Here is a 270,712-nt window from a genome sequence, read left to right on the forward strand (position 1 = left end):
TCATGAACACATTTTTTTCTTGACTTCATTGTTAGACATTATAGCTTACATTGTAGCTTAAAAAGATATTGTGTTGTGAAATCGTTGGAGAATACATAATTTTAAGAACCAGAGCTATCTTGCCACCATGTATACCTGTCACGTGACTAAATCAACTGTAGGTGGTTAGGACAGGTAGACACTTATAGGTAAGTGGGATCTCAGATGATTGTAACAACTCCTACCTTATCTTTCCCCTGTTGCACCTCTCAATACATCGTCTCCCTCTACTGTCACTTTTTGAGTGAACCAGCAAATAGGGATGGCAAATGGAGCAGATGCAGTCTTAAAAGCTAAATCATGTGATGAGTCTGGGTTGTGGGAAAAGCAGCCACTAGAGGCCACCACAGTCTGAGGCAGCTATGTTTGAATTTGGGTGACTGGTAGCCAGAGTGTTTCCAGAGGCTCATGTTTTTACTGAATTTTCAGCAAAAATTACTTTTTGCCTTTTAAGAAGCATTTGTGCTGTAACTTGGAAAACAGAGCATTGAATTAAATTAGACCCAACTCCTTGTAGTTTTGTCAGAGTAATAAAACCCATGTTATATTCTGCAGGGCTTGGAAGGTATCCTTATTTGGCCAGAAGCTACTTCCTCACTTCTGGTTGAGCAAACAGGATGTAGATATCCAGTATTAAGGCTTTATCTTAACCCAAAAGTGCAATGCCTCAGATTAAAAGCAGCATTGAGAGTGCAAAGTAAGCCTCAGATTTCATCTGCTGTCTGTGATCAGTTCTGTAGGCAAGTTCGCAGTGCTGTGGCAGATGTTGATTTCTTTGCTTAATCCTTGGGGTGGGAGAAAGTACAGAAAACCTGCACTCTCTATTTCCACCAATTTTTAATGTTTTCAAATCAATGTTATTCTTAGAGAAGCTTATTAAATTGTTTTCTGCAATGAAATTTCAGCTTTTATCTGCCAGTAGGAGACCTTTGTTCAGTGAGAGTGTTGCTTTTGGACATCTCCCTTTAGATGCTGCAGGAGCCATATGAAAACTTTGCCTGCAATAGTTAAACCAAGTTGTCAGAAAATAAAAGTTGCAGCTTCCAGATTTTGTTTACAATATTAAGGAAGTGTTTTGTTCTTTTAGCATATGTCCCCTTTTATCTAGAAGAAAGTGTTTTGGTGTGACATTGGAAAATAGCGTAGTCTACTAATTTTTGTGTTTGTCTTTGGGGCAATTTTGCCCTAGTCTGCCCAGAAAAAAAAACCAAAACCTACCCTGGCTCTAGCTGTTCTGGGTCCTGGTAGGATTGCTTTTGCTGCTGGAAAGTAGAGCAGTGCAGGGGAAATCTATCTCTGGAAGAAAAATAAGAAATATGGCTCTCCTTCAGGAATGTCCTGGAACTTTGGTGAAGTCTGGGCAAAACTTTCCTGAACATCTGGATTTGGGTAGTTCTGGTAAGAGATGTCAAAGTATCTGAATTATGTTATGAGCTGTGAATGTGCTTTGATTTATAATTCATTAAATTGATGGCAACAGGTTGAGTTTTTGACTAGCCTAATCACTGGCTTAGTATTGCCATGCTGACCTCTGAGACAGACAATGTGCAAAACATTAATTTGTGTGGTTCCACATCTATGGAGATGGAGTTTAAAATGGGTCTCAAGATTTGCAGTGCTTACATGAAGAAGATACAATGTCAAGCACTTTCCTCTTGCTGTGGCTATGCCTTTGGAGATAAAGGGCTGCCCTGAGACCTGCAGGAATTCAGCAGGAGCCAAGAGCTGTGATTGTGCTGGAAGCAGTTGATTCCCTCAGGACTTGAATACATATCCCCATCTCGCCACCACTAAACCTGCCCTGCTTCAAGAACTTCGGAGATTTGAAACTGAAACTTTTTAATTTATAGCAATAATGCAGCTCTGCAGCATGGGGGACGTTAAAAGCCTCTGTTTAGAGGATAGAGTATGCCCCACCCTGGAGAGAATGATGTAAATCATTCTAATTCTTGGCACTGGTATTTAAATTTTGTTCATAGCATGCCATAAAAAAACCTTTCAGACATTGTAAACTGTTTTATCAAGAAAAGTCTCGGAAGCTTTCTGGAGGAAAATTTTTTAGAAGGTGAAGCAAACAGTTTGTAAAGGCAACATGAATGGTGCTATAGTTCTCTTGACCCTCTTTGCTTCTGCTCTCTCACTCTCCCCTCTTCCCCTTCTCTGCCCCCCAAGTCAGGGAAGTCATGAGAATGAGCTGCAGTGTAGGCCAAGAAAAACTATAGTTAACCCTGGAGGTTCCTCTTATGGGGGACTCCACCAGACTTCTCGTCTCCACAGCTGTAAAGCTCCTTTGCAAAGAGCTGCTATCCTGGACAAACCCAGAGGACCACGTGTTCCAGTGTCTGGCATTTATGACCCTTTATGGGAGGATGCAAAACTTTGAGTACTGTCCTGTTGTTTCATCTCCCCAATTTCTGGCAGTCATCAGTTTATGCACTTCTGAAGCACCCGGTGAATCAAAACTAGTGTTTTTTTATTTTATTTTTAATTTTTTAGAGGCACCAATGGAAGTATTCTACATGCATTTGTATAATCCCCTTTGAACCCATTTAAATACTTGGCATCCACAACACTTAAGTAAGTTACACAATTTAACTATGCCTTGTTTGGAAGAAGTATTTCCTGTGGCTTGTACTTTAAACCTGATGATTTCCTTGTGTGTCTCAAGTAGTGAATAATCATTCCCTCCTCATCTTGCTCATACTATGCTTAATTTTGTAGACCTCTCTGTTTCAAGGCTGAGGGTTCCCTGTCTACTTAGTATTTTCTTGTGCAGAAATGTTTCTGTACATGTGATTATCTGTGCTATCTTTTATGTACCTTTTGCCTAAATGCTTTATTTTTGGACTTAAATGGTTTTTTCTTTATTGGGAAGTAGATCCTAACACTTCATTCACTTCTAGATTGGATTATTTGATTTTTTTAAACTACTTTTTCTGATACATATTCACATCACAGAATCATAGAATGGTTTGGGTTGGAAGTACCTTAAAGGTCATCTAGTTCCAAGCCCATGCCAACCTTTCACTAGACCAGGTTGCTCAAAACTCCTTCCAGCCTGGCCTTGAACACCTCTAGGTATGGGACATCCACAGCTTCTCTGGACAACCTGCTCCAGTGCATTACCACCCTCACAGTAAAGAATTTCTTCCTAATATCTAAACCTACTCTCTTTTAGTTTGAATCTATTCCCCCTTGTCCTGTCACTACATGCTCTTGTAAAAAGTCCTTCTCCCTCTTTCTTGTAGTTTTCCTTCAGATACTGGAAGGCTAAAATTAAATCACCTCGAAGCCTTCTCTTCTCCAGGCTGAACAAACCCAATTCTCTCAGCCTTTCCTTGTAGGAGAGGTGTTCCCCCTCTCTAATCATCTTCATGGCCCCTCTCTGGACTTGTTCCAATAGGTTGATGTCCTTCCTGTGCTGGGGAACTCAGAGCTGGAAGCAGTATTCCAGGTGGGGTCTCACAAGAGCAGAGGGACGGACTCACCTCCCTTGACCTGCTGGCCATGCTGCTTTTCATGCAGCCCAGGACACGGTTGGCTCTCAGGGCTGCAAGTGCACATGGCCAAATCGTATCCAGCCTCTCATCCACAGAATCACATAATATGCTGAGTTGGAAGGGACCCACAAGGATCATTGAGTCCAACTCTTAGCCCTCCACAGGACCATCCCCAAGAGTCACACCATGTGCCTGAGGCTGTCCACCAGCATCCCCAAGTCCCTCTTGGCAGGGCTGCTCTCAATCTCTCCATCCCCCAGCCCATATTGATACCAGGGGTTGCCCCAACCCAGGTGCAGCACCCTGCACTTGGTCTTCTTTTACCTCATGAAATTCCCATGGGCCTGATTCTCAGGTTTGTCCAGATCCCTCTGGTTGGCACCCTGTCTTAGCTAGTTTTGCTACAGGAGTTTACACATCAGTTGAGTTGTGTAACTGTATTCCTAGAATGCTGCAGTATTCATTTTAGGACTTTGATCAGTGATACAATAGTTCTTCACAAGGAAAATAAACAGTAACTTGCCAACATAGAAGTGAAAGACTTTATCTTGAATGTAGCCTGGTCTTCCTTGTCCATGCTCACTCTCTAGCAGCCTCTTGGTTTTGTTTGTAATGCAGTGCCCATGCAGTGGTTGTTCTTGTTGATGCCATCAAAACATTTTTTAAATGATTTATCTAATGCTTTTCAACAGTACCATTTATATATAAGCATATGGCTGAAACTGGCCATAATACTTTAGTTCTTCAATATTTCCACAGCAAGCACAGAATGTTTCAAAGGTCTGGGATCATGAGGTCCTAAAAGAAGACAGTGCAATAAATTAACCCCTTTTGGCAGGTGTGCTGCTGGCTTGCCCTCATTGCTGGGAGTATCTTGGATTTCTTTCACTGGAGAGCAGCTGATTCCTAAAGGGTCATAACTAATTTACAAAATACAATTTTTAGAAACAAAAATCTTCAAGATAGAACTACCTTATTAGTTGTTATGCTGGTTTGTTTTGTCCTTTTCCCATATTACTAGTCCTTTATCTTTGTCCGTGGTAATTTCATAAAATGCAAAGTTGTTTACTTCCAGTGAAGAACTATGTTTCGGAGTTCCAAGCAACATGTTTTGATCACCCCAACAGCAGCTGGCCAATACTTCCAAGGACAGACTTAGATCTAATAGCAAAGATTTCAGTCTTTTTGTGAACCTTGGAATAGTCATTTTAAACTTCCTATGTGCTTCTCTTTAAATAGTAGATCATATTTAGCTCACATAGATACTAGGTCAGTGACTTAAGGATCTGTGACCTACAAATGCATTTTATCTGCTGTGCCTTGCAGTTGCTGCCCTAAAGAAAAACAATACGGCCTTGGGTTCTGCATGGGCAGGTTCGTGGGGAAGGTTGTCAAAAGTCACCAATAGCTTCAAAGGCAATTTTTCTACTCAAGACATACTGTAATGAAAACAAGATGCTGTGCTGTAGTGCTTTGGACTTTCCATACTTGCACCTGGGAATCCTTTGACCCGGATAGCTGAATGACACTGTGAGTTAAAATAGCACGTCTGCTCTAGAATAGCTAGTGGCCCCAGGACTTGCATCTAAATATGATAAAAGATGATCCATGTATCAGACAAGGCAAACTGAAGAAGCAGTACGTTCTCATTTTTCAGCAGGAGAACTGAAGCTGATGATCCAAAGGCTTCTGTGACACCATGGAGAACCAAGCATGAATTATAGTTCAACTTCTGGATGTGTGCACTGGAAATGTTGCCTTAGATGTGTTGTTAAAATTCATCTGAAGCCAGAAGATGTGGGGATTTTTGTTTGGTTTGGGGTTTTTTTTAAGTGGAATTAAAAAGAAGAAATGAAGGAGGTCTGGGGTTTGAGAGGCTTTTTGATAACCAAGGCCTAGAGACTGTGGAGTGTCAATGTTCAGATGAGCTTGCAAGTGCCTACAACAAAAAGAAGAACTTTGTTCTGGAAGTCACATGCCTTCTAGGAAGCTGCTGACTTTAACACTCAGGCTCTGAGGTACAGAATAGCCATTTCTGCTGCTCCAAAATTGTCCCCAGAGGACTAAAAACTGTTTCAGGGTTTTTCCCCCCACTCTGGCACACGGTCCCTTTTCCATGCCTGCAGCTATGAGCAACATTTGTATCTGGGCCTGTAATTTGGTGTGGTTTGGGACTTCCAAATTCTCCAGTGCCCCTACAGTTTTTGGCAGCAGCAGAGTTGCTAAGCAGCTGAACCTTTTGATCTCCTTTCAGCCTGCAAATGAACATTTCATCCAACACCTCCATACCTGTGTTCCACAGAACAATCAGAGCCTTGATTGCCTCCTCCATCCCTCCCTCCCTTCCTCCCTTCCAAACCCAGGCACAGCAGAGTAGCTCCACAATGGATGACTATACTTCCAGCAGTGTCTGGAGGACTATAAATAGCCTTAAATAAATGTGCGTAAGGATCCAGCGTATTGTCTGAATGATCTAAAATTAGATTGCTCTAATGTTTGTGCATCAGTCTTCCTTTGCTGCAGGAAAATGAATTTATTTTCAAAGTATTTAAGCTTGAATTATGGTTCCTTAAGGATGGGGGAGTGTGGGGAGGCTGCTTGAGGGGAAACTCCTGTTGGGATGGGTCTAGTTTTCTTATAAGAACAAGATCAGCTGCAGTCACTACTGAGGGGGAAAAAAGGCAGCTGCAAGTTCCTGGAAAGCATGGACATAAGTAGTTGCAGTTTGTTCCCAAAATATCACCTTTATGCTCTCTTTATTTTCCTCTTTTAAGAGCATTTGCAATTTGAATGCAACAAACATTTTGAAAGAGTTTTACAGAAGGTAGGATGGAAAATACCCACAGAGCATATTTTCCTTTATTTTTGCCTGGGATTAAATGACATTGCATGTCCTATGTTAAAGGTATTTCGGTTCTTGATCTCCAACCATTCTTTGCAACACATAACAGTAACTATGTGTTTTAGATAAATTTGAACATTTCCTGATATGAGCTGGAAATACTTATTAGCTGTTACTCCTGTGAATAAACATATCGCTCATACTATATAATGTAATAGTGCTTTCTTATTCAAATAACCTGCTATTGAGTCAAGAGAACACAAACTTCAATAATTTCAGTTGTCTATTCCTATCTTCACTCTCCAGTGGTTTTGAGGAGGAATTCATTGCACACTGATATTTCATATAAAAATTCTAATACACTTGGCCTTTTAAATAAACTGTGACTTGTTAGCAATGAAAGCATAGAAAATCATTAATTATTTCATTGTTTAAATTGCAGCATGACTGGAAGTAGTACTGACTGTTGATTTTTTTTTTTGTCTGTAGCAATCTGTTTATGCATAAGCTGCATAAAGAAGGATCCACCACATTGAGACAAAATGAGAGGCATCCTCTGTTTTGCTACCAGGTTGGAAACCAGGGCAAGGGAGGGGGTTCTGAGGCATTAGGGTGTATTAGTACAGCTCTGTTAAAGAGCACTAATAACATATCTCATGTATACTTACGTGAGTAAGGGACTTTGTCATGACACTGTATGTCAGATTTATAATGGCCATCATTCAGGTGAATCAACAGATAAATTGATGAAGTCTCCGGGCCCCCCCACAGTCTTGAAATGCTCACAGAAAGTCTTGTATAGGATTCTGCATACCCTGAGAAGAGATTTAAGAATGTGTGTTAATCCTCAAGGGGTTCAGTAGTTTCACATCTGTAATTTCCAAGCTAGTCTGTGAGTTTAACTATTTGTTATCCAGAGGGCCACAGTTCAATCAGTGTTTGCATATGAAAAACTCGATCTCTTACAACCTCTTTTGTATGGAGTTGTATATTTATATAAGGTCCCAGTTTTCTTTTCTGGTTTTGTCAGCCTTGTGAGGGGGATGTTTTTTTTTTTAGCCTTCAACACAGATATGAGGTGAAATTGTCTGTTCAGAGTGAACTCTGTGCCAAGTGTACTATTGTACTCATATTTTTGCATGTGTGAATTCGTATGTAACTGTGCATTGAGATGCAAATCTAGGCGAATAATCCTTTCTTCCCTGAATTTTCATGCAAAGATCTGCAGTACTGCTAAATTAGCAATACTGAGCTTTAACCACACGAGGGAGCGATGTTTAGCTGCCCTGGGAAAGCTGCCGTCACTAGCAAGGCTAAGCACTTATTTACAAGGTTAAAAGTCCTTATTTTCGGTTTTTATCACTGTTCTGTCTTGGCTTTCCTATGTCTTATGGCGACGTGCGTGATAAAAGGAATGTAAGTAAAAAGGATAAAGAGCAACATAGTTGATTATGAGCCTCCAACCACGTCAACTTTCACCTGAAAATGGCAGAGTGGTTTTGAGCAGAGTGAATCCACCAAACCCTGGGTACTTAATGCTGAGCCTACAGCCTAGTGGAGGTAGCGCTTCTGTCAGAGGATATCTCCAGCAGAGTTGAAAGCTGCAGCCACATCTCCTGATTCTCCGGAGCTATGCTTTCCCCTCTTATTCCCTTCTGCTCCTTTGGAGGCAGAAAGTGGAAATATAATTTTATTTTATAATTTACTCAACAGCAAATGAGTTCAGAAAGCAAATTACTGTCTTTTGCTGCTGCAGGCTGTTTGTGCATTTTTTTCCTTAGGGATTTTCATTGGGGTTTTGTTTGTTTGTTTGTTTCCCCCTAAAATATTCCAGTTAATCTATTAAAAAGTTTGTCCTGGACACTGGCCATTTTATTAGGTGATTCCTGAGCTGGGATACAAGTACCTGCAGAGGGGAAGGCAAAAGGGCTAAGAAGGTGGACTGGTTACCTCCACCAGCTACAGGATAATGAGTGTACATCCAGTTGTGCAATAGCAGTCACAAAACAAAGCAACATGGAAGCAGTGGACTGAAGGTGGCTACTTGCTGGGGGGGACTGCTGGAGATAAAGAGCTTGAAAATGCAAAAGTGAGAGCATTGTGGAATGGAGGAGTGAGGAGCAAGGAGGCTTGACAGCTAGTCAGGGAAGTGCTAAGGCAGGAGAGTGTTCTGCTGTTCAGCCTGAGGTCCTGGGATGAGAACCTGGTAGGGAGGGCTGGTGTTCCAGTCTGCTGCAGGGAAGAGACTGGCTCTCTCAGAGAGAAGAGATGTAAGGGCTGGTCAGCCTGAGACTGGAGAGCAGCCTCAAGTCACTCTTAAGAATTCTCATATTTGTAGGCTGCTTTATGTATTCACACTGTGGATACAGGTCTGGCTTAGAAGGCTACCTGCTGCCTCCTTAATAAATAAATCTCAGTGATCTGTCAGTAGATAGCGACATGGCTTACAGAAAATTCTTACGGTCAATATGCACTCATCCCAGCTCCTCCTGGAGTCCATGTGTGCTTCCTTGACTTACCAAATGAATAAGGCTTAAGTAAAGTTTAAAGGTGGTGTTTTAAATGAAAGACATTGCCTCTTTTTTCCTTAATGCCATTTTGCATTTTATTTTCATGAAATGGATATTGCTTGGGCTTCTTTTTTTAATATATCTTGCTTTTCATAGCAGTCTAGAGAGCTGGTCTGTAATACAGACATCACACTCTTAATGGCAGACTTGTCACTGTTCATGGGTTTTCTTCTCTGGCAAAAATGAGAAATGACATATATTTTGCAGCAGCCTAGCTGCAGCAGCCCCTGCTAGCCTGGTAATGCCACTGGAGACACAGCAGTGCCCTCTTCCTCTGGGAGAGTTTGTGCGGGGTTTTTTTGAGGGTACCAAAGGGAAGGGCCACAGGCAGCTGGGTCTGAGAGCAGGGGGTTATTTTCTGTGTTCTTAAAAGTGCACCCAGTAATGCTGCACACTCCTTCCAAGCTTTCACAGCGCTGTCAAACAAAGCTTTGAAGGTCTGTTAGTCCAAAATCCAGTTTTCAGACAGTAACAATATATCGAAATTTGTTTCTTCTGAGCTCATGTTGTTAAGGCAGTTCTTTTCCTGCTGTAAGATGAACACAACAACTGAATTTTACATTGTGTCCATGCCTACAGTATGAAATGATGAGGAACAAATGCACCTCTGGCAATGTTCTCAGGATAAGTAAGGCTGTAGATGGTCGATTAAACTAGGGAATTCAGTAGAACTTTAAGTATTTGCATATGATAGAATTGGCGTCTGTTACAGGGTTTTATTGCAGGGTTTGATCTAAGCTATAATAAGAGTCTGAGCCTGGAAAGAGAAAATGGTCCTTCCCACCAACAAAGCTATATGCATTTTTGACAGCCAGCATGATCAAAAAAGCTGGAACTTCCCAATGGGTGTATCCCAAAGAAGAAATTTTTGTAATACAACCAGAAATATGCTTTAAATCAGAAAGACTGTATAGTTTTGATCTGCTTTTTGTTTTACATAAAGAAACTTGGCCTTAGTCAGAAAAGCCTCTGTACCAAAGCCAGTTTTTTATCTATTTCTAGTTGTTTAAATGATTGATTGTTTTTCTGTCTCATTTCTGTCTCATGGTTGCTTGGTTGCTTAAGAGCTAGGGATTTAATTCAGTAACAGATACATAGAATCATTTAGGTTGAAAAGACCTTTGAGTCCAGCCATTAACAAAACACTGCCAAGCCCACTACTAAACTATGTCTCTAAGTGCTGCACTTATACACCCAGGAATGGTGCCTCAACCACTTACAGTGCTTGACAACCCTTTTGGTGAAGAAATTTTTCCTAATACTGCTCTAAACTTCCCTTGGCACAACTTTGAGACATCCTTAGTTCAGATGCCGTTCTCTCTTTTACAATCAATTTGTAGAAAACTAAGTTATCTTTAGTTTGTGTGCCTTAGAGATCTTTCTGAAAACAGATCTCCTCCAGCACCTCTGGACCACGGGAGCTGTGTCCTCAGTCATTTTGATATTTCTGCAGGTATGATAGTGCGGCTTTTGTTCTTGAAGCAAAGGCAGTGGTGAGGAGGAGAGTAAGATCACATGTCCTAATAATCATCTTTGTTGTACGAAAATCATAGTTTCAAGAAAGATAGAAGCAAGCTAGGTTTTTACTCTTTGTTTTTCTCTATAAAAATACCAGCTTTGATTCACAGACACACTGCTAGAAAGTTCCCAACAGCATCACTTGGAGAACATGGAAAGGAGTAATGGTGATTTAGAAATGTTTTAGCAAATTATCAAATGTGATGGAAAGGAAACACTTTCTAGTGGGGTACTCAAGAAGTCAGCCAGAAGAAATCAGTGCTGAGATACAGGTGCTAGTGATCAGAAGTTGCAATATGGTTTGGAAAACAAAAATTTATAGGTGCAAAATTTTAATCTCCCTGGAATACAAACAAAAACTGACACAAACAAGCAAATAACCAAAAAAAAAATAGGCCAACAAAACCAAACCAAACCAACCAAAATAAAAAGAACACAAAAGCCTTGCCCCAAAACAAAATAAAAGGTGGCTGATAGACAAGAGAGTTATTGTCACTACTCACAGGATATTCTGGTTCACTTTTAGGGATGCTGAAGAAATGTTGACATGATGAGAGCAGCTTCCATGAGGAAAGGAGTAATCTTTCAAGTTCAGCTTTGCCAGTCCCAAGTGCTTCTGTTGTGCTCAGATATCCTCTATTCTCTTGCTTTGTTGAGACTACATGATGAAAGAATAAAACCATTTTTCATAATACTGCTCATGCTACTAAAATGTAGCTGTGAAGTGCACAACCATAGTCCTGTTTGTAGTGAAAGATTTCTAGTATCATGTGGTCAATCATGACTAATGAGACATCACAAATGTAAAGACAGTAACAAACCAATACTCATCAAAAAGCTTAACAAAACAGAATTGTTGTATTTAGAATTGCACTTTTAATTCCAGAGAAACTGGGGAGTTTTAGTTTTAGTTTTAGTTTTAGTGTCAGGAGAGTTATTTCACTGATGACTGAATTGCAGTCACTTCTGCTTCAAAGAGCAGTATCAGTTTGACAACTCAGAGCTTTATTGCTCAACAGCTTGGAGCAGGAAGAGGAGCTGATAGTCATCTCGAGGAGTCTGAAGGTAGCTTCCAAAGCTGGAGTCTGGCCAGGAGCCTGAGCTAGGCTGTCTTGCCGAAAGACCTGTGCCAAAATCTTTCCCTTCACCCACAGTCATCCAGCACTTCACATTTTGATCTAGTTCTGTAAATTCTGACTGTTTTTTACTTCTTGAAAACCTTTTAAAATACCTGTGATCTAAAAATAGGACTTGCAATGCAAAAGCAGGGAATTTTTTTCCTCAGTCACTAGGTGCTTCTGGATATGCTCATTTTAGACATGTTGTTCAAGTGTCAGCTGGATGGTTTAATGCTGTGACTATCCTAGCTCATTTCCAGTTGCTGCTCGAAAGCACATTGAATAGAGCAGCCCTCTGCTATAGTCCTAGATAAGAAAACGCTTATAGCAATTATATGGGTGTTAGACAATTTTGTCTGTTTTCTTCTTGCTCCAATCTTACATGTTCCTGCTTTGTACATTTACACCAATGCAACAAACAGCCAGTGTTAAACTCCATAAGGTCCCCAACTGGCTTGGAGATTACACATCTTCCATACTCAAGGAACCTATGGTACCTCAAAATACAACTTGCCCAAAGGAGTTCTGGAAATTTAGCAAAGTCTTTTGTTTTATGACTACATCAAACTTTCTTCTTCTCCACGTTTTACCTTTTGCCTTTCTTAATTTTCCTATTGGATCCCCATAAAGGATCTTAGATTTGATGAGTTCCAAGTGAATCAATATGGCTATACTGCTTCAGAAGGTTTCAGTTTGGGCTTTTTAGGTTTGTTTTCCAGTTGTCTAGGGTTTCCCAGGTCTTCTAGTGCTCTAAACCCTGAAGAGTTTGTTCTACACAGGGTAGAAAAGCTACAAAAATATAGCAAATATAACAAAAGTCCTTGAATTCCTGTACCTGTTCTTATATTGCTGTATTCTTTCTGCAAATCAGACCTGGCTTTTTAAATCTCCGCCTCTCTGCTGCATCTTCCTCTCTGCAGAGACACCCTACGTGAGTAACTTTCCACTTATAGCAAAACAGCCCAGATTCCTGTGCAGTGCATCAGCCTCACACAGAAGGTGATTTTAATAAAACAGCATTACAATGGTAAAGCATTATTCTCCATCTGTCTCTCATTTCAGAATCCTTTTAATTTGTGTTGATATTGTATTTATATTCCAGATTATGTTAAGAATATTCATAAAAGTAGACTTATATGACCTTTCAAACTCTAGTAAACTGAAAAAAATGAGAACATTCCCTTTTGTTACAGCAAAGTGCTAAGGATTGTTTTAATTTTTGATAAAGACGAGTGCTTTGCATCTGTTGAGCATGTAGCTGTCAGCAAGGTGATGGAAAGGCAACTCTCCTCTGTGATGTAACTGACTCAAAGAATGACCTAGGGACAAAATTGTTTAATTCCAGGTTTATAGACCTGTTAAAGCAGTGGTTGGTATCAGTGATGCTTATTGCTCCCAGCTGCAGTCGGATGCTCTCTGATGTGGAACAATGACATGTTATGTCTTAAAGATGCAGGAAACAGGACTCACAAGCCACAGATTTCTGATACTCACAGAGGACTTTCAAATGCTTTGATTTTTGTCACTCTTCTTGATGCAGCTGCCTTTGAGATGCCTGCCTGTTGCACTGCCAGCCCAACTTCTTAAATGCTCCTTTCAGGATTTCAGCTTGGCTTCACAGAAAAATATACTCAAAAATACTACTGATTTTTTGAAACGTCTGAATCTTTGTGAAACATTTGGAGTTTATTGGCAGAAAAGCATTAGAAGCAACTGTGAAAGTATTAGGAAACAATACTGTGTAATGCACAAAGCATTTGGCTAGGACAGAGGCTCTGGCTGTGCCATTCAGTCAGTATATGCTGTCAAACACTTTTCTTTGTTGCTTACTGTACAAAAGAATTTTTTCCACCTTCAAACTATTTGAATTGTATTTTATTTCATATTTGAAACCAGTAACAGGGTAACCAAAAGGAATTTAGAGATGCTGGAACTGCAAATTCTTGACCACAGTCCGGTGTCTTCTAAGGCCTCAGATGGTTAAATGGCACATGCACCATGAGTGGATCAGGTTGTCTTCATCTTGCTGAAGATGAAGGTTCATCCTGCTCACAGGGAACCTAGCGTCACATTTGTTTCATGTCGATAGATCTGTTTAGTGATGCAACTCTTTTACATGTATGCAGCTCTATCTCCAGAAAAACAATGTGTTCCTAAAGGAAAAGTTCTGTCCCATGTGTTTTTTATGGGCCATTGTGGGGTTTTTTGGTCATATGCTATGAAATCACACAGTATTTGCTATGTCTGGCCGCTCTATCGCAAATAGTGAGGGCTTTCCAAATCAGTGCTCAGGCTCTAGAATTCAAGTCCTTGCCTTAAGATGACACCACTTAGTTAAAGAGCCCCCCATAGCCATGTGAGGACTGATTTTCACAACAGTAGTTCTTCATGGCCCTTAAGTTACTGAGAAGAGCCCCAGTTCTTTTACTGTCTTTTGCCAGGCTCTCTTTGCAAAATTGAAATATTTTTCGTTGTATCTTATAAATATATATACACAATATATTATTTGTAATTATAAATATATAAATGAATGTCAAAACCAGTCACATAGCGAAGGAAAAGCAAAATGAAACATATCAAAATGTAGGAGAAAAGCCTATGAAAAAACTCTGCATGCATATGTATGAGTGTATAGATGTACATATACAGACAAACAACTTTCTGGTCACATCGCAGTCACAGCTTCAATGTATTCAGTGTGTTTAGGTGATTGGTTTCCTTGTGATGCTTTTGCATCATATATAAGTAATACTGTTTGAAATAGATAACTGCTATGGATCAGGAAACAATTTGTTCAAAATGACACAGAGAATTTCTTGGAAACCTGTCTCACGTAATCTTTTGTGAAGCAGTTATTTTTGGTTTCTCTTTGAAAAATACCTGTCAGCATAAAAGCAACATTTTTATGTCAATGATTGTGTCAGAGTTTGTGTACTGTAGATTTACTGTCTTTCTCCTAGTAGAAGTTTTCTCATAAGCAATATATATATATATGTAAAACACCCTTCAATTTTATTTTTCTTTTAACAAAATATTCTGTATTTCATGAGGTTAGGGATTGTTTTTGTCAAGAGACTGGGTTTTGCCACTTGTAAAATTCATTACCCTACTGCCTTCAGTCAAGATGGCCAAGTGCAATATACGGAATTGCTGTTCTGTGGAAATGTGTTTATTTTTCCAAGAGGTGATTGTGGTTCCCAAAATAGCTTCTGTATGACTGTGTAGTAAATTTTAGATTTGCCAGTCTTGGCACTATCCTTTCAAATAATTTATTTTCTCCTCCATATTGCTTCAATGGTATCTTTAATGAGTGTATGTCTCAAGCAGTCACAAGGACAATTTGAATCCATCTCATTTCCTGGTAAACATCCAACCTTCATTGAAATCAGCTTTTCTGCATTTTAAGTTGTGTGCAAACTTTCACTTGCATTTATTAGCACTTCCTCAGATATTATAGCAGCAAGTGAAGAAGACTTTTATTCTATTAATTCTTGGGTGAGAAGGGAAACAGGAAATAAAAGCATAATGTGTATTTTTACTTCTCTTGTAGTATTAATACTGCTAAAACGGGTACTGCAAATCAAGCTTGATTGCTTTTATTCTAATAGGACCATAAAATTTTTGTTGTGGTTTAACCCCAGGCAGTAGCTCAGCCCCACACAGCCATTCCCTCCCTCCCCACAGTGGAATCAGGGAGAGAATCAGAAGGGTAACAGTGTAAAAACTCGTGGGTTGAGATAAAGACAATTTAATGTGTAAAGCAAAATTAATGCTTGTAAGCAAAGCCAAACAAGGAATTAAAACACCACTGCCTGTGGGCAAGCAGGTGTTCAGTCATTCTCAGGAAAGCAGGGCTCCATCACATGTAATAGTGACATGAGAAGACAAATGCCATCACTCTGGACATCCCACATTTACACCTTCCTCCCCCCCCCCACTTTGTATACTGAGCAAGACATGGAGTATCCTTGGGGTCAGCTGTCCCACCTGTGTGCCCTCCCAACTGCTTGTGTACCCCAAGGCTGCTTGCTGATGGAGTGGGGTGAGAAGCAGAAAAGGCCTTGACTCTGTGCAAGCACTGATCAGCAACAGCTAAAACATCTCAGTCTTAAGAGCACTGTTTTCAGCACAAATCAGTCCCATAGCAGCTAATATGAAGAAAATTGATTCTACCACAGCCAAAACCAGCACAATCTTTTCAGCCAAAAAGCCACTGACAGGTATAGAAAGTTGACAGAAGTTTTGTCAGAAAACCTGGCAGTACCTCAAAGCATTCATCAGTGATTGGGAGCAAATACATTACAGGAATGTTGCAACATGAACAAAGTATCAGAAATGCAGAGAAACCACAAGAAAGACAGAAACCACAGGAAGCCCTACCTGAGGCAGACCAGCAGATAGAGGGCTGCTCCTCCTTGCAGCTTGATTAAGGTTGTGAAACCTGACAAAGTCATACTCTGTATTAAAAATGCATTGTATGGTATTTTCCTTTCCTGCAGCAGTCTCATTAAGCATTTCCCTCCATGAGATCCTTGTGTGGACTCTCTTGTTAATGTTTGACAAGTTACAGCATCCTTCTTCCCTCATGGAACAGAAGCCAAGGTGCCTTCTGAAGAGGATATATCCCTTGTCCTGCCAGGGACAGTGAAAAATACATTAAAAGAAGCAGTGACTGTCTTTGGAAAGAGTGGCTGGAGGCCTGGGACCACATTGCTGAGAGCAATGGGAGGTGACTGCAGTTTGGAGAGGGGATATTTCACAATAGGGTCCCATCCAAAGCTCTATTTATCAGGGCTTCACTGAGGACAAATATGTGGGGTTGGAGAGCAAGAGACTGTGGGACAGGAGGAATTTTCTGCTCATGAGCTCTCAGTATTTCTCAGCTCTCTATGGAAGATCTCAACTTCTTGGATATAATCACATGGGATGGGGCAAATGTGATGCTGTTTTCTGCAAGGTCTCATTTTAAAAACAAATTTTATCTCATGATTGTCCTTGTCAGAAATGAAGTAACAGGCCTGTTCTTATTCTCAGAAAATAACTTGTGGTCCCAAATTATTCTTTTCTTCATTTTGAGTAAGAGATTTTTGGTTGAAACACCACAAAAACTGAGTTGCTTCTTTACTGATAAAGTGATGTTTACATTTACTTATGGACTGCCTCTGTAACATCAGCTAAAGACAGATAGCAAATCTTCTAGTCCACATAAACCCAAATACCTTCCACTTTTCTTTTTGGCTTTATAGCCATGTCCTATATACTGAGTTATGATAATTAGTAATAGAAGAATCCTTTAAAAAATACTGAAAGCCTGACTTATTTTTATATTGGTGAAGCTTCTGTAATTTCTCAGATGTCTTGTAACTTCAGAGAAAATTCAGAGTACCAGCAGAGTAAGCATAGTGTGGGAGGGGTTCAGCTGAAGCATAAATTAACTGTATTTCATTTCCCCTTAATAAAGAATTTCAGTTTTTCCACAGCTAACTGTATAATCAATTTGATCCCCTGCTGGCTTGCTAACTCGCTGTTGGCTTTGCTTCAATAATATCAAGCCTGTAATGAGGGAAATGGGAGGCTCTAATCACACAGAGGAGAAATAAGCAGCTGCAATTGAACGTGTAGTTTAGCTGTGCAGAATTCTGCTGCGGCTTTTATCGCTGAAGAACTCAAATATGTTTCCCCCCATGTCCGCCTTGCTTTGGAGACTAAAAAGCAGTGTACTCCTCCAGACTCATTAATCATATTTCACTGATTGGGTGACACTAAATACTTAAATCCTATTCAGTTTTCAGCAGCCTTGAGCTTACTCCTTCATCTCTGTAAAGTTTTAGCTGTACTTGCGCAGCCAGGGTGCATTGCAGGTCTGCTTTGCTGTATTAGTAGTGACATAATTCATCTCATTCTGATGTGAAATTGTTAGTCGAAGTATGCTTTAATTGTACCATTATTGTGCCACAAGTCTGGGAGACATTATAAAGAGGAAAAAAAATGGTATAATAGCTGCTGAGTTTGTTTTTCCTGCCTTCACCATGCCTAGAAATTACACCCTGTGTTATCGGTTTGTTCAGTTCCTCACTTGTAATTCCACATTTTTTCCAACACTTTGGGTATACAAGACGCAAGTTAAACATACAAGATAAACAAAGATTATCTTTAGTTCTAGTATCGCCAGACAAAAGACTCTTCTGAGCTAGCAGTCCCCACCCCTACGTTTCTATTTCTGCTCTTCATTCTAAATGCTGTACTTCTGGTTGCAGATAATCTGACTGGCAGAACTCTGCAAAAAGGAAAATATTTTTGTCAAATTAAATGTACTTTTTTTTTTCATTTTTTGTTCGACTTCAGCATTGGTGGGGGAATGATTTCTGCTTCATATATGATTTTTTTTCTTTTTTTCTTTTTTTCTTTTTTTTTTTCTTCCTGCCAGTGCAGGGGGAATAGCTGGGAAGAAGAGGTGGGGGTTAAAGTTCATTTTTAGTTTTCTGCATCATTTGATCTCATTTTGACTTGTGGTCATGTGATCAGGCAGAAGTCAGTGCAAGGAGAAGCAGCATGGGGGAGGCTGAGTCAATGTCAGAAAAGCCTAGAAGAAAAGTAAAGATCATTAATTAAAAGTGGGGTTTGTCTATTTTTCTGCTTTTTTTCCCCCTTGAGTATGAATATAAAATTATTGTTCATAAACAATTTCTTGTTGCTTCCAGTCTTCTTTTGGAATCCCCTATGTTCAGAGTCCTGATAAATGAAGCTTTTCTTTATTGCACGCAGGCATCACAAATCAATATTGCTGCAAAGGTATCTGCCTATTTTCTATGTCCTTGATGTCATTCCAGAATATGTTGCCTGTTTATGATGGACATTTAAAAAACAAAGTGATGTAAATGTAATTAGGAAAACAATCTTGTTTTGATTTATAAACAGGATGAAGCTTATCATTGATTCTGTCAGTGTATTACATATAACAGTGCATAAAATGGTCCTCGTTTTGAGAGGAAAGGGGTAAGAACTCACCCATCACCTTTTTTTCTGGCTTTGAATGACTGGCACACCGTGTGTGCATGCAGGCAGGTATGTGAACACCTGGGTGCCTGCTCAGGTATTGGGAAGCTGACCAAAGGTTGGATGGCTCGTTGCCTTCACAATCCTTCAGCCTCAGAGGAGCACACTGTTGCCCACAGTGCCGGATCTCTGTTTCTGCTAGTACTGTGTTTGGGCAGAACCCGATAGATACAGTCTAAAAACAGAGCACAGAAGAAATCCTGTGGACTACAGCCTGGCAGGGTGGAGTCCTGAAGATGCTGTTCAGGGCCGAGCAGCAGCTGGAGGTGCCATGCAGGAGGCAGTCTGGTTGCAATACAAGGATGAGCCAAGTACATGTGCTTATTTCAAACATCACAGGTTACTGCCAGAGGAAGAGGCTTTGAGGAGTGAGAGATTGTAGATATGCAATGGTGGACATTCTCTAACATTGTTTTGTGTGCTGGTTGTAGTGACAATGCCCAGTTCCACTCTTATGTTGTTTTATAGTATGATCCGAAGATTTATGCAGCAGATGAGGCTTTTTATCTTGGCTCAAAAGGGAGTTCCACTGCCTTTTGATTCTGCTGAGTCACCACTTTCAAATCTGAATGCATAAAATTAAGGATGAAAACCACGATGTTTTGGTTTTAGCCCTTCAGAAAGAAAAAAAATAGGTTATTAATGAAGTTTTATAGTTATCTTTCTCCATAAAGAAGAGTGGTTCCTATTGCAACATGACTACTACAAAGTTTCAGGGAATAACAGCAGCAGTGAGGAAGTGCACACAGACCCCACTGGGGCTGTAGAAGTTGTTGTTATCTGTACCAGAAATCAGGCCAGAAACTCCTTTATCAAAGCAGTTGTCAGTAGCAGCCATTACCTTAAGTGCTGGTTGAAAGAGATGAGCTGCAAAGCCTCAGGGATAACACAATTTAAAGGAAGCTTTGGTGGGATAAGGAAGTACCAAAGTCTGATGGCCACAGAGATCTGTGATCTGTGAGTCTTCAGTGTTCAGATGATTTAATATGATTTGAGTGTCAGCTTTCAGAATGACACATTATTACAATGTGGGTCAGAATTCTTGTGAAAAACGCAGACAATGAGCCCCTGGTCCTCTTGATGAATACTGTTCATTAAATAATTTAAGAATTATTGAGAGTGTGATCTTCTGAAAGGAAGCTGCCTGTCTTCTCCTTTCAGACCTTGATTCTTTTGTTGTGAATGATAGAGATATCATTTGGCAGAAGGTTTTTACAAAATGAAGCCCTTCTCCATGGGACAAGGAGAGGGAACCACAATCCATTTCTAATTTGCCATCATTCTTCTACAAGAGACTTTGAATGGACTCCGGCTGGAATTAATTGACTCAAACAAAAAACATACCCATTGCCAACCCCCGCCTACATTTTTTTCATCATATTTTATCTAATGTTTCCAAACTTTCCCACTTGTAACATTTGTGAAGGGGAAAATTCATTACCTCTTACCAGATTAATGTTTTCTTTGCAACCTTCAGGACCTTTTCTCTTTTTTTCATTTCAGTTAATTTCAGTCTATGCCAATGTGCTGCATGTCTTCTGGGAACAAAAACTGAGCCAGATTTATCCAGCAAAAGTTGCTTTCTCTGCTCTATTAGAAGAGAAATGCCACATTAGCAGCCTGAATTTTACATCTTTTTGTGCTACTGCATCACGTTGAGAAAACTTCTCCAAGTAACTGTCCAGTGTCACCTGCAGGGCTGTTTGGGCATGCCCACTTCCACCCACTCAGCCTTCCCATCACAGACTTTGCCTGTACTCTCCCTGTATAATTTTCAAAGCTCATTATTGTATTTTCTTACAATGTTTCATTGTCCCTGATTTTGTTTTGTTTTGAGTTTTTTAACATTATCTCCATTCTCTTTAATGCCATCAGACCCTCTTATTTTAGCATTATGTGATGTGATTAGCATGTCGTTTAACAACACACTCTGCCACTGTATTACTGAAGCTGCTAAATGAGATGAAACTAGTTTATAAATCTCCTTAAGCTCATAGAGAGCTAAATAAACTTGAATTCTTACTGCTTACCTTTCTGGTTTTTAAAGATGGATTTAAAAGCTTTCAAGCCATATAAACCAGCTTGAAGTCACTCTTTATGGAAGATTAGCAAGACCCATCACCAACTCTCACACAAACCTACAAAACAGGCCCTGCTATTATTTCATAGGGACAACCAGGTTGGAGACTATGAGTGTTACTTCCATTTTTAAAGCATTTTAAATAAAACTGTGTCATCATTTTTTTTTCTGATGTATTAGGCTCCTTGCTGCACCTATTTGCAACAATGATTTTCTCTTCTGATCTGCTGCCATGCAATGACAATCAAAGCATTTGAGCATTTCCTTTATGACGTTATTCATTACAAGTACGGAAAAGGCGTGTGGAGGAGTAAAGGTCCTCCAGAATACTCTTTAGTTATTTTTGACTTTTAATTTAGAAAATAGGCACCCATGTGGCTACAGGTTCAGACCATGTGCTGTAAAATACACTAGATGTAAGGGTAAGAGAAAAGGAAGATTGTGAGGAGACCCAAATATAGGGTGTTATATCCTTTCTGTCTGCTCTTGACTTTCTTCAGTATGCATTCAAATACCTTTAAACAATTTTATCTTACTTTTACTGAACAACAGTCTTGATTTTTTTGTGTTGTGGCCATCCTATACACTCAAGTACATTAAAAAGACTTACCTGCAGCTTTCTGACTGAAAAATAAAGAGCATTGTAACACTAGTAATAAAAATACAACATGTAGCACTTTAGAGTTTTATAGTGCTCTACAGAAATTGAAATACCATTGCACCCTTTATTAATAGTATTAATTACACTAACTCATTGTGGTAGCATGTTCAGAGAGGAATTTGTCAGCATCATATGGTGCTGTGGTTAGGCTGTCACACTGAGAGATCTTGGGCATTCCTGGCTTTTAGTTTGGTACTTTCCCAAAACATTTAATATGTCTGATATTGGGTTGTTTGTTAGTGATTATTCTGATGTGCTGGCGGGTTGTTTCTTCTTCTCATAAGTAAGTTGGATTTTTTTTTCCTTCATAGCTTTATCAGATAAGATGATGCATTTTAGTTTTCCTTTTGAGGAGATGTGATTTATATGTTAATACTCATTGTTGGTCATTCCAATTTATTCTGTCTCTGACCAAAATGTTCACAGGAGTCAGTCAGAATATTCATCAAACTTTGTGAGGTTATCTATTTCCTGAAAGTATTTTCAGGCCACAGTTTTAACAAATTGCTAGTTATTCTGTGTGTCCCAGTTTTTGTGGAAACATCAGAGGGGACCTGATTTTCAGAAAGCAATGAGGACAAGAAAACAGACCACATTAAAGTTTCAGCTACCCTGAAATTACCAGCTGTTAAATCTTGACCATTACTGCATTAATTTCCCCAGACTGTACACTGTACATTCTACTCTGTACGTTGCATATCATCTAGTATTAAAAGTAACAAATGTTTACTCTTGCTATATATTTGATGTAAAAAGTATCTAATTTAAGGGATTTCAATGGATGTATAATTCCTGTGTTTTGCTGATTTATAATAATCATTTCAACTGTGTTAAAAATACATAAATACCAGTTTTAAATTTCTCTTACAATTGATTTTACCTTGCCTATTTATGATATAATTTTTCACTTTGCTTTTGTAGTTTGCTTGGTATTCCTGTGAAGGAACCGGATTTATGTTTGTACCGCTGTCTTTTCCCTTACTTTCACTTGTTTATATCAATTTTCAGTATTTCTTCTAAGTACATCAAAGTACTTTCACCAGTCTCATAGAGACACCTTGCTCTTCCATATGGTATTCCGCTTTCTGCACAGCGACTGTTTGGTTGTTTTTCATTTTGAAATTTAATGCAGCTATAATTTTTTCTTTGACTTTCATCCTCATCTTCTAATGAAATTAAACATTCATGACACAAAACTTGTGCTCAGTAAAAAAACAAAGATCTGTTTTCTGTCTTGTGTTATATTGTAGTATTTCAGTGAAGGGCTTGGAGAACTGTTCTTCATTTCTTAATGGAACTGTAAGCAAAATCATGTTACATGGTTGGGGTTTTTTACTGTCCATTATTTTATTCATTTTGAAAGATGACATCTCAGTTTTCTATGTGAAGTTTCTAAGTTCATTTTCCAGCTAACCTAAGAAAAATATGTTGTTTATTTTAAAAGATTTCAAAGTCTGGGCAAGCTAAGATAGGGAAACTCAAAACCATTTGCATGACAATATTATACTACAGGCCTGTATATTCTTCTCTTCATCAGAAATGGGATTATGGCACGAGTATACAGGATTTCTTATCCATATAATTTGGTGGCAGGAAATATTAAAATAAACTATAAACTCAATTTGCAGCTTGTCTTAGGGAGGAAATTGGGATATTACTGTGTAAAATACAGATTGCAGACTAGCAACTAAAACATGGATTTGCAGAAATAGAATGATTACATAAGGTTCTCTGTCATTTTCTTTCAGTAACATTGAATATAATTACCTTACCATTTATCTCAGTAAATGTTAGGTTCCCAAATAAAGCTACATAAACAGAAATTTTTGTATCCCTTAAAAGAAAAAAAAACCTGAAGAGGCATCAACTAACTATATTCTTGATGAAACTTCTACATCTTAATCCATACAATCAAATTAACTAAGGAACTAGAGTCCACAAAAAAAGTTACTACTTTGTTGGAAATTCACTTCTATAAACAGAATTAGTACTTTGTTAATTTTTTACAAAGATGAGGGCCTAAGTTTTAAACATGTTGAGCCTCTTCTCATAAGTTTGTGAGTGAATTAATTGCTTACCTATGATATTCTATGGGGACATGAGAAATTACAAAGTGAGCTTTGCTGCTGAAAGCTCCATCTATATGCTTCAGGCTCATCAGCATCAGATATGTTTTCCTTATGCTCGTTTCAGGCCTGCTCTTTATGCATGAAAAGTCAAAGCGGGAGCCTCTTGGTATTGACTGCTGAGGCTGCTCATTTTGGGTGTGCTTCTGGTACCCAAAGCCATGTGGCTTCTGATGGGATGCACTGCCTGTGGGAAACAATGGGGGGTTATCCTTTGTCATCATCGTGTAGAGATTATATTTAATTTCATTTTATTTTATTTTATTTTTATTTTTTTATTTTATTTTAATTTCCCCCATATCTAACTGATGTCCAGCTTTCAAGAAATGAAGTTCCACCAAAAAAAAAAAAAAAGCAGAACTTTGTTTCTTTTTAAAAAGCAAGAAATAAATAAACCTCAGAATTCTTATTATTTTTGCATTGTTTCTTCAAACAACTATTGCTTCAAATTGACAGCAGAGAATTTTTTTTTATGGTGCCTGTGAGGGAGTGCTGAGGTTGGGCATTGGCTTTGAAGAGCTGGGGAACCACATTACATTTGCCAGCACCTAGTGAGGCAGGAGCCCCATGCTCCCATCATCCCTGGAGTCATGTCCTGCCTCCACAATGCCTCCCCTCTGGCCGTATTTGATCAAGATGGGAGAGGAAGTAACTTTTCTGTGGAAAAGGGAGCCTGGGAGTTTTTTAACAGTTTCAGTGAAAGAGGAAGTAAAGACCAAGAGAAGATATGCTGGAGGTAAGGATTAATTTTAGGGATTGTTGCTGGGATAAAAGTACCCCACTACAAACTGCACAGGTGCAAATCCGAGCGGTGTAAATTTGTGCCTTGGTCCTGCCTTGGACTAAAATGGGCCCCCTGTCTCAAGTGGTAAATAATATCTTATTATTTTGATTAAGAAGTCTAAAGTAGATGTTTTATTTTCTGAAAGTCAAATGCTTGTATTGTTTGAGGATTTCCCCCCCCAATTAAAACTATGATGGGATTGCTAGTTTTTGTCACCTTTGAAAGTTTGGCTTCCATGGTTTTGTTCAGAAATTTTGCAAGTGCAAAATTACAAGTACCTTTAGTGTCTAAAGACTTGCTCGACTTACAATGCCCAAGCACCTATTGCATCTGAACCCCCAAACATGCAGGGGTTTGGATGTAGCAGTAGGGTTTAATTCCTCATGTATAAAACACACTATGCAATTGACTGCTAAATAGAACAGATGTACTGTGCTTTTTAATACAGTTGAAAACACATTATGTTTAGAGAATTTTAAGCCTTCATTTTGGAGCTGATACGCTGCAAGCTGTTTGGCTTCCATTGCCTTGTTCATTGCAGAATTTTCTCTGTGGTATTATTTATACTTAAAACAAGCAAGAAGTAGCAGTGTCTATAGGAAGAGCTTGCAATGCATAGACAGGACTGCTGCTGTCTGGAAAAAAAGCATAGGGTATAGCCAAAGAAAGCCTATATGTGATCTACTTTTAATACTGTATGACTTTATGTAAGTGATGTCAGTGCTGCAGTTTTTCATTGGGGCAAGCATTGTATGGGGCAAGGAAAGGGTAACATTCTTACGAAAAAGAGCTGACAAAGGGGTTTGATGCAGATTTCTACCTACTTATGTGTGAACCAGTTACACAAGAACTACAAAGTGTTCTTGTCTTTGTTTTTGTTTTTTTTTTTCTTTTCAGTAAGTGGTAGTTGCAGACACTATGATTTGAGGGAGGGCGAGGTTCATTTCTGCTTGTATTTAGAGTAATATGTGCATTTACTAAACACAGTATAGGACTGAACCTTCACATTGTGTCTTTTGGCAGCTTTTTCAATAAAATCAAGCTATATTTCAGTGTAGATTCTATCCCTATTGGAATCTGTACAGTGTTTTTTTCATGTGTTTTGTTTCCTATCTCGATTATAGGTAGGTAAGTCTTAGAGGAACATATGAAGTTTGAGATTGCTGAAGGTATAAAGAGACATTTCCATACTTTGACTATTCAGGAACCTAATTTTTTTTTCTAATAAACTTTTTCACTTTCTCTGATGTAGCAATTCAGTTATGATTTGGTTATGGATTATGGGATGCCTAATATGTATGCACATTTCCTTGTTTAAGAAATAACTTGATTTTCAGTTCCACCTTAATTTGCATTTAATTTCCAGAATTTCTTACTCCAGTCACCAAACTGGCATGGTGCATGTAAAGTGGAGAAATTATCTCTTGCAAGTAGTCTTGTTTATTAGAATTCTATCTCGTCAGAAATGCACACGGTTTTATCTTCTCCTTTTTCAACTTCTATTACTTTGTCTTTCTGCCTTGACTTCAGTGTGTTTAATAACAATGACTATGAATAACTAGAGCTGGTGATTTTATAGATGGCATTTTATGTCTGTAATTTATATATAGGTACATTTCTAGACATAATGCATTATATTACAAGTGATAAATACACTGAAAAGTGGTGTTCACATGAAATGTCAAATGTTTAAATACACTCTTTCTACAAAATAAACAGCATTAATTAGGAATTACTCTTGCATTACTTCTTCATTCCATTGTTTGGGGTTTGCCAGCTCACTTGATTTTCTTGTTTGAGTCATGTGAATTAGGAAGGCTTATTAGACATAGGCAAGCCTACTACTCCTTGCTCATGTTCTTCCTGGTATCCATGGTTATAATTTACTGTTTCTAGATTTTGACAGAAGAGAGAAAAAGTGTTTGGAAAATAAGCTCACACAATGAGTAAATTTACTACATAGTTGCATAGGCCTTCTTATGGCTAAACAGAAATATAATACCTGACATCTCTAATCAATGTATTTTTTTTCTCCACTAAAATCTACAAGTATTCACAAACAATGTGTCACAGAAGAGGATGCTAAGGAACAGACACTGAGGAACTGAACACACCTTAAAGTAATGAATCAAATAGAATTCTTTAGTAATATCATGAGAATTTTCTCCAGAGAAGGCATATAATCAATTGAATAGAAACGTGTAGTATTTTACTCTGTTCTTATGGACAGATTATAAACTAAAATACATTTTGTCATTAAATTGCATATCAGACAGTCAGTATGGAAAACCTAAACCTTGTGCATGAAAAATTGTTATATTTGTGAATATCAACACACTCAAAATTATACACAGGTTATACACAAGTACATATTGCTTGAATAGTGCTTGTTCTACATGTCACAATCCAAGGTTCTTTTTTTATCGTTGTTATTCAAAGAAAATGAAAGATCTTTATCAAAGCAGCAGGGGATGAGATTTCAGTAATTTCTAAAAAAGATTTTTTTTTGTTTGCAGACATGCTTTGCCTCAAAATTATAAGCATTTCATGAATAGTGAAGTGTTTAACTGATTTTTTTAGATTTATATCATTTTTACAGAAAAAAAGAATACATGGATCTACAATAATGAATGTGGAAAAATCTTTAAAAATCTCCAGGTTACAAATAAACACAACTTCATGCATATTGTATTATGTATGATTTTGTCTTGCAAGAACCAGCTAAAACCAGGCCTACCAGCTTCCCACAAACAAAACCATTTCAATTTCTGACTCCAAATAACTTAAATAGCCTCCTGATTAGCAAGGTGCTTAGGCATGTAAGTAGTCTCAGTGAGTATCCCCAGCAAAGCTAAATATATTTGCCAAATCACTTACCTAGGGTGTCTCCTGAATTTTTTGAATTGTTGCATTGTTTACCCTGCTCTAGTTTCTACCAAGTGACTCAACGGCAGTTAAGCAGCTGCTGGAGCAGGACACCTCTCTATCATACCAAACCCTGTACTTGGCCAGTGCTTCATTGTTCCCTTTAACTCCAGTCTCCAGCTGGAGGGTGGGGATGGAGTTTGTAAATTAGGGGGTTTGGTTCCGGTTTTGGTTTCGTTTTTTGTTTGGTTGAGGTTTTTTGTTAGGATTTTTGTAATTGGTTTTGGGTTTGGTTTTTTTCAGTCCACCCATTCCTTATCTGGTATTTAGCTTGTAATGTTTGGCCAAGAAAATCTTTTTGCAGTAAACTTGTACAGTCCTTAGCAAAATCGGACCCTGTTGAAGACCTAATCGCTGCTACAGAACTGTAGTGCCCGGTTGAAACCTATAGTTATATGACCTGTTTAAAAAATACGTAGCTATGAACAGAATACCTAAGCAAAAATGACCATGTCAGTGTCATAGACATAAATAGTATCTTTCTCTGTCCTTGGAGGCTGCTTTTTTCCTACAAATTAGAATGTTTGGCTTAAGACTATAATGAGAAATTATTGAGCCTTTTCTATAGTTCTCTAATGGTTCTCAGATATTTCTGATCCTGATCTGTAGAAATATGGCCAGTACAGAAAATAATGTGTGTGCCAGTGTCTTTGAAAAATTCAGGCAGATCTACACACAAGCATTAGCAGTATTATATATTGTTTTGATTTAGAATTTTGATTTTGCCAACATTTACAAATATCTGTGCTCTAAATAACTCTGTTAGATTTCTTTAATTTTTGTTTGAGTAATGACTTGTAACAATATGTGTACTCACACACACCTTAACAAATCCAAGGTCTTCAGTTGAAGTAGTGTATGTCTTTACATCAATACAGTGTATAAAATAATATATTAAACTGCATTTTTAAATCTGGGGAATCTTAAAATTAGTATGGCAAATCTGCTCTCTGAACAATAGTGAGAAATACCATATTATTGGAGGGGTGGAGGAGGAATAAAATAATTATTGGGTTGTGGAGAGTGACATACAGCTTGCATGACAAATTATGGCAATGGCAAGTAATGCTTCCAGCATCAGTAAGGCCTCAAACTATGCACTATGCTCAGTACCAAAAATGCATCCCTTTCTCTGCACCAACTGTAGAAAGCCCATAGCGGCTTGGATGACCAGGAACTGGCATATTGTGCCCTAGAAAGAGAGTTGGAAGGAACTGTGATTGCTCAGGATAGCAATGGACTGAAGAGGAACGGTGCAGCAGTTCTGCTTAAGGGTGAAAACTATCAAAAAGACAGGAAAAAAAATCTCCATACCTATGGTAGATTTCAGGAGAAGATAAAGGGCTAAACCACATGTAAACACTAGAAAAACTAATGGCGACAAGACTAGAGCAATGCAGCTGCCTGAGAGGCTGAGATGTGCTCATGACAGGTCATTAAGAACAGGTTAGACCAATGCATTAAGAGTGAGAAAGGTGTTGATCATCCTGCCTTAAAGGAGGGGGGTGGACATCGATGGCCTCCTGACCTCTTTCAGCCTCATGATCTTGTTGATACTTTTTTTTTCTGGGTTCATGGTATATATTTAACCAACCCAGGTGTATGTAATCTAAGAGGGAATGTTATAGTTTTCCTATATGGAAATTAAATTTCTCTTCATACTTTGGCACTCTCTGATGGACACCTTTTTCTCAGCTCAGTCCTAGTTCTTCATGGGACATTTTCATTTCCTTTGATAAGCATATGGCTGAGACTTGACAGAGAAGTACACAAAGAACAATCGGTTTTGGAAGCCTGCATCTCAGCAAGCACACTATCTGTAACCATCTTATCAAATACACTCGAATTGTCTAACGCAGGATCTTTTTGAAGTATAAACGTCAGAACTGGGAGGGGAAAGCTTAGGCTGTCTCGTGCCTTCTGAGAGGGACAGCGTAGAAAGGACTGCAAGGGTGGGGGAGGAGGAGTAGTTTTACATCGCTTCTCTTCCAAACCTTAGGGCTACTGTGGCACTTGCAAAACACTTGTTGATTTAAAGAGTGCAAGCAGAGCTATTGACAGAGCCTATTACCTTCCTTGTCAGGTTAGACTCACCAGACAATGGTAAGGTTGAGTTGGTTAAGTTGTGTGTAAGTACACTCATGGTTACAAGTTGTGTTTTTCCAAACCATTCAGTACATTTGCATCATCTTTCAAGCACCTAATCAAACATGTATTATCTTACTGCAAATACAAGACCGAAGTTAGTTTATCCGTTTCTCTTCCAGTCCCTTTCCTCTTTATTTATTTTTAATGAACAGCTTTGCTGTCTAATATTTTTAAACATTATAATAATTATTAAAAATTAATTTGAGAACTTAAAAGTGGAATGGCTGGAGTGGGATAGCATAAGAAAACTACCAAAATTTAATACAATTGTAGCCTCTTTCTCCTTCAGGATTGCTAACCTTGCTATTTCCAGATAAGCCATATTTAATGGATCTATAACAGCCACATGTATTAAAAGCAAAACCTCTACCTAAAAAAACTCAGAAAAACAGAGTTGTGAGAATGTACTATGGTAGGGTTGCAACTTCAGAAATGTGAACTATCTTCTGCTGATGTTGAGTTGTCTGGAGGGTATGCAAGGAGGATGGAGCAGAGACTCATTTTGGTGAGGTGCTAATTCTGATGCCCAGCACCTTTCTTTCTGATACAAGAAAGGAAAAAGAAACCCACAGAACTTCTTGCTGTGTTGTGAACAATATGTAATCTTGGCCTACATAAGGAGGTTAATGTGGTAATGCTGTCTGCTCTTAATACCTGAAGTGGGGAAGGCAGTTCAGAAGACCCCACCAGGGTCTCCAAATCCAAGGAGCTGCTTGGAGAAGACAGATGGACAGATGTCCCAAACTGCTCAAGGAAATCTTCAACTGTTCTGGTTGTTCTGCACTCTCAGTCTTCCAGAATGACTGTTCCCCATTCCTGATGCCTCTGTCTGGTGATTCAGGTGAAGCTGATGTCAAGGAGCTTTCAGAGGCCATGTCAATAGGGTGTAATGGAGGTGATCTCAGGGAAAGGAAAACTTCTGTCATACTACAGAGTCCTAAAAGCTCAGGGAGAATAATTTTTTCTAATATTTGTTAGATTAAAATAATTCCACACAAAATTTTTGTTATTCTAGGGTTTAGGGTTGGAAGTTAAACCAAAATATGAGCTTAGGAGGCTCTAATGAAAATGTAATTGGTTTAATAATGAAAATTTAAAAAAAAATAATTAGAAAAATAGAGCAAGAAGCTGAATGTCTGGATTTACAGAACTGTAACTTAAAACTCTTAACTCTGTTCTGAAGCGAAGCCAGATTACTTATATTTTCTTCATACTTTCTGGACTGAATTTACCTCAGTTATTGGTTTTTAAGATCAAGCTTCTGTGCTATCTGTAGATCAAAAAGCTATTTGTGGCCTCCAGTTTGGAAAGTCATTTAACTGGTTCTGTGACTAAATCACTGTCATCCTTCCATCTTGATTTCATCTCTTTCATAATGGCATTAAGAACTGCAACGGAGAGAGGCAAATATTAAGTCTGCTGCATGAAATGTGTTTCTTGTACAGACATGCTTAGTTTTTGCCAGTTAAAAACATGCTTCACAACCACTCCATTTTTTTATATATCTTATGCACTCTAATTACATGAGCTAGTAAATTTACATGTGTGCATAACTCTAGATTTACACAGTAAGTAGCCAGTGGTGAGCAGAGGTTGATCATACTGAAGATGTAATCAGCTTAATAGTAAATTTAGAAAGTACCTTCAACACAAAAGATGTAGGATCAGTTAGGCTGAGGACTGCACAATCATGATTTAAGAGGAAAGTTTTCTAACACATTTGGTCAGTGATGAGATGCAATTGTTAAATATCAATTAATAAAGCTGCCTTAGAATCAATTTTTAAAGAACATCTCAAAGAGAGAAGCACACAGAGTGTGTCTAGGGGTTGTGTTAATGTGTACACCTCCACTTGCCAGTGGTGGGATGTCTTTTAATTGTGCCCTTCCTCAGCAATGCTTTTTAATATCAAATTCTTGTGAAGGTACAAAAACTTGTGTATTCAAATGCAGGAAATCAAGGGAAGAAGACAGTGTTGCACAATTCTAAACAAAATGCAAGTTAACATATTCAACAATGTAATTACAAGGGGAAGACAACATTGCTCTTTAAACAGCAAAACCATAACAAACAAACAGGAAAACCATAACAAAACACTTCTAGCTTTATTTCTTATATGTAGCTCACTTATGCCCCTTAATGTGTGTGCTCGAGGGTTGTTTATCTTTTTTGTTAAAGGCAGAGTACAGGGCTAAACTGAGCTTTTTTAATCCTCAGTAGGAGGAATGGCAATGTCTTTTTTAATAGACTGAATGAATACACAGAATATGTCATAGCATAACTATTGTTGAGCACATGCTGCAGGATGAGAATATGGGAGAGACTGAGAATGTAAGACTAGCAAAAACAAAGATAAAAGAGAAAATAAGGACATAAGGGGAAAAAGGTGGTTAAAGAGAACAAATGGAGAAGTTGGGAGAGCAGTGAGAAATAAAGCATAATAACATAAAGAAATTTCTATTTTCCACAAAAATTATCACAGAGACCCAGAATTCCTGATGCTGGAAGGGACCTCTGGAGATCACCTGATTCTCCTCAAGCAGGTTCATTTCTACCAGGCTATTCTGGAGTACTCAGCAGGCACTAACCCTTTCCTCATGGTTGAAATTTAGTGTCATCTGTTCAGCAGTCCCATCACAGTATTCAAGAATTTTAGAGGCAGGTTTTGTTTGTCTGATCCTGCACTTCATGTGGTCACAATTGCTATGCAAAGCTGAAGGAAAGTGGCAGAACCAAGTGAATAAATGGAAGTGCAGGTCCAGCAATGTCAAAATGCAAGGGGTTTGGCATGACATTACATAGCACAGGAAAAATAAATACACTTCCAGGAGCACTATAACACTTATGCTTTAGCTCTACGGGTGTATTTCCCTCAGTTGAATATTATTTTGTCGTAGCATGAACTGCTACCAAAGTTGCATGAGTGAAATGAGGTTTTTGGTCTAGTACAAAAATATTTGCACAATTATTGATTAAAATTTTAATTCTTAGCTTGTATATTTATAACTTATTCAAAACATTTTACATGGAAAAAATTATCTTGATTGATTTCTTCTATTAAAAAAGTATGGAGCTTTTCAAAATTATTTGTTTTTGTTTTTGTTTTTTTTAATTAATGTGATGCAGATTATTGAATTAATAAGACATAAACATATAACAAGGTGTTTGATTAACCACTTTTTTATTTGCAAGCTTGTTATTTGAGGTGCAAAAAAAATACTTATGTCTGAAGAGTTTATAGGAAAAAAAATCTTACTTTTAGCACATAAGCACTATATGCCTGGGATATGCTCTTTACTGTAAGCTTTTAATGAGTTGGTGTATTAGTGTATCAAATGACAATAAAGCCAAAGTGCCACTGAAGAAGCTGAGCCAGATCCTAGGTGCTTTAAAAGAACATAACACCATGTAAGTCAATGTGTTATTCTGAAAGGGCAGATTGTGGTAAAGGGCTAATGGAAGGAGGATAATCAGTGATAGTTTGGAGATGTGAAGGGAGGTCAGAGGGGCACAGTATTTGCAGCAAGGGAAGCGTGTGTGTACCATGTTGAGGGTGTGTGTAGTGAGTAAAGGTGGTGGTGACTGGGGGAAGCTGGAAAAGGATAAATGTCATGTCCTTCTTCAAGGAGGGAGATCCAAGGGACTACAGGCCAGTAAGCCTGACCTCAGCCTGTGGGAGGATTAAATAGTAAATCCTCCTGGTCACCATATCCAGGTGCTTGAGAGACAAGAAGGTGCCTGAGGATAGGTAGTGAGGGTTTACAAAGGGCAAATTCTGCCAGACCAATATGACTATTTTTTTATAATGAGATAACTGAACCTGTGGAGAAGCAGAGAGCAGCTGATGTCGTTTCCTTTGACTTTAGCAAAGCTTTAGACAGAATCACCCACAGACCGCCTTTAACCACACTGGAGAGGTATGAGCTAGGTTAAGTAGAAGATAAGTTAGGCAGAACATTAACTGTACCATTGGGCTCAAGGGCTTTGATCAGCAGTAGCAGGTCCAACTGGCAGCCAGTGTAAGTCAAGGGTGGTTACTGGGACTGTTGATGTGTAACACAGTATGTGACCTCAATGATGAGATGAAGTGCAGATGACAGCAAACTGGTAAATAGTGGTCATTACACTGGAGGGACCTCAGCAGACTGGAGAAACAGGCCAGCAGGAACCTCATGAAGTCCAGTGAACCGTGGTGCAGCATCCTGCATCTGGGACACAATAGCCATTGCTTTATGAGCTAGAGGCCAAGATGATAGTAAAGGATTTTCGAAAAGAAATTTGGGAGTCCTGATGAGCAGTGACCTTGCAACAAAGAAGGTCAACAGCATCCTGGGCCACAACAGCAAAAGAATAGCCAGCAGGTTGAGAAACATGGTTATTCCCATTCATGGGGTATTTGTGAGATTGCAACTGGATTACTGAGTGGAGTTTAGAGCTACTCAGTACATGAAAGACACAGATATGAAAAAGAAAATCCAGAGGAGGGCCTGTGAGGGTACTGAAGCCCATAATGTACAAGAAAAGTCTGAGAAACTCGGGCTGTTAGTCTGAAGAGGAGAAGGCTGGTCTAAATTTTAATGTTCTCTTCAGCTAACTAATGGGTAAATATAGAAAAGATGGAGTCTTTTTTTAAGATTCACATTGACCTTTTCATTGTGAGAGGCAACAGGCACAAGTTGGGACAGACCAATTAGATATCAGGGGAAAAGAAAAATTCACATATTAGTTTAAACAGTAGAGTGGGATGTCCCAAGAGGCTGTGGAGACAGTAAAAACTCGGCTGGATATGACCCTGGAAAACCTCGCATTACTTCAAAATTGGCACTGCTTGACGGTTAAGCTTCAACCAGAAGACCTCAACAGGTCCCAGGAATCCTGAAGAAGGTGAAGATGGTGAAGAAGTTACATAGTTTTAAATTTCGTTTTGTTTTCTTTGTGGGTTTGAGTTAGGTATATACTGTGTCAAACCAAATCTTATTGGTTTCATAAAGAACATATTTAAATCCACTTGGGAAGGTTAATGAGTAAGTGGAGACTCAATTCCCCATAAAGGTGGGCAGAGTGATTCCACAGGGTAAATGCAGCTGCTCATGAAACAGGCTTTGTACACCAACAGCTGTGTTTCATAGAGCCCTGATGTCAGCAGGTGCACTTAAACCATTCTTCCTTATGCATTAAAGCTGCAAATAGAGCTTTATGAGACAGCAGCCATACCTGAATGGCCTACCAAGTTCATAAGCACCCATCAATTTGTTCATAACCTTTCACCTTTGAAAAAATAATTTGACTTATTTGAAAACAAGTTAGAAACACACCTGCAAATGCAGTGAGTAAAACAACTAGTTTTACTTACCTCGTGTATAGATTTTTAAGAAATATGGTGAGTAGAAAGAGTAAATAAAAAAAAGGACATTGGCAATATGGTTATGGATCAGAAAAACATGGCTGCAGTCAGATTCTGATTTTTTTCATGTTAACTTACTGGGGAGAAAGGTTATGAGAGGAAATTTAACCAAACTTCACGGAAAACTAAAATTACTAAAAACTTCCCTTGAAGCTAAATTTCACATCAGGAAAGGTTTGCAGATCACAGTGAATAATCAAGTGGATGCATAAAATGATATTATGAACAAAACAGCCAGCAGAAGAATAAATGGAAGGAAGGTGAATACAAGAGGATGACAGGAAGCTTGTATTACTCTTGTTTAGAATGGACAAAGCTTTTGTTGAAAAACTAAGCCCAGCTCTCGTCAGCACAATGTAGAAATGGTAACATCGGAGGAGAGCTGTAATACTAAATAAAATCTACACTGGAGCTTGTTTATCAAATCTATTTCTCAGCTGAAAGATGGTGCCTTCCCTTTAAAGAATATTACTGGTCTTTGCACATAGTGATACATGTAGCCAGGGTTTGGGTATTTGGCCTTAGATGACAAAATGTATTTGCTTACGAGTTAGAAATTTATAACAAATTTCAGTGGATCTGAGCATGTGTATATAGTCAAATCCCCTCTCTCACCCAGTTTGTCTAGGACACTTAGCTGCATTGGACACAGGGGGTTTTGTCAGTGTTGAGACCATAAACTCTGTGTTATATGGGCTATCTTTTATGTTACTGCAGCAAGTTAAACAGTCTCTCTTGCTTTTCCCAGTGGATTTAGGTACTAGTTTAATGAAGACTTTAGGTTATGTTAAAGGAAGTGTGAAGCTAGAAAAAAATTATCAGGCTTTCATAAGTAAGAAATGCTGGGATGAGAATTACCTGTGCAGTTCTAAATTGGAGTGCTTATGGTCATAAAATTAAAGACACACTTCTGAAATTTTTCCCTCCCCCCAGTGGACCAGTGTTTCACTTAGCACAGGAGAACAAATGAAGACTATGAGGTAAATGAGAATGTTGCCTGTATAACTGTTAGCTTATTTGTTACAGAGATTTGCAGAGATACAAAAATGAGGTCAGAAGAAAAGCCCTGTCTGTCCAGGATTCCTTACTCCAGTTTTGGTTTTCTTTTTTTCACATACAAACTATTATTTGCTATGTTATTTCAAGGTAATATTCTGATTTCTATGCTTTCCAGATGGAATTAACCTGCAATCTCTTTTTTGCCTGCCTGTGTATAGGCAGGGTAGAAAAGCTTCCTGAAGACTAAATAATTTCTCTACCAAACACAACTGATGGAGAGGAACATTCAGAAAAGTTCTGTCCAAGTGCTGCAGCCCAGTGCTGCGGCCTTGTCTTCTGAAATGATGACAGAAGTACTCCCCTTAAAACAGAGGGTTGGATCTCTGGTTACTTTCACATCAGAGCTCTAATTGAGCATATACAAACGACAATCCCTCCATCCCCACCTCTTCATGGGATTAAATTCAATAGATTTCTGATGGCCATCCCTCCCATTCCCGAGTTCTTTCCCAGAAGAGAAAAATATTGCAAGTTTTCAGTTACTGTGTTGCAAAGATTTTTTTTGTTTAACATGGGGGACAAAAGTGGGAAACAGTTTTCCTTTAATTTGTTTGGAGAAACAATGAACTATTTTTGCTCAAGGAAAGAAAAATTTTAAAATAAATTGAGTCAGACACAAGTGTGGGAAATTGTACGCAGCACAGTAACGCAAAATATAATCATTTGAAAAACGAGGGTATTGATCAAAAAAGTATTGGACAAGCCTAATTGCAAGCAGAGTTAGCCATACCACCAGGAACAATGTATTTTCGGGTAGCAACAGAACAACTTCGGGCTGCAAATCCATGGGAGAAAACGTCAAAAATAACGCTTGCAGTCTGTAAAGTATAGCTCGCCATTGCCAACACGTGTGAAAACGTTAAGCTTTTAAGATAGGATTTCTGCATCGCAGATTGCTTCTTGAACTAAAGGGCAATGTTTAACAATCGCCCTCCAGCCCTTAACAATTTTTAACTCGTATTCAGTCCTCCAACCTAGTTTGAAAAGCCTGCATCTCCATCTCCTCGCTCCCGTGAGTGAGATACAGCTGACACGACTTTCAGCCATGTGTCTTTTTTTTTTTCCGGAGGTAAAGAAAGGAAACACGACTGTATCGCCTCGCCTCCCTGTTTTTGTGAATATGGGCCACTAAAAGCCGTAACAGGGCTGGCTTCTCCGGTCCCGCCTGGGAGCGGGCTTCCTTCGAGAGCGAACAGCAAAGGGCCACAGCCAAAGTCTCTCCCTGCGAGGGCGAAGGACTTTGTTTTTCCCTTCCCCTTTCTCCCCGGTTCGGGCGGCGAGGAGGAGGCTCCCGAGAGCGCTGCGCAGCGCTGCGAGCGAGCGGGGCGGCTGCCATTGTCCCCGCGGGCGGGGCGCGGAGCAGCCCCCGCTCCGCCGGGCGGCATCGGCGAAGGGCGGTGGCGGCGTCCCGGACCGAACCGAACCGAACCGGACTGGACGGCGCCGTGGTGCCGCCGGCCCGCCCGGCCTCCCCCTGCCCGCAACTCGGCCGGTACCGCCGTGCCCGGGGGCAGGGGGGAGTGACTTGTGCCTCCCCCCGCCTCCTCCCCGTCCAGCCCTCCTCTGGGTAGAAGGGGAGGAGGAGGAGGAGGAGGGCGAGCGGTGGGAGGGTCTCCATTGAAATAAACAAGCAGGCAGTTATTAAAACGGGAACATGGCGGCCGCAGCCCCAGCTTCAGCTTCATCTTACAAAGCGAAGGTCAGCGCCGGCGGCAGCGGCGGGAGACGGCACTGACCCCGGTAACGGCGCCCGCACGGCCCCGGTGCGGTGGGAGGTGTGCCCGAGCCCCCTGCGCGGCCCCGGCCGCCCCGCGTACCGCCGGGGGGCCGCCCGGGGCCGCGCCGGTGCGCGGAGGGGCGGCGTTGGCGGGCGGCACCGCGGCCGCGGCGAGGCGGCTTCCCCCGCGCCGGCGGCGGGGGGAGCGGGGCGGGGGCTGCGGCCCCTCCGCGGGGAGCCGAGGGACCGCGGGGCCGCCCCTCCCGGGGCATCGTACGCGTAACCCCGCGCCCGGAGGTGGGGGTGGGTGCGCGGGGTTACTTCTCCGGGACGTCCCCCGTTTCGGCGAGGAAGGGAGGGGGGGATAGGGCACCCCACCCTGCCGGGCCGAGGGGACTGGTTTCCTGCTCTCAGGCCAGGCGGAGGTCGCGTGCCACCTCTCCGCGCCCCTGGCTTGGGGGAAAAGTGCGCCTGGATGATCCGGGGGGCAGGGGGGAGGATGGGGCAGCGGGATGCTATTTTCAAGGGATTGACCAGGACGTTCCCCTCCATCCCCAGCACGCAGCGATAGCGAAACTTGAGGGAGGGTCTCTCCTCGATGACAAAAGGGGTGATTTGGGGAGCAGGGCGGTGCACGCCCCCTCCCCTTCTCCGGCTGACAACGACTCTGTGCGCAGCGGCGGGGGCAGCTCCGCGGGGCCGAGCTCGCCGCCTTTCGCGCCCCGGGCAGGCACCGGCGGTGCCCGGCGCCTTCTCCCCTTCCCCCTGCGCGGGCGCCCCGCCGCTGCTCCGCGCCCGCAGGGGACGCGCGGGGAAGGGGGGCGAAGCGGGCAACTTCTGTAACTTTGTGCGCGGGGGCCGTGCCTGCCCGTGTGCGCCGCGCAGCGCCGGGCCGGGCCGCGGGGGCGGCGGCGGGCGCCGCAGCCGCGCAGCTGCGTGCGAGCGCAGCCCGGGGCGCCCGGCCGCCGCCTCCCCGCCGCCCGGGGAGGGGTGGGGGCCCGGCCGCCGCAGTGCCGTGTGTCTGCGTGTGTGCGCGGGGCGGGGAGCGGCGGCAGGAGGAGGGGAGAGCAGCAGAGCGGCCGGCCGGGCGCGGGGCCGGGATCCCTGGGCGGCTGCTGCTCCGCTCGCTCCCGCTTCCCCGCTGCGGGCGGAGAGGGAGCGAGCTCAGCGGCGAGCGGGGCCCCACGCGTGGGACGCGGGGGAGGGGTGCGGAGATGCCCGGCGCCTCCGCGGAGGGCGGGTGTGCGGCCCCTCCCCGCCTCCGCGGGGGGCGGTGTGTGCGCCGCCGGCGCCGTGGGCACCGCGCGGCTCGGAGGCTGCGGGGCGAGGTGTAACCGGAGCCGCGTCCCTCGCCTCCCTCGCTGCCCCTTGCTCCTTTGCCGCTGCTTGGGCCTGAGCTTTCCGCCCAGCCCGGGGACCGCACGCTGCTCTTGCCGGAGAGGGGCATTCAGGCTGTGGAGTTTGTCTGCGGGAAACCTGCCCGAGAGCCTGGCAGAAAAAGGTGTGGGGGAGAGGGAAATAAAAAAAGGCAAGGAGGTTGCTGGTAGTCACTGGGAAATAATGATATCCGGATCTTAGTTAGAGTTAGCCTGTACACTTCTGTCTGAAGTGTGCATATGTGGGAGCCCACTATATAAATATACTTGTAATTTAGCTGGGAAAGAGTCTCCTTGTGAAAGGAGAACAGCCTGCTTATTTAATAGTAATCAACTGGTTTTGTATTCCCCCCTCCCCTCAGAGCACCAGGAAGCAGGTGAATAGGCTTTAGAACTGAACCCATAATGTTTAAGTATAGTTTAGCTAAGCATCTAGTGTCTACCTATGGCAGTTACAGCAGAGCTCTATTGCCACTGTAAATAAGTAAGTATTTAAGACTGCCAGTCTTTTTACTTAAAGCATTTTTGTTGTTGTTGTTCTGCCACTGTGGCTGAAAGCAGTTATTAGATTTTTATCCTTTTGGGTTTTTTATGTACTGAACTATAAAAGCAAAGTTAATATCCTGGCTCCTTGTAACCCAACAGCAGTGTTGGGCCACCTGGTGGGCTCATCTCAAGGGGGAATCCTCTGGCAGTGTCCAAAGACAGGGAGGTTTCTGGTTTGCTGTGTTGGATGTTCTCTCAGAGATGACAGTGTTGTACATTGTTGTTAATGTCATATCGAAAATATTCTCTAAAGCAGGGATCTTCGCTTACACGCAGCTTAGTGTGAATGGAAAGTGGTTGTTTTGTTATCGCAGTTGGTGTAGGTACTGTGCCTCCTACATATTTTTCAGGACATTTGTTTGTTTACATCAGCTGTGATGTCACAGATAGGGTATACCAGGATTGTGCATATTTGGACATGTAGACATGTATTGAAGCATATACAGACACATGCATTTGTGCCCCTTATTTTGGCATTTGTGATACAGCTACTTAGGAACTGGATGTAGAAGTTGGCTCTGCTGTGTCGAGTAAGGTAAAGAAAGATGTAAATTGCCCTCAAACGGTTAATCCCTGAGTTTAACAAGTGCTATGAGAAGCTTAATATTCATAGCCAGACTTGGTCATCTACAGTCTTGAAGAAAATACTTTGTCACGATCAACCGTCAGAAATACTGAGAACAACTTTAAGAAGAAAGGTTGATTTTAACAACATGCAATAATTTGAGAAATCATGTTTTTTTAAAAAATATTTTTGTGTGTCATCTTGGTGAGCATTATGCAATAGATGCATGACAAAGGTGCTGCAATCACCTCATCTTCTCAGCCACTGTACTATTTTATTTCACATAAAACCTGAAGATTTCTCAACTTCGTGTTTTCTCAGACTTGTGCTCTTGACTAGTGGGAGAATCTGTATATGATGTGCTTCATCAGTATCTCAGCAATGTCTGAAGGCACTTTTTTTGGAAGCGTGTAAATTTCTCATTGTGTGTCCTGATGGTGTCAGTGCTAGATTTGGAACTCGAGACCTCATTTTAAGAAGAAATACTTTATTGCAGTCAAGAATTACACTTTTGGAATCAGCTTAAGTTTCTAAGCTGGAATTGTGTTATTTGAGAAAGAAAATAAAAGTTATTTCTGTTGGACAAACTAGAACATACAAGGGATTTATTTGCATGTAGTGTAGTGTATTGCATTAAACTGAAACTAAAATAAAAATAAATTATTTTAAAATAATGTTAATGTGTTTATAATCACTTAAGGTGTAGCTTGCTCATTAGAAGGCTGAAAGGCTCTCTTGAAAGAGGCATGTAAGCCGTCTGTGGTGTGGGCATTCCCAACTTTTCCTTCTGTCCTCGAAAAAAACCAGTAAGAGCTAGCCCATCTGCAGGGAGTCCAGGTTTTGCAGCAGGAAGAACAAAGTCAGTGAGCGAGCCAGCTGCTGCTACAATGCCTACTGTCTTCTGCTCCTTGCCTTTGTTGTTGATATCACTGTCTTACTGGCAAAATGTGGGCTTCTGTGCTCAGCTGGAGTTTCTCTAACACCTGACACCAGAATTACAGAGGCTTATGAGGTCTAAGCCTTGAGGATGCTGTCAGTTCATTTAAAAGAAAAAGACAAACTAAAGACTAGTACCAGATTCAAACACAAATGAAACTCTCTTTGTCTGCTGAGCACTAATAGATTGTGCACTGGAGAGAGGAACACTGAACTAAAACTGTTGTTGGCACATTCGGTTTTTTGTGTTTGCTGTCTATGGCCTCTCTGAACAAAGTAGTTTGCATGCAAGTAGGTGTAAAGTATTTAACAAATTCCACACATTTCCTCAGTATTCTTATAGGCGTTAAAATGCTTAATATTCGTTTATGTCTGTTTGGCTTTAGAGGTCAGAGGTTAAATGTGTTGTTATAGTATATACTCTTCTGTGTGACACAGCATTTTAAACTAAGAACAGAGTAACATTGATAGTTACTTTATAGAAGGCATATATAACAGCATCTATTCATCCACCCATTTACCGCTGTTAGTTAACTTACAGACGGCTGTTCTGGCAAGATCCCTTATTTTTAAATGAGGTGAAGTTCACTGCACTACTTTATTTTTGTTAGTTGTTAAAACATTCTCATACTCCTGGCAGAAGATAATGACAAATTCTTCAATGTAATGCTGGGGGCAGGGGAGGCGGAGAGGGAGGAACGGGAGGGAAGGGGAGGGGGGGGGGAAAAACCCCTCCTGAGCATATGGAGACATCCAGAAAAAGATGTGCATCGTCAGCTGTGATTCCATTGTGTGCTTGCAGACAGGATCTGAGCTCTTCTTCTCTTGGGAATTTAAACCTTACAGAAGTATTCTTTGGCTTTTACCCATCAGGATAATCAAGCTTAGATAACATGTATTTCACATCTTTATTATAGATAATATTTTGATAATATTTTATTATTTCAGAGAATAAACACAGTTGCCAGGACTCCTGCTCTGTATTGAAATAGCATTTTAAACAGTCATATGTATTGGTGAAATGGCAACTTTGATTAGTAAGAATAATTTGCAATATTACATCAGTGATTACATATTACTAAGTCATCTTACCAGTTCTACAGTTAGTAGTTTGTCAACAGTATTTGTATTATGGAAGCATTCCTTGTTTTTAATGATTCTGTAGCTTAGCCTTTTCAAAACATACTAAGTAGAAAGCTGACATGAAAAATGGCGGATTGTACAGTTTAATCAATTTAGGAAACAACATTAGAAAAAAAACCCAACAAACAAACCATGGAATTTTTTAAACAGGGTTTTAAAACAAAGCCATTTTGTCAGTGTTGTATTTGGAAATAGCATTTACATGATGGAAAAATGAGTGAAAGAAATTATTATTTTTTTTCATTCAATCCTGCATTTACCTATTACCTGCAGCATCATTTCCTCTCCTGACACTTGGAATACTTTTGCTGATTTTATGCAATTATTTTGAGTTGATGAATAGTTTGAAAAATAGATCTTGAATGTGGTGGATTTGCTGCAGTGCGTTTTGTAACTGTTTATGATTTTTCAATCTTTTTCTATGGAAATTGCACGTTAAATTAACAACTAATGGAAGTTTTATTTAAGAGTTTAATGGAAATGAGTACTATTCCTATGGAAAATGTATGGTCACTGGGGTGTTTGGCATTTTGAAGTTTGAAATTAGTTCATTAATTTAAATGTCTGAAGCTATACCACGACATATTAACAATGCACACTTTTTTTTTCTGCAGCTGCATCATTATGCTATTCCAAGTCTTGCATTTCCTTAAATGGCTTCCATAACAATCTCCCATTACTACAGTTACTGACAGATATTATTTTTCCTTTGCTCTCATTTTAGCAGTTATAACTGATAGTAAATCTCACTCTTTCTGTGAGTGAGCACCCATTACTTAGCTATTCAGAAGCTTCTTCGTAATGTGCATTTGCATTTTGCAGCTAAGATGCAATGTATTTTACTAAAATAGTCCACAGTACATGGAAACCTTTATGTATTAATGAAAGGGCAGAGAGTATAGGTGATAAATTCATTAAAATATCTACCAAATGTGTTGATTTATCCATAAGTCTTAGGTAGTATGGATCACATGAGCTTCTGTGAAGGGACACAGTGAGAACATGGATATGATGTACTGTTGACTGAGAGTTGATATTTTGATCCTTTTTTTTAGTGGGCTATGTAGGACATTGTTGCTTCTTGGTAGGATTTATAGTGGGCATATCACAATTGGCTGCTTTATTGGCTGCCTCAGTGGAGAAGTCTGGGATTGACGAATGGGCATGGAAAGTGAAATAACGTTTTACTTGTTAGGTCAGAATTATTGTGGAATTTTACTCTGCCCATGCTATAATTCAACTCTGTGTGAATAGGTTTAGTTTTTCATTGCTGTCAGTATTGATCTCTAATGAGCCTTGCCCATGGATTTTGAAGAAAGTCACTGCAATTAAAAACAATGCAGTTTGTCACCTATTTGTACCTCATAGATAATGTAGGAGGTACTAAACTGCATTTGAAAAGAAAACTTTAGGAGGATAGAAGAAAGTCTGCCTATGAATCAGTTTGATAGCATATACTGGCACTTTTATTACAGTTATATTTATGAACTTAAAAACTCATGCCTATGTGATGGAATCAAAAATTAAAAAAAAAAAAACAGAGAAAAACCTGAACTAAACCCCAAGGAAACCCAAGGTCGTAAGTTTTAATACTTGTACAACTGAGAGTTCAGGTATCACTTAGTCTGCAGTGGAGCTTGCTTTTCTTCATTCTGCTTCCACCATGCTTTGAGATCACAAAGTAGCTCTTCAGTCCTTATCGTTAGTTTTTCAAATTTACTGTCAGGACTTGGTGACCAACCGGTTACATATTCCCAGAAATATGTGTAATTATTGTCAACTAATTGCACTTGCTACCCTTACTCTCTGAAAACCAGAGTTTCCAGAGACATGAGCGATGTCCTCATCCTGTTCTATCAATTTTCTAAAGTAGATTCTAAGTGGAGGAAGATTAAATGTATAAAAATAAACACATTATTTATTTTAACAGTTTTCAGTTGTATTCTCAAGGAGAAAAGCTCTTCTTCTGGTCTAAATCTTCATTTTTTTCCCCAAGTGAAAGTTTATGGCTAGAAGTACACTATTTTCCTTAAATATGTTATTGCCATTATCTTGAGGGGGAGAGAAGTCAAATTGTTGATACTTTACTGGCTATAAATGTATCTCTAATAACATAGTTTAAAGGTTTTTTCTTTCTAATTGCTTGCCAAATTTTGCTGGCATTTGCAGCGCAAACATACTTTTGCTTGTTTTGTTGGTTTTTTTTAAGCATTACTTTGAAACAGAGATGCTGAATTTTTAATGAGGCCTCAATCTATTTTCTTGCTACAGTTTTGTGTGAAGGTAGAGTTAAGAGCACAATGGTGAGATCATTTGTGCCTCCATTTCTTCTCAGTATAAGAATGAGGGAACCTGAAGATTGTAGATGAGAAAAGCCTCACTAAGCTCACACTCCTTAAGTTTGCATGCTGTAGATGATCTCTTCTAAAATATGTCTGAAAGTGGCAGTTTTCACACTCTTTTAGCTAATCTGTAGAGTTGGTGTGTGTTTTGTTCACAACTTAAAATTTTTATGGACCAAGGAGGTAACACAGGTGAGGTACCTGGAACAGAGACTGGAAAAGAAAGAAGTGACTGTGCATGAACAGAAAACAAGGATGTAGAGTGCTCTGAAGTAGACAATGGCGTTGTTATTCTGCTCCATATCAGTTGCTTTTAGTTGGGTTGTTTTGACCTTTAAATAGTTTTCTTTTACTCTTTGTAGGATGAAGGATTGAATGGTGGTGTTGAAGAATGATGGCTGTGGTATATTCTTGTTTTTATATCATAGCTAATGTTGATAATTTGTGTACTGTTTGAAGAAGAGACCTGTTTTTCATGTAGACCTTTGTGTGAGACCTACCTACATAGGCCTTTGTGCACCAGTATTAAAAAAGTTATGTCACTGTGAGAGCTGGCTTCATGCAAGAGTGATTTCTCTTGAGTTTTGAGGGGCATCTTAAGAACCTCCTGGGAATAGATGAGAATTTGCATAGGCATGGGTAGTAGCATGCTAGTTGGCTTGCTTTTGTTTCAAGCTCCAGAATGGGCTTGAGAAGAGAAGGCAGTGGACTAACAGATTATTTCATTGTCTATCAGGTCATGTCCATGACTTTTTTTCTTCACTGGCAGTCTAGTTTATTTTAAGATAGTGTATCTGAAATATACTTGATAATACACCTATTCAGGCATGTAAGCTTGATGCCAGTTGCTGTATATTTCAAGAATTTATTTGGGAAGAAAGATCTTACTATTTTGAAGGCAGTGCTTCTACTGTGAAGCTATAATGCATTGTCTTTATTTTCAGACAGTATTACTGTTAAACGTTTTATGAACAGAACAAATGGAGGTTATCAAAAGTTGTCCTTTCCAGTGGTGCCCTGTGGACACCAGTGTAATGCTCAGGAGCCACATTATCTGTGTGCAGTACTGGATGGCATGGAGACCAGGAGGTGGGACCCAAAAATAGGAAGAAAGAATTGGAAAATACAAGTGAGCAGCCACGTTAGTTATCAAGAAACCAAATGATAGCAGAGTACTCTTTCAGTGGTGCACAGCAGGTGAAAGACAGGACATGAATGGGAAATGCTTCTCTCTGCACAGGCAGTGTCATTGCTCCCCTGTGGAAAGGTCTCCCCACTGTGGGCTGGAGCAGCAGCCCCTATCTGCTGGTGAGACAGCAGCTTCTACTTAGTGTGCCTCTGAACCCCAGGTGTCTTAACAGATACTGTAAATCCCACTAAATCACAGAAAGATCTAGTAGTTTTCTTAAAATTTTGTTCTAAGACAAGATGATGTCTTCTGTCAGCGAGGACCCACTTGAAGCCCCATGTTTGTGAACTGTAGAGCTTCTGCACTTTCAGGGCATTCCTGAGGAAATAATATATGTGTCTCTTCTTTGTATATATTTGATATAAGAATACTGCTTTGTTATTAGTGCCCCTGAATTGTCAGTTACTGTAGTGGTGTCTTGTCTATGCCTGAAAGAACTTAAGCAGAGTTTGTTTGAAGAAGGTGGCAGAAATGACAGAAGGAGTTAAGTTGACTCTAAATTCCATTTCTCTTGAAGCATAATTAGTGTGTGCTTTTTTTTTTCTGTTGATAATTCTTGTGGTGTATCTTTCATTTTCCTTGAGTTCTCATTTGCTTTATGTTTTCTTATTTGCTTGTCAATAAGAAAGTAGAAAACTCTTCCTTGGTAGTTTGCTTGGATACATTTGACACAAAGTACTGTTTGACCTACAAACAGAAATGCACGTATAATATTCATGTGGGCAGTGACATGCTCCTCCTCCCTGAAGAAGTGTGTTTTGCTGTGCAATGTATGTCCTCTGCTCCATGGGACTCTTTACTGATTTATGGGACTCCACACTAATGAAAAGCTTTCTGTTCACTGATACTTGTAACTTGGGTCAGGAGTATTGTAAGGGGGGACTGAGAGAAGAAACATGCTCTTGTACATACAGCTCATAATAATGGTTGAAAGACACTTTATAAGAACACCAGTTTCTCCTTTTTAGAGATTTGAAACTAATGTGCTGTAAAGTCAACCAGCCAAGCAGTCAACCAAAAAAGGAACTAACCACTTTCACAGAGAGTTCTCACAGATTCTTTTGTGAAAATAGAGACTGTGTGCTCTGTAAGTTAATGTAAACACTTTAGTTGCTATCACTGTGAATTTGCAGTAGGCAGCAGGTAGAGAGGAAGTTGTGTGCCTGGAGTGATTGTGCAACTGGAAGGGGGTTGTAGTTATGTCTGGAAAAGTAGATAATGCCCTGCAAAGTTTGCGTTTCCCTCTCTGTGTTATGCTTAAAACTGCAATGTGCTAAACATATTTTTTTTCCTATGTCTGTCTCAAAAAAAAAATTCTAATAATTTACTCTCAAATTTATTCCTAGCATGCTTGAAATATATCTGAGTAGTGAGGCCCACTGCACACACAGCCCCTAGAAATCGTTGTCTGCATCGATGAGTCTTGGTGAGTTGTCTATATCCTATTGCATTTAATTGGATTGTGTTGCAGTTCTATCTTTTTCACTGCTGAGTTTGATGTGAGATGTCTTAAATTGATTGTGTAGATACAGCAGAACAAGCCTTGGTTTTAAGTAACGTATGATACTATATACTGAGTTGAAATACTAACATTTTAGACTTCAAAAAATAATGGTCAGACTGATTATGGATGGCAGGTCCTTGCTTTAGTGCCAGGACTAGGAATGGGACTTTCTGCATAGAAAGGCCGAAGGGATCAACATGTGATATTCCTTCTCATGAGGTTTGTTTGATATTTGATGCTGTAACTAAGGAATTGACATTTTTCAAATGTGCTGATTATGGTCTGTCTTATGGCAAAGGTTGAATATGAAATAATACAAGCTTTACCATCCAACTCTGTGCACTAATAAATTACTTAAATTGAGGGTTGAAATTGGTATAATGACACTGATGACTTAAACTGCTTGTTGCTCAAGAATTACTGTCTGATGACTCCATCAGGCAATGCTGTGCCTGTTTAACTCTGCTCTCAAGAAGGGATAATACCACTGAGAATTAGAAAAAGAGACCCCTGCGGATTGTTTAAATGCAGACTAATAATAGTTTGGTAGTGCAGTGAAAGAAAGTAGAATATCAATGCTGTGGTTTTATTTTAGATGTGTTTGATATATCAATATACTTACTTGGTAAAAATCTTTTACAACAAATACGCATTTGAGATTTTATGTGAGAACCTTTTCAGTGTACTCATGAATAAATGTTGTCATTTAACACACAGAGTGACTTATTAAGGTCAGAAATATGTATTTTTGAAGCTTGTACGCTAAATATAGAGGTGGGAAATAAGCCTGCTGAAAAGGTTTTCAGTTGTTTGGGGGATAACTGTTTATAAAATGCTAACCAAATAGGGGTAAAATTATGTATGCCCACATCAAGTATCATTTCCTCTTTTGTTAATTATGTTGGGCAATTTTTGCAAACTAACAAAACTTTTCTTTAAATTTGCTGAATTTTCTAGCATCAGTGAATGAACATAGGTTTGGCAGCTTTCCAATGCTTTTTTCTGCCTTTTCTCTTGTTCTGATAAAACACTTCAGTGCATTGTGTTCAATGAAGTTTATAATACTGGTTAATGGTTTGTTTATGTATTATATTAATTTGTAAATGCTTAGTCACAGAGATGTTATTACTCATTTACACTTATTACTTACACTGTATCACTTATTATTTATTTTCACTACTTATCTGGACTGCATAATGATCGTAATGTGTATGTGCAGGTCTTCTCAGTAATAATCTGCTTTGGCAATCATTTAAGGAAATTGTTTTAAGAAATACAAGGATTCTAAAATATTTTTTTTCTAGTGAATAGGACTCAGAATGAGTTAAGTGTGTGTAATAAGGTGAAAAATGTCACTGCCAAAATTCTCCATAGCGAACATGAAATTCTGCTGTCAGGTTGATAGTATGTTTGTTTCCAGTTGTCTCAGTTGTAATTTTGCATTAAAAACAAATGTATTATGGAAAGGCTGAAAAAGGTAAATACGAAAATAAAAAGCAATTTCCATATAATTATGGGGATTTTTTCCCCCTAATTAATATATGTGGAGAAAAAAACCCAACTCGTCACTTGAGTAGTGTTGCAACATTCTGCACCAAATCCATAGCTTTGATTGTTCCAGTGCTGGAAGGTAACTTTACAGATGCAGACTGAAACACAGTTGCTGTGTTTGGGAAGTTCAAAACCTTTAAAATAAGCGCAAATGGGACATGAATGTTTGCATATGAAGTCTATGGTGATGACAGTGAGGAATAAACCACTGTAAAAATGGGTGTCATGAAAGGATTTAGAGGGCAAGGATGAAGTAGACATGTAGTCTTCCACTCAAAATATCCTTTTGCTCCTAAGTGTGTGGTTATCCACATGTTTCTGTGATAAGACAGTTCAGCAAAAGTAGGTTGCATAGGAATAAAGGATAAGGAGCAGTGTAAAATTTTGGTTCCATTGAATCTTTGGAAATTCTTTCATTGATTTTTTTTTTTTGAATGTCCAAGGTTTCATCCTATTGTTTGACATACTTGGGTGTCCTTCTCCATTGCAAGATCAAAGAGCTGTAGCTGTTTATTTTAACCAGTATACCCATATGAAATTTTACTACTGTAGGAATGACGTATCAGTTGGAGTTTCACTTAAGTCGTCCTGGCCTTGGCTTTTGACTAGTGTTGCTTGTGGAATAATACATATTGGGTTTGATGTATGTTGTGAGACTGTACCACCACTGTGACTGAAATTGTGGACATTCAGCCTGTGTACCACTGTATTAAGGGTTTTTTTTAGAAAAGTGAAACTACTACTTATAACTTACTGGATCTATTTCTTATGTGTTAGTTCAGGTGGTGGGAAGTAGCTACTAACAAAAATGTGATGCAGTTAGAATGGGGAGAAGTTTAGACTTAAAATCCCCATACAAGTAAAAACCCTACTTTATTTCCTAGTATAAAAGTTATCAGTCAGAAAACATTTTTTAATCTCTGTCCTTTATTTTTACATGAAGTGGTTTGCTTTGTAAGGAATATTTCTCAGCAAAAAGAGCACAGATTAGAGAAATCTCAGTTTTCTGTCACTCTCGATGTGGAGAGTCTGTTTCAATCTAACTTTGTAGTGATTTCATTGGCATTTCTGTTGTAGTTAGTGTCAAGTGTGATACAAAATATTTGTGTGTCTGCTCATTCTGAGTTATAGTGCCTGTTGTTTACAGCTATAGTAGATAAAGAAAATTCTGACATGTCTCATTTTTGACCGTGTTCTCCTAATACACGTGAGTGCAAAGGGAGTGCTGTCAGAAAATGAAGTGCAGTACTGGCAATAAAAGTACCTTATATCGAAACAAGTTTTAAGAGCCTTTGGTACTAGTTTAAGGATGAAAGTGAAGAACTTCAAGTAGATTCCAAATATCAAACCTGAATGAAGCTGAGCTCACTTCTATCAGCATACAGGCTGGGATGGTGCTTACCTAGAGCTCTGGAGTCAGTTCAGAGCACCCTAATTCCCAAAGGGTCTGTGTTTCTAAAATAAATACAGGTATGTCTAATCTTTACTGAATCAGATCTTCTCTGTGAGGGATATTTAATCTATGTTGAATGGGTTCGTGATAAATAAAGGGAAAGCATTTCCATTCCTAGACCTCAAAACTGGGGAGTTGTGTTTTGCATGAAATGTGATCAGATTATTCTGGTGTTCAGTCAGTGCCTCTCACTAGTAATGTTAGTTAACATGCATTTTCCTGTAAAGATGCTGTTAAAAGTGGATGCTCGATTATAGTGAATTTATTGTAATCGGTGTTAGAATGATACTCCTAATTTGAGAGTGAAGTTCTGTGTGGGTGGTACAATGAGAACTGTAGTATTAAGAAATGAGCATATATTGAGATTTATACAATTGCCCCCTAAAGATTTTTTCCTCCTAAAATTGGAACTGGGATCTTACGAAAAACATTACTTGGAAAAGCTGAAATATATAAAAATGTAATATACTGCATTTCTTTCCTTTAAGATTTATGAAAATTTAGAGTACTGTAGAGAGAAATCTCATCATGCTTGCAACTGGCAGAACTAGATTTGTTAGTAATAAAAGCACTTTTAAGGTACTTTTATAGTTTTGAGGTCACAATGTTCAAATTCATTGTAAAGCTGGATTAAGCTATTCTTACGTATGTAAAACTCATTAATTACTGTAAATGGATTTAAATGGAGTGCTCAGTCAGTGAACTTTTTAATGAATTGATGGAACAAACTTCATATACACCCAGGACTGTTGAAAACGCTCATTCAATTGATTGAAGCTTGCCTTTTGTATGTAGTTATGTCCTGGAAGATTATTTATAACATTTACGTTTGAGTGAGATAAATAAAAAATATTTAGGAAATGTCATTGCTAACTTGATTTTATTCACTTCTTAAATATTGGGTTTGACTTTGTAATGGACTTGCTAAGATTTTTTCATTTCTTACCTTGATAGGAACCTTTTTATATGGGCAAAGGTATACTATATACACATTAGCAGAAGAAATAGCTGTCATCATCATCTGTGGAAAATCAATGTATATTTTATATATAGATTAATGACATTGTACCACCAGTATTGGAGCCTGGGAATTCTAGAGGGGTCAAGAACAGGACAACTGAGCACTTGGATCATCAAAGAAGATGAGATGCATTTACTTGGGCAAATTTTCCTCTGGGCCTGCCTTTAGTCCCTGAATTGGGAAGAGTGAAATATTTACATGGCTTGACTCTTGACAGTAAATAGTATTAATTAAATACAGGGTTTGAAAATGACACTGGTATTTCAGATGAAGCCAGTAGATTTTGTTCTGGCTTTCTGGAAATTGAATTCCAGTAGTCTGTTTATTTGACAGCATTATAGTACAATATTTTGAGGTTCATGAATATTTCTGTACATAAAAGTGGGTGAATTTTTATAATATCACAATGCTAGGATGTTAGGCTCAGAAGATTTATGTGATTATAATGGTAAGTAAATCTGTATGTGATTACAAAGAGTGCCACAATATGTTTCTGTCTGATTAGTTTACTTTTGTATTAACTGGACTGGAAGGAAATTACAGGTTTTCTTTTTAAAACAAACTTTGGATGTTGAAAGTTCAGATAAGTCACAGACGTTCAGTATTATTAAAATGATTTAAAAGTATTGGTGAGTTTTACAGTATCATTGTGCAGGGCTTAAACTATTCCAGATGTGCTACAGAATCTTCCTCTAGTCATCTCACCACAAGCAAAAAGAGGTACTGACATCCTTATGTATTTATTATGTGTGTGTGTATATATATGTGTGTGTGTATATGTAGTGTGTGTGTGTATATATATGTATATATTATGTATTTGCCAGTGTGTAAATGCATTGCTAAAACTCCACTTGTAACTGTGGCCATGATAAATGAAGAATATGCTCCTGATTCTCCCCTTTTTTTCACTATCGCTACTTTTGTTTCTTTAGTAATCTCCAGTCAATAAACTACAGCATTCTGTGTACACCAAACTCTGTATATTTCAAAATGACAGCAGTAGGCAAACTAGGAATATTTAAAATCAGAAACGACAAAAAAATCAGTTTTATAGTAGGTATTGTAATTTGGTTTTAACTTGAGGTAAGCTGTAATAGTGCCAGAAGAAGTTAAAATGTTTCCATTCACCTTTTTTTCAGCATGTTTTTCTTTTGCTTGTATTTGGATATTCTCACTTAAACTTTGAAACATTATCTTTACAAGTAACACATGGAATTGAAGATCCCTTTTTGCCTTGGATTCCTTAGTCCTTCAATCTCTAGGTACCTGTTTTACTGCTTTAAGAGAGTGAGATGTCCTCTATGTTTCTTTGTTCAAGTTGTGAGCTTGAAACTACTGTGTGGTGCCACAGTTTAACAGTATTTTAAAATCGGATAAGATTATCTACTTTTCTCTAAAAGTAGGTGGCCAACACATAGGAAATTTCACTTGGGTTAATTTTTATGGCCTTTCAGATTTCAGTTGTGGTTTTTTGCTTGGCTTCTCTTCACAGATCCTGGTTAACTGTGCTTTTATTACTTAGTCCTGCTGAACTGACTCATGTAAAACTTTTTCTGTCTGGAGTTACAGTATGCAACTTCCAGAATGTATCCTGTGGTGCAGTAGGGTTTATGTGCAGCTGATGGTATGTGAAGCTTGGTGCATGACTACTAATGTTTAAAATACTCCTTGCTCCTGATTGTGATTTTAGTCTTTCCTTCCTCATGACCTCACTCTTGTCAATATCCAAGTTCTAGGTTCTTGATCAACATCGAAATATGTTGAGGAATATTGACACGTGAGTCAAATTATATAGCACTGTGGTTGCCACACTTAAAACATACTCAATACAAACCTACAGAAGCAAAAAATAAAACCCCAAACCACCTCAAATTAGGCTGTTTTTTTATGAGATCAGTTGCTATTCTACCGTTGTCATACCCCAAACAGACTACCCCATTATTGTACGCCACAGGTTGTCTGCCACAACCTGCAGCAGTACATAGATTTGTTCTATGAATTTTCTTCTTTAGCTGCTTAGTGTCTAATATGCTGCGTAGATACCATATATCCTTCACAATTATATTTATTTAATTTTGAATGCATATCGTCTTGTTTTAGGTACTGTGGGAACTTAAAGAGGGGAAAAAACCCTAACAACCTGCTGCTGCTGAACTTGATTCCAGTAATAGTAGTGATTAAAGTTGCCTCCTACTTACTCTTCCTCTTATTTGCTTCATCACTGGGTTTCTGAGCTATTTCCTTCCGCCCCCAGCTTCCAGGAGAAGTATTTTGTGGTCTTCTGATACAATCTCAGACAGATTTGGGATAGTCCCGTGTTTTGTGTTAGCTTGATCCATGGTTGAGACTCTCTAGTAAGTGTTAGACTCTTTTGTATGTGTGTGTATTCTGGGGGGGAATTGCTTACTGAAAATGTGTTTTTGGCTAGCTTAAAGCTGCTAGTGAGTTGGCATGAATTTCATAAGTAGCTTCGTTGAGGAAGGGGGAAAATTCCCTACTAATCAGAAGTGCTGTAATGGCTCACTTAGGAAATTCTGAAATTAAATGTTTTACATTTCCAGGATAGAGTCACAGCAAGACTTAACAGTCAGTAAGCCTCGGGGAAGTAATCCTGCTGGCTGTGAGTACAGCTGTGAGTGGGGAGCTACTGTGGGTGTGCAAGGTGAGGGTTCTCACAGGCATACCGTTTCAGTGGCACACCCTGTGCCCTGGGTAGAGGGACAACTTGGGACAGGTCAGACAACACCTCTCCCTCCTGCCTTCTGGGCCTGCCCTCCAGGAACTGAGTTCACTCTGCTGTTCCCACATCCAGAGTAGCCCAGACTCTCCCCATTGAGCCAAGCTGGGGATGGGCAGATTGACAGGTTTTTACAGCTGGAGGAGAGGATGTCACTCACTTCACCTGGGATGAGTACAGGAGCCAGGGAGCCCTTTGGTGTACCAGCAAATGCACCAGCATGCATGGAAATTGGGGGTACACCCATCTTTGACAAAGCAGGGAGAGGCGGGAGGGCAGATTGCAGTACGCCTCCTCACGAACACTGGGATCTAAGTGTGTAACAAGGTGGAGGAGGGTATCACGGTGCTTCTGATTCAGAGCAGAGGCTTTGCATTTGGGTCTTCTGCCTCTTAGGAGATTGCTGCCCTCTCTGGGCTGCTCAGTGTTTCTGAACAGAGCTTTACTGCCTCTGAAATAGCTCTACTTTATTATTGGCATGTAAATACTTTGTTGGAGAATAGATTTCCTACATGTGAGGTGAGCATCCTATCTGATTTATGCGTCCTCTACAGTAAAGGACAGTAGTTTCTTTACTTGCCTACTTCTATAGATCTAATTTATTTATCTGCTACCCATAAGGTTGTCTTCTCAGACAAGGTACTGCAAAGGAAGTGAAGGTATACATTCACAGATATATTTAGCAATTAAATCCCCTTGTGGATGTTCTTAATGCTTTGAATAGCTTACCCTACTTTGACATGAAGTAAGCTATCTGAAACAAGGACATTTTTTTCCTGGAGAACTGACTATTTGCACAACTTGAAACAGTTTTAAAATTCGTGTTTTTCCCGTTCAGTGGCTGAAATTAAAAATTCATTATAGGCACAGCTCTGCTCCTTGTATCAGATATGTCATTGTCCATAATGAAACGGATGCATTTGACTTCAAAAATGCAATACAAATTAAAGTTTCACATGATTGCTGCTGTGTATGCCATCTTTTTTTCCAAATCTATTGATAAGGTCAGTGTGAAATACTTTGTCATGTAAAACTGATGAATTTTTGAAAATCCAAAATGATCAAATTGAGACATATTTAGATCTCTTAGAGCAATTGGGAAGTAAGAAAGTGATCTATACATAATGTGGCTGGCAATGGTAGAATTAAACTCTTAAAAATTTAAACCAACTAGAGAGTATTTTGTGTTATGGTGGGAAGGGCCATAAGCTGTAACTATTTTGCTGTTGACGTGATTTGGGGACTGTTCTTAATGTTCTAATTTTGTGGAAATATTGTTGTGTAAGTATAGTGGTAACTTTTTCATGAACAGGTTATATTCTTTTCCGTTACACTTCTGTAAATGATTTATACTCAAGTAGTATTGCAGAAGCTCAGAAAGGAAGAGAGTGAGCCTGCCCTTAGAATTTCCTTGGGGGAGGTGGGACTTTTTTAGAGACAAGATTCTGAGAAGGGAAATAAGATGGTTTCTTGCAGAAAGTTTGAGCTAACTGGCAATACAGGAAAGATGAAAATGTAAGTCCAATATTGGGTCAAACTTACTTCTGCTATTATTTCACTTGCATTAGCTGAAGTAAAGACAATTTTGTGTTTTATTGTTTTTTAACTGATTTTGCTTACCACTGGCAGGAAAGGAAGTCAGTAAAAGGGAACTGGTATTTTCTTACACAGACAATGTCTTGCGGAGCAGAATAAATTAATACAACATGATTTTCTGTGAGGGTGCATATTTGCAACAACAGGAGATTTTATTTAATAATTGAAAATATATGTTCTTTTCTGTGTGTATGTTTTCTGTGTTACAATTTGTACTGATTGTATGGCCAGTTTTTAGTTCTGTCCTGTTGCTTTATTCAGGATTCCTGGTAGTATCTGCTCTTATGCCATGCGAGTGATGGGCTCTGTGACTCTAAACTGTGCCAAGTTTCTGCTGTTCCTGTGTTGAACAGATAGTTAAAATGATTTATGTAGGCTGGCTGACGGTTCACTTCAAAAATTGAATATATTGTTATCTTGGGCAACTTTTTTTGTTTTGTTTTTTAATCAGCAAATAATTTGCATAAGGTGCCAGGAACCACTTGTAGAATTTGGGGACTTGTGATGTTTGCCCCTGCATGTGATGGAAATTTCCCTATAAATATGTTAATGGGGAATGAGCTTACATGGGTGACCACAGGAATGGAGCTAGACTTTGTGCTCAAGAGCCAGAAGCTTGTTCTTCAGTGCCAGATTTGCCAGAGGTGTACTAAACAAGTCACTTGAGCTGCAAGTCCCTCACTTTCTTAGCTGTAAAGTGGGGCCAACCCTCACTATTTTCTTCATCTGCAAAGTTCACATTTACTGGTGTTTGTGGATTGTGTTGAGAAAATAAATAATAAAATATTTATGTATTTAATTTCATCAAATGTAAATAAAATGCCCATTTCTCCTTATTGATGTGAATTAGTACTGAAATAGTAAAAAATGCTAAAGAACTTGCCTATTAAAACATTGAAGCCATGGCCTTTTGCTATTTTATTAAACAAGAATCAACCTAGATTGTTTTGAGTTAGCAGTATTTTTGTCTGCTTTTGTTATGAGATAAAACATCAAGTATTGACTTAACTTCACATTTCACAGGAGAAGAATTAAAAATTATCCCTGTGAAGGGTGGCTATGGAGTTACTCTTTGAAATTCTAATTTAACACTTCAGTAATGGGTCAAGCCTGCTCTGAATCCTCTGTGGGATTATTTGATTTGCTGTCTGGTTAAACTCAAGGAAAATGGGATGTCTATAAATTACTAGAAGTGCTAACTATCACCTTATAATGGAACCAAGTGGTAGAATTTGTTGTTTTAAATTAGGATTGTGACCTGCTGACCATGGGATTGTACGAATGGGGCTTACTTTTAAGACTTAAGGTTGAAAGTTGCAGGGTGAGGGGGATTTTTTTTTGTTTTGTTTTGTTTTTTATGTTCCCCCTGTGCCCTGTTTTAACATCAGCTGTATAATTGGAGATTGATATGGTTGAGGGATAAGGGCAAGTGTCGTCCTTACCTGGGGGGAGATGAGGTTAGACTTTTAGTATGTGTTTTGTCTTCAGTGTTAGTTACACATGGAGAAGTTTTTCTTTTGTGTCTTCTTCTATTTGTGTAAATGTATTTTTTCATTAAAAAATTGATTATTAAATTTATGTCACTGGAACCGAAAGGAGTTCTGCATATTGTAAGGAGATAAAGAAGCAGCTTGCATATTTTTCAAGTTTATGCACGTAATGTTTATCCTGCCAAAACATTTAAAATTCATTTGCGAATTACTGAAATACAAGTACTCAAGTGTTTTATGCTGTGTCATACATGAAGGGAGCATTTGACCTTTATTTAGTAACTTGAACTTGGGGGAGATAAAAGCAGGGAGATTTTAATTAAAAATTAATTTTCTCTAACATTTTACTTTTCACTATTTTATTTTGGAAACTGTGCATGTTGCTGCTACAGTTTTTTCAGCTGCACTTCACCTTCAAAAGTAATGTTTTTCAGATTGCGTATTTCTCTGTCTTAAAAGTTAAATTGAATTTTGGAACATAGTATACAATTTCAATGATGAGGAGTACTGAGTGGAGACACGCTGTGCAGTGTGCTTTGCATATACTGAGAAGTTTCACAAGACTTTTTGACATCAGTTTTGAAATGAGCTGTGGGCTCAGTTCCAGCACTGTTCTGAGTGTAGCCTGTCCTACAAAACTTTCCATTGCCAGTCTGTCGTACACCACGTGCCTGTATTTCACTTAAGATTTCTGATTTGAATAACTGGGTCTATTTGAATTGCGTATGTAACAGAATTTACTTAATCTTGCTTCTGAGAATTTTTGGTTCCTTTTTTTTTTTTAACCAGTGCAGCTATATTTATTATTGTACAGTTTTATATATATCAATTTGAAATGAACTGTAAAGTGTATTTCAACATCTTGTCTCATGTTTCTCGAGTTGGTAATAGATATGGAAATGTAAGTCTTGACCAGGTCTGAGGATTTGCAATTTTGAGAGGAAATACTGGGTAAAACAATGTAGTCATTGGTTTTGTACACATGTAGGGAAGGGAATTTCTTGGGATACAAAAGGTTTTCTGTGCTTTCTGGAAGCTGACAGAAATACATAAGTGACATTGTGCAATAAGGATTATAAAGATAGAAAAGGTGCGTATTTATTTTAGGGTATTTCCATCAAAGGTTTGTTTACAAAAGCAAAGATGACCTGTGTACTGCATTAAAAGTGCATGTAATCAAGTGCTAGTTGCAGCAGAAGCAAGCAGGGCTGGGTTTGCAAGCCTCTATCTGAAGAATTGCTAGCATGCATGAGCTGGGCAGCTTTTCCACTTCAAGCTGGATAGCTTTCTGGTGATATGAGAGGTCCCACAGCCACCCGTTTGCTGGTTACTAAAAATAGTCATGCTGGAATAAGGTGAGTACAGCAGCACAGCACCAAAAAACCTCTCCAACCCTCCAGATACCAAGATTTTAAGGAAATAAATGGTTGAACAAAACACACCTTCTCCCTGTGGTAGACAGAGTTCCAGGCCAGCTCATCCCTTGAGTCTGGCCGACTGGCTGGCTTGGGCAACATTCCCTGAAGGTCATTCATTCAACCCCCATTCTTCAAGGGGGCGGCCTCAAGATGCAGAGGCAAAAACCCGCTTTTGTTAGGGAATGCTTGTTTTGCTTCTCTTCTTTTTTCCAAGGGGGAAAATACTAGCTGAAGTGTCTTAGGGGAGTGAATACAAGAGTCAGTCAACTTCCAGACAGAAACATCAAATACGAAGTATTATTGTGAAATAGAAATCTTCAGATTGGGGCTGCTGTGAAGGGTGAAGAAGAGTGATTTTATTATTGACAGATGAAGCGCATCTTGGTTTGTCTTTCCCTTAATGCTGAAGTAACCCTTCAGAAGGTAAAAGGTGGCTCAAACTCTTATTAGCTGAGATTTGGAGAGCTCCTCAGTATAAACTTATATGATATGGCCCCAAATAATCAGACTTTCTCTAGACTTTCCACTTAGCCCAAATAATTAAAAAAGAATACCATTTAGTAATATAATTTACACAGACTGTTTCATGTGACAGCATTTTGTTTTTACTAGCTTATTGTTCTTTCTCTATTTTTAATAGTAGATCTGTAGTTCAGGCTGTATTTCAGACATGCCTTCTCTTAAGTATCTCTTTAAGTATGTACAAAATACCATCACTAAGAGTAAAGAAAAAAATACAGATTTTTTATTGTGGTTTGTTTTTTTTTTTCCTTCCAAGCTTGCTTATTGCATGCACTGAGAAATTATAGAAGTGTTCAAAACCTAATGGAAAACTTTTTCAGTATTGCAGGGATTTTCTTCTGAGTCACAGTTTTGAGGCATCACTTGTCATGAAAGAGCTAGTCACTCAGCAAATCTTCTGCTAGTAGTTTGGGTTGTATTTTGGTAGATAATTCATAAGACATCCCTTTGTGATCTTATCGTTTGCCCCAACAGTAACAATAACTTCTTTAATGGGAAGTAATCCGTAATCGTGTGAGAAGCCAGGTTTCCACAGAATCTCATAAAGTATTCTTGACTGCTTTTTGAAAATGGCTATTGCAGTTACTTGGTGTCTGTTCTTTGTCCATGATGCTTAATGTTGTGGCCTGCACACATTGTTAGGGTTGATTTGACATAAGGCCAATATTCCTGACTGTTCCTAATAAGTACTTACCATGCTTGTTGCTGTATGTGAAATTAATATATATTAAGCTTCATGATGGTCTTGTGAAGTAGGGGTTATAAAGGAAAGTTGGTGGCAGAAATTAGGGTAAGAATCTAAGCTGTGTGTCTTCTAGATATTAATGAGAAAATCAGTAGGGTGATAGCTGCAAATAAAATAGTTCAATTTGTAAGGATTGATAATAGCTCAGTCAACTGGGTTTCATTTGTAGAAGCACGCTGTGTCACAGAGCAGGAAGTTGGTAACTGAGTAGTATCCATATCCCAGTGAACTTTTTGCTTTCAGACCTGTGCTATGTTTGTATTAGCTGGATCTTTAAATACACAATAAATGAACAAATAAAAATAGCACTCTGGCAAAAACAAAGATGAACACTTAATAAGGTGTTCAAGAAAAACAGTCTTGTTCACCCTCTCTCCCCCATGGCTTCTCTGCCTTCTCAGTCTCTGCTTTCTGCTCATGTCCAGCTAAGATAATATAGTAAATGTCTGAGCTCTCGCAAGTAAGGCTGTCACATTGATATTTAACTGACTTTGAAGCACTGCAGCTGTAAAGGGGAAATGAATTCTGTTCTCTGTCAAACCCTGTAAAAGAGTGTTTGTTTTAGCAGCTACTGAAGATGGAAGTGTTTATTCCATGACTGGGTTGGTTGTCAAAGCTGGACATATTTTCCTGTATTAATAATATTTGGAATTTTTCATTAGTTATCATTTCCTGTTGGTTCTTGAAAGGAATATTGAGATGCTGATCACTATCCCAATCTTTTCAGCTCTTCTTTCTGCATTTGAATTGAAATCTTGGAATTTCTTTGGAGTGTGGATCTATGTATGCTTAGGCATGTGTAATTATGTATTACATAAAACTTCTGATGTATTTGCAAATGTCTGATAATTTTTTGATCCCAAAAGGCAGTAACTTTTCTTAAAAGACAGAGGGGCAGTTCTTCCAGTTTGTCAAGTGATGAAAGACTGTACCTAATATGCACAAAACTGAGCATATTACTCATCTTGTTGTTTTTTCATCTGACTTCTGTCACAGACTTTTGCTCCTGATACATAGAATTCTTTCTTTATATGAAAAGACTGACCAGAGTCTGTTACTCAAACATATGTTGTGCTATGTAATTTATTTCAAAAGTAGTTTATCACATGCACTTACCAAATCCTAGCCATTCTACACAAACAAAATCCTTCTGAAGTGTTTCTGATGCATTGTTGCTATAGTGAGGGGGAGAAAAAAAGTGAGATAATGGAGCTGGAGTATTTTTGGTTTGTTTGGCTGTTTAAGATAGATCATCTAGAGCTGAAACTTAATTAAATATAAGTGTTTGAAATTGGAAACAATAACCATGTAAAGTAAGCCTGTCATGATCTTGGCATCATTAGAAGAAAGAGCAAGCAGTGAGAGAAGCTGGATTTGTGCTGGTGTTGCTTACAATGGTATGTAACTTACTAATTACCTTTGCTGTGAAATGGTTGGTAAAAAGCCAAAATACTGCTTCCCTAGTTCCCTAGGATCCTTGTTTTGAGAGGATTATACTTCCTGATGTTTTTATAAGAATTACGTGGATGCCAGAATGTTTCCCAAGCTTCTCTTTGATGATCAGTACAATGTAAGAGAAGACTGACCAAAAATTACTGAGGAAGTGAGTAGAAGAGAAATAAAAAGGTGTGAGAATAAGTGAATCTGATAGCTGTGTATTTATGCATCTTCCCTACTCTTGTCATTTTTAGTCTGGTTTCTGAGTGAAATGAAACTCATGTGATCGTGAATGAGATAAAACAGGTTTATGTGTGTTTGTGGGATAGTGTGTGTTTGCCCTTTCCTTCTGCTGCCCCAAAGAAACTGTGCTTGTACAGGTTGCAAGAAATTACATCATCAGGTAGATGACTGCCATCCTGTTAGTGAAAGAAGGACCTTACCTGTTGACAGCCCTGATGTGGTGTCAGAAAATCATTATGGGAGAGCAAAATTCTGGATGGCTGAGGACACAAAGTCAGTCAAGTGCACGTTTGTCAAGCTAAATTTCCATGTGCCCTACTCTCTGCTTGTCAGCTGGGGATATGAAGCTTAAGACTTTTTATATTGAAAATCAGAAGATAAGCTTTATTAAGACACTGTCTTACATGCTTCAAAACCTATTGAAAAATACATCTACAATATTAATGTAATCTTCTGAGATGTATATGGGTATTTAAAATTTAGAACTTCCTTTCTTTATAGAAAAGTGTGAAGAACTCCATACACTGAGAAATTCAGGTTGAATATGCAGATTATGGATGCTTTCATTGTACAGAAGTAAAATGATTAGATAGTTGCAATCTTGTTTTTCAAGGCAGAGGCAGGAAGAAAATATAAAGTTCTCTGGCAGTGGTGCAGTACAGGCCTTCATTTGTCCTTCTCTGTGTATAATGTAATGATTTTGACTGTCAGTGCTGCAAGTTGTTTGCTTCAGCCTCAGATAATCAATCTGGTTAAGTATCTTCATAGTATTTGATATTATATGGCAAGCATTTTAAATGGCAGTGATACTTCACTGAGTTACCACTCATGTGGAAAGATGCATTTTAATAGTCTTGGTGATATCATAAGCTTACTGAAAAGAATGAGGTGTGTATATATATATATACACACACACACACACGTGTAAAGTATGTCTATATCTTTTGCGATGAGTGATTGTAGACTTACACCACTATGAGAACTCTTTCTTATGTGCTTAGTTGCTATTTGGATGCGTGAAAGCAGTGAGATTTACGCAGTTAGTCTGTATTTAATGGTACTCAGTAAAAGGTTGAGGGGAAAATTCTTTGAATGGTAGCATGGTATAGGCAAGTATCACAAGCTCAAGCTATTACTGGCCGGTTTTGTATTCATCAGAGATTTCTGTGAGGTAGAAAATGCCCTTGGTGAGGTTTCATACCCCTAGTGAGGCCAGCTGTACTTCAGGAAGATAATGTCATCTTACTTGCCCCAGATAGGTTCTTTGGCATAATTGCAAGCCAGTTCTATCCTAGGCTCTTTATTTCCTAATTTCAGTGGTTGGATATATTTGCTTAGATTTATCTTGTAAAATGACACCTAATAAAATTTTCCTACTGGTGTTTCTTCAGAAAAGCCCATCACTTGGTAGATCCTACTGGGACTCACCAGGTCCAGTGTCTGCTGCAGTATCTTTGATAGCCAGGAGTCTTAGTTTCATCCCTCTCATCTCACCTGTCTTCCCTCGCTTTCTCAATGCAAAGTCAGTGTAAGAAAGACTGAAACTTTTCTACTTCATAACATCAATGTCAAGGCAGAAATTAACTTTGCAAAGAAAGTAAACCCTAACAATCAAACTGTAAATAAACTTAGTTTCTAGTGAAAACTTTCTTCATTCACCTTCCTCAGCATTTAAATAAAATGTCACAGTGTGCCTGGTATGTGAATAAATGCAGACCTGATTTAACATCCTGACTACAGCATAAAAAAAATTATGCATACTTTTTAAGAAATGGTTATTTAAAAGTATTGTTTTGTTGCAGCATGATTATATATTTAACAGGAAACTAGGTTGCCATCTTTATGACTAACTCTTATTACCACTGCTCCCTTGGTTTCCAGGATATGATGACTATAATGCTATTTAAGATCTTCAGGTATTTTTCTTCCCATGGTATCACTGTTCAATCATTATTCTGTAAAATATATTCAATTCAAAAATTGCATCAATATAATGTTTTCATTTTCCTTCTAATTTCTTGTTGTTACTCCTCATGGACCATAGGAGGAAGGTAATGGGACCATATCCTAAGGCCTTTTCAGTTTTTAGTGTTTCGTGGGCACAACTAGAAAGCGTAACAGGAACTCATGTTTGATGTAGAGGAGCTTATGTTTGATGTAGAGGAAAAGCACTGGCTTTTTAAATCAGAAAGGTATACCAAAATAATTAACTCTTTGAGATGAAATCAAGCAGGGAATTATCGGGAAGAATTTTTTCCTCTTATGTGTGTTTTTATAATACTTTTTTATTAACAAAGGTAAGTATATAATGAATACCATTCATTGACCCCATGTCATTTGCTGCTTCGGAATCGTATTTGTGTACAGTAACTGTAAAGGATTGCATGAGTTATTACTCGGAACTCCAGGTAGCTCTTTCAAAAAACCTTGTGTGGAAAAGAACTAAGTTGGGATCTGTCCTGCACAGACTTTCACTGAGAGTCAGAAGCATTAAGCATTAATATTTTTCTGTGGACCACCAGCCCCATTCAATTACTTTGGTAGCAATGCAGATGCACGTATTTTATGATTGCTCTTTAAAATACCAGGAATGTTGGTGTCAATGTGCCTTTTACTGTAGAATATACCATGATTTGACAGCTGACAAAACAAGCATGCGAAGGCTGACATTTGTGCCAGATGTCTTTCATTATATATTTTTATAGGTTTAATTTTTCATGTGTGCACTTTACATTGGCAGCTTTAATATATTTTGCAGATGAAGCTCAACTGTTTTTCTTTTATGCACATTTATATTTTAGAAGATTGAAATTTTACCACAAAATGTACTTGTAATTTAAATTGCTGTGCAGAAAGTAAAAGCTTACCAAAACATGACCTAAAAAGGTCCAGTCATTCTTTAGCTTTAGAAAAAGGAGTGGAAAGTACCTTATTCTGGTAGAGACACTTCTGTTCTCCTGAAGAGCTTAACACTATTTTTCCTTTGATTGTCTTTTGGTGGCCCTTGAGAAACTCATGTGATGCTGCTTTAAGGAGCAGGGTCCTGTTATCCATAATCAAGTGTATAATATAATTTTTTTCACTGACTTATCTAGATTCTGTTTATTTTATGGCAGTTTATGAATCCTTGAAAAACAGCTGAAGTACCTTCTGCCACTTGGTTTCCTAGTACATCTGGGAAGTGCCTCCTAAGAAGGAACTAAATGCAACAGAGTCCTTTGATGGTCCTATAGCTCATGCTATGTTTACACCAGCTGTCAACCTCTTTTCACAAGAATATCTTAGAAAATGGTAGTGAAGAACCATGGTTTAAAGCTTTAACAAGTGTCAGAAGTTAAGCAGGGTAGGGTTAAGTCACATTTTTGTCTTCCTTTTCTCAAAAATAGTGAGATATTTCATATATGCTTGTTATATATGAGGATGAGATTGTGGTTTTGGAATTTTTTTACAGACTGTATTGAAAGGGAGATTCTGAAATAAGGAATAGCCAGTGCTACGACATTTTCTTGTGGTGATCTAGTTGTAAAACTGCCAATTTGCTCCAATCAGTTTAGGGGTTTATACAGCTGTAGTAGGCACCAGGACTGTTCAGTGGGTTGTCTTGGAGTGATACACTCATCCTCACTCCAAGGTTCATCCTAAATCTTATTTTAACGGGACTCTCTTGAGAATTTCCTTTGCAGGAACATGGTTTTGATAAGTTAGTTTTTTTGATGAATGCTGTTAGAAAATGAGTGCTGCTAACTTGAAGTTGAGCAGTGTGCAGTTGCAGCAGTGATCCCTTTTCCTCACTCTGTGGTGGAGAGATAAGTGGAAAGGAACAGAAACTGCATGCTATCTCCCTAATACATTTCTGACCCTCCTCCAAATGAGATTTGATTCTGGAGAAAACAAAATGGTGGGAAAAAGACTTGTGGTTAGAGCAATAAGATGGTGAGGGAATCCACTAATGTCTGCTGAAAATGATAGAAGAAAATTTCATGAGTATTTTTAAAACAGTAAATGTAATTGTTGACTCATTTATGTATTTCCTTTTACATAATGTCCCACCCACATAGACACACTTGTTTTGCTCCGCTGTACTTTACAAGACTCTGTTTGTATCTAATATTGTTGCTAATATTGTAATTCTGTCCTTCCCTCTCTCAACTTCTCCCTTAGGAGCTTTCAGATAATAATTTGAAATGTTAATGCTTCTTTTTTTGAAAAATATTTTTCCTCAGCTTTCCAAATGAGCACCAGTTTGAATTGTACATATGATACTTGTCATTTTTCTGCATTTAAGAAACTAAATGGAGTACTCTCACCCTTTGTTTCCCTTTGGTAACAGAACCCGTAAAAATGAATAGGACCTAATTTGTGCCAGCATTACAAAACTGGGAACATTATCTGCGTACATTTGAATACCATTCAGAATTCTAGTTTTATGAAAAACCTTATCTCCCTTTCTTGAATCCAGAATTTATATAACACAATCATGGGGATAAATTACAAAGGTGTGGAAGGGCATAAAAATGAGAATTTTGAACTTCAGAAGGCTTTGAAAACTTAAGATACTTGCTTATTTTACCCAAGTGACAAATGTTTTTGGCAAAGAAATTGTTATGGCATGTTAGTTTCATTGTAAACATATTAATTTGTATATTTGACTACGCCTACTATGATGGATATTTTTATAACCATACTTTAGGAATATGTTTTATTTTAAGATATTATAATCTCAAAGTACAAATTTCTCTTGCACTGTTTACATCAGTAATAGCCAGGAAATCCTAAATTAAGACACTTACTTTTCATGCACAAGTATATTCTAAGGTTTCTGTTTGCAGATCTCCTAAATTAAGAGCTAAAACAGTGATTTCAATAGTCATGAATTTCTGTGTTTGTTTTAGCATGGAATTGTTTCAACATAATTATGTGAATTAAGTGTTTACTTGCTTTCCATATATCTCAGGATTTGGTCAGTATAAGAAGTTCAAAGTCCAGCCTCTTAATTCAAATAACCAAATAAATAAATAGATTGTCATAGTCGGGCAGAAATGGAAAGATGGGACTATTGCATCTAGTGCTGTTCTACAAATTAAATGAGCGTTTAGCACTCTCCCAAGTGTAATACACAAGTGAATGTTACTGAAATATTACCAGGCACTGTTATTACCAGGCAAAAGATTTAAGAAAAAACCCTTTAGAGTAACAATTCTACTTTTCGCATAAATGCCTTTTATTCCTCTGCATGTTGTTTTCCTGTCTTTTTTTTGTATCTACTGGTGTTACATCACTTGCACACTTGGTTTTTAAGGGCTCTTGTGAAAGTATCACTCTATTACTTCCAGCTGAGTAAGTACACAGTTGCACCTCATAAGGTTTCCAAGTCACGTCTTGCAACAGTGACAACCCTGTTAGAAAACAACTGAGTTTTTAAAGTCCTGTTCTTGTTCTCATGTACTGTGTTAGCGATGCTCAGAGCTGTTTGTGGGCCTATCAATGAATGATGGTGCCATTATTTCAATTATTCTATCCAACGGCAATGTTGATGTTGATTGGTTTTCAGATACTAATTCTGTTCCTTAATATAGCAGTTGGCCACATGTGCTAGCTCATCCTATTAAGGAATGGCCTTTGGAGAAAATAAGTCCTGAAACATTTTGGCCTGGAGTTTATGCATTTCCTAGGAATTGTAATGGTGAAGAAGAACTAGGTGGACAATTTCAAAGGCATTGACAAAGTACCACTGACCTATGTCAATGAAATCAAACAAAACAGCCTTTTGTAAGTCAGAGTATGACTTACTACCTCAATCACATTTGATGAAATCTGTCTTGCACTTTTAAACAAATTTTTTGGGCCATTCAAGGATTGTCAGTAGTGAAAAAATGTTGGAAGGGATATGCGAGATGGTTTTTCTTCTAGTGCCAATTCTACTATTCAATCTTAATGTCAACAACTTTTGTCACTGGGAATGTAATTTAACCAATAGCAGAGTAAAATCGCAGTCCATCTGTCCAGGGAGGATTCGTTTGCTGTTGTAAATTAGTGGGAATTCTTGTGAAAGAAGCTTTCCACATTGGGAGTGCTTTGGAGAGTATCAATGCAGGCTTCAGCTGCCTTTCATTTGCCTGCCTTAACTGTATGTTACGTCTATCTTTGCTCCAAAACGTTGTATGTAAATAATTACCTGTCATCCTACAAATAGTCCAACAGAGCTGTGACTGGAATGCCAGCTTTGAACGGTCTGTACACAAAAGGACAAGCAGTTTTTCTGTGTGCTTGATTGTATTTGAAATTACTTTTTGCTGGAGTTTTTCTTTGTGCTGTTGTTCTGTGGTGCTCTAATTTCAGGAAACTGCCATACATAAAGTTCAAATCCTCGTGGTAAACTACTCGTACTCTTAAGTCTGTTTTTTTAACATTTTAATTTTTTATGCTGAATTATGGATGTTTGGTTTAGTTATCTATCTATAGCCAAATATTTTTTTCTGATAGGACCAATTTCAAGATCTGCAGGGAAAGTTTGTTTAATTTAAGGTCCAAGGACACTTGTGAAGGACATGTATGTGTGTGTATGTTCAAACAGAATTAAGGATAAATTATCTGGGTTTTTTTCTTTATTACCTTTCAAACTACAAAAATGTGTTTTAATGGGTTTCCTCAAAACTGTGATATGTGGAAGCTTTCTACTGTTTTTTTCTACCTTGTTCTTAACCTGCTTTTTCTTGCATCTTGCTTTTACTTTGGCTCTTATGAAATAGGAGAGTCAGATTTCTAATGTACAGCATGTTGAAACAGGTTTTACTGCATTGCCATTCTTTCCATTTGTGTGTTTGGGTCTACACACGTTTGAGAGTTATCTACCTTTGCTGATTAGAATATTTAACTTCTTTTCAGGGTTAAAAAGATTTGCTTCTGTAAATCAATACAAATTTACCTGAGTTTTAACTTGTAGTTGTTGGATGTTTTTGTACTTTTTATGGATACAACCTGCTTATTTTAAATTAACTCTTGGTCAGAAATCAACAATACTGAGAGGGAAAGACCTCAGCCAAACGAGGTACATATTCCAACTGATGAGATGGCTAACATTTTTCTGCTTACTGTCAGAAGTACTTCAGAATTATGACCTTGTTTTCACATTAAAACTGGGTTCATATACTTGCTGGTTTTCTTTCATTTCCTTCCCCTGCCCTCCCCCATTTTTTTAAAGTACTATTATTTTTGTATGTACATGTAGGAAACTGTAATGAGGCTTCTAGAGTTGAGAGGTGAGGGTACTCTTCAACTTGGCAGTAGAACTGTATATTTTATGATATTGAGTTTTCTTCGAGTATAAATTGTGGGTATGGTAGTGTTTTTCTGATGGCATTTTCAACACATCTACTATTGTAAGGATATCCTTGAGCTTTTTTAAAGCGTTAGTTGACAGAGCGAATTCCAATGGCATGTCTAGTATATATGCAAGATCTTTTTAAGCCTGATACAGGAATCTGTGATTTTTGTGTTCTGAGTGACTGCAAGGAAAAATGTTCTTAAAATCTGTACAGCTTTTCTCTCATGATGTTTGTAAATGGTGTCTCCTAAAACCTCTTACTCTTAAGATAAGCCAGAGGAAAAAAAAAGCTAAGTCTGTAACTTAGTTTGCTTTGTGGAGTTAGTTGTTTAGAGGACTCTAGTATATGTTTATATTGTTGTTTCACAAAAGCAAACCAAAATCATGCCATCTTTTTAGTAAGAATCTTAAGTTTGACAGTTGAAGCAGTTGCTCCAGTTGTCAAGGTTTCCAATACCTTTGTTGTGCTCTCTGGCTTTGTGTGAGCATTTTAGTTTTTTTGCCTTAGTCATTTATGCCTTTGTGTGTTTGTTTCTTGGGGGGTTTTTATGAATTTCCCCTTAGATGTATTCTGAACTAATAGAACTAGAAATGCCACTTTTTTTTTTTATTACTGCTAAGGTTCTTAAAAATGGAGGCAGTAATGGTTTATTCTTTAATATGCTTTCATACTTTACTGGGACATATAGAACTCTTTGGAGAATTTTAAAAAACTTCTGTAATGGTAACTGTGTATCAGTTTGTTCATTTAAGAAACCAGGAAGAGACATGTTTGTTGCAGCAGCATTCACCTGAGGAGTTGTTGGCTGCTAGTCTCTTAGTTCCCTAGATTGTTAGTCATGCGTAGTTCTCTAGGTTGTGCGGCTTGTGCAAAGACATTGATCCTTAGGGTGTTGAGCAGTCTTTGCTGGTTGCCCCTTTGTACAAATTGCAGAATTTGTCAGACACAGGATATGTTGCCCTGGAAGAAGACTCATTTGTCAGGAGGCTTCCTGTTCTCCCATTTGGGGCTTTTCCGAATGTTTTGAAGCACAATTTAACTTTTGTAGGAATGTTCAGCCGGTAATCTCAGTCTTAAGTTTTAACATATGTTGTATTAGCTGTAGAACACATAAGACGGACCTGAATGTTTCAAGTTGTAATTTGTAATCCTAGTTCACAAGAACACTTGTTTCAAGAACTGAAATTTACTGCATTTATGTGACAGAGAATAGAAATTAACGTGCTACTGTATATAATTGCTACTAATAGCATAAGTTGATGGAAGCACAGTGTTTATATAGAATAATACTACTTGGAAGAATATTTTGGGGAAGAAATATTTTACTTTTATTTTACAGAAAATTATGAATTCTAAAATTAAGGCAAGTCCTGACATGCCTTTTCACTGTATCACAGAGTAGGGAAACCTTGTTCTGTTTTTTTAGTAAATTATGTACAAATCCTGTGATTACTTGACTTACTGGATTATCTTTAAACCCCTTTTGACTGGCCCAGAAGGGTTGCATTGATGTGGCACTTACTGTGGTCATAGGAAACCCCAGAAAATGATGCTTTGAGTGGTCAAGGGGAACCTGCTATGTGCTCTGTTGGTAACAAAACTTAAACACAAAGACGTTTCACTCCCCAGGTAGAGCTGGTGTTTGTATGGTGCATGTGTTACATAGGGAAGTTGTGCTGGCAGAGGCAGAGTACACAGAACAGCATTCCAGAGAACTTGTGACTTTGTACCCAGAAAGTGTTTAGCAACCTGTAGAGGTTGTAACAGCAAACATTTTAACTGACTTTGAAAAAGTTGCTGTTACAGGAAGAAAATAATAATTTAACCTTAAATAAGTATTTTAAAAAACTTTTTAAGGAAAAGAGAAAGCTTTTATTCTCATTCTGTGGTTTTGTTTATGATTGGACTGTGTATGTGTGCAAATGTTTTGTGTCTCCTTTAGTATCAAAGTTCATCGTGTTGGCCATAATGGATGATTGGTAGCAGTAGTATTTTATGTATTACAAACAGCAAAAAATTAAAGATACAGCTGAGATAGAAAAAAACATCAGATTTTGGCAGTACAATGTACATCTGACTATTTAGTACAAAATACAGTCTGAAACGTACATATGTACTTACTGCCAGTCTTAGGTGTGTGTCTTGGCAAAGTGCATTGGCTTTTATCAGGTGGACAGAGTAAAAGGTAAACTCAGTAGGTACCAGGAAGACTAGAAGCTCAGTTCTGGAGCAATATATTATTACCAGGGTGTAGTCGTTATGAACCATAAGAAGTTTACTAGCAATAATGCTAGTGAAATTGTTAGCAGTTTGAAATCCCTTAAGCCCGTCTGGAGGTGGGTGAGACTATTCGAGCAGCATCCTTTTCTCCCCTTACAGCTCTGCAATCAGGTTGTCTTTAGCCGTTCATAGCTTTTGAATATGAAACACTAGTGGAATTTGTTGTATTTTGGGTATGTTTATTTTACTGTTTCTGAAGATGGACAGAGTGTTTAATATGGGTTCATTTGTCAGCCATGCATGAAGTTAAGGTCTGCTGCGTAGTCTGAAATATATGTATAGGTCCATGCTACATTGAAATGAGCATTGTGTCTACCTGGAAGGTTGGTGTGCGAGCTTCGCACAAAAATACATGTTACAGTACCGATTTTGGTGGACTAAAAGGGAAAACTTCCTGCTTGCTTCCTTTGATTGTGATGTCATGTTTGACCTAAGGTAAATGAAAGAGAGTTCTTCCCTGACAAATCTGTCACTTTACCTTCTCACTTCGGTGTGGATTTTCAGAGCTATTTAAGGAATAAAGTAATGCTTCTGATTTGTTTGGCAAGTATAGTAAATTCTGCTGTAGAATTCCAGTGAGTTGTTTAAACTATGAATTTAAACACTCAATAGAATGGTGTTTCCTAAGCAGTTATTTAAACAAAACTTTGAGTGATGTTCAAAAAACATCTTTTAATTGGTATAGAAATCTAATTAACAAGAGGGCCTTCAGGACTTGAAAAGCTCTGAGAGTTTATATTTGCTTTTCAGATGTAAAAAAGGGTTAAATCATTTATTAGTATGAACAGCCTCTGCCTTTTAGGCTATAAATAGGGAACACAGCTCCAAGGACACCAGTTGGCCAAAATACCTTGAATATATTTGAAAACAATACTAAAAAATTACTAGTTTTTACTTATGTACTGTTTCTATAGAACCTCTAATAGGTATTGAATATTTATGAAAGGAAATGTTAACTAGTTCACTTCTTAAACATAATTTTTTCGTTTTTTAACTCAAACTGAGTCAGGATATTCCAGTATATCCAAGACCACCATGCATTTCTAATGGAGATACACAGCAAAAATACTCTATATAGAACCATGTGCCAACCATGGCCATTTGGACCACTGTTTGGAAACTGCTGCCTTTTAATGTTTATTTCTAAGCCTGTAGTATAACTATTTTGGCCACTCCGTGAACATGTGTTTTAATAGTGTTAGTACTGTAAAAATCATAACATTGACTGTCATGATTTTCTTCGTAGTTAAATCTTCTACTACTACAGCATTTCCCCAACTTTTTAATGTTTAGTCTGCTGTATTGGAAAATGTAAGCTTTATACTTGAGTGACTGTACATGTGGAATCACTTAAAAATGAGAATGAATACATTTCCACATGTGGACTTTTCATGGGCCCTGATATTCAAAGCAGCAATTAAATAATTATTCTTTAAAAAGAAAACATTTGCATAATGTTTAAGAGAGTAACATACACCTTGTTAAATAGGGTTATCTCCTGAGCTGGAAATTAGGCATGCTAATTTTTTTCCCCCTTGATTCAGCATTAATAAAATGTGATCAAGCTCAGCTTCTTTAACTGGTTAATATGAACATACCAGCTTTAGTATTATCGAAGCACAATTGCAGAACCGTAAACAGTAACTTAAAAAGGTTAATATGGTTAATTTTATTTTCATGTTCAGGCTCAAAAGGGATAGAATGACATCTGAGTTCCTTATATACAGAAAGCTTTCAGGTTTTGGTTCATAGTTTCTTACTCATTTCATCAAGAAGACTAGAAATACTTGAAAATAGTGGTATTTTTTCAGTCTAACTGTAGTGCTACTTCTGTGACATTAGAAGACCTCTTGAATGTAGTGGATTTTGGCTTTGATTTTTAAAGGCAATTTCTTGTTACGTAATTATTTCACTGTGTTCATGTTGAGTTGAAACGTGGTATACTGGGTGTGTGCCCAGATTGCCCGTGGTAGCTGTACATACAGGATACCAGATGTGCACAGCTGCCCAGGGCTGGTGCATGTGCTTTGCACTCCAACTAAGATAACAGCAGATAAAGCAGCATCAGCTGTGCCCTTGTCAGAGATGGCTCTGCTCTCCTCTTTATCCGTCACTTTTTCTAGGGAAGTTCTAGTTAAGCTCTTTGTATGCTAGGATATGAGGCATAAATAGTGGGATTTTATTTTTGTTTTGTGGTACCAAAGTGTGCCTTTGATAGCCATCACTAAGTGCTTAACCTGAGAACATCCATATGTAAATTCTGCCCTGTAGACTCTCCTTTTGCAGGCACTCATCTTGTGATCTGCCCAGGCTGTATAGCTTTCCCCGGTACCAAGTGAATGCTAGGCTGCTGAGGTGCTTGAGGTTGTGTGTATGCTGGAGGGTACTGTCTGTGACTGCACCTGATTTTTACATCTCATTATCACCAGAGTGAGCAGGTCCTGACTTGTTGGTGGCCTTGGGGCAGCCCTAAACAAGGAAGGTAGTTAAAGCCAAGGTATTTGGTCTTTGAAATACCTCTTGCTGTATGACAGTTCTTCAGAGGGCCTGTTTTCTAGTATTCCACCCCTCCTCTTTTCTAAACTCTCAATGGAGGTTTTGTGGGGAGTCTGTGAGGCTTTTTGAGAAGTCTGCAATAACTATCTAAAATCATTCTTAGTGGAAAAAGTTCATGAAGAGCTGGTGTGACTGAGATGCCATCTCAGTAACAGTCCTGCTTTGAAGTTGCCTCTGTCACATGTTGTGGCTGCAAGAGCAAGAGATCTGTTGATTGAAAGAAACTTCCTGCCATGAAGAAGTACTCTGACCTACTTCATCCTTCTGTCAGGGCTGGTGGTTTCTCTTTCTCTCTGAAACAGGAAAGATCAAAGATCCCCAGGTGTGACCCTGCATTATTGGCTATCATAGAGCTGGCTAAACAACAGGATTAAGTGAATTCATGAGGGTTTCTCTAAGCAGACACACCTCCTGTGTCAAAATGACATCAGTTCTGTGAAGTTGTTTGTGATTACATACCTGGAAGATTACATACCTTGGAGTCAGTGCTGCATCCTTAATCTTTGACTGAATCAAATTATGACTGTTTCTGCAATATTAATGTCGATATACTGGTACTTCTTGGTAAAGATGTTGCTTTCTTCTTCTAAGACTGCTTGGTGTCTGATGCAGGTCTGAAATGTTCCACCAACATAGTTCGATTCTACATGTCTCTGCAGTAATGGATTTCTTTCTTCACTTCCTTCACATTTCTTGAAGAAATTTCCTTGCTAAAGATTCTTTATTTTGGGAAGTCTTACTGCTTTCCTCTCCTATTGCATAAGGACGTCTGATGGAGCACAGGACTGAAATGGTCTGCCTTGCAAAATTGATAGCCTTTCTCCTTGACTTCTTGGACACCTGAATCAAAATTAGGAAAATTCCAGCATCTTGTTTGCTGAGGTCTCTGATTGCTCTACACAGGACTTCATCAAGCTTTCTGAAAATTCCTGTTGAGGTACCATGGATATCATATGGGAAGATCCCAGTTTTCTTTGATATTCTGTAAGGCGAGCTGCTGAGCTATTCAAGTCTTGTTCAGCTGTTCTCATTAATGTGCATACTATGAACTGAAGCAGGTCTGTCTCCTTTTTAGAATTGCATAGAAGAGCAGATAGCATTTAACAGTTTTTCTTTAAAATAAACACTTCTTTGAACATTTTAATCACAATGTACAGAACCACTAAGCTTTAGCCTGTAGAAAGATCATGTGAATATAGAGTTGGAATGAAGTTTTTCTTGGAGAGTCTGGTGACTGTACTCAGGAAAGCCTTTCTTTCAAGTGGTTTTGAAGCATATATAGTTAGATGAATGTTTCATAGTCCAAACTCTGTAAAAGGGCATGAATGACCAAATAGCATTTGGTGAGCTCATCATAAATGAAAAACCTACTTACTTTGGTTGTTGCATTTAGATGTTGTGGAATGTTCATCCTTTGGGATAATGAAGACCCATTTGGACCTTGTCCTGGGCAGCCTGCTCTGTGCTGACTCTGCTTTGAGCAGCATGTTGGATTAGATGGTCTTCAGGGGTCCCTTCTAACCTCAGCCTTTCTGTGTTTCTAGTGTCACAGTGTTCCCAGTGTAGATTTCCCCAGTTTGGGAGTGAGGGTGGATTGGCAGGGATAGCTCCATGCAAGTTGAAGCAACAAAAAGAAAATTTCAGACCACATTGTCCTCTGTTTCAGACGATTTCTGTGATTGAGTCACACCTGCAGCCTTGAACTTTCTTGAGGTAGGATCAGTTGAAACCTACAGTTGCAGATGAGAGCTGTGGCTGAGTCCCACAGAATATCCTTGCACTTCATTCAGTGTCATCAGCTCTGCTTGGAGTCTAAAGATGGACCTCTTCTGCCTCTTCTGTCTTGTTAAACTAGAGAGAGGTTGATATAACAATGGGAAATGAAAAGCAGAACGATTGTCAATAGATGTTTTTTTATCCCCTAAGTCCAAGAACTAAGGGCACTAAATAAAGTTAGCAATGGTTCTTAAACTGTGGTGAAGCTATGGATATCCTTCCATTTGAGGCAGAGGGATGCAGTTTTTATCCTGCTCTGGTGGTACCATAATTTGTGAACTCTCTTATAGCATAAACCTTTGTTCTGTGCTTCTCTGTTCTGAAAGAGGAGGGGATGAAAAAAAAAAGAAATTTGTAGGTCAAGGTTTCCTAGACCAAAGCTTTAATACTGAAAAAAGTGTCATCTTGAGGAAGAAAACATTTTGCTGGAAGAAATTTCTATGGTAATGAAGTCAGAGTATGTGAGTGAGAGTAATTTCTTCATCTGGAAGTTGCTACAGTGGGAGGATCCTGCTCTACTTGTATTTGGTTGCTATACTCATTTGCCTTTTTCAGATATTTGTATGTTGTTTTTCTTCACAATAAAGAAGATAAAGTTAATGAAGGAATAGTATTACATAAGTAAAAAACCTCAATCATAATGCATTTGCATGACATGGTAGAATATCCAAAGCAAGACTGATGACTGTCAAGCTACCCTTTCTCATGTTCCAAAGTCTTAGTGTGAAATCTAGTTTGCATTCTCTAATAATTTGTGCAGGAACATTCCTGGATTTAATAAGAGGGAAACAATAAGGTATTAATTTTGAACTGTAGCATTGATGTCTTAAGAGTGTTCAACTGCATGACAAAATTGTCTGCCATCAGTTTTTGATAGAATGGGTGGTTTGACTTAGGTTTTAAGTTGCTTGGATGGGCAAGAAAAATCGTAGCCATCATGCAGTCTTTTTGCTTGTCAAGACTCAACAAAATGATTGTCTTTATTCCCAGCTTGTGGAGTGTCTCCTGCTATAGCTGCATGCTGATTCTGTTGTTTTTAGGATCAGTGTGTCATGGTTGGGTGTAAGGGATCTTCTGACCTCCATGGTGACTCTGGGAAGGTAAATTGAGAGGACGCAGGAGGAAAGAGTGTTCTGCTTACCAGTTAAAATAATTCTGGCATTTCCGTCGCTGCTTTGGTGGTGAAATGAGCCCAGCTCTATAACCGCTGTCTCTGACTATGGTTTGCTGCCAAAAATTTTGCAGGAATGCAAGAGAGGAGAAAAATGTTGGACTTGAACAGCATATACATCATCCAAAAGTGAACAGAAATTTCATGGGACAAAATGAAAACAGTTATATAGCCCATGGGGTTTTCCTCTACTGAATATCAAAGCTATACTGTAAACCACTGAGGTGTAGGCACTTCTGCTTGAAAAGCTTTCAAGATCCTTTATGATGAAAGGAGTTAGGCAGTTGAAATATAAGGGTTGCTAACAAGTCTCATTAGAAAGTGCATAGCAGTGTTATTTGAAATGTCCCATTGACCTCAATAGGTCTTTGTTTTATTTCTTTTTTTCATTGTTGCTGTTTGACAGTGAGACTGTCTTGAAAAGATACTGTGATTTGATGTTTTTGGGTATGCCTGGCATTTTCATTTCAGTGGCCTGGTTCACACTGGGCCAAATTCAACTCTGGCAAACCAATGTCCTAAAAATTACTAGAGAATTCATTCTTTTAAAAGCAAATAATGAAATTACAGGGTTTTGCATATCATGGTTTCTGAAATTTTTAGGCCTAATAATTTTTTTGTTAGATGTTTTCGTTCTAGTTGGTGTGTATTATGTACTTAACTGTTGGACAAAGAATTATGATGTGTACTAGAAGACTATAGTGTTTTCCACTATGCTGCAAACTACAGAAATCACTACTCTGCAAACAGCAGTCTTGATAATAATAGGAAACCGCTGCAGAGTGCCATTAACTTTCCTAGTAAACCTTGAAAGACAGAGGCTTTAATTCTGAATGGGGTCTTTGAGAATGACCAAAATAATTGCCAAAAAAAAGCAAAAAGGGGGAGTTAAAGGTTGTCCAAGTTACCTGCTCCTGATTTGCATTAAACTTCTCAGATATCTGAAACGTCTGCCTCCAGGTTTAAACTTTAGTGGACTTTGGCCATTTCATCCAAACCCTTCAGCTAGCGGACATGTTGCAATTTAAAATGTGTTGGTTTCTTAGGTAACCATGCTGAAAACCAACTGTTTTACTCAAATTGTAAAAAGCAAATATATTTAATAACTTTGTAATGGAAGTTTGTTTGGTGTGTGTAGATTTAATCAGTATACAGCTTGAACTCTCTTAATCTCATCTAGCAAGCACCGTCAGTGACTATTTGTAGCTTGACTTCTAGAGTGGCTGTTTAGAGATATGAGTCAAACAGTTAATGAAAACCAAGGTGATGAGAAGAGTGCTGCTGAAGTCAGAGGAGTTTTACAGTTTTCATTTAAAAATATATGAAAAATTTGAAATTATTCAGGATTCCCAAAAATTACACTTTGATTGTCTTTCAGGTAATTTTTTTCCTTTGCATTTCTCTGAAGTTAAATAAGCAGATACATAATGTTTTGTAATTAACCTTAAAGACTTAAAAAAAAGGCTTTTCAGAACATAAAATTCGTGAAGGTTACAGATTTTACTGATGCAGCCATTCATATAATGCAGCTGGTAAACAAAATACAGGAGGAGTTGCAGGTAAAGGAAAATTGAGTTCTTTGTCAGAAATACCACCTTCACTGAGTTTTTTCAGCTGAACTGCACAGAGGGCTCCACAGTTACGCAGTGGAACAGCAAGTGTTTTATTCCACCAGCCTGGCCAATATAATCAACATTTATGTGACCAAATTACAGATAACTGCAACAGGATTATCTCTGCTATTTAACCTGTGATCTTTAGAAGCTCAGTGCACACATGTCGTCAAGAAATCAATGGCAGTACTACAGCCAGCTTGGGTATGTAAGGAGAGGTGTCGGAATGGAGTTGGAATCAGAGGTTTGTTCTGGGCAAGTTGACTACAGGGTTGCTGGAAGACATTTCTTGAATACTCCAGCTTATGTTGCATTGGGTCAGGTGAAGCAGAAAGGATATTCTTAAGCAGGTGCATATTGGTTCTCACCAACACCTCCCTCCCCACCCCATAACTTTAAAAAATATGGTAGTTTTTCTGTGTTTGAGAAGCTTAGGGGACTTCTTTTGGTTGTACTGATTTGTTCCTCATCTGTGCACATTATTATCAATAAGTACCTTATGAAAAGGGCAATTGTAAGTATAAGCTAAAGTAAAAATATATGCGATTAGTATTGTCTTAGTAGAACATACAGAAATGGCAAAGGATGTAACAATAAGAGGCATAGTCAGAGGGTCTGGATACAGAGATCTTGGCTCCCATTGCAGCCAGACTGGCTGTGGCACAGCAAAATTACATACAGGAATGTAAGGAATTAAAAGTCATAAGATTACCAGGAATTGTAAGTCTCAGCTGTGTGTGACTATAGAACAACATTTTAATGCTTTATTAAAATCAACAGTTAGACAACTTGCAGAAAAAGCTAAGATGTAGAAAAATCAGAACCCACACGTTTTTTGAGCATTAGCATATGAGTAAAATAACTCTTGAATCTGTGCTCTTAATAAAAATCCAGTGGTGGAGTTGTGTAGCAAAGAAAACACCCTTTGAGACTTTTATTTAGCAGCTAAATCTTATGAAATTATGCATTACTTGATATATGAAACAAATGCAAACAGGAAGTAGAGAATTAGAATAAGCAGACTAAACTGAAGTCATAAATTGGAATAAGCAGACTAAACCAAATATTTAATACTTGCATTAACTTGAGTTCAGCACAGGTTCTCTACATGTAGGACTGTGAGCTTACTAGTTGAGCTGTCTTGTTTGAAGCTAATGGTTAATAGCTTAAAAGTTGATTAACTTGTCATACCAGTCTCACCATACTTTTGTTTTTCTCAAACTAGATGAAAGGTTTCTTTAAGTATGGCTACTGTACTACTGCATTCCTGATGATGCTGGTAGCTAATGACAGTCTTTGTTGTAGAAATCAGGAAATGTGGGGTGAGTCTCTGGGATCTGTGTAGCTGGAGTATGAAAATATTCTGTTCTTAATGGAAAGGTCTTGCTGGAACAACTTGGTATGTATCATTGCTAATAAAGACTACATGTCTGTAGTTTTTGCTTTTCAGATTAGTTCATTTGCTTGCTGTAATGCTAATTCACTTCCACCCATGCCAAAATACTACTAAAACTAAAGCTGCATTTTTGTAGTGAGACTTCTCCATATTTCTCAGTGTGCTTGGTATGGGCATCTACCTTCTGTCACCAATACTGTCGTATGGCTTTTTAAAATTTCTTTTTTTCAAAAAACAAGCACAAGTTCTGGTTGCTTAAGTGGGCTGATATTTAACATGGATTAATTTCATTGCACCAGTTAAAACAACCCTTGTGATATGCAGACTTGTATTTCCATTTGAATTTTTAATTTAAATACAAAGAAATTATTCACGAATATTTACATAATATAATGTTTGCCATAAAGTGCATTTAATGTATACCAAGCTCAAATGTGTGAGACTTTCTTGCCTGTTTGGCTTGTTTATTATCTAAATTCTTTGTGAAGTGTGGGTGTGGCAGAAATGGCATTGAAGATTAATCACAAATTCATAAATCTTTCTCTAATGTAACTGAAATATTAGGGCCCTTGTGTTTGCTACAAATTTCCTTTAGAGTGTTTATTGAAAAGCAAGGTAACTTTACTGAAGTGATGTTGTTGCAAATTCCTAAATTATATAGCTGTGTAGTATACTGGATTTTAATGTAAGGTACTAAGGTTACTTGTTCCATGCCTGAAAGAAAAGTTTTCTATGGAAATACTGCCCCTAGTATTTCTTGAAAATGCTGCTTGGGTTGAGAGCATCCCTGACTCTCCTTCTTAACCTCTGGTATCTCTACTAAGTGTTACATGCCTTGAAAACTTTGTTACCTATTGACATGTTATATTTAGCTGCATTAAGGACCAGCTCCTCAAATATGATCACAAGGATAATGTGCATAGTTCAGTTCTGCAGAAAAAAGTTTAATCCTATCTAGCAAATGATAGTTGTTTGCATGAGAGAAGTTTGCAGTTTAACTCCCGCCTCTCCAGGTTGATTATTAAGTAGTTATTGTGCACATCCATGTTCTAAGCTGTGTCCTTTGGTGCAAAAAGGTAAACAGAAAGATCAAAACCTACAACATTCCTGAACAGATTGTTGTCATTACAGTATGTGTACAGGCACTTCTGTGGAACGCCTCTTGTTCCTCATTTCTTCCCAAGAAAGTCAACTAGTTTTAGCATGGTGAACTTACTGAGAAAGCCTGGTGATTTTAGTTTCCATGAAGACTGAAATATAAAGAGAATGTACTAAGGAATTAAGCAATGACATTTCCTTTGTGGTGTGCCTATCCTCTCTATCTTTCGTGGACAGAGATAGGGAATCATCCCACAAGAAGTGAAAAGAGGCCAGAAAAACGTATTTGTTGTCTGCTTTTGAGACAGATGGCAAATCTTCATTTTCTGCAAGTTTTCTAGACAACAACAACAGCAAGGTTTGAGGAATTACACAGTGGTTCTAAAATGACCTGTCAAATAAACTTTTAATATGAAAAGGAGCCTGGAATTTCTTTAGTATTGCCCATACACCCCCTACCCACTCCCCACCCAAATCCACAGAATGATGAATAAAACTCTAGGATTTGTAGTTTTTTAAGCTACATTCCCCTTCAGAGGGAATGAAATCCCCAGCATCCTCACTCAAACTTTTTCTTCTGTACAATACAGAACAAAATTTTGCACATGAAACCAGTACAATAAATAGTTAAGTACAGATATTTGGCAAGAAGGCTACAAATGTTGAAACAGCAAATTCATTACAGATAAGAAAAGAGGATGAGTTAGAATATGACAGTTGGATTTTTGGAAGTGAATTGGAAAAATAATATTCCTAATTGTTACACAAAATGGCAAGATGTCTATCCTTCTGGTCTGTATTTGTTTATTCAAATATTAAGTCTTTTACTTATATTTCATAGGATTGTTAGAAAGTGCTCTCTAGTGTGACATTTAGTCTTCATTTCACTGCCTTAAAAACAATTTTTTTTGCCTCTATTTTGAGTACTGTGTTGATTTCCCATCTGCTTGAAGCAGTTGACTTGCAAGCAAAGTTTGGCCATAAAGATACAGCAAAATGAAAAATACAGCAGAATCCTTCTCTTGTTTTCAATTCACTTAAAGCATTTTTTAGCTACAACCACAATTTCTGTATGTTGAGGAGCAAGAGGCTGTGACAGTGAGCTATTTCAGGGATGTAATCAGCGATGAGAAATGCTTACTGTTTTAGGATCTCAAGTTTGGGTTTTGGGTCTGGGCAGGGCTGGTGAATTTGTTTGTTTTTTATTTAGTATACCCAACCCTAAAACTCTGCTAGGCTTCAGATTATAACTTTGTTAGAAATAGGTGCCTCCTGCTCGTTGAATAAGATCTGTATTTCTAGCATCTCTTAAAGTTTTCTAGAATGATATTAAATCTGTGAAGGAATAACAAGATGTTGAATGCAGCACCTTCTAAAGGTTTTGTTTTCTACTTTTTTGCATTACTTTTAAAATTTTTCTTTTGTTTTTTTGCTTCTTGTATAAGAATCATGATGTTGTAGCCAATGTTAGAAAATCTGGCTGTTTTCAAATATGATCAGATCTGGGCATTCGTGAGGTTGGAGCCAAAGCTTCATGACTTGCCAAGGCAAGAAAGATTCAGTAGTAAGAAAAACTGAGTGCATTGTCTGTGGGAAAGCATTCAAGTCTCTGATAATACTGGAATTCTGCTGTTGGTTACAACACTCGTGGGAAGGCACATGCATACAATTGATATCTGGCCTTAACGCACGTAAGAGTGGGCTGGTCTGTAGAAATACTTTGCTTTGGCTAGAGTACTGGTGTGTCACTTCTGTTTAATTTGTGCAATATTCAAGCAAATAATTATGTGTACTGATTTTTCTAAAACGTAGCTTAGAACTATCAGGACATAATTTTCTATAGTCCAGTGAAAATACTCCTTCTAAAAAATCTATAGTCTATTTGGACCACTTATTGGATGAGGGGAAAAAAAGAAAACTATTAAAGTATTCATTTGTTAAACTTTGTGTAGTGTGGTCACTGCGTTTAGTTCTGGGTTCAAACTCTGCAAGGCAGTAGTGCAAGTTGAGGGAGACTGAAATCCACATTGTTTTGCTAAAGTCAAGGGGAAATAATTGAATAATTGTTCAATAATTTAATTAGGATCTTAGCATGACATTTTAAATGTATAATCAGTGCTTTGGATTGATTCACACTTGGAAAACTTTGCCCTTATAAGGGAGATAGATGAATGATGAAACTAAAATAGGAGGCTTGGCAGATGCCTAACATCTTTAGAGAGGTTTGAATGTAAGGGATTGTTTCCAACAAAATAGTTCTAGAAAAATCACAGTATTTTAATGTGCTTGCAGTTGCAGGCAGCAAGATTTCCCAGTTGTGTGATAACCTCAAATAAAACTGCATAACTGCAAAAAGCTGGAGAACTTGTGCAAAAAGTAATGGAATTATTGTATCTAGCTTTTTTAAAAATAGAAATACTAAATTAGTAAATCCTCCTCATAATCATCTTTTCAGTAGTCTGTATACTGTGGATGCTCTTATATCCTGGAGTTCTGGGATTGTTGCATGCACCTGAAGCTACAGTTAGAGGAGAACAGGTTTTTGCCTGCATGGCACCCACTCCTCCCCTCTCCAGAACCACTCACCTGATATTGCCGAAAAGTCCAAGGAATAATGAGCTGCCCTTCTAAGAATTTGTTTTAAAGTCTTACTTAGCCTGGAGAAAGGAAGCTGTTGGTGCAGTGTGAACAAGTTGTTGTTCGTCAGTTAAACCTCACTTGTCTGTGAACCCTGTTACATATTCCCTTTTGGTAACTGCACAGCACAGGTGATGATCCCTGAGTAAAAAGCTAGACCATCTTAAAATGAATCCACAGTGCTGTGGGTGCAACACCATACACCAGGACTGCATTCATGCTGGCTACAGGGACCTCCCCACCACTACAGAATTGTCATCATCAGTTCAGGTAACAGTTACAGATAACTTGCTGAAGGTTTCAGCAGTTACAGATAACAACTTGCTGAAGGTTTCGTCTAGAGATGTTAAATCTAGACCTTTATCATTTAAGTGATGCTGAAAGATGGAAGCCTGTGTCCAATTAAAGGCAGAGTGTATGTTGAGTTTAACTGGCATGTATTCACTTAGCCCAATGTAAGTGTCACTACTATTTTTTGTTACAATAAACATTTAATCTGTTTATATTATGGCCCCTTATAGCCATTGATGCCTGCAAGTGTAGTGAGATACTTACTAGGTAGTAATGCTAATAAACATAGTCATAAATTTATCTACTTAGTTTATGTTAGGGTTGGGTCTTGTCTAGTGCAGGCTTTAAAGGTGTGACCCTAATGGATTTACCCAGCTCAGTCTAATTAACACTGCTCATTAATGGAGTTAAAGTCTAGGGGGAAGCTCAAGCATTAGCTTGTGAGGTTTAGCACTTTTTGAAGAATAATTGCTTTGTTTTAAATTTTAGCAAGGAGTTTAATAGCTATAAGCAGGTAACATATCCAGTACCACTCTTCATTTCCAGAAAAAGCAAGACTTTGGGGCTTTCTGTGATTCAGCGTAGCTTCTGTTCTTATCACCTTGTGAGAGTTGTGGGTAGTACAACAAAAATGGGATAAAAGGTGCTGTGCTGTCCCTATACATCACAGAATTATTTATGTTGTAAAAGGCTTCTGAGAGTCAAACCTTTGACTGATCACCACCTTGTCAAATAGACCATACCACTAAGTGCCACACTCTGTCGTTGTTTGAACACCTCCAGGGGTAGTGACTTCACCACCTCCCTGGGCGGCTCATTCTAATGTTTAACAACCATTTCCATGAAGAAATTCTTCCTGATGTCCAACTTGTCAAGACACCCTTCTCTTAAAAACAATTTAGTGACCACTGAAAAGTTAGAAGTTCAACGTTTAAACTTTGTGTTTGCATTAAAAGCAATTATTATGATTAGGTTGTGTGCCTTTCTCAGAATCACATCACTTGTTAGTTTTGAATTATTAGCTCTTTTCAATAAATACTGGCAAATATCTCAGAGGGAAAAGTAATAAATGTCTCAAAGACATTTTTAACAACAGAAAGTTAAGTAAAGGAGATAGACTTTATTAATACCTGAACTGAGGAAGCTAAGGTTTGCACCCAAAGGATTTGTCATAGATTAGGGTGAGTCTGTCAATATCTAAAGCATGGGAAGAACTTTACAAAGCCAACCAATCACATGGACAAACTTGTAGTAAAGTAAGCTTTGTTACTCACAGTGCGTGTTGAATGACTCTGTTTAGCAAGCATGTATTTTACAAACAGCTTTAGTTTAAGTAATCTGTGTTAAACAAGGTGACTGTGGAAGTCAGCAATTTGTTGTGTGAAGGTTGAATTAACGTGTTTAATTTTACTTTAGATTTCAGAGGTGCATTCAAGATACATTACATTGTCATTAGTAAAGACAAAGCTAAGTCTGAGAGGATGGGCTAGAGCTGATAACAAAAGGGATTGCAAATTCATTTATTTGTTAATGTTGTTTTGTGGACCTCTTGAAAGCCATTCTGTAGGATGATTGAAGCATCTCTTATTTGGGTATAATCCTTCAGGTAAGTGGTTTAATTTTTTTTGCTAATAAAACTTTTCAAGTAACTTGTGTCAAGGTGTCAGATCGGACAGATTTTCTTTCTGCACACAGTAGTGAAAAAATACTTAGATGCAATTGTAGGGAAAAGATGCTTCAGCTTTCTGGAAAGAATGATTCTGGCATCACAATTGCAGATGGTGTATGAAGCTAAATCTCTCATATCTCTGTTGTTTTGCAGAGTGACTTGATGTCTTTATTTTCTCTATTTAGGAACACACAGAAGACTTTTCTTTGAATCTTTATGCCAATTAGATAATTAATAATATCTCGCTTTCTTGTATATGAAAATCAACCTCTATATGTGCGTAAGGGTTGCATAATGGCATCAGTCTTGTCGCTTTTCTAATGCATGTAAAAGTGCTTAGCAAAGGGCATTTTTTAATGAGGAGATTGTTTGCTTTTTCCCATAAGACTGCTGCTTCATATTTGTAATGTTATCTGTTTGTTTAGATAATTGGGGAGAAGTGGAATTTTCTTTGCCTGCAAATGTACTGCTTTTCCTATTAAATCAGAAACTCATTTTATTGTGTAATGGATGAAGCCTTTTTGGCAAATCTCAGAACTGATGCCTGTTTCTGACATTGTCACTACCTTGGAAAGGTTTTAATTTAAAACATTTCTTATTTCAGTCAGAAATGCAAAAGTGATAAACTGATGTTTATTGCATATAGTTGCAAATTTTGTGGGTCACAATAACCCCATGCAATGCTACAGGCGTGGGGCCCAGAGGAAGGGAACCTGGGGGTGCTGGTCAACAGCTGGCTGACTGTGAGCCTGCAGGGTGCCCAGGTGGCCAAGAAGGCCAGTGGCATCCTGGCCTGTATGAGAAACAGTTTGGCCAGCAGAACTAGGCGGTAATTGTCCCTCTGTACTCAGTGCTGGTGACTCTTGCTTCCTGAATTCAGTTCTGGACCCTTCACTACTGGAAAGACACTGAGGTACTGGAGCATGTCCAGAGAATGGCAACAGAGCTGGTGAAGAGTCTGGAGCACAAGTCTTAGGAGGAGTGGCTGAGTGAGCTGGGGTGGTCCAACCCGGAGAAAAGGAGGCTCAGAGGAACCTATCACTCTTAGAACTACCAGAAAGGAAAGTGTAGTGAGGTGGGAATTGGCATTTTCTCCCAGGTAACAAGTGACAGGATGAGGAAATGGCCTCAAGTTGTGCCAGGGGAGGTTTAGATTGGGTATTACAAAAAATTTCTTCACTGAAAGGGTGATCAGGCATTGCAACAGGCTGTCTCGGAAAGCGGTGTAATCACCGTCCCTGCAAATGTTCAAGAAACATATGACTGTGGTTCTCAGGGATATGGTTTATTGGTGAACACAGCAGTGTTAACACTTGGACTGGATGATCTTCAAGGTCTTTTCCAACCATAATGATTCTATGATTATATAATTTTATGATTTTGTTAAAATTTTAATAAAATCTAAAATGTATGAAAAGCCTTAAAACTGCTATAATGAAATGTCTTTTTCCAGTTGGTCTTTTTCTACTTTGAGATCATGCTTCATTTTTCCTTATTTCTCATCTCTGCTTGGCTAATGAAAGGGATCAGTATGGCTCCTGTTGTTTATATCTCTGTGGACTGAGATTGTCATTGTCCTGCTTTGCTGCTTTATTCGCTTTATTAATAAGAAAAATAAAGTTGGTATTTTTAAAGTTATATGGGACAAAGACATATTATGATATTAATTTAATAATGCCCTTTTAATGAATGGCAGATCTTTTTGCACTTGAGAAGTGATGATGGAAAAGACTGGGATGGATAAGATAAACTGGAGTAGAGATACAGAGTGCCAGCCATTCTAATACTAAGTGCCTTGTTTCCTAACTGATGTCATCAGCAAACCAAACCAGCCACTTTTAAATGGAGCTGTGACCATGTTCTGCAATGAATGTAGACATAATTTAGGGATTTGATGCATCTTTGAAAACAAAGTAAAGTAATTTTTTAGGTCTTAAGCAATGTCAGCCTTTAATTTGAGCCAAGTGATGGAGTTCTCGTGTCCTGCGTGCTGGTATGCAGATGGTAGTTCTGTAGCTGTTCTAACTTGAGTACAGCTGTGATTAACTTTTGCTGCAAAACACTGTAGTCCCCAGTTTTGCCACTTTCTGCTTCTCATTTGAAGTAGATTTTTTTTCCTTGTGGTTGGAATCTTCCTGTTTCCATTCAGTTCACTTTCCATTCCGATGAAATGGAGATGGTGGTGAAGGAAGTGAACTTTTACTTCCCCAAAAGGCAGTTAGATGAAAGTGAGCCAAGGATCAAGTTAAGGCATCCCTTGAGAGATCACTGTGGACTTTTTAGAGTGCAGTTGCCAGTATATGGACATCTGATAGCAGAATAAAAAAGGTATGGATACACTGATTAGGTTTTCTCCCCTGTGTAAGAAAAGTGAACAGTATATATAAAAACCCACCTCACATGCAGATTTATGATTAGAAAAAGCTGAAACAACCTAAGTGTATTGAGGACATCTGACTTCGTTAGAAATGGTGTCATTAATTAGCCATGATTTTTCAGGCAGTCCTGTGGGAAATGATTAGAAATGTTTATGACAGAGTGCAAGATGATCTGCTAAAGTCACAGTACAGATGAGAGCGATTAACCCTTCAAGAGATGAGAAAGAGGAGGATATCATGGGAGATTTCAAGCTAAAGAATACATACTAAGTTTCCCTCTGGTAGTACCATTACTTTGGGCATTGTAAGTGTAGATACGGCAAGAGATGGAAAGACATTTTGCACTCTACTCTGAAAGAAAGGCATTGTATCCCATCATTTGAAATAAAAAGAGAAAGGTTGAACATACAAACAGAAAAAGGTGCTGTAAGTTTCCAGGCTTGATCCAGTCTCAGCTAGTTGGGATGAGCATGAAAGTACATCTCGAAAGCTAGTTGTACATAAATTAGTGTATATTTGTGTGGTTTACACTGCAAAAAGTGTGAAATACACAAATGATAAACCACATGATTTGAAAAAGAATTGCTTTAAAAAACTCACAATAAGAAACCAACACTGTAGATTAAAAGTGATGTTTTGAAAACTATGACTATTATGAAGAGACTCAAGGCAGTTTGGGAATGGTGTGAAACAAATCCAAGCAAGGTGGGGGTTGTGGAGAGAAGACAAATCTAAACCAGAAACTTGTGGCGGTAGAAAGTAACAAAAGAAAAAGCAAAGCAGCCCAAGGAGAAAACTGTAGCCTTGCAATTAACAACACAAAAAATTAAAAATTTATTTCTCTTAAAAAAAATTAATACTATGTTTTGAGCTCTTGCGCTGCTGCTGAAACATTTGGCTTTCCTGTACTGGCTCAGTGGGCTAGAAACAGCAGAGTAGTTAAATATACTGGCTTCATTTGTTGACTTCTGTCCATAACTTCATGGTATTATTTGCAGAGTTATAACTCTACTGATAATGTAGATTTTTCTCTTTTATTGAACACACTCACATATAAACATGTCACATAGAAAATATAGATATACTGAGAAGAGGTTTAATACTGTTCCAACCCTAGGTAAAATCTTGAAAAGGCTGACCAAGAACTTGATTAACCTGGAATTAAAACACAGCAATATTATTAATGCTAGCCAATATAGTTTATTTGACAAGATAATATCTGATTTTTTTTCTGGAGGAACAATTAATAGTTTTCTTGTCGTATGCTAAGATACAATATGTTCCAGAAGCAGAGCTCAGATAAACTTTAGGTGATTAAGTGCAGAGGTTGCTGTCCAGCTCCTCCTCCTCCCTCATAGTATCTGTACAAGGACATTACAATGTTCCCTTATGAATTTTTAAAAATATTTTTTGTTTGTTCTTGAATCCAGAGCAATTAGAAAAGAAAAAAAAAGACTTGGGACCAAGGACTAGGAATCAGGACTTTCTTCTCCTGGAAAGAGCTTTCTAGTCTAAAAAAAAAATTGTTTGCTACTGCTCTTTGCCCATGTGTCTTCCAGTTCTTCTACTCAGTGAAATACACAGAGAGAGCGATAGATCACTATAGATCTTGTGGTTTGCTAATCTGTTTTCTATAATGGAATCAGGTATTTGTCCATGACACACATAAATACTTTGAGTGTCTTCCTAAGGGTACCCAAAAGGGAAGGTGAAAAATGTTATCACATGAAATCCTGAGTTCCCCAGCATGATAATCATCTGGCTTTTCATGAAACTTGCATTAATTTATTATTTTTAGCTCAAAGACATCTTGAATTGTGGCTGTATAATTTACACATTACACTTCTCTTCAGATTTGTGCTAGTTCAGAATAAATGTGATGCACAAAATGCACAATTGTGTTAACAGTGTATTTTTAATGTATTTCACATTTACACGAGAAGGTTTTCATCAAAGGACTCTTTTTTCCCAAATGGATGCTTCATTTTTTCATCCTTTATTTGCTTGAATTATAAACTGGCTCCCCTATCCCCCATCCCAAAGTCTGATTGATTAATATTTCTATAAAATTTTGCCTGTAGTCTTTTATATATATAGCTATAAAACATAGAAACTTATTTATATATGATACATAAATGTTGAAATATACACACGCATATATATTAAAATAAAACTTAATGCATAAAAAAATTGTGGCCTGTAAAGCTGACAACCCACATAAAAGGGGCAAAAACTTGGAGAAAGTAATATTTAAAGCCAAACTGTTAGTGTAATGTATGCTAAGCAATCTCAATATAAAAATGCAATCTGATTTTCAGTTGCTTCTGTCTTAACCAAGATTTTGTGATAGGTGTCTATTAAAGCTGAGTTAGACAAGAATTGCAGTCAGAAAACAGTCTCCTGACCAATGCAGCTGTAAAGAAATGAATTCTGTGTTGGGCTCTGCCACCAGCTTCCCATGTGATGCTTGCATGTCAGTTGCTCAGCTTTTTACGAGGTCGAGACCAAGTATGCATCTTGATTGCACATGCTCAGCTTTGGTCTGATTTACAAAAATGCTGAGTGCTCAGTCTTCTCAAGGAGAACCTGTACTTTGAGTAAGGAGATTACGTGGCTTGAATATTTAAATAAATTTATTTCCTAAGTACTGTGGAAAATAAGGGCCTAAGTTTCCATAATAATCACCTACACTTATATCCTGTCTGTTGCTCATGTTGAAAGCATGATGCATAATGCTGATTCTAAACACAAATGATACTGTAAGCAAAGCAGGTCAACTTACTTTTGGACTTCATAGAAGGCTCTGTTACGAAAATACTCAACACTGAATGCTTCTGAATGGTGCATCAAATGGTACATGTAGTCATGCAATGGGCAATGGAAGTAAGACAAAACATTGAATACACTGAATATTGTGGTGAAGGGCAGAGGGCAGCACAGTTGGAATGCATGTGGTTAGATACATCATAACTTATCCATGAGAGGAGACTGATTTGCTCAGGCAAGCACAGTTAGGTCCTAACTCAAGAGCCAGATTTTTCTATTCCTTTGCTGTAGTATTTTGGGATTTTTGGGGCTACACTAACACAGAAGCAAAGTGACTGAGATAATAATCCTTGTTGTCATGTGAAGCCTGGTTTTGATGGTGCAAAGCGATTCTGTGAGTTTTTGTGCTTTTTCAGTTTTATAACTTAACTCTGCTGGACACTGACAAGTCTTATATGGATGGAAAGGCAGCAGCAACTCTTTGAAATACAAAGGTAATAGCAGAAAGAGGTAGCCCAAGGATCACTTACTTTCACTTGCTGTCTGCAAATGATTTTAATGGCTTTAGTCTCCTGCAGACACAGTAGCACTCCTGGCAAATTAACTATTACCTTGTAACTGTTTGTAAATACCAAGGAATAAAACAAATATGAAGAAAGCTAATTCATAGTTGGAATTCCACATTTTCCCCTGTAAATATTAGATGTTTCAATTCATTCGCCTGTCAGTCTCTGTTCATTGCCTTCAGCCTTTCATCAGCTCTCTGAGGTGAGGTAACCCATAATGCATTGCCTGAAATCATAGAGTTATTTAGGTTGGAAAATACCTCAGAGAGCATGGAGTCCAACCATCAGCCACAATGCTGGTTAGAATGAAGGGTTCTGAGGTGTGATTAGGACCTGTAGAAGTATTGCAAAAACAAGTAAGTGCACAATTTGTTGATACTCAAATGCACAGGCACAATAGAGAGGTTTATTTTGTCTCTGGCTGGTTAGTGCACACTATGGTACATGCGGTGTGTGTGCTCATGCTCTTTTGGGGGGGTTGTTTTTCCTTTCTTCCTTTCTTTTTTTTTTTTCCCCTTGAAGTTCTGTACTTTGAGAAAAATCCGTGAATCCTTGAAGCTCATTAAAAAAAAATCGCTGTTTGGAACTGAAACAAACATTGGAAAACATCCACTATAAGAAAGATTCATACAGCATCCCAGAGGTTGGTTAAAAGCTGAAGCTGCTCTTCCTTTCCTCTCTAATAAGCAATCAAAACTTCATTAGCTGCAGTAATTGTGTAAAAGCAGAAGTAGGTTATCAGATCATCTCAAATATGTGGGGTGCATGTAGCAGAAAGGAAACCAGTCTGGAGCAAATAGCACTGAATTTTTTTAGTGCTCTGCCATGTGAAGAGAAGCTTTGTCATTCCAGAAATCCAGATGTACACACAGTAAATTAAAATTGTTGAATATCCAAATATTAGAATGAGTAAACTTGGTAAGTATTAACCAGTATTGCTCAGGGTTGGGTCTTTCTATTTGTTGGTGGCTTTAAGGGAAGAGCAAGTTGGTTTGAGAGTTGTTTTTTGGGGGGTGTATTATTTGCAAAAAGGCTTAGAATCTCTGTTTCCCACTCTGAAATAAGTGGTGAGTGTACTTTCTTTGAAATAAAAAAATCAGTTTCTTCTAATGATATAAAAGTCAAAACTTAGAAAACAAAGGGAAGATGAGGGAGTAAGCAATTAAAGTAACCGTGAAAGTTAAAGTGCACGCTAGGAAGAAGTCTTGTGCTTTCAGTGGCTATTTAGTAGTGTCCTATATTGAGATAAAATAATGTAGTTTTATTATTGAAATTTTGCTGTTCCACTGTTCAATTTTACTGTTTCATTGTCAAAACATTTTGTTCGACAAATAATTTTGCTCAGAAAAACTTAGCAAATGGATAATTAATAAGAACCATGGCAGAGTTATGCAAATTATTGTATACATTATTGATAGTGACAGCCAAAAGAATTTAAAGGAAATAGAAAGGAACAGTTGATTTGAGGTTAACTGATATACTGATATTCCTCTCTTTGTACTGAAAGCATGTTTTCCAGCAGTTGCTTGCTTTGTAATTTTAGCTAGTGTTACAGAATTTGATTCTCAATATATTAACAGGTGCTGCTGGAAAAATACAGTTGTTAATATTTCCAGCAGTCAGACAGTATCAGTATTCCCAGAATATGCCATTAGATGTAATTGTTTTCTTTCTGGGTCTCAGCCTTTTCTCTTGATAATGCTTGATGCTTGTCACCATGTGCTCTCTGAGCACCCCCCTGCATCTTTTGAGATTATTTACATAGACCTAGATGTGTTTATGTCTATATTTCAAAACAGAAGTAGATAAAGACTTATGAGTGCCTTTTTGGCATTAGTGCAGATGCTTCTTGGAGGGAGAGTAATTTTGAGAAAACTCTGAGTCAAATTTCCTGACCTTATTTGTTGATGTTGCTGTTGTTAACTGAACTCTGTACAACCACATACTCCTGTTGTGCACTTACTGCTGTTGCCTTTCCTACTTGAGCTCTTCTAGCTCTGAGTGACTGTAGCACATCTCTGAGCAAAGACTCAGACCCAAATTGCTGCTTTTCTAAATAAGAGATTCTGAACAAGTTTTTTTTCCCCCTCTTATGATATGTTTTAAAGACTGGTTTTAAAAATTCCACACTGCTCCATCTCAGTCAGAATATAAGCTTTTTTTGGTGCAGGTCTGTTGCCAACTTTAAAATGAAAGTGAACATTTTGAATAAGTTTAAGTATTTTGTGAGTTTTTTAATATTATATTTAAACATATATGTAATGACTGTTAGTTTTGCCTCCCCTTTTTTCCTATTCCAAGGAAGCTCATACGTGCAGGTATTTAAAAATAAACCTCTGAAAAAAACCTCCTAGAGTCATGTTTACTCACACAAAGCCCCAGCTGAGATGGGCCTAATGTTAAGCCATGGAAAGTGTTGGGTTGCTGCTTCTGCCTCTCCGGAGCCAGACCTGCAGTGCTATGTTGCTGATGCTCCATGCTCATGCCTATCCATCAGCCAGCCTCTGGCTTATCCCAACAGAGTTTTTCTGTGATAGGCACAATCAGTTGATTTACTTTGCTTGTTTGTGGCACTGCAGCTTTCCAGTACCTTGTCTTCCTAGCTGGTCAATAGCTCTGCAGCAACCTTCCCTATAGCCCAATAGCCTCCCCTATAGCATCCTCTATAGCCTTCCCTGCCAGGTCCCTCTCTGCTCCTTCCCTAAAAAAAGAATCTTGTTAAGATTTGTAACACACATGGGCTGTATGGCTGACACATTTGATACTTAGAGTACTTAAGTCAGTGCTTTAATGATGATTTAGAATCATTTCTCAAGCTCAGGACAGTGGTTACTACTGTTGCTGCTAACTCTGGGGTGAGTGGAAGCCATCGCAGGGAACCTTGTAGGACAGTGCTCAGAGATACTTGAGCAGGATTTGCTCTTTTAGTTATGTGGTAGGCTTCTATTTGCATACAGATTTCCTTTGTTTTTCCATGAATCTGTTCTGACTAATCCTTTGGCCTGTATTTCATTAAAAGTGTTGACTGCAGAATGGTGGTTTTGGTAACAGATGAAACAAAACTTTTCCTTTTTTTCCTTTGCATGTGCATGTACAAAATAAAAAGTACAGGATGACCTTTTTCATTTGATAATTGAGAATGTGCCTGACTTTGTTAGGAAAGCCATAGTTTTAAAAATACCAGTCACTGGTCTTTTTCAAATTACTGCCAGTATGGTGTATCAGTTCTTGCGCCCACTTATCCTCTTATTCTCTCCCCTTCCCATCCCCCACTACTCCCTCCCTATTTTTAGAGGCAACACAAAGCTGTTTTGCTTCAAGCAAGGGCCAAAGATTAGGATAGAGATTTAATGTTTTGCAGCAGATTTCTAAAACCTTAAATGAGCCATATTTGAGCATCATACTCCTAAAACAGTGCTAAATGGTTTCTGTGTTGCATTTATGAATGCTGCATTTGTTTACTTCTAAAATTTTTACTCCTTACCCTCAAACTATCAACAAATTATGGATGAAGTTTGAATTGTAGCAAAGCAGTGTGTGAGGAGCACAGATTCCCTTATTCTCTGTATAAGAAATGGTGCTATGTAACATTCCCTGTGCTCTTGTGAAAATGAAACTAAGTTCAGAATCTCTGTGATCTGCAGACTGCATTGTGAAGAGAGGAGTATTAAAGGAGGCTGTTTATGTGGTGGTGATAAAAATCACACATACTTTCCGGCAACCTAGAGACCCTGCAGATTTTATTTAACTTTGAAGAAAATCACGTACATGTGTGCGTGTTTATCTGTATTGGTAAATACATATAGCTTGTATGGAAAGGTTTTTTAAGACTACTAATGTTTACGTATGTGTCAGACGCAAGATTGCAAATGGAGTAGGGAATGAGGACACTAAAATTCCAACATATGTGAAGCGTACAGAATGTTTTGCGAGCATTCCTTAGTTTAATGGTAAAATGATTATTTACAGTACTTAATGTGGGAAACGTTTGTGAGTTAGTCTGCAGTTCTTTTTACTTTAAAGAATGGAATAGGATGCATTGCTTAAAAAAAAAACCAAAATGATTCAGTCAAATGCTGCCAGTATAGACAGATACAGAGGAATCTTAACATAGCCAAGAATATTTCAGTTGAACTAAATGATTAATTAATAATTTCAAAGCCTGAGATGAAAAAGTGTTGTGAGTGCTGTTACCCATAAACTTATGCTAAAGAAGTGTAAGAATGTGATGTTGGGTGTGTTTAATATTTTTCCCTGGACATAACAGGGTGTGCACTTGATTTGATATGAGAAGTGACTTTTTAACGTATCAGCACAGTCAGTTCATCAAAGCCATCTCGGAATTTATCCTTGTTGTAGTTAAAAGCAAGTCAATCACTCCACCCTGCTGGTTTTCTTTTCTCCTAAAAGCCCTGTCTTTCTGGAAAAAAGTTTGGTTTACTATCTTGGGTTGCCATCAGGCCTTTCAGCTTAAGGCTGACCTTGCCCTGTGTGTCCTCGTGACAAATTCGGGCTACCATGCAATCACAAGTGAGGTGATGAAACTGGCTCTTAGACAAATGCATGCAGTGGGGCATGGAGCAATGAGTTATTAAAATTTACACAATTTTACAGCTTATCCCCCATTGTAGGAGACCTCATTTGATATCTTTATGCAAAGCCTATCTAGAAAAAAAATTAATGATTTCATTTGGCACTCCCATTAGGGTTTTTTCCTTTCTGTGTTGAACTGTCAGTTCAGGTTTTTGCTCCCTTTTATAAAGCGTTGCAATAACACTCGTTGAAGACACCGAAGTTTCATCTTTTGTGAAGTTGATACTGATAACAGGTCATAAAGAATTATGGAATCTACACATGTCTGAATGGATCTCGGATTTTACAAAGCAGGTTTGACACCCAGCCAGTTTTGGTCTCTGCAGACCTAATAAATGAAAGAGATTTTTCCAGTGCCCTGTCACAGAAAACAAAAACGCAGCTTACTGAATTGGCTGTTCACTGCCAGTTTAGGAAAAAATTGTCGTTTCTTTGCCCTGTATAATAAAAGCAGTACTAATTAGTAGAAAGCACTAAACCAATCTTATCTGCTTTTCATCTGGTGTTTGAGGCTTTTAAAAATTCACTTTTTTATATATGATTGTGATAAGAACTTCTGAGAACTTCAAGTGTTTTTAAACTTCAGCACTCAAATTGCTTATTTTTAGCCAGCTCTTAAGTAGATGGGAGTTGTTAGAAGAGTCTCCTTCAGAGTTACACTGTTGGCTTGCAAAATTTCTGACATCCCCTATAAACGCAAAATAGTCCTTTTCTTCTTTTTAAATTCAAAATAAACCTATAATTGGTTTATAGGGCCTTGCACTCCAGTTGATGCCATTTCTGTTCGTCTGGGATGCAGAAGGAAGAAATGGGGGAAAGAGGGAGCCCCTTGCATCTGGTTAGCAGGCCCAACTCTGTAATTCCCTGGAGATCAAAGAACCATTTGATGGTGGCCGTTAACACCTTCCAGCGTAATATCCACAGCTCCCTCTCTCTGCCCGTCCTCCTAATGCAGCTCGGGAAGTTGGCGCTCTGAATGACCTACCCCATGAACAGGAGCAAGATAGATGGGAACGAGGGTTTGGGGTGTATGGGAAGTGGGGTGAAAGAGGGGGTAAAAGAAATATGGGGCAGGAAGCCCTGATGTTACCAAAGGACAGTTTACAAAACCTTTTGCAGGCTATTGATAGAAATAAGAGCCTACCTGTCCTGCTGACAGGCAAGAGGAGAAATACTTAGGCATGCCAGCTGGCCACTTTTTAAAGAAAAAAAATTTGCATCTAAAGATGATTGGTTGGCATGCTCAGATGTCCTGCACATGTGGCGTGGTACCAGCCATGCCAAGGATATGGCGCCAGTGTGGTGCAAGAGCTGTGAGTCTGCAGGGCCATGGACAGGTTTGTGTACCAGTGTTTCCACACAGGTCCTGCTGGAGTGGCTCCTCAGAAAACTGGAAAATTCACTTGTCTCATTTGCAGTCATTAAGACAGCAGTAAAACTGGCCTGCCTGGTTAAAAACCAGTCAGGTAGCAGTCATACTAATGGCCCTTAGCTTTCCAAAAAGGGGCTGAAGGGAGCAGTGCTCATGTGACACAAGGAGTGGATGAGGTGGGTAAATGCTCTGTGAAACAGAGGACAGAAATGTGGCATGAGGTATTCAGGGTGCTCTGAATAGGTGCAGTGAGCGTGACTGATGGTTGTTGCAAAGTGTGAAGCATTCTTTACCTCCTTTAAATTAAATGTAGTCAGAATTTCTTTGCACCCTACCTTGCATGAGAGCATTACTTTAACTTGGTGAAAGCTGCAGACTAAAGTTCCGCTGAGCTGTAGATATGGCAGCTTTTCGATATGATTCCACTTGCACTTAAAGAACACTTGAAATTAAAACAGTGCAACAATTAAAATATTTTCTCTCTTTTGAGAAATGCAACTTACTCCATTTGTATTCAGCAGGAATAACAGCAGTTTCCTCATTTCTTGGGGTGTCTGGAAAAAAATGTTGAACCCAAAGTTAAAAAATGAGTCACCAAATGTAGTCATAAAATTGGAACCAGTTTGATTTTTCAAAGAACTTCGTAGCAGTTTTGGGGAAGTATTTTTAGAAATTAGCAATTATATATACGCTATATGTGTTTTTTATTTTTATGTATAATCTGTGAATATATAAATACATATGCATAGTACTATGCTTAGTAGATTAAATAGAGTTATGTCATTTTAAACCTAGATTTAAATGCTGTATGTTCTTTTTTGACTTAGAAATTAATGAGATACAGTATTGTAGCTATCACTGGAGGTAGGTATTAAAATCATTTCACAGTTGAGGACATTATGGTAGAGAAGCTCTTCCTTCATACGGGTTTCATAGTGAGTTGAAGATGAGTTGGTTTAAAGGGGGAAAAAATATGCTTGGCAAGAAATCAAAAAACATAATAGTAACCAGGCAGCTCAATTTGAACCAAAATACTGAAGTTACTGTTGTTTTTTTTTCTCCTTCTTTGCTGAAAAACTTATAAAAACTTTCATAACTGCTGCACTGTCCAGTTTGAAGTGTATTAAGTGTGTGGTGCCCAGCGTACCCAGCCACACTGGCTGAAGATGAGAGAAGTACCACTGAAACCATAGATTAGGAATAGTCATGCTCTGGCTGTTCCTGTTGTGGGGGCTTTCTTCAGTTCTTGCAAAATGATCCTGAACAGGCAAGCTTGTTTACTAGGTGCTTCCTTAAGTTCTTCAGGATGTTTTTCCATTACTAAATTTTCTCACTGGTTACTGCTATAAATCTGTGAAATACGGGCATTTATAATTCTGGTGTATGATATGGTTTTGCTGGGTTAGCTATAGAGCTCTTACTGTGGCTATCAACCATGCATTACAGCTTGGAAACTGCTGGTTGGGGTATTCAGGGATTCTTTACCCTCATTAGAAAGAGACGGGAGATGGCAATAGTCATCAGGCTGCAGAGGCAGAGTCACGCAGTTCGCAGGGCTTGTCTACCTTAAACAGATGTCCTCTCCTGACAGCAAATATGCCTGCCTCCTAGTCTTGGCCTAGCAAGTGTTAATCTACCTGTGCAAAGGGGAGAAGCATCAACAAGTAAGTGAGAAGGTTTGGCATGGCAGGATAAATTGAGCAGCATAAGATGAGTGCAAGGAAAGGGATAGGAGCACAGGAACTCTTTAATAGGAGTTAGCTGTTAGGTTGGCTCAGTACTCTGGTGTAAGAGTGCACTTTGAGCATTTTTGTCCAGAATAATGTGATGCTGTTTGAGGTATTTACATGAGAGGAAGGAAGAATTTGTGGATTCAAATAAGAGATCTCATAAAGGAGATTATTAAGTTTTACAAATGCAGCCCAGGGAGCAGAGTAGAAATCAGCATATTAAATCAGAGCTGTCAAGCACTGAGACACCAAACTCATGTTTCCACACACAGTATCTGTTAGAAAATATTCTGTGCTCAGTGTGGATTTCAGGCTCAAAATCTACAATTTCTGGAGATAGCAAGATAGTGTGAACAAGGACATTTTATTCAAAGACTCTCACAAATCAGTCACTAAACGTGTAGTAGAGTTAGTCATAATTATTTTTTTAAGGAACGTGTGCATGACATGCATTTTGTTATGTTTAGGAGCAATATTTCTCAGTTCAGTTTCTTATTCCGTACTCTGTGGAGAATTTTCTTGTGTCTTTGGCAAATGTAGTTTTGAATTCCTGAATATTATCTCAGTGAAAACTAAACCATAGTTTTAAAATAGTCATAAAGCCCTGTAGCAAAAAAAGAGGTTTTGCTCACAAAAATAAATGGTCACAGTGTATTTGTTTTCCAAGCCACAGTAATAAAAGTGGGATAACTTTAAAAGGTTTGCTTTGGTAAGTTACCAGAGCCAAATGTGTGCCAGGAGTCATCTTCACCCTGAGACATGTTCTAAGAGCCAGTTCAATGGCCAGAGAATGCTACAGGTAGATTTGCATTCATTCTAAGGCCTTTTTGTTAGCTTTCTGTGCAATTTATCTTTGTATCCATGCAGATACTCAGTTTTGCTTTTGTAATTATCTGTTTTACTTAAAAAAAAAAATCACACATAAGTATATAACTTCCAGTTTTCACAAATCTGAGACACAAGTGTATAGTTTTGACAACATAGCCGTCTGTAAGTAGATTAGTAGATGACGTATGGATTACATACACCTATATACTCTTTACTGTTTGATCTATAGCTATTTTTGGTTTGGCACTGCCGTTCATAGATTAAGGAAAACAAATTCTCATGTAGAGTGCATGAAGTGAGGTAGGCTTAAATACTCGTCTAAGAGAAATGCTTATGAAATGACCAAGCTTTGGTCAATCAGAACAGTGCTTGAGGTACTGGAAATTGCTGTAAATTCTAAGAAAAAGTCAGCGGAGGACATAAGTTGATTTCACAAAGCTGTGATGCTTTGACCCACTTTGCATTTGACAGTTCCCTCAATAACTGGTAAAAAATGGGAAAATCATTTGACATTAAAAATTTTTAACTGATGCTGAATTACCTTTCACTTGGATGGTGTTAGCAGAGGATTGGTGTTGTGGGTGCTTATTGTGCTTGATTTGGTTTCCAAGACAATATAACAATGAGCTGCAAAACTAAGGATGCAGTGCCACAGCAGTCAGAAGCTGTAGGTGCTGTTTTCAGGTTTGTTTGTTTGTTTGTTTTTAAACAATAGACCTAAAGTCAATACAATCAGTGGAATACAGGTGTAAGTTTGCTTTTCCGTTTTATTTTAATTTGCTTTCCCGTGTGAGGGCAAGCTGTGAGCATCCATCTGTGTGCAATGTATTGTGGAGCAGTAACCTTAATGTGGGAATCTGTTTATTTGTGTAAGAACCATAATGTTTTATACTGAACTCATTGTGTCATGTTATTTGAACAGATTGAAATAAAAGAGTAAACTACACTATACATGTTGATCAATGCATAAAGTATTTTTTGTGTTGATGCTAGTATATAGGATTCTATAGTTATATAGGATTATAGAATTCTGAGATATTTCTTTAAATTGGAATGGATAATTTGGGGATTTTTGATAATTGAAAGTTTTAGTATTGTAGCAATTTTTTCATTATAGTGATTTAAAGAACAGCTTCCTTAAACAGTTTTACCGTACAGAGAAGAATCCCTCATCAAATGATGACAGTATTGTTGATCCATAGCAAGTGCTTTATTTGCATTGTAGTGTGGCTTTTTTGATAACTGTATTAGTAATAGAAAGCTGTTGAGGGTTTTCAGGGAAGAATCTCTATTTCAAAAAAGCTGGAAACTACTTAAAAATAAAATAAAATGAGGGGAATCCTACCTTACAATGAATTTATAGTCTTAGATGGGTTTTGCTGTTGGGTAAGGTGTTTGATACACTTCAGCCAGCTGTCTTAGATTCTTGTAGGAATATGCTGTCCTAAGGAAGATTAGTCTTTTTGATGTTTAGTTCACTGCACCAAGACTCACCTTTTTCTTGATGTCTGTGACCAAGTGTTTATATAGTCACAAATCTTACATAAATACTTGCAATCCTAGAGACTTTTCAAGCATTTCCGTTATCAGTATTTTATGATTTGTTTTACATTAAAGCTTTCCTACTTGATGTAGTATTTTAGCTCATAAATACTGGTTTTGATAACAAAATAATTAGGTTAGCTTATGTTAAAAAAGTAGATAGCTTTTTTGGAGGTCTGCTGGACTTCAGATGACTTTTTAGAAACACAATATAGTGGTCTGTAGGGCAAAATCTATTCCAGTTTACAGTTGAGAGACATTTACCAGTGCCTGATACTTCTAATCATTTGGACGACATTGTATGAATGGGAATACTTTCCTTTTTCTTCATTGAAAAAAGTCCTTTGCCAACAGCAAATGTTCTACTGTGCCAAATGAAATAGTGCATGAAATTCTGCTCTCTTTTTTTTTAAGCAAGAAGTTTTGTATAGTTTCCGTGATTGTACATTGAAATACTGAAGTTTCATTCAACCTAATTATATTTTTCATCTTAACTGTAACCTGTGAACAGATAATTATTCTGGCCTAAAAGTACATATAGCTAATATAAATACTTGATAGCCAGTTTCATTACTAAATTGAATTCAAGATATAATAAAATTATTTATTAGTAATTTTGGAAAATGGAAATGAGCTTTTTATGGTCATTTTGTCTTACACAGTAAAGTTGAAGCTTCTCAGTTTATTTTTATAAGATTAACACAAATATTCTAGGAGTGTGCATGTGGGTCCCATACTTTTTTTGCCATAGTCACGAGGAATTAGATGGATCAGATGTTTCTAGATTAAATATAATCTCACATGAATAGTCATTCCTTAGAAATAATTATTTCTTATTAAAAGATAAATGTCATAGTACATTTAATCCATATTATAATTTGCATCTGTCTATGAGCATGTGAGAATGAGTTCCTGGTCCGCTCTTCTGGACCATGTTTGTGCAGAGTGTTTGTTATAGCCATTGGAAAATTGTTGCCCTGTTTGCTAATAAGAGTTCAATATAAAAATCTGTAAATTGAACTTCACTCTAAAATAATGTGTTGTCTTTTTTTGAGAGGTTTCCCTCTTTCTTTATGTTACTCAACAGTGTGCTGCATTTGGTTTTCATGCTGAGATAAAGAATTGCTAAATTAGAGAACAGGAAAGAAAAAGTTTCCCAGAATTTCATACAAGAAGGCTATTTCCCCTCCAGGCAGGGGCAAGTGATCACAGCAATAGGATTGTGTGAAGTTATCCTGCCTCTTTGTAGCTGATACAGGGCTGTTCCTAATTTAGTGCAAATGTGAAGTAAAATGGATTTGCTTAAATTATGTCTTATTAGCTGTGTGTGACCTTCATCAGAAATGAAGCTAACCCATTTTACTTCAGTTCTTCATGGCCTAGAACTATGTTTTGAGCAAGGGAAGCTTTTCAGGCAGTCACTGGTTCCTCTAGGATGAAGACTGTGGTATCTGAAGAAGCGCTAGCTGGACTGTATGCTGTTGTCTGATGATGCTGTTTTGACACTGCTTGTTGGCATGCAACAAAACTGGTGGTGAAGGCAAAGTCAGCTTGTGTGGCATGGGGTTCACTCTGGCAGTCCCTCAGCAGCTGCTCCTCTTCAGTTTGACCACTGGTCTCAGGTGTTAAGGTTTGCACAGATCCCGTTTCAGTGAACTGAATGAGTTAAGCTATTAAGAGGAGAAAGGGGAATGCCAGTAGTTGCAGTAAGGAAGACTGCCTGATGCTTCCCAGTATAGGATGGGATGCTCCTTGGAGTTTTCAATAATTTACAAAACATTAGCCTTTGAGGCTAGGCAGTTGCCTCTAGGTTAAATTGGGGATTTTGGGTTGTTTGGGGGTTTTTTGGTGGTGTTTTGGTTTTGTTTGGGTTTTTTTTCCTGCCAAAACATTTTAGCTATCTGTGAGAATGTGTGGAAAAAGGTATTTCTCATTGTAGATACAAAACCAGCCGACCAACCAAAAAACCCAACCAAACCACCAACAACCTTTTTTTTGGAAATGCTCCATGTCCCTCCCTTTGAAATACAGACTAGGAGTTAGATGGCACTGTGGGAAGCACTAGTGATAGGCACTGGGGAAGAAGAGCAGGTTATGAGTCACAGTTTTGCCTTTGTCAGCACTGCAAAATTCTCAGATTTATCAAACTAACCTTTTTAAAGAAATGATAATTCTTGCATGCTGTTTTGGGCATGTGAGAGCTGTATGGCCTGAAACAGGACGGGGAGACTGGTCTGGTGGACAAAACCAATGCCTTGTACCTCAGTGCCTGAGAGTTAGAAGTGAATCCATTGGGACACTGACATGCATGGGGCCCTGGTGTGGTCATGGCCCCAAAACACCACAGACTGTGAACAGGGGAGACAGTCCTGGGGTGAGAGTGAGAGTTAATATTGGGGAATGAAGGAAGCAGTGGGAGTTAAGCAGAGAGTGTGGCACTGATAGCCAAGCCTAGAAGTGACTGAGCCGGGAGAGATGAAAAGCTTTGGAGAGTGGGGGTAAGGGGAGACTTGGCAAGGGCTCTGAAGGTAGGAATGAAGAAGGACCAGGGCTTGAATCAACATGGGCCAGAGCATATGGCTTGAGGGAAACGCAGAGGAGTTTGTTCTGGAAGATCCAGAGATCTTTGACTATTAAGTAAACACTCTTTGATTTCAGTAGAAGCTTGTTGAGCATGTTTTTAACCATCACCTATGCCTAGTTTTCATGCAGAGAATTGTTTCACATTTGCAACTAGTTTACTACTTTGCCGCAAGAGCTGCATGGTACACCTAAAAATTTCAACCCAACTGCTGGTTTTTGTAGGTGTCAGTGTGACCCGACTGATATCTCAATTTCTTTTTTCTAGAAGTCGTGAATGCAAACATTTTTGCAGTGTGGCAGTGTCCAAGTCAAGGAATGTCAAAACTGAGCTTGTCTTTGGAAATCTCTTTTGTTTGGCCCCTTGTGAGGAAGCCTCTCAATTTAATGGTATTTTCTCGCATGCTGATGTGCTGTATTTTTCCCTGCAGGATCCCTGCTTCATTCCATGCACAGGATGGACTTGTTCTGGGAATGAATCTGGTTGATGCGTTTGAAAAAGCTGTTCTCAGTAGTACCCCTGCCTCACTTCCAGCAGAAGTCAGGAAGTGTGCGTGGAAGAGGCAGGGGATTGCAGGAGGCAGGAGCCATTCTGGTGGTCTGCGCAGCTGCATGCTGCCCTGGCGAGTGACTCTCTCTTCCTGGCTGTGCTGCACACTTCCTAGGTGATGCTAGGTAAGTTGCTCATAAGTAGCTTTCCTCATGTCTTTGCTAATTGTATGTGTTTTGCTTTCTTGCGGATGACTTCAGATCTTTGGATCTTTCTTGGAAGAGTGCTGAGAACTGAACTGGAAGTGAGGCAGTGGGGGCTTTGGTTTTAAAGTGCTATATAAAGCACAATGTAATGCTAAGTGCTGAGAAAAAATTAGGTCTGAGTTATGCCAAACTGGAGACAAAGTTGTCTTCAGAATTGGAGAATCATTTTGACCTTAAAGCTGGTCACAGCTTTAGTTAGGAAGCTAGGAATAGCGGTTATTCTAAGTTAGGAGTAACAGAGTAAGGGTAGGACTAACCATTATGTTGATGAAGCACTCAGCTGCACCACTTAGAGTAGTGTGCAGTAAATAAGGTATAAGACTATATGCCAAGAGATAAACAGATTATTGTTTAAATTAGTTGTTATTTTGTAACTATTTGAATATGGAAGAGGTGCTGTGTAAATGGTATGACGTAACTGCTACAAATACCATGCCACAAAAGCAAACAAAGGCAAAGTTTAGGTTTTCTGAAACTTCTGATATTTCTTTCTGTGAGTTCTTGCCTTAGAAATTAGTGTAGACATTTGTGTCATGTAGGATGATTTGGGGTGCTAGAAGCACAGTATTTTTTTGATGCAGTCAACTCAGATAATATATGTACATAAAACCAAAATGACCTGTAAATTCATCAGTCATTGCAGGCACATGGCTCTTGTGCCTGGTTATTGTATCAGATACTAAGTAGACAATGTTTGTAATGCCCACTATCACAGTGGCTTGGGGTTTAGAATTTCATCTGTGTTTCCTCAGGCTCGGGATTTGTATTTTCCTAGTGTGATGTCCATGGCTAGCTACAATGCTGTTGTAATCAGTTGATAACAGAGAATTTTTTGGCCAAGGAATGGTTAGGCAAAACATTGTTTTAACTTAGCTAAACTGAATGCAAAATATCTAACATTTAGATCAGACTTTATGAATTAACTAAGAGCGTGTCTTTGGTGCCTAGAAACATAGTGATTGTGTTTGCCAGATAAGCTGTTACTCTCTATTACAGGGAAGAAATAGAGAGAATAAAAACCTATGAAGTTTTGATAATGGGTTCATATTATATTAAATACACAGAGTAAGAATGTATGTTCCCTTTCCAGCCTGCTCACAGGGGATCTACTGCCTTATGGCTCTGTGAAAGGCTGCAGCAATGCTTTAGGTGTTGAGCAATATTTTTAAGTGCCGCTTTCGAAGAAAACATAAGGTATTTTTGTTTGACTACTGCTGTGCAGTTTGTGCAAGTCTTTCTCTAAATCTTTAAAAATAAACAAAAAAGGCGGCGGGGAGACAATCTGTGTTTTACGAGCAGAAGTTAAAAATGAAATTATTTGCTTTACCTAGAGCATTGAGAATTATGTTGCAATTAGACTGATGCAATAGCACACATTACGAAAGGATGGCACGATTTGCAGAGCCCGCTGGAGAAAAGCACGGGATGGAACAGCAGGGGTGCTGTGGGCCTGCGGGGCAGCGTGCTGGCACAGCCAGGCGGGGGAGATTATCAGCTAATGTGGGCAGAGGAACGCCAAGAAAAAAAAAAACCTCTGCCATTCCTGCATATCCCATAAAACTGGCGTTGTGAGAGGAGAGGAGGAGGGTGACTTATTTTATCAATGTTCCTACTTTCTTTCAGTGTCACATATGATACAGTATGGAAAATGTTTTCTGTTGTGGGAAAGAAAGAAAGAATGGAAATGGGAGCTAATTATGAGCTAATATATTGTGAATGCTGCTAATAATAGTGGAATTTTATTCAGCACACACTATTTCTACAATAGAAAAGTAAAATTTCTTTGAGTTAGCCTGAAACATCTGTTGAACAAATTGGTTCAGTTTCATGAGTCTGTTACTAATTCTGAGAAGTAGATAGTGTTTTATAAGATCAGTAGAGTTGGGGGTTAGAGCCTATATTCTTTATTTTTTTTTGCTTTTACAAAGTAGGTCACATTAAAGTGTTGTGTTTTCATGAATGTGGTAATACTGTTGTTAGTATTTCTAGTATTTTGAGCTTTCTGTATGCTCTGATGAGTTTTCTTCACTGTTTTTAATCAATATGACTAACAGTTTTTAAAGCTGTGGATTTCCAGCTTTGTATCAAGTTCTTGCTAATGAAGTAATTGAACAATTTTTTAAAAATACTTTTTTGGTGCATTTCTATTTATATTTCTTTCTTTCTGCATTGTTTTCTACTCTGTTTTACTTACAAAGTTTGAACATTAACAGAATTTTAGTTGCTCCTATTGCTCTTTTCTCATTTGGCCCAATCCTTTGTATCTTCAAAGTTGTGGAAAACAATATCGTAGGTGACAAAACAGTTTGTCTTCATGTGGTGGATGCCTAAGGGAGTTACAGAGTCAACAAGCTGATGTCATATGAATTAATAAAAGAAGGAAAAAAAAGGAGAAATTAAAAAACAGTTTCTAGAATTCTGTTCCTATGTGTCAGCAATGCTCCAATTTAATCTCATACACATAACATGCCTCTGAAAACAGTTTAAGTTCTCAAGTACATTTTCTAAGGATGTATCACTGAAAGGAAATCACAAGTGTAATGCCAATCAAGTTAAGTTCTGTGTTCTTTGCTGTTAAAGATATAAAATCAATGCAAATTCTAATGTACTGCATGTAACTGGCTGTGGTACTTTGATGCATTTAAAGGGGAAAGATGAACTTGGAATTTAGTCAGTGAATATATATTTTCTTTGTAGCACATATTTAAATGGAAAATACAAGATGGCATTAAGTATGTGCATTCAGTGTGATTGTAAGCTATGGCATTTTCAGCTTTGTGGTCAGGGTGTCTGTTTAGACTAGATTAGTGTATGAAGGATGTGTATGGAAGTTGATAATACTTTCTAATGTTACTTAAAAAGTAAAGGAAATTATCTGTTAATTACATCTATTTTTAACCTCTAATATAGGTTAATTATGTAGTAATTTGTCTTCTTTAAAACAGAAGAAAATGGAGGTCTAAGTAGGAGGGACAGCAGTGTGGGATATCACTGCTTTTGAGGAATTGCTGAGCTGACAAGGAACGGAGATATGTATTGAGTTTTCTGATGGTGCATGTGAGTATTGGCAGTGCAAGAAGCTGTCCCACTGCTGCTAAGATATTCCAAACTCCCTGTGTGTTGATTTTGTCATTGGTGCAGCTCACTGAAGTTGCAGATAATGTTCATGAAATGGAGGGGAAAGTTTTGTGGCTGAAAGCCTGTGCCAAGTCTTTTTGACGTTGTATGCGGCAGCTGTGCTGTAGCTAAAGAAAGGCTTTCTTTGCCTCCATCGTTACATCTGCATGGTCTTTAACAGCAGAATTATTCCACTGTGATGTGTCATTCAGCTAATCTGGGTTGCCTTCATTAAGTCCTTTTTTCTGTTCCTTATTAGATATGCTCACATTACTTTGGGGAATAAGTTTTGCAAAGATCTGGACTTGAGCACTTCCATGTAGAAACAGTTGGTTTCAGTTAAAAAAAAGTCAGAAAATGAGTTGAGACTTTGTAGCTCTGTGAGTCTGTTTAATTTGGGCTGCTCTAGATGCACATCATGAATTGGCTTTTTTTTCTGTCCACCCTTGTTTAGAGGATGGAGGCTGAATATGGGGCCAGTTTTTGTGGAGATGCCACAAATGCAGCATCATTGCTTTGGTCTAACATCTTCCAGAAGTGTGGTTTGCACCCTCCATACCGAGGTGTTATCCTGTCTCCCTCATGGCATTGCTGCTGCAGCTATGACTCTGGGCTGAGCTGACTCAGGGAGCCAAACCAATGGTCAGCTAACTGCATTTTTGTTGGGTCACTTGAGTGGCTCTTGAACTCTTTGAACTTCCTAACTGCAGAGTTGGACAATTGTCTCTGCTGAAGATGGCCTGGAAGAGAAGAATGGCAGGACCAGCCTCTTCGAGTTCTAAATTGGCTTCAAAACCATGCCTTGACTTGAGGCAGGAAGAACACAACCAAGGGAAGTGTTTTTGTGAATTGCATGAGTTGAGAGAAATCAATAAATCAGGTGTAATTGAATTTGAAATTTTATCTTTAGTGTTTCTTTTAGTTGAAGGTTCTTGCACAAGGACTTTTAAACTGCATCTTTATTTAATCTGCTTTCAGTGTGCGAACTAAGGGGTCTGTGTTTGTTCACTCTGTTAGCACTGTGAAGCTGGAAAGTTCCTACTCTTAAGTAGGGGATCTAATGGTCCGAAATAAGAAGTTGTGGTCTTGAAGAGGATAACCAAGGTAGTAGAAATGCTGCCCCTTCTCTCTGTTAAGGATTTTGCTGGTCTTGACCATAAATATAATGCATTTTTATAGGAGTACTTGACTTTCAAGCAGTATGTCCCGAACTAAATCTGGAGGACTACATTGTAAATTAAATGTGGGTGGGTTTTGGTTTTTTTCTTTAAAAATCATCACAATTTATCATCAGGAATTACTGGATATGCATTTGCTTTTCAGGTGAGCAGTATGATCAATCTTCCTGCTATAATGTGGCAGGAAAATGACTGTCACTGGAAAAGCAGAGTGCTGATTTACATCATTGTACTCATTGCAGAAGTTTGGTTTGTGAGATCCAACTAACATAAATAAACCAAATGAGAGAAAAGGACAGGAAGCATACTGCTACTTATTAGGGTTGTTTAATGGTATTTTCAAAATTATCTTCTAGTCAAATTGTGATTTTCTTCAGTTTATGCAAGGAGGACTGTGTTCTTCCCCACACTCTGTCTATGAAATTGAACATGTACTTGCCACAATGAGGAATGAATACTATACTGTGCAAAATAATAAACCTGCTATTACAAATTACTTGAAATACTGCATATTGAACAGAAAAAGATAGATCTGCCTGCGTGTGCTATTTGTAGTGCAGCTTGCCTGCCAGGGAAGTGCAGTGCACCTGCCTCCCCATCTGAGAGTGACCATGACCACGTCACCAGGGACTGAGCACACCCTGGTCATAGCTGGGCTTTTTAAGTCTCACACATGAAAAACATGTGTTTCCTAATGCCTGAGAAGTACAGTTAGGTCCTAGAAATAGAGATACTTGGCAGCAGTAGTCCAATATATGAGTTTTATCTAAACATTTAAAAACAGTTAGTAAAATCAGATCTTAAGGTCAGTAAAACTGAGCAGATTTAATATGTTCTGGTTCCAGTGAAGTTACCCTGTGAGGTAAGGACAAGCAGACAAGGACTTGTTTCAAAAACAGGAAGCACCCACATTTATATAAAATTGCACTGTTTCAGCTGTCATAAATGTGGTTTCAATGCAGTTGAAGGAGTAAAGCCCAAAGTAGTTATAACCAGCTTACTTCCTCCTCCAGTCAAAGTGCAAATAGCCATATAATTAACAATCTGTGGCTCATTTTCTCTAGCTGGGTTAAGTATTCTGTTTCGCCTGTTCAGTCACTGTATAAACACAGAGGAAACCTGACTTGGTTAAGAACATTTTAAAACACAAATATTCCCACTCATAAGCAGATCTGCAGATTTACAGAAGAGGGTCTTCAGTTGCCCCTCAAGCTTGGCAGCAGCAAGGAGACCTGTGAGTGCGGCTGGCATGCTGCCAGGCTCCTTGGAGAAGAGTGAGCCTTGCCAAGTTGGCTTCTTGCCATGGTAAACTGCATGGGGCAGCAAAACCTGCTGCAGAGCTGGTAGACAGTTTTTCTCTTTAGGGACTTCCCTTCTTACATTCCATTACAAATTGGCTTTATTCAAAGTCTTTTATCATTAATTTTTTGAGGACTGATTGCTCAGCTTTTTTGGACAGCTTTTTTTTCTGAGTTAATTCACCCATCCTGCCTTTGACTCTGCTCATGCACTTAGTGTCACAGAAAAACTTGAATACAAAAGGATAGGAAAGAGTTCCTCTTCTGCTCACGTACACTCTCGGGTTGGTTCAAGTATGTTTTAGGCTGCTTGGGGAGCTTTTGCAGAGAGCCCTTACTTTTCATCCAGAACATGGCTGTCACACTTCTTTGTCTCTGCTGATATCATGCACTTGAGCAGCAAATACCTACTGAATGGTCCCCATGTACTCTGCTTCCTGGAAAGAGCCATTGAGGAGGGAAAGTTTTCCAGGGAAAGTTTGCTATCCCAGAAGAGTTCCTCCAGGGAAGCTCTGCTTGGTTAATGAAGCTGCAGCACTTGCTGCATATGGTAATTGACAGTGAACCTTTTCTTCATGTGATAGGTAGCATTGCATTTTGCAAAGTGCTGTGAGAAACCTCTAGGCAGAGCCCAACAAAGATTACTTTGTCCTAAACATAATATGGAACATTTCCCTTCCTTTTTCTAGCTTTCCTCTTCAACTATCAGATAAATAGTGCATTATCATACATTTAAAGTGAGCATCTTTTGTCTTAATGCAAGAAAGTCCTTAAAAGGACTGTGTCATCCTGTCCCAGGGTTTTCATTTCTTTAGGAAAAACTGTCTAAACCATTTTGTTGTCACTGGAACAACTAGAAAAGCTATATCAATGAGCAGAACCTTGACTCATGTTTCTGAATGGAGTTTTGAAAGGAGAAACAGTCTTAACAGCCTCTGTATAACAACCAAGATACATCCAACAGTGATTGCAAAGGAAACAGAGATCAGGACAGAGTTCTGCTTTGAGCTCCCAAGTGTTTATAGCTATGTTTTAGCAGGAGAGACAAGGGAGAACCAGTGAAAGTCAGAACTCACTTGCATCCTGTAAAAACCCCATGGTTGTTACATATACTGAAGTGGTTTTTTCATACTAAGTAAAATTTGGAAACTTTCAGGATGCAACAGGTTTATAACATTTTTAATTTTATAAAGGATTTTTTCCTACTCAACCCATGGTTGTTACATATACTGAAGTGGTTTTTTCATACTAAGTAAAATTTGGAAACTTTCAGGATGCAACAGGTTTATAACATTTTTAATTGTATAAAGGATTTTTTCCTATTCTTGTTTTCCAATGTTTTAAGAGAAGAACATACAACTGCCAGTCTGAAGAGGATGGTTGTACACCTTCTGGTGCATCTGCTTATTCTGTGCCTGTAGGTAATAATTTATTATAGCATCAATATAACATTACCTTCAGTCATTCAGAAGAGCCTTATCTTAGGTGCGTGCCAGAGTTACTCATATGTTTCTTTGCTTAGCGTGACATGGCCATATTTTCCTTCATGGCTTAGTTCCTAGCCCAGGCACAAGCGTTGAAATGTACTCACATTGCGCTGTGTTTTATCACTGACTTAAGGGATTGAACGGGGTTGTGTTGTGAAAGAGGACAGTAGGGCCAGTCAGTTTGTGCAATGAATGGATTGCTCTTATTCGTGAAGGACTATGGTCTGAACAGTGGTCTCTGGGCCAAGACCAGCCTACAGGAAATTTCCATCTGCTCTGCTTTTTACCAAAGGAGTGGAGAGCAGGTTTGCAGCAGCAAATGCTGCCCAGCAAGTAGACTGTATTGGAGACTTGCCACAATCCAGACGGCTGTCTCCAAGAAGGAAGAGTCTTCCTTCTCCTGTGGTCCAGCTTTATTTGTATGAGGACATCTTGACAATATTTCTAGAATAGCTTCTGTGGCGTGTGCAGGTTGGTCAGGTTGGTGATTACCCCAGGGACTGGGAAGCGAGGTCTGTACTGAAACAGAATTGCCAACTCCTTGTCATGTGATCTCTTTTAATAGAAAATTATGTCCTTTAAAATACTGCTTTAAAAGTTACCTGTCTATTACAAGCTCCCATAGCATATAAAAAGCATCTTATTTGCATATGAAGTAATTCAGATTTAAACTTCTAATTGCCATTTGACAAGTCAAATACTATTTTTTGAGTGGACTTTGATATTATAGTTTTATATTGCCTTTTAGGAGAATTGCAAGATTAAGACTGCACCTGTTAATCTTGAAAAAAGCATGTGAAACTGGAAAGCTCTGTATATATATCAAACAATAATAATATTAATAAAATGTACAAAATTGTATATGTGCTCTTCATTGATATGCAGTGATAGTATATAAAGTTTTATTATTCTGAGATAATATACATACCCATTGCATGAAAGCACTGAATACCTTTTTAATCTGTGCGGGTCATCCAAAACAAGTGCCTCTAACTATCATCTCTACACTTGGTTGTGTGTTTTATCATCATAAGGTTAAATATTAAATTATTACTTAAATTTTTATGTGGTTTAAAAATTTTAACTTTGGTAATTTTTCAGATTCATTGTTTTAAGAATTTTCACGTTTAAGAAACTATTAAGCTCTTGTACTAGTGAAGATGGTTGAGGTAAAAATGAAACAATAGAAAAATCATGTACAAATTGGGTGGTAGCTCTATATTCTCAACTTACTATAACTTGTTCTTTCAGCTGATGGTAGAAAAGACTTGTTACTTTTGTGTATGTCTATTTAAACCAATCATCTGGATTGCTTAATTCAAATACTGTCAAATAGGGAAATGTATGCATTGTTGTAAGGAGTTACTGCAGTTGGCCTGGTCTCTAATATGTATAGCAGAATTGTTCTTAAATAAAACTGAAAGAAAAAAATTCTCTTGTATCACAGTTCCCTCATGTCATTGCCCTATGGACCTACATAAAATCCACGTACTTGTAAATTCCCCTAGCCTCTGGCTTTCTCATGAAAGATCTGTTCTCTGGGGACAGATTGTTTCTCCTTATCAGGAATGGGGTCCTCATGAGTCAGCTAACCACATTACCAAGGTCAGTGTTGAACTCTCCAAATTACCCCAGAAATGTAAAGAACTGTGTAAATGCATGCTCAGTTGCAAACTTTCTAAAACCACTTTTTCCATTGTAGATAAGTAAGAGATACAGAACCTTTCAAAAATTACCATGTGGCTTTATAGCATTTCCATGCCACTGGATCACCTTGGGGTTTGAGTCAGGTTTCCTGAGTTCTCAACTTGACTTCTTCAGTCTTGTCATCCCTTGCAGTTGTTTGAGCTCTGCTCTAGATAGGTCTTTTCTGCCAACGTAAAACATTTCCCTGTGTTCAGACACACTGGAGATGCCTTTGGGTACCTCCAGCCTTCGCCTTTGTGTTCTTAAGGGTCCATTCTGTTGCCTTGGTGTTTTTTTTGGTTTTGTTTTGTTTTGTTTTGTTTTGTTTTTTTGTTTTGGTTTTTTTTTGTTTCTTCTTTGATGCCAGGCTTTTTCTACTGATAATTTTGCTGCTGATAAGCTGAGTGCAGTAGGTTTCCTGTAACAGAATCCATCTTGCTTTCCCCTTGTTCCTGGCCTGGATCATAGGTGATACCAGTCCTGTAAACAGATGTCCGAATGCTGTATATAAATATGCACACAGTTTATTTTTATATTTATGTTTATAATATGTATAACAAATATCTCTGTGGTATAGAATTTTAGGTAATATCTGGCAGCTAATGTCTGGTATATGATTGTTAATATTAATAATTTAATAATTCATTATTTTAAATTTATGTCTAAAATAACCTCTGCCACCTTGTCTCCCAGTTAGATAAATCACTTTCATTGCTTTAAAGTGTTGATTTCTATTTAACTTTGGTTTTTATTTGTTTGTTTAAATGAAATGCAACATTATCAGTAGCTTTTTCTCTTATCTAAACATCTCATTGACTAACACTATTCAGTTTAAGGAAGTAGTATGTGATGGAAATAGTGTATGACTTCATGTATAGTATTCTGAAGGGTTGTGCTTGCAGATCTGAGGTCTTGATCTTTGCTGTAGGAAGTGCTAAGTAAAATTCTGTGGTCTTTCTTGTACAAGAGGTGAGATGGTAGACTGTTTTGGCCTTAAAATCTATATTTTGGTTTATTTGTTTGGGATAATTTTTTTCTGTCTTTTAGTAAATTATTTGACTTAACAACTATTAGAATTTTGTATGTGAACATATTTTATGACCTGCTTAGAAGTGGCTTAGTGCCGTTACTTGTTTGATTATTTTCTGATATCTATTACTAAACTGATCTCAGTGGCATGGGCTGGCTTGTGTTCTCTTGTTTAGCAACTAAGAGTCAAATGTAAAATGGAGGAATATAACTATTCATGTATGTGCTGACTTCTGTTTATATTCTTGAAGACAGAACACACTTGCATATATGTTAGATTAATAAACAGTATCTCTATATATCTCCTTTTGGAAGCTAAATGGAGTCTGTGTGTCTGTTTTTCTTTAAAAACCGTCTACCAAAAGTACAAGATGGATTTAAATATTGTGGTATTACTTTTAGAGGATCTGTTAGTATAGCCAACTGTTAAGTTGGGTCCATCTAAATTAGTTTTCAGTGAAATAGTAATAAGATCATATATTCTCCTTTATTATTAGCCTCTTTTCTTTTAGAAACAAGGCTCGTGAGGTCGCACACCATGCGCTTGCATAGATGCACACACATCCCTACACATCCCTTCATCTCCCTCAGTGTCTTTTGAACCTGTTACTGATTTTCATCACATTTTTTGGTACAGTGGTGTTCTCAGAATTCAGATCACATAAGTTTTGTGAAAATAAATAACTGACTATAGGTGGAAGCACCTAAAGGTGCCCTGACAGAGGGAAAGGTTGCAGCATGAGACAATCTTATTAGTTGCCTGAGAATCCTAGTGATGGGAAAAGAGAGGCTTTAAACAAATGTCCCAACTGTGGGAAATGTTTCCTTCAAAGCTAGACACCAAATTCAACCAAGCAGGAGGTATAAATCTGTGGGAGATTAGGCTTAATTAATTCTGTTGTTCATGGGTCTGCTTGTTCTGTAGATATTTAATAATAATAATATCAAGTAGCATAAATGTTTCCTTGCAGTATATTTTTGCATATTTAGTGTTTAAGGTAAATATGCAAAGATATTCTTATGACACTCCTAATTTTCAGAAACATTTTTTTTGTTTTCACTGTGAACATTAATTTAAGTGTTTACAGTTCCTTCCCCCTACTTTTAAAACGACAGAGATTGTGAATGCTTTCTGGCCCTGTTTTGCATGTGGTGGTTCTGGATTGCAACTAGCCAGAAATGCTGGAGAATTCATGGCACTGAGATTGTGCTCCAAGGGAGTTAACTGGAAAGAAAACAAGGTCGGTACAGTACACTTACTGAATATGGAAATAATAATAATTATTAAACTAACCAACAAGAAGTGTATTCTTAATAAAATGTGTGGGTTTTTTCAGTGTGATCACATGACTATATAATACAAAAATTGCTTTGAGAGTAGGTCAAAGATTATGCATAGCAGAGACTTGTGTGATTGGTTATGAACAAGCGAAAATAGGGTAAACTTTTGACCCAGCAGCAGCAAATGGAACTGTGGAAAGCACCTACAGATGGCAGGATTTAACATATAGTCAGTCTCTCGCCCTTTCACAGCAATTATGATCGTATTACAGCAGGCACTGAGGGGAAGGCTCTCTGCAACTCTAATACAGTATGTCTTTGAAAGTTTTGAATATGCAGTTGCGTTTCATTTTTGTAGGGCCATCAATTAGCTTAGTAAGAAGAATTCCACTTTTGTTGCTCATGTTTGACTCAACAAGTTCCTGACTAGTGTGCCAAGTCCATTTGGAACAAAAAAAATCATTTGAACGCTCTGAATAATTTTGATAATTTGGACTGCAGTAGATTTATTGCTAAGCTAGAAAGACTCAGTGAAAGTTTTATGCTGTTGTGCTGCTGATGTGGGCTTGAAGGGTTCAGGAGAATGTGGTTTCAGAGAGCGGTATGGGAAATGAGGGTCTCAACGAGCTCCTTAGATCCTTGTGTAGATGCATGCATCTTCCTGGCTGAGTTTTTAAGTTTGCAAAACTGAAATGTCACAAAAACCAATTGATAAACTGTTTATTTTACTATATTGTGGCATTTAGGTAATTCAGTGGCTTTTGTTTTTGTTTATACCTGTGAAATACGTGACAAATTAGAAAAAGTGAAAGTGTCTTGTGAATTAGAAAGCAGTGTTTGCCATTTTCCTGTAAACTTTGTCAGTTACAAAATCAGAAGCCCAGTTGCACTTTTGGCACAGACTGATAGTTCTGAAGTTATCTGAGCATATTTTGCATAATTCACGGCTTTTCACGTGTTGTGTGTCTCATGTATGTACGAGAGCAGACTTGTCCCACAATTGGTTTTGGTTGTTGGTCTTTTTTTTCCCCTTATCATGCTTTGACGTATTGGCATTTGGAGAAAGTCTGAATTATAGAAGACATACTTTTTTCTAGTTTTGATCCACCCACTATATCCCTTTCAGTGTCTGTGTTGCTTGCTGGCCTGTAATCTGATGCATGTGCCAGATGTGGAGAGGTAGAGCAGAAGCAATCCAGGCTTTTTAGACCATTTCATGGAGGGGGTTATTTTATTATATTTGTGGTTCACAAAAATTTTCCTTGGTTTTTCAGAATGACTTATACAGAGAGTAGAAATTGCAAGCATATGGTAGTAAGCTAAATAAGATACTGGAAAAACGCTGTTTGGAGGAAGGGAGAGACTTCAAATACTGATAAAATAAAGGGTGGTTAGTTGGGTTCGTTTTTTTTTCTTTTAAATCATGCTGAAGCTTGCACTGTACATAGACTGCTGGGTTTAATTCCATTTAGTTTTGGAGACAAATTGTGTTCATTTTAGCCATGCCTGTACCTGCAGCAAAGAGCTGCTGCTGCAAGTTTTTAGGCACTTAAACAGCTCAGTGACTGCTACTGCATGAATTTGATCTGGTCACACAAGATTTCAAAACTTTCCTGGCTGTTGAAATATAGCGAAATCAAAACTACTCTCCTTAAATGCCAAACAGCACACACTGGGGTAGATGAATTCCTTCTACAGTTTTATAACCCACCTCACACACAAACACCCCACACACCCCAAAACAAACTGTAAGTCAGTTAAAAATCCCCCCTGTGCATTCCCCTGTTTTACTGATGAACAGCCTTCAGATCACCAGGTTTAAGCTGCACTCAAAATCTGCCTGGACCTGTTGATGTCCCAGCTCCTCAGAGGAGGCTCAGGAGCCACAGTACTGCCCTGTGCTCCCTGCTGAGGCTGAGCTCCCAGCGTTAAAGCAGCCTCTGCCAGAGATCATGGGCTGGCAGGGTTACCCCACAGACCTTGTTAAAACGTAGGTAGTAACCTTAATCTAAGGGTAGTAGCATAGTTTTTCAGTGTGAAGTGGTTGTCTGTTGTGTTCATGAATTTAATGAACTAGGGTTTGTTTGCATGACAGCTATTTCACCTGAAAACAGGGACAAGTTATTGTCAGCTTTCTACCTCCTAAGTACCAACTTCATAAACATAATCTGGATTTGTTATACTTGGGAGATGCAGGAACCTAAAACAACTATAGAAAAAATGTTCTTCGTATATGGAATAGAAAAGGAAATGAATTAGGGAGGTGGGTTTCATATTTGGGAAAAAAGTGATTTTCAGAATCACAGAATGTTCTGAATTTTGTCCAGTTATGTTCTTTCATGTTCTTTCTGAAGTACAAAAAGATAAGTTGCCTGAAAGATCTTGAAATGTTATTACTGAAATGTTACTATTGAAACATTATTGAAATTTGTGGGATTATTCTCATCATTTCATTGATTAAAATAGAAATCTGATTGAAGAGTGTGCACTTTTCACAGCTGTTTTGTAAATAACTCTTTTTTTTATTTGTATTTTTTGTATTCCAGTACCTGAAATATCTCCAACAACTGTAGGAACTTAATGAATACCCTGTGTGCTGCTTTAAAATGTAAAACATATTAACACATCAACCAAACCGAGGCATATGTTAAAGCTTTAACAGTGACATGTCCTTTATAGTGCCTTCATATTCCTCTTTTAATTGTGATCATCTTTTTCTTGCCATCATGTAACAGAGATGCTTATATTTTCTAATCGTTGCTGAAAATAAAATAGTTAAAATGACTCTTCTAGTATCGCTCAAAGCTAGGTATGTAGGTTTCCATTATGAGTGGCACAAAAAGTTCTTATCTACCCTTTGGTAAGTAAGTGAAACACCTGTGTGCAATACACGTAAGCTTAGTTTCCTTTTAAAGTTATCTAAATACCTGATTTAGTTTTCCTTTGCATGTGCTCTGAAAGACTAACTGATAAAAGCTATAATTTCTTAGGCCACACCTTGCATACAGCTTCAAGTGAAATGTGATGGGCTTTTTCTGCTCCCAGAAGACAATTTTCCAAACCTGGTGGAATCTTTTCTTATGGTTCCATATCGAGGCATTTTTGACCTTTGTCCATACCTGGTCTAATTTGGTTTTGAAGTTATCATGGCAAGAGCGCACCATCACTGCCACACCAGTAATATTTAGGTTACTACAAGTGAATTATCATCACAAGAATGTCTAGATATTGAGAAGTTTTTAAGTTGTCAATCAACCATTGTATAATCATTACAAATAAATTAACACATAGATTATAGCACAGTTCTTGTCAATGCTGCTCACCAAGCTAATTGCTAGCTGTGTCACCAGAGGATAAAAGTAGCAATCTACCCATACAGATCTAGCTAAAAGAACTGTTTTTCCTGATATATTTAAGTTGCCATCACTAAAGTAGATAAGATGCAGATTTAGAGTTTGGGGGTTTTTGGTTGGTTGGTTTTTTAACATAAAGCATCAAAATTAAGGTGAAATATTTATTACAGAAAAGTGTTGACTTTGGCTCTCTTCATTTGTATACGAGTGAGGAACTCTCCAGATCTCCATTCCCAAGGTATATGATCTGAGAGATTTTCTCTTCTCCACACTTAAGCTGTGAAGATCACTGGCTTTGCACAACGCATGTATCACAACAAATAGCTTCAAAATGAAAACTAGGTACATTTATTTTCTGTAAGACTTGGAAGTGAGGTTGATATGTGCCTTTAGCAGAAGGGAGGGAGGCAGGAACTTGACATTTGTGCCTCTCTTGACTCAGGGGACAGTTTTGACCTGCTGGCAGTCAACCTCGATGAGCAGTAGGATCACTAGTAGGGTGCAGATTAGTGAAAGCTGATTGGCAGCAAGCACCAACCCTTCCCATGTTTGTAGACGTGACCACTTACAGCTAATAAGCTTATAATAATTTCTGCTTAAGCACAGGTGGTGAAAGTAGCAGAGAAAAAAAAAACTAAGGAGCTTAAATACAGAGAAGGTATGGGGCAAATTGTGATGAAACATGTGCTGCGTGTGGTCATTGTCCCTCACCTTTGCACGGTGGCTTGTGTTTATCCCAGTCCTCGATGCTGATACTCCTGTTTACATGACAGCTGTGGGGTAGTGGAATCAGAAACTCGACTCCAGCAAGAAGCTTTACTTATGTCTCTCTTACATTCAGATATTTTTGCAGTTGGGCATAGATATCAAGACTTCAGCAGGTTTCTTGTAAATCATGTGCAGGAAATTTTTTATGACGTGCGCACATTTTGTTTTACTGTCTGAAGGACTCTGTGCAGAGGAATATTGGTCTTTGGTTTGATTTTGTATTTTGAAAGCTTAAAAAATTCTCTAAACCAGATCGCTTTGCTGCAGATGACTTTATTGGAAAATAGCACAGGCCTCTCTGCCTACTTTGCATTTGTTACCTAAATGAAGTAAATTCAGCTTGGAGAGGCTTGGGAAGAAGAGAAGGATTTAAAATTATTCCCCTTTAATTAATCCCAGGAAAATTCTGGCAAATCTGTCATTTCTTAGTGCATGCTCTATGTCTTTAAACTCCATTTCTTTCTGATTGCATAGACAAATCAGGTTGGTTTTTTTTTCCTCCCACAATAGTACTATGGTGTCTCAGTAACTAGTTTTTGGGTTTACCTCATTTTAATACATGATGAATAAGGAGGTGTGTGTTTTTTGTGATTTCTTTTTAAAACCTCATTTTCTGTAAAGGAAACATTGTGGTGTTAGTGAAATCTAGCTTTGAAGTGCTGACTTTTAATGAAACAGTCTTTCAATACCAATTATTACAAGCCAGTGGTGATAATTTCTTCCCCCTGTAAAATATAAATTTTTGGTTTCTTTAGACATCATGTTATTTGAACAGAGTAAGTTCCCTCTGTGGCAGATTATAGTACCTTCTTTCTTTGGGGAAAAACAAACAGGAGCAAAACAAAGAAACAACCCAAGGCTTTCTTGGCTAACGCATAAGGACCTTGGCTACTACTACTCCTACACTTCAGAGGGCAGCTGAACAGATAATTTATACATGTTGTATACTTCTAAGTTCTCAGCAGTTTGAGATAACACAAGGACTCCATCCTGAAAAGTAAGAACATTCTGAGCTTAATTCAAGAAAGCATTTACACATAATCTTCACAGTTAAGGCCATGAACGGAGCCCTGTACTTAATGTTAGGTAAGACAGTTCAGAGAATTGCAAGGCTAAGTATTTAATCCAAAGCATTATGGCTGTGGTGTTAACTAAAAAATAAACTGTCTTCCTAGTGCTACATTCTCATAAATAATCTCATGTATCAATTTGGGGTTGAGACTAAACAGTTTTCTATACAAAGCTTTTTGCACATTATTTTTTTTTAATGTAAAATATTTTTCAAAAGTTAAGTTGAAATATTAATACCAGGGGAACCACCACTTTTTTAACCCTTGAAAATAAAGGAAAGTTTTCTAGAATTTTTAATGTGGCTCAGTTCTGGTTTATGTAACTGAAGTCCTAGCAGTGTATCTTCTGATAAAGTTGTGGAAGTAAAATCAGTGTTTCTAAAATGTATTATTTTCTGATTGGACTGTTCACCTCTCTGTACAATTCATATATTAATATACTACAACTGTTGCTACTTTCTTCGGGTTCATTCCGAATCTGATATAGTCTCCAAGAACATTACATTGTGGAACAGGACAACTTTGTTCTGATCCCTGTTTAGCAGATCCAGGCAGATCGGTAGACCTACAGGCCTGTAGAACCAGTGCCCTTTCCAGAGTCCTTACACAAGATTATTCTGGAGAATTTCTGTGCTATCTATCCTGGTACCACATACCTAGAGTTAGTAATTTTTTCTGCTTTCTCTCACAGGAATATGTTTAGACTTCTGTATTTTTAAAGAGCAAACATCCATCATGCTTTCTCATGGGTACCACTGCAGTTTAAGGCAGTTATCTGTCGGTTTTCAGTGTCACTGCAAGTTGCAACCAGAGTCAAAAAGGCAGTATACATGATACTACCCACTTAAAAACACGTGGCTTACTAAATGACCTTGAATAGGTCATTTTACGTCTCTTCATCCTGAGATCTAGAAACTTCAGCTAATAAAACATATATCTACCTTTGCAAAAGCTCTTTGAAATCCATGAGTAAAAGGTATCCAGTAAGGTCAAAATATGAATTATTTATTGCTACATGACATGCACAGCATGCAGACAGTAAGGTTATAGATATCTTGTCTGTTCCTTTTCCCCATGAGAATAAAAGTCATGCCTTCAGAGCTCTACTTAAAAAAGAAGTATTCATCGTATGAAACCTAATATAATTTTATGTGTATGAGTGTGTGATAATACTGAAACTTTGGTATCTCCAAGGAATTGGCTTCAAGTGTCAATACCCCAGCTTCCTCTGACAAATGCAAATGCAGTTTTCAAAATAATGAACATTTTAAAAATAAAAACTGAATATGAAAAGAATACAAAGGATAGTCAGAGATGCAGCAAAGATTAGGTTTTGAAGTAAGCAAATCAGAATTTCATGGTATCAAAATTGTGGTAGAATACTACAGGGTAATAGATTACTTGACTTCCAAGTGATTGCTAATACTTGTAGACATCTATATTCTAGTATTTGGCATGCCTACATTATGATTTAAAAGAAACGGATTTTTCTTTTAGTACGTTTGCTATTATTTATTGTAGACCCTACTTGTCATCAAAAAACTTGTATTCTCTGCTTAATATTGACATTATTTAATTAATTTAAGTATGTGTTATGTGTGGGTGTATATATGTATGTATATATACATATTTATATATATATATACAGATATAAGACATACAGAGAGCAAAAATAGATATATGCAAGCCAGTTGGGCCTTTACATTTCAGTGTGAACATTCTCAACTGTACTTGGAAATCAGCAGGCAACTAGCACAGGTTTTGAAGAACTACTCATTCTTCAAAGCTGTTGCTGACATATGCTACTTCAGTAATTGGATTTCTCTATATCAGTTTTGGCCTCTGAAGGAGTATAAGGAATGGTCTTCAGTAGAGCATGCTTAAATTACTTGACAATAAGATCCATGACATTAGCATAAAAATCTGAAGTGCTTGGCCTTTAATCCAGATCCAAATATTAGGTCAAATTTGTATTCAGCTTAATCTGAAAGAGCCTTTAACTCTTTGGGATAGGCCCAGACTCCTTCTAGTACTAACAACAGAGGCAAGAGGGTTCTTGCGCAGATTTTAAAACTCCTCTGGGGATAACCAACTACTGGTTATGTTTGGTTCTCTACTGCACTGTTGAATGAAAGGCAGTTTTACAGCTGAAGTTGTGTCCAGTTGAAAAGATTGAGGACATGTTACTGGTAAGCAAATTGTGACGGAGAAAGGAAGCAGTGCTATGCTCTAGTAAGCCTTGATTTTTCAGAACATTGTTCAAAGAAATACTACATGTCAATGCATTTGGTTTAGAAGAGTGTACTTTAAGACCATAATAAAGTGTCTTGTTAAAAGGAGCCATCTGCTTGGAAATATTTCCTTTTATGTTGCCTTCCATCGTGGTTCTCTTCCATTACACTTTAGGCATTGTTTTGCATATTCTTTGTATTTTTTGGATACTTTCATCTAGCCCTCTTCACAGCTGTAGAATCTGAGTTCCTGGCTAGTCTCATTTGTCTTATCTATCCACTTCTCTTAACTCTAAGAATGTACTGCAGGCTATTTATTAAATTACCTATATAAATTTACATATAGCATAGATATTGAGTGTGATGTATTAAAGGTTGCAGGGATTCTGTGCTATGGAAGCTTCCTAAAGTACCTAAACCCTAAATGGTTACTTTATTACTTCCTTTTCTTTCTCCTTATGGTTCTCAGTAATCTCCATTGCAAACACAAATGTTAGCGTCAATATTATATAGGGGATACCTGGTTCAATATTTCCTTTCCTGGTTTTTCCCTTGTATTATGCATATTTAAAGTCCCAAAAAATATTGCAACCACAGAAGTTTTTAATTATTCTTAAACCCTGCTTTAGTAGAGAACAGCATTATAGCCAGGACTGTAATATTGTGTTACCTGGTTTTCTAAAGTTGAGGCATTTCAATTGTCCCGGTTACTTAATTCCCATCACTCATTGCTTCCAGTGAGGGCTCTTCACTGTTGCCCCTCTCAATAAGTGTTTTCACATGTGTCCCTCAGTGTTACCTGTATAGCCCTATATATAGTAACGTACTGCCAGCATATTCAGAATTGCACTAAATCCAGAGTCTTCAGGCAGCAGGTGTTAAGAAAATGCATCACCCTTGGCTGATAGGGACATAGATTTGCCATTCTTTATAGGTTTTGTTCCATGAGTTTTAAAATTTATTTTACTTTAGGTATCTTTTCCTATTGATCTGGAAGGACTTATATTTCTGTATGGTGATCCTTGTATGTTGCAGCCACTCCCATGTAAAATTTAAAAAATGGAGAAGTTGAGGGTTTTCTCAAAAAGCCTTTCAAGGAAAAAGAAATCCTTCAGCAGCCCACTAAGACCTTAACTTTCTTTGAAGAGTAACCTCAGCAAGCACATGCAGTGTCAAATACTCTTATCGAGAGAATCACTCCAGTTTGAGATCACTTCCACTAGATGAAGTTGCTCAAAAGCCTCACCCAGCCTGGCCTTGGACACTTCAGGGATGGGGCATCCACAACTTCTCTGGGAAGCCTTTTCCAGCATCTTGTCCCTCTCATAGTAAAGAATTTCTTTCCACTATCTAATGTAAACCTACCCTCTCTCAGGTTAAAGTTATTCCCTCTTGTCCTGTCCCTACATGGTCTCATAAAGAGTGTTTCCTCAGCTTTCCAGTAAGTCCACTTTAGGTACTGGAAGGTTCTATAAGGTCTTTCCAGAACCTTCTCTTCTTCATGCTGAGAAACTTTAGTCTGTATTTACAGGAGAGCTGCTCCAGCTCTCTCATCATCTGGGTGGCCCTTCTCTGGACTCACTCCATCAGGTCCATGTCCTTCCTATGTTGAAGGCCACAGACCTGGATGCAGCACTCCAGGCAGAGTTTTAGGAGTGCAGAATAGAAGGGGAGAATTACCTCTTTTGTCCTGCTGGTCACATGTGCAGTAAAGAGAAAATCAGCCTTCTGGTGTCTAGGACCCTACATGGCTTTGTCAGTTAAAATTCAGTTAAAATGATCATTGAAGTGTCATCTGTAAATCCATGGGTACAAATATACCTCACAGAACAAAGTCACAACATGATTTTGAAATATTACTCAGCGAGTGAGGCTGGATTGCCTTTGGACAATGGTAGTGGCCATACACTTGCAGTATAAGGGGCATACTGCTTCTCAGATGGAGGTGTAGTTTGGAAACATCAGTTCTCTCACAGTTTCTTCAGTTGTCTGTTGGCTTGTGGTTGAATTGCTGACTTTTGAAAGCAAAATATGACTATGTCCAGATTATTTCACAGATCATCTCTGTCTCCTTTTGCCATGCTGCTGTTAAAACTGCCAGCAAAATGTTCTCTTTGGGGCCTTTTTGTCTTGATGCGTGTGCTGGTTTAAAGGTAAACTGATGGGACAAATGAACCTGACTCAGGAGAAATTACAAGTCAGAGTTACAATTTACTGAAAAGATTATAATAAATACTCCCCAGAGGGGAGTAACTGCAGCTGACTTACTGGTGTGAAGATAGAACCATTCCCCTGCCACACAGGGTTCTTTAACACCCAGCTTGTAGCCTGAGGTGTCAGGTGTGCCCTGGGCAGCTGCTGCAAATGATCCGTTATTAACAGTTCATCGGGAATGACTTAGAGGGTGTAAAATACAGTTTCGGTTATACCCACACAGTGGTAAACTGGTCCTGGCTGCTGTAACTAGGACAATGTATTACATGCTCTGTCTACTTTCTCTGGAATTTTTGAGAAGAAATTGCACAGCATAAAGGACAGTTAATTTCAGGGACTTGACTGATTTCTTCTTAAAAGGGTATTTGCTTCACTCAAGGTAAATGGCTTATATAATGTTATTTATTATTGCATCATTAACTCAGAGCTTGGAAAATATAGGTTCTTAAGAATCTGGGGGAGGCAATTTGTAAAAATCTAAATAACTCATAAGCCTCATATTAAGGGTTATTTGCTAATGGTTTTGAGAAGTAGTCCTGTGAACTGTCAAGTACTGCAGTTTCAAGTTGAGACTCATGACAGCCATGTATTTAAAAGATAAAGATGGGGGTCTCTTTCCTAAAAACAAAGCAATGGAACAGTCTCATGTGTTCTTCCAAACTGGACTTTTCTCCCAGTTTAACTGACCTTGTATCTTGTTGTTCTTCAGTGTAACATGCTCAAGTGCAGTCTTAAAGAATATGAAAATCACCACCCATATTGTTGATATTTTGTTAAAGCATTACTTTTGAGATTGCTTTTGTGGAAAATCTAGTCTATGTAAACATTGCATGGGTCACTAATTTTACATGTCCAATCTGCTATTTGCAGTTGGTAGCAGCTCTAATGTGTCTGCCATCTATTTTCAAAGGTACTTCTGACTTTTTCATATTGACGAACAGTATAACATCAATAAATGTGTGTAGGAGTTCTCCGGATGGGGAAGGATTTGCTATATGTTCAGTATGTTTCAGATTAAAATGATTGAGCTGTATTCTGTTTCTGAGCTTTTCCCTTCAGTCCTACATATGCACCTAGTTTGCAGTTCATTTTATGGAAAACCTAGCACAAACTGAAGTTGTAAAATAGATTTCTGTTTTGAAATTGTGTGTTGTACTTTTGAGTTAACAGTAGACCCAGGTCCTGACATGTTTCCTCTTATCATAGACTTAAATATTTGATGCTAACCACACAGGGGGTTACTTGATCTTGTGTAGCATTTCTGCTCAGAATTAGGTCTCTCTAAGAATGTGATGTCTTGGTTCTACTGCAAATGTTTGCCTGCATACCTAAACTTTATTGTTTCTCTATTTAAATGAAATGAGTGTAGTATCCCATGTTTTAGAGCTGCTGTTTGTTATTACTGGCACTTGTAGCATACCTACACTTCTATCAGATGAGAAGTGAGCAAGTCTGGCTTCCGTTGAACACATGACTGTTATTATGTTAAATAATTCCTTAATACCCGACATTCAGTGATTGCTGTTCAATTACCACAAAGGGTTTTTTTCCCCTCTTTTATTCTCATGAGTGAAATTTGAAGTTGTTGAATTTTCACAATACTTAAGTTAAAACCCAGTTTTTTCACATCTACATCATTACAAAAAGAGCACAGACCAATTGTTCTAAAGCTGATTTTTATTTCATAGCAGAGTATTTAATTATTTTATTGTGAGTCAAATTAATTCCAATTGCTTCTACTTCTCCTTTCACTTTTTGCTTTATTTGATAAGCTGCAGTTTCTGGCTTTTGGTTTTCTCATCAAATAGTGACAGTCCTTGCAGGAGTATTTGTGCTTGGGCTCAGTTAAATAGGGGTTTTTTCATGGTTCTGTCTAATACTGGTAGAAACTACCACTTGAAAACTAATTGAAAACCTGACTTTTTTCAGTTTGTCTTCTGTACCTCATACCATCCACTGATATTTTGGATGTTGAATAATACCAAAATTTGGAACATGCCCCTGCTTTACTGTATACCACGTTCTGAATGGTTAAGGCAAGAGGTCAGTACTCACTGCTGTTCATTTCCGTTTACTGCTCAGCATTTGCACTAACTTAATGCTGCTTCAGGTGTTTGTAAGATTTGAGTGGATGATGCAACCCTAAATTAGCTGATTATTTATTCTCAAATTTGTGAAGAGCAACTGTTTCTGTGTTCCAGTTTCTCCTATGTGGTGCTAGTTGTAATCAGTAGCATTTCCCTTCTTTTGTGAGATCTCTTGGAGGTGTGTGAAAGCCCAGAATTTCAGGACCTGCAAGATACAGTTTCTTGTGTATTTCCCCATTGCTACTGATGGGAACTGGCTTTTCAAAGGCAAGGCAATGCCTGCAAGCCACTAGCAGTTAGAAGACAACTGCTGAATTGATGAGACATGAGATTTTTAAGAGTTCCTAGGAAATGTTAGTTTTCTCTTCTAAAAGAGTGCAGAGACACACATATTCATCACCAGGTATGGCAGAGTAATTTGCTGTGTCCCAAACTAAAGGTAGAGGTCTCACTTGCATTGAACACATCTGCAACTTTCTGTTTTAAGGGAAACCACAGGCAATGTATCACATCTTGCTGAGTTCACACAGTGTTGATGCTACAGCCAGATGGAGTGTTACACTGTGCTGCACTGCCCAGTTATAAGAAACCTTGAATTTTCACCAAATTATTTCTTTAATCCTCTAACTTGATTGAGTCATGATGTCATTTAGAAATATTTTATTTGTAGATAAGACTACATGAGAGAAAACTTGCCTTATCATCACTATGATTTTGTTCTGGTATTGATAATAAACATTTTCTTGTCTGACTTCTGTCTAGTTTAAACTTGTCTAATTCAAATCTCCGCCATTGCATCTTGCCAGCTGTTGGTCCACAGATTTCAGGAACCTTTTATTATTAGAAGTCTTTGCCCATATGAATACATCTGTTCTGAGTTGAGGTGAAATAAAAAGTTTGAGCTGATTTTAAAAATACATTCACTGGAAGGCACATTGAGTAGAGCTGAAAGTAATCCCATACTCTTCATAATTTAGCTTCATAATTTAGCTGCATACATGCATGGCAGCTCTCAATGTTACTACATTTCTGTAATATATTGTGTTAATATAACTTTTTTTATCTATGCTGTAGTATTTCCATTCTGGTTCTGGTTTTCTCTACTTGCTCAGCTTCCTGTGCTGAGTTCCTTTCGTGGTCTGTCAGCAACTCACTGTCTTGAACTTGTCTGTCTGTTAGTTGGGGCCTGTTTCCACCAGAGAGCACCTCTCTGATAACCCATAGAGAGCACTGGTAAGCACCCCACAGGGAATATCACCCTTTTTAAGTTTCCATAAGAAGAAATACCTGAGCTGGGAGCTGACCATTTCCAGATTGCAATGAAAGAACCCCTTTTTCTTTCTTGTATCCCTTCTTAATTAAAGGCAAAGGAATGAAGCAGTAGAGATTAGAAAAGAAAAAGAAAACCTCATCAAAAATTACTCAAAAATCTCCATTAACCACAGTCATCAAACTTGTCTTTAAAGAAAAAAAAAGTACACGATTGTCGGTGGACATGCCCGCACAGAACTTAATTGCTATATATAGCACACACCTCAGTATTGAATTATCCGGTTAGGTATTGCAGAAACTTGCACATGGAGTGCTCTGAGTGGATGGCTGGGTGCATGCTTATGAAGTTACGAGAGCCTTGGTGTGCTGTCTTCAAGAAGTGTAGACATTTCTATATTGTGAAAAGAAGTCAACAGTAATATCTGAGAGGTTCAGAGAGGAGGGAGTGTCTTTTCGTTGCCCTTGTATGGACAGAAGCGAAAAGATATTTAGCTCTGTAGGTATATGTACTGCTAATACAGAGACTGACTGTGAGAAATGCCAAATGCTACAAATACCAGTGGAAGTACATTTGATATGATTCCTGTGCCCCTCAAGAAGAGATGCAAAGGTCAGAAAAACTTATCTACAATATCCTATTTATTTTTCCTCTGCTGGTAAAAGGAAAAATCTTAGTTTTCAAGTAGTGGTGAATTAGTAGTTCCTGAACTGATAAAATGTTGATGTCATTGCCACGTAAGTCAAAAGGAAAACCCCAGTGTTTTTGTTAGTGTTCAGATAGAGAAATTAAAAAAAAATCTGATATTTGAGAATTTGATGTTTTTCTTCTACACTTACTGAAATGTAACACATGTAAATCAGTGTACTGTCTTTTTTCTTAGCCTGAGCAGCAATATCCTTATTGTGCATCTTGGCAGTCAGTCCTAGTAGTTTCTGGTTGTTCTCTGTGCTGGTGTGGGGCTTTGCCCTTCCAGTCTTTCTTACAAGGAGTCCCTAATGCTGCCTAGTCAGCTTTCCTAAAAGTCAGTGGCCTCTTGCCTCAAAAAACGGAATGAGTCAGCTTTGAAATCTTTGAAACAAAGTTGGAAGTGTCTTGCTATTTTGCCATGCAAGCCAGCACTGTCAATGTCCCTGTCAATTAGGGGACTCCTTTGGGTACTCCAAACTGAAAGGATTGAAGGGATTATGATGAGAGAAAGGATTAAAAAAAATCATGTTTTGGGATTAAAAAGAGTGAAAAGATGTTTTCAGATTGCTTTGCCAGTCCTTGACTCAGAAGTGGGTATGTTAGAAGAAGGGCAAACAACACCAGATTGTGTCATGGTATGTCCTGTCTCTGCCCAATTTACTCTTTCTTATGAAAAATAAGGGAGGAAAGAGAAAACACAAATGTAAGAAAACTGTGAAATGCATGCAGTGAAAGCAGTGTTATGTTTATCAATTTCAGTTATTTGATCATGTTAGAAAATAAATTGTGCATGTTTTAATGAAGTGCAGCTTCCCTGTGTCTACTGCAAAGTCACTGTGGCTGGCCAAAAAAATTAAATATGAAATATATTTCTTAGAGAAAACTTAGATGAACCTCTTCTGCTCTGTAAGGTCTCTGTCTTATCCTAACATGAAAAATTCTGTAGTGCCTGAAGGTCACCTGCTCATCCCCAAATGATGTGTATGATTCCCGTGAAACTATTTAAAAGGAAGCAATAACTCTTGTCATTTCCATTGGAAGCATGTATTTTCTGCCTGATAAAACCAAAGACCTTTTCTTCTTTGTTGTTGCATGTTCCTTGATTTACATTCCGAGCAGTGTTTTCCATCAGGAATATTTTTTCACTCATTTCTTCTTTCCCTTCTTGTCTGGAATCAGTCTGTAGAGTGAGACATTCCATCTTCTCCATTATCTTTATCTGTGTGCTGTTCTTCAATAAGCAATCTTTTTAACAACATCTGTGTACTTTTACTCCTTTTTCAGCTTTCTACCCCTATTTTATTGCTACGGTAACTCTTTTCTGTTACCTTATTTTTATTTAGACGTAATTCTTTCCTTAACACTGTAATTACTGTGCTTGTGCTCACCATGTTGTTTTGACTTTGAATTTCTCTTTTAATGATTTCTGTGAATATTAGCAATGCAGTTCTAGCTATGGTATCTGAGTGGGATGCTCCTATTTTTTATGTTTTCCTTGTATTTGTACTTTGTAAATGATTTGTTTTGTGTGTGTGTGTGTTCTTGTGAAAGCTCATTTTCCTTCTGATGTTTGTCAATATATTTCCTTGAGTATCAGAGATGCTCTCTGTAATCATCAGGTTTTGTAATATTTGTATAATTTTCCAATTCAACCAGTATGCTTGATGCATCTTCTTCAGCTAAGGAATTCTTATGGAAAATGCAAGTGAGATAAAAGAAATTTAAGATCATAAAGCAGTTCTTGTTCTACTGGACTTAAAGTTGTATTTAGCTCCAAGTAGTGTTCATTTTGCTTACCACAGTGGAGATGGAAGGACATACTTGGAAAGGACTGGGGAAAATAAACCACCTCAATTGAGTGTGTATATGTTTTTCTGCTGAATATATATAGTCTCCATATGGAACCACATTATTGCCTCTTGGACTGATGATCTTTCTCACGGATTTTCTCTAAAGCATGAAAAAAGGAAGAGTCGAAAAAAGGATTCATGTTGTTGCAGAAAGGGGCCCCATTCCCATTCTACTTTCAGCTTCTCTTCTGCAGAAAGGTTGTGTCTCAGCTTTGATTGTGGTGTTGGAGCAGGGTTTCCCCAGAGCCTTGGGCAGGGCTGTTTTCCTGAGTAGAGCTGTCCTTGGGGAGAGGTGTAAACAGAACGGGTGACAGGGCAGTGTTGGCAAAGATGGTGTGTACTATTTCCTCACAATTTCCATTTTATTTTCCTATAAGTAAAAGTACAGTCTTTAACACTAATTTTTTCAGTTTCTGAAGAAACTTTATGATCAGTGTTGTCTTTAAGGAGAATGATCTGGTGTAGTGGGAAAATATGTAAATAGAAGGAGAGAAGTAGGTAATTCTTGATCATATATCAGAAGAGCAGGTACAAAGCTGGAAAAGTTGTTCTGTGGGCTTGACAATTACTTTAAGGTGTTTCAACCACAGCTTTCTTAAACAGTTTGCGAATCCCAACCATCAGATGTCTGGGTAAGACTATGCTGGTCTGTGCCCACTGCATTGCCCAGTGCTGTCGGAGGTGGACAGAGCCAGGGTGGCAATGAATTGGATACTTCTGTGCTGCATGCCAAGGTAACAGGGAAATGGGGTGCTAGTGCTGAAGATGAAAGACTTGTTCTTTGAGTCTGTGAACTACTTCAGTGAAGGCAGGAGAGAGTAGTCTGCCTGTATGTGTACTTCGCCTTTTACAAGCAGGAAACCTGAATGCTGACATGCAAACCTGCCCAGGGCTTGGCATTCAGGAGGGTGCTCTGAAAATGAAGCTTAGGTAGGAGTTCACATTGGGCAGTGTATTTTAAAAATGCTTAAGAAGTTTGCTATGGTACTGAGTTAAAGAAAGATAAATAATGTCCCTTTGGGAGGGGAAAAATAAAAGGGAAAAAAAAGGAGAGAAGCACTGATACTGCAGTTTGTAATGTGAATAATTTATTATTTGTGCTTTTTTGCATTTGCGGGAGAGTTGGATGGTGGGAGGAGTTGAACCATAGGGTGTTGCTGAGAAAAAGAGTATTTATTGCAGCAGAACTAAAATTACAGGCAAAAAATTAAAGTACTCTAGAAGGAAAGAGTAACATACCAGTACTTATTATTCAGTTTAGTCTCATATGACATGTTTATGACCCATGTGTGTGCTCCAACAAAAGCACTGCCTAAAAATGTATTCACTAATTAGTTCTGATGCAAGAAGTAGAGAGAGCCCATATATACCTCTTCTCCACCAACAGCACATTTTGCTTTTCGGTAGAGAAAAATGCAAAATGATTTCAAGTGTACCAGGTTTGGATTTCTCCAGGAGATGTACCCTTAAAATCAGCAGAAGGGAGGGAGCGGAGTTACTCTTATCATCAAGCTCTGCTAATGTAGCCCGGGAACCACGTGACTGCAGAAAAGGCTATTATCTCAATGAAAAGGAAACTGCTTTTTAGAGCAGCAACAGAACAGAAGCAGGAGGAATTTTCGAGTGCTCCACCATGCTGGATTGTCAAAGGGGGATCTCTCTGATCAGCAGTTAGGGAAGGATTAGCGTGGCCAGTTTGTCAGCTGTCATTAGAAGCAGATGACAGAGATGATAAGCTGCTGTGTGCGCACGTCCTCACTCAGCATGTGCTTTGGTTTACATCAAGACATAACACTGGTTTGGGATAATGGAGAGCTGATATTTTTAAGGCTGTAAATTTACAGGTAATTGTCTCCTTTCCCCCACCCCCACCCCCCCACCCCCTGCCCCTCTGCTATTTTTAATAAAAAGCCAGTGTGATGGATGAGGGATTTATCTACATCTTGATCTGAAGACAGAGAAAAACTAGTAAGATCTGCCTTCAACTGCAAGGGCTGGAAGACGACAAGGTGTGTTTCTGAAGTGCCGTGACTTCATTGTTAGTGCTTGCTTTTTGCATGTGCGTGTGCTCTTGTGTGTGCATCATAGGTGTTTGCATGTTGGGGGTGTAGGGGGGGGCAAGGGGGATGTTGGTTCGAGGGACTGGGAAGAAGAGATAATTTCTGTTTGAGCTAGAGTGTTTAAAGATAATGTTTCTAAATAACAAATGCAAAGAAATAACATGAATTTGATTCTCCAGTTTCTGTTGTTTACCCCCATTTTAGTGGCTACAGGTGTACTTGTGGTTGCCTGTGACAATTTTATGGGTTTATGAGGCTAAATATATCTTAGTGTACAGGAAATATTTTTGTAAGCAAGTTTTCTGGCATCCAGAATAATACACAAACCCATCTGTATTTTCCCACTGTCAAGAGAAGGTAGAGCCTGAAAGTGTCCTTTATCATTGCAGTTATTACTATTCAATATTCAGTAATTTCTATGCACATGAAAAAGTACAGAATACTGAGACATTTTTGCAATAAAGTTTTCTCCTTCTGACTAAGAGTTTGAGTAGGCAAAACACACTGAAACGTTGGTAGTCTTTGCATAACTTTCTCTATTCTCTAATCTTAATAGTTTTCTTTACAAGTGTGTGATCCTGTAAACAGAATGACATTCAGTTAATCTTCAGACCTCGTACTTATCTCATGGTTATGCATGCTGATGTCATAAAATATCTTGGCAGTATTTACCTTTATTATAACCTTGGGAGGACAGCATTTAATATTGCAGATTATTAACTAATAATACCCCTTGGAAAAGGCTATAGGTAGTTACTCATAGTAAAGTGAAGACAATGTGCTGTCTCCCTTGCTTGAAAAGTTACTGCAGGCTTGTTGACTTTACTTTCCTGTCGTACACAGCATTAAGCACAACATTGCTCTTTACCTCGCAGCAGTAGTACTAATCCTGGACAACAACAACAAAAAGATAAAATGAAGTGTTTGGATTTGTATAGGAGTGCTGATTGTCACTTTAGAATTTTGCCTTTCAGACTTAAGGCCAGGATTGAGGAGTTGCTTATTATCAGTCATTACTGCAATACACTAGCAGTTTGCTACAAGTGTGTTTTCCCAGATTCATGTTGAAATAGTAGTGTTGATATCGTACTTAGAATCCATTTAATAATTAGCTAAATACATGCAGGAAATGCCTTAGTTTATTTTATTTAGGACTTTGTAAAACTCATGCTACTTTGAGATAAGAGGGAGAAAGGAAAATATTTTTGTTTTTCAAATTAATGTAAATTGTGTTTGAAGAGACTTTTATTTCATACTGTGAAGGCAGAGCCAGAAATGTAAACAAGTTAGCACTATTTATTTGCTTGTTCTCTTTTGTCTTGGTTTGATTATTTTAATTGCAGTATACCAACATTTCGGTACAGAGGCCTGGGGCAGGGGTGCTGTTGAGTAGAGGCTTGAGAGCCTGTCACGTTCACGGCACCAAATGTTGAAGCCACAAGAACAATGAAACTTCCTCTCTGCTTCTGGTGTTTTCTTCCTTTATTTCATTACAGAAGATTTAACAAGATAGTGGGGGCCGAGTAGTGCTTACTGAAATGTTGGCACTTATGTTTTGTAGAAAAACAGATTTTTGCTGCTTGTATAGTATTTTTTATTTGTGTGATACCTTTCAGGGCATATTAAGGGGGGAACTTGGAACAAAATCATCCTTTTGTGTAGACTGTCAGGTGGCTCCATGTTCTCACAAAGCTTAAGCTGGGGTGTTTTCTTTCATAAGCAGTTTCTTACATAAGTGTGGTATCTAGCATATATAAAACTTGAAATGCTATCTTTGACCAGAGTAATTTTGTTTGCTCACTTTTCAGAATTCTTTATGCTTCTGTAGTCAACGAGGTTACACTGATAACATTCAAAAAGTGTTGCTCTCTTTCCTTTTTTGTTGTCATCTCTGTAAAGGAAATTTCTTGTGTGAGGAAGGAGGGAAAGTGTGACTGAATTGCAAAATATGCCATACTATAAGAAAAAAACCTTTCATGGAAAGTCTGATCTAGAAATGTACATTGAAATATTTCACTTCACTCCAGAGTTCTTAGAATGATACTTAATAATAAATGTCATTAGACAGTCAACTGGCTGGTTAGATTTTGTAGTGCTGTTTAATTTATTTTATTAATTTAGTCTAGTAATGGAAAGGAATGAAAGTTACAAAAACATCCTTGATTCTCAGAATCTATTTTAATAAGTGGAATAAATTTGTTACAACATTAGTATATAATAGCACCATAATTGTAATAAGAAAGCTGAGTTAAGGACTCAGGATGGGTTCTACAAGCCAAGCTGTTAGAGCTGAGTATATGAGAAGGGTGTTTGTAAGTTGATAATCACTATACCTCCAAGGAAATCCTGATGGAGTAATCTTACTGCCTGCATTCCTCCTTGGCTTCTCTTACTGCTTAAGTTCAGCTGTGGCAGGCCTAGAAGGATGCCTGAATTGGACTAAAAATTACTATTAGCGGGTAAAGCTTTAGCTCCCTGAAGCTGAGATGTACAATGCCTGTCTTTCAAAAGTGGGCTGTTCTCAGTACCTCAGGCTGATCCCTGCAGGTAGTTTTCCTGGCAGCTGAAGCTGTGCAGTGAGGTTTTGGAAAGGGCTGTCAGGTATGTGAAGATGCAGAGCGTAAGGAACAGTGCGTGACTTTTAGGAAAATCTAATGGAAGAATCAAACCAGAAGTGTATGATAAATGCATTTAATTTGCAGTGAGTGTGTGTTGTACCTGGATCTCCTCTTTGCTGTTCCCATTTCATTTTCTCCTATGTACACTGTCCCCAAATAAACTTCATCAGGTTGCTGTGCTGCTCTGTTTTTCCATTCCTGATAGCATAGGATGTTGTGATTGAGCAACCATCTATCACAAGGTTCTCATAAAGAAACTTCTGTTAGTACTTCATGGAATAAAATTATTTTTGGTCCTTTTCCTGAAGTTTTTCTGGGTGTGCAGTCCAAGTAATTTTAAGAGCGTGTTATTTTTTATTTTAAGGTGGTGTACTGCAGGCCTCTGGTCAACTCCTTCTATGAATGTAGTGGTTGTTCCTCTCTTCAGTAATTATGTTCCATTATAATCCAAACTTAAAAATACTTGGAGTAGATACTAATTCTTTCTTAATACTTGTGATTCCTCTTTACCATAAATGGTTTCATTATTAACAAAAAATTAACTTCAGTTTGTTTTTACAAAGAGAATAAAATGTTTCATGGTGAACATTCAGCTTTAATAGTAGAGTAACCTTGCTTTCCTTGGGCCGCAGGATGCAAGCATAGTTTTTTCAGGCCCATGGAGTGATTTATGTGCTACGAAAGAGACAAATAACAGTTTGACATCTTCTTTTAGTAGACTAGGAGGAAAATCGAAGCTTCAGTGAAGTCAGTGATAAAATTCTGATTTATTTCAGTTGAGTCATAACATCCCCTTAGAACTATTCCAATTTTTTTTACAGAGTGTCATTCTACTGTTGGGAGCTTATAGGGAGCTGTATTAAAGCTTATAAGGTGTTGCCTGTAAGTGCTGTGGAGGCCAAAGGTATATATGGATTAAAGAAGGAATTAGGCACCACTGCAGATACAGTCAGAGGGAGGAGGAATAGCAACACTGCAGCTAAGCTTGTTCTGCTGCTTGTCCGAGACAGAGGAGATACTGGGGGAAGGATTGTTCTACAGCTGTCTTGTACCTTCTTCCAAGACACCTGCAATTAGCTGCCATGACTGACTAGTCACTAACTAAATAACTCTTTTTTTGACTCATATACCCATCCCTATGTATGTTTTATTGGTCACAATCTGTATCCGTGGGAGGTGTGCGTGTGTGTGTGTGTATGCACGCGTATACACACATACACGAGTGCAAAGCTTGTGTTCACAAGATTTTATTCCTTGGCATTTGACTAAGTAAAGCAACAGCATTTTTATGGGTTGTTTTTTCTTTTTAAATGTGTTACAATGACAATTAAACTTTCATCTTCTTTTGTTATTGCTGATTGCAGTATTTTACTGAAGGAAATAAGACCAATATGAAATTTGAAATTATTAGTAATTGTTATTTGTGTTCACAAGTTTTTAAACTCATGGATGTGTTAAGAACATCAAGTTAATCATAGTTCATATGTTTGCAAGACACTCATGTGTGGCTCTGACATAATTTATTAGTTTTGATCTTTTTTTCCTTAGTAACAATGTGTGTAGTTAGCACTCTCAATGGCTTTGGCCAGAGTTTAACATGCATCTAACATGTATCTGTTTTAAGTACAATACTGTAATTCTGCATATTGGGAAGTGATATAAATTTAATCTTTCCTGATATTGCTGTTTTCTCTCAAAAAGCATGTCCCACACTTGTTGCTTTTCCAACTTTATTAAGGGGAAAAAAAAAAAAGAATTTTTTTTCTACTTCCCAACTCTTACACTGCTGCTTCAGTATAAATGGGTGATACTTGCATGTGTACCAGTATCAGCAGGAAGCACCTGCTGAGGGGACCTACCTGTTGATACACGGGATCAGAATAGGGGCCAAACTACATCTGGTCTCTCCCATAATAGCCAGACCCACATCCTTGCCCCTAGGCACCTTCTGGGAGCAGGACTGAGGCAAGCCACTGTAGGCTGAGGAGGACACTGGGTTTTCCAGTGCAGATCCTCTAAATACTTTTCAGAGGCAGAGGTTGGGTAAGCTGTACTGAGCACTGTACTGAACAGGATGATTTGGGTATACAATTTCAAGAAGTGGTACAGCATTCTGAATCTTCTGGGGACACCAGCCACATCCCTGACTGTCAAAGGACACCAAAGTGAAGTCCAATTCACCTCAGCTGTTAAAGTTGCTATGACCATGGCCATTTGTGGAGCTGAGTACTAGCATTTGTTTAACTTAAATATAGGTATGTTTGACTTCACAATGCTGTTTGCTTGCAACGTCTGGAACAGCTTGATTCTTAAATTAAAAGTTTATTATTGTACACTGTTAAATGAAATACATGTTTGAGACCATCTCAGTATTTTAGAAGGAAGTGTGGAGTATGTGTCTTGTACATTTGATTGCAGTGGGTTATTCATTTGCCATGATAACAATATCAAAATGTGTAGAAATGTTATAGATAATGTTTAGGCCTAGTTTATGCAAATCAGAGTTTTAATTCAGTGCTCGTTATTTGAAAGAATGGCCTGAAGTTTCAGCGTGCTTCCCTAATAATAGACAGTTGAGTAGAAAATTAAAATTAACTCTCTTGGTGCCTCAGGTGTGTGAAATCTGGAAATCAGTTCAGTTTTTGATTAGGCACCAGAGAAGACTCATAGAGTTGGACTTTCGGAAATGCAGCAAAAATTTCAGTAAGATCATGTGTTTTTAGTGATGGTATCTACTCAGAGACTGAAGGAACATTATTTTGATGGCCAGGTTAGTGATATGGAAGGTGGTGTGCAACATAAGCATCTCTAGCTGAGTCTCCTGTGCAACCTTGGGTTGTACATCACATCCCACCTGAGCATGCAGACATGCTAAGTTGATCCTAGTGACCAGGAATACCAACACCTCTCTAGCTGTATTAAGTCATTGAAACTCAGATTGATAAGTGATGGGACTCAAATTCAAATGTGATAAGTTTAATATGCCTGTGTATGACTCTACATGTTACTGTATACACTTGATGCAGAAACACGCTGTTCTCTCTGGCTTGCCCTTCACTTTTTACTTTTTACTGATACAGAATGTGGTTTCCTGAGCTTTTTATTAATGGGCCATGTTTTATCTGAAGTAAACAGAGTAGTATTTGACAGGCAGTTAACTGAAGTGAAATCCTAATGTAGGCATGCCCATACCAGAGATGTGTAAATGCCTTTGTCTATGTGATTGACCATATTTTTCTCATTGCTAAGATAGGCATCTTGAAAATCACAGCAAACTGTATAAACTTACTGATATTTTAAGTAATGTATACATTTGTGTCAATTATATTTATATAATTTAAATTTAAATATATTTATATATTTAAATGTTCCTGGAGTTGAGTTTTTCCACAGTGCCTTAAGCTTGTTCCATTCTTCCCCTTTTTCAAGACTGGTTTTCCTCTTGCTCTTTGGTGGTTTCTGGTGAAGAAAGTTTATGCCGGAATTTAAGTGGCAAATAACAGTTTTGAAACTAAGATTGACAGAGAGGATTCAGTAGGAGTTAATATGCTTAAACTCACCATTCCAGGAGTACCATCAACTGGAAATGAAGGCTATTTAAATACAAAATTTCCTATTCCAACTTTGCTATTAGATTTACTTCATTTATCAGTTATGCTATTCACAAAGTTTTATTTAAAATCACCATAGATTTGAAATGCTAGGCTTTGAAGTCACTCATAAGTTGTCAATAATGATGAATTCTAAGAAAAAAATATAGATGAAATAAACATCTTATGTGGGAGTCTGTACTCCTTTTCCAGTGAAGATGCTTTCAGGCTTAATATTTTTTGTAGCCATAGTTTATTACTTAATAAATACACCATAGAAAGCTAAATGGATTTAGAATAAGTGTCTTTTTTCTTTTTTTCTGTTTTGACAGCACATACATATATATGTGTGTATACACACACGCATATATATATACACATTCCAGCATTGGTGTTTTTTTCTCAATGTTTTAATGACAGTTTTTAGTGGTATTAAGCTGCATTTCTTTTTCCTTGAGTATTAAGTTATTGATAACTAGAGAAATAGAATCCCAGACCTGAAATTACAATGCAGAGTCTTGAAGTTTTGATTAAAACACATCTTTTCCTCTTTAATAGCAGAAATGAAGCAAACCTATTGTATGTTATGGGGAGGGGGGGAAAAAAGTACTTTCTTCTGAAATTTTTTTTCTGTTTTTTTTAATTGAAGAATGGTTTTGCTATTCCTGGGCATATTAGAGGTGCTGACGTAGCCTAATCCGTAAGCAGCTGAGTGGCTCTGTTAAGAGCCTTAGCCTATGGGAATACAGAAGGTTGGAGACATCTTACAGCGTTGGGGTCAGTCTCAAGGGGTTTTGGCAAAATCTGAAGTAGAACTGGGTGATCCTCAAACCTGTGGGTTTGAGTACCTGAGAAAAACCTCTTTTCTCCTTCAAGATGTAGGTGGATTTTACAGAAAGTCATATAAAATATCAGTTTTTAACAGTGAACATTAATTTTAGCCTCTTATTTGACTGTTACAGCATGTGTTAAAGAGCTGCTGCTGCCCATTTGCAGCCTAATGTGTTTATTAGACAATCTTCCCAGTGGCATCTTGAAGTGTCTGTCAGGTAAAAAATTCATGAGCATTATTGGCTTTCAGGCTGCAAATGGAATATGTCGTCTTCCTACTGTCTAATACGCCACTCTAAAGCCATTACACAAGAGTAAGGGAAAAGATTGAGGAAGCAGCCTTCAGCTTAAACATTTGTTTATAGTCTGTTACTACCTTTTGTAGACTGAGCAAAAATGGGAGTAGTAGATGTTGGAGCTAGTTTTCAGTTCTTTTATACATGGACTCAATGGCATTTGCAAATACATTATGTTCCTTTTCTTAGTTCTATTTTGTGAAGTTGAAGAATAAAATAAAGTTTAGTAAATATTACCATAAATTTTGTTTAAATATTACCTGTAATAGTGTCTCTTTCAAATGAGATTGTGTCATCTAAGTAGGAAGTGTTATTTTCAGATAGAAAAGTCTGCAGGTACATGTCAGATTTTAGTACAAGTCATTTAAAGGTGACTAGAGCTTTTCATCTTGCTGCTATCACCTTCCTTGTAGAAACTCTCTTTCCTCTTCTTACTTTATACTCTGTGTTGGAGGATGGCAAAGATTTTGGGCAGTTTCATCTATAGTAAAAGCAGTAGTGCTGTTTCAAGAAAAAAACCATACCCTTAATTAAATTAGTTTATGTTTTTAATATCAGATTATCATCACCAACCAAGGTTTGGCAGACTGGCATTATTTTGTTTGGGGTATATCCCAGTTCCAGGTGTTTGGTGATGAATGGGTACAGTGACATGTGTCGAACATGGGGCTTACTTATGCCAGGGATTCAGCAGGATGGTTTAATATGTTTTTAACTTTCTTTTCTGTCAAACTTTTTAGCAGTGGATCTCTTGCTTAAATTTCATTTTACCAGACAATTTTTTTCTCTGCTCCTTTTATATCCTATGATTTTCATCTCTTATTTCTTTATCCTTTTCCGATCCCTTATTCATGTCTTTCTGGATTTGTTGAAATACTCGTGCAAGAGCAAGTTTACATGCAAAAAGGCTAACCTTTTCCAAGTGCAGTGAGGTGCATGGGACAGGCAGGCTCAGTTTCCTGACTGGGATTCTGACAGGTACTATAACGAAATGTGTTGGGAGTTTAAAGCAACCCTTCCTCCTGAACTGCTGTGGCTGGCCGATAAGAGGTTGGCCTTAGGCTCCAGTGGCCCCCATCTCTGATCTAGTATCTTATTCTGCCTCTGACAGTGATTTCCTTTGGAGGCCTGGGAAAGTGGCTTGCAAGTATTGCCTTCTTCAAAAGCGTTGAAGATTGTAGTATATACCAATATTAAATATTTTTCGATTCTGAAATGAAGCCAGTGAAGAAACAGTTCATAAGCAGTAAAAAATGCAAAGAATCAGAATTTGCGTGTGACTTCCAGCTTTCCTCTGGCTTCTACCAGAATTAATGCTGTGTGGAATACATTTGTAATTTTGAAACCGAGACATGAAAGCTTTCTAGTCATGGCAACTTCACAGGAAAAAGGGGGGTACTATAATGGCTGTAAGTTTGAGTAAACAACCACAGAACTATGAGCTGGTTTTATTTTTTAAATAGGCTCTTGGAGAAAATTTTTGCCCAACTGTTCACTGACTTATAGTGGTTTTGGTCACTGAGCAGTATTGTCTCTGTTTGTTACTCAATAAAACGCTGGCTTTAATAAATCGTTTCTTATGAGTCAGTTGTACGTGTTGATGGTATGCAAGGGTGGTAGTACAGCACTGCTACCTGATTGTCCACTATATGGTACTTTACCTTTTGTTTGCTGCTTTTCAGATTGAAATAGCAGCATTGAAGGTGTAATCCTCATTTATTCTCTCACTGCATTTGTTAGGCTTATAATAAATCTGACAGTTTAACAGGCCTTGTTTGGAAGATGGCCTGGTCTGATAAGAGATAAAAATGCACGTTATCGTCTTCTGCATTGACTCTGGATGATTAACTGAATTAACTGATGCTGAGGATCAGTGTCGGAAGGCTTTCTCTGGATGCCATATTCCTTCATGGCATTTGAGGAGTTAAAGAGATGTTATGAATTCCCCAAAGTGATTTGTGCTGGATATTTTCTTATCTCCCACTTCATGGGGTCTCTGTTTTATTTCCCCCTTCCAAAGATGAATTTTTACTGTTGCTTTATAATTAGGTTAAGTCTCTCCGTGTACTCCAGCTTTGATCAGTTGCTGGTGGAGGATGTAAAGGAGGATGTGCTGTCATGACAAGAGCAGAGACTATTGTTTTACTACTGATAACAAAAAAAAAAAATCCACAGGCTCTGTTGTTTCGCTCTCAACCTCTGGTAGAAATTGTATACTATCCTGGAGCTTTTTAGTTTAATTTTTTTGGTCTTTTTGATTTACATTTAACAGTTGGAATAATGAGGCATTGATTTGGTCTGGAAGTATTTTGAATGCTTAAGCCTGTGGTAGCAAAATGCAGAGACAAGGAAAATACGCCTTTGGTCCTAAATATAAAGAGAAAGAACATATTATGTTACCTGAGGTGTCCTGTTGGTAAGGGTCCTCTCTTGCAGACTAAAATTAGTTTTTAGTAGGTATTTTTAGAATTAATAATTATGCTTTTCTAATTATCTCCTTCCTTGTAGGAAAATGCTGCAGTGAGTGTATTTATCTTTCTATTGTTTGTTGCTCATTCATGCCCAGTGGAATTGAAGCTTGAGTAGCATCTGAGTCAGCATTAGAAATTCAGCTCTTAGTTATTGTTGCAGTTTTATTGCTGGTATTTTTTTTGGTTTGTTGATTGTTTTTTTTTGGGGGGGGAGTGGTGGTTTTAATTGGGGTTGTTTTGGTTGGTTGGTTGGCTTTTTATTAAGACAAATTGGAAAATCCTTAATATATATTGAGGAGAAATATCTGCTGCCATCACTGAAGGCAAAATACTAATTCTATAGTTAGATATTATGTTTGTATTTTGGAGTGTAGTACAGCTCTCAAACAGCGTACACAATGAAAAAGGGAGTGCCTGGTTGTGCATAACACTTCATTCTGCAAGACGTGTTCAAATTCAACTTTGTAAGACATTTTCTTTCACAATTTAGTTCAGTATCTGGCATGTCATGATGCTATTTTTTTTGTTATTAGATATGGTTTTTATCTCTCTCTCCTCAAAACAGTGATTACTGCTGGATTTGTTTTTACTAATTCCCAGTTTAGTTAATCTATTTTCTGTACCATTGATTTTTGTACCAGAAGATGTATGATAGAGCTACATTTCCATTTTGCCTAAAATATTAAAGAATCAAAATGTTCAATTTCTTTATCTTTCTTCTTTCTGAAAAGTCACACAGAGATGTATACAAAGATTGGAGGAGCAGGATGAATACTGCTTTCTAATCTAAAGTGGTTTCCTTTAGGGGAAGTTTGTTGTAGTAAAATTTCAAGTCTCTGACTTGTCATTCTACTCGCAGTGGCTTTAGTTTTGACTTGTCATGTTTCCTGAAAAAATTCAGGCTTCAAATTCGTAAGTTTTATTTTTTTTGGTCTGAAAAGTTATCTGAGTGGTTCAGGAACCTAAAATTGTTTGAAATTACTTTAAAACTCCTAAATTATCTTTGAAAAATATTGTTTCTGAGGGCCCTGTTCCTTGGCACTGTATGTGCTCCGAAGCACTTCCTTCTGAAAAATATGGATTTAGTTCCTTATTTGATCCACATTAAATTTGTAGAGGTACCTAAACCATCCAGAGATCTTCATCTAGCAGTATGCACAGGTTTTAACTGTTAATTAGGTCATGGGAAAAAAAATCAAAACAGCTCCTTTCTTTTCAAAAGACATGAGGAAGCTGGGAGAGTGCTCACCTCTTTGACTCAACTAGTTGGAGTCATTGCTCAGGGAGGTCCTCCTCAGCCTGAGAGAGTCAAACGTGTTTTAGAACGGTGTTTGAACTACTTACTTGTGAGTTTAGTGGTATGGACTTCACACCTGAAGACTCCTGCTGCATTGCAAGAGTTAATCAAACTTGCCCTCTTTGCTTCATAAACATCCAGGTTTGGCAGGCAGATAGCCAACCATACAGGAGGCTGTCCTGCATGATGAAAAATACAGGCTTGAAGCCCTCTGTAAGAGGCAACTTTATCTCCATCACCCAGTTTCTGGCTGCTTTAGTTTGTAGATAGTATTATTGAAGAGTCTATCCACAGTTTCTACAAGTTGATTCCTACTCATTTATTCTAACTTGGGAATGGATTTTAGTTTCTGAATCCGAAGAGAATGGCAGAACTTCAACTATCCTGGTCAGCCCCTAAATCCCTAGGAAGACAGTTTGGGGACACATGCTTTTGATTTTAGTATGGTATACTAGATACAGATGAACAACTCACTGTAGCCTCTGAGATTTTGTAGATTGCTTTAGTGTCATCTGTCTAGCTCTACATATTCCAAGACACATAACTCAGGATTTTGCATTCCACTCTGGAGCACAAGCACAAACAACACAGGAACTGCACAGCCCCTATACAGATCTTTGCATTATAGAATGTGATTTTTAATTAAGACATAAGGGAGAACAGAGAAGCAAACATGTTAGTAGGCGCTAGATTTCCAGAAGTAAATTATGATGAGTGAAAGAGAAATGGTAACTCATTCTAAGAATAAACTAATAATGCTGCTGAGAAAACAAAATAAAATAAATACATAAATTATTTGTTTAGGACCATTGACTATGTTTTATAAGGAGAGAAGAAGGTGCTAGTTTCATAATTATGATACCACTTGGTTTCCTTCAGTACAGAAGGATGAAGTTTAGAGTTTATGGGGAGAGATGAGTTTTAATGTGAACTCCAAAGGCTCATAATGTAGACCAAGTGGAATTTCTACAGAATAGCATCAGTGTGAATGTGTTGGTGGAGCTACTGGTGAAACTTTGGTTCCCTCAAAAATAAAACTTCCTTTTGAAATAAGCCTGACAGAGTAGGTGGGAAAGCTGTCAATAACTGTTCCTATATGCTTTCTTGGGGAGTAAGACGAATTTAAGGAGGATGTCCAGTCTAAATGTTTACCTTACTACTTAGAGAGGAAGAGAGTTGAGATGACAATTGAACATTTGACAGATTTTCATGAATTGTTGTGCTTGCTTTTCTCAATTAAAGTAGTTAGCTGATCTACATTTTTTCTTGGGAAACAAGAATTTAAGGGATTCTCCAGCCTACTTGTTCTACTGAACTTTAGGTCACCATCTGAGTCTGGCTCAGAGATCAGATCTTGGGAATGTACAGCTTTCACCATACAATTTTTTCTCGCCCTGGTCAGTGAAAAATTTAGTCATTGGAACAGAGCTCCAAGGAGAGTTCCAGCTTTCCACTGACAGAGATGTGGAACTGTTGTGTCCTCGCAGTTTCTGTTCAATTATTGTTTACAATTTCCTTAATAGTATCTTGCTTCTTCCTTGGAGCTTGACTTGTGATACTTGTAAAATTGCATATTTTCACAAAAGTACTTAGCTCCATATATATTAATGTATATTTCTACTCCTATACTTGGGTAAATTAGGATGTGAATGTCTGCTTGGGCTAGAAATCTGTGCAAGTGTGTGGTTGTTAAGGAGCAGCCAGTGTCACAGATCACGCTGGGGACATGCTCTGCAGTATGGTTGGCATTGGTGTGGCTCTGTAAATGCCCTGATAAGATGACTGAGGTTTCTCTAGAAAGTACAGAATGATGGAGGTTGTGATGGTGCATCTTCCTTTTGAGAGTTCAGCTTTGCTCCACCACAGAACCAGTGCCTTCTAGCTCTTCTTACAGTGGGTTCTTCTCAAAGTTATGACAGATAATTTTCAATTAGCATCTGATACCATCCATATCGAAGACCATCCAGAAGCTCTGTGTTTCAGGCATCATACAGTCTTTTTCATGGAACTTGACCAGTATCTAGAAAAAGCAAGAGTACTCATTTTCTTCTCAAACAGGTTAAAAAAATATTTTCAGCACCAAGAAATTATTTTTAATTTTTATTTTTAGAAAAATATTAGGTGGTGATCACCTCTGAATCTGAGATGACTCCAAATCTTTATTTGCTTGCTCAGGTTTCAAGGAGTAATCTTTCTCAGCATCCCTGCAGAACTGCTTGGACCTGTCTGGGCTGTTTCTGCCAATATCTGCAGTGTCTTCACTCAGTGGGTTCACTGGGAGAACTTAATATCTCTGGTGTGACCGTTTGATTACCAATACATAGACTGGCTGCTAGATTTAAAATAATGTCAAAAAGAATGAGAGATTAAGTTCAGTGCTTGGCTGACCAGGCCAGCAGAGGGAAGGGAAAGGGTATGACAGACATGAATGTCTTAAAGGAGGGGGTGAACTCCCTTGTTTTGATACCTGACTTCCGCTTTATGCCAGTGTGAAGTGGTCATAAAATTACAGGCCCCAGCTCTTATTTTAGCATGGTATGAATCACCTCCTGGGTACACTTACCTCCTTTATGGCCTTCATGTTTATTTTTCTGCTAGTCCTGAACAATACAGTAACTCTCTGAAATGTCTTGGCAACATCACTCTGCCATCATCTTTATTACAAAACTGGCAGCAAGTAGACAAATGGTGAGCTGGGACTGCCCTCTTGCATGAGGTTTTTGAACATTTGCATCATCTCCCTTGTCCTTTGTAATGGTGATTTCACGGTGATTTCTGCCTCCAGAATATTGGTATTTACTGAGGAGTATGTAATCTGGGGCAGGCACGGTTCATGTGCTTCTGTGGTGCATAGGGCAACAGACAGCTCAGGAGCAGGGCAGGATTTCCACACACTGTTTATTGCACAAATTTTAAGCTTGTGTTGTTTTAATACATGATAGCTGGACAAGTTAATTCTCCTTATGAGGTAGATTATATGTACAAAATATTTATACTTCCTCAGTGGTCTCTAGTGTCGACATATGTTCTGTTTCTACAACTTTGCACATGTACTTGTGCAAGCATTATCTTCAGATTTTTCACTTAAGCTGCTTGTGCTACCTTTTTAAGTAGCTGGGACACACGTTTTATTTCAGGTATTTCAGTTCTGTTGTGTTTTTCTTGTTGTGTGGCACTGTGACTTTTCCTTTGTCTTTCCTCATTCAACCTTGCAAATTTGCCATGAAAATTCAGCCGTCCAGGCACAAAACATGCTTTCCTGTTCTTATATAGCTGATAACAATCAAAGAGATGATAATGCTTTGCCTTGCCCACCACAAATTTTCTTCCAAAGGAGTTTTGTCTAGCATTTTGTGGAGGCTTAAACACAGTATTTTTATTGGTACCTTTCAAACAAACTTTATTTCGAAAGATAGATTTGCCAAGTAAAACCTGAGTTGAGCATGAAATGAGAACCTTGGAAATAGGAACAGAGAACTCAAGACTTTGTCCACCATAACCCTTTCTTGCTCTTTCTTTCTTTTAGTTGCTGATATGTGTTCAAGATGAGTGGGATGGGAGAAAATACCTCTGACCCATCCAGAGCAGAGTCAAGAAAGCGCAAGGATCCCGATCAGCTTGGACCCAGGTTAGACAATTTACTTCTGAAGATCTTGAGAGGAGTTCAAAAAATGTTACATTTGCGTATATTTTTCAGTTAGAAAATTACAAACAACATTTTTGCAGAGAGAGGTCAGTGCCAAACTACTTTGGTGCAGTAATTCGTTGTTGTTGAGAGTTTGGGATGGGGACTATGCTCTCTTATTCCTATTTGTTTGTTTATTTTGAATCCAGTATTGTGCCAAAATGCAGAATTTTAGTGACAATTTAGGAGATATGTAAAAATCGTTTTTTGGCTAGTGACTGCAAGCAGTTTCAGTCACTCATTTTGGCAATCTGAGATTTTATTTTTTTTTTACCACCTCTCTCATTATACTTAGGGTGTTGAAAAATATTTTTCTGTTTTACAGAAGTTGTGTTACCAACAAAAAGTTTAAAGAATAATCACTCATTCGTCATCTTTTCCTATGACTGTCATAAATTCACAAGGAAGTAGGAAGTATGGATTTGCTTGGTTTAACTTTTTAAGCTGTTTTATTTTCTCATACACCATCACTGTATGATACTCCTTGGATTCTCAGTGCTGTGTGGGAGGGATACTTGTAAGTGTTCAAATCCCACCCTACCTCCACCCCTCACCCCATTAATCTTGCATTTTTGGATTTCTAATCCCAAACTTCTTTAGAAACAAAAATATGACTGCTGGGAAAAAAAAAAATAATGTCTTTTGTGATGCTCCTATTCCCTGTTTCAGAAGAAACCTTTCTGCTTTAGAAAAACTTTTGTAAGCTGTGTTTTTGTAGTGAAAGAGAGTAGTTCTCTCTCTGATTTTGTTAAACTACTGTCAAACCTTTTGAAATCATCTTTGAGCTGGCCAGAAGGCAAGCAAACTGGCATTAAAGATGACATTTTTGTAAACTCCTCTTTCAGCCCTAAAAGAAGCACTGAGAAACGCAATCGTGAGCAAGAGAATAAATACATAGAAGAACTTGCAGAGCTGATTTTTGCAAATTTTAATGATATTGACAACTTTAACTTTAAACCTGACAAATGTGCAATCTTGAAAGAAACTGTGAAGCAAATTCGTCAGATAAAAGAACAAGGTAAGAAGGCTAATTAATTGACTTCGAATATTTTGTGTTGATTATTATTTTATTTTTGGCAAACCTGTTAGTTTCTTCAGCTTTTCTGTAGCGCATTCCCATGCTTTTCATCAATCTGTAATGAAAAATACTGTAATGTCATGTGAACAGAGTGTGTTAAGTGTCATATTCAGTATTTTAGAATAAGCTTGACCGAAAATTACTTAGAGAGAAAATCGATCAGTCTGATATGTGTATTTAATGGAATTGAAATAACTTGTGCTTCCACGAAAGTTAAACTAGCAGATGACTTGAGGGGAAAAAAAACCCCAAGACTATTTGCATACTGTTATATGGATGATGAATCCATGCAAAAGAGGCATAATCCAGGAGAGTGGGGTATGTAAATATACTGCATACCCCATTTTGCTTTCTTTTGCTGGTATGAATAGATATTGTGGACTAAATTATCTGCGTCCTTTAAATGATGACATCATATCCTCGACTACAATAGATTTGAAACTATTCTAATCTCTAGATAGGGTCCTGTTATAAATGTAAACCAGAGAACGTGACAGTTTTCTTCCTGTTCTTTGTCTAGAAGATTAGTTTTGTATTTCTTTTCTTTTGATATATTTCCTATTCAAAGAGAAAACCCAAATCTTTTAGGAACTTTAAATTTTTGGAATTGGGTTTTGTGGTACAGGTCTGTCTGGGCAGGCATGAATAGCACTGCAGGTGTTTGGGGCAGATTCAAATTCTTAAAAGTAGGTGCATATCATTTTTCTTTTAATGTAGAAGATTTGTATTTCTTTGTGTTTAGAGTGATTCCTTTGATTTTCAAACACTTGAATTAAAGATCTTTCACTTTTTCAGCATTCTGTGATTTCTGTGGGAAAATAACATTTCCTTTTCCATATTGGATGTGTAAGGTTATAACAGTGGAGAATATGTGTTGCATACATATTCATTTCTAAAACAAGGTTATAAGTAGATCTGTAGTTTTTGACATCAGTCTATTCAAAGCGAACTGGAAGGTGTCAAGTTGTGTCAGCTGCCTCTAACTGTTTAATCTTAGCATTTCTATCTCTAAGCTTGTTCTCTTCTTACTCCTATTAGATTGCTATGACTTTTAAAGTGGATATTCTAGTGACATTCCTATGCCCCATATTACAAGTCTATTTCTTAACCTATCACAGTGTCCATCACCATTTTGCACCTTGCTGGCTTTTGAGATATTCTTTTCCCTTTATTTTATTGATCCTTTTCTCAAATTAATTTTTAAATTATTGTTTTGCTCTTGCACCAAAAGACACGTACTGCTTATCTTTACGTGAGAAAGGCATAAGGACAAAAAAATTGTGTTTTCCTGGGAAATGAGTGCACAAAGAAAAATCTGCTAGTCCACTTGGTAGTTCTGTGAACAGTTCTAGAACATCTAGTCTGAAAATCTGACTCTAGCTAATGGTAGCTTTGTCAAATCTGGGGTTTTGTTGTTCAGGATCAATGTCATAAAAATAGTTTTCATATTGTTATAAATTATTCACACTCACACAGTGAAGTTACATGTAAGTTATTGAAGTCATCATGGATCAGAATTGTACTAAAGCTGAATATGCGCTTAGTTTTTTAAGCTCATAAAGTCTTATTGCAAAAACAACTGCATATACAATTCTAAAGATAGACTAAAACACTATGAATTTATTTCAACAAGTAGTTTGCAACCCTTGAGCTATAAAGACACTAAATTGCTGTTTATGATGGTGATTTCTTATACAATCTTCTGCAGTTGGCAATAATTAGATGTTCTGGTAACTGTTTGGGTGTTTGCACAAAACTGATACAGGCTGACTTTCAGACTCTCTAAGGGCATTACAAAACACTGAGACCTTTAAGGTGATCATTAACAGCATCTCAGGGTCTAGATGCAAAGTTAAAATAAATTATTCCTTTAAATTGATTAAAGGTTTGATAGCTATTCCTACCTACAAGCTAATTCTGTTGTAAAAGCAAATGTAAAAGACTTTTCCTTTTAAGAAAAATTCAAATGGCAGCATACTCTAAAACGCAATATTGTTTTGGAACAGGAATTTCAATAACAAATATGTCTCAGATACAGCAAATGTCCAAACTGCATGAACAGCACTTCATTTGAGTGCCACAAGAAACCTGACATAGTCAATGTAAACATGTTGAAGACCTAGTGATGCTATTATTACTGTGCTCTCAGGTTTTATAGGTAGTTTATCACCTCACATTAAGAATCCTGCACTTATAAATATTCATCATTTAAATTACTAACTTTTAGGTTGTTCCTTTCTGATGGATTTTCCACTGCCAAGACCCTTTAAAAGACCTGTACAATGGTCAAACCCTTGTATTATCTACTTCCAAAACAAAAGTCATTAAAATAATACTATACTTGCATAAAGTGCCGTGAGACTCAGGTTAAAAATAGTATTTTCTTAGAGTTAAGATTTTTGGTTGATTTTTAGAGTTATGTGAAATACCTGTAGGAGAAAACTAAATTAACATCCTGAAACTGGAGTGATTCTACACTAACAAGACAAATTAAAAATGGCTGCATTTTTGCACAGTAGGTCTGCTCTGCATTTCTTTCAATGCAAATTAGATGAAAACATTGGTGTTTTTTTAAAAATAAATACTAAAAATTCTTCACAAATTTTCTTCTTCATCTATAAATAGTACACGAAGGTCTAATTACTTACAAAAGCACAGTCAGTTATAAATACCTTGTAAAGCCACTGAAAGTAGCAGGTTTTATAACTGTTACTGAGATTTGATGACAAGACTTTAGGTTCTAGAAATGAAAACAAGGAAGAAAGAAATGCAGATCCATATTTGTTTCCCATGACAAGCTTGCTGGGCTGGTAGCTGAAAAAAGTAATAGATTTTTTGCTTTAATAGTACTCTATAATTTAGTATAATGTTACCCTGATCTATTTTATATGCAAATATATATTTGCAATACTTCATCAGTTATCTTTAGATCATTTCTCACAGTATATACTTCAAAGATTCCTAAGTTGTGCTTTGTTATAGATTCAGTTTATTACAATTTGAAAGCAAGTTATAAATATATGTGTAAAGCTGAATTCATTAAAAGAATTAAAGATACTTGGTAGATGTAACCATTGCATGCAGTTTTAATCTGAGTTTTGAAATGTTTTCAGTACTTGGGAAAATGACGACAAGATCCTAACAAAAAGCTTAATTTTCTTCTGAGGACTTTTATCATATTATCTTACACTGATTGGATAGAGATTTGTGAATGTCCAGAGGAGATGAAAAATTACGATTTTAGCATGAAGATGAAACAGAAGATTTATTCATGTAAATCTTAAGTGGATATTTCTTCTGGGGATTTGAGACTCATGTTTCAAGCGCTTTGGAAAGCATTAATTCAGTTTTTTATTTATAACATAAAAGTGATATGAAATGGTGATTTTTATGGTGGTGTTACATGGCCATGAAAGTGTAAGCTCTCCTTTTATTTTTAGTCTATGTTAAATTACTTTGATAGAGTAATAATCATATATGTTGCAGATGTGTTCATAATGCACACAGATGCATACAAGCACAGTAAGTTCTGATCTGCACGTGCTTAATTTGAAAAGCTTGCTTTAGGCAAGTCTAAAGACCACTGGGAATAAACATTCCTCTATATGCCAGACAGCCAAGGATCTATGAAGCTATTTGATTGTCCTTAAGAAATATATTTAGTAAAATAGTGTCTGATTGATTTTAGGATCCTGCCTTATTTTAAGCTTCAGCACTTAAAACACTAATTTCACTTGTATAAGTACTGCTGAAAATATTTTCCCGTATCTGAAGACAACAAAATTCTGACAGCAAAGAAATCTGACTTTTCTTCTTCTTTAGTTGACACTCAGTTGAACTATTTCACATCCATCTCATTAGATTTTATTCCAACAGTAGTCCTTTTCCTTGTCACCTGCCTGACTCCCCTCATTATGTTAGTGGGGTTTTTACTCATTATTTTTTGATAGCTTTGTCTCCCTTCTGCTGTTTTTTTTCTTTTGTCATTTGGGTATAAAGCAGGTTATAAAAATTAAACCCTTGCCCTTAGTTTAGAGCTTCTTTTATCTGTCATGCTAGCCTCAGTCTCAGCAGGTAAATAACATTTTAAAGCAGAGACTATTTTTTAAATTTCACTGTTCAAATATCTCCTTGTGTTCGGGCTTTGAAACTTCCTTGTCCTCGTTATCTAGTTTTGCTTTTACCCTCTTCTCTGAATATTGGCAATGCAGTAGTCACAAAGGATACTGAAGATCACCTTAAGCTTCTTCAGCAGTTTCTCTGGCTAAGCAGTCTCCTTTGACCCCTTCAGTTGGAGTGCTGAAGAATGTGTCCTGACATCAAGTACAAGTTGTGGGTTTTTTTATCTCAAGTCCCCCAAGTACCTTTTATTAAACTCCAGATCTCCATCTCTTATTTACCTCCTTCTACTCCCCATGCCTTTCTGTTGTCTGTAGCCTTTTTTAAGGATGGCATCCACCTGTCTTACTTAGGTTCACATATGGTGGGATATAACCTACTGTACTAAAGTATCCCCAAATGTGCTTTTGTCACTTCCATTTTCCTGCAGAGTCCAGTTTTTATGTGCCACCAGTTTCTGAAGAGGTTTTGTGTTCTGTAGATCAGCTTTTCAATAGTTCAGGGAAGGGATATCAGGGTGGTTAATATCATCTATCTATTAATGTACACTTTGAAGTTGACAGGTCTTGTGTTCAAAATAGCCTTTAAAGACAGATCTTGGACAGAATGACTCACTGTGTGAAGCTAAATATGTTGGAGAAGTACTTGTTGAAGAGAGACATTCAAGAGCTGTAGAACCTGTATGAACTTTAAAAGAAGTCTTGTTGTTAATCATATTTGTCTTCTTTTTCTGTTTTCGCATTTGATAGCAAAACCAGTTTTTGCTTCCCTGTAGCAGTACGGTGTAATCACAGGGTCACTCCAGTAGACAGTCTATTGTTGCCTCCAGCGCCAGTCTGCAAGTCAAATCGCTTGCTAAAGGAAAACAGCATGGCCTTAAAGCTGTAATGAGGTGTTGCTGTGGCTGTTGCTACTTTGAATTTATCAGATCTGAATTTAGATGCATATTTCACAAGATACTTAAGCAACTGCCTAACTTTAAGCAGATGAGTAATCCCTGTTAAGTCAGTGGAACTACTTAAAGGTTAAAATTATGTGCATATATATCTTGCCAAATCAGGATATTAAGACAAGAGAGCATATGTAGACTTGGTTTTTGTTGGTTGATTTTTGTATTGCAAATATTTTACTGGGTCAATGTTACTATAATTATGTTTTTATAATAATCATATCTGAGATGGGCTATTTAAATTTTATGCCATTTTTAAATTCTTTTTAAAGGAATTCTACATGGCTATAATTATTTGTATCTGCTGTACTTTCAGCCTGATAGGATTTTAAGACTGAATTAAGTATCAGAGGAATTTGTGCTGTGAAGTCAAGGAATTTATGCAGCGCATTTACAAAAAAAAATCTATAACTGAGTTTGCTTTGCTGTCTCCCCTACCTACAGCTGAGAGTGATGCACTGAAAGTGTATTTGATCTTCCTCTGTACATGGTAAAGCTTTTTGGCTAAATATCCAGTTTATGTTGACTTTACAATTTGCATGCCTCCAGAGAACTACTGATTCACCGAAGAATTTAAACTGGTTTTAGTTAATGCAGACCATCAGGGTTTTTTCTGTCTCTAAAGAAAAGTAGTCATTAGCCAGTGGACTCACCAAGTGGGGAACTTTGGGACATTTGCTTGTTTTACTGGAGTTGTGTATCATGCAGAGTAGTTGCCTTAAACTTTATCTACATATAAGTTAAGGTATTTTAGCTATACTAATGGTTTCCTGTAGAAGCAGTGTTATAACTTAATTAATATTACTTGTGATAGAAGTAGTTGAAGACACCTTTGTGACATACAGCTGTGTCCACACAGTGCTCAGGTTATTGAGATAGAGGGATTGTTCAGCCTAGAGCATAGAAGGCTCTGGGGAGACATTTTTGCAACCTTTCAATATGTAAAGGGGACTCAGAAAAAAGAGAGGAACTTTTTCTGAGACCGGTGGTGCCAGGACAAGGGTCAATGATTTTAAGCAGAAAGAGGGTAGATTTAGATTTGACATAAGAAAAGTCTTTTACAATGAAGGTTGGAGAGGGACTGAGGCAGGTTGCCCAGAGAAGTTGTGGATGTACCATCCATGGAAGCATTCAAGACCAGGTTGAATAGGTCTTTGAGGAACCTGATCTAGTGAAAGTTGTCCCTGCCCATGGCAGGAGGGGTGGACTAAGTGATCTCTAAAGCTCAATTCCAACCCAAACCAGTCTGTGATTCTAGGATTCTCTTGCTTCAAGAAAGCCAACAAAAGTAATCATCAAACTGGTGATCAAAATTGTAAAACCAGTGTAAAATCTATGCACTTAATAGGATTTGGTGGATTGTTGTAATTTTTTGCTTCCTAATAATGGTTGAAGTAATATCTGCTCTTCTAGGATAAATACAACCTTGTTCCCCAAAGTTAATGAGACTGTTTACTCCTCATCTGGTTAGATTTTGGTCAGTTTTGCTATTTATTTTGAGTATGACCAATAATAGAATGGTCCTAAAGGTGTTGATAGGCAGGCTGCAAACTAACCTGTGGAAAATAAGGCAGCTGTTGAAAAGCCCTGGTTCCACCATCCCTCCCCTCCTCCTGGCCCTGAGTTTCCATTTCCTACCTTACCCTGACAGTAGCATTTGTGCAGTTGTTTGGTGAGCCTGAGCAGTGTTTTTGAGTTGACCAGTACCAGAGGATCTATCTCCCCGCAGGTCTTTGGTGGAGCCTCACTCCATCACCTGTCCAGGTGTGCCAATGATGACTGAGCCATGGGTTAATGTCCACAGCTCTCTTGGCATTGTTGGGTGTTGCAGGGTATCAGGTGATGGCTGTCACTTAACAACACACACCACTTGTCTGTGGGCTTGAAATTTGTCAATGATGGATGACTTCCGTTCTAGACATATTTCTTTTGAAGATTTAGACTGGAGATCTAAGCTTTGACTCCATGCTGTGTCTCAATGTTAAAGAGAAACCTATGTTGCTCTTAACTGTTAAGACAGTGGTCTTTTTCAGGTAGAAATAGTCTTATTGGCAGGTGTTACAGGGAACTTTTCTTGTTTGTTTTGCATGCTACTTGTATTTTGCTTTTATTTGACCTTTATTTTGTTTTCTTTCATAACTTATAAATGACCAAGAGGAAAAAAAATAATTCAAACTATCAGAGCAGAGTTATTTATATTTTATACTTGCAAAGATTATTGCGCTGTAAGAGGTTGTGATCTCTAATACATATGCTGGAGAATATTATAAAGGATTGAGCTGTTTCTCCTGCATTTAACCTGTTTTGGGACACATGTGTCAAGTGTTTCCTCTTCATTATTTCCTGGAATATTTTAATAAAATTTTAATAAAAATTTTAAATAAAATTCCAGAAATATTTTAATAAAAATTTTGCATTAGTTAATTTCATGTGTAATGATCATATGAAATGATCATATTCTACATATTCCTGGGAGTATAAAAAGAAGTCTTGCATAAGAGAGCTGGAGACATCTCTTCCTGAAAATTGGGATTTTGGAGGCTGCCTCCTTTCGGATGAGTGTATTGTTCTCAAACTTCATTTGAATTGTCACTGAACACTTTAAAACTTTACAGGTTTGTTTGGGGGTTTTTTGCAGTTTATCACATAATCTCTTATAAACTGAAAACTTCATAAATTCATTTAACATTTTAATTTGAGGGAAAAATAAAATACAGAAATATAAACTGACATCCAGCCCTCCTCACTATGAGCTAAGCTTCTGAGTAAAGTGTTTTTCACCAGCTATTCTGTCTTTAGAGATATCTGGTCAGTAGCAAATATGATGTTTAGGTGCTAAAAAAATAAATACTGAGCTTAGGTGTTAAAGAAGGGTTAGAGCCTTCTGCTTCCAGCCTTCATGATTTTGTTTGTAATCTCTTGTAACTGGAAGGTTTGCATCTAAAAGGTGCTGGCTGTAGAACACCACATCTTGCTGTGTACATTAGATTAGTGAATGCAACATACTAATCTCCGCAGCCTCTTAAGCAAGTAAGTAAGGAAGGAGACTTCATGTTACCTTGGCTCTCTCTCTGGAGCTTAATTTATGGAATAGCAAATTAATTCATTGAGAGTAGTGATGATACTTCAGTCAGAAAAAGATCATCTATTATAAGGTATCTAGCTTTTGTTGCACAGCTTTAATATTTTACTTTTAAAGACTGAAACCTGAAAAAGAATAATATAATATTTACTCACAGTACGATGCAATACCTTTCATACTATGTTTGAATCTTGAAAACCTGTGGATTCACAGCACATTGAAGAGGTATTGATCAAAGGCTCCTCTGTGTTCAAACTAAACCCAAGATAATTGCATCTATTCTAAGTCATGCACTTTGTTATTGCTGTAGAAGATTTTGTGTTTGGACAGTTAGTTAGAAATAGGGGACCTTGAATGTGAAATCACCAAGGATATGAAAAACAATTACTACTTCAACTTTCTGTTTCTTACATAAAAACCAACAACTGGGAAAAAAAAAAGAGGATTGAAGGATGACGTGGCAAACAATCAGTTGCTTTCTCTGTCATCAACATTGCTGAGCTCGTAGTGACTGTCCTCAGACAGATGGTTAGAGATCCAAGACATACATGCCTTCTATTTCCTTTCATTCTTACAGTGTGTTGGCACATCTCTATGTTTTTTAAAAGGCACTACACATTTAAACATGCACATACTCTCCTTCTTCCCATCTTTAGTTCACACAAGATCAGAGCAAATGTCAGAAGGTGGAGACAGAAAAGTACATAAGTTTAAGTTCTGCTAAAGCAGATAACTCCATAAACCATAAATCTGTTAAGGTAGATACTCCATAACTGGAGGTGCTCCAGGTACTGACATGTTATCTAAAATGGTATCTGCATGCTCGTTTGGACAAAGCAGCAGTGGGGTGCCTCTCTTTACTGTGGCCCTGGTCATCTCAGAGCACAAAGGCATGTCCCTGCACCTTGCCTTGCTTACTGGCACACAACAAAATGGAGCTACGCAGTTTGCCTGTCACAGACGACTCTAACACACAAAAGCAGGATACAGCCTAACAGCTGGAATTTGTGAGCAAAGCCAGCTCATACATAAGGTGAGATAGTTAGTGGAAAGTTAACTGAAATTTGAAGCAACTTATTGAAGAAGTGAGTAGGTTCTGTCAGCCCTCCCAAAGAGATTTCAATGTTCTTCCAAACATTCAGTGAAGGTTCTTGTCATGATACAGGAGTCAGTGAAACCAGGCAGGTAGAATTGTCCCTTGTTATCTTAAGATGTGTGAGCATGAAGAGCACTAGCCTTATACTGGTACTTTTTTCCTGAGGCATTCTTTCCTAGAAAGATTTGGAACGACCTGTGATTCCCATGATCCCTTCGGGGGAAGATGTCTTCCAGAGACAAGTTACATAAAATAAGGTCTGGGCCTATGTTCAACATTGAAAAGGAAGTGTATTTAAATATAACATTTCATTCATTTGGAAATTAAAAAAAAAAAAAGAAAAGGAAGAGATATCAAGGTTGTAATTGCTAAATACAGATTGGAAAACTCAGGGGAACCCTCATTTAGATTTTTCTTGGTTTGTTTGTTTTGGTGTTTAGTGGAAAAATATCAAAGTATTTCGTGCCAGTAATATAAAATTCTTCCTATCTTGCTTCTTTTGTACAAAACCTTTGACCGTCTTGAGTTGGAGGAAAGATTTAGATGTTGGGGGTTTTTTTTACTATCTTCAATTATTTCTGCATATCCCCTTTGACTTTTCCGAATGCAATGCTCTCTGTCACTGTCAAAAGTGGTTTTTTTCACATAGAATGGACTTTCTTTGTATTTCTTTATTTCTCCCCCTTTTTTGAAGGGCTTTATTTTTAAGCCTTCACTGTTTTCTCTTCAGTAGTTGTCCTGTGGGTTGTTTTTCACTTCTTCCCCAGTTACGTTGTCTCTTGCTTGTGGTGTGGTTTTAGCCATAATTTTAGGACCAGTAACATGCCTGTAACAATTTTATTCCATTCACTATTGTCTCTATGATACTCTTTTTATTCTTACTTGCTGCAGTAAGAAATTATCAGATACTTTAGGGACTGTGACAAAACTTATTAATGAATTGTTGAGTGTAATGTTGCTGAATACCAAGGATTGTGTGTGTGGCTCAGCTTCGCGAACGAAGATTTGGGAAGGGCTGTCCCCACATGGGTGTGCCCTTCCAGCCTGCGCAGTGGATTTTTAGGTGAGGCTCAGCGTGTGCAGAACTGGCCCCACCGTTTAAGTCCTGAGGTTCATCTGCCATGGCCAAGTGAGCTTGGACAGTGCCAGTGAAGTCCTCAGGACTAGAACCTACAGCACCCGGCATTTCCCAGGAGGTCTCCCATCCAAGTACTAATCCGGGGCTGACCCTGCTTAGCTTCCGAGATCTGATGGGATCGGATGTCAGGGAGGCATTTAACTGCACCAAGGATTACTGTTATTACTATTGAGCTTGAAAGTTGAGCCACCATATGTTTAGTTGCTATAGGTGCTGATTTTGAGTGAACATTGTAATACAGTTTTGTCAAGCTATTGTTCTTAATGTTCAAAATTATAACTATCTAAAATGTAAAGATGCCCAGTAAGCTTTTTTCCCCCTTTTTATATCAACAATACAGCCAGAGAAGCCAACCTAATTATAACTGAGGGAGTATATTGGCTTTCTCAGGGTCGTTGTGAGTTACGGTGCAAGAATACTGTGTCTTTCCCTGAGCTATGTGGTGATCATGGCCATTGCCATTCATTCTTTCTTTGAAACTCAGACAAGGAGCATTTATCTCAACAGCTTAAATCCTTTCCAAAGGAGAGGCTATAGTTTCTCCTGTTGTTTTTGAGAGAGAGAGGTGTTCGTTGATTAGTTGGTTGATTATTTAATAAGAACTTTGGCCCAGGACTACAAGTGGCTTAGAATTTAGAAACTTAGCTCAAGATCCAGTATCCTTAAATGTTTAGGCTGAGGTGGACCCATAATATTGTGGAAATAACTGTTACTTAAAAGGTCTCATCTGATGGTTCTCTAATGGGTGAAATGAGGAGCAAGGGCACCCATGTTCCTTTTGGCAAGCAAATAAGTAAATTGTAGTCTGGAGGAAAATTTTCTGGATTATCACTCCTGATCTGATGCCCAGGCTTGGCTGCAAACCTGCATTACCAGCCTTTGTGCCAAGGAGCAACATGACTGGAGGAAGACTGTCATCTTCAGCATTTCCTGGTTAAAGCCACATTTGTTCAGTATACTCAGTGTGACAAGTGCCAAATGGGGGACCTTCACTCCCAGCCTGTGCCATGTCAGGAGTTTGGTGCTAGGGAAGAGCAGCAAGGCTACAGATCTGGCAGCGGCAGCACCCACTGGCACATCGTGGAGCATCCTTTCCATTGAGATACTGGTTGCCCATGGTTAGGGTAACTCTTAAGGTAGCTCAGAGTTTCTTCTCAGAAGGAAATTGATGAACCTCAGCAAGAAAATAGAGAAAGTGATACTATTGCTGTTTAATAATTTTTCTGTTTATGGATTATACTTATTTAGGACTGGGTGCAAGTCCCTTCTTCATAAATCTGAATTAAAGAAACAGAAACGGCAACGCCTAAGTAAGTGTGGTTTCATCTGCTGAAAGGAGACCGCTTGTACCTATCAGATCTATTGGCAGGCATTTAAAAATGTCTGCTAATTAATCTGTGACAGAACAAATTATTGCAATTGAGGTTAGAACTGACTTTGTCTGGATATAAATCTTAGCAACAAGATAATCAAAGATTGTCTAGGGTAATGAAAAAGATCTTTCAGTTTTAGAGAATATCTTAAACAATGCATGTTAATAATCATTACCCATCCTTCCAATGCTGTATTCATAATGTACCTGAAGTGATGTAACCACTGTTGAAATATATGAAATTAATCTTGAACGCAGTTTCGTACAGGATTTGGATTAGAAAAATCCCTTCCAATAATGCAGAAGGAAACAGTTTCTTTTAAGAAGTTTTTGTTTTTTTCTTCTACTTTCCCTGCAGTGGTAGCAATGTTTCTGTTTCCAATTTGACTTACAAGTTTGTCTGAGACCTGTGATGGTGCAAGAAGAGGAGCCCAAGCTTCTATTTCTGAACACTAGGATATTATAGAGGAAAACTTTAATTGTCCTTAATGATTTAGAGCTATTTCATAAAAGATTTATCTGCCATAGTCTGACTATTAGAAGCTGTAGGAGCCCTGTTATCCATGTTAGCATGGACACATTAAATTAAACCTGTTTCTGTTCTTCCTTAGCTGTCTTCAATTATCTGTGCTCCATTTTGGCCTATGCTTTATTATGGAAACTTCTTTTTGTGGGCTCATAGGTATCCATCATAATTCTTTTTGGTGCACCGTATTAGGTCTCTTGAAAACTTTTGCAGTCATCAGTGGCAATTTATAAAAGCAAAAAGATCTTTGCCGTTGTTGTGAGTGATCTGGTATGTCACAAAGTTTTATCATCAGCATCCTAAAATAAGAGAGATATTTTGTAATCATGGCGATGCGACATTCAAAGAAGGGGTGTCATCTGTTTCCTTTTAACAGCTGGTTGAGTACATGAGAGTAAGGCTTCAAGAAACAGTCTTGCTAGATTAATATTCGTTTCCAGTATGTTATTTTGGCCTAAGTTTTGAAAACTTCTAAATTTAATTAGCTGGGGAATTACATCTACAGATTCTAGTAAAAAGAGTGTTAACTCTTATATCTTTATTTTCAAAAACTTACCTGTGTTTTTACATGTCAAGGAACCAACTGGAGAGCTATTAACATTTGTAAAGCAATATATTATTTCTGAGACCATGATGGAACCCTGTTTTGAACAAAATTATCAGATCCTGCCATGTTTCTTGTCTTTGAAAACATTAGCTCAGCCAAAATGTTAAAGAACACTGGGCTCCTGCCATTTAGACATTCATATTAATACTGTTTTGAGAGATGAATTATCAAAATAAGATGAGGTTACTCATTGAGTAAATATCTAACACTTCTAAAATTGCAAATGCCAAAAAATACAGTAAAATTTTCTGTTCTAATTCAGTACATACCAAAGAAAATAATTACTTTGCTAAACTGAGCGATGCCAAATATTTGTATCTCATATTTCAGTGCAGAGGTCAGTTAGCTTGGCTCTTTCTTTTGAAATTCAGCCATATAAACGTAACAGATTTTCAGGCAATGCTGATGGATGTGTGGTGTTTGTTATCATGTATAGTTGAGTGGTTTATGTGAGAGTTTTGAAATCATCTAAATAGCAACAGATGTAAAACTGTTTCCAGGATATATATTTGTATCTACAGCTACATATATGTGAATCTTCTTATCTGATTCTAGCATAGAATAAGTGACTGATTCAATTCAGGGTATTTGGGGGTAAAGCACTGATAGCCAATGTACTTAATTCACCATGTGGACTCCTTTGCTGTTTGAATACTGTATTTTAATCATTTACTAAATACTCTAAATCACACTACAATCAATCAGAGTTTTGTGATTGTACTGGTTACTAGATGTTCTTAGGAAGTGTAAATGCAAAAATGAACCCCAAATCTCAGCATTTTTAAAATGGTATTTTAAACCAGTGAAAATTTTGAATTCTCAGTGGCATCCTGAATTTTGGCCTTTTGATAAAGAAGTCTCCTGGGCAGGCAGCACCTTTGATGATTAATTTATTTATGCTCCTTCTCTAATCAGTCAGTTTACACTGGAAAGATAGTGTTGGTCTTTTTTGAGAAAAGAGAAGGAATATAACTTTAAAGCACAGGAATATACATATGCACATTTGATTTTTCAGTTTGCAAGTTAAGCACACCCTTTCATTTTATATAAAAGTCTATGTTGAACATTCTCAAATACTTAAGTAATCCAAGACCTATCTAAAAATTCACCATGAGTAAAACTCTACCCAGTTATACTCCTTTCCACTTTTTTAAAAAACTTAGTGGAAAGGGTTAATGTTGCAGCATGTCTAAGGATTCAACAGGTGACGGTCATCATGGAAGCTTAATTCCATGTTCAAGAGATGAAAAACAACTTCCCACTCACAATGTGGTAATTTGACATATCCTCACAGTTTAAAATGAGACACAGAGTGAGAAACAGTTTCTGGATCCAGGGTTCCCTTTAGCCTTAGTTTAGGTTTCACTTAGATGGTAGTAGGACAGTTGTCCTTCTCTGTCTTTACTGATAAATAAAAATACTAGAAATAATATCAGCATAGAAATTATTGTAATTGCTGTGTTGTTTCATATTTTTATTGTGTGCTGGGGATGGATCAAGCCATTGAGGATTTGGAGTCCCAGATAGGACACTTTATTCTTCACTTAAGCAGTAGCAGCAAGTGGGCTGTAATTCTGTTTTATTTCAGTCCCCAGTCCTTAATTTACCAGAAACTAGTGACCTACTGAGGTAATCTCAGGTGTGAAGAATCTGCATTAAGTAGATAAATCTGGGAATAGTAGGTACAAATTTCTGTAAATAATGCAATTTCTGCAAGTAACATCACTTTCAGCTGTCACTGTTAAATGCAATAATTAGCAATCTTCAGAGAAGTTATTTAAGGGTATTTATAGAGGGATGAGGTTTCACCTTGGAGCTCTGAATGGGGCAGTGTGGCAGGAATGCAGCACTGCAACACCCCAGCTCCTGGGGCTTGGAGCCAACTGCCTTATGGGGCAAGGGGAGGAAGGAGTGGGCACTTCCACTGCTGCCACCTGTCTTCTTCCTCACTTTCAACTAGACCATTGAGTTTTGTGGTAACAAGAAGAAAAAGAGGTGATAGATGTGATGACAGAAAAGACAGGCAAAATGAGAGGAGGGAAGAGAAGAAACCAAGGAAAAGGAAGTAAAATGCCTATTAAAGTATTTAGCAAAAAGTACATGCAGAGTAATAGGCTTCTTTCTCTTCAGCAGTTAAATATTGTTCTTGGTAAGTAGAATTTCATTATTTTTGTCCATGTTCCAGTTTAACTGAGCTGGGGACAATTATTTCTCAGGCAGTACTTCTTACAGAAGTTGTATTGAGTGACAAAAATGCTGACTTTACAAGAAAAGAATGATGGTGAAATGTGAAAATAATTAAGAGACATGAAGCTAGTATTAATTTTAGGTATTATTACTTCCATTTGTTGCTATTCCTAAATCCATCATGAGTTTTCAGTGCTTGTTTTACTTTCAGTGTCCATGAAAATTTTATACGCTGGCTACTGTTACTGAATTTTCTAAGAGTAGACTTCCATCAAAGCTTGAAGAGCTACATGAAAGTTTACCTGTATTCAGGGTTTTGTGAGAACATGAAGCTTTTCATAGATCCAGTGCCTTACTGATGTTTCTTTACTGTTGAAAGGTGGGGCAGGTATGTGTGGGAGGGCAGTTGTGCCAGTTAGAAGTTGGAAACACTAGAAAAGAGAAATCACGGTGTTCTAAGTGCTGTTACTCCTGAGTGAGCAATTGAGCTTACAACTTTCCAAGGGCTTTTAGCTTAAGCCCTGGGGTTGTTTACTGTTTGTGTGCCTTTACCAGCAGTAGTAAATATGAAGCTAAACCATATTTAGCGTGTGATGAGCTGAGCAGGAGAGAGTGCAGTGGGAATGCAGCCCTTTCCTGCCAAAGGGGAGTCAGGCTGACAATGGCTGTGTGTCAGGGAGGTGGGCAAAACTGAGCTCTTAGATAGCTCTCAGTGAATAAACGTGCTGAGAAAAAGTGCAGCTGTGCTTTTTTAATATGCACTGCAGGAGATTTTAGCAGGCTGATGATATATCATGCATTAATGTTGAAAAGATAAACACATTTGGAGAGCACAGGAAGGCCTTGTGTTTTTATGTTAGCAGAATGCTTCCTAATGAATAAGAACGTGCTGCTGGCTTCACAGAGCCATATGGCAGCTTTTCTAATTTTAGTTCAGTGCAGATGCATAATTCTCCCTTGTTTTACCTCCTAAAACCTTCCAGAGATGTTGCATAGTTTTTCCCGTAAGACTTGATCTATAGTTTCTGAGGGAAAATATGTATCCAAGAGTCTAGTAGCTTCCTTGCTCTGGACAGATGTGTGCTGTGTGATGAAAGAGCAACCTCGCTACATAATTACTTCCCTAAAATAGTAGCTAACTTTATTCACAGGGATGGGATAAGCTGGTCTTAAAATTGATTGCTGAAATAGTTTCTATTTCTTATGCTCTGGTGTTTTGAAAAATTACTTGCTTTCAGGGAATAAAAGCAAGTTGTGTTGAGGCAATGGGACCTGGGTAAGAACGTGCACGTGGATATCAGGTTCCATGTGAGTTGTGCATTGAATTGTGCCTTGAATTACATAGCTACAAGGCAGAGCTGCTTTCTCTGTGGTTAACCAAGCATTAAAATAACTTACACGTTCTTCACTGCTATGCTTCATCATGTGCTGTGGTCCAAAACTACTCATGTTACCAAATAGAAGGTTTTTTCTTTTTCTTCCTTTTTTTTTGTCTCTGTTTTTTATTGAACTGATAAATTTGAAGACACTTTATAATACAGCCCTATTCATGTTAAAAATCTCCTATCCATTACCACAGTCAAAATAATTACATAGCAATAGTCACACACAGATGTTATTACATCTACTATTTGAAATGTTATTTAATCTAGTATTCAAAACTGTAAGGTCAGCTAAAATGTAGCCTTTTGCTAAGTATACTTTCTATTATATATAAGCATTAGTTTTTAATACTGTACCTGCCCTTATCTTTGGACAGGTACATACTTGTGCTGTTTCCTTGATTGTTTGTTTGAATGTTATTTTTGCACAGCAATTTAGAAAGGATCACAGGGCAAACTTACAAATATGAATGAGGTGAGACAAAAGTAATTGGCTATTGCATACAAAAATGGAGAAGATAAGTTGTTTTCACAATAGTTCAGTGTGAAATTTAATCGCATATTTAAGCTTCATATAGCATTTATGCTCCCTTTCAAGTGATGTTGCTGTTACTGTTAAAAGGATCTTGATTAGTTTGATTTTTTTGAATGTGCAGAGTTGACTTTTCTAGTATCCCTTGTAATAAATCTCTTTGCTTAGTTTTTACCTATTATACAAATAAGGGCCTGTGATTTGAGATGGGTGTGGCATTTCACTAGCAATTTCAGAAAACTCTGAAGAGCAGGAATTATATATAGGGCATCTGAGAAAACCTGTTTTAAACAATATTAGATAATAAATTTGATTTTACTTGCTACAGGAGGGGTTTTTTACTTGATCTCTTTCTTTGGTAGTTTTTAGGTATTGCTACTGCACTGTTGAGGGTTTCAACAGCATCTCTTTTTTGTTCTTCTTGTTCTGTGAAGAACTTTAAGTGTTTTTCCTATAAAAAATAAGCTAAATGTGTGTTGATGCAAATTTTCTCTTTCAATTTATTCTTCACCATTCCTGCAGAGGCTACAGTTTTGTTCTTCAGTTCAAAAATGCATTTTGGTTTTGCAGAGAGCATCAAGGGGGAAATATTTTGATAGCAGGTTTCCTTAAGGAAGTTGGAGCAGAGCTTGAATACAGACAAAGAGCCTTTCAGGTGGTTCAGTTGGTCCTGCCTGCCCACGGGTAGGAAAGTAGGGTTTACAATGCAACCAAGAGAAGGTGCTGCCCATCAGTAGCGCTTCTGAGTCTGCTCTCGGAAATCCAGAGAGAACCAACATAGCTGGAGTTGGTAGGATGGAAAACCAGGAAGGCTTTCTAGGCTGAAAAGTAGCGGCAGAGCTCAAGCTATTTCTTTTGGCTTCTCTTTCTCTGACTTATGAATGTCTCTTAAACTAATGTGAGTTCACAGTGGTTTGCTTTCTGAATCTGAAATGAGCTTCAAATAAAACTTGAGGCTTTTTCACTCATAGATTTGTTAGAAAATATTTTTGAGGAGTTTTTTTTAGCTTCTTTGTTGTGTATGTTTAATGTAGAAAAGTAAATACAGTTTCTGATCACTAGGAAGATGCCCAATTGAAAATATTAATGTGTATTTTAGAATATTACTGCTTATGCAATTGTAAACATACCCACAGTTTAAAGACTAAATTACACACATCACTAAAATAGTACGTAATTAGATGTATATATTCTTGGTAGTGTCTCTCTCAGGGGTACTTGTGTTTTATTTCAATTTTTTTCTCTCTCTAGGCTAAACTCTTAATTGAGCAGAGATAATAATTATTTCATGTGTGTGAAGTTTATTCCACTATAATTTAGATAGAATATTCTTGATCCCTGATAGCCATATGCATAAGGATGAGACCAGTTTCTAATTTAACACTCCCTCTCTAATGAAGAATTCCCTGTGTGGAGATGAAGCCATGGGAAACCCCTTTCCACCCAGCTCACTTCCTCCACTGGCACAAGTCTGTATTTCTCTTTCCACACTAGAGCTCTGCTCTGGCCTCTGTGCCCATAGGATGCCTGGGAACACTTTGCTGACATTTGAACAGGGGCATTGTTGTTCTGGGAGGCAGCATGGCTGGAAGGTGTGAGATCAAGGAACCAGCTCCCGCTCTCCACGAGAGTGGCTGCAGTGGAAAAATCTAGCGGCTGTGGTTAGTCACAGGGTAATACCAGCAATTCCCATGGGGCTGGATAAAAGGCTTTTGAGAGGCTTTGCAAGTTTGGGCCTCTACAGATATTTTCCTAATCTCTAATGTTCAAAAATCATTAATCTAGTGTAGAAGTTATAAATTCTGTGCTTTTTGGCTTTGTTTATAGGGTGCCCAGTGAATCTAGAATAGATAGAAGTAAAAAAAGGGAAACTAAACTTTACATTTTTGCACCATTGCTTGACACCATAAGCTGGAACTGTTAAGAAAAATGAAAAATACTGGCTTGTGATAATTCATGAGTGTTGTCAGCATTAGAAATTTGTGTATCATTCATTGGTTTTTTTCCAACCTCCCTGCAACAAATTTTTGTTGTTAATTAGCCACATGCTCTATCACTGAAGGAAAGATTTGCTTTTCAAGACATTCCCCATGACTGACTGTCAGGACAACATTGCTGACAGGATTTGCACTTACTTTTCCTCTATGTGCTGATAGAGGTTTCATGATGGGTTTTGTAGTTCAGTCAAAAATGGACAATTCATTGCACAGTTAACATTATCAGTAGCTGCAGTTTATGACAATGACCTAAGGTAACAGCTGGTCCTACTCAGAGACTGTCTGAAGCTGTGGTTTCCTATACGATGCCTCTTTTAAAAAGTGTGGCTTGTGGCCTGAATGTGTAACCTCTTCTAAGCTTTCCAGATCCTTGAATTCTTACACAATTAAGTTACAGATCAAATTATGAAGTCCATAATTTTGGTGCACTTGTGATTTATAATGCTTTTCAGAATGCCTAGTCAAAAGTCATGAGTAGTGTAGTGTATGTTGTCACCATCTTTGGGAGAGATGGGTAGGTAACATATGTGTCTGAATAGTATTTTCATGTTTTCTTTATTCATTACACATTTTCCTCTAGCAGGCACTGTGTTTATTGATCCCATAAAGGTATTGGGCTTTCTGAGAAAAAGAGTGTCAAAGAGAAAAGAAAAGGGAGAGGTCAAATGGTTGTGAGGAACAGCTGGTGACAAAACAGAAGCAGTTGGGAATCAGACTCGAAATGGAGAAATAGGGAAGCAGAGGGGAAAGCAGCTGCTGTCAGGAACTGGATGTGAGGTTTGAGAGATCCTTGGTGTGATCTGGTATTTCAGCTTCTGGGTTCATTACCATTTTAGTAATTGAAAACGTTCTCTCTTACCTTTGTATAAAATCTCACCTGTGTGCATAAAAGACAATTGTTTCTATAGATGTTATTGGTAGTTTGTATGAACTCCATGGCTGTAAGAGTGAAAAAACTTCAGGCAGATATTTCATATTATGTGAAAAACAATCAGCAAAAGTCGTCTCTATAAACTGGTGACATGAGGAAACAGCATGTAATTAATGTTCTTGCATAGCATTGGTGGACCATCTCTGCAGCCCCTCCATCTCTGGCATATAGGGTATAATCCCATGTCCTCCCATAGGCAAGATGGTTTCAATGGCTGAAGCAGTGAGGGGATGAGAGCAGAAAGCTGCTATCCCTATCCATTATAATATTTTGCAGTGTGAAACCAGAGATCACTTTATGCTACAAGGAACAGATGGGAAACAGATATCATCACTGACTTTATTAAAAGCTCAGTTCTATTTTTAGAGTTCTTTTAGAATTTTTAGAACATATTTTCAGTTTTGTATCATCATATGGTGCCAACTCTGCTGTGTTGTAGTATGGGAAGGATTGTTCAATTGTTTTTCCATTACACCTAATTTCTGCTTTTTGCCAAAGGAAGAAAGGTAAGGAAATATATGTATAATCTCACTGTAGTCCCTTGTCTAAACAAGAAGTACTAATTTTGTATCGTGATGAGATTAAATGGTACAGGAAATATTAATAGTTATTTCTACTGTGTTTATTTTTATGAAATTATGCTGATAAGTGATTTAAAACTAGTCCATTAGTTGCAACAATCCATTTTCAGAGCAATTTTGTTTCATCATTATTCACAATGGTGTTGTATAGTGTATAAACATACCCTGTGAAGACAGCTAAGATTTTTGTGACTCTTTTCATGGATGCAAGAAACCATAGAAATCTAGGATAAGGCAGCACAAGTGACCAAAGCCTTATTGCCAGTGAGTAATCACTGATAGAGAATACCCAAGCAGCATCTAGTCACATTGACTGTAGAACTTATGCCAAGTTAAGTTCAGAGGAACTTCGACTGCAGTATTGCAGATTTACAGATAGTGGAAAATACCGTGTATTTGAGTACATTTCACTTTTTATGACCAATACTTTAATTTTCACTAAAAGTGATTTTCCAAAGGCCCTTTGTACCATCCACATATAGCACTTTCAGTAATTCCTACAATTAGTCTTCTACTGGCTTATTATTGTAGAATGTATAAATTCTTGTTACTGTAATTTCAGTGTACTTTTGTGTTCATTAAAATAATCTTCTGCATTATACCAAAAGTAAGAAATCTTTATTGTTAATATTCTGAATTGCAGGGTGGCCCTGGCTTTTACTTAGCTGCTTGAAAAATGATAAAAGAATGTTTTGAGTATAGAATTCGCAATAGAAAGTTATTAGTTTCATTAATTTACAATGTACAATGTGTAGTAGAATATGTGTTTTGCATAGTGTTTTTATTACTTCTATTGCTTTACCCTCAAACACCAGTATCATTCTTGAGTAGAAAAATTAATGCAGACCATTACTTGATAGGAATTATAAACCCAATAACTTTGAAAGTTCTGTGAGTATCCCTTACATTTGGAGTGGGATGTGATCTGTGATGCTGTATATAACACATTGTAATGTCTGGCATTACGTTCCAGAAACCTTAAATCATTATTTTCTTGCCTGTGATTTTCAAATACAGCACTTGAAATTCTATGTAGTTCTAATAACATATTAGTAAATAAGGCAGTATAAAAATTGTGTGATAGTGAGAATGTGGGTGGAGGCATGGGAACAGAACTGAGACCGCCGTTTCTCAGTACTGAAACAGTAGATTGAGGACTTATGTTTTTCCTTCTAAATATAGCAATTGTGGAAAAGTTGTGCAGCTGTAAGCTTTGCATGCTCTTTTAGATCAGTCTTTTAATGCATCTTGGTTGTGGCTTTTGCTCATTGCACCTTCATATAAGGAGCCCTTTTCTTTGCTCAGGATTAGGTTTTGTGGTTCAGTAAAATGTCTAGCAGAGAAGGAGCAGAAATTATTTCAGTTGTGTCATAAAAACTGAAAACTGAGAAGCAAATAGGCTAGATATGTTTCTGTTGAATCATTATGGGAGACTATTTAATCTCATTTTCAGAACTGTTGCACTGTAACCATTTCATAGCTGTTCTCAGTCCTCTGTGGGCTCTTGGTATACCACTGAGAGATCACTGCTCTGTCATTTAAGACATAGTTTTCTTTATTGCAGAAAAAGCAGCATCAGCTAATGAAGATGAAGTGCAAAAAGCAGATGTATCATCTACGGGTCAGAGTGTCATCGACAAGGATGCACTTGGACCAATGATGCTTGAGGTAAAGAGCACAAAATTCCTTTACTTAAGGTGTTTCTGCTCCTCCTAGAATGAATGAAATGAAAGGTGCAGTCAGAGGTCACCGTAAAGGAATGATCAAGAGGGTCAAGCCATCCTGGCTCTTAGGATTATGCCATTTAAGAGCAGGCAGCATATTTCTGTTGGGTTCAGAGATAAAACTGTCTTTAACTTGGGGTAGTAAGAGTCGGAGAAGAAGATAGTTCTGCTTCTTTGGAATACAAACAACTCGAGGGGCTTCATCTGGTAGCAAGTCTTGGGTGTCTGCATGTGCATGTTTTATTTGTTTTAAACCACGACAACCATGGAAGACGTGTTGTACCTAAACATTGACATATATTTACCATAGTATACAAGTGAATAATGCTTCCTCTGAAATCGCATGTCATTGCTATACTGTTTTAATATTTTGTCCTTTCAGCACTTACAGCAGGACTCGCCCCTCTAGAATATGAAAGTAATCTAAAGAGCTTTTCAAAATGTGTGTTTCAGTTCAGTTAATATTTCTATCTCGTTTAAGCTGTCATTTTGATACCCCAAAAGGCTGCATAGTTAAAACCTAGCTTCCAATTGTATAAGAAGTAATGTGGGGTACGTGTGTTATCTGGGATCCTAATGTCATATGCTACTCTCCTTTGTCACTACTGCTTTATCTGCTTAAGCTCACTTGCAAACTGATTGTTCCTGTTCTTGCTGTGGACTTTGTCTGTTAGAAAGAATAAATATAAGATAACATAAAACACAAACTCTGAATCAAGCTAAAGGAATCAGCTTTGGCAGAAGCGTAATTATATTTATACAGAAAAGAGAAAATGAAAAGAAGACTACAATATGACACACACCTACAGAAGCTGGAAATAACAAACAGTAACTCCCCACTCCCCATCGAACACAAATCCCACCATTCTAGCTACAAATCCCTCAAGAGAACTCAATCCCGCAAGGGACAGACCCAAGTGGAGAGAAGACTAAGACTAAATATTTTACTCCCCTAAGATACCATAGCAGCAAGCGACAGTAGGGCCTGGTCCAGGAAAACAACACAATACGTCTTTCCCAGACGAGTAGCCACGAGGAACTGAGAGAACTCCTCCTACTCTACAGTGTTTATATCTCAGTTTGTGTCATCTGGTATGAAATATTTCTTTGGTTGTTTAAGTCAGGTGACACCTGTCCCTCCTAATCTACACAGAGACTATCTGCTAAACTGGGGCCTACCAAAAGGCCTAACTAAAACTACCACAACAGGTTGGAGCGAAAACATTGTTCTTTGAAACGTGGGGCTAAAAAATTGTTTGATTTCCTTTAGTATTTATTATACATACTCACTGAATTGAATGTTGTTTTTACTGTCAAACAAGGTTAAACATTAATCTTTTAAATTGCTATGTTAAAATTTATCTTTCAATTTTCTGTTAATTTAATTGTAAGATCCTGTTTTAATCACAGAGAAAATAAGGTGGTATTTTTCTTAGCTTATCATGAGTGATTTGCTGTTGCAGCAAACATGACATGTAAAATCACCTGTTTATTCTGTTATTCCATTTAATTTAGTTTTTGTTTGCATCGAAACCATTGAATATTAACAATGAAAGATTGTGCAACTCAGTTAATGAACCATGGTCCTTTTGCACCAAAAAACTTTAAAAGGACTGAAAGTTGTTATACATTTGCTGTGAAGAGACTACAGATACTTTCTTTCTTTATTACCTTAAGGAAATGCAATTAAGTTATTTCATCTTTACAGAACCCCTTTATACAACCGCTTCAGAAAATCTACCCTTTTTCATTGCCAAACAATAATAAAAATAGTGATGCTGATGAACAGTTTATTAGTTGATTTAGTTTAGGAATATAGTTGTCTGGTTTTATTAAAGAATAAAACTGAAGAATTCTCAAAATAATGAGTGTTTCCAGATGAAGAAAGTCAGTAGAAGTCATCAGGCAGCTGCCTCTGAGGAATATTTTAACATATTTCTTGGTTAAAGCATAAAGTAAATAGGATGAAAGTGCGGGAAAATAGTCAAGAGAGAGCTGACAACATCTCAAAGAACACAAATGTATTTTCCATTCCAATGTATCATCTAAAATAATATCTGTTTTCTTGGTTTCTCTTCCATCATGTCCATTATTGTTCACCCATTGTCCTAACAGCTCTGAAGAAAAGTTGTTGATTGTGATGGCTTACAGCTGGATGCAAAATTAAGAAAATATTGCAAAACTGAAAGCTTCTAAAATATTTTAAGTGGCTTGGTGCACTTACACAAAAGCCCGCTGCTGCTTACCTGCAAGATTATTTTCTTAATAGAATAGAAAAAAATGGGAGACCGAAATATAAGGCCCTTTTTCACTCTAGGCACAGTAGACCACTTCTGTTGTCAATCCAAGAAGCAGCTGTGAGGAAACAGAACAGAGCATGTCCTTACCAAAGAATTTACCCCGCTAGGGAACAGTAGGAAAACCTGATGATTATTGTGAGAATGCCATAACTCTGAAAATCTCTTGCTTGCCATCTCCACCTTTTAGAATTTTCTCCTTAGGACTCCAGTAAATGTCTGTGATGGCTTTGGTTTTGCAATCCCATTGAATTGATTTGTGATGAGCTGCCAAACAGAATGGTTCAGCCAAACTCACACCTTTCTTCCAGCTATTAACACCATGTGGTTCCACGGTGGGCTAGTTAAGCGGACAGATGTGGCTAGGATCTTTTTTTTCTTTAATTAGTTTTCAGCCAACCTAGTTCTCTGTGCAATTCTTCATATCCTCACACAGTACAATGTGCTGTCATGATGTAGAAAGGACTAAATCAAAGACGTCATCCTTACATTGGCTTCAAATGATGGTGAAATCATAGAATCGATTAGGTTGGAAAAGACTTCTGAGATCATCAAGTCCAACCCTTGGTCCAACTCCAGTCCATTTACCAGATCATGGCACTCAGTGCCACATCCAATCTCAGTTTAAAAACCTCCAGGGATGGTGAATCCACCACCTCTCTGGGCAGGCCATTCCAATGCCTGATTACTCTCTCTGGAAAGAATTTTTTTGTGACATCCAACTTAAATTTCTCCTGGCAGAGCTTGAGCCTGTGCCCCCTTGTCCTATTGACGACTGCTGTCTAAGACCCTAATCCATGCAGAGATGCTGATAGAAAATTATATTAGAGCCTCAATTTATTAGTTAATTTGTAAATCATTATTAGTTAAATTAATTTCCATTAAGCAGGAAAATGTAATGAATGTTAAGAAAGTACCTAGAAGGGAGATCTCCAGAGGAAGTACAAGAAGACAGCAATGATCAAGGCAAAGTCAGGAATTAGAATTTGTGACAACAGGGTTAAAAATGCCTAGTTCATCTTAATTTAGAGGCAGTCAGGAAAAGTTTTGGCTTTTGGGTTTTGCTATGTTTTATAAAAACAGGACAAAGAAAGTGTTTGTCAACCATCTTCTCAGCCGCTCAGCTTGAGCATTGTGCTTTCACTATCCCTCCCGTGTAGCAGAATCATTATCTAACTTAGTTTGGGAAGAACTTCTGAAGCTTGTGTATTTCTACCTCCCACTGCAAGCTTGTCCAAGTACAGCAGGGTGGCCCAGATCCGAGTCCAGCCAAGGTTTGAATATCGCTGGGGAAGGTGGTTTCTCAGCCTCTCTGGGCAGCTCTGTCTTCACTTTAGCTTCTTCTAGGTGGCTGAAGACAAGTAAAATCAACCCTTAGCCCTCTCTTTTACTGTCTGGATTTGCTAACTGCTCAGTAGTGTACCATATTTTTAACATCTCTGTCACCAGAGGTCTTGAGAAGTGCCTGCTAAGACCACACACAAGTTTACAGTATACAAGTTTGGTTGTATGAAAAGTGCCACATGCCTGTATATGATTCTATGTGAGCTCCTCTTTGTTAGGCTGTTTTTCACTGAGCTGTGTTCAGGTTTAGTATGGATCCACTTGATTTTGACCCATAATGAATCATGGGTTGCCTGCTTTTCTGATTTCTCTCTCTCCCTGGAGACACAACAACTAACAAGTCTTCTAGAGATTTCCTGCCAGTCCTTACAGAGGTGCATAAATCAGGCAAAGCTGCAGAAGTCTGGAGGTTGTTGATTAAATATTTTGGTGCTTCAAGTTTAAATGTATCTCCCTTTATCTGTTTATATGACAAAGTTAGAGGGATGTATTCTGACATATGTCTGCCATTCACAGTCATGAATTAAAGCTTGCATGAGAGTTTCTTAACAATATTCAAAGTTTTACTTTATCCTCATTGGGTTGAAGTGATGTAGTGTTTTGCTCAGGCTTCAGATAGCACAGAGCGGCTATCGTGGAAAGAATGCTGCAGCTGGGTTGTCACTGTCACAAGAGATAATGGGGGGGAACCAATCAACAGAAAATACTAATGTAGACACTTTCTCACAGAAACTTTAAGTCCTTTGGAAAACCATGAAACTGAGTGAAAGAGGTGAAAATGTGGTTCCTTTTGCCTGGATCATGTGTGGACTGAATTGAACTGGTGTCAAATTTAAAAAAAATCAAAGCAGTTCTGGCAGAAGAGACTAAAACTCCCCCATCCTCACTACCTGCTCTCAGCTCTCTTTGCCCTTGTCTGCTTTTAATCCCTCACATTCCTGGCTATGAGGGACGACTTCTCTATGAAGATGCACTGCTGGGGGTGGGGAGAGAGTCTTTTCTTTCTGCCAGTGTTTTCCTTGCCTTGTTGACACCATGTCCTGCGGTGTTTTCCTGGGATCAGTCTTCCTGTACTGCATAGAGGACTGAACAAGCTGTGGGTTAAGCAGAAGCATCTTCTGGGTGGTCTGGGTTTGTTACTTCATACACATACAGATAGATAGCAACCTCTTCCATTATTTATGTTTGCTTTTTTGGGGTAGGGAATTTGGTTTGTTTCCATGTGTGGGTTTCATTATTTTGCAGGGTGTTCACCTTCCTGTGCTTTTACAGTATTTTGATATAAGACTAGATGCTCAATCTGTACTGTGTCCATTGCAATTACAGACAGTAATATAAGAACTGGGGTTGATGTGGAAAGATTCAGCTATGTCTTCTGAATGAAGTATTTATTTTCTGGATATCTTCTTAATCTGATTGTTTGGTATTGTGTTTCCCTCCCTTTCTCTCTCTCTCTCCCTCCCTTTCTCTCTCTCTCTCCTTTTCTTGTTTTCCCCCTGTAGGCCCTAGATGGGTTCTTCTTCGTAGTGAACCCAGAAGGTAATGTTGTGTTTGTTTCTGAGAACGTGACACAGTACCTGAGGTACAACCAAGAAGAGCTGATGAACACAAGCATATATAGCATCCTGCATGTAGGGGACCACAATGAATTTGTCAAAATCCTGCTGCCAAAATCTTTAGGTATATAACTTTTACTCATATCATACCATTACTTATTTAACTTTGGTGTTATAAGTCATTGTTTCAATAACTGAAGTTAATGTCCTTCCACTACTTACAGTTTCATCATATACACTGTATCTTTCTAATGTATATATATATATATATATACTTTGAATGATTAATACTATTCTCAAAAGTATCTTCCACTCTTTTCAAATTCTACTTTGTTAAAATTGCTCTTAGTAATTCTTGTTAGCTGATATTTTTTAATGGATCTCCAGAGTGGATCACTAAAAGACAGCCTTAGCTATGTGAATTCTCTGTTGGTTCTCTGTCTAGGCTGATTATTCCAAGAATAGCCCAGGAAAGAGGCAATATAAAAGAAAAACTGAAAACATCCTTATACTACTATTTTTATTTCAATGTTTTTATTCTCACCAGTATTTGCTCTTGTCTTTCAAAAGCTGCTTATGTTAGTTGCAGCCATTTTTTGATTCATATTAATATTAGTTTTAATCTGATTGCATTTTGGAGGTGAAAAGAAGGAAAAAGTCAATACTGGGTGCCTCATTTACTCACAGCAGTCTTAAAAGTATTACGCAATTCACTTTAGCATTTTATTACTGTACTTATATACCCTGAAGAACCAAAAATGTAAATGGCTAAACTCAATATATTACTGCCTTTATTGCATGTTATGACTCAAGAGGGCAAGTGAAGAGTATTTTAAATATGACCCTGCTATTTCCTTATGTGGTTTTACATTAATTCACTCTGATGTCCAGTGCCTATATTTGTGCATCTCAGGATTTTGTTTCTTTTTTTACTTGTCTTAAGCACTGTGTTAAGCTTTCATTTTATCCATCACTCCACCTAGGTCATTCTCATTGCTTCCTGTTTTTATAAATTCATATTAGTTCCTATTCTTTCTAATCTGGACACAGCTTTTTGTACAATGCAGCCATCTCTTTTGTATTAATACCTTTCAAGTTCACTGGAAAGATTGTATATACTGCCCTCTTTTTTCCAGACTCATGAATTAACTTGATCTACCCAGTACACTTTTTGCTGTACTGTATAACTTTTACGTGCATCCATATTTAGACATTTATCCTGCTTTTCTACTATGTCATTTTAAGTCACTTGAAAAAAGAATGATAGCTGAACAAATTAGCAGTGCTCTTAAAATCTGGTAATTTTATAAATTACCTTGTTATGTTCTGGTTTGGGCTTTAATATTAAAATTAGATTGTTATTGTTAAATAAGCTTGTTTCCCAACCAGTTGGCAAAGCACCTTGATTAATTTCCTGTGGATAAGCAGCAGAAATGCCTGCTACCAGACTTATCTCACTTTATGATCTTTGCTTTTGCTCAGTAAATGGGGGATCTTGGTCTGGTGACACTCCTAGGCGTAATAGCCATACCTTTAATTGTCGGATGCTGGTAAAACCTCTTGCTGATTCTGAAGAAGGCCATGATAACCAGGAAGCACATCAGAAGTATGAAACTATGCAGTGCTTTGCTGTTTCTCAACCAAATTCCTTCAAGGAAGACGGTGAAGGTAATTACCGCTTTCAGTTTGTGTTACTTCAGTTTCAGGGCAGTTGATAAAGTGGAAAATGGAAAAATTATATTTTTTTTTCCTTTTTCATTTAAATGTAGGAATGCACATTCATCTTGGCTATGAGTGTATACACTTGCATGCACCTAATTCGTTTAACCAGTATAGCTGAAATAAAGAGAAACTGTTTACTTCAAAGAGATATCCTAGTTAATGTAGCTAACTGGGAAGAAGGTTTCAAAGGGCAATTTTTTGAATTCTTAGAATTCGAAGACAATTGTGGTTTACCATTTCCTTTACCATTTACTGCTTCAGCATGTAAATTTCCTCAAATTGTTTTTTAAGTATTCAGGTAAGGAAAAAAAATGGTTATTTTGAAGCTTCTTTCTCAAGGACAGCAAGTATTTGGAGCATGTTTAAGAAATGTGGCTTAGAAGGTACAAAATGATGAGTGTTGAAGAAATGTGCTCTTTGTGCATGCAGTGTATTCTTGTTTATTAGTTATCTCTTGAGCGGTTGAGCTACTAGAGGTATATGCATAACCATGTGCTGATACTGGTTGTGCTGGAGTCCTTGATAATTTTTCTTCTAAAAAAGAAAACGAACCCAGCTTTTCTGGTTTGTTTAATGTTGTAGGAAGTAATGAAGATAAAACTCACTGAGTTTTGTCTATGCTTTTATAGGTACAAGATCTGTTTTTCAGATTTAAGGAACTTTTAAAATACGTTTTGAAATCTTTGTGGAAACAAAATTCTTCCCCTTTTATAAAACTTAAAGAAACATTTTTCTTTAAGATTTGCAGTCTTGCTTGATTTGTGTTGCAAGAAGAGCACCAATGAAGGAACGACCACTTCTTCCTTCATCAGAGAGCTTTACTACACGCCAGGATCTACAAGGTATTGTGAAAAAGGGGTAGGAGTTTTTAATTTTCTTTTCCTCAGTGGGGAAATTGCTGTAACAAATGTTTTCTAATATATCTAATATCAGGCAAAATAACTTCACTGGACACAAGTACCATGCGAGCAGCTATGAAGCCTGGCTGGGAGGATTTGGTGAGACGATGCATTCAGAGGTTCCATTCACAGCATGAGGGAGAAATATCTTTTGCCAAGAGGCATCACCAGGAAGGTTAGGTTTCATATTTTTAGCACTTTCTATATTTAAACTGTTAATCATTTGTATCTCTTGGTTGTGTTCTCTTTGTCGTTTACATGGAACAATCCAGGGTTACTGACAATCCCTTTCTCAAGCTAATTTGCCTAACACACTGATGGCTCTCTATACAGGTTCTTGCACCTTTCTCCCTGTTTGTTTTAGCCTGCTTATTATAACTGTGCCATCTTGGAATGTGCTTTAAATCAAAATTATTTGGAAAGAAAGACTCTTGCATATTGCCCAATGAAATGTTCAGTGTCCATCATTCTTCAGAACCTCAATTAACACATTGCAGTTCATTGACCTCTACAAAAATGGACTTTTACTGCCACATTTCCTGTGAGAAACAGTGTGAATTGCCAAAGCTACAGCACTCTTACTATTTGCAAACCTACATGTTTACACTGTATCTAGCTGATAAATGTTATAGGATATACCACAAGTACATCTACTCAGTCAAGATTATGGTAGGTAAGAAGTAAGAGAATACTGCACTGTGAAAGGTTTCCCATGAGGTTTCTGTGGTGATTGGGTGGGGATTTTTGATAAAACCCTTATACTGCTAATTCCAGTAACACAGATCCAAATTAGTAAAAAAAAATTACCCTTTCTAGTCCATGAGAAAGTAATTTCAAAACCAATGGGGAATAACCGGAACATTTCCAGTGCAGGAGCATCATTCTTTGGGTTCATGTTTGTAGAACAGGGCTTACAGCCAGCCTGTAAATATTTACCATGATCATTAAGCAACAGGCATGCCATCTTGGAAAGCAAATTGTAACTGAAATATCAAATTATTCCACCAAATTCACAAAAAAAAGAAAAAAAGAGCTTTAACCATGAGACATTAGTTAAATATTCTTAAGCACATCTTGCTTTCCGGAAACTTTCAGGTGGTGTTTTAGAAGTGTGGGGGCACAGAAATACTGTGAAATTTTAGATAACAGCTTTTAGGGTGTATACAGTAGAATTGCTAAAAGTTCACAGCCTTATGCTGTGATTTCAGACAGAACAGAAGAAGGTAGTGTGCAATTAAAGTTACACCAGGGGTTTAGAGAGCAGCTTTAGGTAAGAACCCATCTGTGCCAAGGGTGGTTTAGGCATCCCAATACTTGTTCCTTGAGTCCTCTTCAGGTTATTCATGACCAAATTAGCAGCTCCTACACCTAGTGCCAAGGTTTCAATGAGTCCTCTCTAAGCTATCTGGAAAGTGAGGAAATCATACAAGCTTTGGAGTTTACACTGTATCATTTTGTAGGAGAGGCCTAGGATCACTGTATATACTATATAATTAGTGTAAATGAGAGGGCTCTTCTCTTCTTGTGGAAGTGAAGAAAGTGAGTTATAAGAGGAGGAGGAAAAACCTCTGAAATTTCTTTCTTGCAAAAGGTACAGCACTGGAGAGGAATAGTGGCTGAAATGTTTCCTGCCCTGCAGTATGGAAAAGAAAAACAGGGCATATCTTGGGCTGTAGCATCTTTGTGCTTGACTAAAAAGCCCTTTGCATTTTTTAAGTCATTATGATTTGAGAATTGAAGCAAAGAAAGTAAGGGTGTTCTGCGTGTAATCCCGTGTTGCAGTGTAAAAAAAAATGCAGAGTTAACTTGATAATCAATCAGAAACATGCTTTGAAATTAAATGTCAGTATAAGATACAGAATGTATGGTAAGTTTTTATTGGCCACAGTCAGAAAAAGAGCATTTCCTCAAGAGGAATACGGAAACATTCTTGTTTGCTTAAAGAATTGGTTTGGAAAATGATTTAAGTAGAGATTTCACTTGTATCCTGTTGGCATTGAGTACTGGAATTTCCTGATGTGGTATATGCTAAAGTTAAGAGCTTTAGACCTTCTGGTGCCCAAAGGTTAAACTGAAACAATGACATACCTAACAGTGAAATTTTGCTTTGTATTGTTTCACAGTTGTAGGGGTTTTTTTTCTTTACATTTTTACACTGAAAAAACCCTTTCTGGTTGTTTAAATTGTGCTTCCTGTTTTCTCACTGCCTAAATAATACTTTGAAACCGTGCAGAACAATATATAACAGTGGGGGACAGTGAAAGAAAGCAATCATAACCAGTTTTGCAAGGCTGAAAATGTGGCAGCTCTGTAGACAAAAAAAATAAAGACCACACTTGGTAAACCATGTCAGTTCATTACAACAGGAAATACTGAAAGACAAACAATGAACTGAAGATCAGATGATACTATTAATTTTTTTAAAAAAATTAAAGCACGAGAGAAAATGTATATCTATGAAAAAAGAATAGGAAATTAAAAGTGAGTATAGTGGTTCATTCCTATTTTTTCCCTAAATAATGATATGAAAATTTTTGAGGTACTTCCCGTCTCCCATATTTGTAATCCTAATGTAGTTGCTTTCAACTAGAAATTGTAAATTAGCACACTTGTTTCATTCATGGCAAAGAGTGAACAGTAGAATAAATGTTTGGAGATTTGCTCCCCATAATATGATTTCATTTTTAATTAAAGAAATCACAGAAGTCTATGGAATTGAATTTGTTGCAGTTCAGTTTTACACTGGAAACTTAAAGGGCTGAGGAATATGTACTGTGAAGTAAACACCAAAACTGATATGCAGTCAACACTGGGAAAGTGTAGCACAGCCCAAATTTTGGCTTAGGTAATTGTATTTGGTTGTTTGTTTTTTTTTTTTTTGAGCTGTGTATCTTTTGTATTTGTTTTTAAAAAAGTAATACTTTTTCGTTCCAGGTCTTCTTATTTCCAATTGTTCCCATGTAAGAGATATATATAGTTCCTAAATTAAAGAAGTAATAAAAGTAACTATTACAGGACAATTTAAGCAGGAGGAAAAGATACAGGCTAATGGAAACATCTGAAAACTGAAGATGTTTGTATTAGTCATCATGGCATAGATGATACAGATGAAAAAATGTATGAGGAACAAAAGGAATTAGACACATATTTGATGAAGAGTGAAATGGACATCAAGAACTTCCTGTTTACTCCTGAATTCCATAGTATCTTCCTGTTATTGCTGTCACTCCATATAGATTTTCTTTTAGCCACCCAGCAGTACATGGGATGCTTTATTTTATATGCACCGTGTCTATTTATTTTCTTTTCTTTTCTTTTTTTTTTTTTTTAGTTACATGGTGTCTGTGGTATCAGTGCTGATGGATTGAGAACATCATCAGATGTTGAGCAGCTAAGCAACCTGTACTACAGTTTCTCATTAATTTAATTCTGTTATTTTGCTTGCTTGCAGTGCTGAGGCAGGGACTAGCATATAGTCCTATTTATCGGTTTTCCTTGTCGGATGGCACTATTGCTTCTGCCCAAACGAAGAGCAAGCTCATCCGTTCTCAGACGACTAATGAACCTCAGCTTGTAATCTCCCTGCATGTGCTTCACAGGTAATCCTGGCTGCTTTGTTACATCCACACTCTGCAAAGAGACATGGAAAGGACATGGTTGCCACAGCAAATAGATTGATTAAGGCTGATAGATTTCAGTTGACCCAGAACTGATAGCATGGAAACAAAATAAGACTTTTAAATCAATGCTTGCAGCAGGAAAAGACTGTAAGATTATTTCAGGATTTAAAAATGGCATGCTGGATTTTCACATCAAAATCTTCCATTAGCGTACACAATTTCCCTTAATATCATGTTCTTAACTTCAGTATTTTAATTTCCTATATTTTGCATAGTAGACAAAAGAAACTTTCCAAATGTAATTAAATCTAGAAAACTTTGAAGGATCAAATTCCTGTAATTCACAGTCTGTCATACATTGGCCTTGAGTCTTCTTAAAAGAACATGTTATCATTCCTAGGACTGCACTTTGGACAAGCTGCATATTTTATTCCTTGATTCTCTTTGTTGCTTGGCTTTTCTTTTTTGGAGTAGTGGTTTTCACATGTCCAATCCTGAAAAATGCCACCATTGCTAGTTTTGTGGTTTTTTAAAAAAAGCACAGTCAATAATATGTTAAAGTCGAGGATGAGTATCAGAACTTCAACACACAATTTTTATTAAGTCATTGCATGTCCTATTTGTGTCAGATGTATTGGCTGATTATAATTACAATGCTGTTTTCCTTGAATCCTCGGTATCTTTTTCTTTTTTTTTTTTGAGAGGAAGAAAACAGTGCTAAATGTAATTACATCTGAAACCATGTTACAGAAATTGTAGATTTGCAAATTCACCTGACCAAAAGCTGTCTGAAATTTGTTTTATTTGGGTGCTGATTATACCTGATATTTCATGAAGTGCTAAAGTTTAAATTTTAAAAAGCACCATTAAGTTAAAAATGTTCCTTGCTTATATTCTTACCTTTTTTTTTAGCAGAATGCCGGTACTATTGTGTTTGTAATAAGGTTTTAGAAATCACTGTCTCTTTTTATAGTTAATGTTGTTCACCTTTACCTTTATACCTAAGATAATAAATACAAAATAACAGGTTCACTACTCTATGTTCTTCAATTATTTCACTTCTCATGCTTTAGCAAAATGCTTTATCTGCACTTACTTATCCTGTGCAAGTAAGAGTGTTTTTTGTCTCGTGGAAAATGCATATTAGGAATGTTCCATTAGTGTTTGTTTTTGGAAGTCCAGAGTTGATTTTATTTTTGTCAGAACCACTATTTTTTATTCTTCCTAATCCACTTGGCTCTGTCTCTTTTGTAGTTTTTAGTGTTAGGGAGTATGTCTGATTTTTCTGATTTAAGTTTTAGCACAGAAGTAAAAAGTATATTGTTTCTTTCCATAAACTAAGTAAAATCTACTGAGCAAAAGAGAAGTGACCTTCAGGTGCTCTCACAAGGGCTTTTTCTGTGTGTATTTGTGTGTGTGTGTGTCTCTCCTCTGTTTCCTCTGTCTTACAGCCTACATCTCTAAAATACAAGTTTCAGCTCCTGTGTGTGTGGTTTGGTTTTTTTTTCTTCTTGTTTCCTTTCCTAAATGCCTGTACAAGACTGGATTATTAACAGACTGTTCTCATTCTAAAGCAGTATCCAGTAGTTCCCTTGGCTCACATGCTGTTTTGGAGCAGTATTGAAATACTCTGGCAGTGTAGAAATGTGACTTTTTCAACTTTCTTTTCACTATGAATTTGGTGGGCAAATAGCCCATTCCAGCCTTTTGGTGGAGTTAACTCACAGAAATTCAAAACTTCAGCAAACAGCTGTCCACAGCTGTCTTGTAGAACATGTATTTGTTGGATCATATGTTTCAGATGAAATTTCTATCAGTTCTAGAAGTTAGCTTTTGCCAAGTTGTAGAGGAGAGGTACATTAAAGGGAGAGAGTCTGGAACTGTAACCTGTTTGCATTTCTAATGACTATCATTTAAATGAGATATAATTTCGTTTTTCTTCTCTTTCACTGATTTGTTAATGAGGTTCGAAAAACCATACTGTTAATGCTCAGCCATGTTGAGAGTTGCATATCACTTTTGTCAAATTGTTGATTTGTTTTCGATTTTAGGGCTTTTGTGTTATTTTCACCAAGGTTTGGGGTTTTGCTTCTTTTTCTGTAATGTAATTGCAAGTTGGCCACTGTCATTTTAGCTAACAGGCTGTTTTTCTTCCCCTTGCCACATAGAGAGCAGAATGTCTGTGGAATGAATCAGGATTTGACTGGACAAGGAATGGGGAAGATATTGAACCCAATTAGTTCCAGCAGCCCTGCCCATCAGGCCATGTGCAGTGGGAATCCAGGTCAGGATATGACCATCAGTAGCAATATAAATTTTGCCATAAATGGCCCAAAGGAACAAATGGGCATGCCAGCAGGCAGGTTTGGTGGTTCAGGGGGAATGAACCATGTGTCAAGCATACAAGCATCCACTCCTCAGGGTAGTAACTATGCACTAAAAATGAATAGCCCCTCACAAAGCAGCCCCGGCATGAACCCAGGGCAGCCAAACTCTATGCTTTCCCCAAGGCATCGTGTGAGCCCTGGAGTGGCAGGAAGCCCTCGCATCCCACCCAGTCAGTTCTCCCCTGCAGGAAGCTTACATTCACCTGTAGGAGTCTGCAGCAGCACAGGAAATAGCCATAACTACACCAACAGTTCCCTGAACGCGCTTCAGGCCCTCAGCGAGGGTCATGGCGTTTCTCTAGGATCGTCGTTGGCTTCACCTGACCTAAAAATGGGAAATTTACAAAATTCCCCTGTGAATATGAACCCTCCGCAGCTAAGCAAGATGGGAAGCCTGGATTCTAAAGACTGCTTTGGAATGTATGGGGAGCAATCAGAAGGTACAGCTGGACAGGCAGAGAACAACTGCCATTCAGGAGAACAGAAAGATAACAGTGATAGCAACATGCCACCAGTTGTCAGTGGCGAGAGACCTGATGGACAGAGTAAACTACACGACGGAAAAAGCCAGACAAAGCTCTTACAATTGCTGACCACCAAATCAGATCAGATGGAGCCTTCACCTTTGTCCAGTACCATGGGAGACATTAGCAAGGACTCCACGGGAGGAGGGTTGCCTGGGTCTGGTTCGACACATGGAACCTCGCTCAAGGAGAAGCATAAAATTTTGCACAGACTATTGCAGGACAGTAGTTCTCCTGTAGATTTGGCCAAGCTCACGGCAGAGGCCACAGGCAAAGAACTGAATCAGGAGTCCAGTAGCACAGCTCCTGGTTCAGAGGTGACTGTTAAACAGGAGCCAGCGAGTCCTAAGAAGAATAATAATGCACTACTTCGCTACTTGCTAGATAAAGATGATACTAAAGATATTGGTTTACCAGACATACCCCCAAAACTGGAGCGGTTGGACAGTAAGACAGACCCTTCCGGTAGCACAAAGTTAATAACTATGAGGACGGAAAAAGAAGAGATAAGCTTTGAGCCTAATGAACAGGTAAGTTAATCTTTGCATTACATATGAATAAGATATTCTAGACCTGCATTCCTGCCATTAAACTTCCTCTGAGAGCAGTATCTTGGCACTTCAGGAGACTGTTGCCTGTCTTTTGAAATGCAGTCTTCACTCAGTTTTCCTGTTGGTGTTACTAGGTTGTGATCTTCACTGTTTAAAGCACAGACTTTGCCTGGGAGGAGATGGGTAATGCCAGGAACCTTCCCAGATGGTTGTCAGGTGAAGAGAAAGTACTCATGACTGTTGGTTAGTGTAAAGTAATTTACAGCTTTTCCCACAGGCTGATGTTGAACTGCTGTGTTTTAAAAAGGTCCTTGACCTAGCCCAGCATAGCAGCTACACCTTCCATGAAAAACAGGTTCATGCTCAAGAAGAGGTGTTGTTTCAAAGGACTGATACCAACTTTGCATTACTGGTCTTTGTGCTATACTTGACCTGCAAATTAAAATCAAAGCAAATAGACTCCTATGCCGACTGAGAGGATTAGTTATCTTTTTTCCCCTTAAAAATTCTTCATATTGAACCCCAAGTTCCTGTGGATGAGTCATCATTCAGTTTTGAGATCATGTCTCCTGTGCAAAGTTATCTGCATTTGTTTTGCTTTCAGAATTTCTTCACATTCTGTGCAAGATTACTTGCTCTACTGCCCAACCTGCTAATAGTGTGTTGGTAGGACCTATGCTAAAAAGTGTTACTTCACTGGCTTTCATTCAGAGTTCACTTTTAAAAAACAGTAAGTTCACATTACCCAGAATGCTCCAGTTTTCAGAGCTTTTCAAGAAAAGGGATGCAGCAAAAGCAATTTGCTATTGTCCGTATGTTTATTTTGTTTATAAAATGGGTAATTACAATATCAGTTTTAGTGTAAGGCATTTTCTGGGGAGGTTATAACTAGCTGGAGTTAATGATCCTTAGATTTGTCCTACACTATCAACTCTCACAGCTGGTCATTAATCCATAGGCAGCCCTGTGCATGAAGCCTTAGTTTGTAAATCATGATCAGATCATACACTCTGCAAATGTTCACAGCCATATCCTTCATTTTTAAAATACTGGATTTAAAAATACTGTGTAATTTTAGTGTGTGGACTAGTTTGAGCTTGTTAGTTTTTGTGAATCTGTTGTATTTGTTTATTGTATGTATTTAAGGACATAATTTTTCATCTTTTCTGCATTGTATTTTGAGGCTGAGGAGGGATAGATAACATTTTCTTAGCCCTAAGTCACAGCATTGGATTGTTATTCTTTTTATTTGCTCTTGCAGCAGTCTGTAACTGTTCGACAGTTCTTTCAGCAGTGGTTATAACCACAAAACATAGAAGGCAAACACACCACTACAGTGTGGATGCAGCATTGTTTAAATGTCAGTTATCCAGGCAATTTCTAAGCTTACTTCTTCTGTTTCAACAGAATTTGACAGCTATTGCCATTATGTAGGAGCAGTTGTGGTTTTTCAAACCTTCTCATGCTTTAGGCAAAACCAAGCCAAATTACACTAATTTCTACAGGGATTTATCCTCAAACCTGAATGTTAGTTTAGTTCTGAATAGAAGCTACTATTTTATAGTGTCTGTAGAGGTAGGCTTAGATTCTGTGTGAGAACTTACACTTCATTAGGTTAAAAAAATAAAAATACCTAGAAATTCACAGCCTAAACTGGCAAGAATAGACAATTTTAAAAGTATCTGATAGATTTCATTTCATTGTAGGTTTAAATTCTACTCATTGAAGTCAATACTAGATTGAAGGCAGAGATCTCCCTATTAGGTACTGGACCAGAATGTAGAATTTGTTAATCACCAAAAAATGTATGTCCACCATCCATTGATCAAAATCATGGCCTCACATGGTTTATTCTCCAAGAATTAAATTTCTAAAAGAATTAAAATTTCTTCTTTTTTGATCTCTGTGGAGTACACAGGGAACATCTTAGCTTGTGATGAACACATTCTAAGAAAGCAGGTTTTGTCCCCTCTAGAAATTAGCTGTCTAGTCCAAGGTAGTCCTAGGAGTTGGCTTTGATCACTGATATAAAAATATAAAAATATTACAAAATTTTTATCTTATCCTAATGTGTGTCTAAGAGAAGATAAGCTGGTCTTTAGTGATATTGCCATTGACAAATGGTAGCACAGATAAAGAGTTTAAACTAGATGCCTTACTTTCATGACTAAAGATAGGCAAGTTGTCTCACCCTAAACGTAAACGTGTAACTAATTATAAGACCAGCTTTAAAGAAAGAGACCTCAGTGTCTACAAGCACTGCCAAGCAGTTGAAAATCAGATTCTCCAGAGTTATAAACTTTGTAAAGTGAATAGTCTATTCATTTTTTTATTTTTAGGTTTCTGAGGTCTTGGAGGCATTTGAGGGGGTAAAGTATGAACTATGAATGTATTGCCTTTTCTTAAAATTTGAAGACAGAGTTTGTCTCCCAGGAGAGAGAGACCCAGAGACAGAGAAAGGTCCAGGAGCTGGGTTTTTTTCAGAAAACCACAAAGCCATGTAGGAATCATGATAAAGTGGTAAGGGCTTCCTCAGCACCAAGGTATGGAGAAGCCAGTCCCATGGCTGTGATAGAGGACTGCTGGCTAATGACAGAAGGGTTTTTGTTGCTCCCATTGGCTGTAAACAGCGTTTTAAAACCTAATTAAAATGCAGTGAAACCTAGAGCTGAATAAACAGAATTCCAGAGTGGAGTAGGAGAGGAAATGGTGGGGAATATAGAATAATGTAAGTGTTTAAGTATCTGAAGGCCAGGCCTTTAAACAAATAGCCACTTCACCTCAATTATAAAAACACTGAAAATATTTAGCATCAAAAACTCTTCAGCTTTGGAAGATGGTCTCCCACAGGAAGTGCTCATTGCCTAAATTTAGATCAAAGCTGGAACTATTTAGTACAAGACTAGAACACAAATTCATGTGCTAAATTCTTCCATCCTCCTGCATCCTTCCCCCTCCTTCTTCCTCCCATATGTAAAAATTAGCCATGTGCTTGTGTTACCTATTATGCAGGTTTATTTAAAACTTCTCCTCCCTGAGGAATGTTGTATTTTTAAGTAATTAGTCATCGGAGTGTGCAGTTTCTCTGGAAACTGCAGCAGACCAGCAGTGGGATGACCTCTGCAAGGGAGATGGGTGTGTTAGGAGGCAGCAGAGCCATTGCATTTTCTCCTTTTACTTTTGGTGTGACTTGCGGAGCAGGAAATGCTTTGAAGTGCACCACTGTACTAAAAATAACAGTCTTCTAGGTAGTGTGTTTAAACATACACTTCTGCAGGGAGCAGCAACTGATAGGAAGCCTTTCTCAAATGGCAAAAAATATTTCCAGCACTGCTGTACCTTTTTCCCTTCCTTGGTGGGATGATGGTTATCAAGCTTTATTAGGCTGATTGCTATTCCAGCTACAGCAGCTGTAGGGAAGAGACCTGCTGGGGATGCTCAGTAGAGTGTTTGCTACAGCACCAGCTGTAGTAGGGCTGTTGCTGTTAAGCACCACAAGTGCTCATACCACTGTTAGAAAGGGAAGAGTATGTCCCTCAGCAGTAAGCCTGCCTTCTCCCACTCTCCCTGACAGCCCACTGGCTACTTCAGGGCTGAATGATGGGACTTCACCCTGCACCTTCCCTGTACACTGCTGCTTGGGCTGTCCCTTGAAAAACTCCTAGAGTGTACTTCTGGCTGCAGCCAGAATGCTACTGCTGGCCAGGAGTAGCCAGTGCAGTGGTCAGGAGTTGCTCAGCTGTGGCAAGGACTGGCTGACAGCTTGGAGGGGAATGAGAGTGAAAGTGTAGAGTGACGTCAGAGAAACATGATGAACAGTGTCAGATACTGCCTTGCTAAAGTAGTTTATTCTCTGAGTAATCACGTGGGGTAGTGTAGAGTAAAATCTTGATCTGCACGTGTCCTCTTTTTTTAGCCAATCGACAATATAGACAGCCAGTTTGACAGGGACTTCACAGTGCAACAGTCTCCACCAGTGCTGTTTCAGAAATCATCTTAAGCAATACATTTTTGTCCTAAAACTCAGAAACTGTTCTGGTGTTCCTCACATACTTTATCAACTCTGCTATGCTCATGCTTTATGTGGAACCAATATCTTCCCAATGGTATTATATTTTCTTTACACATGGCACTCATCTTCCAAAAACCTATTTCTGGTTTAATAGTCCAGAATTCATTAAGTTGATGAAGAACATTGGTTTCTTCCTGAAATTCTATCAAAACCTTTGAAGGAGATTCCATTTTGTGAATGTCGTTCAATTAGAGTTCTGTTTTCGAAAGTTAGTCATTGAGTAGCCTGATCATACAATAGGATTTCTAGCCAATTTTATGTTTATTGCAGTTACCAGGGAGAAAAATACCATACTGATTCCACTTCTAATTTCCTTTTCCCTTCATTTTATAATACTTTAATTTATCACTGGTATGGAGCAGGGATTTGGTTTTGTTTACACCTTATGGTCAAATGCTTTGCCCAGGCTTCAGAGGTAGCAGATGAGCTAACTTGGGATTTATGTAAGACAGGTATAGTTTCAAGCTGTGTCCCCACCAAAAGGCATTCTGTTGTGGGTCCTGAGAGTACAGGGTCTCAGTGCAAGCCGTGGGCATTGCGCATGACAGGAAGAAGATTTTCAGACCGTTGAATGTCTTACCCAGTCCTTTACTATTCATGGAAACTGGACTTTGACATAGCAGCTTTTGTATACCAAATGTCATGTGGAAGTGCAGTTGCCTTTCAGTGGAGCTGAAAAAATTCTGTAAGCATTTAACTTTAATCTGTATTTCTCTACATGACAGTATAAAATAAGCACTTTTTCAAATGCAAAAATATTTCTAAGAATAATTTGTCTTATGCTTTCTGGCACTCAGTGTCCAAGGTCTGTGGAGATTGTAGTAATGGCATTGCTTAGAGATAGCAAAAGCTCATACAAAAGAACTTTCTTGTAATGCTTAACACCTTATCAGGCCCCCTTTTTATTTTATTTTTTAATTCAAAAAATACCAAGAGGTTACAGAGTTTTACAGAGAGGTTAAGGTGTGCTTTCTATTTACATGAAATTCAATTTAGAATATCAGCAAAATAAATATAGAATAGAAATAAAAGAAAAATCCCATGAAACTAACCAAGTAAATGTTTTAATGCTAGTTTCTGTATATATGGGGCTATTTGAGGTTGAGTCTGGAAAGACAGGTTTAGGATTAAAACTGAGCTATGATGTTAACCTCTCTTGGAACTTTTGTAGCAGTTGAGAACCCTTATAAAAATAATATTGATTATGTTAAGCAAAAAAAAATAAAAAAGAAAGAAGGTTATGTATTTGTTTTGTTGAAATACATCTGTTGTATTTGTCCTTTCTTTGCCACTTCCTGAGAGGAATTAAAAGCATCTTAGGGAGTGCTGTTTTCTGACACATTTGGATCAATATGTTCTTAGCTGGCATTGTTTAGGGTTTGGGGTTGTTATTATTATTTTTAACATCTAATGTTTAAACAACAAATTGCAGTAGCCAGAATGTTAAAAGAAAGCACGGCACAAAGTCTTGCACAAAACCAACAGAAAAACCCCCTTGCAACATAAAAAACTTCCCTTCAGTATTGTCTCAGATACGTTTAATGAAGGCCATATGTCTTAATTCCCCCAAAGAGTATTGAATCATCCTTCTATAATTTATGATACTCTATATCAGGCTCTTCTACTGGCTCTTGCAGTCTTCTTATACCAGATCTCCCATTGCTCAAACTGCAGCTCCTATAAACATCACTCATGTCTGTCTCTTGGAGCGCCTTTCTGAATCTGCTTATCACCTGTCCATGCCATGATTTAGGCTTCATATAATCACATTTGATTCCTCCTGGCTCAGTCTTTTCTGTCAGTGGGCTGTGTCCACCCAGCTGCTTGTAATTGCCTGGAGTGAGTCATCAGTGGGATTGTCAAGAACAGGTAATGTCGGACCAACTGGTTTTCGTTTGGCAAGAGGGTAGAGGGCTTGTTGGCCTAAGAGAAGCAGTGTGTGCCATGTGCCTACATTTGAATAAGGCTCTTTTGCCTTTTTACTCATAGCATTTTCATAAGCAGGTTAGAGATGGTCAAGATTAATCTACTGTGAGTGGGTAGGAAGCTGTTCAGAAATCTTTACACACACAGTAGTCACTGAAGGATTCACTGTCAAAATGGAGATGCTGCAGGAGCGTGTGAAGGATCTAGAGCTGCTCAGTGTTTCAGTTAACCTAAATAACCTGACGGGAGAATAGGGGATATGCTTGGTAAAGCTACATGTGGTACTTGAATGTCTGCAAGCCCACTGGAGGACAGAATTAAAATTCGGCTGCAACAAGGAGATAGAGACAAAAAATGTTAAAACATTCAGGATGAATAAATGCTGTTTATTATCATTAGTCAAGAATAATGTCACAGATTTTTTTTAAAAATGAGAGGACAACTGACTAGATAGGACTTTTTTGGAGCTATGTCTAGGGATCATAGTGAGCTCAAGATCAATGAGAGTCAGTAATGTCATGTAATTAAAAGCATCACAGACTTTTCTGGACTACACCATAAGAGCATGCTATGTTTAGAGTAGATTTTTTGCTTTACTCAGCAGCTGTAAGGCTTCATCTTAAGTCCTGTTCGCGACGCCACTTCAACAAAAGTGTGGGTCAACTCAAGGTAATCCACAGGAATAACAAGACTAATGAGAGGCCTAGAAAACAGGTTATATGCTGAAGAAGGTTCACAAGTTGAGGGGTTTTATTAATTTCAGCTTAAAACCCAGCAGGGCACATGTGTTCAAATACAGAAAGAATTAGAAAAAGAAAGGGAAGCACAATGTGTTCTCCAGATTCAAAATACAATTGGAAGGAAGGGCCTAAATTTCACTGAAAGAGATTTTGCATGGATACTGAGGGGAAAAAACCCACAAGAATAGTAAGGATGGCAGAGTGATGAAACCAATTCCCCAGGGAAGCTGTGGATTTTCTATCACTGGATGTCTTTAACAAGCAACTATCTGAACTTCTGTAGGGAATGGCATACACTGATCTTGCCTTGAGGCCTTAAATTTTTTCTAGTCTCCTGATTCTCTGATTTCCTACCATTTTGCCAGTAACACCAGCCTCCAGATCACCCACATGCTGCCTTTTAATGGAGTAAACTCTCTCTTCTTATGCATCATACTCCAGTCTGTAAGGCTAGGAAGTGATGGAGAAGTAGAGAATAATACCATGTTTATTTGCAGCCAATCACCCAAAATGGGCATGTAGCAATGTAACCTTGGGGCATTTTAGCTACCATTGAATAAAATATCTGGGCTTCCCAGGGCCAGGTTAGATGTGGCAGCAGGAGTTTTGTACATGCCGTACAATGTGCAGTGCTTCCTATCCAGCCTGCAAGCATTTCTGTAGGTAGTTTAAAGCCATCTCAGGTATTTCTATTTTATCCTATGATCTGTGCTGTAAGATTGCTTTCAACAAGTTAAGAAGTTCATGATATGGGGAAGGACAAAAAAAAAACCCAGGAAGAATTCTATTTCAGTTGTGCACGTTTGTAGTGCTATTTCTTAGTTCCCCGTCCTTCACGGCTGGCTGCTCACTCTGCCTCAATTCCATCATTGCACATTTCCTAATGAAGACACTAATTTTGAGTAGACATTTGTTATTAATACTCTCATGATATGTTTCCTGTGCGGCTTGGTGGTAACTGGGACTGGACTCCTTATTGTTAATTATTACCCAAGTTTTGCCCTGTTCAGAGGGTTAGGATTGGAGAATATAATTGCAATAATTTCCACATTTCAGTCAGAAAAGGGTTTTAATTCAGAAAAGGGTTTATAGACAGAGAAGCTGACAAAAAGAACAGTGGTGGAAATCAACATTTTTAGGAAAAACAAGCAGGTCAGTATTTATGTTGGTATAGGATGAACTTCATGTTTCTCCCATCTTTATTTCATGTTAATTTTCTACTAAATTCAGTGTAACTAGATTTCTCTTTTCTTACTCTAGAGAAGATACTTTCAATTATTTTGGAAGTTGTGAGCAAAATAAATTCCAAATTCTAGTAACTAGTTCTCAAGTTTTGATTTATTTAACTTCATTGAAATGTATATTTCGTGCCAGTTTACTTATGTAGTGTTATTCAGTGTTCACGTTTTGAATGTAACAAAGAAAAGGCATATGGGAATTGTTTTAGCCATGAAGCAACTTTTCCATTGTATGCTTTTAATCAAGTCATAAAGAGACTAGAAATATGACTGCGCTGAAAGGAGCATTGGTTATACCTATGTAAACCCCCATCTTCAGCACTGTTGGATCTCTTCCCTTGCCAAAATTATTCCTGCTGTCAGCGCTGATCACAGAGTGCACATGGAGAATTTCCCTGTTGCCTGAGGTATGCATCATGTGGAATCATATGTCCCAATGCTGAGCCTTTGAAGGGGTGCCAGTGCCACACTGGGCTCCCCAAAAGCAAGGCAGACAAGCCCTGAGAAGCCTGCACAGTCCCTTTTCAAGAGCTTTGTGAGCTTCCTCCACACCAGGCATCTTGGCGGATGCATCCAAAGCCAGTGCAGGTGTAACAGTTGCAGGCTGCCTGCCTTGGCGTGAGAAGGATGCCAACAGCAGGTGAGCACTGATATGTACTGTGGGTTTGTGCTTGCTTTGTTGCAGCCAGGCAGTGAATTGGATAACTTGGAAGAGATTCTGGATGACTTGCAGAACAGCCAGTTACCACAGCTTTTCCCGGATAGCCGCCCAGGCGCGCCAGCAGGCTCAGTCGACAAGCAAGCCATCATCAATGACCTCATGCAGCTCACCAGTGACAGCAGCCCCGGCACGGCGGTGGCCACCCAGAAACCAGCAATGAGGATTTCACAGAGCAGTGAGTCCACTCTGCTTTCCACATGTGTGTACACCAAGCTCATGAACCCCCAGAGCGGGGGTCATGGTGGCCCTGGGTTGACCAGAGGGAAACTAGGCAGTAACTTGGTGTGTTGTTGCATGATGACACAGCGCCATCTGCGGTCGTCCCATTTCAAAACACATGTGGAGGTTATGTCTAATTCACAACAAGTTTACCCTGGAAGTCTGTGTCCTCTGAGCAGTTTTAAGGGGTACTCTCAAAATAAATCAAACATTCCCTGCTGTGTTTGCATGTGATGCTGCTGCGATGATTTTGGCATGGAGAGCTTTTTTTTGTGATGCAGATCCCTCTTTTCTGGCAGCTCTTGCAATAAAAGGGACAAGGGAAGCTTTTCAAAGCATGAAAGAGAGTCTTATTCTAAAAGCACAAGATTAATAGAAGGACAGAAGATTAAGAGGAATGTCCAAGATTAAATTGAAATTGTGGCTTTTGAGTCACTTACAGCTTTCCTTAACTTTATTAATTAGCTAACAAATCAACATTGAAATGATGGTTTACCACCATGGAATAATGGAAAGCAAGCAAAACAGGAGTCTTATGAACCACTAATGTTGAATAAAATAGCATAAAAACTAATAAATTGCTTCATTTTTTACTCCTTGTGGGCTAGGCTGGCAGCATCTATTTACTTCCTTAGAAGTACACTGATTTTTTTTTTTTAACTTAGATTTAGATAATACTTGTAGACATTCTGATAATATTAAAATAACACTAGGCCACTTTCAAATTAACCCAGAAATATTCAAATAAATAATGATATTTAAATAATAATAGTCTATTAATAATAAATATTAGTATTTAAATTCATATTAAAACCACTTCAGATCCTTAAATAATCACTTGTTACCAATGTTGCTCACAGAAAGATGCTTGGATTTAATGCACTCTTATTTGTAAGTATGGGATACTAACAGCAGCAGCACAAAAGTCGGGAGAAAATCTCTGTGCATATGAAGTCTTTACTATATTTTTCCTGAAGCAAGGTCTTTTGGTTCCTTCCAGTGTAGCCTTTTGGCTTTCTAGAGTTAACCTAGCTTTAAATCTGCTTTCAAAGTTACTCACAGTACAGTAATAGTATGATTGTAAATGAGAGTGACTTGGTGGTTAGCAGCAGTTCTGTAAAAGCAGCATTCTGTTTCCCATCTATATTAAAACCCTGAAACCTTTTCCCCAGGCTCAGTCTTGTATCTGTGCCTGATTTCCCTTGGAACTTCTGCGTTGTTTTTAGTAGAAGAGCATACAGAAAACAGGTGCATAGATACAGTGAGGGGCTTCTCATATGTTCACATAAAAGCAATGTAGAATGAATGTCCAATCATATACAATTCCAAAAGAGGTTTAGAGTTTTTCAATTTTTTCTTTGTGAAGAAATAAACAGCTTTCATGTTACAGGTTTTACATGAAAATACTGAAATTATATTTCTGTTTAAAAAAAAAAAAGCTGCTAGATTTGCCAAATTTCTAGTCTGTTACATGAGGGGCAGGGAGCCTCCTTCAATCCCATCCTGACCAAGAGCAGAGCATGTGATCTAATCACCATCACAGCTCATCATCTGTGTTGTTACGTTGTGCTGCATTTCCAGTTTTCCTTTTAGTAAGATCAGTGGGTGCTGGCAAAGCTATACATATAATAACTCACTCATCTATGTGATTTTTCAAACTTCGGGAGCAAACTATTCTGAAACTGTCACTTAAGTTCATTTTTGGTTCAATCCTTAGACTTTTTGATGCCCCTACTCTTGAGAAGGTCATTTTGTTTCACGAGTTAGTTTTGTTTGCTTATTTGAACAGACAGGCAAGACAAAACTTTGATCTCATAGTTAGGAATTAGGTGTATATGTTGTGATATATTTTTTATGCACACATATAAGCAAATTCACCTGGTGAACTTACTCTAAATAAATAAATACAATGAGTTCCTGTAGTCTGGTTTTATAAAATAAGAACAAAAGTCAGAGACCTTTGTAATAAAATGTTTCTGTACTTTTTAACAAGCTTACTAAAGCTCATTTGAGTTTCCAAATTCAAAAGTAGCTCTGCTTCAATCTAAAATAAGTTACTTAACTTCTTTGCAATGTGGTGAACACAAAAATGCAGAAGTTGCTTTAAGGACACTGTTATATCAGAGTCTCTCCTAGAGGAAGCTATCAGGAAGGATTGCAAACAATAATTTCACAAAAATGTGTGATTTACTTGTATGTATTTTATGGGTATGATTGGAAAAGGGATCATAACTGCAAGGTCAGTGTTTGATTCATGTTTGAAAATTAGTTGTGCACATAGGGGATGCTTTCATGCATTGGAAAATTGCCCAAAGACCAGCTGAGCCAGATGCTTGCCAGTCATAACCTGAAACTCTCTTTTCTGAGGCAATATGCAGTTTTCTTTGCAGAGGCTGATTTTAAAAGCACAAACCAAAAGAAAATAGTTACATGAAGGTGACAGTAACCATCAAGGATCATTTTGTTTTAGCAGAATGTTATTGTGGCACAGCTCTCATTCTGGACTGGTTAATTGTTGTTGCTGAATCAAGGAAGTATTTATTTTTATTAAGGACAAAAATGTTTAAAAAAAGTAAAATTAAGAAGGACTTGTAGAAATGGGGCTATAGGATCAAGTATAGACTCAGTCTGCCCTTAATTTTGATAACTTCTTCAGGGGAACAGCTTGTGCTGAAAAACTCAAAACTGAGATAATTCCTAACAATCTGCCTCAGGATGACATGTGCATGCAATTACAGGCTTATCAGGTATAAGATTATTGGCAGCAGTATGCACATCACATAGTAGTGCATTTTGCTGTAGTGGCTCTTCTGTCAGTTAAATTGCATCATTTGAAGTTTTTAAAATATACATCATATCTGGTTTGTATTTAGTGTCAGAATGTTCCATTTTGAAATCTACACGAAAATGTTAAGAAGGGATGTTTCTCAGACAGATAGGAGTGGGCAAATTAAGCAGCATTAAATAGCTCAGCCCAAGAGCTTTAATTGTGTCTGGGTTCCTTTTTTTTTAACCAATAAAATTTCCATTCTTGTAACTTTGCTTTTTTTCTTTGCTCCTCCTGTCTAGCTTTTAATAACCCACGAGCGGGCCAACTGGGCAGGTTATTACCAAACCAGAATTTACCACTTGACATCACACTGCAGAACCCAACAGGTGCAGGAACTTTCCCGCCCATAAGAACGAGTAGCCCTTATTCAGTGATACCTCAGCCGGGACTGATGGGCAGGAATGAAGGGATGATAGGAAGTCAAGGAGCTTTAGGCAACAGTAGCACAGGTAAGATGATTTTCCTCTTTTTATTTTTTTTAAATACACTTGAGTGACAGGCTATAGCATGTGCAGCTTAATGTAGGAGTTATTACAAGTGCAGATTATTACTTTCTGAGAAGTCTGGAAAAATTCATGTTTTGTGGGATGGTATGTATTGGCATATTTGTTTTTAATTTCTTTGTCTGCATATTTTCAGTCCTGCCCATTATGCACTGCTTTTTACCTACCTGAAAACTCCTAGGTGAATGCAGTGTAATGGCAATTAGAGTCTGTTCACATCAATGCTACAGATTCAGCTGAGGCGTAGATAGGTAAAAATCTAATCTTTCTCCCTCAAAAAAAGCAAATGAACCACTAATCTGTAGAGATGGGTCTTTCAAAATAAAATTGTGCACAATTCTGTTGCCCTTACGGTATATGTGTCCCTATAGACCTTGGTTTTGCCCTTGATCATCCTGTATTTAGTAGCCTTTGTTTGCATTTTAAGTTAAAGAAATTCTAAGGTTTTCATCATTTTCTGACATGTAACCTTTTTGGGAACCATCAGATGTTGCAGTTACATGTTAATAATGCACAAAGGCATTGTAGTATGTTTGACAAAAAAAGTCTGGCTGATGGACTTCAACTGATGTATAGTCTGAGACTGCAAGTATATGACAACCACTAAGAGCTCTGAATAAATAAATGGGCATTGTAAATAGTTTCAGCTGGCTATTCAGCATCAAATTTTTATATTTAGTTTGCATCAGTATTAAAGAAAACATGCTGCCAGACACTGAAAATAGCCTATTTAAGTCCACTTGTATGCTTTCACATGTCCTATTAGTTTCCTATTCTGTGTGCATACTAGAGGATTTCATTCATCTTATGTATACAAGTTAGAGAGTATTACCATGTTCCTGCTTTGCTCTAGCACACCACATATTTCAGCTGATTGAATATATACACAAATAGAACAAACTGGAGGATGTAAAACTAAAGCAAATTTTGTACAGCTGATGAAACAAAGACCCTCTTCAGGGAGTTTTTCTCTTTGGCTATTCATCACCAAGTAATTGAACTGATGAGTAATAATTATTTATGTGGCCTTTAGTATTCATTTAAGGACGTTGCAAAATGCAACTGTACAAATCTGAACCAGTAGTCCAATCTAAAGTCTGTGGTTTATCTGCTCTCTTGACTGATTAAAATTGAAATGTATAAATACTATGAGTACTTTGGGTTTGGGGCTTTTTTGTGTTGAGATTTGGTTGAGGTTTTTTGGCTACTGTCAGGGTGTAGTATTCTGTATATTCCAAGTGTAAATAAACTGTACCAGTTGTTTACAGTAGATGTGGGAGGACTTCCCCTAAAATAACGGTAATGAACTTCAGCATCTATCGGAAAGTTCCTGTGAGTAATTTCCCTGCACTGTACATTGGTTTGAGATTATCTGGGTGAGCCTTGAAGCTAAGAAGCTCTAGGTTTCAAGTGAAGGAAGTCGCCAAAATATGTTTGCAGAATGTGGCTTTATATACAATCCTTCTAATTTGTAAGTGTGTTTAGCGTTAACACATTGTTATTCAAGTCTCCATTCTCACTTAGCACTTGGAAAATAAAGCACTAACATACATATCAGCAAACGTGATTCATTTCCTGAGGAAGGAAGTTAAAACTATCCACACACCCTCAGCACCTGTTGCAGACTACATATGGGAACACTTACTCTGAACAGCTTTTCGGAAATGATAAAAGGATCTTCCTCTTGTAAAACATATAACAATCTCCAGTCCCTTGACAAAGCAGTGTAAGGCATCATTCTGTAGCTTTGCACATCTGGATGGGCAGTTGTAGTGCCATGTGCTTTGAGTGGAACTGCTGCATTTTTGTTGCTAAAAATGCAGATCATCAGGTAGCAGTAGTGCTAAAGCTATTCTGAATCATGTGCTGGTACCTAAGTCTGTTTGGCTTTTGTGCAGGAATGATTGGTGGCAATGCCCCACGGCCTGCCATGACATCTGGAGACTGGGGAAGCCAGGCTGCTGCTGTGAGGGTGACCTGTGCGCCCACAGCCAGCACCATGAACAGGCCAGTGCAAGCAGGCATGATCCGCAACCCTACAGCCAGCATCCCCTTGAGACCCAGCAACCAGCCTGGCCCAAGGCAGATGCTTCCATCTCAGGTCATGAATATGGGTAAGTCAGGGTGCATGTAGAGTTGTTCCTTTTGGCATATGCTGGATTGTTGAAGATGAAACAGAGAAAAAAAAAGAAAAGAAAAAAATACTTCAATTAGGTTTGGTGACAACCATATTTCACAGTGAAAGTTTCCTGTGGATGTGAGAAGGAAGGTGTCCAAATTCTAATGCATGTATTGCGATGGACAGTTCCTGCTACTCTATAGCTCCACAGCGGTATGGCCAAAACAAAAGGATGTGAAGTTGCTCTTGTTCACTAAAGACTGTGGAGGTTTTTAGCAGAAATGCTGTGAACATTATAAGTGTTCCTGGTCACTTTTAAAGCCAGTACGTTACAATACTCCTGTATATTCAGGGGTTTTTTTATGCTTGTCTTATTAATTTTTGCATCTGTGATGTTGTATCTGCTATTTGGTAATTTTTGAACCACTTCGGAAGTTCTCGTTTTCTCAAACTTTGAAAGCAAATTTTAACAAAAAAAAATATGATACTTTTAAGTATAATGTTACTGAAGCCTTAATGGTTTTACCATAACATAGGTAATTCAATAACATCTTTTTTAAAAAGTTATATCGTTATTTTTTCTTGATTAGGGCCATCCGAATTGGAGATGAACATAGGAGGACCTCAGTATAGCCAACAACAGGCACCTCCAAATCAGACTGCACCATGGCCAGACAGCATTTTGCCTATAGAACAGGCGACTTTTGGTAATCAGAACAGGTGAGTCTTGGCATCGTATTAGAACACAGAGAGATTTTACAGGGCTATATTTTATACACCTCATGGAAACAAAGTTCTGCATAAAATAATCACCAAATGTACATCAATTTAATGCTTGTACTATTTTATGCTCATTATATGTATGCATGTTCCAGTAATACTTATAAATGCTCTCTTTGTCCTTTAATGTGTTGAAAGAATTGAAAGTTGTGTATCACAGTGAATGCTGCCAACACTTCAGATAGTTTGCACCATTTTTCACGTCTGGAGCATTTATGTGGGCATGATTCTGTCTGATTTTGCTGTTCTTAATGTTAATAATCATACTTAACACTAAATGTGGAAACATGTCAGTAGTACTAGCCACAACTATGTAATTATAACATAGCTGTTTGTTCCTGCAGCAGGGTAGCATCTTAAGTGATGCAGGACATGGTTAATTATGTTTTGTTTGGGTTTTTTTAATTGACCTAAATTCTGTAAAATATGAGGAAGGAAAGATGAAATGAAAGAAAAGCTGCCTCTTCCCTGAAGTTAGCGCCTTCTCAGGTAATCAGAGCTACAGTTTGATCACAACTCATCAACTCTTGTAATGTATTAACTTTGTTCATTATTAGGATTTTAAAATAATGGCAAAACTATGATAAGTGGTTTGCACTTCTTAAAATAGAGCCAGATCTTCTCCAAAAGGTTTGCAATTTACTTCAGAGAAACTATATATATGGACTGTCTATGTGATGAAAAGTGGACAAGCAGGTGCCAAACGTTGACGTGTTTTAAATTTTGTAATTTGGGATATTTTTCAGTAGTAAATGGAGGGATCACTGAAAAGAAAAGGAAGTGGAAATGATTGGGGAAAAGTATATTTGAAAAAATGTTAATTTTCAGACTAGGCTCTCTTAATTTTCATTAAGATGTCCAAAAATATTATCCATAAATATATGTGGCATTTTCTTTGTTAGTTTCCATGGTTTTCAAGATGTTTCCTAGTGTTTCCCTCAGTTAGGGTATCCATATGCAAAACACACTGTTTGCATAACTGAATTATTCGCTTTAAAAATTACGCTTCAAAATAAAATACAGGGTTGTGTCTGGTCAGCAAACCAGGCAGTTAACTCTTCCATTTTTGCACCTTAACTTTTTTCATAGTTCACTCATAGCTGAAGATGCTGAAAAAAAACCCCATTGCCTTGCATCTGAAAGTAGTCATACTTACATCCTTTACATCCAAGCAGAGATGATAAATTGGTTGGTGCTGCCATTTCTTATCTTACTGATCCCTGAGACTGGTGTTTTTATAATCTGATTATTGTCTTGTGTATTAAATGAGTAAAAATAATTCTTAAAAAAATTAATTGAAAGTATCATTGCAGTATATAAAAGAAATGGGAAAATTGTAATTGTAAGGAATTGTCATTGTTTAACATAAAGAATTTGACAAATGTTTTGAAGTTTTTCTTATCATCTGTTTTCATGCCTGTGTGCAATTTCCAGAAGGTTTGTTTTGCTAGTCTCATCAACTGGTTTTTTGCATCGTGAATCCCTTCTTATAGGTCATATTTAAAGTTGACAAGCAATTTGAATCAAAGGATTTTTTTTGTTCTTTCCTTTTCCTAATTTATAAATCCATCTGTGAGAGTTACAGAAAACTTAAATATATATGTGAGATAGATCAATACTTTGCAATGTTTTAAAGGTATTTCATATATATCCTTTTTCTTTTTTTTTTTAACTGTCTGGGATCTATTTTAAAAAAATACATTTGAGTTAGTTTTCCTGCCTGCCATCCTTTGGGTTTTTTTGGTGTATAGCCTGACGATGCGGTTCTTTTGCTTAGCTTTGACATAGAGATTAGACTTCCATGGCAACCATATATCTCATTATGGAAACTAAATACACAAACATGTTTCTTTGTTTTTCTAAACAGACATGTAAAAAGGATTCACAGATAGTGCTTTTCCTCCCTCTATGTGTGACAGCTTTTGTTATATCTGACTAATTACCTCGGATGAGATTCTTCCATGATGTACATATTGTAGCTGCCCTTTCTTGCAGAAGGCTTTGTTCTTTATATTTTCTGTTGTAGTCTTGTAGTAACATGCATGAAGTAGGGCAGATGTGTGAACTGCAAAACAAAAATGTGTTATTTGGCTGCAGATAAGGTGTTATTTCAGATTTAGTTTGTCTCTCAGGAAGTTTCATCCTTTGGGTTTAGAATAACCCCTTACTCTGCCTTTGTAACTGACTGTGCTTTGCATACAAATTCAGGGGTGATTACCTTTGCAGGATTTACAGAGCCACTACACTCTGCCTGACAATGTCCAAATTCTTGCTGATAGCCTTCTGAGGCGCATAAGCAAGTGCATAAACTGGTACCCAAGTGTGCAGTTGGGGTGAGCTGATGATGGGATGTGCACATGAGGTGAGCCTGATGCAGTGTTGTGCCACAGATAAAAAGGGGAATGTCCTTTTCCCCATGCTTCTGCCCAGCTCTTCCAGGTGTTGTTTTGCAATCTCAGACAATCCGTGGACCCCTCTGTGACCTCTTTGGCTTTCTTAGCCTGAGAGAAAACCAGCTAAGAGGAGATAGTATACTTAATCTGACATCTGAAATTCAAGGTTACAATTAATTTTAAAAAACCCAATTATTTAGCCTTCTGTCTTCATTGACTATATTCTATACTGACTTCTCTGTCCCACTGTTAACCCTGTAATGTGAGATCGGCACTCACACATACCTTTGGTGTGCTTTCTTGCTTGTCAGATACACCATGCTTGTAGAGTCTCGACAAACATTAATCACACTATTTAGTTACTTCTTGGGGTAGCATAGCTTTCATCTAGAATAATTTTCTAAACAAAATTGGCAGTAATTAAAAGAATTTCTGTCTCCACTTGTTAGTTCGACTTGAGTACTAATCCTCTGATATTATTTTTTTGTTTTCAGCAGCTGTTTACCAATGCTGTGTTCATGTTTTCGCAGGCAACCGTTTGGCAGCTCACCAGATGATCTCTTGTGTAATCATCCTTCATCAGAGTCACCAAGTGATGAGGGTGCTCTTCTGGATCAGCTTTACATGGCATTAAGGAATTTTGATGGTTTAGAAGAAATTGACAGGGCTCTGGGAATACCAGAACTAGTGAGCCAGGTATACTGGGCATGGCATTTTGCATGTGTTAGTTGCTTTTAAAAGATATGTTGTTCATGTGGAGTTGAAAAATGGAATTATAAAACACTTCTTGCAAGCTAGGATGGAATTACATCTTGTGGTGGAAATCCATATAATGTTTCAGTGTCACCTGAAAAGCTTCCTTCAGCCCTAGTTTTAGTCTTCCTCTTCCTTGCTACAGTCACCTAGATCTCCTTCTTCTGACCTGTTTTATGCAACTGAACTGACCAAAACAAAACAAAAATGAGGGTCAGAATAACACTTGTAGGGGAGAAAGGTAAGATCACTGCCAGCAACAGAGTGTAGGAAAGAGGAAAATAGGACTACGAAGACCTATAAGCAGAGGAGCAGTATCCAGACTTTTGTATGATAGGGGTAATCTTTTGGATTAGCAAACCCGTAATGTTTATTTTCACACGTAGTTTTCCCCTTAGATGATTAATGGATGTTAAGGGCTGAGTTTCATCTGAAGTAGCTGATTTCATTCCAAGCACTTAAACTGTATTTTTTTTAATTATGACTATGCTTCCCAAACTTTGAAACATGAAATTGTTCTATGCTTTTTCATCCATTTTTCCCCACAGTTAGTTTTTTTGACTTCCACTTAGTTCTTGTCCACTTAAGTCTTCTATGGTGCAAAAAAATTTGTAAATGTAAAAATATTTGGGGGAAAAGTTAGTTCCTGATGTTTCTAGCAGAAGAACTATATTTTCAAAATCAGCTATATATGTGTATATGGTGATTTAATATTCTCAGAGGAGCCTAGAATGCCCATTTCATTTCCAAGTGCTCAGCAGCAGCCTGAGCATAACTTCCGAACTACCTCTGCATTTTAGATACGAAATAGGACCAGTGAAATTCTGCTTTAAACATGAGAAAGTTATCTCCAAGCCTGTTTGGTGCAACACAGAACTCTCTGAGGTATTAAGCTGGAGATACAATTTATTGGTGAACTTCAATTTTGAGGTGTGAAACTTTCATGCAGTATTACATAGGTTTTGGAATACCACCACCAAAAAAATATGAACAATGGTTTATTTCAAACTGAATGGTAAATATGTTTCTATTTAATATCTCAGTGGAAACAGTTGAAGAATTTTGCAGATAAGAAAACTGCCTCATTTTAAAACATGTGTTTTTAAATAGCCTTAAACATTTTATAGCAGCTTAAAGACTTTCATGAGGGCACTGAAATTTAGATTAACTTCATTTTCAAGGTCAGTGTGGAATAAACTATAAAATTATTCTGGCTAGAGCAAATATTAAGAGCATTTCTGGAATGGAGTTTAGAATTGTGTTAGCTTATTTATGCTAATGGATAATCAGTTAGTGCAAAAGTGCCCTGAAAGAATTAGGCACTCTGTTCACATTAGCTTCTGTAATAGTTTCAGGCATCTTTATTTGAAGTCATTATTTTGTTCAAGGATACTGATAAAAATCTACTTATTAATTTGTAATGTCTTTGAATTTCTCAGATTCAATGGTAAAAATAGGCTGGCATCACTTCATTTACAGATTTTGATCTAGCATTTGTCATTTCAGGGTTTTTATTCATTAGAAGATTGATAAAATGGTTGTATTAGGAACATGAGAAAGACTGTGGGCCTTTGTTTTAAAAAAAAAAGAAAAGAGAGAGAAGGAATTTGTCTCCATAAATATGTTTTGATACTCAAAAATACAATTCTGTTTAAGTTTTATATTGAGGCAAAGAAAATAATGTAATTTTCTGTTTAAAAACATTCACATCCTAGAAGGTTGCTTTTGTAGGCTGTCTGTATTAGTCTCATATAATCCTCTGAAAAGCCGCGTCCCACCAACTGTTTCTATTATTCATGTATTTCTGCAGAGCCAAGCTGTCGACCCAGAGACCTTCCCCAGCCAGGAGTCCAACATCCTCATGGAGCAGAAGGCTCCCGTGTTCTCCCAGCAGTATGCGGCGCAGGCTCAGATGGCGCAGGGCAGCTACGCGCCCATGCAGGACCCGAGCTTCCACACCATGGGGCAGCGCCCGGGATACACCGCCCTGCGCATGCAGCCCCGGCCCGGCCTCCGGCCCGCCGGCATCGTGCAGAACCAGCCAAACCAGCTGCGGCTCCAGCTGCAGCACAGGCTCCAGGCACAGCAGGTACAGCCCCTTCTCATTCCCGGGGCCACGCTGCTGCAAGTGCCTGTCCTAGGCGACACATACAGTCAGCTTGCTCCAAACACACCAGATCTTGCTTAATTCCACTTTTGAACACTAGCCACAACGGGTTCTGACATGACAGTACCTTACATATTATTGGGTTTGATATTTTTTGGCATCTTTACATTGTTCTTTATATAATACCATGCAAGAACATGACTCATAAGTAAGCTAGGTCTCACTAAGTCTTTGAGCAAGGTTACATTGGTGCCTTTTGTTACTTAAGTCTTTTTCTGTTTGTTGTATTTTGACTCTTCACCAATTTAACTGCTTTTATTGCTGCCTGTTACCTATTTATATCCTTTTTTTTCCACTTGGCTTTGGTCTGCTTTTAAGGATTGTTTTAAGTTGTTTACTGTTTCATTTTTAAATATGTAAGTTCATAGGACTTTAAATGAGGTATCAGTGCTTTTTCTGTTGAAGGAGGATAGATCATCTCTGCCTTCAAAGATCAGACTAAGTCTAATTTGGGATAAACCTCAACAGTCCAGTCCCAAACTGAAAAGGGACAGGAACTGTGAAGGGAGCTAGTTTGGTATAAACAGCTTAGTGCCTGTATTATTATTTCTATGGTGTATTATCTCCTTAAGAAACAGCATACTGTGCATGGTAATAGGACTTGAGGAGGAAAATTAGTTCCTAGTTGAATATGTAGAACTAGGTCTACAGACCAACCGGGGAAGCAGATGTGTATAACTCTGTATGTAACACTTCTCCTTTTCGCTTTCCTTCTAAAAACTTTGGGGGTTTGGTGTTGGGGTGGTTTTTGTTTTTTATTTTAGAATCGGCAGCCACTGATAAATCAGATCAGCAGTGTCTCCAATATGAATTTGTCTTTGAGACCTGGAGTGCCAACACAGGTGAGAGAAATAATACCTCTTCTTTTTAAAAAAAGTTTCTTTCTTTCTTCCCCCAATACAATATAGTAGGAACGATACCCAGTAAATACAGTTTCAATACAAATAATGCAGTCTGCATGATAGGAAGTATTTTACTGTTTTATTTCTGAGTCTTTCCCATATTTACATAGGGTGGATGTTTGTTTACTAAGGATACAACTGCATTTTTAACCAAGTTTCTAATTTCCTAAAGATGTGGGGGTTTTAAGGAACTGTTCTATTTGCAGTTACAAATCACTGCAACCTTAAACACTGATATTATTTCATTTAGTGACTCTTGCACTCTTAGAAGTATTAATAAAATTATTTTCTCCTGCTTTATATTATTTTTGTTGTGCGATGGTGGCAGGAGGAAAAGCTAGAATCTTCCAGACTGCTGTAGTGGAGATGCCTCCATTGGACAGGTTGCCTTAGGAGGGGTTGTTGATGGGTGGCGGTGGTTTTCCCTGCAGGGCCCTATCAACGCGCAGATGCTGGCACAGAGGCAGCGGGAGATCCTGAGCCAGCACCTGCGGCAGCGGCAGATGCAGCAGCAGCAGCAGCAGGTGCAGCAGCGGACGCTGATGATGCGAGGACAAGGCTTGAGTATGACCCCCAGCATGGTGGCCACTGGTGGCATACCAGCAACCATGAGTAACCCACGGATCCCACAGGCAAATGCACAGCAGTTTCCGTTTCCTCCAAACTACGGTACTGGTCCCATCCCATCTCAGTGCATTTTGACCAACCTTACTCCTCATGCTCTCCCCAGTGCTGGGTCCAGGTGCCCCTCCCACAGGTTCCTTGCCTGGCTCCCTGGACACAGTGTGAAGCATGGAGGTTTGGACCCCTTGAGAGTACTTAAATGCAATGTAGTGCCTTCCCACTTTCCTATCTCTAGTACCACTTATTCTCCAAGGATCACTCTTTTTCTTGAGAAAAAGCAGAATTGAGACGTGTGTGTTTGTTTATATCAAGATATGTACAGATAAAAGTGGGTATGCATACACAGACTCATATATGTGTAAGTATTTGCTTGATGGATGCTGAATTTTGACTGAAAAAAACCAGTATATGTGATAAAAGTACAAATTAAAAAAAATATGTGAATAGGTACTGATGAACACCATAAAGTAACCAGAAACAAAGCTGTATGTAATTTTTTTAATTTGGCTCAAGAGGTATTGCTTAAATACCAGACATATTTTTCCAAAAAATGAAAAAAAGTATTTTTATGTACATAATAATGTAAAATTAACAACTAATTATTGAATTTAAATAATACAAATTAGTTTTAGATAAGGCATTCCACTCCCTGTCCTTAAACCTGTGTGTAATATGATAATTAATTCCATTTTCTGTGTGTTTTACAAAGCTGTGTATCACTTGGTTCTGGGGGTGCATGGGGCAGTTACCTCCATATGGTTATTGTTATACAGCTTCTTTATTTATATATATTTTATAAGTTATAATTATATTAAATAATATGTTATGTGAAAGTTCTGCTGCTATAACAAATTATGCCCATCCAATTCTAAATTTGGCCTGTTATCTGTTATGCCAGTTTCTAACAGTAATAATATTTCATAATAGTACTTTCATTCCCTGTGTTTATAATTGCTTTATGAAAGTGAAAACGCATTCTTATTCCCATTTTCTGATATGGCAAATATACAGAGAAGCTAAGTCACATCAGTAAATACAAGAATAGATTTTATAACACCTGGTTCTTACCCCAGGATTAGGAGCGGCTTGTTTATGTTGAGTATGCTGTTTATGATGAACTTAAACAAGACTAAAGTAATTTGTTTTAAAACAAAATTTCTACACACAATTGGCATTTTACAGCCTTGCTTAGGTTTTCCTTGCATCTAGATGATTTTTTGATTTTACAGAATCATCTAGATGCTTGCACAAAATGGCATTGCCTGTTTTTGCAGAGACACAGAAACAGAGATACTGAAGTTTAAGGAGCTTCAGAAAAATTTGAAAATTACAGCCTAACCGGTGGTGCCATGCAGTCAACAGGTTATCCTAACTTTCACCAAAATAGATTCATAGACAAAACCAATATGTTTTATTTGTTGTTCTGAATGCAGCTGGGGGACAGGAGTGGGGAGTCACTTACCAATGTTTTTGTTTTGATCTCTAGAGGGAGAGACGCTTGTGAGACTGGGACAGGCAGGTAGCCAACGTGCCTACACAAAATGATTTTTTTAAGGTTATACATATCTTATTAGTTGTTGATGTCTTGCTTTAAATCTAAGTCCCACATTAAGACACAAGGTTATAGGTTCCAGGTGATATAAATAGGACTGCGTAAAGACAGAGCAGCAGGCATGAGCTCTTGGCTTGTTTTAACTCTGAATGTACAGTGGGTAACTTTCTTGGTTTTTTTTTTTTTCAGGTATTAGTCAGCAGCCTGATCCAGGCTTCACAGGGGCCACCACTCCTCAGAGTCCACTGATGTCACCAAGACTGGCGCACACTCAAAGCCCCATGATTCAGCAGTCTCAGGCTAATCCTGCCTATCAGTCCTCTACGGAGATGAATGGGTGGGCACAAGGGAATATGAGTGGTAACAGGTAAATTCAGAACAAAACCAAAATGAACACAGAGTAATGGGTTTATGTATGGTCTACACTTATTTATGGGCTTGTTTTATGTTTGTTGTTAACTATCTATCCTAAAAGAGATTTCTTTTCAATTTGATTTGACGAATTGGTTTAAATTCTGTCTTCATACAAGGCAAAGTGAGTGCATAGCTGAAAGACCTGCAACCACACAATGCATTGCTTTGTCTGTGGTAACTGAACAAACAGTGTCCTTAAGAAGCACTTCTGCTGCACAGTGTACTCCAGCCCCTAACGTTTGTGTGGATGCATTTCTTCTTGCATACAATTTTCATGTCCTGCTCCCACACTGCTTTCCACGTGGCTGGATCAGCTGAGCCAGAACCTCTGCATTCCCTGCTGCTCTGGAATTGGGGTGACTGGATTATCACCTCCCACTTTAAATGCTGGAGTGTAACTGAGTTCAGCCCATTAGTGTTTGCACATACTGGGGGTCAGCATATAATTTAATTCCCTGACAGCATTGTAGCATGCCTCATGCATGCAGTCACCTTTTCAGTTGAGGCCCCTCCCCCAGCTGGTATAGCTCTAATAATGTGTCCAAATCAAATGGCCTGGATGCTGAACACTATCAGTAGGCAGCAATGAACTTCCCGATGGCAGTAATCTTTGCTTTTCATTGGAAAATGAAAGGACCTATCAGGTACAGCCTGTATCACTTATCACTGAGGTGCACACAGCTGTCTCTAGCACAGTGCTTTTGTTATCCTAAAGTTATCAGGCTGTTCTTACTGTCCTAGCCCAGTGACAAATCTTTTTCCACTGGTTGACAAAGATTTAATAAACCCAAAACACCAGTATTGTTGAGGCTCATCCAAGTAAAGTTCCCCTTAAAGCAGCTGATTTATCTTTTGTCCTCATCGTTATCCGTGCCCCATCCTCACTGTCTTCCTGAATCATCCACAGGTGGCATATCTGCCACTGTCATGGCTTCTGCCAAAAATGGCACAAGGGCAGCTCGATAAGAGTAATGGTTGTCTTTGCTAAACTGCAGCTCTACAGCAGAGACATGTCAAATTTGTTTACACAAGCCACTGAGTATTCACAATAATCTTTAGTGTACTGTTTCAGCCATCCAGATAACAACTTAAAAATGGGGTTAGGTGGCCTGAAAAGACATGGAATTGGAAGGAAGAGAATGGTGGGATTTTCTGAGTTTGGTCCCGTGCCCAGAATGCTTTTGCACTCCACCAAGTCTCACAGTGCACAGCGGTAGCCTAATGGAGTACCCTAGTGCAAGGTTGAGTGTTAACCCCAAAAGATTCCCTCAGCTGTGGGAGGAGTGCTTCATGGGGAAGTAAAAGTCAGCCATTGATACAGAGGTGGTTACTGTGTGCCATCTGACATACAGCAGCCCTTCAGTTTTCAGCCTAATGCAGATCCTCTAAACAGACACACTGTCAGTAATAATTCCTTCATTGACTGTTGGATTATGCTTGAAGAGTACAAAAGACTGGTATGTAAACAGTGAAGTACATTTTAGGAAGTGTAAAGAATCTCTTGTATGGCTTCCAGCATAATGGGAAGGAAGATACTATCCAGAAAGCACTTGACTGAATAAAATGTGGGATGAGCTCTTTCACAGTTATTCCTCTTTAAGTTGTTCAGAAAGGCCTTGAAGGAACATAGAAGATAATTGTCTTAGACTTGGTTGTTTCCTTACAGTGCCACATTTTCAAAATCTGATGCTATGATTTAGTAAATAAATTTCTGCACAAATGCATGTCTATATTTGTGAGCCCACTTGCCATAATTATATGTGCAAATCTGGTATTCATATATGCAAATAGATTATTTTGCAAAAAAGAAAATTTATTAGACTAGCTCCAATTTCAGCTCAATAGTCCTGACCTGTATTAACACTGAAGGGACAAAAAGCTGTTTTCCTTTCCCTTCAAAAATTACTTTAAAATACAGACAAAGCACATTTAGACAGCTGATTGGCTGTTACTGCACATGCATAACAGATTTGCCATAGTTTCACATGCAAAGGCATGCATTTTTGTGCACAGACATGGAACCATAAATTTTGAAAATCTACTCTGTACACATTAATGCAGCTGAAAACTAGTTTTCCCTTAGAAGTTGGACTAAATGACACCATATACAAATTCTAGCTTAAGATATATTTTAAAAAGCAGTTTTTTAGTGGCTTCAGCATTCTAAGTCTGACACATTGCTTTTTCCATTCCTTGCTATAGCATGTTTTCACAACAGTCCCCACCACATTTTGGGCAGCAAGCAAGCACCAGCATGTACAACAATAACATGAACATCAGTGTATCCATGGCAACCAACACAAGTGGTATGAACAACATGAACCAGATGACAGGGCAGATCAGCATGACCTCAGCGACCTCTGTGCCTACATCAGGGTTGTCCTCCATGGGTCCTGAGCAGGTGAGAATTTAAGGATGGGAGATGACAGCTAGAGGATTTATTTTGACTTTCAGTAGTTTTTCACGTCCACTGCATTGGGCTGTAACTGCTGTAAGCCATTATGTTTCTTTTACTAGTTTACTTGAGAAATGATGATGTTAAAAGGGCATTGATTTTAGCTCTGCACTCAAATAACCAAGGTGAGCAATGAGGTAGAGAGCACTTGTTGCATCTAAATTTCCCATTTTGACCTAGCACCACAGTAGCTAGCACATGTAGTTGCTCCTGGACTTCCATGGAAAGTGTGTGCTGATATAGCTCCTGTTGTCAGTAGGTAAGTTTCTGTAGCACAGTTGCTAATTTTCCCACCAATGGAGGCTGGGACTGAATGGCAGGCAGTTGTTTCCTAGAGAGAAGAGTGAAAGATGGTGGCGTGGGCAGTGTGGAAGATGCTTCAACTGCCACAGTGTTTGTAGCACCAGACAATAAATAGGTGATCAACTTCAAGAATTATCCATCTGGCAGCTTCACAAATACAAAATCCACATTTTTTGTAATGTGGTGCATATAAAATAGGTTGCTGAATCAATAGGTAAGTAATCTGTTCTTTTCTTTCAAGAGGATATTTGCAGAATCATTCTTATTTGAGACTGCAACTTGGGGTATCTGAAATAAGAAAAATTAACATTTCTGTTTGTTGACCTGCAATTAAACTTGCACAGTACATTAATAAGTATTTGACAAACAAACTCTCTTAATTAACAGCTTTGTATGTTTGTTTCAAAGCTGAACTCTTAGCTCGTTCAAAACACAGACTTGAAATTACAGACTTTTCTTAGAAATACTGTCAGGAAAGTACCTCTTGTGTCTTCAGGAAGCATCTCCTGCTATGTCAGACAGTATCTTAAACCTTTTTTTCTGATACTATAACATTCCAGTTTAAAGTTGATTATATTAATGGTTCTTAATGTATGTCCTTTTTCCAGCCTAAATTTGATAAGAAAGTATTTACTTTACCAGTATTGTACTTTGCCTTAAATAGCTCTTTTCTTCTCTTGTGTTTTTTCTGCATAAAGATTCTATCAACATGATTTTTTGTTGTTAGTCTGAGATTGTTGGATTATTTTGTTTGGGTTTGTTGGGATTTTTTCTTGTAAGCCAAACAACCCACAGTTTTTCAATCTCTTAGGCTTTAAATTCCCTTTCCTTTTCTGCACCTGTTCTGGTTTGAATCAGTATTCCCTAAGCACCAGAGCCATGTGCATAACACTAGTTCTCCCCCATTTCTCTTGGAATACTCTGACAATTATAGCTGCAGATCACATTTGTCTTTTATACCTGCTACATACTGGTGACCCAAAGTCATTTTGATACTCCCAAATCTGTCACCTTCTCTGATATTCCCAGTTGCTAAGCCCAGCTATAGCAGACGTGTTTTATTATTATTAGTTTCCAAGTGCATACAGTTGTACACATTTAATGTAGTAAGACAATGGTAAAAAGGAAAGAGAGGGGATTTAAAGATCATGACCCATTCTGATTTCTCAGGATACCCACACTACCATAATTTTCCCCAGGAACCAGAACTGAGAAACCACGTTGTAGAAAGAGATCTGGGTTTATTTCAAAGATTTCCATCCAGGCTACTATTTCCATGGACACAGCTGTCACACTGCTTTTCCTTCCTGTTAGACTACAAGATCTTGTTTCAAGATAGCATTTATTTATCTTCTAGTAAGCTGAATAGGCTGACGTTGTTTATCCATCTGAACATTTGTTTTTCAGCCCACCAGTCCCTTTTGTGCATCTACTTTAAACTCCATTGTTGTAACCTCCTTCTAGAAGTATGAACAGAGTAACCAGAGACAGATTTAAGATTGACTGCACCAAAGCTGTGTAGAGTCAAGTTCTGCTTGTAATGCAGTCCATGGATTGCCTTGGTTCTGTTGGTGACAATGTCACACTGCAGCCCTTATGTTCTTTGTTCACAAATACATTGCCTCCCTTTTATCTCCATGAAATTGCATTTCTTAGATGTAGTCTGTTTGAGCAAAGTCCCATGGCTCATACTGTCACAGTAACCTGTTTTCGTCCTGATTTACCACCCCAGCACTGTGTCATGTATAAGCAAATGTTTTGTGCTTCATCTGTTTCAAAGGTGGCCAACTGACAGCTGAAGGACCATTTCTGGGCCACAGGACAGTACTTTTTAGTCCTCAGGAATGTTTGTTGTGCTGCTTTACATTTTCTTTCCTGAGATATGAATAGCTGAAAATGTTTGTTTGAATACTTAAATTGATACTCTTTTTTCCTGTTTTCAGGGCATAGTTGTTTATTATTTGACGTCCTTGTTTAGCAATTTACCTAGACTGTGCTCAACTTTTTCTTGTAACTGGTAGTTTTCAAAATGACTGCGTTTTCTGAAACTCTGCTGACTGTTGCCATTTCATTCATTCTTTGGGGTTTTCTTATATTGTCACCTACACTTCTCTTTACTTAGTCAATGCTGGGGGTTTTGTTCCATAATACATTATTTGAACTTCACATGCTTGTCTGTTCCTAACCACAATGAGTAGCAGTGATTACACTGCAAATGTATTCTGGCTTTTGAAAAAAACTCAGCACTGTTACTGGATGGTTGTGGAAGATGTATTGCCTAATAGTAAAAAGCTGTGCTTGGACTTGCTTACCTGGTCAGAAGCAGGTACATTACCTTTGGTACCAAACAGGTTCCGTTGTCTCTGTCTCCTCTCTCATTATGGCACTATGCTGTATCATACAGATACATCCAGAGCGCAGAAATACTAAGTTTGCTATTTATCTACTCACACTTCTGTATCTCCACCTTTCTTGTTTGCTACCTAGGCTCCTAGCATCACCAAATAAAAACATGTCCAAACTGAACTTGTTATTTATGATACTTAGAGGCTTCTTTATGTATTTGAGGAACCAGACCTTGTCTCATTATCATCTCTCTGATAATTACATTAAAGCTCGTCAGTCTGTTGTTACTAGCTTTTCTTCTAGGAGGCTGCATCCAGGAATGCTGAAATGCTAGCTGGCAGGTCTGCGCTTCCTTTATCCAAAACAGCTTCCCCAGGCATCAAGAAAGTAAACCTTCTTGGTGTTCCAGCATTCACATATCTTACTTTGTCCTTATCCTCGTTATCTTGTTTGCACAATGCACCTATTGCCGTGGGTTTTGTCTGTTACTTACTTTGCATCATGGATCCATGTTATTTGCTGAGCTATCAAAGAAGAAGTTTGAAACCTATGTAAGAGAAGAGGCTTTTCACTATATGAAATAAACTCCTATTATATAGATGTCCACTCAAAGGAGTTGTTTGTTAATCTGCACAGGCCAAACTCTTCAGGCCAAAATTATCATAGCGTCTAAGAAGAGTTATCTTGATTTTGCTCAGCGTACTGGATGAAAGGAGCTCTGGAATGGTAGGAAACTTGTCTTGTTAGACACCTTGTATATAAATCTGCTTTATTAGCAGGAAGCTGTATTAATACACTTGATTGCTGAAGAATTGTAGAACATCCTCCGTCTTTTTTTAGTCAGATTTTGTATCTGATGACACCACATGACCTGTCTTCAGAAAATTATAAAAACCCTTTCATTTCTTTGTCCTTCCCCATACTTTTCTAATTTTTTATTGCAGTCAGAAAAGTTAATGTGTGAATGTGGGATGTTCTGTTTTAAGCTCTTCTGAAGTAAATGTATTCATATAACTAAACAGAGATATTTTTTGGAATCTGATACAATGTCAGTCAGAATTCTCGCATCATTACTGGCAAAGAGATTCAGTTACAGGAACTTCACTGATGCCTTTGCTACTTTCACAGTAGACAGCTTGGAACCACCTTCCTTTCCTGTACCTATCCTAAGTGCCATGAAGGCAAATCATGCAGCCATCTTTTTGTTCCAAAACTGCTGTTGATTCAGTGTACAGTTTATTTATTTATGCTTTTTATTTTTACCTCCCTTTGTCTCCTGAAAAATCAGAATAGGCATTGTGCTTGTGCACTCTGACGAATGTTGATCGATAGCAGGAGATACTATTCAAACATGGATTCTGTTCCTTAGTCAAATGCATGTAGAGAAAGCCACAAAAATTGTCTGCTTTCTTTCTGAATGTATGAATGAAAAAAATGTGGCCCTCTTCCCTCTGATTCAAATTTTCAAATTTGGGTTTAAAAATTGGCCCACTTCTATTAAGAGGGAGAAAGCATCACAAGGAGGCTTTCAGCACTTTCAAACAATCAAATCCTTCAGAGTTTCAAATTCCTATGGCAAAAGTATTTTCAGCTTTTAACTTTTCCCATTGAACTGTAGTCTTTTCTCTGTCAGCATTTGAAGGTCCTGCTTGAGATGTTTTCATGTGGTTGCATTTAGCTTTGCAACATTTTTCAAAATAAATAAATAGCAAGAGAAAAAAGTCAGGAATACCTGAAATGAGAAGACTTCTCCCTTGACAAGAGAAGATAGAGATGGGGCTTCATCAATGTTTGATAAGTATCTGTAGAGAGGGTGTCGAGAGTATGGAGCCAGACTCATCTTGGCAGTGCCATGCAATAGGACAAGAGGCAATGGGCAGAAACTGATGCACTTCAAGTTCCACCTGAATATGAGGAAGTACTTTGCTGTGCATGTGACTGTGCACTGGAACAAGTTTTCTTTCCCCACCCAGAGAGGTTATGGAGTCTCCCTCACTGGAGATGTTCAAGATCCATGTGGACAAAATTCTGGGCAATATGCCCTAGGGTGACCCTGTTTGAGCAGAAAGGGGGTCCTTCCAACCTTACCCATTCTGTGATTCCCCCCATGCTGCACCAGGTTGCTGTAGGTGAAGTGAGGTAGGACACAGGCAGCATCTCCTCTCCTTGGCAAGACAAGTCTTCTAAAAAGCAGGTGACACTTTCCAGCAAAATCTAGAGGGGCATATCTTCACTGTTACCACATCTGTCTACTCTGAGGGAAGTAACGGAGCAAACCAAATCAACAAAGATTCTGAGAGAAGATATTTTTCTGATATTTCGGACCCCTGCTGAAGGGCTCGGTTTTGTGTTTTATACCAGTTCCTACATGGTGAGATTAACGCTTTGAATACGAAAGCAGTGCTGTAATTTTGGCAAAACACTCTTTCCACATAACTAAGCATGACAGACCCTTTGGTTTTGCAGAAAAGCACAGCTTCAATACTTTCCTGCAACTGTGTTCAGAAAATTGTGGAGACTATCTTTGCAGCATGCCACTGCACATTTTCTTATTTAATACTTTCTCCCATTGCTTACAAACAGAAAAGTAAGGTCGTTAAAACTAAGTCAATGCAGTTACATGTTTCTACTTTCACAACTGTTGTAGCGGGGTTGTCTTCTTCAGATTAACACTGACCTATTTTATGGAGCTTGCTTTATAAAATGTGCACAAGGGTCATAGTATCAGAAATGAAATCTTTGTTGTTGACTGTGAAGCAGAATAATATGAGTCAAACACATGCTGTGCAAGGAGGGTGTTCAGCTGTGCAGTCACTTCCCTGACTTCAGCATTACCTCAGAAGTGGGTGTCAGTATGTGCAAGTAGTGTAATGGTTTATAATGCTTCTTTTTAATTCCCTGCCCTCCTCCCACTGTATTTTTAATTCATTCTCCTTAATATCTTCTCACCAATAGGTTAATGATCCTGCTATGAGAGGAGGCAATCTTTTTCCAAACCAGCTGCCTGGAATGGATATGATAAAGCAGGACGGAGATGCAGCACGGGTAAGAAACTGCATACAGAGGCAACAGGACTATGAATATGCTGTGGGCTGGAATAGATACAGTATCTTTTTACTGACATACATTACCGGACAACAGTGATCAACGCGAGGGAGCTGCGCGCTGGTAGAGGGAGGGAGGGAGGGAGGGAGGGAGGGAGGGAGGGAGGGAGGGAGGGAGGGAGGGAGGGAGGGAGGGAGGGATGGGCGAGAGACGGACGAACGGCACAGATGGACAGCGGGGCTGAGCAGTGCGGGGCAGACGCCATCTAGCGGCTGGCGCCGCCTGTGCACCCGCTCCACCGTGGCCCCCAGGTCACAGGCCAGGTAAAGCTTTCTGCTGTCAGAAAAAAGGAATTTCAGTTATAGGGGACATTAGGAAGATTTGTCTGAAAAGTTACCAACATAAAATGAGGAATGGGAAAGTACTGAGGTGGAAGTAGCCATATGTGCGTATCATTGTATCCCTGTCTTTTTTGTATGTGTGTATTTAAAACTTCCCTTCTCACACCTTCGTGGTTCATATAAACATACAAGTGTCTGTCTCCAAAAGTGGGGGATCTGTGCATAGAGTCTTATTCTGCAACTATTTCCTGGTCACTTCAATGATTATTAAAATGATGCAGTATATTCGGCTCTAGCAAAGGCTGTCCTATACCAAGGTGTTACTACAGTACCATAGAATGGTTTGGGTTGTAAGGAACCTTAAATATAATCTTGTTCCAACCTCCTGCCATGGCCAGGGACACCTTCCATTACACTTGGTTGCTCAGAGCCCCATCCAAAATTAAACACTTTCAGGTATGGGGCATTTACAACTTCTCTGGACAACCTGTTGCAGTGTCTCACACTCTCACAGTAAATAATTTATTCCTAATAACTAATTTAAACTTACTCTCAGTTTAAAGCCATGCTCCCTTGTCCTGTCACTACAAGCCCATATGAAAAGTCCTTCTCCAGGTCTCTTGTGGGACCCTTTAGGTACGGGGAGGCTGATAGAAAGTGTCCTACCTAGTGAATCCCCCAACCAGTTAAATTTCATGTGCCTGACTGTCAGAGAAGAAAATACCAGGTACTGCTGAGGAAAGAAAGGAAATAAGGCTGTTGAGGCAGGTTTTAAATATGGTTGAAGAGAGAAGGAAATAAAGTGGATGTGACAGAAGGGGTACAAGAGCAGATGGAGAAGAAGTCACAGTACAGGTAGAAAGAAATGAGTGGCGTGATTTTAGCAGGGAATATCTGGGCTGTAAAGTTAAAGTAATGGAGTCAGTGCTGTGACAATAAGATGGACCGTAGCCATGCATGAGAGCAGTTTTATTTCACATGAAGAAAATTCAGTTATTAAAACCTTGAACTATTTTGTAAAGGCACACTGGATTGCACTTAGTGATTTTTCTTTTATTCTACTTATGTGTCTCTGACTGTCAACAAAAATGTAAATGGCTTATGTACATTATAAATATCTCTTACTAGACTTTGAACTGTAATAGAGATTAAATAGCTGCTTTTTTCATGTGACTGAGCAATAAACTATTCTACATAACTTTTTTTTAAGACAATTCAAACTGTGTAATTAGAAAACTAGGAAGGGAATTAATGTTCAGCTTTTGCAGGGCATAATTTTTTTTCAAGGTGCTGGTGTAGTGGAAGAGTTTATTTAATTTCTTTCTTAGAGATATTGTTTGCTAAATGTCCATCCTAGAAATGAGGATATCTTTGGATTTTCACTTTGGTTCACACTTTATCTTCAAAAACCAGGGTCCCTGAAGTGCCTCTCAACATGTTAGAAGGAGACATCAAAGTTTAGTTTGCCCATGTTAGTCAGGGCATGAGGGATGTGAGTACAGTGTCTCTGTGTTGGGACGAAGAAAGGAGAAGCCAGGATCAGGACTCACTCTGCTGCCTGTGTCTGGTCACCCCAAATAGCTCCAGCTGCACCAGCTGTGCTGGGAATAGTAGATTTGCAGAACATAGGATTTTACTTTCCTGAATTGCAGGATAGTTTTTGACGCTGATTTGTGAATAGAGATACATTTCTAGGCCTTGTGAGAATGCAGAGGAAAGTGTGAAGAAGTCCCAAGCATGGTGTAGACAACTTCCAGAAGGCAGCCTAGCAGCATGCACATGGACCAGTGAGAAAGCTGCCTACCACCAGCACTGTCCCTGAGCAAACAGGACCTTCCTTGTGCATGGCAGGAGGCTGCAAGCAAAGAGCCATTCTGCTGCCAGAACCATGGGATTCAAGTGAAAAGCAACCCTAGGGGAGAAGGAAAATGGGTTTTGGCTGGATTGGCTCTGACTTGACTGACCACAGCACCCCATGGGAGCAGGCACTTGCAAGGGGAGGAAGACAGAGAGGCACAGCTTGCAGCCACTGGAAGGGACAGTCTTAAAACAACTCTGAAAACCATATCCTCAGGGTTTTTTTAACTAATAACATACAAGGTAATGAACTCAGCTGAAACTAGTTTGTACTGTATTTTTGTAAAGACATTGCAAGGGTATTAAATGTGAGGTAAAGAGCATCTCTAGGGATCAGGAGCTGAAGCTGTTTTACTTCTTTATTCCCCTTTTTTTATTATGAATCTTGAATGGAAAAGTGAACCAAGGCAGTTGTTTCCTTTGAGGGTGATGCAGCAGTAACACATAAAGATTTTGCACAGATTCCAAGAATGAGACTTCTCTTAAACCCGATTGCCATGCCTTTAGTGGGAATTTACAAGAGGGAGATGATCCTGAATTGTTCTAATATCCATGATCATTGGAATTAATTAAGAACCTAAGAATGCAGTGAAATTAATCCCCTACTGATAACACGAGAATTAAATTGCAGGTCAGTTATATCTGAGTACACAAAGGGTAGTTTGACTTTATAAATTCCAATTCAATTTCAGGTTTAAATTATTCCATCAGTGTATGGTTGACAGTGGATTTTGCACTGCAGCATCTCAGATCTCATTGACCTATCCATCTTCACCATCCAAACAGGAAGAGTTCATTTGGTTTTCCTCAATTTCTCTTTCTTTTTTTTGTTTTTTTTTTTAGAAATACTGCTGACCCTGAAGGTGATTTAGTTGCTCCTTTCTTCAGCTGACTGGGCCTATGGCCCCAAATCCTTACCAGTTTGAAGAGCTGCGTCTGTTTGTCGTGTCCCAGCTGAGCTGCCAGCACTGGCGGCGACTGCCCGCTGCCAGACAGGACTCAGCCCTGCCTTCCCGAGGGGAGCCAGGTGGTTTTTGCCGAAGAGCAGCCTCTTCTTTAACAGTCTGAAGCTATCATACAGACAGTTGCTCAGTCTGTTCACTGCATTCACCTTAGTGCAACTTAGATCTCTCCTGCAAAGTAAATGTTGACAGGCAATTTTCATAAACCATGTCAGATTGAATGTATTTAAATGTATGTATTTAAGGAAAAACAACCATGCTCTTGTTCTGTTTCTGTTTAGTTCTAGAACTTGGGGGTTTTTTGCTTTGTTTTCCCTGGCTTACTCAGTCTGGTGCAAAGGATTCAGTTCTGTCTGAAAACTGGTGTTTTAGACTAAGGCCTGCATTTTGGGGCAGAGAGTAGGCATGGAAGAGGGCGTAGAAGCAACGTCTGGTACATATAGAGACTTCCAACAAGCGCGCTCCACTGACAGCAAGTCAGAGAAGATCAACTGATGCGGAAAACTATACAGACCAATTTTGAATGGGGTTAAAGTTGTAAAACAGATGAAAATTACCCTGTGAGAGGGCTGTTTATAAGGGGTGTTTTGGTTGGGTTTTGTGGTAGTGTTTATAATGCAAATCATAAGTCCAAACATACAAGGTGGTTACATTCTCATTTAATTAAATTCCTAATGATCATCATATCCTGATTTTTTTTTTAACTTGGCTCTCCTGACCTCTGTCATCTTCCTCTTCTTTCTAATAGAATATAAGAACAGGTTACTCCTAAACAGCAAAGTGCGATGGTAATGCATGTACTGATTATGGTAGTGGCAGAATTGGTGCATAATATCTAAGATACCTGCTTTAAAGCATGATAATTTCTGATTCCCATCCCCTTAGCTGGGAAAATAAGAATTCCTGTAATACCTATAGCAGATATCACTACAGACTTCACCACTGTCGTGTTTCCGATTATTTTAAAGCAGTGTGAACTACAAGGACGTTTTGTAAGGTACATTAAATCCAGTTTATATGTAAACAAGCAATAATTTAAGTTGAAAACTTAAGTGTTTTACTTGTATAATTTTTGTGAGATATACATGTTGTGAAGTTGATTCCAAATGAGGTACTTCAGTATTAAATTAGATATCTTCTTAGCCGTGTGTGTCTCCTGGAAAAGTGTTTTGTAAAGAATCACAATGCCTTGATTAGACCTAATTTGTAGGCTTGAGACTTCTTATTTTTTAAACCTTGTGATTCTGCTCATATCATTTAACTAACCTATATTATATGCAGCCACTGTAGGAACCAATTCTTGATTTTTGTACGTTTATATCCTTTCGTAACAAATCTTAGAAAAATTGTTACTAAGCAGGCCACTGTTAAGGCATGCTGGTTTTTTCCTTGCCCACTGTGTTGGAATAATCTTTTCCTATACTGACATCAGTTTCTGAGGACTTGAAATATTAAGAAATTGATGGGTTTGACCTCCGTTTTCTTTCTGCTGACTCCGAATTGTTGTGGTTTAGGAATGGTACTCCCTGATTTAGTGCTGAGACTCTCCAAACCACAAGCTGCTTCTACCCCTCCCAGACGGGCTGGAGAGGAGAATCTGAGGCACAAAAGGTAAAGATCACAGGTTGAGATAAGAACATTTTACTGGAAACAGCAATGAGATAAGAAACTAACAGTAACAGCAACAAACTAATGACAGAGGGTGCAAGAAAGAGGCAACGTTTCACCTAACCCCCCAACCCCCCCAAGAATAGACAGTACCTGACTGCTCCCTCCACCACACTACGCTGACCCAGAAGAGAGCCCATCGCCCTGGAAGAGATTCCCTGCCCCGGCAATGAGGTGAGGTGCTATAGGATAACCTCCAGGTCCTAGCCATGCCCTCTCCTGGCTACTTCAGAGATTAACCCTGCCCTGGCCAGAACCAGGACACTAAGCCACAAACTGGAACGGAAATTTTTTTGATGTCATGGTGTCTTACCAGCCTTGCCTTTTGGGAGTGAAAGGTTGTTCTGGTATTCATTGGGAGTTCAAATAAAATAGCACCTATTACATGTTACGGTTGAGGAAAATACGATAAAGGCTGTTCCTGTGTTTGTCCCTAAGGAGGGCAGTGTCACTGTTCTGGAGAAACAACATTTTTTCAGCTGTCACTGTTCTGCTACCAAACTCAAACAGAGTATTTAGGCAGTTGAACCATCATCTGATCTGCTGATGGGAAACCAAAGTAATCATCAGCCCTGAACTCCACAGCCTCATTACTACAACACTGGTGTTAAACTTGCATTATGTATGTGAAAAAAAATTACTTATATAAGAAGTGTATAAATTTGAAGAAATTAATTTCATGCACCACAAAGTGTAAATGTGTTTTGAAATAATTTTGTTTCTATTCCATTCTTTTTCAGTTTTTAACTGTAACCTCTGCAGATAGATTATTCTTTTTCACAGTGGACAAAATAGTTTAAATTTGTCCCATTTCACAACATACCTGCAAACGGTTATCTGTAGTGATTGTGATAATTCATCATCCATTGCCATTTTGAAAGAAAAGAGATTGTACCTATCACTATGGCTCCATTTGGGTTCATTGTGACTTTCATCATCTTCTAAGTAATGAAAAAGAAAAGTGAGTGAAGGTATCTTCTGATCATATTGATCACTATAGAAACAAAAAAGCCAAATCAATTCCCTTCATTATCAGTATTTTTCATCCTATATACAGTAAATTTGTTGGAGAAAGTACTTGGATTTTGTTTAACAGAACAATTAATCAGTGTTCTACTTACATTACTAAATGTGAATGGCGCATAATGTGAAAAATAAGCATATGTACATGGTCATATGACCTGTTTAAGTGTTCATGTAATGTGGTAAGTTTAAAAAGTGAAGTGAGCTGTTTTGCTACAAGGAATTAATTTGTACTCAATCCTTAAAATATCGTCCCACATCGGTATCCCTTTGGGCCTGTATTAATTAAAAGCAATGTTTTTGCAGTTTATACAATACATTTTTTAATCTTTGTTTAAAAGTGAAATTCATATGGGCTTAACAGATTAAATGGGTGGCACAGCTCCACTTGCAGAACCCAAAGATACACAATCAGTTTTGAAATGCAACTTAAGCCATTAATTGTTGGTGTGAATTTAAAAGTTTTCTAGTATTTGTATGGTAGTATGCTGCCTAAGAGCAAAAGCATTCTCTGCACAAAAGAAAATTTACTGTAGTGGCTTTGATTTTAATTAGAGTTTTCTCCCTGGTGTTTCTTTGTAGACTAAAACAAAATCTTTTAAGTTTCTTACTACAGGTAAAAGCTATGTGCAAGAACCTCAAAATGCTAAAATCTAGCATAATGCCTTAGATCTGTTTTTAAGTCTTGTATATTCCTACATAGCTGTCTGATGTATTATATTTGTATAGTGAATTGTGTACAATTTTGGAATAAGTGCATCATCACTTGATCTTTATGTTGTTCAATAGAGATGATGGACACGCTACTTCAACATTTACTGTCATTTAATTTTTTTTCCCTTTACGTCATTTGTGGGTTTTATTTGTACAGTTCATCATGAAGTTGCATCTGAGATGTGTGTATATGAAAAGATTATACAAGGGTAAAATTAAGCAATATATAAACTATGGTTCTTCAGGAGAAAGCTTACAGTGTTTCAGGTTGTGATTTATTTTCAAAATGGAGTTGACTCTGAACATCACTTTGTTCACCTGCATTGATGTTTGTATTTCTAGTGTTAGCAGTTTATGCAAAGGTAGATATATTCAGAGAAATTTTAAATACATTTATGCAAGTTAATATTGCTTTGCTGATGCTATTTGCTTATTTGATGTTAAATAATGCTATTGTAAATAAAGAATTCTGTTGTTATTGCATCATTTAATAAATTTTAATGCCTTCGGGTTTTACATGGCATTAGAGATTTCAGCATGTTTCTGTTGTGTCTTCATTTGTTCACAGAAGGGTATAAGGTGTAGCACTAAAGCCCTGGAGAAGGAATATGGATTGGTAGGTTTTAAAAAGGCAGCAGTCTTTGTTGAAGGCTTTTTTTTATTCTAGATAGTTGTTACTTGCAAATCCTTTCATCTTTATAATGCTACATTAACTGAAAATGTTCATCTTGTGGCTTAATGTGAGAACAGTTCATTATGAATACTTTTTTGTATCAGTCAGGATGAAATGAGTGTCTTTCACAATGGTGTCAGCAGAGGCAGACCTCAAATGATGTGAAGTAGGGCTGAATAAAGTTATGTACTCGTTCTCCTTGGTATGCCAAGTGATGAATTTGCGACAGCTGAAAAGGTTTGATTGGTCAATTAAAAAAAAATAAAATTAACCACAAGAATTCATTATCAGAATGATCTTATGCTGTCTCTAGGGAAATGTATGAGACAGAAAATTTATTTATATTTAAAATTTTAGAAGCTGAAGTTATTTTAAAGACCTTCAAATACTGGTAAACTTTTACCATTGCTGCCAAAACAAAGCTTATCCTGCAGTTCTCTTGGCTTCAGCAAAATTATGGTGGTCCTTAGATATGAGGAAAATAACACCACATTAAGGAAAGCAGAGAAGGAGGATGTTTCTTCCCAGTGTGAGGCCAGAAGCAAGCAGAGAAAACATCTGTCTAGTAAAAGGCAAAATGTTTCCATTTGGAGCCTTGCCTTTAGACATAATTATAATTTATTAATATTCAAAGAAGACAAACCAGTTTTAGCTGGGACTCCTGGCAGCAAAATATTACTAGCTAATAATTACCTCTGATGTAACTGACTTTATGAAAGAGAAATGCTGCCTTTGCTTTCTCAATCAGGCTTTGTCGAGACCAGTGCATGTGAGATATGAACAAGTTCTTCTAATCTGACATCATGACAAAAGAGACAAAAAGTGACACTGCCATTTGAAGGTCCTTTTCACAGTAAACCATACAATGAGTCTTGCAGGCTAGACTTTTCACAGGGACAGAACAGGGATGCCCGGACGTTTTGAGTTATTCCCCAGCTTGTTGGTCACTGCTTATGGTTCTCCATGTGTTGTTCCCAGTATAAAAGGAGGGCTGTCACCATGTGCTTAGGCTCAGGTCATGACAAGGAAATAGAGGGCCAATGGTATCTGCCCTCTGCCTTGATTCTTGAACTATGAAGTGTGGAGATAGAGATGCCAAGCACCTGAGGGCCTCTTGGCAAAACTCACACCCTATCCCCTGAAACAGTAATCACAATGAAACCTTCATGATAAATTAGTTCTTGTACTTAAGAAAGTGGAATCCAGAGCAGCCTTGAGTGTTTCTGTTGGCCTTGTGCATGTAATGGGTAAATATGACTTGCATCATCTTACCTTTCTTAAATCCCTGCTGGGACTTCAACTAAGGGTTGTCTGTAGGCTCCAGCAGTATGTGGGGGCTGCTGAATCCCAGCTTCTAATGCAGGTCGGTCCAGAGTCCCACTAAGAGTTCCTATGCTAACCGACCAAAAGAGGGAATGACCAAAACTGATGAAGTCCTTAGGAGAGGTAGGTCAGGCAAGGTCCAAGCTGGAATTACAGTGTGAATGAACCTGTATGAATGGTGGTCCTTCAGAGCTGGACAGTGATGTCTGCACCACTTGAGGACAGGCTCTTGGGAGACCTCTCAGCTGCAAGAGAAACCACACCAGCAGTTAACAACTCAGGTGATGTGATGGACCCATTAATCCTTCCCTGACTTAGTTCCAGTCTGAGCCTCCTTTGTTACTGCTGCTAATGACTCCAACCTCAGCCAGCATGGTCTGCTTAAGCTAGATGCTGTGACCATGAGAGACCTCTCGTGTATCTTGTCTTCCCTTCAGTCTCTCATTCTGCATACTTACCTTGGGGGTGAAAAAGCAGACTTGATTACACTGAAGGATTTCAGCTTAAGGAGCACCTTGGAGTCCAGAGGATCTAAGATAACCCAGTTTCAGTGGGTTGTATTTTTCAGTTGGTACGAGAAGGCCACCAAAAGAAAACCAGAAGTTTGAGAGACTCTCAAAGATCAAGTAGAGGATCTTAAAGAACAGTTAGAGAAACACTTGATGGTGGCTAAAATAGAATGTGGCTTAACTTCTGCCTGAAAGGGTGAAATCTGGCCATTGTACTCTTGAGTATGACCAGAACGTGGAGGGACGTGTGAGTGCTCATGTTTGGTGCATCCAGCTGCATCAGCCAGCAAATAAAGGATTTGTAAAGCAGCTGCAAGGGCTGGGATGAGGTACGGGGCATGCAGAAGGGCTGTACCCATATGCAGGGTATCCATGAACCTATGTGTGCTTGTGAACCTAGAGAGGGGAGCAGAGTGTGCTTTCACCTCTGAACATAGACCTTTACCAGTTAGATGAGAGGCGGGGATTCAGCTGTGTTTATGTCTTATGTGGGTACCACGAGTGAACGCTGTTGAGGACAGTGCCTTGTCCTCGTCCGTCTGTGTGACAGAACGTGTCAGTGTCCTCTCTATGTTCGTCCTGCATCTGTGTGTCTATGGCATTTGTGCTGTGCTCTTCTCCTGGGTGAACCTGCAAACCATGCCTGGTGTCGTTAGACAAATGCATACCATACTGCTTGCACACAAGGAAGGGTGTCCAGGACAACCCAGAGTCAGCCAGTAAGATTGTCAATGGCACAAGGATTGTGTCATGGTTTAGGAATGATACTTCCCAATTTAGTGCCCCCACCAAGACTCTCAAACCATGCACCACTCTCTCTAACTCCCCACCCTGTTTTCCCTTGCCGCTCCCTACCTGTCTCGGTTTGAGGGGAAAAACCAAAATGTTTTACCCACAAGCAGGGGAGGGGCCTCCTCCACAATAATCACACCACTCTTTATCAAATTTAAGAAAAGGAATTTTAATACAAGAAGGATAACTGCTATATATATATATATATATATGTAAACAGACTAGTGCAACCCACTTCCCCAACACCATAAGAGAAAAAAAAACAACAACAAAACCCAGCAGGTTTTCCTCCGGGAGAAAAGGTTATACTTAAGTGTCCTTGTCACAGCCTGGCTGGCTGCAGAGTGAGTTTCAGTCCCTCTCCAGCGAAACAGACGAGCAGTGGGCTTTCAGATGGACTCAGTCTCTTCCCCCTGTGTTCCCCGTCCAAGAAGCAGAAAGGTACGAGCAACCAGCAGCAAATCCAAGGCAGGCAGCAGCACGGCAGGAAAAGGTGGTCCGAAGTAGGCAGCGGCAAGACAGCCAGGGAAAAACCCCAGCAGTAACCAGCAGGGCAGCCTGCCTCCTTGGAGTCCCCACTCCCCCCTTCCGCCGAGCCAAGACTGAGCAGAATATCCAAAAAAAAAAAAACCAAAAGAGACAAACCTGCCCCCACCCCAGCGATCACAGTTAACTGCTTCTTTTGTTAACCGCTGGCCTGGGCAGTTAAGTGGCAGGGAAGAGAATTTACATAATAATCCCAAACTACAACATTATCCACCCCTAAATTCTCTTCCATGCCGATACTCTACATTAAACTTAAATTTTCTTTCAAATAATTAAGTGTTTACAAATACAGTAATATGAGTCGTTTACCCAGAGATAAGTTCCCCTTGAGGTATACATCGTGTCTCTCCATCTTCCTGCATCACCCACCAGGTGGAACCAGATCCTTGAGCAAAGACAACCCCACGAATGGGTTTGCCTTTGCCTGAGGCAGGGTTGATCCAGACTGTTTTCCCTAGCATACCTCTCAGGTGTATTACAGGGACTTTGTCTCCATCTACAGTGTGAAGGGGTTCTGATTGGGCAGGGCCGGCTCGATTGACAGAGCCTCTAGTGTTGACTAGCCATGTAGCCTTTGCTAAGTGTTGATCCCAGTGTTTGAAAGTCCCTCCACCCAACGCCTTCAAAGTGGTTTTCAACAGTCCATTACACCGCTCAACTTTCCCGGCAGCTGGTGCATGGTAGGGGATATGATACACCCACTCAATGCCATGTTCTCTCGCCCAGGTAGCAACTAAGCTGTTTTTGAAATGAGTTCCATTATCTGACTCAATTCGTTCTGGGGTGCCATGTCGCCACAGCACTTGTTTTTCCAGGCCTAGGATGGTGTTCCGAGCAGTGGCGTGAGGCACTGGGTGTGTCTCCAGCCACCCTGTGGTTGCTTCCACCATGGTGAGCACATAGCGCTTGCCTTGGCGGGTCTGTGGCAGTGTGATGTAGTCAACCTGCCAGGCCTCCCCGTACTTATACTTATCCCAGCGCCCACCATACCACAGGGGCTTCACTCTCTTAGCCTGCTTAATGGCAGCACATGTCTCGCAGTCGTGGATAACCTGAGAGATAATGTCCATGGTTAAATCCACCCCTCGGTCTCGTGCCCATTTATAAGTGGCATCTCTGCCCTGATGGCCCGAGGCATCATGGGCCCATCGAGCCAAGAACAGCTCTCCCTTGTGCTGCCAGTCCAGATCTGTCTGTGATACTTTCACTTGCGCAGCTCGGTCTGCCTGTTGGTTGTTGAGATGTTCCTCATTGGCCCGATTTTTGGGCACGTGTGCGTCTACGTGGCGGACTCTCACAATCAGCTTCTCTACTCGGGTGGCAATATCTTGCCATATATCGGCAGCCCAGATGGGTTTCCCTCTGCGTTTCCAATTGGTTTTCTTCCATCGGTCTAACCATCCCCAGAGAGCATTGGCCACCATCCATGAGTCGGTGTAGAGGTAAAGCTTTGGCCATTTCTCTCGTTCAGCAATGTCCAGGGCCAACTGCACGGCTTTAAGCTCTGCAAACTGACTCGACCCACCTTCTCCTTCAGTAGCTTCTGCAACTTGTCGTGTGGGACTCCATACAGCTGCTTTCCATTTGCGATTAGTCCCTACAATGCGACAGGAGCCATCGGTGAAGAGGGCGTAGCGTATTTCCTCTTTTGGCAATTGATTGTATGGTGGAGCTTCTTCCGCACGTGTCACCTGCTCTTCCTCTTCATCTGCTAGACCAAAATTTTCACCTTCAGGCCAGTTTGTGATGATTTCCAGGATCCCAGGGCGATTTGATTTTCCTATACGGGCGCGCTGCGTAATCAGGGCAATCCACTTGCTCCAGGTAGCATCAGTGGCGTGATGTGTAGAGGCAGCCTGTCCTGACAACATCCACTTCAGCACTGGTAGTCGAGGTGCCAGAAACAGCTGTGCTTCTGTGCCAATCACCTCTGAGGCGGCTTGAACTCCTTCATAGGCGGCTAGGATCTCTTTCTCTGTGGGGGTATAGTTGGCTTCAGATCCTCTGTAGCCTCGGCTCCAGAATCCAAGTGGTCGGCCTCGAGTCTCACCAGGCACCTTCTGCCAAAGGCTCCAAGACAGGCCATTATTCCCGGCAGCGGAGTAGAGCATGTTCTGTATGTCTGGTCCTGTCCTGACTGGTCCAAGGGCTACAGCCTGAGCAATCTCATGCTTAATCTGGTCAAAGGCTTGTTGCTGCTCAGGGCCCCAGTGGAAATCATTCTTCTTACGGGTTACCAAGTAGAGAGGGCTTACGATCTGACTGTATGCTGGGATATGCATCCTCCAGAACCCTATGGCACCCAGGAAGGCTTGTGTTTCCTTTTTGCTGGTGGGTGGAGACATTGCTGTGATCTTATTGATGACTTCTGTTGGAATCTGACGGCGTCCATCCTGCCACTTCACTCCCAGGAACTGGATCTCTTGGGCTGGTCCCTTAACCTTACTCCGTTTGATGGCAAAGCCAGCTCCCAAAAGGATCTGGATGATTTTCTCTCCTTTCTGAAAAACCTCTTCTGCTGTGTCCCCCCACACAATGATGTCATCAATGTATTGCAGGTGTTCTGGAGCCTCACCCTTCTCCAGTGCAGTCTGGATCAGTCCATGACAGATGGTGGGACTGTGTTTCCACCCCTGGGGTAGTCGGTTCCAGGTGTACTGCACGCCCCTCCAGGTAAAAGCAAACTGTGGCCTGCACTCTGGTGCCAGAGGAATGGAGAAGAACGCATTAGCAATGTCAATAGTGGCATACCACTTTGCTGCCCTGGACTCCAGTTCATACTGGAGCTCCAGCATGTCCGGCACAGCGGCACTCAGCGGTGGGGTAACTTCATTCAAGCCACGATAGTCCACAGTCAATCTCCATTCTCCATCAGACTTATGCACAGGCCAGATGGGGCTGTTGAAGGGTGAGTGGGTTTTGCTGACCACCCCTTGGCTCTCCAGTTCACGGATCATCTTATGGATGGGGATCACAGCATCACGGTTCGTTCGGTATTGCCGACGGTGCACTGTCGTGGTGGCAATTGGCACTTGCTGTTCCTCAACTTTCAACAGTCCAACAGCAGAAGGACTTTCTGAGAGACCTGGCAATGAGTTCAATTGTTCAATCCCTTCTGTCTGTACAGTGGCTATTCCAAAAGCCCATCTATGCCCCTTTGGGTCCTTAAAATATCCATTCCTGAGGTAGTCAATGCCCAGGATACATGGGGCGGCTGGACCAGTCACAATGGGGTGTTTCTGCCAATCTCTCCCTGTCAAGCTCACTTCAGCTTCTAGCACAGTCAACTCTTGAGATCCCCCTGTCACCCCAGAAATAGAAATAGTTTCTGAGCCCACATGTCCTGATGGCATTAATGTGCATTGAGCGCCAGTATCAACCAAAGCCTTATACTTTTGTGGGTCTGATGTACCAGGCCATCGAATCCACACAGTCCAATAGACACGGTTGTCCCGTGCCTCTACCTGGCTAGAGGCAGGGCCCCTCTAACACTGATCCTGGTCATAGCGGTCAGGACCTTTTCTCGATGAGTACACCTGGGAGGTGCCCTCCTGTGGGTCAGATTCTTGCCCGTGGGAAACTGGGACTGCACTTACTCTCACTGACCTTCTTCCATTCTCCTTCAGTTCTTGTACTCGGGCTGCAAGGGCACGGGTGGGTTTCCCATCCCACCGTCCCATGTCTTCTCCATGTTTGGCCAGGAAGTACCACATCTCAGTTCGTGAGGTCTGTCCACTTCCTCTGGCTGGGGGGCGTCTGGCTCTGACTTCAGAGGTTCTCATTCGCACTGGTGCCACTTGGAGACTTTCCCTAATTTCCTCTCTGATCGCTTTTACCTCTGCAGGCAGCGTCTTGAGACTCTCAACCAATGTCTCTACAGCAGAAATACGGGCCTGCATTGGGCTGTGGGTCATGCTTTCATATATCCGGAGCTTATTTGCTACTGCGCCCACTGTTTCATGGTTCTCTTCCCTATACATGGATGCCAGGAAATCGGTGTATTCAGCTGGCCCCGAGCGTGAAAGGTCCCACCACATATGTGGTGTGCATCTGACCTTGTCAGGGTCATTATTGGCTTGCCCACCTCTTCCAAAAAGCACGTCCATCATTGCCATCTCCCTCAGACGTAAAATTCCTTCTTCCATTGTCTTCCAAGTCTTCCTAATATGATGTTCCTGCAGGATTTCTCTATAAACAAACTTCTCTCTTACACTCGTTAGAAGTCGTGCCCAGAGTGAAAGGGGCTTTGATTCCCTCACGAACACCTGTTCAATAGCCACGTCCTGGGCCAGAGCCCCCAAAAACCTGGCTTCAGCACCATCCAGTTGTAAGGTTTCACCCATAAGGTCCCAAACTCGGATCAACCAAGTCAGGATGGGCTCACCCGGGTGTCGAGCAATGTCTTTCCGCAAACTACGGAGATTATCAAATGACAATGACTCAGTGATGATCTCAGGCTCTGGGTCTGCTTGCTGTGGAGGTGCAGCAGCCCCCTCATCGTCTGCTGGATGGTCTAATTTGGTCTTATATTTCCTTTTCTGAATAGGGGCAACTTCCATAGGCTTGGCCTGTCCTCCTGGTTTAGCCTCATCCTTTTCTCCCTTCACTGTGGCATCAGGGGTTTTATTCTCTCGCTTTTCCCCCTTCACTGGGCTAGGTTTCTGAATGCATTCTGGAAAAACCCTGGCCCTACCTTCAAACATTCTGTAAGCTGCAGGGATACAACCCTGCAGAAAAACCATAAAGAGCAAGATATCTCTGGCATCCAGGGAGAATTTAAACATCTCAAAAGCTGTTGTAGCAGACTTGAATGGGGAATGGACAAAGGGTTGGGAGAAGAGATTCCCCTTTGTTCCTTCCCAAGGGTCCGTACTATTATCACTGAATCCCCAGAGGTAGCAGCTTAGGTTGCGGCAGGAAAACAGCCTGGAGAGCACCACCCACATGACATCCAAAGGCATCGAATTCATGGCACCATAAATCCAGAGTAAGAACTCAATAATAATTGCGGCTATTTGAGTTTTGCTCATTGATTTGTTGATAAGACTTAAACCTGCCTCTCCTTTTGGCATGAATTTGTACCAACAAAAAGCCAATATATTATACAGGATGGTCCTGATGAACCCTAAGCTCAAGACCCACATGGTGCCACAAAATAGCAGTTATCCTTCTTTGTTTACAAGCCCCACGTTGGGCGCCAAGAAATGTCTCGGTTTGAGGGGAAAAACCAAAATGTTTTACCCACAAGCAGGGGAGGGGCCTCCTCCACAATAATCACACCACTCTTTATCAAATTTAAGAAAAGGAATTTTAATACAAGAAGGATAACTGCTATATATATATATATATATATATGTAAACAGACTAGTGCAACCCACTTCCCCAACACCATAAGAGAAAAAAAAACAACAACAAAACCCAGCAGGTTTTCCTCCGGGAGAAAAGGTTATACTTAAGTGTCCTTGTCACAGCCTGGCTGGCTGCAGAGTGAGTTTCAGTCCCTCTCCAGCGAAACAGACGAGCAGTGGGCTTTCAGATGGACTCAGTCTCTTCCCCCTGTGTTCCCCGTCCAAGAAGCAGAGAGGTACGAGCAACCAGCAGCAAATCCAAGGCAGGCAGCAGCACGGCAGGAAAAGGTGGTCCGAAGTAGGCAGCGGCAAGACAGCCAGGGAAAAACCCCAGCAGTAACCAGCAGGGCAGCCTGCCTCCTTGGAGTCCCCACTCCCCCCTTCCGCCGAGCCAAGACTGAGCAGAATATCCAAAAAAAAAAAAAAAACAAAAGAGACAAACCTGCCCCCACCCCAGCGATCACAGTTAACTGCTTCTTTTGTTAACCGCTGGCCTGGGCAGTTAAGTGGCAGGGGAGAGAATTTACATAATAATCCCAAACTACAACACTACCGCAGTGGGATCGAGGGGAGAATTGGAGGCACAGAAGGCAAAGATCATGGGTTGAGATAACAACAGTTTACTGGAAAAACAATGAGATGAGAAAATAGACAGTAACAACAAGAATACTAATGTCAGGGTCCAAAACAAATAGATCTTTACAGAAAAAAAAAACCAGCCTGATACAGACAACAGCAGATGGCTCCCTCCACTACATTTCCTTGACCAGAAGGAATCCTTCCTCCTAGAAGAGAGTTCCTTTCCCCTGCCTCTGTCAATGACATGAGGTGATATAGAATCAATTCCACGTACTAGTTATGCCCCCTCTTGGCTAATGCAAAAATTAACCCTGTCCTGGCCAGAATTAGAACATTATCCACCCCTCATTCTATACCATAAACATCATGCCCAGATCTTACATGTTCCAACTATATGAATGTGTATATATAGTGCCAAAAAAGACTTGTGATTTAACCCCAGTCAACAGCCAAGCCCCCACACAGCCGCTTGCTCACTTCACCACCAGCAAGATTGAGGAGCAAATCAGAAAGGTAAAAGCTGGGAAACCTGTGAGTTGAGATAAAGTCACCTTAATAGGGAAAGAAAAAGCTGCACACACAAGCAAAGAAAAAAAAAAGGAATTCACTGCTTCCCATAGGCAAGCAGGTGTTCAGCCACACCCCATGAGAGTGTTGCCTCCGGTTCCCATACCTCTGTGAACAGACACTTTGGAGACAAGTTAATGGAGTAAGATGTACAGGTTTACTTTATTAGAAGCTTTCATGGACCAAACCCAAGGGGTCTGACCCTCAGACCAGGAAGCTCACAACTTTTATACCCAATATTAATATCAAATCACTATTCTCATTTTCCCTGAGAGCCCACCCGTAAAGTCCTGTTGAACTGCCCCCTATCCATGGGGGGGGCAGTTGGGCCCCTATTCTGATGTTTTGTCTTCTGTTATCTGCAGGTGGCTTTTCACAAACACTGGCCTTGGCTGAGTCTGAGATTAGCACCCAAACTTGTGAGAAAGACAGTTAATATGTGCACTTAGAATTTGAGCAGTTCAGAAGAACTTAAGTGACTTCAAATCCACCAAAATACATTAAATTCTTAGGCGTCAAGAGCAGGGCCCCAAGTAGTACTTATTTGGGAAGACAAATGCCACCACTCCAAATGTTCCCCCCTTCCTCCTTTTTCTCATACTGAGCATGATGTTTGTCGCAGGTTTGGCCTAGCTGTTACCAACCCTGGACTGGCCCCCCTTCCCCCTCCCAGAACTCTTCCAGCAAAGGAAAGGGAAAAAAAACTGAAAAGAAACGAATTCAAAAGAAACCGAACTGAATAAAGAGGAATTGTATTTTCTAACATTCACAACCACACTGTATACACAGTACGTAGGATCCCATCCCCAGGGGAAAGGGAAAAGGGAAAAGGGGACTGGTTAACCAGAAACAGACAAACACAATTAAAAACCTCAAGGAAGGGGAACAAGCATGAAACAGTCTCACCCAGGACAGGAGAACCACCAACAACTGGAGGGATCAGACTCCAGCCCTTCCCACCAGCTCCCCAGCCAAGGCAGGAAACAACAAAACAAAAAACAGCTCCTCCCCTGCTACGTGGAAGACACGTGTGACTTCCTTAGATACAATGGTTACTGAGGAAGCCATGGGTCAAACCATTACAATGTTATAAGGTATGGAATATCCCTTTGGTCAATTGAGGTCACCTGTCCTGGCTGTGTCTCCTCCCAGCCTCCCATGTATGCCCCAACTTCCTTGCCAGTGTGGCAGTATGAAATGCAGAAAAGTCCTTGGCTCAGCAGTAACACGAACATCACTATATTATCAATCCTGTGCTCAGCACAAATACAAAACACAGGGCCGTACCAGCCACTGTGAATAAAGTTAACTCTACCTCAGCCAAAACCAGCACAAATGGGACGCCTGTTTCGTTACTTCTCTGCCCTGGGGGAGCTGGAATCCTTCTGAGGATCATTAAAGGATTCTGGCTTTAAGAACAGTAGTTTGGACAGTCTCCTCCAGGCTCAACAAACCATGTTTCCTCAGCCACTCCTCATACATCTTCCCCTCCAGAGCCTTCACCATGCTCATGGCCCTCCTTTGGACAATCTCTAAGAACTTAATCTGTGGTGCCCAAAAATGCACACAGTACTCAAGGTGAGGCCACACCAGAGCAGAGCAGAGCAGAGCAGAACAGAACAATCCCCTCCTTCAACCAGCTGGTGATGCTGTTCCTGATGCCCCCCAGGACACAGTTGGTCCTCCTGGCTGCCAGGGCACTGCTGACGCATATTCAACAAGCCATCGACCAGGAGGACCCCCAGGTCACTTTCTATAGCACTATTTTCCAGTTTCTCATTCCCTAGTTTATACACACAACCAGGGTTGTCCCATCCCAGGTGCAGAATCTGGCACTTGCCCTTGTTAAAATTTATGTGGTTGGTGATTGTCCTCTAAAGTATCCAGGTCCCTCTGCAGAGCCTCCCTGTCTTCGAGGAAGTCAACAGCTCTGCCCAGTTTAGTGTCATCAGCAGACTCATGTAGTACTCCTTCAAGTCCGTGTCCAAAAAATTAACTCTTTTTGCCCAACCTGTGAGCCAGTTGCTCACCCATCACATAGCACAGTTATTCAGCTGTATGCTGGACATTTTGTCCAGAAGGCTACTATGAGAAACACTATCAAAAGCTTTGCTAAAGTCCAAAAGGATTATATCTCCTGGTTTTGCTAGATTAACTAGGTGGCTTACCCTGTCCTAGAAGGAAATTAGTGAAGATGCTTCAGCTTCTGTGGTGTGGCCAGGAATTTCTCCCTAGGAGATGTTCCTGAGAAGACAGTGCAGCAGAGGTGGGAAAACTTCTATTGCTTGAAAAATGTCTCTCCCATCCAAGTTTCAGGCTATACTTCACTTTATCACTTCACACTAAAACTACTCAAGATGCTAAAGGATTTAAAGACATCCTGACTGAAGTAATTTACTCTGAACCCTGCAAACTATGGGCAAAGTTTCTTTGAGAGATGAGAACAACAGATATTGCTGCCGTTGCTCATATGCCCACTCAGTGGCCTGCCCCAGCAAAAGGAGAAAGATTGCATCTCTGTGACAGGATTGGTTTGCTTCAGAATTTAGACTGACTTCCCAAATTTTATCCTGTGTATGTATTTTTCAGTTAACAATCTATTCTCAATGTATTTGGAATGGGGTGAGAGCAATGGATTGCTTTAGTGAAGTCACAGAGCTAATGGTAACATCATTAAAATTCTGCTGCATGTAAAGATACAACTAGTACTGGAAAAGGCAAGCTGAAGCACTTTAATGTGTTTTCCTTTTTTTTTTTTTTTTGTAGTCCATCAGCATAGTCGGTCAGGTTTCTGCTCCCTGCCTCTCCTATAGCCATAGCAATAAACCATTTCTGCTCTGACCTGACCGAAACTGCAATTCAGGTTATTTCCATGACAGTATCTGGTGCCATTGCTGGAATTCCCATGTCCATGCTGCAGCTGGTTGTCAGTGTAGCTGCTGGGGCACAGGGAGCCCACACGTGGGAAGGTGGGCATCAGGGTCTGCTGTGGTCTTTGGAGGACGAAGGGACTACTTGTAGGTGTAACCTGTGTGTTTGGGCATGTGCAGGAGGCAGACCACTTTAAGCCTGGGATAAGGGAGATGTAAGTTGGGTATGAGAGTGATGATGCAAACTTGTGCCCAAACTGAGAGGAGGATAGGAAAGCTTCGAATGCAATTTTTTGGATCAAGACATCTGAATGAATCCAAGGAGACAACATTTAGGCTACTTAGGCAACTGAATGCTATGCAAGAAAACTGCAAGGATGTCCCTCGTGCTTGTCTTTAATAGCGTTTCCACTTCACTGCAGAAAAGAAATACACTCTAAAGTCCTGCAGCAGGGGAGGGAGACTAATAGACTGCTCTGATTACTTTGTAACAAGACATAAAATCAGAGAAGCAGTCCACAGCACTGGGGCTGTCCACACGGCTGACCAGATTGCAGGGGTGCCTCTGAAGGGCTGCACTTCTGCCTCCCCCACATCTCTCCCCAAGGCTGAGACTTTTTAATGCAATAAATGCCTTTCACCTCTTAGGGGATGTTAAAGCCTCCAAACATTTATCTGCAGTATATTGACAAGAGTGCCTCAAGCCCTTTTTCTCTCCTGGGCTCTGTGTCATCATGCTTCTAGGAAAAGGAAACATTTTGTTTCTGGACATGTCTACAATTAACTAAGGATAAGAATTTTAAAAATTCCTGTTAGTTTTGCCTTCATTTCTCCTGAATCTCCAGTGTGAGTATGTCTCCTCTACAAGTCACAGTCTGTCTTCCTGTACTGTGATACATTGACACAGCCTAGTCAAAAGATTCCAGATTCTCTGGCAACACTTTAATTCTAAATGTAACTCAAACTTTTCTGTGCATTAAGAAATCAAAGGTTTATTTCTGAAAATCAGTTCAGTGCTGGTGCTACTTGTATGCTACTGATGCATCCATAAAGCCATGTTAAACTCTTTCCTAAAGCACTACAACATCAATTCTGTCTTACAAATAACAGAGGTTTGGAACAACACAAAGAAAATTTAATTTAAAAATTTAAATAAAAGACAACAACAACAAAAAATCAGGCTATTTAAGCTATGGAACTAAGCAAGTTTCAGAAAGCTGCATTTCTACCTTCTCCCATAAGACTCCTATGCCTACTAGCTTCCCTGTGGTATTCATAACTTTTGTCTTGCAGAGGTTAGGATAGAGAAGGAGTTTGTAGGAAGGAGAATTAGCCCAATACATGTAATGCAAAGTACATAAATGTTCCTACTCAAATTTTGGGACAGAGATATGCTGGGCTGGCTATGGAAGGGGTCTTGGAAGCAGGGGGATACTGGATCAGTTCTGGGTCTCTCTCGATACTGTTGTGTGCTTATGTTTCCTGTCTTTGTGTTTATGTCCTGAGTGAACAAAAATAAGAGGAGGTTACAAATCAAAGCTTTTGGTAGGTAGTAATTATAGTGCCTGAGGGAGAGTGGGATGAACAGCCTCATTCCCCAGGGGCAGCCAGTGATAAGGTTTGAAAGGATGGCTTCACATCTCGTCAAGTGCAGACAGTGGCTGTGTCTGGAGCCATGGTTTCTCTGTCCGAGGTTGCTTTAAGGGCTTCCTAGTACATCCCTTCTTTGGGATGAAGACAATGTTTTACATAGGATCACATGGAGCTATATTAATAAACTTTTGTAGCACACCACCTATAACCACGGAAACGGCCTTTAAACCTCCAGCTGAGTCTGTGTGCACTTTGGCTCATGCCATGCTGTGCCCCAGGAAGCCATATGCTGCCTTTTTCTGAGAGAGACCCTCGGGTGCAAGTCCCCACACTCTCTGCCACGCATCAGAGCCCATCCTGTTGCTTCCCTCCACACCTGGATGTGCAGTGTCACCCAGGCTGGAAGGAGAGACTCAAGAGCGAGCTCTGCAGTAACCCATCCTGCATGGCATTTTTTCCTGAACTAAAAATTTCTCAGTCTCCCTGCACCAGCAGGGAGGACATCCTGCAACGATTCAGAGCACACCTGCACCCCTGGGATTCTGCAGTCCCTTTCAAGTACATTTTTCATGGCAATTGTGCCATATTGCCACCTGGAAGGCAGGCACGAGGCTAGGGCCAGATGTCTTTCCCTGGTTCCATTCTGGGTAGGTCCTAGCATAGGTCTGGTCATGGAGCCATGAAAACCCCACCAAGAGCCCAGTGTTCTGCTATTCACCTAACAGGCAGACACAAGCTAGAGTGAAAGTACCTCAGCAGTGCCTGTGAAACCCACAGGGACTGAGAGTGTGGTGCTGCTGCTGCATGTCCCAGTCATCGGCGTTTTAGAGGTGATTTTTGCCTTTCCATATCTAATTCCCATACTTGCGAACCTGAGACACTGTGTAGGGTCCTTGGGTCTTGCCTTGCAGGACCGTCGCCTCCGTCTGCAGGTGACCATCCACTGGGAGCATCAGTCCCGCACCGCGACCTCCCGCTTTGGGGAGAGACTGAGGCCACCAGGCTGCACCCGGACACCCGGCCCGGCTAGGATAGGCAGAAGGCACAAGGGACGGCAGGGAAGGTGGGTCCGGAAGGCCAGACTCCCCCTCCCACCTCCTCCCTTCACCACCCCCTCCTACCCCGAGGTGGAGAGGGACGGCCCGGTCTCTCCGTCAGTAGCCGCGGCTCCGCCCCAGGGTAGGGCACCCCCGCCCGCCTCCAGGGACCCTCAGGGCGGCCTCACCCGTCTGCCCCCCGGTTCTCGGGCCGATATAGCCGCAGGGGTCCAGCGGCCGTCGGTCCGCTCGCCCCGACGGCGCCGGGCAGCAGAGGGCAGAGAGCGGCGGACAGAAAGCAGCGTCTCCCGCGACTCCATCCCGTCCCCACCCCGCAGCGGGACCCCGCGCCGGCAGCACCCAGGTGTCTGCCTCTCCGCTTCCCGGCAGCTCACTTCTTTCCTTCTCGGACGGCTCGTCCTGACATGGCTCTGGTACTGGTTGGCGAGTCGGTCCCCGGAGACGGCGGAGACGCGCTCGGGATGAGCCCCAACCTCTCCTCCTACTACCCCTCTTTCCTCCCTCCCGCCCAGTACTTCGAGGCGGCCCCAGACTTCTTTCAGCCCCTGAAACCTCTGGGCGGGTTGGTCCCCTCCTCCCCGCCTCTGCCACCCTTCACCTTCAGCAGGGTCCCCGCTTTCCAGAGTCAGCCACCTCCCCTGCCCGCCGAGCCTTTCCTTAGCTTCTCCTTGCCCCTCTACACCAAGCTGCCGGCCCCCTTCCCTTCCAGCGAGGGCTCGGCCGGCGGGACAGTGGCCCTGAGGTCGCCCTCGCTGCCCTACCCGAGCCCCCCGCACAGAGCTGCCCGCAGTCCCGAGGCCGACGGGCCGGCGGGGCAGAGCTACAGGTACCACTTCACCGAGGAAGAGCTCAACGCGGTGCTGTACGGGGCGCTCCGGAGCAGTCAGCCGACCGGGAGCCTCCATGCCCTCTCAGGCCTCCGGGAGTCTTCCGACAGCTCGGGTAAGGGGGTCTTCGACAGCGGCAGGAGGGGCACAAGGTGGCACCAGGCGGCATGTCACTTCTTTCAGCCGGGTATGCGGGGGGATTCGGGGACAGGCCCCAAAGAGGTGCAGGCTATCCCGCCGCAGCCAGGCTCGAGGGACACAGCCGGGGGCACGTTAGACTTCCATTCCCCGTGGTGTTCTTAAGTTATTAGCCCACATCTTGAAAAAGCCGAGCAGTAATTCGGGCTGCGGCCTCTGTCGGGGACGCAGAACTCGCTCCTGTAGGGCCGATGCTGGACTAAAGAGGAGATCTCTCTTGTGCAGGCGCTGCGGACTCCTCGGCCCCGCTGGTCGACCGGGACTCGCTGCAGCTACCCGAAGGTAGGGCCCGGGACCGCCCGCGCTCCACGTTGCTCCCCCCCGCGCCGCACTCAGCCCCCTGTCCCCTGCAGGGCTCTCGGTGCTGCGGGTGGCCTATGGGGACGTTTCTCAGCTCGGAGTCTTCTGCACGGACCCTATCCCCAAAGGAGTCCGCTTCGGCCCTTTCCAAGGCAAAGTGGTCAACACCAGCGAGATCAAGACTTACGACGACAACTCGCTGATGTGGGAGGTAGCAGAGGCACCGCTGGGCTCACGCCGCACCCCCAACGCGGGGTTGGGGCGAGGCTTTCGTCCACCCCTCTCCCGTAGCCTGCAAGACGGGCTCGAACCAGTGTGGGTGTTGGGACTGGTGAGAGTGGGACGTGTACGGGAAGGGTCAGTCAAACCTAATCCTCTTCTCTCTGCTCTGCAGATCTTTGAATACGATCGCTTGAGCCACTTCATAGATGGGAAGGGCGCCGCTGGCAACTGGATGTCCCTGGTGAACTGTGCCAGGTTCCCTGAGGAGCAGAATTTGACGGCTATCCAATGCCAGGGAGAAATCTTCTACGAGACCTGCAAAGAAATCTTCCCTAAGCAGGAACTGCTGGTGTGGTACGGCGATTGCTACGTGCAGTTCCTGGGCATCCCTATCAGCTTAAAGGCCACGTCGGAAGGAAAGAAGCCTCCGCAGCACATCGAAGGTGAGCCTGCCAGCGACCCCGCGAGGGACAATGCCCCTTATTCCCACGGACGTGTACCTGGTCGGGGTTAGATTCGCACGAAGGGAGGTAAAAAACCATCACCTTTTTTCTAGCTGCGTTTTATTTTAAAACCTTCTCAGACCGTGCGGTGAGCCGTTGGTGGGGTGACCGGCCCTGCCGTACGGGTGCTCAAGGTGGCGGTGGCCCCGCAGCCCCGGTCCCCAGGCTCTGCATGCCCTCCAAGCAGCCGACCCTCGGCCGCCCCTTGCTGCAGCCTCCAGCACCTGGTAGCACCAGCTTTCCTTCGGCGCCGGGGAGCCCGAGGCTTGCACCGAGGGCTGCTGGCGGCGCAGAGCAAGGGACGCCCCTTTCTGCCCCGGTAGGTCGGTCCGAGTTCGCGCTTCCTCGGGTAGTTAAAAGTGTTGGTCTGGCAATTGTAAAACATCTGGTGGTCCTGGGCTGAGCTTGCCTCGGCCCCACAGCGCCTTTGTTCAGGTGTCCCGTTCTAGGGAGAAGACGGGCCTTTCGGGGTCATTTCTTTTTTTGGTCCTTTTTCATCTTATGACTGTACACCCGACTTCGTGATATTTTTTCATGTGATTAACGCTCTCAGTAAATGAGGCAGGCTGAAGTCTTTCCGATCCCGCAATGCCGATATTGCTTGAAAAAGAAATGGCAAATGTACTTACTCCCGGACGGTGGGGCACGATACTTCTGCTTGTAATTTACTGAAAGTATGACGTTCTTAAAAGCAAAACTTAGGGTGAAAACAGATTTGTGCCAATGCGGGAAGATCTGGTGTGGGGATGTGACGGCCGGGTGCAGCAGAAAGGGAGAGAAGCAAATTGGCATGGAAATTTGACATGGAAAAATTTGTACCTGTTGTCTGAAAGTGATTAATTCAGACAGATGCTAAACTGTTCATTTTATCTTAAAACTTAAGCTAAAGTTACTTTTTCCAAAGACAGAAAAGAATATGTAAACGTCTGATTATTTTCTGGTGTTCTCAGGGGGTGAGAATGGTTTGAAATACAAAAGAAAACAAAATAAACGCATTGTTTTGTTTGATAGTTAATCGAAAACGATAAAACAGGCGTGAAAATTCTTTTGGTTTTGGGATGGGAGGTAAAATTTACGGACAATGCTTGATAAGAAATAACGTGCAAAGGTTCCGTGTGGGGAAACGCTTTTATGTGGGACTCTGCATTGGTTTTTCACATGTTCTCTCACTGCTTAAGGAGATTCAGGGATGAAATCCTACCTTTGCTGAAGACAGGAGCTAAAATCTATATTTTTTTCGAAGCTGCGGGCTCTGTTTTTTTCCCCACCGTTAGAAAGGAGCGGTGCGAGCGCTTAGGATATCCGATATGTAATTTGTTAATGATACTGCCGGCATCCGTTTACCGTTATCGCCCTCCCGGAGACTTAAAATTCCCGTTGGGTCCCAGCTCTAACAAGGTTGCAGATTTGAACAGTCCCTTTTGTCGTGGTGTAATGGAGAGGTGGCACTTTCCCTTCTGCTGTACAGAAGCCGGGGAGAGCTTCAAGTGTGAGCGCTGCGGCAAGGTTTTTGCCTACAAGTACTACCGGGACAAACACCTCAAGTATACTCGCTGCGTGGACCAAGGGGACCGCAAATTTCCTTGTCACCTTTGTGACCGATCCTTTGAAAAAAGAGATAGGCTGAGGATCCATATTCTCCACGTTCACGAAAAGCACAGACCTCACAAGGTGAGCCTGCTCCCGGGTGTCTTCTCAGTCACTGGCCCTTCTGGGGGAACTGATTAAGAAGTTTTTCTTTGTCCCAGGTAAGATGCTGATGAGATTCCCCCTCCTCCAGTTTCTCTGGCAGTTCCCTGGTGGGACTGCTCTGCCTGTGTAGGGAGAGCTTGTCTTGTGAAGCAAATTTTAGTTGAAGACATTTAATGGATTTACATGGGGAAAATAAACCCCACAGTCTCAGTGATAGTTTAAAAGGAAACAAAATTTTTCCTGGGCTTTTTGGATGTTTTCGTATGTGTTTTCCTCCTTTTCTTACAAAATCTAATGCTTACTTGTGTTTAAAGGTGCATTTGTATCTGTTTCTGTTGGACCAAAAAAGAATCAAAAGGTTTACATTCAAGGTGGAGCATATTTTCAATTGATGAAAGCAAATCTTTGAGATACTTATCTCCACGAAACACTTTGCTCTAGCATTGGTTTTCTTTAGGAGCATTGAGAGTGGAAAATCAGACAAATTCAAGTGCTTGAGATGGTACAGTTAAATAAGTCCTCAAAATTCTCCAAATACCTGTTTTATAGATCATCCTACAACAATGTGGTTTATTTTTCCCCCCCCTTTCCCCCCTTTCCCCCCCTTTACCTCCCTTCCCCCTCCCCCCTTTCCCCCCCTTTTTTCTCCCCTTTCCCCCCCTTTTTTCTCCCCTTTCCCCCCCTTTTTTCTCCCCTTTCCCCCCTTTTTTCTCCCCTTCCCCCCCTTTTTTCTCCCCTTTCCCCCCCTTTTTTCTCCCCTTTCCCCCCCTTTTTTCTCCCTTTCCCCCCCTTTTTTCTCCCCTTCCCCCCCTTTTTTCTCCCCTTTCCCCCCCTTTTTTCTCCCCTTTCCCCCCCTTTTTTCTCCCCTTTCCCCCCCTTTTTTCTCCCCTTTCCCCCCCTTTTTTCTCCCCTTTCCCCCCCTTTTTTCTCCCCTTTCCCCCCTTTTTTCTCCCCTTTCCCCCCCTTTTTTCCCCCCTTTCGCCCCCTTTTTTCTCCCCTTTCCCCCCCTTTTTTCCCCCCTTTCCCCCCATTTTTTCCCCCCCTTCCCCCTCTTTTTCCCCCCTTCCCCCCCTTTTTTTCCTCCCTCTTCCCCCCCCTTTTTCCCCCTTTTTCTTTCCGCTTTGAAACAATGATTATTGTAAGAGATCAACCTAACATCTGCTTTAATTAATTTTTCACAAGCTTATCTTTTAGGGAAAAAATTAAGATATTACAGGAATGTTCAGATTTTCATTACTGAAACTCAGTGTTGTCTGTTCGTGTTCTGAAGAATAGTAATTTTTTATTGAAACAATTTTAACAACATAAAAGCATTGACATTTTGCATGATTTTCCTTTTATATATATATATAATCTGTTCTTAAAACCACACTAAAATCTTGGCTATTTCAAATTGTTACTGCTTATAACTACTACCGTGTTTATATATACATGAACACATAAATGTATGTGTGTATGGAAATGTATGTAAGAGAGTACATGCACACATGATCCACATACCTAATTTTTCTATTTAACTATGCTGTTGTATACTTTATTTTAACATTAGCCCCCTTTTTTCCCCCCAGTGCTCTGTGTGTGGGAAGAGCTTTTCTCAGTCCTCCAGCCTGAACAAACACATGAGGGTTCACTCTGGGGAGCGCCCCTACAAATGTGTCTACTGCAACAAGGTAAGGCAAAGCCCTGTTCATCCATCCTCCATCTGTCCTCTGCTGTGCTTTGTTTCTTTTCTGTTTTCTTTCAAGAAAATGCTTTGTATTTAAGTTGGTTGGTAACCAGATAAGTGTATTCATTCTGGGCAGTTAAAATGAGAGGGCTGGATGAGACTGAAGAAACAGGGTCTGGTCTCCATCTGACACGGAATTTGTGCTTCATCCCAGCTCAGTGATCCTGCTGCAGAAATAAAGTCTGGGAGAACTTGAGAGAATTTCAAATACCATCCAAAGCACACAGCTAGATCTAATATTCCACTTTTTCATCAGATAGGTAGTTTTTGGTACTAGCGACACTGCTTCTAGATTGCTGTAAAGATATGTGATGTATAAGCTGAACCCTCCTAAGGATTTGTACATGCTTACCTTGAAATAACAGGGCTGTTGGGGTGCAACTGGGGATGGAGGTTTCACTTGCACAAGAACACAAACAGAGCCATAAAGCACTGATAAAAAATGTGCTCGGCAGTTACTGCCCATCACAGCTGGGATGATTCATTTGAGGTCTCCCTGTCAGAGTGGTGGCAGTTCTCTCAGCAGACAGAGGGTGGATATACAGGTTACTATTAGATGAATATTGGTAGAGTACTATAGAACACTCCAGGTATGTACTATGGTACGCTTCAGGTGCTATGGAGTGTCCATGCAATGCAAAAGCACCGTCAGTGTGTAGTAAGCTGCTCCTGATTTTGGAGAGAAAAGTTTTCTTTATGACTGACTGGACTAACAGAAAGCTGAAGTGTCCAGAAGTAAAGAAGCTCAGAAGCTGCTCTTTTAGGTATTGTAATTTTTTGTCTCCCAGAGATCGTGAGTACTCCTAGGCAGAGTTTAGGATGAAGGGTCATCCTTAGTCTTCTGATCACAGAAGGAGAAGTCAGAGCTCTACAGGTTGCTCTGTAGAGAGATCTCTAGGGACCCTTGACAAGGTCTCAGTTAGTTCTCCTCTAGGACAATGTGTTATGATTGTTAGGATCATCTGACAATGAACAAAGAGTATAACTGTTAAGGAAAATTGAAATCAGCAGTGGAATCCTTGATTCCTCCATCTGTCTCCAGTACTGATGTGGATTGGATCAGATTAAACTATTAGTCCAGGATGCAGCTATCCTGGGACATAGCTGTAATTTCCGAGGCTGGAAAACCAGGGGCAGTTTTAAAGAATCCTCACCTGTTTCTTCTATGCAATCGTGATTCCCTTTTTCCTCTTCTACCTCTTACAGTGACTTTGCTTTCCCAGCCTTTTGCTGGGAAAGCAAAGTGGTCACTATTTTAGCAACATTGTGGGATTAAAGGAATAGTGTTGGGTTAACATCACCATTCTGTCCTTCAAACACATTTTGACTCCCTTGATATATTCCTCCAGGGTCTTATGTGTATTCCTATTTGCTGTGGAAACTTGGTACAGAGGTTTTATTGTGTGTGGTCTGCAAATAGTAAAGGGCCTGAAAGTGTGTCTCTTGGGAAAAGGAAAAATGAAGAAAACATGGGCAACTTTGCAACATTCTTGATCAAGTTTTAGTTAAAGGGTTTTACCCCTAAATGGAGGAGGAGTGGGAAAGGGCACACTTTGCTACTCAAGTGTGTATGTGGTGGTGGGGAAACAAGGTGGAATATCTGACTGAAGAAGAGTATGATGGAGCAGGGAAAATGAACCCACAAAAGATGTATGGTAGACTGCATGGATGAATTTTAGCAGCTGAATCTCAAGCCAGTGAAAGCATTTAACTTTGAAAATGAAAACCAAAAGGAAAGCCTGCATTATGTTTCCCAAACACTAAGGAGCTGCAAAGCTAATTAGAACAGTATTGACTTCTTACCTTTGACATGTAGAAGATATTTACTGATGTCTCTGGTTAGAAATCTTTCTCTGAGCTTCATCTATCTCTATGGACTCAGCCACATCTATGTAGCAATAGCTCTAGGCTTCTGATTTCTCATTGCTGTGGGCTTCCAGGTTTTTTTCCAGTTATCTGAGGATGTGAGCTATTTCAGGACTTAATTTTCAGGGTACAGTGTTTCTGGTGGGGTCTGGGTTAGCTGAAAGTGAGGATTGCATATGTGAAAACAAATTACTTGCAATTAAATCTCCTTTCTGATCCCTGCCCCTTCAGGCATTCACAGCATCCAGCATCCTGCGCACTCATATCCGCCAGCACTCAGGGGAGAAGCCCTTCAAGTGCAAGCACTGTGGCAAAGCCTTTGCCTCACATGCAGCCCACGACAGCCACGTGCGGCGCACACACAGCAAGGAGAAGGGCTGCACGTGCTCAGTGTGCAGTCAGCACTTCCCCGAGCAGGAGGATTACAACTTCCATATGAAGATTCACACTGCTCATTAGTCAGGAATGCTGTGGATACATCCTGGACCAGCTCACGTGTGTATCAGTCTGTATGTATCTGTTTGTGTGTGGTTGTGTGCATACCGCAGGAGGTGACATTCACCCGTGACTCTTGCAGTGGGTCCAGTCTCTGGACCCAAGACCTATGACTGAGTGCAAGGAACAGAAGTTTCTTGGGTACACCCCAATGCCATACTGGGGTGAAGTGGAACATTCATTACTCAACCTTTCTTTTCCTCCCCTCCCCTCCCCTTCCCTAATATCCATAGGCTGGAATTTTACCTGCCAAAAACCTTTTGTGCACAAAGTTCACTGCGAGGAGTGTTTCTGTGTCTCTCTATCGGGAATTAAGTGTTGACATTTTGGTTTGTGTTTTTTGCTCATGACATCTGTGAAAAGATTTATTCTTTTCCTGCCAAGTTCTAGGGAACAAAAGCTGATAGAGTGAAGGCTTTGTCCTTAAAGCTGACAGAATTTGCATGAACTAAAGTTATTTAGGTCTCTCCTATTGGTTGACAGCCTTTGGAGGAGAGCTGAGGGACAGACAGCAAGGAGAAAGAAAGAGAGCAGAGCCTGAGACCTCTACCTGGGCAGTGCTAGCCACACCTTCCTCACCAGCAGGCTCAATAAACGTGAGAGGAGTTGTGCTCTGGATGTTGGGTAGTTTTTAAAAAAAAAGACAGCAGAGAATCCTGCTGTCTGCCAACACCTGGAGGATGTAGTCCCTGCCTTCAGGGAAGTGCCCTGAGTTAGTAAGACAACCTTAGGTGAGTAACCCCTTGGTGAGTGGAGTGCAGATACATTTGGGCTTATTGCCTTAGTCTCCTTCTCTCTCTCTCCCTTCTCTTTGGGTTCCCACTATTCAGTCACGTCTGTTAGTAAAGATACCATGTTTTCTGAACTCTTTAACAGTGCTTAGCCTCACTTTTTCCAGCAATTGTAGAACCCACCCTGTTACAGTCTCTAAGGCACAATGGTTGTGGACTTCCTGGGCAGTCAGTAACAAAGTTTGTGAGAGGGATGTTTGTGTTAAGTACATTTCTCAAAGTTGATTTAACCTTTTTTGTTTAGACATATGACCACAGGTATGCTGTCTACTTTTCCTTAACCTGTAAGTCCTCTAATGATGTTCTATTTAAACATCTACTGTCTCAGAGATAGACTGCTGGACTGACAGAGAGGTTGTTGTTCAGCTGCTGGGACACTGGGAGCTCCAGGATTGTAAGACCAAATCTTCCAGAGGATGCTGCGTGCTGGTTAACCCAGAAGAAGAGAAGCAGGGTTATGTGACAATAGATGCAGGCCTGACATGTCAGCTATTAAAGATACTGGAAGTTGGCTCTGCCTTCAGTATCAAGAATAGTGTGGCCAGCAGGACCAGGGAAGTGATCCTTCCCCTGTACTCTGCGTTGGTGAGGTCACACCTTGAGTATTGTGTTCAGTTCTGGGTCCCTCAGTTCAGGAAAGATTGAGGTGCTGGAGCGGGTCCAGAGAAGAGCAACAAGGCTGGTGAAGGGACGGGAGCATAATTCCTATGGGGAGAGGCTGAGGGAGCTGTGGTTTAGCCTGGAGAAGAGGAGGCTCAGAGGTGACCTCATCACTTCTATAACTGCCTGAAGGGAGGTTCTAGCCAGGTGGGGGTTAGTCTCTTCTCCCAGGCACTCAGCAATAGGACAAGGGGGCACGGGCTTAAGCTCTGCCAGGGAAAATTTAAGTTGGAGATCAGAAAGAAATTCTTTACAGAGAGAGTAATCAGGCATTGGAATGGCCTGCCCAGCAAGGTGGTGGATTCACTATCCCTGGAGGTTTTTAAACTGAGATTGGACGTGGCATTGAGTGCCATGATCTAGTAAATGGACTGGAGTTGGACCCAGGGTTGGAATTTATGATCTTGGAGGTATTTTCCAGCCCAATCGATTCTATGATTCTTGGAGTTTAGAGGACCAAAGACGAAGAAACATCAGTGAGCTCTCAGGTGGATCATACACAGTCAAGTGGCCTCACAAAGGCATTTTATTGTGAGCTGAGCACAGGCCAGGAGCAGGCACAGTCCCTCCAGTGGGCTCTTCTTTCTGAATTTCACTGAACCTGTCTGGTCTCGGCCAGGTGAGTTTTTGTGGTGAGTCCTGATATGAAGGGTAGGCTCCTCTGCTTCCTCCTGGCTCTACACTGGATGACTGCTGTAGTGGCACTCCCTCTCTGCCCAAAATTTAAGATTTAAAGTATAGAATAGGTGATGCCAGGACTCCTCAGTGCCTGAAACTTTGCACATGAAATTCCTTCTCCAGACTGAGGGAAAGCCTTTCCTTTCATGGGAGGTAACATCCTCCATTTCTCACTGACCAGACAAGCAAGTCAGGAGTGTTTTCTTTGGGTTTGGGTTTAAGTATTTTCAAAGTTGTTGAGAATCCTTAACAAAATGGCCTTCCATGCTCAACTAGGAGCAAAAAGCCTGTGCTGAAGGACCACAGAGCATAGGGAATGATGTAATTGGTGTAGAAATTTTTGTCAGTGAGAAGCTAGCACAAGTGACAGGAGACTGTGCATATGGAAGGGACTCCTTGTTGCCTGTGAGACTGTGTGATGCATCCAGGAGAGATGCTCCCTTGATGGATCTGTTTGATGAACACAGGTAGTTTGATGTTACTGGGATGATGATATTCTCTTCTAAGTATTCTAGATCATCTCATATTAATAAAGATTTTGCACAGAAAGTATAAGAAAAAAAAGGGGGGTTTGTACCAATTTTAACAGTCTTTGGAGAACAGAACTAAAGTAAAATGTTTACCTGTACATTTAATTATATCATGCAGATATTGTACCATAAATATATTGATTTGCACTAATTTTTGTAAGTTTTACTGTACTTTGCTCTGTCATCATTGTTTTCATGGCAAAAATATTTTTAAAATACTTATTGAACCATTTACTTACAAGTAAAATATTGAGGCCCAGCACTAGTCAGTATCTGAAATCAGCAAGTCCAATTAAAGTCAAATGAAAATCACATTCTGATTTTTTTTCATTTTTAAATCAAATATTGCTATTACATGACAGTCTAAATTTCCTACATACTGAAAGATGAACTCCTGACCTCTAAATAGCTAAAATTCGCTCCTGCGCAAAAATCACTATAGTACTTACGTCCACAAACCATGCTGAAAAACAGGTAGGAGAAGTGAGTCTTTCTTACAGTTGCCTGACATCAGGAGGTCTTTTTCTCCAAGCACACACAATCCTGGCCAACAGAAATGTGAATTATGTGTGTGAAGGGTTTCCTGGTTCAGAACCTAAATAACTCATGATTTGGTGAAATCAACTAACTACTAATGACATAAAGGTTATGACTAGGAATGGCTTTGAAGTACTATGAAATGCATGGTTAGCTTCCCATGCAGGTAGCTTCCTTGTTCCTTCTGAATGAAGGTTGTTTATTTAAATGGTGCATCTGTAGTGCTCTTACTTGTGTGCATTTTCCTCTTGAAGAACCCCCAAATATCTGCACTGCACCTTTTCAGAGTATTTGATCTGTTGCCTGTAAAAGACTTGGGAAAGGCTTTACTTGTACTTGTGACTACGAGTTGTCTTGCACATTAAACCTGTTTATGTAAATTTTGATGTTAATTATTAATATTACTACAATTACACTGGAGCAAAGAATGAAAATAAATTCTTGGAGGTTATAATGTACACTAAAGGGCTCTGACTTTTTTTCTGCCAAATGTGCTGGAGTTGTGCATTTGAGGTACAAGCAAATGGGTGAAGGATGTTTTCTGTGTAATTTGTAAGTCATTACACAGTCAAGCTGTCTCTTACTGGGAATTCTAGTCCTTGTCCTGCTGGGTAGCAGCTGACTGCGCTGGAAGTCAAAGGCACCCAGTGTCTTGATGGATTGGGCCTCATGTGCCCCAATAGTTCATGAAAAAGCTGAGACCATTCAGTTCTAGATTGAGTTCACTCCCACTTGCAAGCAAGCTGATGGATCCAGATTGAGCACTAAAAAAGGCATTTAACTATCCTATAACATTTAACTACCCTATAGCATCATCCTCTCTGTTTTGAATAGTGAGTCCCAGCTGTGCTGAGGATGGCACTTGGCTCTGCACACTTCACAGAAGGGTGGGGAGTAATAAAGCAGCAGGGAGCAGGAGGGAGGACAAGCTGAGCTGCCTGTCAATTCACGGCAGATTTTAGTTTCCTGCAAGGATAATTCGGTGATTGTCAATGCAATCATTGCTGTCATTGCTGGGCAGGCTTTACGAGTGACAAGGGAATGGTCCTGCAGCGTACATGTACCCAGTGTGCATGCAGTGCTGAGGTCTTCCTCCCTGAGGATTTGCACATTTACTACTTGCACCTATTGTAGCCATGCCGTCAGCAGCCAAGTGAATGTGCCGCTTCAGTCAGCTCAGCCAGCAGTGGGATTTAGGATATTCATATACACAGATAAAGGGAGAGGAGTGGAGCTTGTGTGCACACTGCAGTTTTTTGTCTGACAAGTTCCCAGGATGACTGCACAGACGCAGAAGGCCACATACATAAGCCATTCTGACCTGCAAGTTCAAGGGAGAATATTTGTGATCAGCTGTAAAAGTTAAGCCCTTTTGCTGGGCAGCCCCAGCTGCTAGGTCCCTCCTGAGCAGACACTATGTCACTCCTTGCTCCTGCTAGCCATTTCTGAGTTGAGGCAGCAGAAAGCAGGACATCCCTGCAGTTCTCAGAGGACTTGGCTGCGGCTTTGCATGCTGTAGTAAAGCCACCTCTTTCATTTCTTGTTATGTTCAAATATAGAAATGTTATTTTCCATGTCAGTGGCTAGAATAATACACTATGGGCAATAGGTACCCGAGTTTCTCACTCAGTTTGGCCTAAACTATCTATAGAGTGACATCTTTGTCTGGGGTCACATTCTCACTGCATTCACTAAAGCAAAGGATGTGCTCGCTCTGGCTCTTGTCTCTCTTGAAGAGGATTAAAAATGGCCCTGCCAGGGGGAGCAGCAAGTCAAGTCATTGGGACTAATCAGCCCTGTAAGACACTAGCTGATTTTCAGTGCTCTGCATTAACTTTGTCAGGTTTTTTTGAATGTTAATAGAAAGTGATCTAAATAGAAACCAGAGTATGAAGGCAATCAACTGTTTTCTTGGGACAGTGAGGTGTAGAGAGAGAGATGAGACTGTGTGAGGCAAACTCCTGAGAAGCCCCTCCTGAGTGAATGACAATGGGGAGGCAAAAACAAAAAGGTGGTCCCAGGACTCAGGCTTTCGAGTGTGAGGGAACAAAAGGCCTGGTCACCAACATCTGCTGCTTCCAGCATCTCTTACATATCCCTGCTCTTCAAATACCTGGTCCCCCTCCCCCTACACACCCCAGTCTCTGTCCTGCTGCTCACCCTGGGGGACTCTTGAGAACAGGGAGGTGGTTAACCACTGAGGAAAGGTGAAAAGCAACGAGGAGCTTAATGAATTGAAGATAATGCCACAAACAAATATTGATCAGAGGCAAATTGTCCATTAAACAAGAGAGGTCGTTCAGCAGGGGAGCCCTGACTGGGCGTCCTCTTAAGAATGCCATTGCTTGGGTCTCCAGTCTCCTACATGCCTCAGCAGCAAGTGCTGGTGTTTGTTTCACCCCAACAGACACAGCTGCGGCCACCCTTTCTCTCATCATGCTTGCCCCCTTGCACCTTCTCCCTTCCGTCTCCCGTTAATGTACATAGTGCAGGACTTATGTCCTTGCAACGTCCTTGCACTCTCCCTCTTTTTTGACCTCACATAAAATACATCCAGATCTTAAGCAACTATCTCTGTTTTTATGGCGTTTGACTCTAGCTTTAGAGAGGCTTAGTCTCCACCAGGGAATGCCTTTTCTGAAAAGCCAGTCCCTCGAAAGTGCCTGGAGTTGGGTGTTGACAGCTGGGGTACGTACCAGAGGAGAGTATCACAGCACCTCAGCCTGACCTACAGCAGGACCCAAGCAACTTTACTCCATTTCCATTCCCAGCCAGTCACTCTATAGCAGCTCTTGCTCTATGAGCTGCCCTGGAACCCCAGCTTATCTCTGCTTCAGTAGTGGCAAATTAGACTTAAACTCACAGGACTAACCTCTGACTAGCCCAGCAATTTAGTCGTGTAGAGCACTGTTGCATGGCTTAGAGTGAGAATGTCACACAGTCCTGCAAGCTATGGTATTACCAGTCTGCAAAGTAGCAGTGAGAAAATGCAGGCTTTGACTGCAAGGACTTGAGCAAAGCCGGTAGGATATACCTTGGTCACTAAGAGAAATGCAGGAGCAGAGGAAACATCCACTAGAGATGAAGGATGACGAACAGGCTGTTTTCTTGCTGTGAGACCCCCTGCTCCCTAGAGAGATGGAGTGGAGTCCATCCCCCAGCTTAATCTAAGTGGAGTCAGAGGCATTCCCTCCAGAGCTGCAGAGCTCCCCGTGGTTTGGAGGGCGCCCGTGTTTTGGAGCTCCCTGTGGTTTGTAGCAGTGATGGGGTGGGTATTGTGAAAAGCGCTCCCCGGAGAAGTCTCACTTTCCCACAAGTGACTCCACGGCAGTGGCAGCCCCACAGCGGCGGGTGCTGACGGCCAGCTGAGGGATTACCTGCATTGATTCTCTAATAGCTGTCAAGGTGGAGGGAAAGACTACTCTGCCGCAAGCTCGGAGCTCTTAGCTGAGTGGGAGCATAAACACCCCATTAAAGGTTTCATTCAATAGCAATCTTTACTAAAGTAAATGGGCAACAGCAGCCCCCCTGCTCCCAGTCCCTAATGCAAGAGCCATTACAGAGCAGGAAGGCAGCACATAAAAATGTGTATTTCTGTAGTATCAATTTCACCAATAGACTCAAACGATTCTTTTAATGAAAAGTGGATTTGTTTTTCGATTTTTTTGTTCCTAGGGATATGAAAACCTCAATGAAACAACCAGAGGGCAATCGCTCTTTTTCTTGAACCTTCCCCCAGAACCTGAGGTATGGCTGTTTCCCACCGATCAGTAAGCAGAGAGTGGGAACATGGGCTGACAGCATCCTGCTCCTATTATTGAGGATGGGCAAAACAGGAACAGTAAGTGCTGGAGATGGCAGCACTGAACGATGCTGGAGGAACTGGGGGTTTTCCCCTCCATAAGTCGCGTGCCATGCTGGAAGACAGACAGTCCTGTCCCGGAGGGCAGGATCTTGCTTTTCTCGTGTGTCTATAGCTGCCATCTTGAAGGCTTCCTTCTTCATGCTGGCAGTGAAAGAAGGCATCATATCATGGCTCTGAAGCCAGTGGGGCTGAGACAATCCTTCACTGGGTGTCTTTGCTTCACACAGTGTAAGGAGACTGATCCAGAAGTTTATTAGTCAAAATGAGTTTTTCTCTCTCTCAACTTTGACAGACTTCTGGTCAAGGATGGTACTAAACCTTATGTGAATATTACTGTATGACTCTACTTCATCACAGTAGGCTTCAATTTAACCCTGGCTGCTTCTTCTAAGACTTTTAGTTTCAAAGCTAGAAGGATCACACAGTTAATCTAGTACACACAAAACAAAATTCAGCATGAAAACGTTGTCATTAAGAAAGTTCCTGGAAAAGAAACATTTGGTCATTTGCTCAAGCATCTGGGCTGGTTCTTTACTTTTCTCTGAAGACCCATTCCCAAGGGTGTCCTCAGCCTTATATTTTGGAAGCTTGCCTTTCAGGTATTTTGGTTTTTTTTTAGTTTCTTTCAACGAGAGAGTTCAAGTGTCAGATGTGCAGGCAGGGAGGCAGCCTCAGAGAAAACCACTCTGATATTAACTCCTCATGGGAAGGGTGCCTGCATTTAGGGCTATTAAGCTCTTTTTCTATTTCTATGCTGATGCAACACTGTTATCATGATGTTAACATAGTTTGTTTCTAAATGTTGGGGGGGGGAGTTGACTGTAAATTATTCAAATTAAAAAGGTCTGTTCATTTTGGTTAGAGTAATTGGCCAGATCAAACCAGATGGGCTGTTTAACCCAGCTTAGTTGCTTATGGTTTTGTAACTATAAGATATAAGCAGTAGGGTGTGGCATGACAAAAACATTGTTCTTTAATGGCTTCAATTTATTTTGTCTCCTGAGATGTTGTTATGACAAAAAATGTACTATGAAGGGCTAAGAGAGGAGAGTTCTTCTGAGCAAGAAAAAATAATTTAGTTTTGAGGCCATTCAGAAGAGAAGGAAAGCTAAAGTGACTGGTAGCATTTAAAACCTCCCACAAAATCAGTGCAACTTTTTGGGTTGTGATACTTCTTTTTAACTGTATCTGTCTGGTAGATGTATCAAATTTTTTGTCTAGCAGTGATAAGGAAATAAAAACTACTATAAAATCTTTTATATTTTATCTTTAATTTTCTTCAGTCTGTCTTTGGGACTCATCTTCCCATCAGTAGAATGTCATTAGGTTAGAACAAATGGCAGTTCTATATAATGTATAATGGGGGTCAAAGATGATGCATATTGTGTTTGTACAGCTCTGTGCTTTTAACTGTTGTCATAAGAAACTCCCCACTTATTTCCATAATACCTGTGACACAAAGTATTAAATTTGATGAAGACAGTAATGGGTTAAAATAAAAATGAAGTATTCTGAATTATGAGGTTCTGTTTTATATATAGTGTACTGATAACCCTGCTCTGCACTGTGCATTTTACAAGTGTGTTCACCATTCTTAACAGAATATTACAGACTTGTTGATTTTATTTGTGTATACATATACATATATATATATATGTTCATTTGTGTACATGTAGGTATGCTCGTGAATATGTATAATATCTATTAAAAATGTCTTTTTGAAAAGTCAAGCAATATTAAATATTCAAGTAAATTGAATTAAGAACTAATAACTATCCACTCTCAGTTTCATTACTCCTTTGGATGGCATTCATGTTGCAAAGATAATGAATGTGCTTGAGCTACTTTTCAAGAAATACCCTAACATTCACACTAGGTACTCAACATCATCAATTTATTTCCCAGCCCTGAACTGAGGATGAGCAGAAGACTTTACAGCAGTGGCAGATAGCAGTTACTCTTGTCCTACTGCTGCTGACTGCTCTGATTCCCTTGGGCCCGAGTAGGACCATAGTTCACACTCTTTCCAGTCTTTATGTTGGTTGATATTTGTCATTCCTCGCATATTTGTTTTTTACATTCTCTAGACCTAGATTCTGTAATAAGGAGGAGCTGCTGGTGCCCAGCTGAAGGCATAAGTCCTTTGAAGCAGCTTTGCTGGTAATACACTTTAGCATCTGCTTTTATGGGAGCTGCTCTACTATGTTACTGTATTGGTATTGATCTGTGCTGTGTAGGTCCGTATTTGTCAAGGTTTCAAAGACATATTATCAAAGATTCCTACATGAGAGAATAATTAAAGGTCAACCTCATAAATAGTCATAATATCCAAAGCCAAAGGGGAGTTTTTACAGTCGTTAGAAACCCATCGGAAGTTTAACCTGCTGTAGTTTAATCGGTGGCGCCTTAGCTGCAGCGTGGTTGAGTTATGTGGTGGCCGGGTGACCCCAGGAGTGCCTGGGCAGAGTGCTGGGCCCAGCATGGCCATGGATGAGACCGAACCAACAACTCTGCCTCTTTTCAATCCTTTCGTATGTACAGCCCGGCATCTCGCCCCTCTCTTCTTGATCCTTTCCTCAGTCAGCTCCTCAGCGCATTCAGCGGCATTGTATGTTTCTGTATCCATAGCAGTCCCCCGGGGGCTGTGAGAGTGCTTTTAACCCGTTGTTGTAACTGTGCCGAGGGGAGGGGGCAGTCTGCAGCCCCGACCACCTCCCACCTGCCAGCAGGCACAGTTAAAACTTACTTTCAATGTCAGGCTCTTCAGTGCTCTCTTTTCGTCATCGCTATCACAGTACGGAGAAAAAGAAAATAAAACAATTACGCAGTTTAGTGGATTAATGTATGGCAGAAGAAGGGCAAATGTTTTACAAATTCAACCCATCTTTGCCTTGATAAACACGACATTTAAAGGTGTCACTGCTCGAGGCAGTCAGCTCATTTAACTGCCTTCAGAGTGGTAAAGAGGTCTTTTAGTACTATTCATCACCTTGAACACTGTGCTCTTCACACTGAGTTCCATTACTTTGGATTATTTTACATAAACCTCCAAGAAACTTAGAGATTCCTTTTTTTTTCCTGAACAGCCATAGAACTATTGCAAGCTTTTACCTGTTTCCATTCACTTAGATAGAAATATATCAAGAAGTTAATTGGGGTTTTTATATCCAGATCTTAAAGATTCTATAACAATCAAGTATTTAATTTCCCGAGGAGAATAGTTGGGGAGGGGTGGAGGGGATCGAGGACTGAGTGTGGTCTATTTGCCACTTCATTTTGTATTTTATGCAGTCTATGGTAAAATATTGAATTAACTTAGAATTGCAAATGGGAATCTGTCAGATATTACTTTTTGTGACCAACCATCTCTAACGCAGAGAAAATATTTCTGAATCAGCCTGAGGAATTAAAACCTTAGCAGGACTTGACTTGGGGAGGGATGAAAACTCATGAGTTTTCTAACACTTTTTTTTTTTTTAATCAGTATAATGCACACGCTTTGCTGACCACTGTTTTCAAATCTCTAATGTTGACTTGCAATGGAAGCCTCCCCTCTAGCTAAGGGATTTTTCTAATATTTAAAAATCATATTCTTTGGAAGCGTCACTTGGAGGGGGACTGACATTCTTTTGTAATCGATTAATATGTTTAATAGGAAAATGGTGACTTCCTGAGCTACAGCTTGAGAGCAGGAAGGCAGATATCACAGCCATAGCCGGGACACACTGGCGGTGGTGCCTTTTGGGCACATGATTTTCACATAGGAACAGAGGCTTGATGCTGAGCTTCCCCCAGAGCCAGCAGATCATGTATCTTTGAGGCAAATTATTGAGACAATTAAAAAAACCTCTGGTAGGACACTTGACGGGCTGATTGATGGGAAAGGATGGTAAAATCAGATTTACCAATGAATGTCACTTCAGAATGAATAAGGCTGATAGGAATCTAGCCAGCAGGAACGTTAATTTCTCTATGAACGAGCTGTGTCCCCTCGTCATGGGGCTCATCACCTGCACTACTAGAGTCTTGGTCTTTTCCTGATAGGTGCCTGAATGTCAGGCAGCAGATTTCAGGATAATAATGACAATGACTCTGATAATGGCCGGCTCTGTAGCCTAAAGCTAGCAATGGGGAGTGTGAAAGCATCTAGGCCCAGGCGAGCACAGCACTTTCTTCCCTTCCTGCTGTGAGATTATCTCCACCCTCAGGAGTTTAACCTGCTAGGAGAACAATCTTCTTTGACTTGCTCTGTTCTGACACTGCAATTGTCATGTAAGGGTATTTTAAAACGTCCCTATTGATTTCACTACAATGGCTCCTTTGCAGCACAACGATCCCAATCCTGGAATTTCTGGCCCGGCTGAGCTGGTCTTGGCGGCGCTTCTGGCTCCCAGCTGTGCTGGGCAGGCTCTGGTACAGGTTGGTCTCTTCCAAGCCTCTTTCCTGATAACTTTTGACTGCCACCTTCTCCAAGGCGCTGTTATAGCAAGCAAGACAAGGTGGAAGCTTTTAACAGAGGAAGGTGTTGGAGCTATTTTGGGGACCTGTTACTCAATGATTTCTTTGTTGAAAGAGGGATTTCTCAAGGTACTGAAAGTGGGAGCAAGGCTGATGGTCACTGACAGAAACTTGCGAGAGCTCGGGTAGGTGTACTTAAAAGTCTCAGTGTGATGGCAGCTCACACTTTTTTCCCCTCAGATCTTTAGAGGCTTGCGTAAATACAGACAAAGATAGTAATTCTAATTTTCCAAATTGGGGAGAGGAGTGGAGGGGGGGCGGGGTGGGGAGAGAGCGAGAGAGAGCCACAGATCAGTTATTTTATTTCCCTTGCACTGCAGAGACTGATGCCGAAAGCAGAGACAAATCCAGGTTAATGGAACTCGAAAAAAAAATTACTATACACAATAGAGATAAAAACAGGTATTTCCCACATCCAGCTTGCCTTTCTTCTCCCATTATGACTTATTCTCCAAGGGATAGTCTCAGTGCATGGCCTCGAAGGGAGCTGCTGCACAGCCTTCAGGGCTCCAGCCTTTGCTTTATGCACTCTACACGTTGCTCCTCGCAGTGTATGGGGGAGGTGTGAGGGGAAAGAGCAGTAAAGGAACACCACCAATGCAAATGAGCTATTCCAAATCTCAGTGTCGTAAGCAGGAGATTAACATATTTGTAAGCACTGTTTACTATTTCTTCAGTGGCTCAGCCCAGCGCAATAGAAGTTTCCCTCTTGAACATTTTGCTGTGTCAGTCTCTACCAGGTCCTTGCCTTTGTCTTGCTGCCAGTCTTCCGAATCCCATTTGTTCCATTCCTTTTGGTTTTCCAAGGGCATAGCTTGTATTTACATCCCTGATGACGCCCTTTGCTGGAACACTGTATACGTGTCTCTGTAACCACGCTCAGGAACCCGCCTAATCTGCTTACCTAATATCTCTCCCTCCACTAGAATTGGTCAGAATAGAGCACCTATCCCCATTGCAGCTGGGGCTTTAGTAGCTGTTCAGAATATCCCAGGCAGCTTGCTTACAATTACATTTCTGCCTCTCTTTAATGAAGTTATTTATTACAGGCTTTTAGGTATACTTGGAATTTCCCTCTGCATTGCTGAATTTCCTTTTGTTAAGACTTTTCCCTTGGAAATCAAGCCCTTTTGTTATTTTAAGTAGTGAAATAATTGACACAACTTTGTACCTACTTAAACTTTCGAGATTATAATTAGCTCGGGAAACGATCCAAGAAAGGTCGTGATTTTTACAAGAAGAACAAATGTATGAATTGCTTGATAAAAACCCTACTGTCTGCTGTGGCAATTATGATGCTTAGAATTTGATCCTTTGCTAGCCAGTTCTTGAAACAAAAAGCAAACCCACCAACACTAACTCCTAGTATTTACTTGTCTGTTACACCTCTTTTTTCCCCAACACTCAGCAGTATAGATATATATGTATAATACTTTTTATGCCCTCACTCTCAAGGGTCTGATGGAAAGGCAGACAGTGAACAACATCCATTGCAAAACCACTTTCTTGAGTTACAAGTGTTTTCTTCACCTTAGCTATTGAAAGGAGGATGGCCTGGGATAGAGAGGCTCAGACGTTTCTCTCATTGCTAATGTAGAATTTATCTCTGCATGCAGCACAATCAGTAGCTGCTATTAGTTACTCCTGACCAATTTGTTTGTTAATTTTCTTGTGTGTAAATGTATCTGTGTGTGTCTGTGTGTGTCTGTGTATTTAGAAAGGCAGTCGAGGTAAAGACAGTAAAAATGTATAAGCTACAATGAGAATGTTACATATTTTCAGGTTTGCAGTCAGTTAGAGCTGCACAAGATACACAACATTTTGTGTTACCTCATTTAAAAGCCTAAACTTGCAATAACAGAATAACAAATTACGTGCCTGAAGTCTGAAGTGAAACCTGAAATGAAATGATCCATCACACTTTCCTTCACGTTTATCAGTGCACAAGGTTTACTTTTGTTAAAAAGGTACATTGATAGCTTTTAATAAATAATTTGATATATGTGAATTGAAAGCACTAAGATAATGTCAACATATTAATTTTCAGCAATTTTATGTTTCTAGTAAATTATAAAGTCTAATAAAACTGTGATGTCAGTGCCTTTTAAGTTGTGACCAGAGTTCAGACTGCCATTCTGACTTTTATTAATTTTCATCAGTTAAACTGATCATTTCTTGATTTTCTTTCTATCAGCAACTCAAGAAACCTGTCTCTCTATATCCAACTTTGGTTACAACAGTGAAGGTTTCTTTTGGAGAAAAACACCACTTTTAGCAGTAAATGCTAGAACAGGTCCTCCATGACTGGTCTTCACAATGGCTGTGCAATTTGCCACTGGAGTTTCATGGATCAGCACAGACCATCCTCTCCACATCTGAAAAATTTTACTGTGTTTCCTTTGAAAAAGTACAATGCTCCAGATATGGCAGCACTTGAGCAGTTTTTCTTCCTCTGCTCATGGCATCTTTTATTAAAGAAGAGGCTGAATACTTCTGGGCCCCAGAGGATGAGCTGGTTTCTTCCTGATACAGGAAATCCCAACAGAAAAAAAAAAAAAAAGACAGGTTTTCGAAGAATTCCTGTGGGAGACCCCAGGAGGAGTGAGCTGGAGCTTTTTATGATCTTAAAAATTCACTTCATGGTTTAGAGGTTAAGCGGTTTGTTTTGCATTGGTAGTGGGTTTTCTAGACCACAGATGTCCTTGGCCACTCCTCATCAATAAACTGTTACAAAGACCCTTCTGTACTTTACCACTGTCTGTAAGCTGGGGGGAGGAAAAAAAAATGGGAGAAGGGAAGGCAAGGCAAGGATGGACCTGAAGAGATGGATAAACATTTATTCTTCCTCATATTAAGGCTTCTTACCAGAAATTGATTTCTTGATCATTTTTTAAATGCTTTTAAACAGAAATATGCTTCCATTACACTTCAGGTTTCAAAAGGTAAGAACATATATGATTGACATTTGCAAGTGTATCTGCATGGAACATGTGTCCTTTTCAGTGATTCTATTGAACATATCCTAAGAAGTGTGACCTTGAGATGTTTTTGTTTTAGTAAACTCAGCCTGCTTAGGAATCTTCCACTAATGTCCTAGAATGAAAGCTCAGGGGTATTTGGAACACATGAATTTCACTGTCCTCTCTGCACTGCAATCCATTAGTTAAAATATATGCTGAGTGAGATGGATCCTAACCTGAAATATTTACTTTGCTTTTAGGGTGATATCAGCTGACTACATCTTTCCTTCTTGCTGCAGTTTTGTTGGGGGGTTTTTTGGTTGTTTTTGTTTTTGTTTTTAAATCTCATCCCTTATATGTATTTTGGAATAACATTTCCACATACCCAAAGGAAAAAATATAGGAGAAATTAATAGAAGACTTTTTTCCCCCATTCTTTTATATATAATCAGCTATTTTCCTACTTCATTTTGTTGGGTTCATGTTTTTTCCCTCCTTGGCATTGCTGAAGAATGCAAAATATTTCAACAAAATATGGAACTCCCATACTTGGTGAGCAGATTCACTCCCTTTAAGCTATGAATGCTTTTGCAGATAATTGACTGCCTGATACAAAAATGTATAATTCGAGGAGGAGCTTTAGTATTATAGGTCCAGGCAGATTTAATTAGGCTGTTGTTGCAGTCCCAAGGAACACAAGGAAAGAATATTCAGCGGCTAATAATGAAGCAGGGTGACATGCACTGGAATGGGATATATTGTTTGTGATAAGAGTATTGTGAAAACATGTACTATAGTAGTACCACGTGTAATATAGTAGTACCACATTTTACTGAATAGCTTTTAGGTAATTACTTATAAGCATTACTCAAATTGTTATGCAGTCCAGGGATGCCTCGAGAAAAGGGTGGGACAGCAGAGCCAGCCCCTTGTGGTTTGTACCACGAAGAAAATGTGGTGCCCTTGAAGCCTCCTCCTGAGCTGTTCTTTCTCCCAATACACTAGAGATAGACATCTTCCACATGACCTAACCTAAGACTTTTCTCACCAGACCTGGCACGTCTAGTTGCCTTGCAGGAAAATGCATACCAGATCAGATAATGCCATTCATGGTGTAAGGAGCATTTACCCAATGTTTAGGAAGAGCCTCACCCTATAATCCTTGGGGGCATGGATCTCTGAGGGATCTCTTGCTATAGTCAACTGTGCTCAGCTTCACAGCATTTGGTGATGTATGTAAGGTATTGGCAGCAGGAGCTGGTTGTTCTTTCAGTACCCTCTGCCATCAGGATTGTTGTCTGTATCCTGTGATGGTTATCTGGCTTTCATGTTTATGAGTGAGCTGAGGGGCAATGGGAATGGGAGAAGAACAGGTAGTGAAAAACAAGGACAGGTAGAAGGTGTCAGTTGCTACATGGATATCTGTGAAAATGAGGCTGAGATTTTTTGGGATCTTTTCAGAGCAATGTAAATGTCAAGGAGGTAATGGAGGGTGGGAAGGTAACAAAAGACAATGGGAGGAGAGGGAGAGGGAGAGGAGATGGAGGGGAGAGGGAGAGGAGATGGAGGGGAGAGGGAGAGGAGAGGAGAGGGAGAGGAGAGGGAGAGGAGAGGAGAGGAGAGGAGAGGAGAGGAGAGGAGAGGAGAGGAGAGGAGAGGAGAGGAGAGGAGAGGAGAGGAGAGGAGAGGAGAGGAGAGGAGAGGAGAGGAGAGGAGAGGAGAGGAGAGGAGAGGAGAGGAGAGGAGAGGAGAGGAGAGGAGAGGAGAGGAGAGGAGAGGAGAGGAGAGGAGAGGAGAGGAGAGGAGAGAGGAGAGAGGAGAGGGTGTTTGAGAGAACAGAAGGGAGATGGGGAAGTGGGAATAATTGGGTGAGGTGGATTGGAAACTCGATAGGTGCAAAGCCTTGGCTGCCTGAAGTTCTTGACTGGCCCTGAGTACAGCAGAAACAGAAACCAAAAGTGTCTGGAGACCTGTGCACGTCTTTAAAAGCTATGAGTGCCAAGAGCCTTACAGTCATGTTGCATCTCAACACCCCTTGGTGACAGGAAAGAACGGATATTCATTAAGCCTCTGTGACCTGTTTCAGCATGGATACACTGCTGAAAGAGCAGTACACTGATACAACCTTGTGCTTCAGTGTGTGTCCCCGGCAGGCAGCCCTTGGTGCTAAGAGCCTGTGCTAACTTTGTACAATCAGTTTAGGTGCACTTTCCTTTCCCCACATTTGACTTAATTTTGAAGACCAAGCAAATCTGCTTAGCGAGGTTTAATGAATGAAAGGATTATTGGAAGCTTCTTAAATGCTTATCTTGACCAGTGAAGTATGCCTCCTCCTGCCCTGTGCCAGCTCTGGGAGAGCAGCCAGGTTGTGTAGTGCATCCAGCTTGGTGGACCCGTGGGATCGTGTACTGGCAGTGGCAGTGCGTCAAAGGATTTTACATGAATATGATAGGAGGAGTTGGTCAAAACCAGGTCTGCTTGCAGTGTAGATAAGGTTTTCATGGGTAGAAATTTCATGTACAGCTTTGTTTCAGTATAACCTTCCATAACTACTATCCTGGCCTAACTCAAAACAGACACTTAAAGAATGTGATTTCCTACATTTAGGAAGCTGTAGGAGGTAGTTTGAAGCCATTGCACTCAAATTACACTAGTTGCTAGTGTAAGCCTTCTGGCAAATGCAGACACAAAGGACTTTTTTCTTTAATTCTATATTAGGAAATTTACCCTGAAAGTGAAGGGACAGGTTCAGAGAAATAATAACACTTCTAGAACTAAAATGCTTTTGCAGAGTTTGTTATTGAGTAGCAAGTAAAGTGTCTGATTCCTTATCACATGGCCAAATGTGATAAAAGCCCATTTCTACCCATGGTTTGTTTTCCAAACACTCCGCCGCTGGATTTGCCTGGAAGCAGCCTCTCTAATGGAAGGTTCCCTAAGAAAGAAATGTCATTCCCCATCAGTGATACCGTACACAAAGGCAGTCACTGAGAGGCTCAGGAGACACTCCTGCACTATAGAGCTGAACAATTGATCCTCACCATAGCACTATTAAGAGTCCTTGATATCCACTACCTCCGAGAAAATGTATTGTACAGAGAATTGTGGTTTGTTGTCAGTGGCCTGTGGAAAGCATAATGGAGGTACTTGGTACTATAGATTGTTTAGAAAGGCAGACATTAATGAGAACAAAGCAGCTGCTTATGTGATCAGAACATGAGAACCCGATGAAAATAGGAATAACAATGGCATTTAATGAGAAACCCTTGTGTTTTCCAAAATATCCTACCTGTGCAGTCCCCCTGTTTCAGACATTCTTAGCACAGAGCTTTAAAGGTTTGTTATTCAGATGTGTTTGGTCTGGAGGTTGAGTGTTTCTGTTTGTAGAATAAATGGTGGCTAGTTAGCATCAAGCATCAGTCTTAGGTACCGACTTCTATCCCAAATTCCAGCAATGCAAACCAGTGTGCATTGCTAAGTGTGCTGTGAGCTGTACCTTTTACTATCTTTGCAGCTGCCAGGACTATCTACTACAGGTGAAAGAATGATAGACAATTCTTTTTGTCATACTTTTTAAATACTTTTTCTTGTACTGCTTTGCTTTTGCAACCAGTGTGTTATTTTTGGGTTTGTCCTGTGCAGACCTCGGAGCTGGACTCGGTGATCCAGCTCAGGATATTCTATGATTTTTCCCCTTTCAGTAACTGAAGAAACCTAGACCAACTCAAATGAACATAGGCAAGAGCCGTAATTTTAATAACAGGTAGAGCAACTTTAATGTGCAATCTCTACCAAATCAGATTTTTGGAGACCTTTGAATCCCATTTTCACAGTCAATACTGCTGCAAAAAAAAAAAAATTTTAAAGAATACACAACTTCTACTGACTGTGAAAGTTAAGTCTTTCATACACTTGTAATGAAAATATGTGAAATTTTGGCAATGGGAAATCACTGAGTGGGAAAGCGTCAGCCTGAGAAATGGAATTACCTTACAGTTCATGGCTGCCCCAGTTATGCTGATTTCTCTGCTAGTGTGTTCAGATCATCCTAGGGAAGAAACAAAAGCCTGACTTCCTTTTACCAAGCTCTGGGTAGCGTTTACATCTCCAGCACCAGTGCCATGACAGAGTTTGGGACAGAGGAGCTGAGGGCCACATAAGTGCCATCACTTTCCAGCTCTGTTTTAGCTACCCATAGTTGAACTTGCATTGATTTGCCTGAAACTGTTTTGGCTGTACTGACAGTTGCTGAAATAATCCTTCAGCACTGAAATATATCCACTGACATCCTCAAAATAAAGTAAAATGCAACAGCTGGCTCTTCCTGCTTCTGGACAGGTTGAGGGAGAGTGTACAGGAGAGGGCAAGAGTCTGCCCTGACTTCCAAGTACCATTAAAGTTTTGTGCAGGAGACTACAACCCCAGCATGCCAGATAATCTTTTCCACTAGCAACAGCTAAATATTTGGAAAAAGGCAGCTCGGCACAGAGATGCCACTAATATGGCTCCACCACTGTAAGTTTTATTGCAGATGTGATTCAGATAAGACAGGTGGTGACAAATTCATCCTTGAGCAAATATGTTCTTGATGGATAATTTTGCAGCTATGAAGAAGTGAAAGAACATCCCATATGTGGTTGTGCGTCTTCAGACAAAATTGCTATCCTTAGTTTGCCCTTGCACAGTTCAGCATCAGTGCATTATTGATTGAAATTAGGAAGTTAATAAGGTTTGGGCTAATTAATCAGATGGGTAGGGACTGGAACTGCACTGCAAGGCTTAATCAAGTCGTCAAACCCCTCAAGCCGTGAAGAAGGTAATTAAAGGAAAAGGAGGCCTGTTATATAGTAACAGGAATCTAGGAGAGGACAAGAGCAAGATAGAGAAGCTCCATTTTCTTTTGCACACTTTTCTGATATAAATCAGACTAAATGACCCAGGTACAGTGCTCAGCTTCCTATCAGCAAATTAAGTTGGATGAATTTATAAATCATGTCAGAGAGGAATTTAGTCCAGGCTAGTCTAATTGCCAACAAAATCTATGTTTGCTTGTAGAAGCTGGAGTTTTTTGCAATATCAAGACTTACAGCACAATCTCCTACTGCCTGGGACTGTTATCCCAAGGTTGCTGGATATGGAATGAAGCAACATGGCTTATAAACTTATTTTTACAAAAATACCCATGTTTGTTAAGGCAAAATTGATTAAGGTAAAAGCATTATTTTGTGGCCTACTGAGTGCTTACTATAGAAAGACGAATCTCAAAACTTTCTTTACTCATTTGCTTTGCTGAAAGAAATCTGCGTACTGCAAAAAAACTTGGTTTCATTAACAAACAGGTCTTACAGCCTTTTTGCTTGTATTCTGCAGCTCATTGCTGTCAGATTAGCAATAATTCAGGCAAGTATTTTTGGAAAACACCACAAAAGAAATAACGACAAGTGGCCTAAAATTAGCACACATAGTAATTGATGGGTCTAATATTTGATGACAACTAGCCACAGTGAGATGAAGCAGCACCTTGCTAACATCCACTGTCAGTGTATGTGGTATTTTACTGAAAGTTTCAGGAAAATTTTTTCCCAGTAATTTATGGTTACTTTAATTCTCCTTTCAAGATTAAAATGCTTGCATTTTAAGGCTTTTATTAAAAAAATAAATAAAATAATAATTTTGAGGAAAATTCAGATATTTAAAGAAACTGACACTGAAGAAATGAGTGTAGTAAAAGAGTAGGTGCAGCATTTAAATTTTCCTGAGTTGACATTCTCATCCTATGTTCTTTCCTGAAGGGATTTTGATTTTGCAAGTAGCTAGGAAAAAAAAATGCAAACTATGTAGTAAAATATTTATAACACAGAAAAATAATGAAGATTACTGAGCTAGAAAATATATATAGACTACGTGTGCTTCAGTAATTAAGTAATAATCCTTAATTATTTTTTTTAATGATACCGAGGGCCTGATATATGGGATTCAGATGGGTGGTGGGGTGGGGGGGATTGTCTGTTTTATTTTAAGCTCTGGAGAGAGACAAAATTAGGCTGTACCTAATTCTGTAGTAGGGGATTAAATCCATGGGTTTGAATGATACTGATTTATAAATTTAACCTGTGGTGAGTATTTTTTCTATTAAGAAAAATGGTTCAGGTAATCTTGCCTACGTTTTCAGATGGAACTGAAAGGCAAAAATGATAGAGTTGTGGTGAATATGTAAAATTTTGCTTTTAAGCTCCGTGCTTTGATAAGCAGTTGACAGTCACAATCACAGGGTTGTCCACTAAAAAGAAAATAAGCTCATGCCATAACCTGTCATATGTCCCTGTCTTGGTTTGAGGGGAAAAACCAAAATGTTTACCCACAAGTGGAGAAGTGGGATCTCTTCCACAATAATCACGCCACTCTTTATCAAATTTAAGAAAAGGAACTTTAATCAAAAAAATGGATATAAGGATAACTGTTCTTAACTGTGATATATGTATATAACTGTAAACAGACCAGAACAAACTGCTTCCCCAACACAGCAAGAAAACCGAAACACAATAACCCCAAGAACCAGCAGGTTTCCTCCTGAAGAAGAAAAAAGTTTACTTAAGGACAGTGTCTGTCACAGCCTGGCTGGCTGCAAGGTGAGCTTCCAGTCCCTCTCCAGCGAGACAGACGAGTGGTGAGCTCTCAGATGAACTCTGTCTCTCCCTCTGTGTTCCTTGTCCCAAATGAAGAAGGAAAGCTGGAAAACGGAGAACCGCAGTGTGTCCCAAAAAGCAGCCGCGACCTCTCTCTCCCGGATCGCTGCTGCAGCCAGGGCGGGTCGGTCACGACAATGCAGGTGGCGGTGAGACTGGAACGGAGACCGGGACCCCAATGCCGAAACCAGGAGCAACAGCAGTGGCAGGGGAAAACTGCCTTACTCCACAGTCGCAGCAAGGAGCAGCAGCAACGGCCTCTCTCCCATCGCAGCACACACACCGACCCGAGCCGTGTGTAGTCCCCAAGAACAACAGAGAAAACCTGCCCCCACCCAAGCGATCAAGAAGAAGACGACAGCAGTTAACTACTTCCTTTGTTAACTAATGGCATGGGTAGTTAGTGGCAGGGGAGAGAATTTGCATAATAATTCCAAACTACAACAGTCCTACAGTCAAGTTTGGTTGTACCTTGTCCAGTCGTTCACTAATGAAAAATAACTTGAAGACTGCAGCAAACAGTGCACAGTATTTCACATTCGGATTTTTAAACTGCACTAAATAGTATTTCTTTGGATGGACTTTATCAGGATAATATTGAAACATGTCTTTCTAATACTTGTTCCTTATTAGATGAAATGAGCCTGTTAATGCAGTCACTGAAATGAAGAATAAAATGTTACTGAAACCAAAAAGGAAGATCTATTTATCTTTACTGTCTGTTTGTAAAGATGATGCTCCCTTTAAAGACTTCCTTCTCTTCTAGACATATACACTCATATGCATTTCAAATCCTATTTGCCTAGGAAAACCACTGTATGAACCAGAGAATAACAATGGCTTCAAAGAGATACATACTGGAAAATATGATTAAAAATGAAAGACATCTTTACGTATACTGCTGACTAACTTTTTAAAGAAAGTCTGTAGAAAATGGCATCAGATCTGCTGGTTAATATTTTGGAAAAAGTCAGTAATAAATAGCAAGTCCACTAGCTAATATTTAATTGAAAATATAGGAAATACATAATATCTCTTTCATGCGAAATCTTATTTTTTTTCATGAAACATCCTTGATACCTTTTAAAGGTTGGGGAAGAAAAGAAAGAAAAGTCTATAATTTTATAAGATCTCAAAGTTCAGACAAATCCAATGTCCAGAAATAATTCAGGTCTCCTTCACATGTAAGCA

General features: G+C 39.2%; 2 protein-coding genes across 9 annotated transcripts; both read left to right on the top strand.

Annotated features, from left to right (window-relative positions):
- Positions 1–37,422: 37,422 nt before the first annotated feature.
- On the top strand, positions 37,423–225,144 carry NCOA2 (nuclear receptor coactivator 2). Of its 8 annotated transcripts, none has more exons than XM_071554368.1 (24): positions 37,424–37,605; positions 46,991–47,070; positions 103,960–104,203; positions 147,583–147,684; positions 148,587–148,759; positions 170,883–170,986; positions 176,186–176,363; positions 177,722–177,907; positions 178,702–178,803; positions 178,895–179,035; positions 182,312–182,459; positions 184,649–185,921; positions 194,604–194,814; positions 197,928–198,137; positions 200,090–200,305; positions 200,901–201,030; positions 204,014–204,179; positions 206,047–206,325; positions 207,168–207,245; positions 207,737–207,974; positions 209,671–209,848; positions 212,098–212,296; positions 217,955–218,044; positions 221,086–225,144. In XM_071554368.1, exons 4-24 carry the CDS (start codon positions 147,602–147,604, stop codon positions 221,095–221,097), a joined length of 4,395 nt encoding a protein of 1,464 aa, XP_071410469.1. In that variant the 5' UTR covers positions 37,424–37,605; positions 46,991–47,070; positions 103,960–104,203; positions 147,583–147,601; the 3' UTR covers positions 221,098–225,144. The 8 variants fall into 8 exon arrangements, with proteins under 8 accessions (XP_071410473.1, XP_071410469.1, XP_071410468.1 ...); XM_071554367.1 differs by having other exon boundaries at positions 37,424–37,570; XM_071554370.1 differs by having other exon boundaries at positions 37,424–37,529.
- A 15,784-nt stretch (positions 225,145–240,928) lies between these two features.
- Positions 240,929–248,260, top strand: PRDM14 (PR/SET domain 14). The gene is made up of 7 exons (XM_071554257.1): positions 240,929–241,409; positions 241,718–241,774; positions 241,846–242,003; positions 242,187–242,457; positions 243,986–244,188; positions 245,778–245,879; positions 248,033–248,260. The coding sequence occupies exons 1-7, from the start codon at positions 240,929–240,931 to the stop codon at positions 248,258–248,260; spliced, it is 1,500 nt and encodes a 499-aa protein (XP_071410358.1).
- Positions 248,261–270,712: the final 22,452 nt, after the last annotated feature.

Source organism: Pithys albifrons, chromosome 4 (genome assembly GCF_047495875.1).
Source record: "Pithys albifrons albifrons isolate INPA30051 chromosome 4, PitAlb_v1, whole genome shotgun sequence".
In the NCBI taxonomy this organism is placed as follows: Eukaryota; Metazoa; Chordata; class Aves; order Passeriformes; family Thamnophilidae; genus Pithys; species Pithys albifrons.

Coding starts and splice junctions, on each gene's coding strand:
- NCOA2 (XM_071554372.1), top strand. CDS start 147,602: ATGAGTGGGATGGGAGAAAATACCTCTGACCCATCCAGAGCAGAGTCA. Junction 185,922..194,603: donor GCTTTGAGCCTAATGAACAG/GTAAGTTAATCT, acceptor GCTTTGTTGCAG/CCAGGCAGTGAATTGGATAA. Junction 206,326..207,167: donor ACAGGCTCCAGGCACAGCAG/GTACAGCCCCTT, acceptor TTTTTATTTTAG/AATCGGCAGCCACTGATAAA.
- PRDM14 (XM_071554257.1), top strand. CDS start 240,929: ATGAGCCCCAACCTCTCCTCCTACTACCCCTCTTTCCTCCCTCCCGCC. Junction 241,775..241,845: donor CTCGCTGCAGCTACCCGAAG/GTAGGGCCCGGG, acceptor TGTCCCCTGCAG/GGCTCTCGGTGCTGCGGGTG. Junction 242,004..242,186: donor ACAACTCGCTGATGTGGGAG/GTAGCAGAGGCA, acceptor TCTGCTCTGCAG/ATCTTTGAATACGATCGCTT.